Source organism: Vulpes lagopus, chromosome 1 (genome assembly GCF_018345385.1).
Source record: "Vulpes lagopus strain Blue_001 chromosome 1, ASM1834538v1, whole genome shotgun sequence".
In the NCBI taxonomy this organism is placed as follows: domain Eukaryota; kingdom Metazoa; phylum Chordata; class Mammalia; order Carnivora; family Canidae; genus Vulpes; species Vulpes lagopus.
Genome location: NC_054824.1, coordinates 129,100,015 through 129,388,372, shown reverse-complemented (window position 1 = coordinate 129,388,372; position 288,358 = coordinate 129,100,015). Strand labels below are relative to the sequence as shown.

At 38.9% G+C, this 288,358-nt stretch overlaps 2 protein-coding genes across 4 annotated transcripts; one reads left to right on the top strand and one right to left on the bottom strand.

The window, feature by feature from the left end:
- The first annotated feature begins 91,395 nt into the window (after positions 1-91,395).
- On the top strand, positions 91,396-214,593 carry KLHL14 (kelch like family member 14). 2 transcript variants are annotated; one of them, XM_041758605.1, is made up of 9 exons: positions 91,396-91,614; positions 115,813-116,805; positions 143,643-143,764; positions 191,397-191,486; positions 199,105-199,183; positions 206,540-206,730; positions 206,812-206,970; positions 209,814-209,971; positions 212,460-214,593. In XM_041758605.1, the coding sequence occupies exons 1-9, from the start codon at positions 91,430-91,432 to the stop codon at positions 212,598-212,600; spliced, it is 2,118 nt and encodes a 705-aa protein (XP_041614539.1). In that variant the 5' UTR covers positions 91,396-91,429; the 3' UTR covers positions 212,601-214,593. The 2 variants fall into 2 exon arrangements, with proteins under 2 accessions (XP_041614539.1, XP_041614626.1); XM_041758692.1 differs by lacking the exon at positions 91,396-91,614 and adding an exon at positions 113,006-113,758.
- LOC121493128 lies at positions 112,874-115,859 on the bottom strand. 2 transcript variants are annotated; one of them, XM_041758865.1, is made up of 3 exons: positions 115,343-115,859; positions 114,135-114,348; positions 112,974-113,087 (listed from the first exon to the last, which is right to left on the bottom strand). In XM_041758865.1, exons 1-3 carry the CDS (start codon positions 115,427-115,429, stop codon positions 113,068-113,070), a joined length of 321 nt encoding a protein of 106 aa, XP_041614799.1. In that variant the 5' UTR covers positions 115,430-115,859; the 3' UTR covers positions 112,974-113,067. The 2 variants fall into 2 exon arrangements, 1 of the variants encoding a protein (XP_041614799.1); XR_005988384.1 differs by having other exon boundaries at positions 112,874-113,087; positions 114,135-115,857.
- Positions 214,594-288,358: the final 73,765 nt, after the last annotated feature.

Genomic DNA, 288,358 nt, shown 5'->3' with positions numbered 1-288,358 from the left:
ATTGTAAATCTCAGGGGCTTAGGTATTTGTACATCAGGTGTGGAGCCATTCCAGTGTTCAAACAGAGGATGCTCAAAGCCCATCGGCCTAGCGGCAGCTTTCATTGGGCACAGTTTCTGGTGGGGGGAGAGACGCACTGGGGCTTTTCTGATTTGCCGTCTCTCCATAACACAGATTAGCCCTTTGGGGTGTTCTGTGGCCTCCTGTAGAGAGATTTAAAATTCATTCTATTAATAAAATTAAGTGTTTTTCCCCTCTCGGGCCCATAGCCTATAATGCAAATGAGCTACGTGTGATATTTAAGGGGCAAGCGGTCCTGCCTGCGCTGCAGCGTGGCGGCGGCGCGGGAGCCAGAAGGCGAGACCGGGGAGCCCAGACCGCCGAGCAAAACCTGCCCTTCGCTGTGTGCCTTTCTCTTTTAGGGCTGAAACAATGACATTTGAAAATTGCCGATTGCATGTGCACCTTACCTTTCTCTCCGTACCACTTTACGCACGCCTATCTGCTATCTGAATTAAGATCCTGACATTCTGGGCTTCAAATTGATACAATGCCAAGTAAAAAGCCATCCCGTGAGCTGTAATGGTTCTCTAGAAGTCACCGCATTCAACATAGTCAATAATATGAATTTTTAAATGTGTAAATGCATACTAAAATGAGAGATCTGATTTGCTTCAATACTTCTGGCCTATGAGATACATAATACAGTGTTTTAAAGGAAAAAAAAAAAAAACCTGCTTGCATCTAGTTTGCATTTTACCTGAAAATGGGAATGATGAGAATGACAAATTTTGTAAAAACTTTGTATTCTGTTTTGAAATCCAATTTTGATCATTTCAAAAGTGAATACATTTCTCACTCTTCTTTTGCTTTATATCTTCCTTTTCCTCAGTTTCTGGGGATGTCTTTGCTTTATTGACAAGGCTTTAAAATGGAATAATGTTTAAAATTAAGATGTCTAATAATTCTCTTTGGAATTGTAAGCATATTCCTCCTATCCTTTTGATTTAGCCATAGTTAACCAGTGACATTCCCCATGAGGTTTACTTATCCTTTGTGTTTAAGAATGCAAATTCTTGAAACGTCACCGCTTCTTAAAAAGATTTGTTCTTAAATGACTATAACATGTTTGATTAAACTAGTTCATGTAAATAGAAGACTAAAATCAATCAATAAAACTTCCATAGATCAGGGTTTCAAGGCCAAGGTCTAAACCTCTGCCGTCAGCTCAGCTGCAGAAACTGTGCTAAGTACTTGGGCTGAGACCAGTATGAGGATCTGAAGCTGGTTGCAATCTAATGGGCAGGTGAAAAAAAAAAAAAAGCCAATTACAGCACAATATGTTAAATGCTCTATGGTGTATAATCAGAAAGTGTATTTTTCCTGAAGATCAGTATGATCCAGATCGCTACTGTGCACTCTCAAACATCTCTTAGGCAAAAGCAGCCACCTTTCCCAGAGATTGGGTTTCTTTGCAAATCAACAGGACCTAACGAAGCTCACGCTCTAAATGTAAAGAAATGAGTTTACCTCACACCTCTTACATTTGCTGTGTGATCTAGAGCAAAATAATGATCTTCTCTTAACTTCATGTTTTTCTTCTGTGAAACTGGAGCCATATTAATACCTACCTTACATGCTTGTTGGTTTAAGTGAGATAATGCATGTGAGCAGTGTAATACAGTGCCTGGCATATAGCAAGTGCTTGTGAAATACTATCTGGCCACAAGATCATTGTTCTTCATAGAGTCCATGTGCTTATGCACATGTGTGCCTCCAGGAATCAGGTTTTGACCAGCACAGGGAATTTCTCTTTGCTGAAGAACGCTTCAGCAAAGGGAATTTGAACAGTGTGTGCTCAAAGTGGTTCTGTGAAGTTCTCCCCCATGTGGATTCATCCCACCATCTATTCTGGGCTGGAACAATGACATTTGAAAATTGACCATTGCATGTGCACTTTTAGTCCATTTTGCTCTCTCATTTGTAAAATTAAATAACAGTTGATGAGAATGGTAGATTTGATCAAAAGTATTCACATGGATGTTTGCATGTGGAAGTGGAAGTGTGTTCCATTTACTGAATGTGATGTGGCCTCAGCCACATCATGTGACTGCTCTGAAGATCACCTGGGAGCTGAGGTCTCTTATTTTTGCTGTGTGAATGAGTACATTTTGCTGTTCTCCTAGGCGCCAATCAATACATACTTGAATGGTGTCCAACAAACTGCCAGAGTTGTGAGTCAAGGCCTCTGAACCCTGCAGTGGCCCAGGCTTCATGTATCAGCCTTATGTGGGACCCTCTCAGCAGATCTGACTTCCTGCATCCCTGATGCCAACTCTTCTTATCTCTTCCACTTCTATGTTTCCCTCCTGTCTTAGTCCATTTGGGATGCTATAACAATATGATGGACTGGGTGACTTACACACATTTATTTCTCACAGTTTGGGAGGCTAGAAGTCCAAAATCAAGGTGCCATCAGAATCAGTCTTGTGAGGACCTGCTTTCTGGTTCATAAATGGCATTTTCTGCTGTGTCTTCACATGGCACATGTAAGGGGTAAGGAAGCTCTCTGGGACTTCTTTTATAAGAGTACTAATCCCATTCATGAGGGCTCTACCCTCGTGACTTAATCACTTCCTAAAGACCCCAACCTCCTAATGCTATCTCATTGGGGGTTCAGTTTCAACATGTGAATCTGGGGGGAACACAAACATACAGTCAATAGCACTTCCTTTTTTTTCAAATTTTTATTTAAATTTTAGTTACCATATAGTGTAATATTGGTTTCAGGAGTAAAATTTAGTGATTCGTCACTTACATGTAACACCCAGTGCTCAATACAAGTGCCCTCCTTAATCCCCATCACTGGTGCATTTAGGCCATCCCCCACCCAGTAACACTTCCTTTAGCTTAACCATTACAACACATATACACACCACATACCACATGCCACAAACCACATACACACATCCAACTCTTCTCATCAAAAATCTTTAGAGATTCAACAAATGTTTTAAGTGCCTCTACATGCCAAACAACAAGCATACGAATTAAACAAGAACGAAATCGGCCTTGAGAACACTGACTTGAACCTGTACAATAAAAGACAGCAGACAAATAAGTGAATAGATAGATAACCAGAATATGTTGAGACTATGATCAGTACTTTGAAGGAAATAAACAGGGTGCTGTACCCACAAGGTAACCTCCAATAAGGTCCTCCAATGATGTGGCCCCTGAAGGCCTTTCTGAAGAACAGATATTCAAGAAAAGACCTAAAAAATGAGGAGAGACAAGCAAGTGAAGCAAGTGAAGAAGTAGAGGAAAAATCTTCTCAGGCTGGTGGCAGAGCCAGTACAAAATCCTCAAGTGGGGGAAAGAACTAAAAATGTTTTATGAGCTCCCCCAAAATTCAGTACAGCAAACTGGAGCCTGTTGGAGACAGGTACTCAAGACCCATTACACGCAGGTGTTTGCAGACCTTGAAGGGATTAGGGGAGAGTTGTGTCATGCTCTAAACACAAAAACCAAATGCAGGTTGTTCAATATCATGGAGACCTTCACCAATTCATTATATAAGAACTTTACAGTTTGAACAAAAAAGGGAACATGGGAGAATCAGACTTACAGCAGGGAATGCAGTTTAGAGGTTATAAAAGATTTCCAGAAACTGGGATGTGAACTTGAGGTAGGGCAGGAGATGGAAATAGGGTGGCAAAGATTGAATTGACCCAGGCTATATGGAAATAGAACCAAAAAACTCAATGATGTATTTGGGGGAAGGGGTGAAAGGGAAAAGGTGAATCAGGAGATGAAAGAAATGAAAGTGTTCCTGAGGACTCCAGATTTCTGGACTGAATACCTGAGCAGACAACATATCATTTACTAAAATGAGGAACACCAAGGAGGGAGAGTTTCAGGAGATCTTGAAAGTGAGCATGTAAAGTTTGAAATGTCTGTGAGAATTTATGTGAAGTTGTCAAGACGGCACTACCCATCAGGGTCCTGCATGCTCCACCTACCTATTCACCAGCATGCTAATACTAAGTACTTTAGAAAAGTGAAAAGTAACTGCTACCATTTAGTAGATGACAATTTAATCCCTTTGGTGCATAGCATCCCTTTGGGGTGTTGGCTAAACATGATTTTCATATGCCAGGATTGCTTATTACTATCAGGGCCAACACACAAAGTCCACTGCATTAAATGCTGATCACAGAGCTCAGGATAAGTAAAGAATGTCTAACCGAGAGATTATTGCAAAAGGCTGAAGAACGTCAATGCCAAATCTATAACAGATCAATGATGAGGCTGCACAATCTAGAGTCTGAAAAATGCGAGTGGACCAACAGGAACACAGCCACCTGGAAAGATGTGACATAGTAAATATCTAGTATGCATTGGCAAATACACTAAAATGGTCCCACCAGGTTCCAGAAATTTCAAACCAAAGCTATTTTCCCTAAAATACAGATCAAATGGTGCTGCATAGGAGAAAATATTTGGGAGGAGGGAGAAGATGGGAGGAAAAATTCTCTTAGAATAACATTGCAACATGCAAATTTTATCAAAGAAAACTATAAAATGTTGCAGAACCATTCCTTTGAAATGAATATAAGATGCTAATTGGTGATGTATATAGTCCCAGAGATGCTTGACATGCAGGGAGTGAGTGAAGTACGACAAAGCATTTGTGTGGGCCATCTGGAAGGGCATACCACACTCTTGCATGTGATGAGAAAGTGGAATTAAACAGAAACTTTGGAAACCAAGCTCTAAATATGCATGGCTGTGGGTGCTTGCATCCTTTTCAGGAATCAAGACACTGAAGAGAAAGCCCTCCATACACCTGAAGATCATGGTGACCAAATGAAATGGAACCTGACTCTCCCTGCACAGTGAAGATTATCGCCACCCCTTCTGCAATCTGGAAATCCCCACAGCTTTACCAAGCATGCGGATCGTGTTCCTCATGTACTTTACATGTGAAACTTAAAGTTTTGCCCTGGATTACTCCCAGAAGCAGATATTTGATCTCATGTGTAACAGACACAGTCCTAGATTTCTAAGAGGAAGATGCTTTCTATGTATACACACACACACACACACACACACACACACACAAATTTTCCACAAACACTAAAGAGCATCTAAAAAATAGACATATTTGTCTCTGCCCCATAACTGCATGAGAAATTTTTTAAAAAATAGTCGCCAAAAGAAAAAAGGAGTATGAGGTATGTTTTTATTTATTTCGGCTTATAAATTGGATTTTCAAAAATTAAACTTGAGGGTAATATCTCCTTAGGGTAAACGTTTTCCCAACTCTTGTGCAAATAAATGTCCCATTCTGTAAGGAGAACTAGTCAAATTCTTAAACACTATATGGTAGGAACGAACTGGCCTGCTACTTGAGAGTGGGCCATAAAATTCGGTGATCCAGTTTGAAATTAATGATTTGGTTTTTTTGGTGAGGAAGCACAGGCAGGGCTCATTGTTGAGAGAGACAGGGAGGGGGGAGCAACAGAGATCCCTTGAATTAGGCTGTTTCAATGCTCAGCCTGTGTTCTGCACTTCAAGGCTGTGTTTTCTTCTGAACTCTTGTCATTTACGTCCTTGTTCTGAAGAAAAGTTTCAAGATTTCTTTAGCCCACAGCTGGTTAAAAGACAAACGAACCCAAAGCACAAATACAAACACCTGGGAAATTGCATCCCTGCGATCAATCTACCTCTTCTTAAATACATTTTGTTTGTTTGCCTATCTGAGTGTAAGCCCCAAGGCAAGAACTGTGTCTTTTTAATGTCTTCTGCGGCACCAAGCATATTGTAAAAGCCGAGGCAATGATAAACAATAATAATAATGCCATTCAAGGGAATGCTGACTCAAATAGCATGAGTTTAAGCCTAATGGTTTAGACACTTGGAGTTGAGAAAAGATATGGCAACTGGAGTGAATTTATATAATCCAAATCTGCTTCCAAAATCTGAATCATTCTCTTCTCTGTTTGGGTTGCACATTTTTAAAACTGTGCCACTGAAAGTTGTCCTTGCCTGCCCACTCTCCCTCACAAAAAAAAAAAAAAAAAAAAACAGAACAAAAAAGCAGCTGTACTAGAGCATGAATGTGTTCACCAAATATATTCATAATATAATAGGCATTGAAGACATAAAAGTGAACAAGACACATTTTCCACTCTCTCAGATCTCATAATTTGTAGGTAGATTATGAAAGAGTTAAGACAAGGGGGAACTAGGAGATTTTTAAAATGCATTTGTGAAAAACCATGCCCTGTAGATCATAATGAAATGTACTCATTTGAAATGGATGGTCTATTCCTAAGAACATAGCTGCATGGGTCAGCTCTTTGGAGGGAAGACGCAAGACTGATTTTCTATACTCAGGAAGTAGGGACTGCCTGAAGAACATGCAGAGGGCCTTCTCCACTCACCCGCCTCAGGTACTGCAAGGTTCACAAACAATGAAGTTCCTACCTGTAAAGTGTCCATCTCCTCTGGATAAGGGCTTTGCGTCGGCAGAAGTCTCATTAATACAGATATAAGGACTCTAGCTTAAAAATGCTCATCTCCTACCTGCACACTTATCTGAACCATTTGTCAGATGAGCTAGTTGCTTGCTATTTTTCCAGAATAGGTACCTGAAAGAATAAGACGAGAATAAGAATAAGAAGAATAAGGATTCAGAGATTTTGATGGGGCAAACAGTGGGATGTGGGAACCTCAGTGTGAAGCACACATTTGTGAGGATGATGCTAAGAAGAAGCAAAGGGATGCTTTAAGAATGGGATTTAGTAATGGAGTACAAAAAGCAGGGGAAAACTTGCCTAAGTCACCCAAATTTTCATGTTTAAAACTTGAAATGTTGCTGGAAGATGGATTGGGCACAGCTCAACATTCTAAAATTAAGTTCATTAATATTTTACATAATGAGTTTTAATTTACCAATCCTACTTTTCTGACTGTAATCCTAAGTACAATTGCCACTAGTGATTTTTTTGTGACTCAGAAGTTCAAGAAAATGTAAAACTGCAGAGTCTTAAGCAGCCAAAAGGTAGGATGTGTTGCCTGAGATCTTTTCGTGTTCTGAATGTTATGGATTGAATTGTGGCTCCCACCCTCCAAATTCGTATGTTCAAGCCCCAGTGCTTAATGTAACTATGTTTGAAGATAGGGCCTTCAGAGAGGCAATTAAGTTTAAAAGAGGTTATAAGGGTGGAACCCTAATCCAGTAAAATGTCCTTACAGGAAGAAGAGACAGAAGGGATTCCTGCACAGAGGAAAGGTGATGTGAGAACATAACAAAAGACAACCATCTGCAAGCCAAAGAGAGAGACTTCAAGAAAAACCAAACCTTCCAACACCTTGATCTTGGACTTCCAGCCTCCAGAACTGTGAGAGTAAATTTCTGTCGTTTAAGCCAACCAGTCGGTGGCATTTTGTTATGGCAGCCCTAGCAGATGAATACACTGAACTTCCGTTTACACTGAGCTACTTTACCAAGTAGTAAAATTGCTCTTCATATAACAGGAGATATAAAAATTCTCTGAGGAGAAATCACAGAGAGAGCAACTTAGAATCACAAGTAGTAATGTCTCAGTAGGGTGAAGGGATGGCTGGTACAAGGACAGTGTCTGCACAACCTACTTCTTACTTCCTTTCTCTCAGAAACATAATTCTGATGCTGATTCATCCTAACACCAGCATGAATATATTGAAAATGCTCCTAAATGATTATAATACATGAGTTCTCTTCCTCTCTAACCCCTCTGTACTCTGGTTCAGACATTCATCACCAAGCCGCTGGATACTTAGGAACCATAAATGCCTCAGTGGTGGTTGTTCCAACAGTTTGCTGATTAACCTCAGGCCAACCATGAGCCTCAACTGTATAAAAATAGCGTTGTCTTCATTTCCTTTTCCATCCACAATGTTAAAGCAGGAACAGGGACAACAGGACAAAACCAGAAATGTGAGATGTCTTCACATGAGAAGAAATTGTCGATGCGTCCAGAGTAGAATATCTCATGTAACGATTAAGCCTATGGCTTGACCTATCTTTGGAGATGAGAATACTAAATGAATTACTGGGCCACAAAGAAAATGAAGCCTCCTATTATTTCTTTGTTCAATCAGGCACCACATTTCTATTCCTTATTTAGCAGAGACTTAGAGATCTCACTCACATCTGAGTTCTCCTATACTTCCTGGGCATTCAGTTAGGTTACATTTTTCAGTCTCTGTTCCAGTTAGGTATGGCTATATGACTAATGGATCAAAGGAGATAGTAGAAGTGACATGAGCTGCTTCCAGGCCCACCAAAGAGCCTTATTTCTTTTTCTTGTCCATTAGCTGAAGTGAAAGAACACCCAGAGGACTTGAATGAAGGTAAGTCTCATGATGAGAAAAGCCTGGGTCCTTGGATGATTGCATATACAAGCAAGCCACCAACCCCTCAGGTCCAATGGATTGACATGGGCAAGAAATAACCTTTTATTTTATCAAGCCATTTATATTGTACAGTTATTTACTAGAAGAGCAGACCGACTCTAACAACACTTATTTAACCTAGAAGCAGCAGAGAGTTTTGTTCTTTTTTTGCCAATGAATTTGAGGATTTTTCATTCTAAGGAAATGATAATCAAGCTAAACAATTTCATACTTACACTTATCTTTCTGCAGCTCTGAGTCAATGCCCACACAAGGCTAAAGGGTAACTAAGCTGATGGACCTAACAGTTTTTTGATGGAATGTAAAGCAAGGGTCACGGTGATCTTTCACAGTTGAGTGATGTCTTTCTCCAAAGAGGTGTGCATGTTGGATTCATTCCATAAGAGTCACTCTCCCTTATGGGCCTTGCCACATGGATTCTTCTTATAATTCCACTTTCTTTGGAATGAGAGAACCCAGACAGGGCTCTATGAGTAATTGCTAGATATCCCTTGATGATTATATAATCATACATAGTTGCATGTGACAGGCCTATACTCTGAACTATGGCAATACAGCTTAATTATGGCCTGGACATGTTTGTGAGATAGTAGAAGAGTCAGTGTGTAGGACTTCTGAACACTCTCTTCAGAGAGCAGCTCTACAAAAAGTATGTCTGATTAATCTCTCAATTATAATCTCCTGCCTCCCAACCTATAGGAAGAGTAGAAGGAAGAACTAAATATTCTCCAGTCCCCTTGTCTGTTCCCATCTGGGTTCCCAGAATAAAGAAATCTGGGAGCAATGAGAGAGTGTTCAGATTTCTGCATGTGTGCTTGTATATGTGTGTATGTGTGTGTTAACGGGGGTGGTAACTAGATAGCAATTCTAGGAAAGATGAAAAGTAGGCCAGGGAAGTAGCAATGGGTGTATGGATATTTCCCAACCTCTGGCCTTTTGCAAACAAATGAGTGGTATAACCCTGCACAATAGTATCACAGATATTATTAATTAGGATAAGCCATATTATTTGATAAAATTTTATTATAAACAAGAACATTTGAATTTCTTCACTAGTGATAACCAATAACATCTGTTTAGAATGTGATGGTCCACAAAGCATTTGCACAAACAGTATCTCAAAGCAGACATTTCTTTGTGACCCACATCATATATCCTTAGTCCATGTCTGATTTCAGACACTTCATGCACTTACTCTGCTACCATCCTGGCTCAAACACAAGCTGTAATTTCTCTCCCTTGTTTCTGCCTCAGGACTTTCTCTAAAGCCACACAACACAGTCACATCCAGGAAGTGTGGCCATGAGGTAAGGAAATAACATCCCTGGAGCAAAGTCAAACCCTTAACTAATGAAATGCAGGCCATCAATGGATAAATGTCCCGGCATCCTATGTTTTGGAGAGATAGTTCTGAGGTATACTCTCTATACAATCCTCAGAAGGCCCCCAATGGAAACTAAGACCTTGTTATCCACAGCAAGAGTCAATCAATAGTGCATATGTATTATCTTTCCTAGTTCCTGTCTCCTTCCTATTCTGTCAAGACTGCTTCCAGGGATCACCTCCCAATAAATGCCTGCATCTAAATTCTTGCCTCAGGATCTGCTTCAGGGTAACCTAACTAAGGTTCTCATTTAGTCTTTGCTACCATAAGAGAAACTCTAAGCATTATGACATGTAGTAAAAAGTAAGAGGCCTCAGATGCCTGGATGGCTCAGTGGTTGAGTGTCTGCCGTCAGCTCAGGGTGTGATCCCTGAGGCCTGAGATCAAGTCCCACATCGGATTCCCCATGGAAACATGCTTTTCCCTCTGCCTGTGTCTCTGCCTCTCTCTTTCTCTCTCTCATGAATAAATAAATAAAATAAAAAGAGGTTCAAGGTGAATTGGGGAAGGCCATACTCCATCTTTTGAGTGGTTAGGAGATGCCAATTACAGGACTGGCAGAGGTACACCTCATGTCCAGGGTGGAAATGCACCAAGCTGAATCAAGGCAGCAGTACTTCCTAGAATGCAGCTCAGCATTGCCTCCCAACCACTTTCCATCAGCCAAAGAAAATCAAATGGCCAAGACCAACATCTCTAGGGTAGGAGGGACTGCAAGGGAACATGGCAAAGCATGTGGATAGAGGGAGAGAAAAGGAGTTAGAAACAATAGTATAATCTACCACAACGGCTAATTACCATAAACAATCATTCATTCAACAACATATTTACCAAGTAAATGGTATGCCAGACACTAGGGATCCAGTTGTAAATAAGACAAGCATTATCTCTGCCTTTATGAAGGTCATAGGTATGTGGATGTGGCCCCCAAAATTATATTATTCATTATTATTCATAATTTTCAGCCTTTGTTGGTTTTGAAGTGCACCTGATGTGTCTTAGTCTCCATTTTAAACATGTTTTTATCATGAAGTATTTAGGTGATATAGGAAACGAAATTGAGTATACAATAATTCCAGGATATCCTTTTTAAGTTTCAGTTTTGACTAAGTCTCCAATTCCTCACCATTCCCCCATATGACAAGGAAGCCCCTTTTAAAATTCCAGTTATTTTAGTCCTACATGTATTTAAATTCCAGATAAATGTGAGTTGGTTAAAAAAAATAAATATTCTCTTAATGAGGTGAGTAGAAGCTGAAATTAGAGAATGTATACAATCAGGAAAGTGGCACGTTTCTATCAATGAGATAAATGAGGATGATATTCTCATTATTTGACAAATCTGATGTTTTTATCCCATAATATCTTATTCTCAGAAAGAAGAGAGCATTACTGTCATTTCTTCAGTGACTAGCACAAGTACTGAGTTATAAGGGCTAAGCAGACACTTACTAAATCAATGCAAGAATGAATACGTGGCTCAATCAATAAATCAATCAATGAAGAGAGATAAACCTAATGATTCCCTGCTAATGTTCATGGACTGCCACAGGCATCTGTAGTATAAGCTGGTTAGATGTTCAGGGCACGTATTTCTTTGAAGATGTGTTGGGTGGCACCGATAACACTCCAAGGGGCCAAATGGCAGGTCTCCAATGAACTCTCTTTTCTTGATATATTATAGCTGACACATCCTCTTACTGTTATGAGACACACCATCACGTGCAAGGTTTACCACAATGTCCCTGGTGTTGCATCCCCTGGATTTCCCCCAGCCATCCTGAATTACTTTACTTTCCAAAACTTGCCATGATCTCTTCCCTTTCATCAGTATTTATGACTGCTTTTCTCTATTTCTTATCTATCTTTCCCTTCCTTGCCCTCCTGGAAAATCCTCCATTTCTCCAATGCAAATATATCTTATTTATGTAGTCTTCCCCCAACTTCCAGAGCAAACAATCACTTGCCCCTCCATGCTCCCAGAGAAACTTACATGCCTGGTACTGACTCTTCTGATGTTACACCCATATACTAGCTCTTTCCAGAGTTCCTCAAATATCTGTTAAAAAATAAGTGATAACAAGTTTACCTAATTGGCTAAAGAATCATCAGCTAACAATTTAATATAAGTTTATGAAATCACACGTAAAAAATGTTATAGAAACACCTGGGTGGTTCAGTGGTTGAGCATCTGCTTCCAGATCAGGGTATGATCCCAGTCCTGGGATTGAGTTCCACATCGGGTTCCCTGCAGAGAGCCTGCTTCTCCCTTTGCCTGTGTCTCTGCCTCTCTCTCTGTGTCTCTCATGAATAAATAAATAAAATCTTTTTTTTAAATGCTATTATAGAGAGTACAGCCTTTCTCAGGCCTTCTTAAAGCCTTCCTCTCAATCCCACTATAAACACCCACCTCATCTGGCATTCTGACCTCATTTTATCAACAAGCATTTTTGAAAATCCAGGAAACAATAGCAAAACAAACAGATGAGCATTTTAGCATGAAATATGCAAAATTCTGTGTTCTTGTTTGAAGGGTCACATTTATTGCCCTTAATCCAGTTTACAAATTGCAGGAGTTTCAGATGCTCATTGATGTTTGTGTTTGATTAAGACAGGACCATATATTTAAGAGCTGGCAAGACTATTGAGCCAGCCTGTGATTGCAGCGGTAATTAGGCATTTTAACACATATTAGTGTAAACAGCTGTGTAAAATCCATATCAATGTTAGAAACACAAGTGATATGGTTCAATTAAAATATTACAAGGTTGATTTTTGAAGGTAGCTGAAAAATGCTGAGGAGTACCTGGAGAAATTAATTGCTCCCACACAATGACCTAGGCTAACAGGCAATTTAAAAGAAATGCCTTTCAGACATTATAAACGGCAGATGATGGAGCAAGCCGGACACTCAAGGGCCAGGATTCACTTCCTAACTGCCCCAGTTTTGATGTGCTGTGCACACATCCTGAGACGTTCTGTGCCTTGGTGGAACAAATCTCACCATCACTCACCAGAACTGGAAGATCTCATAAAAGGAAACTTGAGTAGGGGCATCTGAGTGGCTCAGTGGGTTGAGCATCGGACTCTTGGTTTCAGCTCAGGTCATCATTTCATGGATGTAGGGTAGAGCCCCTTGTGGGTCTCCATGTTCAGCAGGGAGTCTGCTTGAGGATTCTCTCCTTTTCCCCTTCCCTCCACCCCTCCCCCTACTTAGCTAGTTATCATATTAAGCCACAACTAAAGTCCAGCACCCTTTATGAAGTAGCAAGTATCAGTGTGTAGCTCCTACCCTAGGAAAGCTTCATGCATAGAACGAAAGTATAGACTTTGGAACAAACACACTTGATTTCAAATCTCCACCCTGCTCTCTACTATCCGTGGAATATTGAGCAAGTTACCTCACCTTTCTAGATCTCTCAGTTTTCTCATTTGTACAATAGACATAATATCTGCCTCATAGGGTACTGTGTTAAAAAAAAATATATATATATATATATATTTATATTTATATCCTAAAAGTGCAGTTTAGGACTCATATTGTCATGGGCAACATCCCAAGAAGAATACCATAAGCAAAAGATCAAGAGATATTAAAATGAACTATTACTCTACCACTCTGTATTTTCTGTTATACTTAAAGAATTCAGTCCTCCTTTGCTTCCATATGTTTGGTAACTAAACCTCTGGTGAGGGTCAAGCCTGAGGGCTACCTCAAGTCATCAGGTCTTTCTCACAGCACATAATCCCTGGGGTCAGAAACAGAACTCAGAGACCTGCATAGCAGCTCTCCTAAGGCCAACACTGGACACCAGACAGTCAAATGGTCTGGATAAATTCCTGTTGTCCTTGGCAGGAGAGAGACAGAGATAGTGTAACCCTGCCATCTGTTGACCTAGAAGCATATTGTGGCACTTCTGATATGATTTGAGATCATGCCACTCTCAAAGCTCAGAAGGAGGGTGAAATATCAGTATTTATAAGAATGGAATTGCTAATTTCATTCTGCAAACACTAGCTATACTAGTGCACTTTAAATATGATATGCAGGCTGGTGGAACCAGAGATTCCAGGAACAATATTCCCTGCAAGTTCTTTCAGTTCTCCCACTCCATTCCACCCGAATACCAATATGATTATTAAAACAGCTATCTGCACTTCTCTGGGGGCACATTCAATAGATTTTTGAAGGTAAATCATATGAACAAAGAAGAATAACTCCAATATATGTCACTAGAAATAAAAGGCTCCCTACAGGGCATGTGGCATTTTTAGCTTTGTATGCCAGGTCTGTTATCAAACACACAATATTGATCAAAAATTAAAATACTATCTTCAAAAGAAACTGCAGCTTTGATTCTAAAATATTCGCTGTGAATGTATTAACAATCGGGACTTGTAAAGTGAAGATAAATTGACCTCTGATTAGAGCTGAAGCTATATTTCTTGAGAAAAAGAAGAAATGAAGAAATCATCATTCACCTATTTCTAAACAGGGTGACATAAATGATTTTCAGATAGATTCTTGTCTGTCCCATTTTTAAACATCTCCAAAGATTCCAGTCTCACTCTCCTTTGGTTGGCATATCCCGAGAGTGGGTCCACCTCTAGGACTGGGTGATTTATCCGAGCTTCAAGCTCCTTTACTGGTTTCCTGTCCCCAGTGAGGGTTGGCACTGGTTCATCAACCCTCTCCCAGGAGAGCTCTTTAAAGCTTTAAGACAAGTGTTCAACTTGACATTCATGCACTCGTTACTGAGGATTTTGTTTTGTTGTGCTATGTTGTTTTTTGCTGGTTTATTTTTGAGAGATTGTTGTTTTCATTCCATTTAAGCATTGGAAAGAGTATTTCTAAGGTGCCTACCAAACAAGGAGCAAAAAGCTAAGTAATGAGAATACCAATAGAGTGAGTTGGATATGCCACAGCAAATATGCAGGTGCGCAAAATGCAGGACTTTTTCTTTCTTTCTTTCTTTCTTTCTTTTTTATTCTGTATCCATGTAATACCCATTTTAGCTCCATATTTCACCTAATTAAGGAAATTTGCTTTCATGCAATTCAGGTCCACTCAGGATTTGTTTTCAGATACCTCAAGGTTGTTTTAGCCTCTTTAGGGCCAGCTCAGTCCATTTATGGGCCTATCAATTCTCCTATAGAAGTATTGAGGGTGTGTGAGAGTTCAGGCATTTTCTGTTCCCTACAAATTCTCAGTGAGAAGTCACTCTTCTTCTTCTTCTTTTTTTTTTTTTTTCTTTTTTTGTCTTTGGTCATTTTGCCCTAATCACCCTCCATGGAGATATTTTGGGCCCCCACATGGTCACTGCTCATCAGATTCCCACGATCTGTCTATGTCCCCACATCTCAACCCAAGGCTCCTTGGCTTTCACCAGCCCTTTTGGTGGTGTTCCATACACCTCAGGAAGCACAGAAACTTTCAAGCTCTCCTAGGCTTCTTAGAGTAACTCTAGGAAGAAGGAGGAATGCTGGTTCAAGGCATCCGTAGAGTTCCTGCCACCCATTTCTTTGTTTCCATGACTCTCACCTGGGGCCAGGGAGGACTTCCCAAAGAGGTCTGGGTTGCTGCTTGTCTTGCCCCTTCAGCCCCCACCCTTCACCTCAGGCCCCCACCTGCAGCAATGACAAGGTCCTTGCCTAGGGACATACCTACATACTCATCATGGGGACAAACCAAGCTCTCACAAAGCAACTCTTCCCAAACTGAAATTTTTTTTCTCTACCCCTAAGGGTCTGAATAATCATGACTTTCTTTGTTTACTTACTGTTCTTTTGAGTTAATTTTACAAATTGTATTCCACCATACAATCCAAAGAGTAATAAAATAGTTTCTCACAGAAGACCACACCACTAGTGAGATTTCTGATTCTACCAGTCTGCAGATTATATGAAGTACTGTACTTCGGGTAAAATCCTTTGTCCTGTCTTTATAATTACACATCTGTTCCCTGGAACTTCTCCTATCTCTACCTCCTTCTCATATGTATAATTTCGGTTACTTAAAATTTCCAGTCACACTCCACACAAACACTGGCCAAGAAAAATGAGTTGGTTCTCCTACAATAATGAGGTCAATAATAGCATTTCACCTACTTCCTGCACACCATCATCTACCTCACTCCTTAGAAAATGTTTTCAGATGGAGACAGAGGGAAATTAAGTACACACTTTTTAAAAACTCTGTTCTAATGGATAGGAAGAAAAAGGACTAAGACGTGTTCTGACAACCACACTTCAGGGTAAGTTACCAAGGACTTGATCAACCACAAAGCAATTCACTTCTCCTCATACCCAGACACTGTAGTGAGGTATTTGTGGAGAGTTAAAAAGGTATAGAAAACCCAGCATATCCTCTAGGAGCTTCCTTCTTCCTAGTGCTCGGAAAATCCCCATCTTCAGCCTACAGTATATTTTTAATTATCTACTTTTCAGGAAAAAAATGCTATATAATAAGTTTACATAGTATCTTTGTCTGATTAACTTGGAAGAACCTAAATGGGCTTTGATCACAGCATCTTGGTTAGTTAAAGGGAACAGATATGATCACACTTCTTTGAAAGGCAAGGGTGGTGCTAGATCCGAAGCCCAAATCTCTATACCCTTGCTACGTGCCCTCCAGCTTAGGTAAGCATATGTCCCGGTGTGATTATTTACTTTTATTCTCCCCTCTCAAAAGTTCTTGTTTGAACAATAAATAATATGGTCACCCTTTCTGAGCCTAGTGCAGTTTGATTACCAAGGTTTTCCTCCCGTGCAACTCTGAAAACTGCTGACAGCCAAGTTCCCTAATGCGGTAGAGGCATCCACCCCATCACCAGAGGGGAACTCTTCCCTTCAGGACTATTCCTCTGCTTAACAAATGCACATTATTACCCCTAATAAACTTCCTGTGATTTGCCAGCATTTATGGAGTGATAAAGTCTTTCTTTGAAACATCTACCTTGCTTTTTAGTTAGGAGCAAAAGAAAACATGTTCCCCTAGTCAACATATCTCCTCTGCTATGGCAAGTGAAAAATTGCCCCATTTCCCCCTCCCCCACTGACTTTTTTTTCCCATGCAGCATTTAGAAAACTCTGTCCAAGAATATTACTCTATAAAAAAATAAAAAAAACATCATCTCAAAATTATTAAAATCTCTGTGGGAATTCATGATTAATTTTAAGGCCTGGCAGATTAAAATACATTATTATGTACACTCTAGTGCATCCTTTCAGATATTTTCAGAATCTGATTTTGCTCTCTTGATACACACCAATGACTCTACATGTATCTAGTAGATTGCAAGGAATAGATTAGCATTAAAGAGGCAGTATTGTGTTGTTAGGTTGTTATATGTAACTTGTGCTCATACATTAAGAAAAATGTACCTGGCATTCCCCCGGACATGACCAAGCCTCTTAAAAAAAGAGAACGAGTGAGAGAGTCATTAATACTTGGTGACAATACAGTTGTGGCAGCAGTTCTGAAATTCTGACCTTTGAGGTGTTCACTGACGTTTTCATCCAGTTCCCAGACAGAAGACGAACCACAGTAGCCTGCTAGAAAATGGAATACAGGCATTTATTTTTCAGAAGCTGTCAAACTTCCTACTTCCTAATCAGAAAATGATCATCCTTTTGGCTTTTCCTTAGGAGGTCATATTTGCAGGTGCAGAGAGAAAGATAAACCTACCGTTTCCTTCTCTTTGTTAAGGACAAAGAGTAAAATCTATGAAAAATAAACAAAAATATATACAAGCCTTATCCTATTTCACTCTCAGAATATTCAGATACACCGACAGGGAAATTAGCTTGTCTCTTCTCCTCAGACATGATGCATCCACTTTTTCTTACCTTCCTCGTTGCATGACTTTGAGCCAGTAGCGTGGTTCTTGGTATCTAGGTGGAGGTATCTGTCACTTAAGGGTCAAGCTGCTCACCAGCAGAATACACCCAAGGTATTCCATGAGGTCTATGTTATCATTAACAAACAGTACTCACAGACAATAATAGAAGATTCTGACTCAGTTAAGGACTTCATAGGGCTTTGACATAGCAATTACAGTAGACATGAGAGCTTTTTGGTCCCAATAGAGCTATGCAACAATAAATTATGTAAGCCATTTGCATTTTTAAATGATACAACTGTATGTACACACAAAGTTGACCCTAAACTAACAAATGAAGTGTCCATGCTGGACTGTGTCTCTCCTTTCCCTGCACTCCTTTTCCCTTGCCAGACCCTTGCTCTGATTACTGTCCTTCCCCACTTTCAATTTTTTTTTAAATATTTTATTTATTTATCATGAGAGACACATACAGAGAGAGAGAGAGAGAGAGACAGGCAGAGGAAGAAGCAGGCTCCACGCAAGGAGCCTGATGTGGGACTAGATCCTGGGTCACCAGGATCACACCCTGGGCCGAAGGCGGCTCTAAACTGCTGAGCCACCCGGGCTGCCCATCCCCACTTTCAATTTTATAAAATATTTCTGATCTTAAAAAACCCTGATGTATATGTTTGGTCTCAACATCTTAACTTATGAATCCTATTTCAATAAGAGCTTCCTCTTTTTCTCTCACATGAGCTTCTTCTACCTGCAGCTCCCACCCTTTTTCGCCCTCCACCATGTACTCCACTGGCACCATTTGCCTGCTTTCCATCACTGTCTTGCTCAACCTTTATCTTCACTGATCCCTTTTCTTCTCTGTCTTCATTTTTCTCATCTAGCTAGACAGTTCATGAGTGAGAGGGACAAAAGAAGGAGATATTATTAAAGTGTAATACTGCAGAGTCTCTGCTTATCTTTACTGCTGGCTATATTGTTGATAGTCTTCTAACTGGCTTTTCCAAATTTAACGATCTTTCAAAAAGTCATGTGTAGGGGCTGGGGATCCAGTGTACCTAAGACTACCTATCATAAACATTCCAGTTTTGAAATTATCTTCATGTGTACATGCTTTCACATGCTCACACACAACAAACATTTTTGATCACTATTCTGAGATCCCTTTCATAGTAATTATATATTCATTCTAGCATTTTTGGAAGTTTGCAGTTTAAAAGAATATTTTAATTATCTATCTAGTGATTAAGAGTGACCCCCAATTAATTGCCTATTTCCAAATATCAGACTTGACTTTCCTTAACCAGTACTTTAGGTAGTTATAACAGACCCAAAGTGTCTCCTGAGTTTTTATCCTGCTCTCTGATATTTCACATTCATGTACAATCCTCACAAATAACATATTAATATAGTTTCCATCTACATTTTTAATAATTTTTCAACTATTCTTAAAAGAAAAGGTACCACCCTAAGCAACTAAGATAAATGACTCCAATAGAGGGAATGGCCCCTGGCAGATTTGTGATTGAGTTCTTTGGATGGGTAGGTCCTTGAACAGGCACCTCTTACAATTTAACCAATAAGAAATTTGGCAGAAATAACTAACCCCAGGGGAGAGGGATTTTGGTATTTATCACTCATCTCAGTTCTGCAAATCAGTTGATATTGGATTCATCTCTCAAATCTGAAACAGGAGTTCAGTGAGACCTGGCAAGTTTGTGACTAGCTCTTGCAGGAACATGTTATGATAGAAGAGCTGTCAAGGAGACAACGCCCAACTTCCAGGCCAGCCTAGCTGGAATGCTAGGCCAGAAAGCGAATGTGAAAGTGGGGCTTTGCCAAATGCTGGCCCTGCTAAGTGCTGGTCCTTGACCATCCCAAGGCAAAGATATAGTTTCTATGTTTCTGTCACAATGAAAACAGTGAAGAAGAAGCTTTTGTCAGCCTCACATCAAGTAAATTCTCAATAAATAATAGATGATATCTAATAAGTATACCTATATATGTACATATACAGATAATATAGAAAAATGAGAAAGATGGAGACGTACAGAGAAAATACTCAATACATTTCATTCATAATCTCACCTCCAGGAGAATAGTATTAAAACCATATATAAAATTAAAATATAATACATTAAAATTTTAAACAACACCATTTTCTAAGCATAATGAAACAAAATTATATAATGGAAAAAACAAACACAGGCTGTGAAAGCTTAACAGACTCAGGTTTAAATTTTATCTTTACTACTTACTGTGTGTCTTTCGGCAAGTCACTCAGCCTCTCTGAGACCTGGTTTCAGCATCTGATAAAGAATGATACAACTTATTTTACCTGGTTACTGTGAAATTCAAACAAATATTAAGTATCTGGCACTCTGGTTTTCAATACAGTTTTTCTGGCTTGTTTCCCTCAGCATTGATAGCATAAAGCACCAAAGAGTGTCCTTTGAGTTCAGACAAAGAGATAGTATTCTCTCTCAAATGGTAAGGAACAGAGACAGGACTCCATTTGCAGAGCTGAAATAAAGTCCAGAGCTAGAAGGGCTAATCTTGGAATCCACAGGCAGGGAAAAAGTAAGGCATAAATCTCATAAATAACAAGAGTTTACCAACCACCGGACTAGAGTTGGTCTGAGGTGAGCAGCATGGATTGCTGGATCCAGTTTCCAATCCAGACATGACTGAACCAAAGCACTTGTGCATATGAAATGGGAGCAAAGGAGCCAATCTGCAAGCTTGGTGATATGTATTTGGATAAATCATTAATGTAATCATGCAATCTGGAGAGAATATTGATGTATAAAGGATTTACAGCCGTGGCCCTCTCTTAGAAGGAATTATTTATTATTTGTTTGAATGAGCTGCTCTGCTCCTCAGTAAGAAAGAGAAGGCAACAAGGATTAGGCTAGTTTACACATTCACAGGGGTGTGGCCTGGAAAAAGAAGAGTTTGTAGGGAAGAAGATTTAGCCTGGAAGTGGGAAGAAGAGACTTGTGAAGATTTGGAAGAGCTGGCTATCTTGTGCTCTACAGTTTGGGAGCTTTATGAGGAAGTTATATAATGTGTTTGTACAATCCAATCCCCCCTCCTTACCCTACAACCCTCAGTGTTAACAAGAATGATATTAATGATGGCTACCAGGTATTACATGTTTACTTTATACACTGTTCCAAGCTTTCCAAATAAGTTACTCCTTACCACCTACCAGGGGAATAGGTGCCATCTTTGCCTTCATTTTACAGAATAAAAAGACTAAAGCACAAAGAGGCTAAATATAAATTGCCTAAAGTTACCCACCCATTAAGTTAAGGAGCCAAAATTCAAACCCAAATATCCTAGTTTCAGAATCTGTGCTCTTAGCCACTAGGGGATGGTTCTGAATTCTGGAGCCTGGCATTTATTTTTAATGAGGCAATATGTGAAGAAGAGAAAAAGATAACCCCAGTTTATTCTAACCAGTTAACAGGACTACTAGTGATAGTGATAACAGCCACTGTACTTTTCTTGTAATGTGCAAGGGATTGACGCAGAACACTTTACACATTGCCTTACCCTCTAAACAACACATACAGCAGTCACTGTCACCATCCAGCTAATGTCAGTGAGGAAACTGAGCTCATCAAGATGAAGTGACTTGTGTCAACACTAAATGAGATATATCTATGCATTTATATCTCCTGGTGTTCAGTTGTTTCAGCTCCTGAATCAAGATAGATGGCATGTTGGTGGCAGACCCCATTCTGGAGAGCCAAGAGAAGACTGGTGAAACTAGAGGGGACAATATCACTGGGGACAGCTGTGATTGCTAGATGCTTCCTTCGGATGGCCTGCTCACTCACAGGAGCCCCTCAACTCAGACAGTGAAGTGTCTATGAGATAGATTAAGCCACTTGTCTAACATAGGGGCATCTCTGCAGCCACACACACACACACACACACACACGCACACACACACCTCTGCAGCCAGCCACACACACACACACACACACACACACACACTCCTCAGTATTGGATCCTAACTCCCCTTTCTCGACTTAGAGCTAGTATTAGTAAGGTAGGGCTAAAGAGGAAGGCAAAAATTCAGGCCCCCATTTACCCTAGAATTTCAATTTTCACAGCATTATTAGATAATGACTCATAAAATAGGCCCATGATGAGGTGGTGGGGTTTGTTTTGTTTCTTTTTTTTTTTTTTTTTTTTTTTTTGAGATTTTGTTTATTTATTAATGAGAGACACACACAGAGAAAGGCAGAAACATAGGCAGAGGGAGAAGCAGGCTCCCCATGGGGAGCCTGATGCAGGACTCGATTCCAGGATCTGGGGATCATCCTCTGAGTGGTAGGCAGACACTCAACCACTGAGCCACCTTGGCATGCCCTGTGATGAGTTTAAATCCAAATATATTGAGATTTCCATTTACTATCAGGGTTGAAGCCCTGCCTTGATTTCCTAAAACATCACAGTGGAGCAGACACTGAATTCTAAATGTCCTTACAATATTAATTCCTCTTTGTATTTGAGGCAGCTTAGCCAGCAGCTTTGGGTAGACCTGTGAGTAGGAAAGGAAGCAACAGAAAGGAGAAGGGGTAATCACTGGTGCATGAACTGAGGGAACTCAGCCATTCACAAAAGGATTCCAAAGTCATCATGTAAAAGGGGTTCTTTGTAAATTCCTCACTCATTTTTATTCTTTTCTTGCTGCAAGATTTTTTGTTTTAAACAGTAAGGAGACTATAGGAAATAATCACCAAAACCAAGAAGAAAGTAAATAAAAGGAAAAGCAATAAGTTTGGTCATTACCTAAAGAATTGGAAGTAAGCTATTTGTAATCTTAATATCCTCTGCTGGAAAATTCATTAATTCATTCATTGTTTTAGTCAATAAATATTTGCTAAGTAGATATAAAGCCAGGAAGGGGAGATATAGTATAAACAAAAGAGATGGCATCCTTGGCTTTATGAAGTTTATATTCTACTGATAGAGAAAAATCAATAAACAAACACATGTCCAAATAAACTTATATTCATAAATATTATGAAAGAAAGTAATGGAAATACAAATAACAGAAATGGAAATAGTACCTTGGAACTATACTAAGGTGGATAGTTGGAACAGAAAACAGAACTAATCACATTAAAAAAAAAAATCCCCATTCAATTAAGCACTTTTTTTTCAACAAACATTCAATACTGTGTTAGGCATGAGTACATTCTTTTTTTTTTTTTATTGCAACACAGTCTAGATGGGGAAATAGGAAGAAAGATGGACACAGCATTACAATACCCCAAGACAGCTGCTCCGCTGGAGGTATCCATGGTATGGTATGGAAGAGAATGGAAAGGCTAGGTAGAGTAATCGAAGAAGTCTTCCAAAGAGGAGACTTAAGCTGGACCTTCAAAGATGAGCAAGAACTCAAGAAATGGTAATGAATCTATAAAGAGACCCAGAATGTTTCTGGAATAATGCTATAATGAAAAGATGTATGTCTGCTAAGGAAATTACACTTTATCCTATGGGTGCTACGGAGACTTTTAAGCAGGGAGATTCCATCTCATCGATGTTCAAGAAAAATCACCATGATGGAAGCACAGGGAATAGGTTAGAACAGTCAGAGACAGGGCCAGGAAGACTAGCTAAGAAGTAATTAGGTCACAGGAGAGAGGCCCTTCAGCCATGTCTTCTACTACTGGTAGCCCCAATGGGGATTATGGAAAGATACAGGCTGGAGAAGAAACCACAGCAGTGCACAGCCCTTGCTCAGAGGTCGGTGGGCCATTTCTAAAGGCATGTGGACATGCCCTCCAAGCCAGCAGCTGTGAAAACTGTTCCAAGGAAGGCTAAAGGTGAGGGCAATTCCTTCCCTGAAAGACTGAGCCTACACCCACAAATCACTGTGTACCTCCACCTTGTAGAAATGCAACCCTAAACAAGTGCCCTGTCTGCAGTTCTCCATGTGTTTCAGCACTTATTGAATGGAAAAAATACAACTTGTCATATTTCAGAAAGACACCTGTGCCATTAAGAATCAGATACACTAGAGTGTGTATTATGCTAAGTGAGATAAGTCCATTGCAGAAAATCATATTATTTTATTCATATGTAGAATTAGAGAAACAAAACAGATGAATGGATGAACATAGAGGAATGGAAAAAAAAAAAAAACAGAGAGGGAAGTAGACTATAAGAGACTGTTAACTACAGAAAGCAAACCAAACTGAGAGTTGGAGGGGAGATGGCCTAAATGGGTGATGGGGATCAAGGAGGGCACTGTTGAGGAGCATTGGGTGTTATATGTAAGTGATGAATCACTAAATTCTATTCATGAAAAAAAAATTCTATTCATGAAACTAATATTACACTATACATTAACTCACTAGAATTTAAGTGAAAAAATAAAACATTTTTAAAAAAAGAATCAAATGTAGATGGCTTCCTCTAGACTCACATGTACCTAAACCTCCAAAAATTGAATTTCATTTTGAACAAATAAATCTATGCTAGTTATGTTTGAGTAGAAAGAAAAAATACCATCAGCATTATAGATTTAATTGATCATCTTCATAATTATTCAGTAGCCATGGTCCTAATTTTAAGGTATTTATTTCAAATATAGTTATCTTTTTTAAAATTGTATCTGGAAAGAGTGTCATTTTTTAAACTTGGCGGCTATCTTTGGTCTGTTTTTGTGTCATTTCCTATTTGAAAACTTCAGGCGCTGCTTTCAACTCTTGCTGCTCTTGTCCATCACCAATGATTTGTCACACTGACATATCAAGCAGGACCTTGCAACTAGAAGTCAAGTCATGTAGATCAGTAACCAGGAGGGGTAAGATATATTTTTAATATGTAAAGGTGACATGGAGAATAAAATAAGGCTACCCCAATCCAATGACAGAACAAAATCCACTCCCTATTTCTCATTCTAATTCTTAACGTTTTCATCTTGCCTATAAAGGTATTTCCCACATAGCTCAAATCCCATCCCCCTTAATAATGCCCAAGATAAAAACTATCTAGATTTTGTGATAAGAAGCTTGTTTTATTATGCAGAGGTCAACCAATGCACTTATCACAGATCCAGGGGACATAATTCTCTTCCTCTTTCAGGTTTACTCACAGCTCCTTAGAAGTTTGAGAATTGTTTAGATCATATGAATTGGACAAAAACCACTTCCTTGAAAAGCCAAAAGCTTAAAATACCTCCCTAGAGCATCCCGAGCTTTGAGACTTTCACATTTACCCCTGAAACATGAATTATGATTTTTTTCTCTCATGCAATTATTTTCTCTATAATAGTTTTTCTGCTTTCTAGTTCTATGCGTGTCTCCTTCCTCTACCTCAGAGAGGATGTTCCCAGATCGATCACACATGAATGAGAAATAGTCACCCCAGCCTCCACACTCCAGTCAGGGAGAGGATCTAGTAAGGGATATAAAATGAGTTTGCTTCTTGGTTTTAATGGAGAGCTATTGGTGGCACCTGACATGGGATACAGGGACCCAATTCCCCAATCTCATGGAAGGCACTCCAGTTTACCCATCCTCTGAGGTGATCAACCCAAGGGCAAGGAAGAACAAGTAATAAGGTGTTCTTGTCATGCAGCTCAAGATTTTTAAAACACATTAACTGTAATTTTTAGATAGTCAGAATTTAGTGAACCATTAAAAGTGACCCAGTTCACTGAACCAAACTGAACTGAACAGATGGAATTCCACCCTTACTATGCTTGAGTGACTCCAAGAACAATGCAGAGTCCTCTTTTAAATCCCTCCTCTGAGCTGCTTACCTCATTTATGCAAACATGTGGGGGATGCTTTGGTCATTTTTATATTTGTCTGTTCTCTTATTGCAATTGGACGCTGGAGTCTAGTGCTCAGAATGTGCCGAATTGATGGGATCGAAAATTGTGCTCTGCAGGCTGTTTATATGTTGCCATTTTTTCCTGAATTGTGAGGCTTGGCCATGTCCTGATTTTTTCTCTTTCAGAACCTGTGTCAGATCCAGCCCTCTTAATTTTATGACTCTCTTCTTTACCTCAGATTCTCTCTTTCTTCCCACAAGCATAAAACACATGCTGGAGGTGATAACCTCCTGTGTCCTTCCTCTGCTATTTGCAGCCTTCCAGGCACAACTGTTATGGATACTTTGAAAATCAAACATCTCTTCTTCAACCCCTCCTGTTAAAAAGTGGAGCTGATACAAACTTTCTTGTGAATCAGAGGATGGCATCCCTTTGTATCAGGATCCTCGGTAACAATGGCAATACATCTTCTGTAATAAAAAAAAAAAATTCCAAATATTATATTCTGAAGAACAATATGACACAACTGTTGGAAAACGAAAAACGAAAGGCCTCTCAGAGCCTCTAGGCAGTGAGGAAACAGTGAGAATATCTCACAGAAAGAGATACATAAAAGGTTAAAATTGTGGCAAAATAAGAATAAAACCCAGAGACCAAAACAGAGCCATCTGTATCTACACAGACTTTAGAAAAATAGAGATTAGAGTGGTTTCATTATGCTGGCTCTCACGTGACCAGGGAAGCTGTAAAACAAACTGTGTTACGGTCTCGGGATGAGGTCTTAGAAGTGGAACCAGAATGGGTGCGCATTTGTTTATTTTCGTCTGTATCAGCTTTAAGTGTTAATTAACATAGTGCACTGCATTCTCTCTGTGTCTGTGGAGCAGAGAGCGGACCCACGCTGTCCCCACCCCAGACCCCACAAGCTTCTGTGGACCAGTTCTGTTTGGCCTTCTGGCCTCCGTATAGGACAGAGGGATGCAAACTGTACAGCCAAATCAGAGCTTGGCTCCGAATTTGGGAATGACCCGTCAATTAACCTCTGTGTGTGAGCTCGCTCTTCTGCAGGATGGGAGGGTTAGTGCTGCTCATTATGACCCTGAGGAAGCTCACTGCTCAATTCTGATTGGAAACTAGGTCAGCAGCCCCCAAAGCAAAGGTTGGCATTCAAGCTTCCTTATTCGTGTTTTCCTATCCTTCACAGACCTCCAGCTCCCATTTCTCCAGGCTTCTCCACCATTTGCTCTTATGTATGTAGATAATAAAAGAAAGTGGCCACCAATGCCTGTGTGCAATCTGACTCCATCTTCTTCTGGGGGGCGGTTCTGATATTGTGGCCAGAGGGGCCTGAGGCAATACAACAAACTTGTTCTCATTTATCAGTTAAATGCAATATGTAAGCAACTGACTAATCTTACTCTTAGTAACATCCAAGTAATTCCTTCACTTCCTCAACATCTATGGAGCGCCTACTATGTACAGATTCTATGGAGACAGAAAGACGAATAAGGCAATCGTTGCCCTTAAAGATGTCTAGGGATGATCAGATACACATGAAAATTATAATATACTCATGACACAGTGAGAATCTGCAGTGGCATGCAGTGTTTGGTATCAGTGCAACTCAAAACAAAAAACAAAAAAAGAAGAAGAAGAAGAAAAAGAAAGAAAATGCCTTACCAAACTACAGAAGTTAACTAATAAACATGTTTTGTGTATCTGTTACCTTTCCATAAGCATCATGGACACCCTCAGCAAAAAATTCCCTGAGAAAGAAGACTGAGAGTGTTCTGTTTTCAATTATCTTTGTGTCCTTGCCTTAAAATGGTCACAACTGTAGCATCACTGATGTCATCTGGAATTTCTTCATCATTCTCAAGCTTCAAGATAAGAGCGAGGAGCCATAGTGTGCATTTTCCTCAGCCGATTTGAAGATTTCAGCAGGGATTCCATCAGCTCCAGATGCCTTGTTGTTTTTCATCTGCTTGATGGCTTTCCTCACCTCATAAAAAGTTGGAGGGATTTTGAGATTGCCACTGATTGGGAGTTGTGGGATGGAGTTGAAAACACTCCCACTGATAAAATAATTTCCACCAAAGACCTTGAAATGCTCTTTTCAATGTGTGTTGACATTTTCTCTCTCACTGAGCAGTTTTCAAGCACCCTTATCTTCCTGAGAGCTCTTACAGAGCGTCAGTGGCATCAAACCTAATCCATGTGGATGTTGCATCGACTTTACCATGACATCTCACCATCTGCCCTGCATGTTGGAGGCCTCCTTCAATCTCTACCTTGACTTACAGATGTAACATGTCTTCTTTTAGGATCAATGATAATGCCAAATACCAAAAGATTAAGAGCAAAAGAACTGTGGCAGATTAGGTTCAAGATTGTTGTAAGATTTCCAGTCTGCATCTATTAAATAGTGTTTAAGAGAGTCAGGACCTAAAAAAACAAAAAAGAAAGAAAGAAAAAGAGGACAGAGGCTCTTAGGGAGAAATTAGCATATTGTGGCCCTTGGAATATTTACTTTAGGTCAGAAATTCTGCATTGATTCAGATGAGAATCCATTATTCTGATTTAAAAGTCTGTCCTCAATAGCAAATTGAGTTCAGAGTATTCTAATCTTACAAGAAATGGTTCTAAGAAATTTTCCCTTGTTCTCTGAGTAGATGTCCCTGTCCTATTTACAGGAACTTACTTGGACTACAGCTTCAATTTTAGCATGAGTGTTATAGCCTCAGTATTGCTTTAGGGCTCTTATATTTTGCTCTCTAGGATCAGAGGGCATCATTTGGCATAGCGACTTAATGCAGTTTTCTGCCCCTTTTGTGTAGTACAGAACAAGCATTACATATATTAAGTTATAATTATCCTCATCATAAATTGTTAGAACTGGGAAGGGGTCAGTACTCTAATTTTATTAGTGAGGAAACATAACAAAGAGAAATGAAGTGATAGTTATCCCAAAGTTGCACTGAATGGTAGTAGAAATTGTTCTAGAACTCAGTGCTTCCAGAACAGAGTTCTTCCAACCATGATACCCTATCTCTCTTGACAATGTTATATCTAATAAAGAATAAAATCCAAATCCTTTATCCTTTCTAATTTCTCTTGTAAACAATACCCAGAAAACAAGAGCTCACTATTATTAGTCTTCATATAATTTGTCAGAGCTCTCAATCTGTATCTATTAAACATAACCAAACCACGAATCTTTAGTATATTTAATCACTCAAGAATATGAAGCACTACAGTTGCTTAATATTGTAGCTCTGACATTAATAATACTCCTTGAAAATCTCAAGGTGTAGGGTGTGTGTATGTGTGTATAGAGAGAGAGAGAGAGACTAGTTTATTTGAAAAGGAAGAGCAATCACAAGGACTATAACTGTTGTGTGTGTTTCTAACAATGAGGAGAGAATTGCAGGAATTCTGTAAATATAGACCATTAAGATGTATGACCTGCAAGACAACTCTAAGGTATAGAGTAGTTTCACATGTGGCAGACTCAAAGAAACATCAAGATTGAGAAGGGACTAACAACTGATGATCCTCCAGAGCACAGGAGTTGGTTTACAGGTCTTTGCTGGGCCTTGAACACATCCGTCATGAACCATCATCATACATACCCAGTGAGCAAATCACAGTAATATTGCTGTAGACTTTCAAAGACAGCATAACACATAAGTTCCTGTTTTTGAGTTACTTATGGTCTAAAAGGAAATAGGATACTCGTGAATCAGAGGCATGCAAATGAGTTTCAAATTATTACAATGAAGAAAAACAAAATGCTCAACCTCTGAAGGCAAAATCTCAACTTTGTGCAAAGTACAGAGGGCCTTCCTCTAGGAACTAGGTTAGTTCTGGCCTCCTCTCTTCTCACTCTAGTTGTAAATTAAAGCCCTGTCTCTAAACTGCCATCATACCTCCTTGCCCTTCACAGCCTGGCCTACCTCCATTCATTCATGCATTCGTTATGCAAATATTTAGTAAACATCCCCCCCTGTGGTAGAGCTATGCTTGATACTTCCATAAGAAAGGTATTGTTCCTGCCCTTGGGAGTGTTTAAAGTCTAGTGAGAATGACAAAAAAGAAAAAAATGATTAAAATACAGTGTAATGAACCCCTCTAGATAGATGAGCATATACTGTTAAATACAAACCAGACTTGGGCATTAGAAAACATGATGTCAGGACTCCGGCAGTTGAGCATCTGCCTTTGGCTCAGGGTGTGATCCCATGGTCCCGGGATGGAGTCCCACATTGGGGTCCCTGCATGGAGCCTGCTTCTCCCTCTGCCTATGTCTCTGCCTGCCTCTCTCTCTCTCTGTGTCTTTCATGAATAAATAAATAAAATCTCTAAAAGGAAAAAAGAAAACATGATGTCAAATCTGAAACTTAGGCATAGAAAAACTTGCACATTTGATAGGTTTTTGAGAACAAAGAAAATACTTGAGGATAACAAACAGGAGCCAGATTTAAACAAACAAACAAACAAACAAACAAACAAACGAACAAAAAGTCCTAGTTATACTGAGCTTACACAATTGAATTTTTTATTGAGGGCAGGGGTGTAATGAAGCAAGATTCTTCTTACTACCCCTTTAACATCATTAAAGGGAGATGTGATGGGACCTAATCAATCCATCACCACGGTACCTTACTGTTATCAATTGCATGCGGGTTGTCAGAGAAATGTTCAAGAAAAGAATTTATCTTAAGATTGAACATTCTATGGCAGTCTACATGCAGTTCACCTTAGCTTCTCTGTCTCTTTCTCTTCCCTACCAGCTTCTCAATTAGGTAGGGACATCCTCCTGGTCATGTACCTTCTGGTCCCATCCTTATGTGGACACCAATTCTCAGGCTCCTTGGTACTCTTAGGTTCCTTCATCCCTCTCTTCCACTTCACAGATGAAAGGGAAAGAAAAGCGACCCTCAAAACCTGGCCTCAGACAGAGTGTAAAGCCCATACCACCTCCCTGAGAGTTATCATGCTACAAAAGATCAACCGCTCTTTTCTCTGCTTACAGTTGCTTTAGTACAAGCACCATTTTGTCATTGGTATTGTTTGGCCCTAAAAGGGAGTGGGTATGTTATGCTTTAAGAATATTTATGGTATATTAACACATTCACACGAGGGAAACACCCTCTGCTGCTGCATTTAGAAAGGTGGCGTGCCCCAGAACAGGGGTGAGGAGGAACTAAGAAGAAAACAGAAAGATTCTAGCACCAGGAGTCCTGGTGTTCGGAATGGCTATGATCAGATTTGTGCATGAGAATCCTTCTTGTGGCGACTTTGGTGGGGAATAGCTACAAGGCAGCGTAGCTGGAGGGAAGGAAAACACTTGCCTGTATTGGTTTTCTATCATTGCTGCAACAAATTTCAAAAAATTCAGTGACTTAAAACAACATAAATGTATTCTCCTACAATCCTGAAATTCAGCAATCTAAAATGGGTCAGCAGGGTTGTATTCTGACTGGAGGCTCCTGAAGAAGAAGCCATTTCTTTGCCTTTTCCAGTGTCTAGAGGCTTGCTGCGTACCTTGGTTCATGACCTCACAGCACTCCTGCCTCTGCTTCTATCATCACATCTGCCTCTCTCTCCAGCCCTCCTGCTTCCCTCTTATAAAGACTTGTGATTATATTGGGCCCACAGAGGTAACCCAAGATAACCTCTCTATCTCAGAATCCTTAATTACATTGGCAAAGTCCCTTTTGCCACATTAAGGTAACACATTCATAGATTATGGAGATTAGAATATAGACATCTTTGTGAGTGGCATTACTTGATTTACCACGAGGCCCTTGAAATGTCCAGGCAAAAGAGACTCAGGAGAAGGAGGTGGATTTGAGAGATATTCACAGTGGAGTTAGGATTTGGTGATGAACTGGTTATGGATATGGGATAGTAAACAGAGAGGAAAGTCTAACAAAACCCCATCCTTTTTAACTTGATCAATTGGAAGGGACAGTGCCATTTTCTGAGATAAAATATGTAAGAAGCACATGTTGGGGAAGTGGGGAGAAGAATGAGGTCAATTTTTGTCAGTTGATAGGTGAGTATGCAGGTCTACAGTTCAGGAAAGGAACTGTAAACTAAAAGATGTATATTTGGAAAAATATACATGAGGGGGGAAAAACAAGATAATTGAACAATTTAAAGTAGATTAAATCTGTCAAGAAGTGTATGTAAAATGAGAAGAGATAAGGCCTAGGAACAGAGGAATACCAATGTTTTAAGTTCTGGCAAATCTTTGAAGATTCCAGAGAGACAGAAAAAATATGGCAAACCTATTTCCTCCTACTAGTCCCCATTCCTTCTGTTTTCTTGCCCAGTCTCTGCCCCATGCTTTGGACTTAGTAGCTACTCCATCTTTCTCCCATCTTTAAGGAAATCTCCCATCCTTAGTAGCTACTCCATCTTTCTCCCATCTTTAAGCCATTCCATATAACCCCCAAGAAATGCTCCTGCCAGCATTCCTGTTGAGAGAGTATCTGGCATCTCTAAGGAGACAGAAAAAAGGGAGCAAAAAAATAAATATCCAGAATAATGTGTAACAGAAAAGGTGAGTGCAGACTAGAGGGTTAAGAAGGCTTTCCTCTTTCTGCCTCTTACCCTTACCTCAACACCTTCCTCTCTGTAGGGGCCATCAGAACAATGAAAATGTGAGGAGAGAGGTCAAGTAGAATGTTCTCCAATCTCCATTAGCAGCAGGGCTAGTCCCTGTGGGAGCCATACTGGGCCACCCTCTTCCTTCTGCGGGGCTCTCACAGATGAGGCATAGACAAGACTTCCATATGCAGGAGGGTGTCAACGTTACAGAGGTGGCTTCTGCTTCTGCATGTTTGAAGTATCAGTTGATCACCCCCTGTATTGAGTTTCTGAGAGGTTAGCAATGTAAGCTGAAGGATCTTGGGGCCCAGGAGGTATAAATAGTAGAAGATGCCTGCAAGTACAATGTCTCTGAGGCAACAGGGAGGGAGACAGAATAGCTCCCATGGTTTCAGTGGACTCTAAAAAATCTGAAATCTGATTCAGATCTTGCCTTGGACTTACATCTAGTGTATTACTCTGCTGTCTTTATTTTACGCCCAGACAAATCACATTTCCAGCAATAGCAGTTCCCCCCAAAACATCACAGCATGAAAGGGGAAAGCAAACTTCTGGGCTTTACTCCATAGATGTGCTCTCTCCAGACCAGGGCCAACATGATTGCTGGGCAGAGTGGGAAAATGTGCGCAGCAGTGCCTGCTCTGTGTAAAAGTGAAGTCAGGGGCTGTCACATGGGTTTCTTTCATCAGCACTGACTTCTCCCTTGAAGGTTCTCTTAATTCACCTGCTAGGTCTCCAGCATGGTGTCTCAGTGGTCCTCCACCCTGAATTCATATAAGAAACTAGGGAGCTTACAAATAATAATAATAATAATAATAATAATAATAATAATAATAAGGCAGACCAATTGTGTCAGGTGGGATTCCTGGGATTCAGATCCATTGTTGTTTTTCTAAAAAGCCTCCAAGGAGATTCTAACATGCAGCCAGTTTCAAGAACCACTGAGAACCTTAAGAACATATTGAACATATCCTGTATGGTACAACTGCTGGTCAGTGAGGTTCAGCTCAGGAGCTGACTGATTTCTATTTTGACAGCAACTGGAAATACTGGCTGCGACATCCCTCAGCTGATAGCAAACTCGGAACCACCACAGCCAGTAACTCCTATCAGAACCTGTATAGCTGCTACCTACGCCATCTCTTCCTCTGGAGGAAGCTAAGACAAGGCTTCTGGCGTGCAGAGCTATTAAAGGAATATTCTCACGCTGAAACAATAGGGTGAATGTACTCATGAGAATTCTTTCTGTTTTTTTTTCATGGTTAAAGCAGAAATCAATTACTTAATTTTTATCTGGCATGTTTATCATCTAAGGAAAAGCTTTGTCATCAGTCAGGATTCAAATTTCCCCTCCACCACTTACCCTGTGACACCGACAGGGGACAGTGTCTTCGACTCCATTTCCTGGCCTCTACCTACAGGCATATGCGGTGCCTGGCACAATCGTGGAGCCTTCCCCTTCTCCAGTAAGGAAATATAAGATACGTGAGGCCAAATCCTTGCCTCAAGAAACCTCCAGGATGCCTGGGTGGCTCAGTTGGCTGAGCGGCTGAGCGGTGGGCTCTTGGTTTGGCCCAGGTCATGACCTCATTGGTCATGAGATGGAGCCCCATGCCAAGCCCTGAGTGGGACTCCATGCTCAGCAGGAAGTCTGCTTGAAGATTCCCTCCCCACTGCCCCTCCCTGCACCCATGCTTATGTGTGCTCTCTCTTTCTCTGTCAAAATAAATAAATATTAAAAAAATTAACCCCCAATTTAAATAGAAAATTAAGACAAACATTCATGAAATGTTCAAGCCCACTAAAAAAATTATTGACTCTCAAGTCAAGGCAGAAGATGGTTAATTGCCAAAATGGTTTCAGAGACAAAACTTGCTTAAGTTGAGAGGAGAAAGACCACAACATATTAGTCATTTGGGTAATGAATAACAACGAGGAAATATTTACGAAGAAGGATGGATCCGCTCTGAGTCTTAAAGGATGCACAAGATTTGGATTAGCTGAGAGGAGGGAGAAGGGCTTTACTGATATAGTTAAGAATCCTGAGAATCAACGCAAAGAGCCATTATTGAGTAAAAGGCCTATTTCTCTGTTAATTATTTTCTGATATTTCATTTGGAAACAGCCTCCTGGTAGCCACACATGTCCCCCTGTGGACCCCAACAATACCAGATACAGATTTTGCCATGTTCTTTTCCACATCCCTGTGGCTGGGGGTTTTCTCCACTAGGCCTACCAGGGTCACCCCTGAAGAGAGCCTGGCAGGCCTCCGTCTGCCGCAACGGTTTGTGAGGGGAGAGCTGAGATGGTGTTGCCCTCTGACCCCCAAGTGTGGTAGAAGGTACCTCTCTGGGGAGCAGGTGCCATGCCAGTGCTCGGGTACTCCAGACCGACGCCTCCACACAGAGGATCTCAGCCCTCCGTCACTCCCTCTGTAGTCTGCGCAGCGGCAGCATGCTGCTTCACAAAACAGTGATAGTGATCCATTTCTTGAATTTGTAATCCCTCTATGTTTTGTCACTGATTGTGAAGAGCTTTGTGATGCAAAATATACAATATAAAATGATTTGGGGATGAATACGGCTTCCGCACTCACCTGAGGGTGTCATTCCTTCCAGCCCTTTCCAGGTCCCCGTTTGATTAGCAATGAGAAATTGAAAAGCTGAGCAAGATCTTCCTTTTTTTTGTCCTCTACCACGTGAGAATTCAGCAAAGCAAATGAAACTCACCTCTTAGGCCAAATGTAGAAACTCCCTTCCCAGGGTTTGGGGGGTAATGAAAGCCCAGGTGCGCTTTGCAGAGGCAAGCACTTTTCTCCTTGAGCCGTCAACCCCTGTGCACAGCAAGGGGATTTGAGCCCATTATGTTTCTGATTCATTTGCACTTAACTCATCAAGATATTGTTTTGTATGAGCCGTTTGATGTCCGAAGCACCTTATGAGCCTTTTTACGACCCTTTTATCTGAGAAGCTGGGAATTATGCCTAGCCAAGAATAAACAGAACTCAAAGGTTCGAGCTCAGTTCAAAAACGTGGAACCCCTAGTTTAGGCAAAGGCTAACCAGTCTGTCCTTTCTGAGTTTTGCTGGGTTTAATTAGAAAGAGACTCAGGGGCATATAAGGCAAGGGAAAAAAAAGGACCCTGATCCAAAACTGCTTTACTTCAGTTCTGGGGATGGGTGGCATTAATTAGCATGGAAAAAATATATCCTCTTTATAGATCCAGCCTATTTTTGAAGTGAGGTATAGTGATAAGCAGATTTCATTTTGTTGTTGTTTCCTAAGCAGCGGTTCTTAATCAGATGAATGAACTTGTTTGTACTAGTTAACTTTGCTGGAGTTTAGGAGTTGTATTTAAAACAGATTTTATCCTACAGTGATATTAATTTGATAGGATCCATGATCTGTAAACCATTGGTTATCTTGGTCTCTCCTGATAAGGAAAAAAAGTGCCGAGGATTTCCAGTTGGTGAGCACATTTGGGCAGAATCTTTCACACGTCACAAATTGCAGATGGGAGGCAGTGATCTCGAACATGCAGTCACATTGCGTGACCATCTGACACCTTCCATTTAGAAAAATAATACTTTCCTCCCAGCATACGCTCCCTGCTGCAACCAGCACCAAAAATTATGCCTGGGAGAGCCGTTCCTCCTAGACCAGGGTCTTAAATATTTCTTAGGCGGCTTTTAAAAGATTCATACTGCAGCAGCACCTAGCTCACACCCTAGTCACCCTTAGAAAAATCCTGAAAAGGCGACTTCTGAAAGATGCAGCTGATAACAAAAACATCCACCAAGAACAAAAGGGGTGGGGGTGGGGTGGGGGAGCTAGAAGGAGGAGGAGGAGAAAATTACAGCAGACACATTTGTAAGGTGATTTATTCTTGTCTTCTGTGTGATTCAAGCATATTCACGTTCAAGTCAATGGACTTCTTTGTCGGCTCATTTCTAAGCCGCTTCACAGTGGCATAGAATTCGCAGTCCCCAGGAGGGGGACTGGAGTCTCTGGGATTGTCTATAACTTGCTCATCTGCCAGTGTTCTGCACTAACCCTTGCTCATTTAAGACAAGCAAGAGCATCTCTGCCTGGCCTCCTTCCCTGTACACTTAATGACCCCTGGCAATAGCAACGGCAGTGATTTCCGACAGACATGTTCAAGCAGAGAGATTTTTAACCAGAAATTCAGAATTCTGATAGAATGTCCAAATGGGCACAGCTTATTTGCTGATAAACAAAGGCCTTGGCAAATTCTGTATCCAATCTCTGTATACACACACACACACACACACACACACACACACACCACAGAGGTTGCATGACTCTGCGTGCACACACACACACACACACACACACACATACAGAGAGCATGCATGACTGTCCCTTCTTCTTTCCCAGAATGAAAGCAAACACGCTATTACAACCTGCTAGGTCACCAGTACCAATTTTGTAAGAATGAAGAGGTCCTGAGTAGCTGCTGGCCCATGAGAACTGACCCTAACCTGTTTTCTTAGAATTCTTTGGGGAGATGAGGTGGAGGAAGGGGTATTCTCTCCATGATCAACAGAACAAAGGTGGCCAAAACAACCACCTGCTTTAAAAAAAAAATACTACCTTCTTCTCATTTTCACACTGCCCTAGGTTTCGGGGGATTTCCCAGCAGCAGCAAATGAATGGTTTTAAGGTTGTACATATTAGGATTTAGCCAAAATGTTTAAAAAGAGAGAAACTTTTTTTACTAAAACCAAATGGTACTTGCAAGATGAATAACCTACTCTCTTTTCTTATAGAAAAAGGGAGCAGATAGCCTGATAATTATGTGTAATGATAACACCATCTTTCACTTTTGTAATGAAGGGAAAGTGCTTGAAAAGTTGTTTCATCAGAGAGGTAGACAAGTGGGTTTGTTCTCCAGAAAGCCTTCATGTCAACAGCAGAGGATTTGACTTATTTTCCTACAGCTTTTTAAAAACACAGAAGCTATACTCATTTGTAAAATCAGCTCCACTTCTGTATCCAAGGGACAAGAATAGCAAGTAGAGGACTTTAGAAAGGAAAAACAATGAAGAAAAAGCTGTTTTGATCAGGACTGCCTCTAAAAAAATCCATCGTTCCATAGGTTCTGCACAGATATTTTAGCCTGTTGCAGTTCTTGCCTGATCTTTAATTGTTAAGGTTCATAATAACAATATTCTTTGTCTTACAATCTACTTCTATCTCTCTCCTTGTTTCTACTTGTCTGTAGAATATTCAAACATACATACATACTTGTGTACATGCAAAAAATTTAATCAGGTATCGTATGAAATACCAAATGAAATAAAACTCTCTCCTCAGACAATCTTCGTACTACCAGTGCTACCAATGCTGGGCAGTAGGGTTGAACAGTGTTTACTGCCTCATGGTTTCATTAAGTATTAGTTATACATATAACCCCCGTCCATTTGTCTACCAGATAGCTATTAATCCTTATACCCTAACTTTATCCTCATCACCGACTCAGTGACCATTTATATTGTATTACTCAGATAAATTAAGCAAATGAAATGCTTAATTCTTAAAAGCTCCAGATAATTGAAGAAGAATGATTTGGCCTGAACTCTGGTCTACATGGTCTAGATAACAGCCGATTCTTGATTTGATATTGAACTTGGGAGATCTATCATAACTGGGAGATAATAATGACAGCTTACATTCACTGAGCCTTTACCATATGCCACGCATAATTTTAAACACTTTCAATGTACCTGAGCAAAGTCCTTTTACCTTTTACCTTTCTTTACAAATAGGAAACAGACACAGAGAAGTTGATTACTCAAGATAACATGGTTAACGAGAACGTAAGTCCAATTCCAATATTTGAACACTGGCAGCCTGAATCTACCCCTCATGCTGCCCACCTCTATGTAACCGCCTCCTGGTGAATTCCACTCTAGGGATGCTCACTTGGAATGGCTGCCTCTCCAGGTACAACTCTAATTAGGAGGAAACTACATGGGACAGAAGAAATTTTTTATGCTGGCTGAAAGGAAGTGATAGGATACTTTGCCGGTTTGAATCTATTATTTTAACAAGAAAAGTATTTTATGCTGAGGATGGTAGGACAGAAAGATGGAAGAACTCTCGATTCTAATGATATCACTGATCCAACCCCCAGGGCTCCTCTCAATCTTTGGACTTCCAGGTATGGCACATAAGTGTCCTTATTTTTGTTTTGTTGCATTATTGAACTATTAAATTTAAATCTATACAGCCCCAAAACCATATTAACATCCTCCATTCAATAGCTGTTAATTCCCTATAAAGGGGTGTCACTATTTTCATCTAATATTTATTTAACCATCATATATGTTAACTGATAAAAGAAATTACACATCAGAGATTTAAACCATAACAAGAAAAAAAAATGAAACACTGAATGAATGTTAATAGAGACATCTTTTATTAGAAAAGTTAGTGCTATGGTTAGATTCAGTATTTTGTGTGTGTCTTAAAAAGTTGGTTTACATGTACCAGAATACATCTAAAATTATCAGCAATGTATCTTAAGAAAAGACATAGAGAAGAGTCATGTTTGTGTAATGATTACTGTTAGAAGCATTTACCAAAACTGAACTAAAGTGTCCTACCCAGTTTGTAATGTTGTTCTCAAAATTGAAAAAATAAGTGTGATGCAAACAACAACAAAAGCATAATTTAGACTAATCACTTGTTAATTTTATTTTTAATTGGAGCCATTTTGTGTTAGCTTTTATAAGGATAGATTCATGCAACATTCCATATCTTTCCCTTCAATTTCTTCAGATAAGCAAACAGAAATTTCTTAATATTAAATTGAATAGATGCCAAACAAACCTTGAGTGGATGCTTTACTGCCTCTTCTTGGTTAAAAAAAAATGATAAAGGCAAGGGGTGGGGATTCACCATCATTCATTCAATAAATATGTACAGAGTGCCTATTATGTAGCAGGCACTTAGCAGGGACATAACACTAAATGAAACAGACCAAAGTGCCTGTGCATATGGAACATACGTTCTAGTTGAAGGAGACAGACAATTAACAAACAAAAATAAGTAAAAGAAGTGATGATAATAATAAGTGGTATAAAGAAAATAAAGCAGAAGGGAGAATGGAGATGCCTCCGAGAAGGATAGTCACAACAAAATAGCACTTGGATAATGACCTGAAGGTGGTGAGGTGTCAGCTCCATGGATATTCTAAAAAAGAGTGTTTTGGAGAGAAGGAAATGACAAGTGCAAAGGCCCTGAGGCAGTAGCAAGCATGGTGTTTTTGAGAATCAGCAAAGAGGTCACTGGAGCAGAATAAGCAAGGGTGAGGGATTGTCACCCAATGTACGATCCTTGTGATAACAGGGACTGCCTGGGTATGGAGGCCTCTTAAAGTTTTTGAGATGATCTTGGCTTAAAATACTGTCATAGGACTCTGGCTTGAAAAAAAAACCCTATGACCATCCTTTGGTTATTATATATCTTTTTCCTCTGTTTCTTATGTGGCTAGGGTCTGTTAGGTACCTCCAGGAAAATAAGACTGTTCATCTATATATCAGATTAAAAGGACATGGTCAGCTTGAAATGAAATTGGTCTGATCTCTTACTTTTATCTCGTATTTCTTTTTCACGATAATTGTATATAGCCTTGCAAATTAACTGGTTTTAGACTTTGTTTGAGCTTTTATCTTTGCATTGTCCCAAAATCTTTTGAGATTATTATAAATTTTAATCCAATAATAATAATAATACTTGTAAAGACTTGCCCTCCCCTCTCTACTTCTCCTTCAAAACAATCATCTTCTCTTTTACCTGCTTATTTTAGCATTTACTTCCATATTTATAAATAATTTTCTTAGGCTGCTATGTCTTGGTCTATTACCTCTCACTTTCTGATGCCTGCTACTTCTCCCCATTTCAACATAATCAAAACCAAAAAATTAAATAAAAAAATCAGTGTTCACATCACTGTGTACTATAGATTGAAATACTTGCTGTGATTATATTTTATTTCTTATACAATTGTCCCTTTCAGGAATTTATTTTTGCCTTTGTCTTTTACTTGAATAGATTGTTGGAAGCAAATTCTTACTTTTTACAGCTACTCCTTTGGAGTCACCATACATTTAAAACAAGTTATATATTTTTTTCAAATGCTCAAACATAACTGGAACTGTATCAATCCCTTTTTCATCTGCCCCACTTTTTTCTGGAAGTTTTCTTTCTAAAAACTTCAGTTTTTCTTCTTCATTCCAAGATTCGTTTCTTTTAGGCCTGTGACAAAGAAAGCACCCTGGGATTTCCCTCCCAGGCTTCATTAAATGTACTTCTTTTTTTTTTATGGTCCAAGGACCCCCATCTTCCTTTTCTTCATTTCTTGATCCTGCCACACAGCATACCCTCTACTAATTTTTAACCTAATTAATGTTTAAATAAGATACATAGGAGATGCACAAGAAATGGCTTTATTCCATGCAGAGAGTTCTTTATTGAAAATGATGTTGTGTGGGGAATTTGAAGTCTTTTTAGCCCTGGGGATCTGCCATTCCCAAGGCTTTGCCCAATCCAGTCATTTCAGTTCAGTTCATTGTGCTGAGTGCTTTGAATCTTGAATCTTGTGCTCCTCAGGGAGTAGAAATGGTCTTTTCATTAATTCATTACTTCATTCTTTTTTGTTTGTCATCTTTTTCTAGAAGTCCTGTTGATAGGGCGTTAGATCTTTTGGATTGATCCTTTTTTGATATTTTTCTCATATTTTCCCATTCTTGATTTTTTTTAAAGATTTTATTTATTTGAAAGAGAGAGAAAGAACATGCACAAGCCAGGGGAGGAGCAGAAAGAGAGGGACAAGCAGACTCTGTGTCAAGTGCAGAGCCTGACATAGGGCTCAATCCCACGACCCTGAGATCATGACCTGAACCAAAATCAAGTGTCAGACACTTAACCAACTGAGCCACCCAGATGCTCCCCATTCTTGATCTTTTTATCCTATTTTTAAAGACACTTTCATAATTTTCTTTAACTCATCTTCTTATTTGTAGTTATTTATTTATTCATGAGAGTCACAAAGAGAGAGACAGAGACACAGCCAGAGGGAGAAGCAGGCTCCCTCCGGGGAGGGGATCCCAGGATGCCGGGATCACGACCTGAGCCAAAGGCAGATGCTCAACCACTGAGCCACTCAGGTGCCCCTCTTTAACTCTTCTTCTGAATATATTCCTCTTATCTTCCTTTTTATGACAGAGGATATTTATTGGATAGTTTTGAGGGGTTTTTTTGGTGGTGATGGTGGTGATAGTGGAGTTTAATTGGTTGGTTGGTTGATTCTTAGTATTTCCTCTGTTCCCAGCATTATCTCTATTGCTTTCAAGTTTATTTAAAATTTTTTTTTCTTATAGACTTTCTTGAAAAATAGGGTTATACTTATCTCACTTTCTGTTTACACTGAAGATTAATGTTAGTAAAGTTTGTCTGAATATTCCATGTCCTTCAACAAGATTGTTGATTGGCAAGCAATGATTTTGAATCCTGAAGCTCCACCTGCCAGCTTATTCAGCTCAAAGTCTTCCACCTGGCCAAAAGGAAGATGAAGGAAGCTGACCCTACTGGGTAAAAGGGACTCCTGATCTGACACTGCTAATGTATTGTTTGTGTGTGTGTGTGTGTGTGTGTGTGTGTGTGTGTGTGTGAATGTATTTCCAAGCACCTCTGATTTTCCGTACTATCCTCAACCCTGACCTGCACTAGAATAAGAAGTACTGCCAAGTAATTAGAGGTTCTCAGGTGCAAATTAGCTCACTTTTTGTTACTATTCACCATTGCAAGACCTTTAGATTTTAGCTTTCTCCATACTTATGACCCCATCAAATGTCATTTTCCAAAATATATTAAAATTTCATCTGCTATCTTCTGTCCTTTCATCGTTGCTCTTACAAGTCTCTTTTATCTCTTTATTATCTTTTTGAAATGACCTACAGGGGCAGGAAATGGTATGGCCACAGAACCTTCTCTGGTTTACACCTGTAATTTTTATTTTTTAACATTTTCAGGGATCCCTGGGTGGCGCAGCGGTTTGGCGCCTGCCTTTGGCCCAGGGCGCGATCCTGGAGACCCGGGATCAAATCCCACGTCAGGCTCCCAGTGCATGGAGCCTGCTTCTCCCTCTGCCTGTGTCTCTGCCTCTCTCTCTCTCTCTCTCTCTCTCTCTCTCTGTGACTATCATAAATAAATAAAAATTTAAAAAAAAACATTTTCAATTGCTTTTTTCTAAGACTTTCTTGAGGACAAATAACAAATCTGAGAAGATGCTGTTTTGATTTGGCTTCAGATTAAATAATGCCTAACAGAGCAATTACTTATAAACCTTTATTTGCATGTAGTAAGTATAATGAAAGTATTCTGTAATTTAATGATTACGGTGTAAGTTATTGATCTAACCATTACTGAATTAGAGCTAATTCATAGTATCCGGGAAATCATTTACCTGGTCTATATGAAGACTTCTCCTCTTCATTCTATAAAATAATAGAGCTTTTTGTCTTGTGGGGTAGTGCTTTTTAATGTTTTAGCCTCATTAATTCTAATCTCCTTAGTTCTCAAAAGGCATGTTAAAATCAGTTAAATAAATATTCTGACAGGAAATTGCTTTGAGTTTTCTAGCTGAAAGATCCTGACTGGATTTAGGACTAGTTACCACCAGATTATACCAGACTACATGGCATCAGATCCCCCATGAATCCTATTTCCTGCTTTAGTCAGCGTAGGCTGTGTTTCCTGAAGTTCAGGGTACTGAAGTGTCCACACTGAGATCTCTCATCAAAAGAAAGATTTCCTCCTGGATTTTCTTCTCTGACTGACCACAGATTGTTTTAAAAAAAAACAAAAACTAATATGGTAAATCTCAGCATGCCCTTAGATCTGTGATTAAGCAGGATAAGCAATAACACTGACAGGTTGCCTTGATAAATTTCAGGAGCCAAATGAAACTGTTGGCTCTTGGGAATGAATTCACTGGAGGATGTTACACTACTTTTAAGGAGTAGTCACTGGAGATTTCCCCAGGACTCTGCAGGCTGAACAAAAACTCTTGGAAAAAAAAATAAAGTAGAAGGACAAAGGCAAAAATAAAGGAAAGTTTATGATCGGGTTTTTAAAAAATTTTTATAAGAGCTTTGTTGAAATATAATTCACATAAAATAAAATTCACCCTACTGAAGTATATAATTTAGGGGTTTTTAGTATATTCAAAGTGGTGCAGTCACCATCACTCTACTTTTAGGACCTTTTTATCATCTCAAAAAGAAACCCTATAGCTCTTAGCAGTCACTCTCCTTTCTCCCTTCCCTTGGCTGCTGGCAACCACTAATTCTACTTCCTGTCTCTATGGATTTCCCTATTCTGGATGTTTTATATAAATGGAATCTTACAATATTTGGTCTCTTGTGTCTGACTTATCTCACTTAGTACAATATTTTCAAGGTTTATCCATGTTGTAGCGTGGATCAATATCTTATTCCTTACTGTCACCAGGAATATTCCATTGTATGGTTATAAGAAACAAATATATCTCTTTTTCTTTATTCATCAGTTGAAGAACATTTGGATTCCTTCAACTTTGGGCTATTATAAATACTTTTATGAACATTCATGTACAAGTATTTTTGTAGACATAAGTTTTCATTTCTCTGGGGTATACTCCAAAGAGTGAAATAACAAATCAGAATTTTAAACTACTGAAAAAATGCCACACAGTCTTTTGACATAGCTGCACCATTTTGCAATACCATCAGTGTGCTGGAGCTCCAGTTTCTCCATATCCTTACCACACTTTTTATTATCTTGTTTTTTTATGTTTATTTTTTTTAAAGATTTTATTCATTTATGATAGACACAGAGAGAGAGGCACAGACACAGGCAGAGGGTGTAGCAGGGTCCATGCCGGGAGCCCCATGTGGGCGATCCCGGGTCTCCAGGATCACGCCCTGAACCCAAGGCAGGCGCTAAACCGCTGAGCCACCCAGGGATCCCCCTATTACCTTGTTTTAAAGCTATCCTAATGGATATGAAGTGGCATCTTATTATGATTTTTATTTGCATTTCTTTAATGAATAATTATGTTGAGCATCTCTTCCTATGCTTATTGGCCATTTGTACATATTCTTTGAAGAAATGTCTACATGGATTTTTTTTTATAAATAGGGATTATTTCTTGGCTTTCAGTTCTGTGCCATTAATCTATCTGTCTATCCTTAGGCCAGTACCACACTTTCTTGGTTACTGTAGCTTTATACTAACTTTTGAAATAGGAAATGTGAGTCCTCTAACTTTGTTCTTGATTTTCAAGATTATTTTTTGTCTGTTTTGAATTCCTTGTATTGTCACATGAATTTTAAGATCCAGTTGTCAAATTCTGCAAAAAAAAAAAAGGCAGTTTGGATTTTGATAACGATCGTGTTGAAGATGTTGATCAGTTTGGGGAGTATTGCCATTTTAACAATATTATCTTCTAGTCCATGAATATAGGATGTTTCTTCATTTATTTAGGTCTACTTTTTTTTTATTTTAACAATATTTTTCACTTTTAAGGGTACAAGTCTTGTACTTTTTTGTTAAATTAATTCCTAAGTATTTTATTATTTGTGATATCATTATAAGTGGAATTATTTTCTTAATTTCACTTTCAGATAGTTATACAATTGATTTAGTAATCTTTTGTCCTTCAACTCTGCTAAACTCATTTATTCTAATATTTTTGATGTGAATTTTTTGGGATTTTCTCTATGAGATTATGTCATCTATGAACAAAGATAGTTTTACTTCTTTAAAATATCTATGCTTCTTAAAACAAAAAACAAAAAAAAATTCAGTGCCTTTCAATTCTTGTTCTTGCCTAATTGCCCTGTCTAGGACCTCAAGTACAATGCTGAAGTGATAAAAGTAGATATTGTGGTCTTGTTCTGAATTTTAAGGGAAAGCATACTATCACCAGAAGTGTAACATTAGCAGTGGATTTTTCCTAGATACCTTCTATCAGGTGAAGGAAAGTCCCTCTAATTGTTATTTATTTCAGTGTTTGTATCATGAAAGGGTGTTGGATTTCGTTGAATGCTTTTCCTGCATTGAGATAGTCATGTAGGTTTTGTTCTGTGTTCTACCACTAAGATGTATTGGTTTTCAGGTAGTAAGCCAACCTTGTGTTCCCAGGATAAACCCCATTTGGCCATAATGTATAAACCTCTCTATATGTTGCTGGCTGCTAGTTAGGGCTTTAGTTGTGATCAAATATTTTGCACACTATTGAGAATGTGGTAACTTAATGTGAAACACTAAGTATAGCAACAATAACAAAGTACCTTTCTGGCTCTGTGCTAGACATTTTTACATCCATTGGCTCATTTAGTCCTTCTACTGGCCCAATGAATTAGATCCAAATATGACCCTAATTCTACAGATTATAAACCTGATTCTCAGAGAAGTTATATGATTTGTCCAAGGTTATAATACTAGTGAGTGGAGATGCTAGTGTTCTAAACCCATCTGACTCCATAACTGAGTTTTTAACCACAACATTCTAGGCCTGTATATTGAGGTATAGATATTCTTGCCTAAATTAAAACTGTATCTTCTCTTTATATTTTTGCTTCCATCTGTCTGTCATTTTCAGAGTTTGGACCATAAAGATGAATAAGTAGTGCTGACTGAGTTGTTTTTTGGACAGTGGTACATATGAATTTATTCAATTTAGATTCTGTTTGGCACTCTCACACCATAATGCATAAAGGCAACAGCATTTAGGATGATGGAAAATAGATCATAAATACACCCTGTATTTAAGTAGAAAATGTACAAATTCATTTCACTGAAATGCAGACTTATGATATCTAATTCACTGTCTTTAGCATTTGTAGGGCTATTTTTTCCAGATATTTAAAGAGACTTCCCTAAATTTTCTTACCAGATCTGTTTGGGTCCCTCAGTAATAGATATATTAAGGATAAGGAGTTTGGGGGGGTACAGTGCTGGGTGGTTCAGTGGTTAAGCATCTGCCTTCAGATCAGGTCATGATCCCAGGGTCCTGGGATAGAGTCCCACATCAGGCTCCCCCTAGGGAGCCTGCTTCTCCCTCTGCCTATGTCTCTGCCTCTTTTTGTATGTCTCTCATGAAAAATAAATTTTAAAAAAAGGATAAAGAGTTTGTAGAGGAACAATGGAAATAGCATGTTGGATTGATAGAACGCTGTTTTCTTTTTTTTTCCAAAATACTCTTTAGTATGATCATATTGTTTTACAGTTCAAAGGGGGAGAAATATTAAGTGAATACATAAGCCTATTTTGAAGAAAAAAGAGACTAAAATTATAACTTTATATTCTAATAGCATTTTGAATCTTTTTTTCACTTTTTTTTTCTATTTTCTAACATATTTCCCAGGCCCTTTAAATTTCTTGCAATTAATAATCTTCTGGGGTTTTTCCAGGAAGTACTCAGAAATCTCATCTGCCAGGATGAAGAGAGCTTTGAAAAAGATCTATACCCCAAAATAATGTTCTACAGAACATTATCATATTACAGTCAAATTAAATATAGCTAAAATGAAATTAAAATTTGTCATTGTTTCCCTAATGAAAAAACCTCAGTTCTTACCAGTAGCTAATAGATCATGTCTCAGAATATTTAGGCATTCAGAATCCATGGTCCTCAAAAGTACCTCAGATTCTAAATCTGAAATTCAGGGGCTAATATTTAAATAGCAATTCATCAATTCTGCACATAGGAATAGAATTTCTGAGGAGCCCTTATCTTTATCATTAATAAAAGGTGGAAGAAAGGAGCCCAGGTTAACTATCCCTGCCCTAAATTCTTGTTGATTCTGTGCTCTGCTTTTTCACAAAGCAACCCTGTATGAAGTGTCAGCTCTGTGCTCTCCCCCACTGCCCGTCTGTAGCACTGCATGGCTTTGCATTGCTTAAGGATAAACAGGTTGGAGTTGCATATGGTTAACATTTTTTGTTTGAGCTGGTGCAGGGAGAGATTGTTTAGCATCTGCAGGTCTCACATGGTGTCACGGGCAGTAAAGGAATGACTCAAGTAGTTGCAGACAGCATGGAGTCTACATTCCTCCCTTTGCCTAAGAAATCATGATAATTAAATTAACATGGATTGAATACAAAGCATGAGAGCAGAGACATTAGAACAGAAACCCCCGTCTCAATGTGTGATCACCATATTTACCTGTATTATATGAGGCAATAAAAACCAGAGGAGAAAAGTAATAAAAACAAAACAGTAATAAAAACTTATATTTACATAATTTCTTTCAGCCCCAGGATTCCAAAGCATTTAATGAAAATCATATAGGAAACCCTGTCATGGGACATGTGACTTATAACTGGCAGAAGAGCTCATTAACAATTACAAGGTGGCCAAAGGAACTAGAGACAAATGCAGTTTGGAAAGACAATCCTGCTTTAGGTCTTCTGATTCATCCTGTTACTTTTATGACTAAGAGTAATCGATTTCAAACATACCCCCACTTACAATTTGACAGTGGTAAGAATCATTGAAAAGGTGGAAATTTGTCAAATTATATCAGTCTGGAATGGTGAAATTCATGCTTACTTTGGGAATTATGAAGGGCACACTTTATTTCTCTTTAGCCTCTCTTCATCAGAGCTTCCCAACATGGAGCTAAACGACCAGGCCTTCATCTTATGTGCTCAGCATTGTTGAGTTTCTCAGGCGTCTTTCCTATACACGAGTTGAAATTCATAGTGTGGTATGAAATCAGGCCGATTTTGTTATGACTTTGAAAGATTTGTAAGGCACAGATGTTAGCTCCAGCTGTTTTTATCTGTGATCTGCAGGCTGAGGTGGTCGTTGGTGAGTTGTGCTCTTACGAATGCCATTAGAGTGTGTTCTACTAACACTCACATATTGAGAATCCCCACATAAATATAGATTCAAGAGAGAAATTGTGCTTGAAGTCAAGAGGATTTTTTTTTAAAGATGAGACAGTAATAAAATGGCTACTTTCACAGAACATGAGGACTTGGCATGGCAAATCTATTGCTTTTCAGCTCAACAAAATCTCTTGTATGTGTCAGGCAGAAGCCAGTAATTATACTCCTAATAATAATAGTGAATGCACACTGTGTGTGCTCTGTAATGTCTTCAAGCATATTATCTTCTGTGAGCCCCAACAACACAATGAGGAAGGGACTATATTTCTCCCCATGTGAGGTTAGCAAAACCAAAGTTTGGAGTGGTTAAATTACCTGCTAATGTCACATAGCCATTTGCAAAGTGCCAATGATTCTAAAATGAAGTCACAGTGAAATTATTCCTTAGTCTTACTGTTCTCTCGGGTTCTTACCTCTAGATAGGTCCAAGAGACAAAAGAAAGTTAACACTCTGCTATTGTTTTTTTTTTTTTTTTTTTTTTTTTTTTTTTGCTATTGGTTTAATTGAAAGAAAAGTAAGGATCAAAATCTCATAAAGTCAGAGATGAAACAAATACAAAATCAACCCTATATCATATATCGATATCATATTATTATTTTTTATCAATTTACCTAACAAAGACTATCTATATTTTTCATTTTCATAGTCAAGTTTGCAACTAAACTGTCATAATGCCGATTACATTAGAAAAATAAAACACAGCACTATATCCTGCAAGGGATTTTTATGTTCTATTTGATATGACTTCATGAGACAAGATATAATAAATGCTATTATCTACTTGTGAACTTCTGCAATTCATTTATTCACTCTATACACTCTGAATCTCAGTTTCCCCTAGAATATCCTTTCAACTCTAAAATTCAATGATTCTATCATTCTAAATCCCACCAGTTTTTTGAAAGTATGCTTTTTATATTCATTATTCTTTTTTATGTCTTTCAGGATGTAAGACAGTTAATACTAGCCAAGTATTTTCAAATAGTCTCACACACTTTGGATGTTCATTATAGCAAATTTGACTCATGAATCAACCTGTTATAAAACAGAGCATGCCAGTAAGGCAGATAAATACTATTACCTGCTACAGCTTCCCAAAACATTCTCCATAAATGATGTTTTATGATATGTGATTAGAAAGCAGTGCCATCTTCCTTAAGAATAAACCTGTGATAACTATGTAGATAAGAAATAAAAACCTTTGCATAGCATTGTACTCATATCATTTATGAAGCAGAAGTAAAGAATTACAGAGAATGAAACATTTTTATAAGAGCATCTTGTATTTCTTGAGCATCTGCTCTGTCCAACACTTTATAGTCATTACCCATTTAAATGTATTCATAATAACTAACACTTTTGGCTAGGATTTCTTGAGCATTCCTCCATTTAACACTCAGGATAACTCTTTGAAGTAATGAAGTAGATAATCAATATTATAATCAACATATTATTATTTAGAATCTTCACATTTTATTTGAACTGTAATTCTCAAATTTCTTTCCATTAATAGCAGAGATGTTATTTGCCCATCCAATATCTAGTCTCCCCTTCTTCCTTTACATGGACAACCTTCACTGTGTTGAGGGTGCTCATGTGCTCATCTAAAATCCTACATTCCCAGCCTCTCTGGTAGTTACAGGTATTCTTGGCCAGTAATATTTAAACAGAAATTTCTGGGTAGGAATTCTGGACAAGCCTTTTTAAATAGGACAGTCCAAGCTGGCTTGTTCCCTTTGAAATTTTGTCCTTTATCCTTCCCCTTCTTCCTGACTCAAGCATTTGTGAACCAGTTGCCTTTTTTTCAAGTATTAATATAAAGCCACCCCCTAACAATGGTAGCGTCACAATTTTGAAGTGGAGGCCCCCTCACCAGCACTAGACTGCCACCTCTCCAATTCTCATGATCTGAAGGAAAATAAACCCTCTTACTTACTCAAACCACTATTTTTTTTACCCATTATATGCAGCAAAATTCAGTCTCTAACTAGAGTGTAGTATTAAACTTCAGACATCTTTACGGAAATAAAGAAGGGGAAAAAAAAAGAAATAAAGAAGTGGGGAGGGGACTTGTTCATATAAAATCAGCCATAACAGATTAGAACAATAATCTCCCTCCAACTTCCTAAGAGTAAACACTATGAGGGCTTCATTCAACTTCTGTCTGCTTCAAATCTTCAAATGTCTAAAATCCCACAAAGGCCCTAAAGACCCAAGTTTCCCTTCAACATTTCCCCATATTAAAGCCAACACTGGCCTTACTTTTGCCTGATGGCCTAGAACATTTAATGTTAGTATAGTACCTTTTTTTTTTTTTGCTTATCACATTACTGATTTCCTGTACTGTTCCATTGATTTATGTTTGTTTGTTTGTTTGAATTTACTAAACAATAACTGGAGCTCTTTGCAAGGAGAAACGTGTGTGTGTGTGTGTGTGTGTGTGTGTGTGTGTGTGTGTGTGTTTTATATGCTTTCCACAAACAGGTTGTAAACTCCAATATACACTAACTTTCTTGTTGATTATGGGAATAAACATCTGTCCTACATTAGCTTTTGATTATCAAATGGTAGAATAGGACAGTGGTTCTCTTTTAAGTCAGGGCATAAGTCCCTCTGTATAGCAGCCGAATCATGTGGCTTGTGCTCACTACAAAGCACAGTTTTAGCCACACAGCAGCTAATAAATACTTGAGTACAAAGTATAATTAAATAGACTTAAACCACTTACTTTGATTTCTATGTCCAGGTAGTCTCCTATTACTTTTATAAAGCACAAATTCTGATTCACTCCCTTCTTTTGTTTTATAATGCCTCTCTAAATTTTTTTATACTCCAATCTCCCCATCTGCAAACTACTAGCTCTAATAGTGAGCCAAAATAATAGTAGTAAAGAAAAATGGCATATTAATCATAAAACATATAAGGTAATATTTGGTGCACAGTAAATCTCCCATAGTTATTCGATATTTGTATTGCTATTATTTTCCTCTGGCCTTTTCCATTTGGTTTAAGGTAATATGCTCATCTTTGCTCATTAAGAGGCTGAGATGATGTATTGAAATTATATCACTCTCTCACTATACTGTTATGCTTATTTTTTTAAAAAATAAGCAAATAAATACTATTTTATTTTAAAAAATAGATACTATTTTAATAGCCGCTGATTTCCACTGCTATTATCTAGCATACATCAAAGATTAATTAATAAAACATGGCTACAGGTATTAAAGCAACACAATTCCTTCATGCACCATTTTTTATATGTTTCAATGAAACCAGAATGCCTACCACATTTCAGGCTTTGAAGGCACAATCAGGTTCTTGCCTGAGAAAATGTTTAAGGGGCACACACGCTACAAACAAATGGTCCAAGGTGGGTTTTACCCTGGCACAGAGACATCTTGTTTTTGTTTCCATATCACTTTACATCTCTAGGTATAAGTCACCTTCCTCTTTTTTAAGAGGAAAAGAATGCCTTTGAAAAGCATGGTCTTCACGCTTAATTTGGATGCAACTCAGCAAAATCTGGAGCCTGTGAGATGATCCTAAAAGGAATGTTGTTGATGAACAACATCCATGTACTGAACCCGAGTCAGTGAAACAGGCAAAACAGTGCGCCCACCACCCTTCCTTGGCACTTCCTCTCTGAAGGATGATGACATTTCTTTCCATCTGACTCCACAAAGTGAGTCTCTAACCTTGACCTTCTCTAAGGTCATGTCCCTTCACCATCAAATCCTACCTTACCAGCCTTGATCCTCTTGTGGGATGGAATGTGGTCAGGAGGATTCCTGTGTTTCTCCTTCTGTCACCTTTTTAATCTATTGTTAGTTCCTGCACTCTTTTAAATAATGCAAATCTATTTTTAAAAATCATAAAAATACTAGAAACTGTGCTGAAAATGTATGTAATATAAAGGTTGAAATGTGTTGAAAACTGTGACATCAAAAATACTTCAAAAGAAAATATGACTCCACACATTTTTAAGCTGCCTAAAACAAAATTATTGAAAGACTTTTTTTCAAAAAGCTGGAAAAAGTATTTATAACATATAAGACATTAAACTTTTACTGTCTTTAATATATAATGGATTCTTACAAACTACTTTTTAAAAAAGAATATGTATTCTAATAAATGAGCAAAGAACATGAACAGGCAATAAAACACGCGCATATACACATGCGCACACACACTCACACACATAAATATATACAGCTAAGATAAACCAGGAAAAGTGTTCAGTTCTATGTTTTTCAGCTAGTGAAATAAACGCTAACTCATTTAGCATTGAATCAATGAGTTTTTACCTAGCAAATTTACTTTAAAATTAATAATACTTGGGGATGATGAAGAAGTAGCAATACAGGAACCATCAACACTCTTAATTAGTATAAACTGGTACAACTATGCTGGATGAAACTTTGGAAAAATATATCCATTCTTGTAATCTTAAAACTGTTTGTATAAGCTATGACCCAGTAATCCTTCCTATAAGAAGTCACCCTAAGAAAATGGTTATAGTTGTGCCAATGATCTATTTGCCAAGGTTGTTTATCATAGGCTTGTTTAAAATAGCCAAAAACATGGAAATATCCTCAAGCCCCACAAGAAGGAAATGGTTGAATAGACTATGTATATCCAAATAATGGGAAATTATAAAACCATTACGAGTAAGATTGAAAAATAATATCGAGGATGATAGAAATATATTCATGTTATATTGTGGAGAAAGGTTACGAAATAGTTTATACAGCATGATTCATTATTGCAATATTTGTAAATAAGAATATTCATGGAAATAAGGAAAAACTACACACCACAACAGTGGTTATTTCTGTTTGATGATACTGCAGCGTTTATCTTCTTTTTCCCTTATCTAATTGTAAAAATCTTCTACAATGAACACCAATAGTTGTCATAAGAGATTACTATTTCAAAATATTAAAGTTAATAGCAAATAATCAGGTAATCAAGTAGTCAAGTAATGAATTTTGATGCAATATGAGAAAGTTGGCTTGAAATATGTAAGAGGGGAGTATCAGAGCACTTAAATCCCAATGTGGGAATGAGGAAAGCTATTGTGTAATGGAAAGAATGAAATCAAATAAAACAAGTGTGGAAAGGAAGACAAGACAAGCTGAGATTTGAAACAGATAAAGAGGAGAAATATGATAACTGACTATTAGATCAGGTTAGAAAGTAGAGGAACAAGCTTCCCGTGGTTTTGAGTGTTAAAAATGAACTTCCTAGCATACCAAATAATAATGTGTTTTTATTTGGTGCAAATGTGGTAATGGCCAAATTACTCACTCTAAAATGCAAACATCTTAAAGGGGAGCTAGTAGAGCACTAGAAACAGTTAATTGATCTCCAGCATGACTGGGATTTTCAGGCTGGTGTTAAGTTTAACAATCTTGAAAGGTGTTTTGGAGTTCAAATGCAAAATAAGTCCCTCCCTTGGAGGGAATTCTGTGAATTAGTTGGAGACACAGGCATTCACAGCTCACAGCTTTCCTCATTTGCTGGAGGGTATCGTTATCTTTATAGTTCTATATATAAAATAGGCAAGTGTCCTAGGTCATGCCTCTTTCCATGAAAAATTGATCATGTGCTGTGGGGTGAAGGGAAGCCCAGAAGTGTCTGTCAATGGACAGAGATACAGAATACATGAACGAACACAAAGGCACATCAGCTTAGAAAATGGATGCTTGTCCATAAAAGAAATTATCTTCTTAGGGGAAAAATTGTCGTTTCTGAAGACCACTCATGAACACTTCCAGAATTTTCCTATTCTCCAGAAAAACCACTACATAGAAATTTCCACCACCCTAGTACTCACATTTCTTAGCACATAGATGTTTCTACATCTGGAATGAGGGTAGGCTGCAGCAATAGGCTACAAACTGGACCAAAGGTTTTGTGGTTAATGAAACAACTTGTCTCAAGAAGCAGGTATGTTTGGATTTACTGCTGAACTTGAGCTTGTTTTCCTTATATGCAAAAATGAGATAACAATACCTCAGTTGCAAGTTTTTTTTTTTAATTTTTATTTATTTATGATAGTCACAGAGAGAGAGAGAGAGAGAGGCAGAGACACAGGCAGAGGGAGAAGCAGGCTCCATGCACCGGGAGCCCGACGTGGGATTCGATCCTGGGTCTCCAGGATCGCGCCCTGGGCCAAAGGCAGGCGCTAAACCGCTGTGCCACCCAGGGATCCCCAGTTGCAAGTTTTTAAAAGACGAAAGTAAATAATACACATAAACTCCTGGTCCATAATAAACAATAGCTATCCTTAAGACATGGATTTTTTTAGGGCAAAGTTGGGGAGGGCTTGTAAAATTTATAAGAAATGTATGGAGCTTGAGCTGAAATAAATCATTACTGTAGCAATGTTTTAACTGACAACTTATCTGAAATGCCACAAAAACCAAAAGCAAAATTCAAATTTTTATATTTATAAGAGTTTGAAATTTATTTCAAATTCATACTTTCATGAGGGTGGCTAGGATTTTAACAATTATTTTGATATTTTAGCTCCATTCAGATACTCAGTGACAAGTACATACACTTGTACCATTTTTAGGTAATTCTATAAGTTTAGCATAGTATATGTGAGCAAATGTGTTTATATTAATGTCAAAAGACTGGTGAAATGGTTTTCCTGCTCACAATAAAACATTTCTGTAGTTCTAGTTCCTAAATAAACAATAAAAAAGTTATTAAGCATTGTTAGAAAGAAAAAAAGTTTTTTTCTTACCTCAACAAAATAGGCTGTTTTGCCTTATTCATATAAGATAGAGAAAAACACTTTTCAGATATAATACTTTTCAAAGGAAATATCTTATACATGCTTATTTTAGCTTATTCTTAAAAAGCAAACTTTCTGAGCCATTGATTGCATCCTATAACCATTACAACAGGTGACATAAATGACAGTGACATGGTCAATCAATCAGCGATACATTAATTCTAGTTTAACAAAATTTTGAGTCAAGTGCATTAGATCTAGAAAAAGACTTCAACTCCCTTCTTTCAGAAAGGGCAAGCTTTTTGGCTAAGAATCAAAAGCCAGTGAACGACAAAACTTGGTTTAAAACTCATGAACAAAAAAATAAATAAAATAATTTTTAAAATTTTTTTAAAATTTAAAAAATAAAACAAATCTCATGAACAAACAAAAAAACAAAACTGAAACATACTCATAAATATCAAGAACAAATCCCCAGTTGCCAGAGAGGAGGGGTGGGAGTAAAGGGGATTAAAACGTACAAACTTCCATCAGTAAGTCATGGGGATGAAAAGTACAGCATAGAGAACAGAGTCAAGAATAACCGTATACGTGTTGTACAGTGACTGGTGGTGACTACACACATCATGGTGAACGTTGCAGAATATATGGAATTGTCACTAGGTTGTACACTTGAAACTAATATAACATTGTATGTTAATTATACTTCACTAAAAAAAAGTAAAAATTCAGGCATCCAGCTCCAAGGGTCAGGAATGGATTTAATAATAATTTAATAATCAACTTTCAACACAATATTGCAAAGCACACCGTATACATGATGCTTCTTAATTAGATGGTTTCTCTTGTAATTTCCAAGTTTGTGAGTAGAATGGAGTTTTAGAGTAGGATGATAAGTGTTTAAATCTCTACTCTGCCATTTAATATGACCATAACTTCTTAACATGAACTTCTCTATATCTGCGAAATGGGAATAATAGCACGTACTTCACAGGTGTTAAGAAGACAAAATGAAAGAGATCACAAAAGCAAAAACAATTTGTAAACTATAAAAAAATGTCAAAATGCAAGGGAGTGATATTATTATTATTAATCAGCTTACAAAAATCCTGGCTCCTTTATTGTGAATGAACTTGATTGCAGGGCTCTCATGGCTTATTTTAGCAACATAGCTCTTAGATTTAAAATATAGAAGGTTTTTGTTTGTTTTTTGTTTTTTACCATTGGGATTTTCACTATGCAATAAGAAAATATAAGTAATTATCTAAAATAAGGCTATCTAATTATATCAGGGGGTTCTGATAACAGCATAAACCATGAAAGTGGAACCTAAGTGCTTTATTATCAGAATCATAAAACAGAAATATAGTCTGTTATTGCATTATTGCAAGTTCTTTATTTTTATAATGCAGATTTGACAGTACTTCCCAAATTGTCATTTTTATACTCAATATGTTCCTGTTAATTTTTCATATTGATATTAATATTATTTCATAATATCATGCCATTTTACTAATGGATTTTTTCTGTAAATATACAATAGTTTATACCTAAGAATTATGACGGGGTTGAGGTCTCTGCTACAGTCATTAATTCTCCCATGTTATACACCAATTAGGTCTGTATCGTATCTGCAAAAAATATACATTGGGCCAATTGCACATAATTCATACCCACACCTAATGATAACCTCATAAACTATTTTCCCACCATTGAAGCACACATATGTTTAACTTTGAAATGCATTGCCAGAAGAATGCCTTTGAAAAAAATCCCACTGCTGATGAAGTCTCATCAATTGCTGCTTTTTTTTCTACTGTATACTTTATGAATTGCCTCATCATAATTAACTCCAACCACTGGAATTAATTACTCCAGATGATTTGGAAATTGGTCTTCTCGATCCCTCTAAATTTGTTGAGATCATCCCACAAAGCAGGGGAAAGGGTTTGAATACAGCAAAAATGCCTTTCAAAAAAATAAGCATGTTTTAGTGTGTTTTATGGAAAAGAAATAGTGCAGGAGGATGACTTTAGGCACATTTTATTCCTCTTTAAATTAATAAGGTTATAGGCATGAAAAGCTGAAAGTGGTCATAAGTGAGTTGCTATTTCAGCCACTCGTTCCATGCATGTAGAAGGGAAACCTTTAAAAGGTGAATTGGCTCAGGTCACTCATGGAGTGATGGTTGAACCAGAGTAAGAAACCAGACTCTGCCTCCACAGTGCAGTGTTCTTCATATTTGGCCCATCTATGTTGAAGTCATGGTTTCATGATCCAAAACCCATGGCAGGATTCTATTCAAAATGAAAATAAGAAAGAAAGGTAATTGATCTTACAGGCTTTCCCATACAGAAATAATACATGGCACTAAGGGGTAAAGGATGGTAAGGATGCATTAAAAACAAGCACTCTACTAAAGAAAACCCTGGGCTCCTCATTTGAGGTCAATCCATCCCAATTTTGTTTTCAAGTTTGCCAGCATAGCCTTTCCTCCCTAAATCTGTTATAGTTAGAGAATAAGTATTTATATTTGATAGGAACGAATTCTGTGTCAGAGAACTCCAAAGAAGATTGGAAAATAGTTGGTAACAATTTACAATTTTGTAGTTGTCAGAGGAAAATCTATCTTTTAAATGATGGACACTTTTTAATGTCAATTTTTCCAAAATGTTAGTGTTCTTTCAAAAAAAATACTAAATTCTCTCTCAGAAATAGTCCACATGGCCTAACCAGAGCAGAAGCTTGAAAATCAGGGATTGGAGGCAAGGAATGTCTCAGAGTAGGTCAAAAATTGGTATAAATGGGAGAAATGTGAATAAAAGAAAAGTTATAAAAGTAGGTTCATTTCTTGTTTTCCTGTAGCTTCTCTGTGAGCTTCCCAATACAACAAAGTGAAGGTTAGTATGGTGTGTCAGTTGAGTCTTCCAGAAGGAGATGCCCAGACAGAGCTAGAAATGCAAGGTATTAATAGGGGATTGTGCCTGTGGAAGATGAAAGGGAAAAGAAAGAAGAGCCATTAGGGGAGGCTTTCAGACTGGGATACAAGTCTGACTCCTGTGAAAGTACTAGGGAAGGAAGGAGTTGGACAAGAAAGGCTCCGTCAGCCTATGAGGAGCTACAGCATAATGAGCTCCCACTGGTCTCTTGCTGTCCAGAATTACAAGCCCTTGTAGAGTGGCTTTGCTTAACTGTCCACTGGGGCAGATCCCCAAGCCACCTACAGCCAGAGGCTGTTGGCTCCATCCACTCCTTGTAGAAAATTTTCCCTTGAATGGATCATGGGGCAGTGCATGGCTTCCACTTACAAGGCCTTCCAGGATGGCTGCCTGGGCTGAAATTCATGACAGGCAACCAGCTCATTACATCAGTGTTGCCAAATTTATTTATTTATTTATTTATTTTTAGTGTTGTCGAATTTAGTTTAGGCAGATACTCTTTAAAAATAGCTTACCCAATTATGTTCATAAGGAAATTCCTTTGTGAAAAATTTCCACATCTTATCAAGTCAAAAGCATATCGTAAACACTTTGGAACTCTCTTAGGTCATGGACTATTTATCCTTAGATATACCCCATGCCCCTGACCCCATTTAAAGTGCTAAGTGAACGCGACTTTGTATTTTAGGAAACAACTAATTCTGAAAATTCCCTTCTTATTCTGGAAAACTTATCCTCTCCCCCGAGCATCCATAAGACATTTACTCAACCTTGATTCTTCTCATTGATTTTGTCTCCCCACAGAAAAGCAACTTCATTTTTTGTCCTGCTGATTTGTTTTAATCAAATTGCTCAGTGATATAAAACAGAAAATAAAGGAAGATGACTTTTGCTTGTTTTCTCTGGATGTGTTCTGGAACAGTTTGGATTTTTGTCTCCCTCTTCCCCGTTGGGTTTCCAGGTGTGACATTCATTGTTGTCAGTTTGCCAGTGCCCTCACTGTATAGCCCCACACAGGCCAATGTTGGGAGCTGGCCTTGCTCCTAGGGACCTGCCTCGAGGCACTGCAAGGTACTTGATAGTGTTTAAAGGCAAATGGACTCAGAACAAAACTCATTTCTCTGGTCAAACCTAAAATCCATGTTATTTCCATAGTTTTGAGCTATGACTAGAATGTTTTCATCTAACATTGGAGGATAATGCATTTCCAAATGTAATCCTGAGCCCTAACCTCTCCCCTAAATTCCAAAATTATGTGTTCAAACTATTTGCTTGACATTTCCATTTGATGGATGGTTAATAGGAAAAGACCTCTCAGACTTAACATGTCCCAAGCACAACGCTTGATTTTTCCCTCCTCCTTCAGCTCTTACCAGTTGGCAAGTAACACTACCCTCTGGTTGCTCCAGCCAAAAAACTCTGGATTCACCCTTGATTCCTCTTTTTCCCACCTTGACATCTGATTTGTGAATGGTTCTTCTCTCTTCTCCCTAGAGCATTTCTAACGACTCCTCCTATTTTCAGGGTAGCCCAGGCCACCATCAGCTCTCACTTGGATTATTGCAATAGCCACCTATGTGGTCTCCTGCTTCTTTTGCCTCTTCATTTTCATTTTTACTATCAGAGTGGTTCCTATTAAGCATAGGATATATCATCTCATCCCTTTACCAAAACTTATCAAAGACCTGTCATCTCATTTAGGATAAAATCTGAAGTCCTTGCCATGGCCTATGGGCTTTACATGATCTATCCCCTTACTATTGCTCTGACCACATCTCCTGTCATGGTCTCTTTATCCCCTCTGCTCTGGCCCTAGGACCTCCTTGATCTTCTTTAAGTAAGTCATGTACACTCTTACCTCAGGGGTCTTTCCATGAACTGTCCATTCTATCTGGAATAATGTACACCCAGCTGTTTTAAAACAGACAATGGCAACTTCTGGAAGAGAATGAAGAGCATAAAGGAGAGTTAGGAGGATTTGGGGGCTGGGGCTTAGAGCCAGGAGTTACCTAGAGATGCACAGACACCCCAGAAAGTGCATATGCGGCTTGAGTTAATTTTTTTCTAAACCTCAAAGCACAGGGGAGGTCTAGCTGGCAGCTATGCTACCTTAAAGAATGGTGAACAAACCTCCCACTACCCCTCAAAGGAAATATTTACTGGCAGCCATCAGAAAACAGGTGCTTTACGTATGCTATTCCTGTAAATCCCCGCAACAATACTATGGGATGTATGTGATTATGATCATCATTTTTGTACATATAAGTGAGGTTAATATGGCTCACATATAGTGAGATTTCATGGCACACAGCTAGGGAATAAAGATCCAAGATTCAATAACAGGTCAAGCTGATTCTAAAGCTATATTTTTGTCTTCATGTCATGTAGGCTCCCGATGAAACAAGATAGATGCTTAACATGCAACAGATCATTTGCTATAATCCCCACAACTTCCCACATTCCTGCTTCTGATATTCCTTTGGAATATCCTCTCACAGCCCCAATTACTTTTTAAATTCTGATTTATATTTCCAGGACTAGCTCGAATGATCACTTGGCTTTCCTTTGCCACCCTCCTTCCTACCTCAAGTAAGAATCAGAGACTCTGTCCTCCTCTCACCCTCACGGTTTGTGGACATGACTTGAGCCTCTATTCTGGCATTCCTATACTCTTACTGTTGTTAAAGGTATGTGTGTCTAAAACCACCCCATCGACTCTAAGCAACTTAAGGTCAAAGCTATATTTTCATCCTATTTTTACTCTTTGATACATAGGATAATGCCTTGCATATGTTAGATGTTCAGATGCTAGTGCAGTTGGAGAGAACTGAATGGAAATATGCAACAAAGCCCTAGTTTGCTAGCTAGCCGTCAGTAATAATAATGGCTTCCACTGACCACTTATCAGGTGCCAAGAGCTTGCTAATCCTTTCCATGATATATCTCAATTTATTCCTCACAATAACCCTATGCTCTGGGTAATGCTCTCATTCACACTTAACATGAGACAAAACAGGACAACAAAGAAGTTAATCAACTTTACTGGTGGCTTCAGAGCTAGGAAATGGAAAGATTTGAACCCAACATTGAGATACCCCATGACTGAACTGCAGCACTATCCAAACTTGAATTTTGTGACTTCAGTAACCACTGTGATGGCTGCCTCTTATATTCCAATCTTGTCTACAATTGGCCACATCATACTACATTGTCTGTGCAGGTGCCCATTTTAAGCTGTGTTTCCAGCAGGATCTAGAAGCCAGAGAATCGTTCTTGTCAGCAGATAAATGTCAAATGTATGCAGAGTGGCTGGATGTGCTGCATCCAAAAAACATCTCAGAATTTTTAAATTCCTACCTGAGGTCTTCACTGCATCCAAGAAATACTACTGCCAACTTGGAATCAGTCTAATCAACCTTACTCATTGTAAAAATAAATAATCTTTTCTTTTTTTTTAATGCTGAGGACGTGTGGAGACTCAGGAGATCAGTTTATGTCTTCTGGTGATCATGGTTTGGCCTGCAATGACCATCAATCAGGCCTGACAAAAATGATGGATACAGCTATGAAAACATGGACATGGGACCAACACCAGGGTACATACTGGCCATGACTTCCCAGCCTTCAAATCACCTACCAGGCAACAAGCTTTACTGCTGAGACTATGGGGACCCTGACCGAGCTCTTTGAAACTCCAACTTATAGAGAATATTAAAAACTTGAATATCTTCTAAAATAATTGCTAAGAAGTTGACTAAAATTTACGACTGATTTGAACATTTAAAAGTAGCTTTCGGGGATCCCTGGGTGGCGCAGCGGTTTGGCGCCTGCCTTTGGCCCAGGGCGCGATCCTGGAGACCCTGGATCGAATCCCACATCAGGCTCCCGGTGCATGGAGCCTGCTTCTCCCTCCGCCTGTGTCTCTGCCTCTCTCTCTCTCTCTCTGTGACTATCATAAATAAATAAATAAATAAATAAAAAAAATTAAAAGTAGCTTTCTTCCACTTGGATTTCTATGTTTCCCATGTCTTAAAATGGAAGGCTATCTTTCTCTTAATCGTAGTAAATAATCAAATTTTAAAAATTGTACAAGATGCATAACTGCTTAACTTGCAAGTGAAAATTAATTTCTTCAACGGAATGGATATAAGGTATTGATTCTAGAACACCTTACAAAATTTCCAATAACTCCATCGGTGGTGGAGGGGCTGGGATAGCAACTCTCACAGTCTTCACACTGGTGACAATATTGAGCATTTGTCCTAAACAGAGGGAGCAAAGTTCCCTCTACTTAGAAGGAATAGATTTACCAACAGTAGCATTCGCATACACACACTTAAAGGAGAAAGGGGCGGGGGGGGAGCCAATGATTTGTTTGTCATTTGCGATGAAGCAAAGGGGAGGATTGGTATTGTTTAATTTGAGTCAAGTAGCATTAAGTCTGAATTTAAATGCAGCTCATTTGATTTTATTACCGAGTATACTTGGAAATTATCAGATCTGTCTCTTTTTGCCCATGCCTGCTGCCCTCTTTTTGGTCATTAGATTATTTGATTTGACACCCACCACACAAAAAGGTTGTTCCTTCTGCTCTATCTGGGCTGATATGAGGAACGGAGGAGGAAGAAAAATTGCACAGCTGGTAGTACAGTGAACCCAAAAATATACAGAAATGTACCAGAGGGAATAGTCATCAACACGAAGTGAACAAGCACCCAGACTATTGATTACATGCTGCTCACAGAGCACCAGTCGTCTCTGCCAACTCCTTTCTACTCATATGCTGAACGGCAGACAGCATGTTGTACCTTGCATCATCAGTTTTGATGAATAATGCACTGATAAGCACTGCAGCCAGTATTCCGGGGGAGCCGGGGAGCCAGATGTCATCTGGACCTCCAATAGTTTGAACCCCGGGTCTCTGACAGCCTCGGATAAAAATACAAGGCGCACAGGCAGAGTGGGCAAGGCCACCGCGAGAGGCAGGCGAACACGACGGCGTTTTTGGAAGATGAATGACAACCAACTTTGTCACAAACGGGAGTGAGGGGGCGAGGTGTAAATAGCATCTGTTACCAAGTGGTAATGTTGGCTAGGTGACCTTTGATCTGAGACTGGAAATCTCTCCCAAGCACACACAAAGAAAGGGCTCTGGAAGGGAAATCATTTTTGAAGGGCTTAAGTCCACATGGCTGCAAATGGGCCATCGTGACAAACAGATGGAATGAGCTCCCTCCACGATGGAATTCAGAGGATGGTTATGACAGATTTGAATGTCGCCTTAGTGGAGGGTACACAAGATCTGACTGGCCCCCCGTGCACTGTACGCTTGAAGCATTTCAGCAGGAGCGCTGCACAGATCATGTTTTAATTCCATCATTACAGGTAAATGTTCAAAAGGATCAATTAGACACAAGGTTTCCTCCACTCAGTAACTGCAGACCTACCCCACGTTGTTTTATGAGTGAAACCTGGAGTTGGAGCAACAATTGTCTTTGCTCTATTTAATTCTTCATCGAGACAACAGATTTTTCTGACCCTAAATTCAACAATGGTCTCTGGCTCCATCCTCAATTGTAATCGCCCTTCTTTCTCCTCTCCCTTCCAGCGCCTGGCCTCTGCCATCCGGGTCTCCTCACACCCGGCTCCCCCTCTCCCTCTGTCACACTTTTATCTGGCAGGCTTGCCTCTTCTGCAATATTTTCAGCCTCTCCAGCCCAACCTGCCAGCATCAAACACTGGTATCTGGCAAATCAACTCTCATGGCTGGAAGGATTTAACATTAAATCTTCAACATGGGAGATTTAAGCTACAAGCATTGCAAAACCCAAGCTACTGCTTTGAAACTGTCTCATTTGGGGAAAGATGAATCGTGATAAACAACCTTCCAACTTGGAGGTTGCCGTTATTCACACGCTCTAACCCACGACACCAGATTGAACCACTTGGGCTGAGAACCATAGGGAATCCAGGGTTGCCATTGCCTGGAATGTACAAAGACAAGTGGCACTCCTAAACACCCTTATTAAAACAGACACCCTCGTCCCAGTTCTAACAACATCACAACAGGCAAAAGTCAGATGATGTCAAAGTAGTTTTTCAAAATACCAAAATAGCCCATGGAGTGTAATATAAACAATTATTTATATACAAACATATAATAGACAGTCAATAAGCAAGTATTCCCATATAAAACACCATTCTGGGATAGTTTCTTTCAACGTGGCTTGAAGCCCACCCTATGGAAAGCCCACACTCTCACCTTCTCTTCACTCTCAGCCTGTGCTCACCTGTACTGAGTTGTTGTTGTCATGGTTTTAACTTGTTATAAAAAAATTCAAACACAGAAGAGTACAAAAAATAGTGTACTTAACATTCATATATATTTGCTAAGTTGTGAAAATGTTAATTTGCGCTTATTTGTTTGAACTCTTGAGGAGAAGGATTGAAATTATAAAATAAATACAGGTAGTATATTTCACCTGAAAAACTTTAATAAGTACATCTTTCAAAAGAGGACATTTCCTTTCATGGCCCAATAGCATGATCACACCTAACAGAATTTGTAATTTCTAAATATCGTCTAATAACCACATTCAATAATATCATCTAATAATCCACATTCAAATTTTCTGTAGAATTCCTCAAAATATCTTTTGTAGCTAGTTGAATCCAATTAAGCAGCATGGACTGTGCTTTCCTTCCCCTGTACTATTTAAATAGCCTCTCTCTCTCTCTCTTTCTCTCTCTCTCTCTCATATTAACTGCATTTAAATAAATAAACCTCATTAGTTTAAAGTGTGCAAATTCAAAAAATAAAATAAAATGTGCAAATGCAATTTGTTTTAATTAGTGATAATTTTTAAAAACATGACATATTTCTTGACATATTATTTAACACTGACATATTATTTAACACTAATAAAACATAGTGTTAAAAACTTCATGGGATAATAATGACTAAAATAAATATATTTTCGTAGTTGAGAAAATATGTCCACAAATTCTTTGATTCATCTACTTTCAGGAGGTGAAGATTAATTCCCTGCCTTTTGAAGTGTGGGTTGGATTTAGTGACACATTTCTAATGAATAGAATATGGCAAATGGGATGAGGTGTGCTTTTGACGGATTGCAGCTTCCATCTTGAATACAGTCTCTCTCTCTCTTTCTCCTCCCGCCATGTCTTTTTGGGAAACCATGTCCTATGGAAATTGCATTATGTACACCTCAACTCCAGACTTCAACCCTTCTATGGTGTCATATCATGACTTAGACTCACCCAAATCCTACAAACCATTCTGACCAATAGAAAATACTTAGTTTCATAATTTCAAAGGTCTGCTACTGTTACTTCTCTGCTGTCCTATCATAGTTCCAGTTGAGAAACAAACAGCAGCCCCTGATATTTGGGCCCTAGTCTGACACAGCTAGGACTTGGTATTTGTGCTGGCCTGCTGTGTACAGCTAGGCCATGTACATTCTTCTGTTACATGTAAATAATCTCACAGAGCACCAACATCAGACAAGATCACTTAGATCAAACCAGGCCACTTCATAGTTCCATCCAAACATAGACAAAAACAAGGTCACTGTGTCACCCAGCAAATACCAAACATCCCCCTCTAATGTGAATGAGTGCTACTTCTTTACCATTATGCTTTATGCTGGCTTACCTTTCCTGTAGATATTAATTGAGATACTTAATTATAGAGTTATTCCTGCTTTCTATCCAATCTAGAACAAACCCCCGCTTCCTTAGACCCTGTCCCCAGATCACTCAACCAAACCCCAAATCCTACAATAGGTTCTTTCTAACACCCTATGAGATGCTGCATCTTTCCACAGGGTATGCATTCTCCCTTCCCATAATGAGTAATAAACACAAAACCCAACCACAGGTGTGTTCCTGATGATCTCCGGCTGGAAAGCACTGGCACGGTAATAATTATCTTTTTTTTTTTTTCTTTTCCAGCAGAGACACAGACCTAGGTTATAATTTGGGCTTTATATTAGTTGTATACTTTGGCTAAGAAACAAATTCTCAATGCCTCAATTTCTTCATCTTTAAGATGGGACAATCTCATAACAAGTTAGGCAGTTATAAGAATTAAATGAAATAATATACAGCAATCACTGACTATACTTCCTTGCACACAGAAGATGCTCGATATCTGTGTTTCCTTTATTTCAGTGAGGATAAAAATTATTTACAAAACCCAGGGAATTATTTCAAGCTTTGCTTAAACTTAAAATATCCCGAGGTATCTTATATTTGACACTCACCTAAATAAGTGAAACTAATCTTGAATATAAGCACTTATTTACTTTCCCAGGATGACAAATTATTTCTGCTTGGTGAACTCTGATATAATTTTTTAAAGCTTTGACTTCTGCAAGGGATGGTACATTGGTTAAAATTATTTTAGGCTTGAAAGCTTCTTGGGGTTGTTTTAAGGCTGACCTGTGACAACAGATTCATTAAATGAGTGATTTTACCAATGTTTGGGTGTGAGACCAATGTTTTCTGTAGTTAGGCAATGTTTACACTATGGAGGTTCAAATTAAAGCACCCCTTGGGGGTGCCTGGGTGGCTTAGTTAAGCTGCTGCCTTTGGCTCAGATCAAGATCTCAGGGACCTGGGATAGAACCCCATTAAGGGCTCCCTGCTCAGCGGAGAGCCTACTTCTCCCTCTACAGCCTCCTCATGCTCCTCCTCCCTGATCATGCCACCTCCCCCTAGTGCCTCTCCCCTCTCCTCATGCTTTCTTGCAGGTAGACACACATGTGCTCTCTCATTCTCTCTCATGCTCTCTCTCTGTCTGAAGTAAAGAAATAAAATCTTGAAAAAAAAAGCAGCCCCCATCCCGCTGAAGCAATCTCTCCAGTGTATCTTTGCCCCTGAGACTGACCCCCTTCAGGCACATTTACTGGTGTGTTGACCACAGACAGTCCAGGGACTGTCATCAGCCTTGCCTACTCCAGAATTCCAGTTCATCTCTGTACTGGAGACCATCTGACTTAAGAATGCTATCAAGGCTTACAACAGATTCACTTGTAAATTCGGAATATTTATTTTTATTTTATAAGAAGTTTAACTGCTAAGGAAAACTTTATTAAAACAAGCCATATATTTTCCCAAGAAACAGACTTTTAGAAAATCAAATATCATGAAAGGACCAAAATGAAATCAGAATAAGGAAGTTATATGATTTTGATGTTTGATAGCATCAATTCTGATAGGGGGTTGCAGCTGACTGTTCAATGGAGAGACAAAATAACTACTTAGCTGAAGAAGTACATCTCCCAGGGACAGGTCCTGGGGAGCCCTAATTAAAGTCACCCTTCCAACTCTCTTCTCTCCGTCCTTCCCTTGCTGGAAAAATATGACTTCTATTTGCCACATTTCTTCCTTGGGTACTATAGACATTTGGAAGTCTAGCAACAGCACACTATTTTACATTTGTCTTGTTGGACTGTGAGGCTAAACTACAAGCCTATAATGTCTGAACGAGGTTGCCACGTGAAAGGAAAGGATGTCTTTTTTGTTATTCATCCTAAGCAGAGTCCAATATGCTGCCATAGAGATGAGCACTCGGGAGGAAAGCTCTTGAGTGGAAGCTGGAGAGTAACTGTACAGCGGGGTTGCGTGGACCCAGATGAGAAGGCCTGGAAAGGTTTGGAGCAACTCTTGGGGGTGGTGGAAGGGACAGAATAAGCTCCTTTCTGTGGATGGCGAGATAACAGAAAAATATATATATATTGGCCTTTGCCTCCGTCAGAGCTCCTGAAACCCTTGTAATTTCCTAAGTGATAAGAGCACCAGGAACATCTTTTGTTCTAATGAAGTTACTCCAGTGGGCTCCTGGTGGAGGGCTGGTCACCAGAAAGACTGAGCCATGATCGCCCCCCAACCTCCATCCTCCACAGAGGAGAGAGACACTGGGAATGGAGCTAATAATTGATCATGTCTTCATTACATACCAATAGAGCATGGGGCCCAGGGAACTTTCAGGTTGGTAAGGACAACCTCCTCGTACTGGGAAACTCCACTGGGAGCACTGGAAACTCCATGCTAACTCCACTGGGAGAGAAGCTTCTACTCTCAGGAACTCCCCAAACCTTGCCCTATGTATGTCTTCATCTAGTTCTTCATCTTTATTCTTTACCACATCTTCTAAAAAAACTGGTAAATGTAAGAAGTGCTTCCCTGAGTTCCGTTAGCTGCTCCAGCAAAATTAATCAAACCTGAGGAGATAATCTCTGATTTATTGCCAAGGACAGAAGTTGTGGGTACCCTGGGGACCCACAGCTTGGAATTAGTACCTGAAGTCGGTTGGGAGCTGTCTCCCAATGGGTTTGAGGTCTTCACCTCTGGGATCTGCCATTGTATCCAGCGAGACAATCTCAGAACCGAGTTAAACCGTAGAACGCCCAGCTGGTGTGAAGAACCACTTAGTGTGGGGCAAAAACCCTACACATTTGGTGACCACAAGTGAAGTGTTCTCTGTGAGAGTGAAAGAGATGCACAGGAAAAAACACGCAGTGAGGAGGAACTGGGTTTCCCCCTACACACTCAAGAGAAAGATCAGGAGGGAAAACAGTCTTTCTAATAGAATGGCACATGCTGTCCAGAAGACAGGGTGGGCATGAGGCACAGGGCAGCCAGCATCAAGACACAAGCGGTGGTCTAAATTTAGGAGACACAACCTGTTCTCCATGGTGATCTTCTGCTTGACTTTTCTGTAGGACATCAGTGAAGCCTTATTTTAAAAAGTGTCATCTGGGGATATGGGGAAAGATGCTAGAGTAAAGGCACCCACAAAAAACTACTAAGTAATTCAAAGAGAGAAATTAATCCTCACTGAAACAGGGAAATAGTCACAGTGCCAAAGCCCAAAATATGAAATGTCCCTGGTACATACTGTGTCAAAATACAGTTACATCTAGTTAATTCATACTTAATTAAAATGATCACATCCCTAAATCTAAATGTTCATCAATAGGTATTTGAATAGAGAGATATTATCTAGGAGAACCTGGGTACACCCCGTAGATGTATCATGGAACAATAAGAATACCATGCACAAAGAAGAGTTATCTTAGCCATTGTCATATCGTTTACAGCCTGGACCCCATTCGCAGGATAGTGTGAGGTGAAACATGATGAGCCAATGTCATGAATGCTAAAAATAAGAGGAAAGACATGCCACCAGGAAAAGGATATTAGTGAGTGGTTATGTGTGTAAGAAAATGCAGGGCAGGGCAGCCCCGGTAGCACAGCGGTTTAGCACCGCCTTGCAGCCCAGGGCGTGATCCTGGAGACCCTGGATCGAGTCCCACATCGGGCTCCCTGCATGGAGCCTGCTTCTCCCTCTGCCTGTGTCTCTGCCTCTCTCTCTCTCTCTCTCTCTCTCTCTCTGTGACTATCATAAATAAATAAAAATTTTTTTAAATTTTTTTAAATAAATAAATAATAAAAAAGAGATTATAAACTAAAAGAAAGAAGGGTGTCTGGGTGGCTCAGATGGTTAAGTGTCCAACTCTTGATCTCAGATCACCTAGGTCTTGATCTCAGGGTCGTGGGTTCAAGCCCCATGTTGGGCTCCACCTTCAGCCTACTTGAAAATAAACAAACAAAGTGAAAGAGAGAAACTAAAACTGAGCTGGTAGACGAATAAGAAATAAAAGTAAAAATTAAGAATATACAGAGACGAAAGCTCATTAAAAGCAGTAAAATGATCAACGTAAAATACACCGGAAACTGACAGGAGCAAAAGGGATACATTCTCAAAAATGTCACAGTGTATGGAAAATGCTACTCTGCAATCTTCCAGGAAGTATCTAGAAAGAAAGGTACGTGAAAGGCCATCGTTTTTAAGCCCTGTCTTTTGGAGTTTCTCAAAATGCAGAAGAAACGATAGTGCCAGAAGTGGCAGGGTGTTTGGTGTCAGGATAGGTTAAAGCCCAGCTTTTAAAGCCAGCCAGTAGGAAGACTGGTCAGCCTATCGTGGAAATCATAAAGTTCTGGAAGGTGAGAGTGTTTTCTGGGAAATCTGCTTTAGCATAAAAAGAAAAGGCATTTGAACTCTGGCCCCGGGAATACCATCGGGCAGCTGCAAGAAGAGCAGCTATCACAACCAGACAGGCCACCAGGTAATACAGAATCTTAGACAGCAGGCATTTTGTCATTTCCATCCTCAACACCGATCATCATTTAGTTATAATGACAAACCTCTGAGGCCCTTAAGAAACACTTTACTAAGTTCAAAATAAAGCAAATATCCAAGAAAAATATTTTCCATAATTATACCACCAATCTAATTAAAAATTGTTTGCCCACATACATGAACATGTTCAAATCATATATATTTTCGAGAACACTGTGAGTGAAATTTTATATTTTTCATTGAAATGCCATATGGAGTCCTCCACTTAACTATATTAACAGTTTTATATCCCTCCTTTCACTGTTACTTTTCCACACTAAACTCTTGATATAAGCAAAGTTATTACCTGTTATTTTAGACTGTGAAGCATTTTGCAGTTGCCTCTAAAGACAAGAATTTCGGGCAGCCCGGGTGGCTCAGCGGTTTAGCGCCGTCTGCAGCCCAGGGTGTGATCCTGGAGACCTGGGATCGAGTCCCACGTCAGGCTCCCTGCATGGAGCCTGCTTCTCCCTCTACCTATGTCTCTGCCTCTGTGTGTGTGTGTGTGTGTGTGTGTGTGTGTGTGTGTGCGCGTTTCTCATGAATAAATAAATAAAATCTTAAAAAAAAAAAAGACAAGAATTTCTGGAAACTTGAGACTCTGGAAGCCAGATAACTTACCATCTGGCAGAGAGCAGCAGGAAAAATGGTACCAACCTGTGCACGGGAACCTGGAACCCTGATAAAGAAGGTAGTAGAAGGGGGAGTTCACCAGGAAGAGGAAAGCCAGTGCTACTCCACTGGGGACATTTCAATCAAAGTTGCCCGTACCAATTCAAGAATAGCCTTCTAGGTTTTTAACTATTCTAATTCAGAAAGAGGAACGGGTGGAGTCAGGGCTCAATCAGCAGAAGAAGGAATCTAGAATATCTGAGATAACCACGGAGAGCAAAAGTTCAAAATATAAGGATATAACACCAAATAATGGCCCTGAGTATCGGTGGAGAAAGGGGATAAAAAGGAAATTTACCCACTGAGGTAATATAGAGGGTGTGAGATGATGCATGAATGCACACACTCACACACACACCTATTACAGAGGGTTCACGTAAGCCCAAAGACTGTTGCCAAGAAAGAAGCCCATTGGTGACTTTCCTGAGGTTAAAGATGAACCAGGAACTTATACTATTCTGAACACATAACCTCTAACCTCTGTTACCTGGGGCTTAGCGTGTGATCCTAATAAAATGGATGTTGGACTCAGGGTCTGGATGCAGGGTTAGAAGTGGACTTAATTTTAAAGTTATTCTACAATCGAAAACTAAGCCATCTTCTCAATTAGATTTAATGGACTACAATTGTAATGTTTGGGTGCAGGAAACTACATTTATCTTAGATAAGTGATTTTAAAGCTGGAATTTTCTTAAAGGCCGAAAAGGTTCAAGTGATAAACTCTGGTCTCTTTAGAGGAGTTAGCTGGGGCTGCAGACAAAATATCCAGACATTCTTCCTACCATGTCTCGCATGTAGAAGTTTACCAGAAAATAGAGATGAGCAGGAACGAAATGTTTTACCATATCCCATTCGAGTCTCTTCGTTCAGATTAGGAGAGTTGTGCTATCTGAATAGAAGAGAAATTAGGTAGGAAAACCCAAAGCCAGACGACTTCTCCTTCCTCGGAGAATGTGAATTCTGTTCGGTACAGACCACTTAAAACAAGAGAGGCAAGAACCAAGACTCCTTGCAGTGCTTCTCGAACTTCAATACGTATATGAATCTCCTGCAGAACTTATTAGAATGTAGACCCTGTTCCCAAAATAGGGCATGAGATTCTGCATTTCAGACGCACTCCCAGGTGATTGCATGGACCAGATGGTGGGGCCGTCACCCTCAAGTAAGGCTTTAGGAAAATTAACTACAAAACTTGCTCTGTCTTAGATGAACAGTTTATGAAACCATCTCAAAAATCAGTACTCTGAACCCTGGGATCAAAATTCACTTAACTGCTTGCTTAAGAAGGCAGGAGTTTCAAAGCTGAATTTGAAGAATGTGTGTTATCCAATTCCTAATCCAAAAGAAGACAAAGAAATGATAGCTGTCATCTGATCCATAAATTATGTCAGAAAGGATATCCTCAAAGATCTCAGGGGGTCCCACTAACTTCCGATGGGTTATCTGGAAATACTGGCTCATTTGGATGATACAATCAAACCTGTCAAGTCTCCACAGGACAATAAACAAAGGCTAAGTGACCGTTTTTTCAATTTACACAATCTTTATTGAAACCCACTGCGTTTTAGGCCAAAGATACAGCTGGAATCAAGACAGACACATTTCTCTCTCTCTTTCTCTCTCTCTCTCTCTCTCTCTCTCTCTCTCTTAAAGATTTATTTATTTTAGAGAGAAATAGAAAGAGAGCACAAGCAGGCTCCATGCTCAGAGTGGAGCTCAACATGTGGCTCAGTCCGATGACCCTGGGATCATGACCTGAGCTGAAACCAAAACTCCAAGGATTAACTGACTGAGCCACCCAGGCACTCCAAAACAGACACATTTCTATATGTAGAGGACCTTAGAAGGGATGGGAGAAAACAACAGTCTCCTCTGGAGTCAGAGACAGTCTCCCGTGGAGTCAGGTGCATGGAGAAGTCTGAAAGTGAAGATAGGTGGACATGAGCCATCCCTGTCTACCTGGCAGGAGTCTGGGAGAGGAGAAGGGGGCCAGACCTGTCCTTTCCCCTAGAGTCTGTCCTTCATTAGGACCAAGTTATGACTTCTCCATAGTTCACACCTATTATTTTATACCCAAACCTTAGGTAAAACCTTGTTAATTTTACAGCATACGATCTGTCAGTGCTAGACTGTGGGGAAGTGGGGTAGGGCCTGGGCAAATATGGTAGAGAAAAAAAACAGTGGTCGTCCCCTGGGGATGGACCAAGGATGGCAGGTGTAGCCGCCACCAGTAAATGTAATAGTCGTTAATGGATCGACGGTCTCAGGAAGGGACACTGTGTAAGAGGAACCTGCATGGCAGTGACAGAGAAGGGTGGGGTACAAGACTCTGGAATAAGCTCTCAGAGAGCATGTAAAGCCGCATTTAGGACACTCCTTTGGACATGAGAACCGGTCTTGTTCAGATGACTGCATGTGCTCCATTCCAGGTGCACCAAATTTATAGCCCGACCCTCACAGCTGGATCTGATCTCCCTTATTTCCAAGTTCTTCCGTGTATTCAGAGCATGTAATTAAATAACATGGTTTTAGAGTCCTTCAGCAATCACAGTTCACACATCAAGAGATAGAGGACTTACGAAAGGGGTGAATTTTCATTTCCCTTTATTCCTCCGTCCCCCTCTGTCCTGTTTCCCCACAGCATTCACATCTCCATCCGCAGTGCAGAATGGGAGAGCTATTTCATCCTCAGGGACAGTCCTTCTCTGCCATCTGCACCACAGCAGCAATCACTCCAGCAGGACTTGTTTAAAACAGCAGTATGTCATTGCAAGATAGGAGTTTTTCCAAAAGCTCTTTTAGGGCACGAAGTCTCCTCACATGCTCTCCTTTCCATTTTTCTCTCTGGAATCACTTTTGCCAAATAAACTCTAGTGTCTTGAAAAGGTTCCACGCATTCTAGAAGTAGAATTTAAAAGTGAGAACATTTTAGTGTATAGAATAGTTTTGAAAGCTGAATTTGAGTCTACGGATAACTGCAACAGGCCCTATCGACTCCAAATTTTGCTGTCCAACAGTTTAGGAAAATGCATGGAATTTAATTTGAGTGTATTATAGAGATCAGTTAGAAGCTTCGTTAATTGTGTAATAGTAGATTCTCTTAAATAATGAGCTCCCTTAGTGAAGATGAAACGTGTTCAAACACGTCTTGAAACGTTAGAACTATTGTATAGAAGGAAACCAAATATAAAGCAATTTTTGATGAACAGGTTTACAGATTTAACAGCAAATTTACTTTGTGGAGGTCACACATATACGTGCGTTGATTTACAGAAATTATCAACATAACTGGTCAGCAAAAACAGCATATGTTAGAAATCCCCTATTGTTAGGCTCTCTGAAGAAACTAACAGATTCCAAATTGTACTCCTGAAAAATGGGGACGTGACTTTCCCCTGCGGAGTCCCCAAGAGCAGTGGCCCCTGCTTCTCCAATAGCTCTTTCAGGAGGAAAATAGTGGTAAAGGCAGGAGCCATCCCTCGAGACTATGTTTCAACATCCTTAACTCAGCCCTGAGGGCAGCATGGAGTAAGTGGAGGGAAGGAAAGGAGAAAGTTTACCTCATTCAGTCCTATACTACTAATAAAAAACCAACAAACATAAACACAAAGACACAATTAGGGAAACCTGGTAAAAAAGAAACACCTAGCAGTTTGTGCCAACTCATTTTAGGAGAGTGGTTGAGAAAACTTGTTAAACAATTCTCTAGTATTCTGTGCAGGAAACTTGGGGTCAGAAACTTCTATCTTGAAAATGCTATTATGCATTTTAATAAGTAGATTTTGTTTCCTTCTTTTTTTAAAAGATTGTATTTATTTATTCATGAGAGACACACAGAGCAGGGCATAGACATAGGCAGAGGGAGAAGCAGGCTCCCCATGGGAGCCCAATGCGGGACTTGATACCAAGACTCTGGGATCACGACCTAAGGCAAAGGCAGACACTCAACTACTGAGCCACCCAGGTGCCTCTGTTTTGTTTATTTCTGCATCAATTTCCCCTTCACCCTATCTCACTCTTACACGTTTTTTTTTCCAAATAAACATTTTTATCAATACACATATAAGAAAAGTGCACAGGTCATATTTATGTAGCTCAATTAATTTGTATGCAATGAATACACCTATATAACCACCACCCAGATAGAGAAGTAAATGTCACCACCACCTGGAGGCCCTCCATGGACCCCTCCTATCTCTATCTTCTGCTCCAAAGGCAACACTCTCCTGACCTGTAATACCATAGATTAGTTGTGCCTGATTTTTAATTTTATGTAAATGAAATGATATAGTATGTAACCTTTTGTCTGACTTTTCATTCATTATTGATAAGATTTATTCATGTTATTGTACATAACAACGGTCTATTAATTTTCATTTCTGTGAGGAATTCCATTGTGTGACTATACTAGAATTTATCTATTCTATTGATGATAGACAATTGGGCTGTTACCAGTTTTGAACTGTTATGAATAATGGTGCTATGACCATTTATACATATATGCATATACACATACACATCTTTTGGTGAGTATATGTATGTATGTCTGATGGAGTAGAATTGCTAAGTCACAGGGGCATAGTCTAAAGATTTTTTTTTCTGTAATTGTTTTAAAGAATTTACTGATAAAGCCATCTTATCCTTGCATTTTGCGCCTGTGTAAAGATTTTTTTGTAGATTTAATAGCTTTACTAGGTATAGGACTCTTTGGCTTTTCTATTTCTTCTTCTTTTTTTTTAAGATTTTATTTATTTGACAGAAAGATCGAGAGAGCACAGGCAGGAAACAACAGAGGGAGAGGGAGAAGCAGGCTCTCTCTGAGGAGGGATCCCGATGCAGGGCACTGGATCCCAGGACCCCCGGGATCATGACTTGAGCTAATTCAGGTGCTCAACAAACTGAGCCATTCAGGTGGCCCTTCTTTTTCTTCTTATATAAGGTGTATTAAATTGTATTTCTCAAAGGGATTTGTCCATTTTATCCGAATCTTCAAATTCATAGGTTTAAATTGTCCTTAACATATTTGTTATTATCTATTTAATGTCTGAAGGATTGGAATAATATCTGCGTTGTCAATTTGATATTCTATGTTTATCCTCCTTTTTTTTCCTTTTGATTAATCTTGCAAGGGATGTATGAGTGTATTACTCTTTCAAACTTCCAACTTTTTGCTTCTTTGATTTTTCTCTGAATATTTGTTTTCTGTCACCTTTATCCTCTCTGTATTTTTTTTTTGTGCTTTATTTGCTAGTCTTTTCTAAACTTCTTGAAATAAGGGCTCAGATGATTAGTTTGTAATCTTTCCTTCTTTCTATAACATGAACTTAAGACTAAAAATTTCTCTTATCACAGCTTTAGCTATAATCCAGTTTTAAAATATCAAGTTAAAAAATATTTTTAATTTCCACTAAACACTTCCTTATAAGTTATACAAGGGACTTTCTTAATTTCTAAACAATTGAAAGTGGGTTTTTTTTTAAAGCAACTTCATTGAGTTATACTTGATATGCAAAAGAAATGAGTGTATTTAATGTAAACAATTTAAGGAGTTTGGTTATCTGCATACACCTGTGAAACATCACAGTCAAGGTTATAAACATATCTATCACCTTCAAAAGTTTCCTTCTGCCTTTGTTTTTTTGTTTTTATGGCAGAACACTTAACATAAGATCTACGTTCTTGAATATTTGTGTACAACACTGAAGTATTAACCATGGAATTTATTCTATATGTTTTCAAATCTTTCAATTTAATTGCAGTTTGCTTTATGGCCCAACATATGTTTCATTTTGGGATATGTTCTACATGCACTTAAAAGAATGTATATTCTGTGGTTGCTTTGAGCAATCTTCTATGTAAGTCAATCAGGTAAGAGCATTGTTGCATTATGCAAACCCTCTACGTCTTCACTGAGTTTTCTTTATCCTTGTTCTCAGTTATTAAAAGAAATGTGTTTGAATCTATTGCTATGATTATGAACACATCCGTTTCTCTATTTAGTTCTGTCCAATGGACTTAACATAGTTTGAGGCCCTGCTATCTGGTGCATACAGACTTGCAACTCTTATTTCTTCCTGATGAATTGACCTCTGAGCATGAAGTCTCCCTTGTGCTTTTATCATAAAGTCCATTTTGTCTCATGAGTAGAGCCATTCCAGCTTTTTGTTCTTTGTGGTTAACATTGGCACAGTGTGATAAGCACAGTTATTTTAAAGTCCGTGTCCTGTGTTTCCATTAACCAACTCGCCCATCAGTCTCCACTTTGCTTGTTGTTTTCTCTTGACTGTCTACAACTTGGTGCTTTCTCCTGGTACCTTTGGTAATTTGTTCCAAATTAATTTGTTGGTAATTAATTCCTGGTAATTTGTTGTGGTTGTTGAATACCAGACATGGTGCATGATAGTTTAGAGTTCTGAATGATGTTGTCCTCCTGAGGAGAGTATTTGTTTTTGCTTCTGGGAAGCAGTAAGAATAGGGGCCATTTACATGAACCCAAGGTTGGACAGGACTGACTTGGAGCTGAATTTCCATTTTTGTGACAGCTAATTTTTGTCCACCTCTACTAATCGAGTATAGACTTCAGGTTCTCAACTGAAAAGCAGACATGTTTCCTGGGTCCCGCTTTCCTGATGGGCCCTGAATTTTAACTTGTTTCCCCAGGACCACAGGACTGATGAAAGTTTACTGAATTTCCCTTCCTGTTAGCTGCTGGCTTCTTTTTGCATTTTCAGCCTCTTAGTTGATGTTTGTAGATTAGCAAACTTATAGGACTTTGACTCCTGAAATTATGGCTACCCATATAGCCCTAAATTCCAATTTCTATCTCCTCACATTGTAAAACTTCCAAAAACTCGGTCAGTTCCTCAGCTCTCAAGCCTACCCACCTATGGATCAACACACGTGTTGAGGGGAAACATGGCATTGGAATAACCATGAATTCATGGCCCCTCAAGTATTCATAGTCTTAGTAGCTAGCCCTAATGCTAACATTAACTCCAAACCTCCAAACAAAGGGATACTGCCTCTAACCAAAGATTTCTGAAGCTTCTTCCAGCTTCCCTGCTTGTACTCGGAAAAAGAATTATTTTATCACAAGTAGTCTTTCATAACCAGAGGCAGAAATGCCACTCACATGTTTCTGAAATAACATTCCCATAGAAAATTCCAATCTTTCTTGACTGTGCTAAGGTGAATGGAAAATACAAAAGGATTGTTGGAGGGCTTTTTCCCTCCAATAATATTGCAGAATATTCCCAAGTCTGACTAAGGTGATGAAAAATTTGGTTCAAGTGAGAAAACCCTAAAAGGAAAGACAAGAAACCCTTAAGAGAAACTTGAGTGTCAATGCTATAGCCATTCCTTTCTATCTAAAGGTTGTCTGTCCTTCTAGGCCATAATGAGAATTAGAGAACATATGCTGGCACGGGATGCTTCTAACCATACAGGTGTCATTGCTAAGGACCAAAACAGGTGATGCTGTGATAATCCACCCCAGGCAGACCTCACACATTAGATCCACAGTGTTCGGGAGGTAGGCGGATGTGGCATTGGGAAGGTGCTAGACAATGATAATTTGCACAAAGAAAACATTTTTTTGATTTCAAGGTTGGTTACTCAATTTATCTTTGTCCAGGCTTTGCCTCTACCTGGAGTACTCTTCACACCAACATGACCACGTAATCTATCTGCCCTGTTGCAAGTTCCCCCTCAAATGTAAATGCTCAAGATTCTTGGCTCCTCCAAACACCTAATTCACGTTTCCTGTAGTGCTTCTATGGAATTTCCATCTGTCTTGCAATGAATGTCTTCTCCTACTCTGAATTAAATCTCAGTCCAGGCAGAGACTGAAATGTTTTCATTGTTTCCCTTGAAGTACTTTGTGTTTATAAATAGTTGTTGGCTAAATAATTACATTGAGAAAAGCCCATTTAAAGCCCAGCTTTAATGAAGGGCTATATAGCATTCAATGTAAATCAAAGTGCAAGAAAATTCTCTCCACTTGTAGTTGTGGATAGTACAATATACCAAAATCTGAAAGATTATTAATAATAATAATAATAGTAATGGTAAAGCATAATCACACTAAAATTGTGCATGTGTGTGTGCGTGTGTGTATGAGTCTGTCTATGTGTGTGTGTGTGTTGGTGGAAACGTTATCTTTTCTAGCTAACAATGGACAGTCAATTGTTGATCATTAATTCCAACAAATTCATGCTTCATTTGTAATTAGTTATGTTTATTTGCTAAAAACAATTCAAATAAAATCAACGAACATCTTGTTTGAGTTCCTAAAATGCAAAATACTGTGTTGTGCATTCTGAGACCTACAAAGAAGTATAATATGTTACCCGTGTCCTCCAGAGGGAACATTCCAAGACGTTAAGACAGTAATACATTAAAAATGAAAAATATTGATAAAAATTTTTAAAAATCAAATTGAAGGGATGTCACCGAGCAATACATGATTAATTGCCTAATGAATTATAGAGGCAATCATTGCACTAGGAATTAGATGTAGTGTGAGTGCTTCCTGGGGTTGCAGTGACCAGGGCTGCCACTGGCTGAAGAACATACGTGTCCTGCACAAAAAACCCTGGTGGGGTGGGAGTGGGGTAGTTGAAATTCAACCCTACTTCCACTGAAGCCCTCTTTCCAGATACAGCTTACTTCAGACCAGATAGGATGGGCCTTTTTATAATTCACACAAAGATATCATGTACGGCCAGGAAACTAAGGAATTTTATTAAAGATGTGAGACTTGAACAAGGTCTTGGAGAACTAGTGCCATTTGCTGTCATGAAAGCAGGAGAAACGTATGTTTAGGAGCCGTGAGTGTGGGGAGAGTAAAGTGTTTGTGGGGGGGAATATTTGCAGATAAGGACACATATGGGGAAGACATATGAATGTATGTATACATGAATAGCCTTGTACTCCAGGCTAAAGAGTACAGGATGTATTTTATAGATATTTAGAGCCAATAAATGTTTTGAACAGGTTACAAGTGATTGCTTTTTTAGTAACATTTGTCTAATGCAATATATTAAATGACAGACAAGAGTCAGGGCATCTCCTTGGGGCACCATCGTAATTGTCCAGGCATGATGACAGTCTGGTCTAGGGTGATGGCAACTGTAATGGAAAGAAAAATGTAAGAGAAATGAAAGAATAAATGCAAGATAATTGAAATAGGGAATTGGGAAAATCTAGAAGAGGAGTTTTATTTTATCATAAAGATATTTTAGTTATTAAAAGCAATATTTCTTTTTTAAGTAAGTTTAATATTCCTTTTCCAATCTTGAGCTAATGTAGTCAGTGGTTTTTCTTAACGGAATTTTACCAGCTTCAAAAAATTTCTTCCAAAGCTCATCTTTAAGATTTTACTTAAATCTTGAGGCTAAAGTAATGAGGTTGCACAGTGTTAGAAGATGACTCACAGCATGTCCTCTAGGACTAGTCTTCTGGAGTTTCTTCAGCATTTAGGAGTCATGACACCTTGGGCACATTACTCAGTTTCTCGGCACCTCAATTCCATCATCTGCAAAATGGGGGCAGTAGTAGTATCCGTGGCAGTGTTGTGGGGAATGAGACAGCACAGGGCACACTGTGTCAGCTGTAGTTCAGGTCCTTCTTTTCCTGATTACTTCTTATGTTTCCTTGGGCCATGTCAGCCTGGAGCTAAGAAAATGGTCCCCAAAGCTACAAAATGGTATTTCTCTGACTTTATCACAAACCTACTTTGAGGGAACTCGAACCTACCTCCTCAAATGATTCTGGAAGTCACTGAGTAATGTTCTATTGGGCTAACAGGATGCCCAGTCCCGTCCCTTTCTCAAAGGCTTATAATGGCATCATCTCCACAGTGTTCACTGCTGCCCATCAGAAACTCTGTCATCATCGATGCCTATGTATACAGAAATGCTTCCAATATCCGATTTCAAGGGCTCCAGAAACACACCATGGACATGCCATTATCAGTGCTACCACTGCCAACCCCCACCTGTACTACTGTCTCCAGCACTGCTACTTCCAGGACAGCATAAAGCCATCCATACCTAGCCACTGATACCAATGCCACTTATACCTTGTGCTCTTATTATCCTTCAAAGGTAGAGAAATTGCTCATTTTATTTTTACTTGGCTTGTTTCTTTCACGTGCCTCAGCCTAAGGACTCAATTAGCTTCCTGGACCTTCCACTTGACAAGTACCATGCTGTACTTAGAATCTCCCCTCCAACTTGAAGTTTACCTTTTTCCTTTGAACCTCCTAAAGAAGTCACTTGATCCTAGAGGGCAATAGCCTGACTCCTAGGAGCTCTATCTCCAGAGGCAGGTCAAAATCTTGGTAAATGCAACATGAGCTCAAATTGGAACTCCTTATCTACTTGGCTTAAAAAAAAAAAAAAAGCGAAGCCACATAGACCACTTTTCTGAAAGAGAATCAAATTCATAAAAATAAATATTAATGTGAAGAGTTATGTTTTTCAATAACAGAAAGCTAGGCAATGAACAGAAAAAAAAAAAAAGGTGAAGGCATTAGAAAAATAAAAGTAGTCAACGTGATGCAATTTCAATACCCTGACAATGACTGATAGATCACAGGAATGGAGTCAGATGGATGCTTGTCTCTGAGTGCATTACAAAAAATGTTCCCTCACACAGCTTGTGAAGTAATCAACAGGACCAGGGGCTATTCTGGATTTAGTCCAAGGAAATGAAAGTAGGTGAAATGAATACTGTAACATGGAAGCTAATAAACCCCTAGGGGAAAGTTATAATATCACCAGATTGGAACACACTTCTGAGAATATTTGTGAATGGTAATAGAAGTATAAAAATATTGGAAAATGTGGAATGAGTTTAAAAAAAGTTGATTGGAATCAACTGTTGTGCACTATAATGGAAAGGTATACAGTGCTAAGAATGTATGACATTTGCTATCCTGAAATTCAATTCTAATAACAGAAGTCAATGTAGTCTCATAAAAATGTAGTAATGGAAATCAAAAACAATTTCCTTATTTAAAAATACTATCAGCTTTGATATGGGATTAGATTCTGGAGATTAAAAAGAATAAGAGAAGTCACAAGCAAGCTTCAAAATGTATTTAAAACATAGTTTCAAAGGAAGCTGTATGGAATTGCAGAAAGATCAGGGATTTTGGAAACTGACTGGCCTGAATTCATGATGCCAGGCAAGTCCCTTCTCTCATTTCCTCTTCTACACAAAGGGTGTAGGAACACTAATTTTAGAAGAGCTATTGTTCACGGAAAGTTCGATTAGTCATGTGAAAGCACTCTGGTGGTATGTGGCATTGGATAGTTGCTCAGTAAACATCACCTCCACTCTCTCCATGCCCCTTCATTTCCATGGCAACAATGTACCAGTCATTAGCTCTCCTCTCTCATTTTCTTCTTTCTTCCACCAAGATAGTTGTATCCGCATTTCCAAGGCCAACTCTTTTAAGTCTGATAGGCTACTGGGAAAGATGTAAGAGTAGAAATGGCTTTGAGAGATCTTGAGAGGTAAGACAGGTAGATGAACCACATTGTAGGAAGTGCATTTCACCAGCTGGTAAACACTGGCCCAGATTAGGGTAGCTCTAAAATATGAACTAAGGATGGCAGGTGAGCAGAGAATCGACCTTTTTTTCTTCAGTGTATAACGGAGTCAATGCAGATATCAGATGGGTAAAACCAAATAATTTTAAGTCTCTTTCAAGTCCTTTCTTCTAGCCATACTGACATGTTCATACTAATCTGGCTTCCAAGGAACAAAGTTGGTGACCGACCCATGGTCTCCTCAGATCTGTACCCCCTAAATGGAGGCAGTGCACCCTTGAGTACACAAAGATGCCACACAGAAGTTGTTCTCAAAAGTGACCAAAATTGTGCATTTTTAATATGAGAGTTCTGTCCAAGTTTACAAAAGAATGTGCACTATGACATCAAGAGACATCTATCTTCTACTTTGGCCAAGCTCAGTTCATGAGATACACTCAAAATGTAACTTTATTTTGGTGTCTCCTCCTCCTTTAAAATGTACTCAGTAGGGAAGGTTTGCTCCTGCCATTAAAAAACCCTTTCAACAGGTTTTGTGTTATTGTTTACTGGCTCAAAACTGCCTAATCAATAGTCATATGCCCATTGCCAGCAATTATTAAAATGTTGAACTTGGCTTAGAGTTAAAACCTTTCCTCTCCACCAGCTAGGCCAGTTTCAGGAAAACTGCCTGCCACCTGGGAGGCAGGACACTCATCTTCTCTGTCCTAACTCTTCTACTTTTTCTACCCTACTCATTCGCTATGATCTTTAACCCCTCCTGGTTTGAAACCCAGGGAGCTATCTAGAAGCAGAAAGACAGACCGGGAATTTTTTTCATACAAATTGCTATTGTTCTAAGCTGACTTTCTGCTACATGGGCAGGGAAGATTTTTTTGTGTGCTGACTCTTTCTCTCGCAGAGGTTTTAGTAGCTAAATTCAGAGGCCCAGCCCTCTCCAGCTGTATCTCTAGCTTGTGCTCCTCCTTTCACTGCCCTGTCTGCCCCCTCAGCCTCTGGTTCTTAGAGAGCCCATTCTATGGAGATTTTTCTCTGCTGGAGTCCCATTGCCTCTTCTAGGCCAGCTTCTCTGCCAGGACAGAAAATAGCTTGAGGCCATTCCTATATCAGCTCCCTCGCTGGTACCTGGGGTTTTGCCTCTCTGAACCCGCAAGAAGAGAGTAGTTACTCTCCGGATGCAGCAGTGACTCACCTCTGTGTAGCTGTCAAACCAGCTCTCCAATACATCTCCTCTGCTCTTCAATTTCCTGGGCTGCAGTCAGGACTCCGTTTACCCTGGGCTCAAACCCAGAGGAGGAATAAGAAGCTCTCTGAACAATTGGTGAAGTTCTCCCTTCCGTGTGACAGAGAGCAGGTGTGTCTCCAGCCCTCCTCCCTTAGGGAAAAAGGACGGTCTCACTGCACCTTTCCCTGTGAAATGGTCCTCAAATGCTTTCCCCTTGCCTTTCTCAACCTTTTTACACCCTCCATTTGGGTCAGTGTTCCCCTAGTGTCAAACTCCAAATTTGTGAAACCAGCTCTTAACCTTTTGCTTTAAAATATGTGCATTTTGATCCAGCATCTCACTTTGGCATGCAGTATCTATCCTATAGGTGCAATCTTTCTCAAAACATTTTTTTAAACATGAAGTAAAGGAAAATATCCAGCATTTTCGTCTTCGGAGAAGATCGCACCTAAGAATGGGAGGCTATTCAATGACACTTGAAACTCTGCAGCTTCCACGGACTCATTCATTCATTCATTCATTCAATATTAATTGAAAAAGCATAATATATAGGCACTGTGCTTGGCTCTGAAAGCACAATAGTAAACCCAAAAAGGCATGGTCCCTGCTAATGGACTATACTGTCTGCAAGGAAGGCATCTGTTCCCATTTTTATTTGCTCCTTTTTAGTTTTCAAATAGAGACTTTATTAAACTCTTGTACTCTTGGTTCAACATTGTAAGTGCACCCCTTTCGTCACTGTCAGCCTGTAGAAGGCAATTAAGTCAACATATATAGGAGACAGCTGGTTCTTGCCAAAAAGTGACTGGAGTATATGATAGGAGGTTGTTACCTAAAGTCCTTGCCAAGGTTTTGTGTTATTGAAACCTGAAAGTTCACTTAATCAGAAGTACTTCTTGGTAGAGCACCATGGGTCAGTAGGTGAAGCAATGGCACGGAAAGGACTCTGGGAACATGAATTTTAATTTGGCTCTGCCACTGACTGCGACCTTGATCAAGTCCCCAGACTTGTATCTCAGTTTCCCTGCTGTAAGAGCAGGAGGGGGCTTGTAATAAAATTGGTTGAGTATCGTTGTGCTCTGTTTTCTTTACATCTGGGGAAGGCAAGCTAGCACTACAATATCTGTTTTGTGGATTTTGAAACTGAGCTGCAAAAAAAGAAAAATCTGAAGATATTTCTATATTCACATAGTAAATGAGAAGCAATCCAAAAGTTGGAACTAAGAATCTGTCACTCCCCAAACTTTTATCTTGGCAATATTCTTCACAATGTTAAATATGAACTCAGGTTTTAGTGGTTTAGTTTCTGTTTTATTTCTACCGTCTTTCAAGGAAAGACTCTATCCTGACTCCTTACCCTGTAGGGAAAGAAATGATTAAGCTGAATCTTGAAGCTATATATATATATATATATATATATATATTTTTTTTTTTTTTTTTTTTTTACCACAGGGTTTAATGATGACATGAGCTAAGTAAAACAAAACAGGTACTGAGGCCCTGCTATGAGGCAGACAGTGTTAGGCACTAAAGCTAAACAATGTGATCAATCAGAGCTCATAGTTATTGAGGGCTTATTTCATGCTAACTGCTTTCTGTGGGTTCTTCTGTTAGTCAAAGCCAACCCTCTGGGGTAACAAACAGCCATTTTCCAGATGGTGAAACTAAGGCTCAGAGTGGTCAAACATCTTTTCCTAAGATCCCACAGCTAGCAGGGGCAGGAAACAAAAGCTTGACCCAAACCTTCTAACTCGAGTCCATATTCTTAACCACTCACTTACTCTGCCTTCCAAAGATGAATAAGATTAAATGGAACCTCTTGTGAAGAAGGTCACGGATGAATGGAGGAGAGAGATTCATAAATAATTGCTATGGAAGTAGAGAAAAATGTGCAGGGACACTTGTTTGGGGCTGGAACAAAAGAGTGTGTGAGGAAGTGTTGCAAAGGAGACAACATATAAACTGGAAGAAACCAAATGAGGGATTGGAGATAGGCATTCCAGAGGCAGGAGCGTGAGGCTAAGACCCTGGAAATCTGTAAGCTGTATGAGGCAAGGAACTATGAGTAGTCGAGTATGGCTTGAGCATAACGCAGTTGGCTCCCTCCTTCCCAACTGTCCGTCCATCCACTCTCAGGCTTTTTGATGGCCTCACAGAATCTATATGTGGACATAGAACTATTCTCCCTCCTGCCCAAAGCCCTCGGGGTGGGGAGAATCCACAACTGCAAAGATATTGCCAACTTCTTATCAAGCACTGAGAGAAAGTTCAAGTGACTAGTTTGTTCCCCAAGTGAAAGCATAAAATTCCGAGATACCCGTAATCTATGAATGAGTGAATTTTTATTGTGAAACAAGCCACGGACTGATGGTAGCTTTTAGGACAGCAGCCTCCTTGCTTCCAGCATCCAAAAGTATCCCACACTCTTTGTGACACCAACATGTAGGCAACACAAACAAGTTAAGATTCAGAAATGGATGTGAATAAGACTATGGAAGATAAGGTAATGGGAGGGAGTAAGTAGCAAAATGGGAAGAATGGGAATGCAAGCAGGCATCATGAAAAAAGAGAATATTCCATTCAAAAACATTTCTCAAGAGCCAATGGTAATACAGGCCAGGATCTAGCTTAGAAAGCAAGGGTCTTGCTCTTTATTTGATGTTATTTTAATATTTTAAACAAAGTGTTATGGAAGCTCAATGTGAAGAAAGGAAGGAAACTGATTTTTTCCTTGGTAAAGGCATCCATCAGTTTCTGCCTCAGGAGTCTACCATTTATAGCTGTTTCCACCCCACCCCGCCCCCCATAGCAATTCACAGGGAGTAGTTAAAACAGGATTTAAATTAAAACACATTCTGAACTATTCCAGTATCCATTTGGTTTAAGTACTGACCACACACAAAAGAAAACCTTATTAACTAGATTTCCAAAGAATCACAGAGGAACTCATTTTTGTGTGGTTTTGGGTGGTGACCATATAAAATGTTTGCCTTGTGAGAACAAGATAGAGAAGGATTTACATTTGCTCTTCTTAGGCTTTCAGGCCCCCTGGTTTTTCAATCCATGCTACTAGATGGGCTCCCCTGGATAGAAGCTTGAAAACATTGGTGGGAGCGGGGAGGCGTGTGTGGGTGGAGTGTTACACTATATTTCCTCATAAGCTTATGTTATTGCTGCTTATCAAGACTAATAAAAAAAATAAAGACTTTTTGAAAGAAGATTGAGTCACTGGGTTAAAAAAAAAAATCAATGAGAATAGCCAAACTATTAATTTTCTAGAATGTAACACTTGGATTCTGAAAGGGAAAGGGATAAAATCCCTGAATAAAAAAATTCAGGTTTATAATAATGAGGACTATGATAATAATAATGTCTACAACTAATAATTTTCTATTATTTTTACATTAGGATATTTTTGCACTCTTAGATAGGTGTCATTTTCATTTTACACTTGAAGAAACCCTGTCTTTGAGAGGTTAAGTACCTTATGCAAGTTCAGATAGCTAATAAGTAGTGTGACATGGACTTGAACTCATATCTACAATGTTAGACTGAACTTCAGTGCTGTGTTTTATTGCCTAAAAATTAAATGGCAGATTTGTTCTGTATGGAATATGTAAACTCAGAAATCCACAAGTTCACAGGCAGCTTCCAAATATTATATTTTCATGCTCTCACAAAACGCTTAATTCTTTGTCCTGCCCTTCACCTAATCAAAAAACTGTCTGCTGTGGACTTTGACAGACATGCCTCCCCTGAAATCAGCTCCAGCTGGAGTTCAAGAGCCACATCGAAGTGCTGAGAACCGCGGGGTCACTCAGTATCAAATTCATGCTTTTTGTTTACATCCTATGCCTCGTATTCAGACCTTTTATACAGCTCTTGATCTCTTGTTGTTGAGGAGTTTTGACCTGGACTCATGACCGCATGTTGCCAAAAACTTCTTTTTCACCCCCTGACCTTGAGTGTTCCGGAATCCTAACCTCAGTATCTCATCTCTAATGCTGGTCTCCCTGGATTCTGGTCCCCTTACTTACTAATCTCTCCCTCAGCTGACCTCTCTGGAATTAATCAATGATCCACCTGCCAGTACCTTTTGTGCCTAACCAAACTGCTAGTCCTGGACCTCTGGCCTTCCCTCTGGTCCATTGTCTCAAACCCTGTTAGAACATGCTTTGAAGAAATAGCCTGATTTTCAAAGAAGCAGAATCAGTTTGAAGCTTTACAAAACATAAGCCTTGAAAGTAAGCATAACTAACCCCAAAACTGAAGATATTGATGTGCTGACCACACGTCAACAGACTATGGCTCCAGTCATGAGTCAAAAGAGGAAGGAGAGCAGGAGGGAATACAGAAATCAAGAAACCGCTTGAATGGTGTGAATTCTCAAATGCATAATTGTTTCTGCCAAACTTATCTCTTCTAAATTACAGTCTATTTGATAAGCAGAGACCTGAATTCCATTCCATTTTAGATCTCACACAGTATTCAGTGTAATGCCTGGGCCTAGTTAGCCCTCATAAATATATAATTAATTGATTGATTGAGCAATACTTAGTGAATTAACCACAAACAGCCCTTGGATCTCCTGGCCCTCTAAGACTATCTTTAGCACCTCAATATACACAAGTAAATAATACATGTCTATAACTCTGTTTATCAGTTCACTTTCCCTACCTCGTGAGGATTTTAGGAATCAAGAAAGGCCTGAAATTGTTTATGTTGTGGTCCGGCATTCATCTGCATTTTCTGAAAAGAAAGAAAACTGAAATAATAAACTGAAGACAGATAAAAAGAATAACAGTAGTCTGTGTTGCTCAGGCCTAGTTAGAAAAAAAAAAAGAGATTTCAAGAAATATTTTGGAGTAAATCTGGACAGATTAGACCAAGTTATAAGTCAGGGCAAAATGGAAGGAGAACAAAACATCCTACGACCAACATACTTTTGGGAGCAAATGGAAAATAACCCCAGGACTTAGAAAATGGGGGCGGGGGGTGCTGAGGATTTCAAATGAAGTGCCTTCCCTTCTGCTTGAACAACAGCACCACACAACCGAACAAAGAGCTGGGGGGCCAAGTTCTAGCCTGAGAGCCCCCCACGTGTTTGCATTAGTGAGGTAAGCAACTGCAAGGAGGGGACTTAAAAGAAGACTTTGTATTGTTCACGGAGTCTTTCAAGCACGGCAAGGGTGGAATTCCATCTGTTCAGTTCAGTTCGGTTCAGTGAGCCGGTTCACTTTTAATGGTTCACTGGGTTGTGACACCTAGTAGAAATTACAACCAATGTTTTAACAAAAAAAAAGGGGGGGGGGTAGAGAAAAAGAAAACCTTTACGTGATCATTTCTGAAACTCTGGCATTTGTGAAAGTTTACTTTCAAGTTTTCAGCTCTGTGTGTTTGTGATCTGGTTCCAGGACATCTTTCCCCGGTGGGGAGGGGGTTAAAATAGCATTAAAAGAATGCAACTGTAAAAGAGGGAATACATTGGTTGAGCTCTGTTTTGCAACCTGGCTTATTTTGTGCATGATTTCAGACAAACACAGGAAGTTACAGAGCTCTCACTCAAGGTTTGTATTCACCTAACCATGAGCTCTTTATACGTAGAAAGAGCTATGAATGCCTGACAGTCTCTGCAGCAGCTTAGCAGATCCTCTACCTTGAGGAACAACAGGTACAATTCCACTCTCCTCGCTTGACTAACTCCTTGAACAATACCAAGTTATGAAGTTTTTCAGGGGCCACCAGGTGAGGGGGCGGGGGGCGCTCCATCTGCTCTCTGCTCAGTGGCACCTTACAAAAAGCCTGTGTGCTTGCACGGACCTTTGCAGGAGGCCAGGTACTGATCAAGCAGTGATTGCGATCTCAGTCAGATCATCATTTTCACTTGCCTGGAAGAGAAGAAATAAAGTGGCGCAGTGCTACGGCGATGCAGAGTGACGAACGGCTATTGGCCGTGGATTTTGCAAATGGCACATTGGGCATGATGAAGGAGAACCCTTGTATAAAGTTCGACAAATAGCACAAGACATTCCCACTACGCTTTAAGAAAGCTGCCAGGGCGATTTCTCACAGGGTGAAGGAAGCATGCGATCTATCGGGGGAAAACAAAAAACAAAAATCAAAAAACAAAATAGAGAGAGGAATGCTTAAGGAGGATTTCCACTGCATGCACTGGAGATTTAAAAAGAATGAAAGCAAATCTCTAAAACAGAAATGTAAGGTGGAAGGAAATGCAAGAAGGCAGACCACATCGGGCACCAGGTCCTGTTGATTGTGCCCTCATCACCGAATGCCACTGATGGTTTTGGCTTATCACACATCACACGCTTCAGTTCACTCCAAAAAAGGAGCTCCAACCTTTTCATCTGATCATTGCTCAGTACAGGAGAGGTAAGTAACATGAAACGGACAAGCTATCCCTGGGTGTCAACACTAGTTTCCTGTTGGTAGTAACACTTCATCAAGTAAGAGGATCCTGCTTTGTGTGCCATCAAGAGGAAGAACACCATTTAAAAGTAGCTCCTTTAAATGGTGCTTTGCCATTTTTTTGCCTCCTGTCCATCTCTGACATTACTACATTTTTTTTTGAAGTTCAGTTTACCATTTTACTCATTCCAAGATTGTGCCTTTGACCTATGGTCTTGTGTTCCTTCATGGTCACTTCAAGGATTGTCATTGCCAAGCCAAAGTAGGTAGGTCAGAGAAATGTTTGCCTCAAACAAAGCATTTGATGTGAGCTTTGCTTCTCCAAGGTCTACTCATATCTCTGATGAGATCCTTCCCTCCAGACTTTTGGGCTGTTAGTTGTTGGATATTTGTGTCTTGGCTATGTCCCTTTGCATTTGTCCCAGACTCTTCTTCACTGTTCTCATATTCAGAGTGATTGGATGGCTAATTTCCAGCCTATATAAGACAGGTAAACAGCATGTTCTCTATTAATACAGAGAACACTCGGTTCTAACCCCTTTTAGCCCATTTTCTCTATACTAATCTCCCTTTCCAAAGCTTCTCATTCTGAACAGTAAATTCTACTGAACAAATTAGTTTTTATCAGTTAAAAACTAGGTGGCCTGGGAAACAGCTAATAGATCAACTCTGTCCACTTTACATATCCACTTTTCTTCTTTTTAAAAGGAAAAAAATGCTTTAAAGTGTTTTGCATGTCTATCACCCCAACAAGAAGTAAGCATATATACAGATGCAAAACTGCAACTGCATCTGTGGTATTATTAAAATTTATAACAAAGGTTATGAATGCTTCTCTGTAGAAATGAATATGAAAATAAAGGGAGAAAACTGACAAATATACTACAAAAAAAAGATGTTTCTGAGTACTTTCTGGAAAATGCACATCAGCTACTTGTGTGTCTGTGAGTTAAATCTTTCTTTGAAACTATTTCAGGAGCTAACCTGGGTGGCATTTAGAAAAATCACAGCATGATTAAAGATTGTTGGCGTGCTTTACAGAAAGAAAAGAAGAAAAAGAGGAAGGTCGGGCCTCACTAACTTCTTGGAATTTCTGGAAGACACAACTGACCATGGAGACTGAGAGAATAGAATGAACACCCTATTCTTTGCATTTTTTTTTAAAGAAAGCTTTTAATACTGGTCTGTGTGAGACACTCTGAAAAGTTTTAAGCCAGGTGAACTCATTAGGACATGGGGTAGAAGTTAAAATATGTAGAGTTGTTCCCTGAAAAAAATGGGTCCGTTTGCCCATCAAAAGGTAATGAATATCAAAATGTGTGTGAAAACTTCAAAAACAGAAAATAGACATTTATGGGACACCTACTGTGTCCCAGGCATGTAACAGGCTTGCCCTCAGTGAATCTTCACTCAGCCCTGTAAGGTAGATACGGTTGTCCTCATTTACCACTTCAGGAGGCTGATGCTCCATGAGATTAAGTAGATAGCCTCAAGTCACCTGGTTGGTCATTGAGTGGGGGAACAGGGATTCAAACTCAGGTCTAGCTGGCACCAACCCTCATGGGCTTGTCACTATGCCACGTGGATTCCTGGGGAAACTAATGTTTCCACGTGGATTCCTGGGGAAACTAATGTTGGCATCTCTGTTACCTGCACCCTTCAGCTCTCCTTTTCCACAGGAAGGCCTCTGCCAGCCTCTCCTTCCAGAGGAGAAGTTCTTCCTACTGAACAGATCCTGGATTTCTCTCTTCACAGTAAGGTACAACAATGGAGGTATTTGGATTTCCCCATGTTTTCAGTCTTAAACTAATGGGATTTTGTTCTAAGTGGAAATTCTGGCATGCAGGGAATAACGGGAGGGGAGGCTTCCCATATCCTTGTGACCTGCTCCTGGCTCGGCAGAAGGCCTCCTCTGCTCATGTATACCTTTAAATATGAGTGTGTGCAATGCACCGTGCAGAGTTCAGCAACATCTTTTGGCTAACTAGCTGACATTTTGGTGCTTAATAAAAATGGACAGAGCCTGGGGGAGTCAATTACAATGAGGGTACTGAGCTAGAACCTTGCTGGAAAGGAAGAGGAAAAACAAAAGAATAAAGTGACTAGAATTGAAGGAAAAGTTTAACAGGTGAGCTTCAATAATGGTTATATTAGTTCACATCACAAACATTGTCCCCATATCCATAGGATGCCTTTTAATGTTTTAACATTTATATTCCTCAGCTAGTAAATACTAGATACCAGGTTTAGTACAAACCCACACTACACGTGTACACACACACACACACACACACACACACACATATACACACAGATACACACACATACATATATACACACATACATACACATATCTCTAAAAAGCAATCATAAGTTCAATATTTATAAGGCTTTAAAATTAAAGCAAATTACAATTTTTGGACAGATTTTTTTTTTTATAATCGTCCCTTGAGATTATGTTTTTACATCCTGGGGTATCACAAAATCAAAGTACCTTATGCTCCAGTGCTAGAAGTATTTTGGCCTTCAGAGAATAAATGCCCTGGGGAGCTTACCAGAGGGACTTGCTTATAAGGGAGAGTCACTTCCTGTGGTTCTTCAGGAAGTCCATTAACAATCTCCATCCCCCACAAGAATCCCCCATGACATTCCACACAGCAATTTTAACTTTGTCCTTTCGTGCTCAAATGTGGCATTTGGCCAAGATTGTTGAAATATTCCAAAGAGAGTATGATTAAGAAATCAAAACCTTACCAAAAGTTTTGTTGTTTGTTTGTTTTATAATCCATGCTAGTGATTCTTACAACCTCTGTTTCAAGAATCTTTTATACTCCTAAGAAATATTTAGTACTCCAAAGAGATTTTAATTATATGGATCATACCTATTGATATTTACTTTACTAGAAATGAAAAGGCAGACATTTCAAATATGTATTTATTAATTCATTTGAAAATGACAAGCCTGTGTTAAAATAAATCACAAGTTTATGAAAAGTAGCTATATTGTCCAAAACAAACAAAGATTAGGGAGCCATCTGGCATTTTAAAAATATTTTTACAAATCATTTCAATGCCTGGCTTAATAGATTACAATTAGATTCTTATGTCTGCTTCTGTATTCAATTGGTTATAACATGTTGCTCTTTGAGAAGCATATGAAGAAAACCCAGACTCACACAGACCTATAGTTAAGAAAAAGGATGGCATTTGTGTAGCCATTTCAGATAATTTTTTATATTCTTTTTTGATATCACATCAAAACTTGACAAGTGGTAGTTTCCTTTGGATCTGTTGCAATGTAGAATATGAAATTATAATAATGAACTTTCTGTGCTCTGTTACATTGAATCCATTGGTTTATCTTCCATTTTTCATGAATCCTTTATCCATATATGATTTTGTATATCAAGCATCAATATTTGGAAAATACAGCTCCATCAAATTATGCAAAGCTTCTATATGTCGACACATATCATTGCACAATATTTTTTAAAATCATCTGTTAATAGTAGTACCACCAATTTCATAAAATAAATGATTAAATCAAGTTCATGATGGTTAATATAAGTTTTCCAAAATTCTGTTTTTCACTGGAAAGCTCAAATTTTATCCTTGGCAATAAGTATTGTCAATTGTTTTTCTTGAAATGACAGTTTCACTTTGTTCATTGTCAAGAGAATTTCACGTCCGAAAATACTTTTTCATTCTTTCAAGTCATGTTTCATGAAAAAAAAAAAAAAAGGTTAGTTTAGCTTGCAACTCAAACAGTTGCACAAGAAGCTTTCCCTAAGACAATCAACATACTTTGGTATACACAAGAACTTCCCATTTTGTCACACAGAACATTAAAATATATATATTCAAAATTAAGATGTAATAAAATTAATAACTTATTTCTTCGTCAAAAACATTCTTAAGTGAAACTGGCGATAAACCAAACCAAAAGTGCATAGCATTTAAGAATACAATGACTGCTTGTTTCATTTGGTGCTGCTGCCTTGATTCTTCCTCAGACTACCTAAAAATGGTAGTTTTACCACCATGCCTTTTCCAATGTCAGTACAATTTTCAACATGGTAAGAAGTTCAAATAACATATTTGTTATTAGAATAGTTTTGGCTTCATGCACCCTCTGAAAAGATTTCAGGCACCACCAGGTTTCTATGGACCATACCTTAAGAACTATTGCTCTACATAAATAATCTCTAGTTTTTGTAACTACAAAAAAATGAGCATTCTAGAGTTATTAGAAGCTCTGCATCCTCACCTTTAGGCTTTTTCTGACTGATTCATCTGTGGCATTGTTTATAAAGTGTGTGTAACTATGTATGAGTTATCATGACAGTTCCTCAAGGAGAGTGTGTTTTAGTTAGTGCTCTGTCTGCTGGCTATTTCCACTCACCTGTGGAATTACTCAGGTTCTTCTAGATATGTGTCTTTTCTTTCATGTGCTACAGAGTTGGATTGCTGAACTCTTCCAAAGCAAATACTGCATTTTGTACCACATGACACCATAAGTACCCAGGAAAGATTGGGTTCAGTGAATTAGAAGATGACAGGGTAGTTGTCTTCTTGGGTGATACTGTTCACCCTTATTCTATAATTATTCATTTAGGGTAAGTGGTAAATGGTGATATGAAAATTATCTAAGAATGTAAGGCAGGATCATTTTTGGATACTGTCACTTACTTTGTCATCTTTATTTTTCTCTTTAAAAATTCAGTGTCACAATTTACACTACTAAAAAAGCTTGCAGGCTATCTGAATGTGCCTATCTAGTTCTTTCAGTATGCCAGAATTCCAGAGAAGCTTGCTTTTTAATTACTAGGGAATGATTTTCCCTCATACAAATTGATAGAAGACTTTACTATTTCCTCAGATTTTGTGTGCCTTCAGTGCACTAACTGAAATCAAACAGGCTTGAATTTTCCAAGTCTGTTCTTAGAAATAGTGATTCCCCAACTATAATTTTTTCACTCTATTTCTACAAAACTAATATATCAAACCAACACGTCTGCATCCTTCACATTTTACAAATTATTTCATGTACATTCACATTGTTTTTTTCTTTTTTTAAAAAAGACTTTATTTATTCATGAGAGACACCGAGAGAGAGGCAGAGACACAGGCAGAGGGAGAAGCAGGTTCCCCATAGGGAATCCAATGTGGGACTCGATCCCAGGACCCTGGGATCATGCCCTGAGCCAAAGGCAGACACTCAACCACTGAACCACTCAGGCATCCCTCACATTGTCTTTTCACATAACAAGAGCTATTGTACACCTAGGACTTTCTATTTGCCAATCTCTAGGCTGGAAAATGAACACACATGCCATTCTGGTTGATGTTCACAAAAATTGTATGAGGCAGGTATTATTATCAGTTCCATCGTATAGATGAAGAAACTGAGGCCCAGTGAGATAACTAACTTGGACTTAGATCTAGTAAGTTACAGAGGTAGAAATCGAGCCCAGTTCTCTAACTCCAAAGATTGAATCTTTTCCACTAAAGCACACTCCTGGAAATTTAATTTTGTTATTCTTATTGAAAATATTCCAAATTCTTTATCAGAAGTTTGCTTCAAAACACTGTGGTTTGGGATTTGCTGTTTTTGGAGAGCTTTGAAAAGATTAAGAGTCTTAGGATTGATATTATTTTTAAGAGTCTTGGAGCTAAGAGAGAATATTATCAAACCCTGAAATGTTTGGTTGGGATGACAATCCTGGACTATTAGTAAAAGTACTTGGTTAATGCCTTTAATAAATTTAGCACTTAGCTAGATGCTGGACATTTTTTTAGAAGTTCTTTGCTTTATTTTACCCCATTTTCAAAGATAGTTCTTGATTCTTATCTTTAATATAATTTTTTAAAATACTATTTAAGCATATTTAGTAAACTAATGGAGCACAATATTCCAATTTAGATTACAGGTATAATAAAACCTGGATTTAAGAACCATTTAAGTCGATTCCTAAATATTATATTTATGTTCTTGAAAAATTATACTCTCCCATCTAATAGTATATAATAATAATAATAATACAGAAAGAATATTGGTCTCATGGGTATGACCCAATAACTATCTTGAGCTTGTGTTTCCCATTGAAATGAGGACAATAAGTCAATCTCTACAGTGTATCTATAAGTCAGTGAGTATTAATGTCAAATGTCTTAGTGTCAGATATATGGTTACAAAACTGAAATGTGTTTCATAAAGTTCTCTCTCCTTCCAAATAGACTTTGCCTAAAACCCCATAGATTCTTCCCCTTAATTCATTAGCAAATATTATTCAAATAGTACTATTAAACATTATTCACTTAGGTGATCATTCGTTAAATCATATTTATTTTATCAATCATAGTTTCTAGTGCCAGAAAACCAGCAATATAGGAGCAAAGAAAAGAATAAAACATGTCCCTGCAATGGTTTGTTTTTATTATTTTTTCCTACAATCAAATTGCATTAACTCATATTGAACCCGCTGCATAATCAAATGAAATTTTAAAAGTGTCAGCATCTTGAAAACTGAAAGAATACTGTACATTGTTAACTGTTATTAGTATTTGTGCCCTTTTAGCACAGATTGAATCATCTTATTGCCTGGCCCAATTAACTGTAGACTGAAGATAGATGAGGTAAAAGTTATATAATTGAATGTTCAATTCCAACCTATGGGAGTTGAAGATTTCACTCGCGTGGAAACATTAAGGAATACACCTTCAAGCATTGTTGGTGGGTTGGTTTGAAGACATGACTAGACTCACTCTGGAACACTGGTCTCAAACTTAAACAGACATCAGAATCATCTGGAAGGCTTGTAAAAATACAAATTTCTGGGCCCTACCTCCAGAGTTTCTGATTCAGTGGATCTAGGGCGGCATTCCTACATTCAAGAATCTGCATTCCTAACAACTTCTCAGGTGATGCTGTTGCAACTGCTGCAGGGACCACACTTTGAAAGTCCCTGTTCTAACATAACTAGGATCATACTAGATGTCAGAATGTGATCTTAACTAATGAATTATTTGTGCAAGGGATGCTGTAGCCATTCCATTAATCAATGTATCAATAAAGGTAATCATGTTAAAGGTTGTGACTGCATTCATGGCAGAATGAGAAAGAAAAGGAAAAAAAAGGGGAAAAGCCTCTAATAAATGGCTTCAGTAACTGAGCCAACATCAGTGAAAGAAATAGAAAATCTTATTTTGCTTGCTGTATTTGCACATTATCTTAAAAGTCATGACAGTAAAGTTTGGATGTGCTATCCCTACACAAAGACAGTGACTTGATAGTATCAGATTTGGGAACAGAAGAAATAAAAATACCAACGGGAGAAAAGAAATACAATCTTTTCTTCCTCAAGATAAAAGGAACACTTTAAGTAAGCTTCGAATGTCTTTAAGACACTGCATTTCATCCATATGTAACAGGCCTAGCCTTAAGTCTGATAAAGGTTAACTTCATGGAGCATGGAGGGCACCACTAAGTGATCAATTGCCTTAACGGGCAATCTAGATTCCTGCATGCACATCTGTCCTTGGGGCTGCCATCCTCCCTAGAACCCCCATGGCCAACTAGCCACTACAAACCTATCACCTTTCTGTGGACAACAGCGAGAAGCACACGGACCTTTCGTGAAATTCTAAGCAAGGCCAGGAGTACCTCTCTGACTCCTGAGCCCACGGAAACGTAACAAAGAGACTGTTAATATTCAGATACACTCTCACTGTCACAGGCAATAATAATGTTCGGGAAAAGTCGGGGTCATCCAAAGTGGGAAGATTTTGCCTGAAGTCAACCCATAATCCTGAAGGGATCTGTACCAGTTGCTAATCTCACTCAGCTCTGAACTATAGTGAATCCCTCCCATGGTCAAGGTTTAAAGACTCAGGTTTTACTCTGTCATGTGAAAGTGATCTAGTGATCGATCATCCAAGACCAGTGGGGTGGTTTCATGAAAATCATCAGGGACCCCAGTGCCTTCAAATTCTCTGACCCACCAATCCCAGGTGACAGCCTTGTCCTGTGGTCCATGATGACCTGCGGGGGTCCCAGTTAATAGGTTCCAGTTAATATGGGCTAAGCACACTAAAGAAAGGGAGGGAAAAGGACATGCCTCAACCCTTTAAGAGAGACATTTTATAAATCCCACACAAAAGCCTCTCATATCTAACTGTCAGGAAGGCTGAAAAATAATAACTGGGCAACAAGGAGGCCAGTTGAAAATTAAGTTTGCATTACTAAAAAAAAAACAAAAGGAAAAATACAGATACTGAGTTAGCTAATAGTAATTTCTGCCATCGGGTCCAAAAAAAAAAAAATAAAATTCTTACTTTGCACCATAGAAAGTGGTAAAGGGGGAAACACACCAATATCATGAAAGTGTGTCTGTCTCACACTCTGAGGGGCATAAGAGCTCCTCGGAGTGCTTGTTGAAGTTCAGAATGCTGGTGCCCAGGAGGTGATGCTAAGTTGACATATTCTCATTTAGTTATTGTGATCCAGGAGGTACCCAGGACCATGCTTTGAGGAACACTGCTTTACAGCTTCCTTACCATTTGTCAGCCTTTCATCTCCTGCTGCCTGGAATGTTATTGGTCATCCCTCGATAACAACTTCTGTTTTGTTCCTTTTTAACTCTTTTATTCTCTATAATTAGATCACACAAATGGGTTGGACATACTCCCCCAGAATATTAGTTCCATCAGTACAGCAAAGTTGGAAGGATAATGACAGACGGGTTTGGCATTGCAAGAAGCCCCTCCTTGCAGGCAAGCAGTAAAAGTCTTCCCCAGGAGGAGTTAACCCAGGCTCCAGAGTGGAGAGGCAAGGCCATGCCTTTCAGTGACTCTGATGGCCGGAAGCAGCCAGATCAAGCACGGCAGTCAATCTAACCGTGAGTGATTAATAGCCAAGCAGAATCTCTGGAGCTTTATTCCCCAGTCCCTGCTCTGCTTCCTCTTTAACACTCAGGTAAATGTCAAAAGTGGACCTAGGGATTATAGCTGACAAGGGGTAAATGCCTTCATGTTGTCCTCCAAAGGTTAAGGTTTCCCAGACTCAGTTGGAAGCCCCAATCTCCAATAACCATTAATCCACTCTACACTGGTAGGAGTGAGCATATTTATGACTGCAGTCACTAAAGGGTGAAATAAAGATTAGTTTTTAGTTAGGAACGCAAAGCTTTTGAGATCAATACAAACTCACTGCTGAAATCAATCTAAAGTTTGGAATTTTTAAGTAAAGATTTACTGGGCTTCCTTGTACAGTTAATTTTCCAAAGGGAAAATAAACTCAGAAATGTAACATAGTAATCAAATTGAGTAAACACTAGTCAGTTTGTAAACTGACCTTGGTTATGTGCATATCAAATAAGTGTGTAAAGCAATAAAAATGCCCATAATGTGGATTGTAAATTTGCCAATAAACAGGTAAAACCAAAATACACATATAGATTTACATGATAAAAATACTAGCAGCACATTTGCCTATTTGAAAACATAAGTAATCAATAGACATTAATAATGAAGTTATTCGTGCATTTCCCCATTACTGTGCATATTAAGTGTCTCAATTATTTATACTTAGTTTGATAGATAAATGTATAGCCATATTTTGTGAAAGCCTTCAGGAAAGATATAGAATTGTTCTTGAAAACAAAAGCTACTGTTTGGATGCAAGAACAAGTGGACTGGAAATACATAGCTTGTTATACTCCTCTGGTGTTCATGTTTGATGCATGTATACAATTTATTATGCAATTTCTTGAGATTTGACAAAGTAATTGTCTGGCAAACCATAGGTTTAATGATTTTTTTTCTGTTTTGTATGAAAAGACTGTAGGTATTTTAAGAAAATGGTTTAATAGATCAGTGTCTATAAGCACTCCTTTGCTTGTTACATGTCTGTAGGTTGTGGAGACCGAGGGATATTTTAGGAGAAGTGTGATTCCATGTAGTAAATTCATTTTCTTCAGCAGAGTAAGTGCATGAAAGCTTACAGTAAGCTATAACTTCAGAAATTATTTAAGCTACCCCTGGGTCCTCATAGTGGAACTGCATATCTTCTCAGTGGGTATGGAGGAGAGCAAACAGGAGAGTGTCTCCAACGCAAAAGGGGATCCTGGAAGACAGGCACAGCCTCCAGTTAATTTCTGATAAGGATATTGTGGTAATAGATTGGTGTCTTCTGCGGATAGCAGAGGGTAAAATGACCATCCACATTCTAAGTGATCTATAGCGCAGATTCATTTGCCACCATTTGCTGCTTGGATGCCAGAAATAGGCTCAGAAAGCCCTTCACCTAAAGCATATTCCTTCCATTCACTCCATGCTGTGGGGCAGAGCTTTAGAAAAATTTAGATTCTGGCTACTGATGTTGTACTTTTTGAAATATTTAGAGAGTAGAGTGAAATTTTTTAGTTGCTTCACATTGGCCTTTGCTACCTGGTGCCCCAACTCTTGGGAAATATACAAAGCCACTGAGCAAATGTGTATATATTCTTAAATAGCAGAATCCACCAGGGTCATAGGAGACAGGTAATATCTCTTCCTATACTAAAGCTATTACATTGGTCCTAAAACAATATTTTAATAGATCATACCCTCTAAGAATGGGTAAAGCAATTCTTAAGTCCTACGAAGTGCACATATACAGTGATTATATATACTATAAATATGTATGTATGTGTAGACGTGTATGTATGAAAAAATATAATCCATGTGCACACATACATACATATATGTGTGCACACAAGTATATATCCACGACTGCATATAAACTCACAAAAATCATAATATTTGCTCTGGAAGAGAGAATGTGACTACTTAAATTGTTATTCAGGTGTTTTGATCAACAATACATTTATTTTCCCAAATAACTTGGTGGTTTTTAAATCACATTAGCAAATTACATTTTTACTAAGAAATTTATTTAGCACAAGTATGCCCTCAGATTTTGAAATGTGGCCATTAGAATAAAGCATTTAGGGTGAAGGTTGTTGAATTGCCGTCACATACGTGTATGAGTTCAAGAAAAGCCAGATTAGGAGTTATGATATCAGAAGAGTTTTTAGGTTTCAATGGATTTTAGAACCATATTGATAAGTGACAGGGTGCTTAGATGATCCTCCAGCACCAATTTTTCCATTACACAAACCTCAAAGCTTTTATTCTAAGAAATAACATGTAGGTACAAAAGTCATCTCACACATAGCATTAAATATTTTGGTGAATGAATATATGCATACGCACATACATAGTGAGGCCCATCTGCATACAGGCACCAGTGAAACAAACCAGTCCAGCTCTCCTGTCTGCAGTAGTGACCAGTTTACTGTCGAAGTGGCTCCAGCTAGCAAATTGGGCCCTTGGGAGCCACAGAATTCCTCCAGGCTATCAGGGAAGGAGGCCATACAAACAGAAGGAAGCTCTGAGAGCCTCAATTCTTCATTTCACAGGAATTCCTAAAATACAAAGGATCTAAAAGGAAATCTATATTCAGCCCTGTATCTTTGTGCATCACAGAAATCCGTCTACTTCACAGCTACTTGTAACAGACTTAGTACAATTCTTAGAGAAGCAAATACAGGATAGATTCACATTTCCTGGTGCTTAAAATCACCAATTTTACAAAGTACCAATACTACAAACTTTGCAAAATATACAAATAACATAATTTTTACTAATTAACTAACATATATCTCTGTAACACCTCTTTTCCATGAAATGTTGACTTCATAGTCTTCAATTGCATGATGGCAAAAAAAAAATGTAATACGGTTTTCTATAAGGACAAAAGATCAGTCTTTAGTCTTTCTTCTTGTTTTTTTTTTTTTTTAATTATTGATACCTAAGAAAATTTCTTTCACCTTCCCAATGTATATGGAAGTTTCTTTCATAAGCCAACTATAAGATTTCAATTTTCTTGTGCAGGGAATCATCTTAAACACCCCATATTCTTCAAGGACTGTTTTGAGAGTACATACTCATATCACAATAGAACTTCCAATCTTAACACTTTTTTTTTCTTGATGCTGTGTGAATCAGCACAGTGGAAAGCCAGAATATTCCTAGTAGTTATTCTTTCATTGGGGGAACTAATAATAACTTAATTCTATGTGAAAATAATTGTGAACACATAAATACATCCTATTCCATTCACACCACACTGTCCATTCAACTTCCCTTTCACTACGTCCAAAAATGTTTATGGCTCCTCCTCCAACACCATCTGACATGAGGGAAACTCCAAGTGGAAATAGAGAAACATTTTAATTTGTTGCAATTAATTATTTTTGAAATTTTTACACATTGCTAGGGCCCCTCCCAGAACCTTGGAAGGGGCCCATGCAAGTGAAGGAGCTTCCCAGGATATAGCCTCCTTTGATCTTTGAATTCAGGCATAACTTATCTGAGGATCCTCATGTCTTGCTTAGGAAGCCCAATCCTCCTGCTTCCCAAATTCAAGAAAATTTACCCAGGCTCTACATTATGACCTTGGAGCCCCCATCTAATGCCTCAATTAGCATTTCAAGGAAATAGACACTCAGACCTTAATATTTAGAGCTAAAAAGGACATTAGTAACCATACAATGTCCCTCTCTACGCCATAGATTATTAAACTGAAATCCAAATGAATCCCATTCTACCTGTAAAAAAACTGATTCTTTGAGAAATTAGGTTTCTTACCCAATTTTACAAGATTGGTAAATTGTGTAGTTGCGATTTTAACCAAATGATCTTTTTCCAAAGTCAACATTCTTGATCACCATGCAATATCGACCCCCAACTACCTACATGGGTATGATCTTCTTCCATAATATTTTTTGCATTGTTTTTATCAGTTCAAAAATTATTTTCACATTTTTGTTTGCTTTTGTGACTGTTATATTGCCCTCAACTGTAATACAAATTATTATTATTATTATTATTATTATTATCTCATTTTACAAATAAGAAAATTAAAGGTTAGCGGCATTAGGATATTTATGTTACCAATGAATGATAGGAGTGATCTTCAAATCCATTTCTTTCAATCCTACAGCCTGTGTTATTTTCTCCTATTCCCCCTGGGCTTTGAACTATTACATCAACTGTAGCTACTACCATTCTATTATGCATTTCCAGTGTTCATCAGGATCAATAGAAGCAAGATCAGGCTAGGGCTGAGATGCTTTTTCTTATATTCTCTTCTCAATAGGCCTGTGTTTGAGTTTTTCCTCTACAGTTATAGAATTCTGACATCTTTCCTATTGAAAATATATTTTTAAAATATTATTAGACTTTAAAATGTTTAATTAAAAAGTTTTTGGACTTAGGTTGCAAAATATTCATTTCCTGCATGTTACACTTTTTAAGTATAACCTTATTAAATAATAAATCTGAAGACTCTTAATCAAGGATATGGTTTATTTCTCCATAAGAGCACTTGTTTACATCCTGCGAGAGCTCAGTGTATGCTATAATCTCATCTACCCCAAAGTAGGGACACTGCTTTGTCTGTTCCTCTTCCTCCTGTTTTCCCCATGTAAACCATTTAAGTTAAATCAAAATTGATTGATAATGGATTAAAGTTGGAGACATCAATATGAACTTAGCTTAATATAGATATAGATGGTTACATATAGAAACATACATAGATATGTGTACATACAGGATTATTAGCATACTTAATGCTCAAATCTTCATTTCTAACATCATCTCCAATAAAAGAAAGCAAGATTCCTTGGAGATATGGTTGATCCTAGGACTAAAGCATGAACTATACAAAGTGAGCATGCAATATCTTGCCATGCCAGGAAAGAGGGAAGGGAGAGAGGGAGGGAAGGTGGGGAGAGGGAGCAGGTGGGGAGCAGAGGTCTGAAGGGAAGGAAGGAAGGAAGGAAGGAAGGAAAAAGAACAGTAATGATAGGACTATATCAAGGGATACAGGAACCAATTGAAAAGACCTTCCAATGGCTGAAACTGAAACGGTTCAAGCAACAGAAAACTGTAGTACTGGATTATAACCCAAAGGACAAAAATAAATATCTATGGGTCCATAATGATATAAATAAATAATTAAATAAATAAACAAATAAATGAGGGAGAATAGACCAAATTTCCTTTGTAGACAAGTTTCAAATACTTTATGTAGATACTTCACCCTCAAGGAGTCGGAGCATAACTCTCCACTCCTTAAGTATGGGCTATGACTAGTTTCCAAGGAGTATAATTTATTTTTTTTAAGATTTTTATTTATTTGTTCATGAGAGATACAGAGAGAAAGAGAGAGGGAGAGACACAGGCAGAGGGAGAAGCAGACTCCATGCAGGGAGCCCGACGTGGGACTCAATCCCAGGTCTCCAGGATCGTGCCCTGGGCCAAAGGCAGGTGCTAAACCACTGAGCTACCCAAGGATCCCCAAAGAGTATAATTTAAAGGAAAATGGGGGGTCGGGGCACTACTCTCACTGCAGAAACCTGGCAAATAATTACTTCAGCCTAATGACAAATTTAACATCAACAGTGATAAGTCATGTTGATCACATATACTCTTGATATTATGAGATTACAATGGGACTTTATTTTTGTGGTCCTCCTCCTATAAACCCATAAACCCGGTCTCATCATGAGAAAAACAGACAACTCCCAACTGAGAGACATTTTACAAATAGCCAGATCAGTATCTCTAAAACTTATAGGTCATCAAAAACAAGAAAGTGTAAGAAACTGTACAGCCAAAAGGAGCCTAAGGAAATATGACAACCAAATGTAATGTGATATCTTGGATGGGATCCTGGAAAAGGAAATTAGGTAAAAAAAATCTAGTAAATTTTAATAAACTATGGACTGCAGTTAGTAATAGTAAAGCATCAAATTGTTATTAGTTGTAACAAATGCAACACACTAATGTAAGGTGTTAATAATAGGGGACACTGAGTGCTAGGTATATGGGGACTCGGTACTATCTTTTCAATTTTTCTGAAATCTAAATCTTTCTAAAATAAAAAATTTATTTAAGAAGTACCTCTGTAGCTTAGAAAAAAGCTAAATAAAATATTATATTAATAATAGTTTCAAAAGAAAATACACTTTGCAAGTCCTGACAGTTACCCATGCTGAGGAATACAAACTTTGGGGAACAAGAACAAATATACAGATGCATTTAAAATTTTACCTTCAAAACTAGATACTGTACGTATTACCTAAAATCATTATACTTGAGTTTTCCCAAGCATCAATAGACATATTCATTAAATGGGCAAAGAAGCATTTACATATGAGATTCAACTGACAACTTTTACCCCCTTCAGAGATGCTGTAGAATTTTGTGTCAAGAATATATACGTTTTAAGTTTATGAAAGCAGTTATAACTGAAAGCTTTTCTTAAAGATAAGCACTGCAAAGAGCTCCATCTTACACAATAAGGGTGTTCTTGACATTTTCTCTTGAAGTATTTGGTTTCTTTTGACTATTGTTAGAAAGCCAAGGAAATTAATATACATAAAATAAGATAAAACTGGACAAAATGTTCTTGCAGATGAGATTCAAGTCCCCAAGGAGAACTTAAATTAGTCCTTATCTCAACTCGTGTTATTTTAATGCTGAGCTCAATAATATGTAAAGACAAAAGGAAAATTTCCCCATTCAGATTTATCATGTTGTAATAGCACTGACTGCATGTTAACAACAGATTTTGAGAAAATATATCCTTTAGTTAGTTGATTGTCTTTTAAATAACAAAGTGAAATACCCAACAGAATTTTTAAATTATTTGTCACCTCAGCCAACCAACTCCCAAAATGTATTCAAACTGTCAGACAAAACTTCTTCAACAATATAACAATATGAAGTCATAGAATCTGAACAGTTTAAATTTTTCTGAAATGTTGTGAAATATATTTTAAACAAACATAAGTAGAAATAGGATGGGATATACTGGTGTGGGATGGAGGAATGAGAAGGATCTGGTGAAAAAGATAAGAAAGTAACAAAGAAAGATTATTCTGAAAAATGGACAATTGGAGAAATTTGCACTGATATCTAAGAAGCTGAGAGCAGAAATAAATAGATATTTAAGGTATAAATAGCTCATCTGTAATAGAAACTGGACCTTAGTCAAGGTAGTATTTCCTTGTAATGATACAATAATATTTAGTAATTAAGCAATTAGGTATTTGACTAGAAAACTTACATCATTCTCTCTTGATTATGAAAAATGTCAGTGGGCTGGCGAATATTCCAACCCAGCAACACATATCTTCCTTTTTAAGCATTAGTAAGAAAAAGAACAAAATTGCCACAAATAAAAAAAAAATGAGGGGTGTCTGGGGGTGACTTAGTCTGTTAAGCATCTGACCCTTGATTTCGACTCAGGTCATGATCTCAGGAGCTGGGATTCAGCCCTGTGGGCTCCTTGCTCAGTGGGGAGTCTGCTTAAGATTTTCTCTTTCTCCCTCTGCCCCTCCCCCTGCTTGCTTGCTCTCTCTCTCTCTCTCTCTCTCTCTCAAAAATAAGTAAATATTTTTTAAAAAAAGAAAAATTTAAGGGTGGGGAAGGTGATTAGGATAATTTGCAGATTTAGGTAACAACTCTTTGTGATAAAGATGCATTGTCTTGCTCATAGGGAAAGATTGTCATGCCTTCCTTTACTCAATATTCAGATTACGGCATTTTTACAGTAAAACAAATACTTTCCCATAAACCCCAACTCTTCAAAAACTTTGATGCTTATAAAATAATTTTTTTGTTAGTGCACATAATTTCTCTTAAAACAGTCAGCAAACTTCCAATTTTTTATTTGTTTGTATCTGATTGTTTGCACAAAGATGACTGAGTAAATGCTCTGGACTCAAGCCTCTGGACAGTTTTCTGTGGGAAATTTTTTTCTTCTTATATTGCGTAAGCCCTCATCTTATTCCACAGGTCATGAGGAAAGTTCCCAACTGTTTTTTGGGGAACATTCACTCTAGTATTAATGCAACCCCAGGGGGATCCCTGGGTGGCGCAGTGGTTTCGCGCCTGCCTTTGGCCCAGGGCGCGATCCTGGAGACCCGGAATCGAATCCCACGTCGGGCTCCCGATGCATGGAGCCTGCTTCTCCCTCTGCCTGTGTCTCTGCCTCTCTCTCTCTCTCTGACTATCATAAACAAATTAAAAAAAAATTTAAAAAAATGCAACCCCAGACTGGTTAAATGAAGGAAATGTTTTCTCTCTGCAAATATGGAGAATAAAAGTGATTTGTCCAAGGTCACAGATAACGTTAAAGAAAAAGCTGAAGCCCAACAACCTTCTCTCTCATCTCAGTCATTGGCATGAAGTTCTATTGCCAAAAAGCCACTTTTCAGAGTCAGGTATATATTCAGCAACCTAAACTAATACTAATAATAAATGTTAAACTAATATTAATAATAAAAGTCCTTGCATTTTTAGAATCTCAATTACCCAAGACACGTACATAAAACCCCAAGTATTGGGATCTCTGGGTGGCTCAGCCATTTAGCCCCTGCCTTTGGCCCAGGGTGTGATCCTGGAGACCTGGGATCGAGTCCCACATCGGGCTCCCTGCATGGAGCCTGCTTCTCCCTCTGCCTGTGTCTCTGCCTCTCTCTCTCTCTCTCTCTCTCTCTCTGTGTGTGTGTGTGTGTGTATCATGAATAAATAAATAAAATCTTAAAAAAAAAAAAAACACCAAGTGTTCCCAAAGATAAATGAATGGTGGTTTTTAAAACTATAAGAAGATAAATGGAAACATACAACATTTAAAGAACAAAGTCAAAAATAATGATTCTTTTGTTAACATGACCGGTTGTCTCTTGAATAGCATTATGAATTATTGCAAACCTGAGAAAAGCAGATGTCTTTATTCCTTCTTACTCATATTTGTTGAATACTGGGCATAATGTGCAGAATAGGAAAAAGAAAATGTTCTTCTTTAGTTACATATGTGTATTTTTTATTTAACAAACATTCACATGGTGCTCACTATGTGTCTGAAACTGTTCTAAGCACTTTTACAAATATTTACAAAATTTAAGCATTGTAAAACCCTAGGAGGCAGGTACTATAATTATCCCCATTCTTGGATGAGGAAACTGGGCAGAGAAATGTTATTTATCCAAAGTCTCAAAGATGGAGTGGCAAAGCTAGGATTCAAAAGTAAGTGGTCTGCTTCCAGAATGCAGGCTTAGAAACACAACTTTGTGCTACCTTGGTTTAGCAGTTTAATAAATATTTCCATAAAAGTAACTATTCCCTTCGATTTTTTAGAGCACTTGGCCAAGTGATGGTTGCCGTAGGTAAAGGATTTGAGGGAAATACTCACAAGGTCCTATCAGATTCTTGTCTATGTACAATAAATGTTTATTTCACAATGTTAAAAAGATTTTATTATTTAAAATCAAGCAATTGATTAATATCTCCTTAGTTAAATGCCCAAAACAGTCCCGGATTTTGAAATACCCCCTTGTCCTTTCTGCTGATACCCTGAAAAATTTGAAAATCCATCTTTCATAGTCCATCAGTATATTTATTGGATATCTATTATGGGCAAGATACAGAGCTGTGGACCACGGGAGACTTTATCAGATACCAGGCTTTTTCTCCTCTAGAAGCTTATCATCTAGCTGAGATCATAAAATATATTAATCTATATAAGTAATTAGCTATACAAAGTGGTAAACAATAAGTATCAAAAAAGTATTATAGGTAATAAGTACTATAAGGAACTTAGGAGCTTGTTCTTTCTGCTCCAGTAGTTCATTACACATACCCTTATTAGAGCAATCATCACACTGTAATTATTCACATGCTGTGTCTAATTTACCTGCCTGTCTCCTCCATTAGAATGTTAGCCCCTTGAGGGCAAGGACGCAGTTTTACTCATCATTGTTATCTTCAATGTTTAGCACATTGTCTGGGATATAATAAATACTTAACATATGCTTGATGAATAGATGTAAGAAGTTCACAGAAGGCAGGCACTTCTTTTGTGGCTAGTGTAGCATAATGGTTAACCTCTAGAGTCAGGTTGTATTGATTTGGATCTTGGCTCTACTTTTGAAAAGGTGTGTGGCCCTGAAAATTTTATTTGATTTCTCTGCACTTCATTTTGCTCATTGATAAGGTTAGAATAATGGCATCTTTCTTTATTGGCTAATTTTACTATGGAACAAGTCACCCCAAAAATTAATGGCTTAAAACAGCAGCCATTTATTTTGCCCAGAGTTCCGTGGGTCAGTAAACTTGAGCTATGTTGGTTCTTCTGTCTTAGCTGGGCTCATTCATACATCCTAGGTCAGCTGAGACCATGTAGTATCTCATCTGCCACCAGGCTAACCTAGACTTTTTCAAATGGCAGCTGGCAGGATTCAAACAGGGGAAGTTGAAGCATACAAGGCCTTTTAAGGCTCAGACTTGGAATTGGCACAAAGTGACTTCTGGCACATTCTATTGATCAAACAAGCGACAAGGCCAGCTCACATTCAGGGGGTGGGGAAATAGACTTCATTCTTGATGGGAAGAAGAGCAAAGCCACTTTATAATGGGATATTTATACCAGGAAGGATAGAGAGTTGGTGCCTTTTTCACAATCTACCATGCCGTCTCATGGGATTGGCAAAAGAATTAAGAAAATAAAACATCTAAAGGATTCAGGCTAGTGTCCACCAAATAAGCAAGGAGTTCCGTAAAAATTAGCTATGACTACTCTGTTCAAAGTTGCCAGGAAGAGTTTCAAAGTGGAAAGAAATCTGAGTTTGATCTGAGAAATAGGTGGGATTTCTCTATGTAGAGAACCCAGGCCTCTCATAAGGATACAGCCTAAACATGTGGTATGAAAGTGGGAGGTATTCAAAAAGCAGCTAAAAACAGACTTACCAGAAGAGCTACCACAGGAACCTAGGAACCTGGAATACTGGCCAAGGAGTTGGACTTGGCCCCAGAGCAATAGTAAACCATTGGCTTTGACTAAATACTATCCAGTTGTACCATTTCTTATCTTTTACTGTTATTTCCGATTTTTTGCTCTTCCATAAGCTTCATGATGCTAGTGGTTTTGTGATATTTCTGGCCATGTCTACCCAAGATCTAAAATAGAGGCCTATGATTTTTGTCTGGGTTTTGCCACTCCCTGGCTTTGGGGACCTAGGAGGTCCTTTTTTTGCTCAATTTTACTGTAAAATGGAATAATTTCTCCCTTTATCCATCTTACAATGGTGGCAATCATAAAGGTCAGGCCACAGGAAGTAGTATTTAGTAACCAAAAGAAATACAGGCAAAGCCAGTCTTTGATGTTTATACAATTTGGTGGTAACTCATAAATCTGAAGCAGAAAAGTGGAGAATGAGGAAAATGAAGTTTCAATGTGGCTGCCCCTTCATGTGAAGCAGCAAAACACTTCTGGAACTGTTCTCAAGATAATCTTAAGTTCATCCAGTCCAGCGAGATGGTCCTAAGCAACCAGAGCCACTGATTCGCCTGGGTCCCTGCCACCCGGAAGGCTGACCAGACTGCTCAGAGTTAGTGGCAGCTCCAGTAGATTGCTCGGTAGTGGCAGTTCCAGAATCTCTCCACTGTACATAGTTTAAATGCAGATTCACTGATGAATAATTTTGATAATTCTGTCGAAGTATGAAGACTGCTTGAATTAGATGACTACATGATCATATTTAGTTTTTTTTATAAGACAATTCGGGCTCCTATGCCATGTGAAATCCATCCTGCTGAGTACTCTTGACTAGTCACGTCCTTCCTGCCATTTTAAAAACAATAGTGGCAGAGATGCAAGCTGCTGATAGTGCTCAGCAGGACAGATCAAACACACAGATGCAATTTCTGTACGTTGAACAGTGAAGTAGGATAAAATTCAAATACTTACAATCGCTTAGTAGCTAGCATCTGATTGCTGCAAATTGAATCTTTCATAACGGGATTTATTGTAAATAGTGTCATATCATTTGTGAGTTCTGCAATAATTTCAGTCAAAGCCAGTGCAAGATATTGGAGGTGTGAGACTTACATGATATATATGCCAGTGCACACATAGATTATGAAGGGATGTTTTATCATCAATATTATTTTTAATTGCTTATGAAACAACCATAATTGTAATTTTTTCTCTGAAATCTTAAACATTCTCAAATAGTGTACTTTAAAACCCAGAAGAAAGCAGCCTAGCCACTTCATTTCAACAGCTCTTTTAGAATTGCAAGACCACAGCCCTTCTCTTCCCCTTCCACTCTACTTGTTAAATAAGCATCAAAATTATAGATTGTTAAAATTTTTGAAATGTGTCTTTCACATTGTTTGGGAGAAACAAAGATCCATGTCATCATAATTAGCAATCAATACATCCTATTAGTAAAAAAAAAAAGAAATAGAAATTCAAAATCAAGATATTTTGAGATCTCAAAACATGTCTTACTTCCTTTATGAGAACATGGAAAGATGGCAATAGTTTAAGTGATCGATACTCTTACTCATGTTTGGATTTATTTCCAAATACTTCATTGGAAGCTCATAAGAGCTGAACATCAAAAGCAGACTATACAAATTATACTTTCAATGTATGAGAATTTGGTGATCCTGCACAGACATGATAGCTTTAATTGCTAATGCACAGAACCCCCCAAAAGACACTGTATCACAATTACACAATCTTCCTGTTTAAGACCTAACTAAGGGAAATTCAAAAAAGGGAACATTCAAAACAAATAGTAGGGCCAGAAGATTTGAAGAATCTGTTCTCTTTCTTTTCCTTGCTCTAAACAAAAACAAAAAAAAATCCTTTTCTATTATTTTACCGTATATTTGAGCTTTTTATTATAAATATGAAAGCTGAAATACAGCATCTCAATAAGATCTGAATAAAGTATCTTACTCTCAGATAACCTAGGACCTTGATAGAGAAGGACCGTTGTGAGGAGTAAATGCTTCAGTTTGATCCTTCTTCATTTATTTAAGAGCAAATATCCCACATGCATGTTAATGTTTATTATTCTAAATGGGGAATTCCCTATTTCTAAACCAAAGAATTTTCAGTTTTCCCCCCTCTCTTAAGCAGGTGTCTTTCCATATCTCACAAATCAAAAGGGAAAGTGGGAAGACAGCCTTTTTCAGTGGTGCCCTGATGTGTATTTTAATAAGTTTACTAATCAGAGCATATATAAATTAGAATGAATCATATTCATATATTTGATAGCAAAGAAAACTCAGTTTAACTCATGTCCAGCTTTCTTTCATGCCCGTTCTATTCAAGGGCATGCCTTTTTTTTTTTTTTTTTGCTTTTTTTTTTTTTTTTTCTTCCTTTCTGGGACACCTCCAACCCCCATTGACAACCAAAATGCAGGGCTATAAATGTAAGGGCACAATATATCATGAGATAAGTCTAGAGAACATGTCCTCTACCAAAATGCACATGAATCTCTGGTACAGTGAAAATTCCAGAATCATTTTGGGGTTCATTTTGCATGTGAAGCAGGGCCAAAATGTGAGCTTTATGTGGTCATCCTTATGTATCAGATGAGGTCTAAAGTTTAAAGGTTACATCTGTGAAATTGCAGCTGGGTTTCCCAGCACTTGATTCTAGCTCCTGCAATTCAAAGACTCTTAATTGAAAGACAAATCTGACAATATGATAATCTTTCAATTAAAAACAAAATATGACTTCTGAACTCTTATCTGTTGAGGAGCTGACACAGAAGTTCAGAGATGGTTGTTTAACCAGACAAAATGATAGAGAAAATATGTTTTCCAACAAGATCATAAAGCTTGTATAGTGCAGGGAAACAAATAAAAAGCGAAGGGCTGTCTTCTTTTCCATCTACCAGCTCTAATTCCCCCACCCCCAGTTTGTACACTCAGCCACTCACCTTTTAGGCAAGGACTAGTGTCTTCCAAATTAGACTCAAACCCCAGATACCGAGACACTAGAAAGTGGCATCTTGGCATACTTTGAGATCAGACGTTTTCTGCATTTCATGGTGGGGGGGGGGGGCAAGCAGCATACCAGTGTAGTGAAATCTGGAAACAACAGCATATATACAGACACAAAAAAAAGTTTGCATATTGCACAGAGCGCTTGAAGATCATAAATCTATGCATGAGAAAGATGTAGTGGAAATTTTGGGGGGGATTAGAGTTTATTTTTGTCATCTCTGTGAGACAGCTACTCATTCATCCAGATCACAGCTAAGAAAAAAGCTGGTCACAGAAATTAGCAGTTTCAGCTCAGCAGCGAAGTCGCCAGCCTGTGAAGGCAGAGAGAAATTGACTAATTAGCAATGCGCACTAAAACTTGACGGTTCTTTATAGAGAGAGAGAAGAGAGAGGGAGAGAGAGGGAGAGGGAGGGAGGGGGGGCTCGCTTTTTCCCCTTCTTTCTTCCAAAGATGTTTGAAATCGCAGTCATTTACGCTCGACAATTTTTACAATAGCCTTGAGCCATAATTTTGCGAGTCTCTCCAGCATCCATCCCCCTGTATGGTCTCTCTCTACTGGCCAAGCACGACCGTTTCTCTCCCCAACCGTGGATTTCCTATTACTCTCGTTACGACTCACTGAGCCCCAGGCCCAAGGATAATGATGTGTTGTTTCTTGGTAGCATAATTTGTCACACGTACATTTTTTCTTCTTCTTCTCTTGCAGAAAGCTCTGCTCCCTCTCTCTCTCTCCCTCTCTCTCCCTCTCTCTCCCTCTCTCTTTCTCTCTTTTCTCCCTCTCCTACATTTTCTTGCTGTTGCTAATTCATGGTGATCAAATGATGTACGACAAAATAAATTGTAAAGAGTGACTGCCTGGAGTTGGGAACCAGAAGGTGTTTTCCCCCTCCCAAGGAGAGAGCAAACCTTTAAAAAGGAAGGACAATTGATTTTTGGGGGGGAGCTTAAGTGAGCCTTGACTTTGCAGCTGGTTGAAAGCAGGTAAGTTTCTGGCCTTGTGTCTGCCTTGTGTGTATTTTGTTCTGTCTTTTGGGTTGTTGGCGGGGGAAGGGACAGGGAGGGAGTCTTTCGGGGGGGGGCAGTTGTGTGGCAAACGCTCATAAAGAATAAAACTCCTATTGCAAGAAATAAGCAGATGAGGGGGAAAGGCAAAGGAGGAGAACAAGAAGGAAGGGGAACAGGAAAAGATGGGGGGGGGAGCGAGACAACGAAGCGGGGAGAGCAAGAGAGAGAGGTATGACCGGGTCCACTTAAAGGGAGAGACTCTGGGAGATGTTTCAGGAAAGGCAGAGCTTTGGGGGCCGCTGGGGGAGGGGGTCCTGCCGGGGGAGGGAGCTCCAGGGAGGTTAGGGTCCACCTGAAACGGGATGGTAAAGTGAGTCGAGAGGAGCCCAGTACGGTATAAATAGGAAGCCGGCGATCCAGGACCGGCGCCAGGCAGGGCAGAGTGAGCCGCAGTGGAAGGGGCAGGTCCGGCGGGATCCTCGGAGCCGGGCGGCGGCGGCGGCCCTCCGGGCGGGCGGGCGGGCGCGCGGGCGGGATGTGGGCAGAGGGTCCCTTTCCGCTCGGCCCTGGAAGGTGCAATTACAGGTTAAGGACCTGGCGTATCGATTTCGCCTCGCCTCCCCCAACCTGCCGTCCTCCGCCTAGATGCGGGCGGTTCAGACTTTTTTTTTTTTTTTTTTTTTTTTAACAGAAGTAGTTCCAGGGCCAGGAGAGTGGGGGTGCCCGAGTGGGGGGCCGCTGGGGGTTGTACCGAGGGGCTCGGAAGGCAGCTGAGGCTTCGCGCGGCGACGCTGGGTGGGATGCGGAGACCCCGCACGGAACCCACCCCCCCATTGGACGGCCCCCACCCCTCCCCCAACACCTGCCAGTTAACTTGAACTTCTTACAGTTACTGGAGTTAAAGCCACTGTTCCTGGTGCCTGGGAGACACAACCTTTCACGTGAATCCCTCCGGGGCCTCCCGGTTCCTGCTCTAAATCCACCCCAGTACCCCCCACTTCCTCCGTCCCCGTCCTCCCCGGGGTCGCCCCGGGAGGGAAGGGGAGATACACGTCTGAACTCCCGCGCTTTGAAATGCGGGGGGGCGGGGGACGGGAGAGAGGGGGCCCCGGGTGGGGGTGGGGGCGGGGGCGGGGGCGGGGGGGGGCAGGAAGGCTTCTCCTGCCAGGTTTCAAGGCGTCTCTGGAAAATGAGCCAAACTGAGCGGTGACGGGGAAGCCAACAGTTTGCGAAGCAGGGAAGCAGGCAGGGCCGGGGTGAGAGAAACGAGCTAGAATTGATAAGGACAGCTCCCGCCTCTGCCGAGTCCTCGGAGCTGGTCCTCACCGCGCTCCGCTGCACTTTCCCGGGAGAAGAAAGGGCTTTATCTGCGCCCTCGGACCATGAGCCTAGGAGTTTCTCGGGGCAGCGCGGATAATCGAAGGGGTTCCCGGCTTTCGGAGGGCTGAGAATCGCCCACCCGCACGCTTGTCGGGTCCCCTGCCCACCCCACCCCACCCCACCCCACCCCCCTCCAAACTGGACCAACTGCGAAAAGCAAAGCTGCAGGCACAAGTTGACCTGGACCCTCCGCCGACGGCCGCCTCTGCGCTCTCCCGGGCCCCCGGCTCCCCACTCCCCGGCCTTTCCCTTCCTCGGGCCCGGCATGGACACAAGCCCACGAGGTGTCTCGGCCTCCGCCGCCACTTTGCCGTCGCTGCTGCCACCACTGTCGCTGCCAAGAGCCGAGCCGGGGTGGTTTTAGGAAAGTGAGGGACGAAGTGTGTGGGCGGTGGCGAGAGGAGTAGCAGGGAGCTGAGCCGGCGCCCCGACCCCAGGCAGGGCCCTTGTGGTGGCGCTCACGGACTCAGCGCCTGCAGACCGTACTCCTGGGGTCGGGGTCCTGGGGCGCGCCGGGCGGGAGCCGAGCGGGGCACTGACTGTTGTTCTTCGCCCTCCCCTCCCCTCCACACCCTTCCCCACCCCGACCACACCCCACCACCTCCACTACCCCGCTCCCCTCCCTCCCATCCCCCACCCCTGTCTGCCAGGTTGGAGGAGGGTTTAAAGCCAGGTGCGCCGAGTCAGCTCGCCATGTCCAGATCCGGGGACAGGACCTCCACCTTCGACCCCAGCCACAGCGACAACCTGCTGCACGGCCTCAACCTGCTGTGGAGGAAGCAGCTGTTTTGCGACGTGACCCTGACGGCCCAGGGCCAGCAGTTCCACTGCCACAAGGCCGTGCTGGCCTCCTGCTCGCAGTACTTCCGATCGCTCTTCTCCAGCCACCCCCCTCTCGGGGGAGGGGTCGGCGGCCAGGACGGCCTGGGGGCCCCCAAGGACCAGCAGCAGCAGCCGCCGCAGCAGCAGCCGCCACAGCAGCAGCAGCCACCGCCGCAGGAGGAGCCCGGGACTCCTTCCTCCTCCCCCGACGACAAGCTGCTGACCAGTCCGCGGGCCATCAACAACCTGGTGCTGCAGGGCTGCTCGTCCATCGGGCTGCGCCTGGTGCTCGAGTACCTCTACACGGCCAACGTGACCCTCTCCCTGGACACGGTGGAGGAGGTGCTGTCGGTCAGCAAGATCTTGCACATCCCCCAGGTCACCAAGCTCTGCGTGCAGTTCCTCAACGACCAGATCTCGGTACAGAACTACAAGCAGGTGTGCAAGATCGCCGCGCTGCACGGCCTGGAGGAGACCAAGAAGCTGGCCAACAAGTACCTGGTGGAGGATGTGCTGCTGCTCAACTTCGAGGAGATGCGCGCCCTGCTGGACTCGCTGCCGCCCCCCGTGGAGTCGGAGCTGGCGCTCTTCCAGATGTCCGTGCTGTGGCTGGAGCACGACCGCGAGACCCGCATGCAGTACGCGCCCGACCTCATGAAGCGCCTCCGTTTCGCGCTCATCCCGGCCCCGGAGCTGGTGGAGCGGGTCCAGTCAGTGGATTTCATGCGCACCGACCCGGTCTGCCAGAAGCTGCTGCTGGACGCCATGAACTACCACCTGATGCCCTTCAGGCAGCACTGCAGGCAGAGCCTGGCCAGCAGGTAGGAGACAACAAAGAGGAGGGCGGGGGTGGGGGGGGGTGGAAGCTGGAAAGGCCGGAGGGAGGGGAGGGGGCAGAGAGGAGGGGGGAGAGGGGTGGGCTGCGCGGGAGGCTCTGGCAGGCTGAAAACACACGCAAACAAACAATTCAGACTGTGTGGGGAAAGTTGATTGCGGAGTCCCTGAAAGGTCATCGGGGAAGTGGCCTAACTGCATCCCCGAGCGCTAGAGAGCCCACGTTCTCACCGTCCCCAGGGCAAGAAATGTGGGACTTGTGGGCTGAAATTGACAGGCAGGTGGGGCCAAAGGCCAGGGCAGTTCGGAGCAGCTCTGGAACCCTCTCTAACCAGTCCTCCCTCCAAATCTCAAAATGAACTCGCTTAAGGAAAAGGATTCTGCAGTGACAAGTCCCCACCCCGCTCCACCTCTTTCCTGCCTTGGGCGAGCAGGAGCGCCCTGGCGATGCTCCATGAAGAGAGCTTTCATTCTTTCCGTCAGACACTCGAGGGGTTTTTTGTTGTTGTTGTTGTTGTTGTCGTCGTCGTTTTAGTGACTGGGGTCTGCTCCCTCTGGAAGTTAGAGCTCCCAAAGGTTTTTGTCTCTTAGGGTCACTATTGGAAATTCTGGCATCACATACCCAGGCAAACTTTTCTATCTTTTGTGGGAAGCCTTTCTTTTGCACTTTTAAAGGAGAGCAAAGCAGGAGGTTTCAGGGTGTCAGAGGGAATCACGCCTAGTAGCTTCCATCTGTACCAGGAGCACAGAGAGCAGGGCTGAAAATTGGGAGGAGGGAAGTCATCTGGCTCCAGTTAGGTCCTTGTGCCTGCTCTGAAGTCACAAAGAAGTTGGGGACTTGTTGTTGCTCTTTGGAATGTGTCTCTGTGTGCTGCAAATAAGGTTTCATGTCGAAGGGGAGAGAGAAATGATGCCTTTTGAAAATGTTGCTGAGATTTGTTTTTAGCCGTAGGAATTGACACTCATGTTTTATTGGTTCCAATGTTAAGACCCCTTTTAATGAGTCCTAGCAGAGCGTTTCTTTTTTTCTTTTTTCTTTTTTTTTTTTTTTTCAAAAAAGAGAAGCAGTGTCTTCTCAGTTTCTCATGATAAAACTATCATGATTTCAGATGCCAGGCTGCCCACCCCAGCCTAATCCACCAAAGTGTTACATGGTTTAAGAATCCATCATGGTATTTTCCCATTCAGAAGGATATCTAAAGGTGGGCAGGGGGATGCATTTTGTGCAGCTTTATGGAATTAAATATTTAGTCGTGATGTTTCTACTAGACCCAACTAGAGATGTTTTAAGAACAGGAAAATATTCTCTACAGCACTGGTATTCAGGTGAGGCCCACTGAGGTATGGGAAATCTGGGACTTAGCCACCTTCTAAGTTGCTTTTCTAATATTTGTGAGAGATGAATTAATGAATTGTGTCAAAAATGGATATTAGGACAATAGCACAAGCAAGAATCCAAACCCTTAAAAAAAAAAAAATCCAAACCCTTGTGTGCTTGAATAGTGAGCCCAGAAGTCCAGCTATGAATAAGAACATGGAATGTACTTTTATTTTGTCAGAGCTTTTCATTTGTCTAAAGATTAAAACTTAGTGTGATGGGCAAATGTCAGCCCACTAATGGGCACTGGTGATTAATATTCTGTTATCCTAACTTGTATCACTTTTAAATGACCTACAAAGTATGCTTCATTTAGTATATATTATACAGATTCAAGAATTCAAACAACACAGCTATAGTCTTGAACATCCATTTATTCATATTCTGAAAAACATGTAAAATCTAGTATAAACTCAGAAACCCAGAGGGATAATGAGATTAAGGCTTAACTTGTTTTAAGAGTGATTTCGGGATATTGAACATTACAAATTGGACCTTGTAAAGAATTTCTGAAGCCCTCAATGCACTTTTATCTAATAAGTATGTTCTAGGGCTCAGTGTTAGGACAGTTGACTCTCAAAATGCAAAGTCCATTTTCCACCTTAGTCTGGATTCAGCATACCAGCTGGGGCCTGCTGGTTCTGTCCTGGTGGATGGCTGAGATACCAGGCTGCCTGGCTCCGTGACGACACCTTCCAGCTTCACTGGGCCATATCATTTGAAGGATATGTAGTGGTGTCTGACCACTAAATGCTTACAAGTGTCATGGATGCTGCAAGAATCTGATACTTCTGCGGCAGGAAGAAAACTGTATTTTCCTTTAAAAGCAGAAGATACAGAGAAGAAAACAGTTCATGTGAACCTGTTGTTGGTCTCAAAGTACTATAATTCAGATTTGGTTCCATTATTGATAATGGTAGCGTTTTAATTTGGGGGGACTAATTACATTATTCTAATTTTAATTTGCAAAAAAGATGTAAGACAAACCATCAAGATCTTAACTTTAATGTAGACAAATGCTGTAAGTTGTAACCAATAGTATTATACTGGCCCATTTATTATAGCATCAGCGTAATATAAAAATGTTCTCTCAGATTTACATGTAGTTTAACAGAAGGATAAATGTGTTAAACAATTGCTTTTGCAAATGCATCACTTTTATTGAAGACAATTGAGTGGGGATGCATTATATTTATTACTTTTTATCCACCTATAGTTTTTAAAGTCTATGAAAGAATTCCTCAAATTTAGACAAGGAGTTGAAAAATTAAAATTGACTAATCTGTTGGAAAAAATACAAAATATGAGGAACTAGAATCACTTCAAAAAGAATCTACTTGCTTAAGAATCACGTTATCTATAGAAAGTAAGGCCATTAATATAATAACAATATTTTAAATATTTTTAAAGACTATTAAGTAATTTTGAATTTTTATTACATCTAGAAAAATAAAGCAACCCAAGCCTGAAGACTTTCTAAATACCCAAATTCATATTTAATTTTTGCTCTAGTGGCTTAGTCTTTCTGAGTATGCCATTTATGTTCAGATTCATGTTTTATTTTAGCAAATTAAGCATAGAATAATAAATTTTAAAAAGAATAATAAATTAAAAATAAAGGATTTATTATATTCAAATATATGCATAACTAATTTAAGAGAAAAGGACTTGAGAAGACAAAAATTAAGACATTCAAAGTCTTATTTCTTATTCTCTTTGTTTTATTGCAAGAAATATAAACAAGAAATAAGTTCTGGAAAAAGTTTCTAGAAAAGACCTTTATAAAGGCTTCCAAAGTATGAAATTTAATTTAATAAGTGACATAACATGCAATGTTTATAGTACATTAGAAGGTAAATATCAGACAACATACAGTCTAAGTTTAGCTTAAGTAACCCCCAAAGTTTTTTTTTTTCATTTGTATTTTTTAAATTTTAGAGCATAATTTAGTAGTCATTCAAATAAGTCAATTTGGACTGGATTCAGGAACTTCTTTTTTACATTTTCATTGCATCTCACACAATGCAACAGTTAAATAAATGCTAACTGAAAGTTGAAAGAATTAAGATTATAAAATAAGAAAGCTTCAGTGTTGCGCTTCACCAATATGTTCCCCAATCTACAGTACTATTGCACATAAAAAGTCCATTGACCCTTCCACAGGAAAACACCTGTAAAGAAAATAATCATGTTTTTTAAAACATTTAACCACCAGCTACCACAGTCCCAAGTACAGTCCTGTACTGAAGTGTAGTTTTCCAGAGATTCTATTTCACAGAAGACAGAGGGCCACCTTATAAAGAGTTCACTCTCTAAAAAAGTCTATTTAAAGATTTCATATAAATTAATTTAAAAATCTACTTAAACTTGAAGGAGCACAATTATCTATTGGCTAAAATGACTTGTAATGATTAAAAAGCCATTAGATTTCCTAACATAGTTTTGTTTCCTGGTTTTAGTGCTTAAAAACTATTTCCTTAAATGTAGGACTATATTTTCTTTCAGTTCTCTTTCTAAAGCCTGAATAACAACCTTAGCAAAGCAAACCAATCTCGTATCCATGTATTCTCTAAATTGTTACTTCCCTTTATATCAATTTGATACCCTCAGATTAGAAGTTGTTAGGTAGTTAGATTTTTGTATCAGAAGTTACTCAACCATTCAGAATACAATTTGTTTATTATGTGAAACAGGACCATTGATTACAAAATTATATCACAGGTATGGGAATCAAATAGTTATATCCTACAATCAAAAAGCAATTAGAGTAGATATTAATGTGTTGTATTGACTCAGAGGATTTACTGACAAAAGTGGACATGTTCACATTTTTAATTCATATCTTGTATTTTTTTCCATATTTATGAAAATGGTGCGGTTCACTCATTAGCCAATTTCCAAGATTCTCTATCTTCTTAACTTAAAAATACAGTAAAATACAGTAAAAAAATATATCACTTTATTTACAACTACTTAATATCAGAAGATGTTCTAAGCATTTTACAAACATTAACTTATTTAATGCTCAAAACAGCACTAAGGTATGAGTACCACCATTAGCCTCATTCTATAGATGGAAAAACTGATACACAGAGAAGTTAAGTATTTTGCCCATTGTTGCATGGCTGGTAAGTGGTAGAACCAAAGTCTGGACCTGGCAGTGTGGCTTTTGAGTCTGTGTTCTCATCCACAGTGTTCTTTTTCATGCAAGGAACCTTTCCATTCTAGGATATGAGGCAGTGATTGGCCCTAGAGTTATATATAGACTTAAGACTTTCCTTTTGGAAAACTTGTAAGGGTTAAATAATAATGTATCTGACCTGAAAAGAAGTTAAGGAAAAGTATTGTTCTAAGCCTGGGGTTAGAATTTTTTTTTTTCTGTAAAAGACCAAATACCAATTATTTTTGGCTTTGGGAGCCACACAATCTTTGTTAAAACTACTCCATTCTTCCCTTGTAGCACAAAAACAGCCCCACACAATATGTAAATGAATGGGCATGGCTGTGTTATAATAGAACATCACTTATTGGGCACTGAAATTTTGTATAATATTCACATGTTATGAAATATTCTTCTTCTTTTTGTTTTTTCCCCACCATTTAAAACTGTAAAATCCATTGGTCGGGGCATATATATAAACAGGAGGCAGGCTGGATTTGTTCTGTGAGTCATAGTTTGCTAACCCCTGTCCTAGGCACTTGGGATATATTAATCAACAAAATGGATGCAAAATTTTGTCCTCATTCTAGTGGAAATAATCTCATTGATCATTCTCCCTCTGCTTGGAAAGAATACAAGTCTCAATAATTCTACTGATGCCAAATTAGAATTTCAACTTTCCATAATAAGGCTTAAGAATTTAAGTAGCAATCTCGGAAAGTAAAGACTAATTAATTTAAAAAATGAATGAGTTGCTCAATTTTTTCAAGCATACTATATAGAGAACCAACTAACAGAAATTGGTCATTATTCAGAAGAGGTTTAAATATCATTTATATGATATTTTAATGATTTCCAGCAGGACATTAGTCAGGTACATTTAACACATTGCTAAGATTGACATGCACATATCCAGCAGACTAATCAAAGCACATAAGTGAACATATGAACAATTATTTTTCTAAATACCATTCTATAACTCCAGCTGCTTTGATCAAAAGGTATGTGTTGTCAGGACTCCTGACTTCCAAGGGAATTAGCTAGATTGAGTACATCTATAATTTCCCCCTGCCTTCTCCAAAATGAGTAACCTCTGGAGGACACTCCTACTGTTGTAGGCTTGGTTTATGTGTCTATCTCCCTCAGTAGATCAAGTGCCTGACCTTGATCTACAAATGTGAGTTCAATTTGAATTGATATTGTTCTTAAGTATAATTGAGGTGGACACTTAGGTTAGTCAGTTAAGTGCGAATTGACAAAGCCAATGTTGAAATAAAAATGGAAGTTATTTGAAAGATGATCAACACACACACAATTTTGTCGACCAGGTGCAATAGTAACTTTCACTGTTGAGTACCTACCATGAGTTTGCCATATTACTTGCTTACATTTTCTACTCCTTGTAACATTCTTCTCATCTTTTTAAATATTAGAAAATTGAGACTCAGAGAAGATGAATAATTTGTCTAATTATCTGTATAGGATTGAATTGGGAGTCAGTCATCATCATCTGAAGAATACTCCCTTGTAGTGAGTGTACATTATGTATATATATATATATATATATGGCTTATACAGAAAAAGAACTCTAATATACCTTCCATATCTTTGTTTTACTACATCACTGAAGAGATTAAAAGTTACAACTTCTCATGCTTCTTCAAATGACCCAAACAATTAAAAGGAGTGAGATAAATACTTTGGAAAACCAAAATTATTTTCCATTGGTCTACCATATTTAATTATTAGTTCTGAGATTAGGGGGCCATGTAATAGGGTTGCTAAGATTTTTCACTCAGAAATTAACTTACTAAAAATACAATGAGCCAATATATTTTAAATAAATCAATAAAAATGAGAACATTCAATTTAACTATGAAAAATAATTGTGAAAATAAAACAAAACACAAAACAAAGCCTAGGAGCTTGAATTGAACCAAGAGATTTTTTTTCCCTAGATTTCTGTGCACTAGAGTATTAGAGGGGTATCAGCTTTGTTTCCGTGAGGACAATAGAAAGTTATTCATGTTGGTGATACTTACAGGTGATAAATACAACAGGTGGAAGCCAGAATTATAAAAAGGTCAGTATACTCTAATAACACAAAATAAGATTACTCTAATTGGAAATTTATTGGGTTTATATCTTGTTTCAAGAAAATCATTTTAACAATTTTTATACCATAAATGTTTATACCTTCTGTCATTCACTTAGAAAATATATTCATTGTTATGTCCTTTCCATTAACTTCCAAGATAATTCATGATGCATGATGATTTCTTTAAAAACAACAACAACACAACACTATTATTATATTGGCAGAAGAATGAGTTAACCAGAGGAAGGACTCTCAGTTATAACATAGATGAAACAGTGAATATGTCTGTTTCACTGTGAATATTAAAACGGCCTATCTAGTCACAAATAATATTAATGAAAATAGGGTTAGAACTGTTTGCAACATTAGAATTAAAGCAGAAAGGCCTGGGGCCCGCAGGCGGGCAGCTCCAGGCCTGGGGCGGGGGCGGGGGGGCGGGAGAGAATAAAAAAAAAAAAGAATTAAAGCAGAAAGGTACTAGAGAAAGCCTACAATCCTGGGGAAATGAAAATAATGAATGTTTATGATGCAAAGAGAGAAAATAAATCATAGGGAAGTGAAAAAAGAAGAAAAAGAAGCAGTAAGGGAAATACAAGGAAATATGGGAAATCGAAGAAATTATTAAAAGATAAACCATCTGAAAAAGAAAGAAAAAGAGGACTTAGCAGTACAAGAAGATGGGCAAGGAAATTCTAGAGCCTGGAGAGTAGTTGTTAAATATTTGTTGGACAACGAAGTACAAATTTAGGAGCATTTAAGTCACTACATACCCAACTAATATAGTTTACAAGATCATTGATGGTCTTACATTGAAAAGAGAAAAGTCAGTTCTTAAAAGACACACACACACAAAAAAAATGTTTCCCCAAGGAACAGAGAAAGGTCAATCATGGTTATCTTCACTCCCATAATTCAATTCAGTTCAGTAATTATATATCTGCAATCTGAGTTAATCAAGATGTTTCACTAAAAACTCTGTTTCCTTCTTTTAGATAATGTGGTAATTTCAGAAGTGTCAGAGTTCAAAGGGGACAGTCTGTTATTCCAATAGGAGGATATGAAACTATAGGGGCATTCCTTGCAAAATCATCTTAATTTTCAGTGTAATTGGAACTGGCAGCAGACCTGAGATACAGGAGGACCTTCACGGCCCTGGATAGTTTTTCTAAACCCATGCCTATGACCACACCACCCCCACAGTGGGAACTTGGGATGATGTGTTGCAATTTACTGCTAACAAGAAGTTCTGCTGTGAAAACTAGCCCCCAAGTTTGCATTGAATGTAAACACATCATCCACCAAGCTCTGAGCTAGATTCTGAGATTCAGAGTTAAACAAGACAGACTTTGTGCAGTTAACAGTGCTGACTTTGTGCAGTTACCAGTGTAAGGGGAAAAAAAAGAATTACCCAAATTAATCAGACCGGTAATACGTGCTGTAGATTAGGGATAACATATATATTATAGGATAGGGATAGATATATGTAGGGATAACATATCTGCATATGTAGGGGTAACATATCTACATATGTAGACATGGGATAACATATAACAGAGGCCCGCAACCTCACTGGAGAGACCAGGAGGTTTAAGATGAGCCTTAAGAGATGAGATATCCAGAGTAATGGGTCTGGAGGAGGGCAAGGTGTGCACCCAGGGAAAACACAAGCTGGGAGAAGAGAATGCACATAAGCACCAGGCAGAGAAAAGTTTGGTACCTTCCAGGAACTGACAGAAAGTGTGTGTGGCTAGGTGCTTATGCAAGAAGGGTTGTCCAAATCATACAGGAAGTTGTAGACTCTGCTAAGAACTATCCACTACTTGGCTGAATTCCATGGTGGAAAAATCGGCATTTTAAAAAAAAATTTGAACTGATAAAATCAGCAATAATATGGTGGAAACGCTGCCTTTGAAATCATCAATCTAAATAGATGTCCTAGCTGCACTTTAGCTGAGCCCCACGTCGGTAAAATGGGTTAGTAATTATAGTTCTACTTGCCAGGATTTTGGTAATGATATGCTGAAACCATGAAAAAACCATGTAAACAGAAAATGCTGTTTAAAATCAACTTATTAATTTTAAAAGATACAGTAGACAAAATTTAACTGAATACATTTTTGCGCGTCAAGAAACCTCTCGATTATATCCTTGATTTCACTAGAGCCCCGAATTAGTCAGAGACTTTTAAGACCAGAGTAATGAAGTTGAAGGAACCCAAAAGTGAACACAAGGGCATCAGAAGGAAGTGGGAAAATTAGACTTTCTGAGTGTTCACAGTAATTTATATATAATTCCTCAAAGGGAAAACGATGGCCTTCTTAGACGTAAAAGCCTTCCATTTCTTCCATTGATAGAGGAGCATTCCCTCTTCTTATTAATCTCCTAAACTCAAGCTTTGAGGCTTCGTTTTCTGCCATCCCCAAGCCCCTCACATGCATATGTCGGGTCCTGGGCTCCCGGTGCGCCTGTGAGCGGGTGGGTAAATTGCACCTGCACAGGGACTCTGAACTTCCTCAGAGCTCAGCTGGGCCACCGTATGGAGACTGGCTCACTGGAGGCTGCAGAGAAGTGAACTGAAGAATTACAGTCGGTTTCACTTCCCTGCCTTATGTGCCTTCAGGTGCCTCTGAAGACAGGCGAGGCCAGTGAAATGGAGAGGAGGAGGAAGAGAGACAGCACCAATGTTAGAGAAGAGACAGTTTTTGCAAATGGAGAGGCATTGTAGAAAATTGTGGATAGAAAGAAAAAAGAAAGAAAGAAAGAAAGAAAGAAAGAAAGAAAGAAAAATTGTGGATCGATGGATGTGTGTACGTGTCTGTGTGTGTATCCACTGACAAAGTACATTTAGCTCGGTGCCAGCTTGAAGTTTTCTGTGCAATGATTTCTGACATGTGTTTTTAGCACCTGCAGGTCTATCTTGTATGTGGGAATGGGAGCAGGACAGTCAACAAATCACAGTCTGGCACTGAGTGAGGAATTATTGGGTTGGGAGGGTCAATTTTTCCCCCAAAAGAAAATAATGACATTTGTAAATCCCACTTACAACAGAGCAGCAGACCACTGCCTGGCTCTGATTTTTAGCCCCCCTTAAAACCAATCACACCAGAACATCCTGGGCAAATGGAAAAGATTAGAGGAGAGAATGAAAATCTGTGAGGCAGAGAGGGAAACTTTGAAGGAAAAACTTTAATGCTTTAATATGCACACTAGGATCTAGAACCTCATATGCATTAAACGGGAGTTCACTGATAACTCTGAAGGATCCCAGACAATATTGGTGTATTATATAGAGGCTGGAGTATGTGCCTTATAGCAAAGACCAATTGGGTGGATTGGTTACTATGACAACTGTACCTCTACTGTCAGTGGCAATCCCTGTAATCTCCCTGTTTTAAGGTTTTCACAAGTGTTCACTCCAAAATGACATTTGTAGGTAGGAACCACAAAGTAAAGCTTGGAAACATACATATATGGATAAGAGAAAGAATATGGCATAAGAGGATGTACAAATAAAATGGCCGTGTTACAATGCAAATATCTAAATAGTTCCATAGTGTAGTAATTAAGACCTAAAAGTCACACAGAGGTGGGTCAAATCCCACCTCGAAGATTTACAAGCAGACTTTCTTTGAGTGACTTACTTAACTTATTTCAGCCTGCTTATCAATAAGGTGTACATAGTAATTAATACCCACTTCATTTGGGCAGTTCTGAATGTTTGAAGAATGTATATACAACACTTAATGTAGTGCCTAGCTATGAATACTTTATAATGGACAGAGTTTATTTTTATAAGGATACTTCTATTTATATCTAATTTGCTTTTCTGTTCATTTATTAGGATCCTTGATTCCATACAAGATGTTCTTTCTAGAGCTGGATTATCATAGCATAAATCTCAAGTGCTGCTCTGCTAGTGATAATGTTTCTGCTGAAAGTGTCTATTTTTTACACCTTTGAAGGAACAACAGAGCTTAGGCCAGCCTTGGAGTCTGTTCCATCCTCTTGATCTATCTATGTCAGCAATTGGAAAAATTAGAAAAAAATCATGGTGGATTCACATTAAATGGCTTTATTGGCATATAGTTTACATAATATACAATTCCTTTTAAAGTGTAAAATCCAGTAACTTTAGTATATTCAGAGTTGTGCAGCCATCAGCACAATTAATTTTAGAATAATTTTATTTTACCCCCCCCCCCAAAGACCCTGTAATCTGGTAGCAATCAGCTCCCATCTTCCTCCATCATCCCCTCAGTCCCACTGAGGGCTGTCTCGAGAGACTCATAGTATTATTGTTCTGGACACTTCAGATAAAAGGAATCACATAATATGTGGTGTTTTTTCTGACTCCTTTCATGTAGCATGATGTTTTCAAAGTTCATCTATGTTGAAGCATGTAATAGTACTTCATTCCTTTTCATGGCCGGAGAGTTTTCCATTGTATAGATATGCTGCATTTTCTTTATCCATCAATTGATGGACATTTGAGTTATTTCCACTTTTTTGCTGTTATGGATAATGCTGCTATAAGCAATTTATATATAGGTTTGTGTTGGACTTGTGTTTATATTTCTTTGGGGGATATACCTGGGAGTGGAATTGCTGGGTCATATGATATTCAGTGAACAATGAACAAATGTTTCACTTTTTTGAGGAACTGTCAGATTGTTTTCCAAAGCAGCTGCACCACTTTGCATTCTCACCAGCAGTGTATGAAGGTTTCACTTTCTCCACATCCTCATCAACTCTCACTGTCCATCTTTCTGACCACAGTCATCATTATGGCTGTGAAGTGCTAGCTCATTGTGGTTTGATTTCCCTAATGATTAACAACATTGAGCATCTTTTCCCGTGCTTATTGGTTATTTGTTTTGTTTTGAAAAATATCGATTCAGATCCTTTGGCCATTTCTTAGTTGGGTTATTTGTCTTTTTCTTATTGAGTTATGAGTCTTTAAAGGATTTTTAGTAGTGTTTCCTGTGGCTCCTAGAGCACAGCCAGGGCCCATCTTTTGCAGGAATTGGTTGCTGTAGCTGACAAAGATGAAAAGAAAATGCATGCAGATATACAGTGAGAAACTCTCAAGATACTTTTGTATGACACACATGCCTATTACTAAAAATACCAGTGCTGGGTGTGACAGAAGAAAATATCTGTGGTCAGTTTTGTTGTTTTCTTCTCCATGTGATTATTCTGGCTTTACGTTGACTTAGGCATTATATTTCTCAACTAATAGTTTGGACTCACTTTAGCAAAATTTTTAATCAAAAAAAAAATCCATTACTTAATTTATTTAAATTTTCTTAGAGCTACATAGGACATTTTTATTCAAACTATGTTTATACAATAATTACTTTAGGGAAATGAGGTGAAATTCTTTGGTTGCCAAGACAATAGAATGAGGTGAATTTTTTTGGTTGCCAAGACAATGATAACCCATAAGAGCCACTGCAGAAGAAATATGTAAAAAGAAAACAAACTGCAAAACAGATGCTCTCAATTGGAAAGGGATGCAAAAGTGTTCCTTATGGGGATCAGCAAGAAACAATACAGCCCAGGATTTTCGGTCATGGCTATTTATGCTTCTGGATGGACAATTTGTATTTTGATTATGAATCTCTTTGAACAACCAAATAAATTTTTGCTTTCCGTTAAGGTTTACATCTCTATTATATCACAAAGAAGGCTCCAGGCCACCATCAGAGTGCAAAGTGGTAGAATTTTAATGTGGATTTCTTTATCTAGATACTCAAGGAGACAAAGTATTATCAAAAGTATATGATAACTTTATAATTTCTAGTATGCACCAGCAACAGATCCCAAAAAGCAGGTAACCTCTCTAAATTAGTCATTTGCGTAGTTTAAAAGGCAGGCATCTTCTTCCCTATGTGGAAGTCTTACATAAAGAAGGTACTAATTCTAGGCAGTCACTTCAGTATCCCTAGAAGCTAACAAACTTCAGCTATCACTCAGACATTCTTATATTCAAAGTTCAGAAAGAGGGCAGCCCAGGTGGCTCAGCAGTTTAGCGCCACCTTCAGCTCCGGGCATGATCTTGGATACCCGAGATAGAGTCCCATGTCAGGCTCCATGCATGGAGCCTGCTTCTCCCTCTGCCTGTGTCTCTGCCTTTCTCTCTCTCTGTGTGTGTCTCTCATGAATAAATAAATAAAATCTAAAACAAAAAACAAAAAAAAAAAAAAAAAACCCCCACAAAATTTGGAAAGAGAGAAAGCAGGCAAAGCTAAACTGAAATATGTAAACATCACTCTAATTCACTCAAAGAAATTCAAGGTTTGTGATTTCTCCAGACTTAGAAAGCAGCACACTAAACCAGCAGCAAGTAGTTTAAGTAAACTGTCTTCCAAGGAAGGGGCACCCCCTGTACAGAAAGGAGCCCCTCCAGCCTTCCATCAGCCGAGTCAAACTGAGAGCCCAAGTTCCAGAAAACGACGGTCTCTCTGACCTAGAAAGAATAATTCTCAACTCAGAAAGATGTGTCTGGAAAATGCTTCACATTTTTTTATGGCAAGGAAACTATAGTGTCTCAGAGCATAAAAAACATTTAAAATTTGTGAAAGCACAAAGAAATTCATGTCTATGGCTTTATAGACACTAATTAGTCTGCCACCAAAGCTGATGCGAATCACTTCTCTCCATTAGCTATATCTGTTATTATTCCTCCTAGTTGCCCTTCCTCCACTGGAACATTGTTATCCATTAACATTTACTACATATGTACAGCCCTTGAGGACAAGAGGAGTAGATAAGGAGCCTACCTCTCCGTATCCCAAATTCTCCATACAGAATGTAGATGGCAGGCTGTAACAAAGTATAGCCTTTGTGCGGCAAAATTAGGAAAACCCTTTCCCAAGGTATTTATGCAAGTTTGACTATAGAAAGCTCCTTCTTGAGCATCAGTTCCCAAAAGTGAGTGTGAGATTCATTGGTCTCTTTCTGCCCTGTGTTCCTGTTGGCTGGACAGTTAAAGGAAAGCTGTGTTAGTCTGCTTGAGCTGCCATAAGTAGAATAACACAGCCTGGATGGCTTAAATAACGGGAATTTGTTTCCTCACAGTTCTGCGAGGCTGGAAGTCCAAGGTCAAGTTGCCAGCAGGGTTGGTTTCTGTTGATGCCTCTTCCTGGCTTATAGAGAGCAGCCTTCTCTGTGTCCTCACATGGCCCTTCCTCTGTGTGCAGAGAGACAGAGATTTCTGGTGTCTCTTTCTCTTCTTATAAGGACACTGCCCCACCTGATGACCTCATTTAACCTTAATTACCTCCTAAAGGTAATCTTCAAGTACAATCACATTGGATGTTAAGGCTTCAACATATGAATTTCGGGAAACATGATTCAGTTTACACCAAGAGCCAATAATAGGATACAGGAATTAGAAAACAGGTTAGGGAAGCTAACTGAATTATTACTTTTCAACTAGGTCTATAGGGCAAACTTATATAGGCAATTAAGCAATGATCCAAGTCAGCAATATATGAATAGCTTTCCCAGTAATACAAAGCTGGAAGAGAAAAATATCCTCTTTCCTCGGCCTCATAAAGTCTTGCCTAAATCAGTAGATCTCTTAAGAATCAAAAATAGAGTTTTTTTTTTAATAAAATATGTCTTCCCTAGCCCTACCTCAGAGATTCTAAATAAATCTGGAATGTGGACCGAAGAACCCGCATATTTAGCAACATCCCAAGTGATTTTGCTACTGGTGGTTTTTGGACCACGCTTTGAAAATCATTAAGACTAAAACAAAAAATTGCTTCTGCTTTCCAATTCACTTCAGATCTGCAGAAGATGGGAGAAAATGCTAAGAGTGATTTACTGAAAGATAAGGTTGAGGGGAAGGTGTTGCAGAATTAAAGGAAATCTGATAAACTGACATATGAAAGGGGGAAGTGAATCACAGAGTAAGTTATTGGAATTACCAGACTCCGAGGGATTTATTTCCTGATGGTGGAATTGGGGTATTTACTACACTCAAGCATTTTCAGAATAATGCAAGCCACATGTCAGAGTGTCCACAATTCAGCTTCAGAGAATGTGGTCAGCTTCCCCAGGATAATTTGCTTCCGCCTGGCAAAGAACTGATGATTGAAAAGGATACTGTTGTGGATTGGTTGTTTGGGAGGGTCTGGGACGCTTCCACACAGATGTCCTTTTCAGGGGGAATATCGGGAAGTCTCTTAGCCTCCCAAAGCCCTGGAGCTAGGGTTTACTTCAGCATTCGCCCCTCCAGGGTTGGTGAAGCAGCAAAGAACAGAAAGAACTGGCTCCCCACAGGGAGGGAGAGGAAAAGAGGAGAATAAGAGATTCCTATTTCACCCACAGCAGCAGGGTGTCCCTAAGCTGGATCCCACAAGCCACACCTCATTGTCTCCACAGCACACACACCCGGGGCCTGTCTCAGTCCCTTGCTGCTTATCTACCCAAAAGTAAGGGTAACCTTCTTCATTTATCTTAATCCCAGGATGATTTCACGGAATTATTCTGCCCCTAAAATCACATTCTGGGCCCATTTAGAAGGTATCAGCTGAAACTCTCTTTTCTTAAATTGAAGATGGACACATATTTATTGCCATGAATATTCCAAGAGAAGCCTGGAGTAATATATTCAGTTACTAACTAACTTTTCTCACTGTCTTCCTGCATGGCCACTCCTGCAGTGACTCTCCAACTGGAAACAGCCTGCTTGGTAGGAGGCTGGCTCCAGTTCCTCAGAACAAGCTTCCTAGTTTCCCCCACGAGAAATCTCTCCCTGGAGTTAGAGTAATGGATAAAATCAGTCTCTAGATCATGAGGTAGGATCTGGCCATGGTCTCCCTCAGCATCATCTGGAATGGCTGGACTTCCTTGTGAATGCTGATGTTGTTGGTATACTCATTTTGACTGCTACATCCTAGATTCTTGGGTACAAGTAATTTTAGCCAGGTATATGATATCCTGAACTTGTGTTTTCAACATCATTCTGTGATCTTATGTCTTTCTGCACTTTTTCTTGTGCAGCAGATACCAGTTTCCTCAGGTCAGGAAGTCACTCTTATGTCTTCAAAAAGCCGGCCAGATGGGTGGGAGAGAGAAAGAGAGAGAGAGAAGTCTCAATAATGAGATTGTTCTCAGGGGGCAGCACAGTCTAATAATTGAGCTTTATTAGGAGTTTAAATGCAGGCATTACTTATGAGTCCATCACTAGCGTGAGAGTGATGCTTTATCTCCTTTTGTCACCAAGCTACACAGAGCTTGAATGGCTCCTTTGTGACAGGCTGCATGGAACCACTTCTCTCTTGAACGAGGAGGAGAGCTTTCTCCTATCACACAAACATTGGTTGTCCCTGCCAGCTCATTCGGCAGCAGGCATCTGTGCTAGTGAGCAGTGAGATCCCATGTCCCACTTGCAGGCATGGGGATTAGTCTAGGAGGTAATACTTGCCACTCAACTTCCTCACAGGGATGCGGGGAGGATTAATGAGATGCTATTTCCATTGCAATTTATGCTCTTCAGAAGAAAGGCACTAAGTACTAGGTATTAGAATTAGGGATTATATAGGTAATCAAGCAAAGAAGATATTCAACTGCTTCTAGTTACTAAAGGAAGCTTTAATCTGGGAAGTGTGGGAAGGAGGGGGGAAATACAGGAGTAAAAACTTGGCTGGAAGCCATGGTCCCTCATGAAGCAAAGGACCAAGGATGAAGTGTGAAGTGCTATGTACAATATAAACATGCACCTATTCTGGCCCTTAAGGCTTATGATCTCAGGGAGGAGGCCTGCATTTCATGAAAGGCTTTTTTGTCACATCTACCTCTACCATCATTATCCAATCTACCAGTTTGGTCCCAGAAGAGAGTGGCAAAAGCATAAGCCAACTACCTCATCCACATACAGGAAGAAATGGTCACATTCCTAATCCACCTGGAATTTATATGTGCCAGGAAGGAATTGTGGACAATGCCAGCATGCTACAGGGGTTCAGGCAAGGAATTGGGGGGTGGGAGTGGGAGTGGGGGGCAGGAAGACGGTTACTTACAATTGCAATGTGCAAAGCTAAAGTCCATAAAGAGGTTGATCTTTTCACAGCCAAATATATAAGCAGTGGCAGAGTTGGAATATAACATGGTTTTCAGAGGTCCAGGCCTTAATGTCTTGGCTTCTTCCATTTATTATAATGTATCCTCAACTATGTTTGCCTACTTCTGGTAGGATGTGAGATAACTTCAGATGGTACATGAAAAACCACTTTTAAATTTATTGTAATAATTAGGTTAGGTGTTACTACATTTGAGCATGTATAGAAATAAAGAACAATTAATCCATGAAGTCCATAATTCATAAATATGATTGCTTAGAGCCATAATTCTCAATATTTACTACACATTAGAATCACACAGAGAAAGCTTAAAACAAAACAGACAAAACAAAAACAAAAAAACAATGCTGAGTCCCACCCTCAGTCATTAAACCAGAATCTCTGAGAGCTTGCCCCCAACCTAGATACTTTGAGAAAGCTTTCCCCAGTGATTCTAAAGAGTCACCAGCATTGGGAGCCACTAAATTAGAGTAGGATTAAATATTTTTTAAGTGAGCAGTTTTAAATAAAATATTAAATAATATCATAGTGTGTGGATGTGGCAAATATCATGAAGTTTCTATATTGTGCTAATAACTGAAATGTGGTAAACTTTCTCTATCATGGGCCGCTCTCATTCTGTGAGACAATAATAATCCTAAAGAACAAAAAGAAAGACAGAGATAACCAAGAAAAACCATGAATGTGGTGGTGTGACAACAGCAAGACTGATTATTTAGACATGCTCAGGTAGGGATAAAAGACAAAGGGGTTTCAGGCAGTGCAGAGTAAAGGTGGCAAGTTAAATGTGGGTGTTTGTCAGTAAGACTGTTACCCAAAGTCTAACTCTTCCACCTTAGAGTTCAGAAATATGACTTTTCCTTTTCCCCTTTTGCCTTCTGACATCTTCACTATCACACTCCTGGACTGGACATTAAAAACAGATGAGAGGGAAGAAAAAGGATGAGATGATAATCAGTAATGATGTGTTTCTTGAAGGTGAGATTACCAGTGACTCTTTTCATCCATTCATTCTTTTATCATTTCTTCATTCATACAAGAAGCGTCTATTGACCACCTACTATACTGCAAGTCCTTTTTGCTTGTAAGTATGGTCAGAATTTTTCTCAGCGAGCATGAATTGTCTTTATGATATAATCAAACAAATTTTAAAGTTACTTCCATCTTAGAAAAACTGAGTAATGTGTATGACTGACCATTCTCCAGTTACTACGCAGCCAGACTCGTGTGGTAGGAAGAAGGCAGCTCCAGGGTCAGAAGATGGGAAGCTAAAGCATTTTCAGTTATACCTGACCCTGAGAATCACAGAAGGGTGGTGTGAGAAAACGCTAGAGACATTTCCTCTGTGAGATAAAGGAAATAAAACCCATCCTGAGGCACTGGAAAAGATGCCCAAGCCCTTTTTCCTCTATTCTTTCATCTGTTAAATGGGGATAATGATACTTTGTGTTTACCTACCTCAGAGAGGCATTATCAGGTCTATTTAAAGGCTCTTCCGATGAAAGCTGCTGTGTAATTACCAAGAACAGCTATGATAAAGAAACCTAAATACAACAGCAAATCAGCTGGAACAAATTCTCAAGGGAGTTTAGTTCTCTGGAAAAATTTAAGAAAAGGGTAGCAGCTCTCCTCTGGGGACTTTTGGGTACCATTCTAGCTGGAAGTTTCGGGAAGTCTAGCTGATTTTCAAAGTCTCCTCCTGGCCAATCGCGCAGGATCTACTTCGGCTTACTTTTCCCCATAGTCTAAGCTGTTTCCAACTGAAATTCCTCCTTCAAGTTTTTTTCAGACCTTAACTCAGAAACTCTTTTATCCCTAAAGAGAATCATAAACAAGGCATTTACCTGTGAGAGAGAGAGAGAAAGGGAAGTTATGATGTAGGGAAAATGCGTACCTTATAGATGACAGGTAATGGGGAATTCCTCAATAGTTTTTTTTTTTTAAGGACTGAAGTAGTTGATGATCAACATCAGGCTTTGTTGAAATTCATTTGACAAAGTTATGACAGGTCAATATGACAGGGACACCACTGCTCCATTGGCTCAGGAGAGAGCCAAACCCAGTTGATTCAGGCTAACTGCAGTTTGACTGGAATATGGAGATAGGCTGAAGAAACATCATGGCTCTAGAATCTCAGGACTTGGAAAATATAGAAAATAGCAAGAACATAGCAGAATAATCAAGACTATCAGAAAACTTGGTGACTTGGATAAGGTTTGGTGAGATCGGTGATGGAGAGAACGAGCTAGCAGACCAGAGAGTGAGCAAGTTGAATTTATTAGAGATCTGGGTCCACACCATTGTAGGAAACCCAACGGTTTTATATTTTTGTGAAACTCACTTATGCGGTAAAGATGCAGGCTATTTATGAATAGCGCAACCCATGATTTCTGAAAGGCTTCTAAGCAATATAAGAAAAAGCCAAATTCCAATGATCGATTTTTTCACAAGTGATTTATAAGGTTAATAATTATGCATCATAATAATAGTTATCATTTATCGATTGATTACTGTGAGAGCTACATATTTTCCATATGCAATCCAAATGTCAGTGGGTGGCTTCCCAGATCTGGTGAAACTGTTACAAACCCCACATATCTCATGGCCTATGGTAATCCCACACCCATCCTCACGTCTGTGAATCCCTGGGGGCTTGCATCTCCCTGCTTTTCCTGCCTCCCAGGCCACCACTAGACATCCCTGCTGGACCACCAGATGTGAAATTGCCCATTCACTCACTGCGTGTTTGAAATACCAAGCCATCATAGGGTTAGTGAAGTCCATTAAAATTGCAAAGTAATGGGAATGAGTCATAACTTCCTCCAATCTTCTCCAGCCTCTCCCTACTGGATTGTGTCAGAGGTGACAGTTTTTCTTTCCTTTCACGAGACAGAGACATTCATTTTCCAAGGCATCAGCAGCACAAAGTACTTCTCATTTGTTAAAGGGACTGGCTCTGGAAGGTGGTTTTATTGGCAAGTAGCAACCATTTATTTTCTCATTACACTTAACCCTCGTGACATTCCCACTTTACAGATGAAGCAACTAAGGCTCAGAGAGGTGGCATACCAGCCCAAGGATATAAATCTATGAAGTGGCAGAAAAAGAATTTAAATCCAGGTCTGGTTGACTCTGACATTAAAATTAACTTGGCCTTTAGAGGATGGGAAAATGATTACCTACTCCAGTTTACCATTTCAAAACTGCTTAGTTTTTCCATCAAATCACTATGTTTGAAAACAAAAAACAAAACAAAACCAAAACAAAAAAAACAGCTACATACTCCTAAAAGACCGTAGATGAGGAAGTCTAGAGTAAAACCCCCAATGAGTTAGTATTGTTTCAAAGAGAACAGGTTAGGATAATTAAAATATCTAAACAATGGAAATACAGCACCATTATTTTTAAGTTCTAATACTAGGTTGGGGACATAGGCCACTAGCTTGTCAAGCCTGCAAATTACAACAAAGAAATAGCTAACACTGATGATGGCAATGAGGAGGAGGAGGAACATGGTAATGGTAGCATTTATCCAGTGTTATTATAAATGCTTTGCATGTATTATTTAATTTAATCAAAAAACCTATTCCTTAAGCCTGTTGTTATCCCTATTTCATAAATAAGGTTAAAAAGAGATAAGAGTTTAGCCCAAGGTCATTCATCTCAAAAGAGCTAAAGCTGGGTGGCACCTGGGTGGCTCAGTCCGTTGAGCATTTGACTCTTGGTTTCAGCTCAGGTTGTGATCTCAGGATCATGGGATTGAGCCCCACGTCAGACTCGGCATTGAACGTGGAGCTTGCTTGGGATTCTCTCTCCCTCTCCCACTGCCCCCTTTTCCCCCCACTTACTCTTTCTTTCTCTAAAAAAAATAAAAATAAAAAAAGAACTAAAGCCAGGGATCTCACCCAAGCTGTAGGACTTATACCCCTTAACAACTTAAGCAGGATCCTTGCTTTGAGAATGTTTTCAATAGGTGTCCGCACTAGGATGGAACTAAGTGCCATGAGAGAATTTAAAGAATTTATACCTCTTGTTCCCACCATTAGCTCCAGTGTTTAGAACAGTACCTGGAACATAGTAGGAACTCAATTAATAACTGCTAAATAATAAGTGAATTGAAACAAAACATCTAAATCAGTAGAGATTAAGTAACATTTTAAAAATAGTCACACATTGATGTTTAAAATATTACCCAGAAGAAATATAGGACAGGAAAAACCTGGCTTGGAAACACTTGGTTTAAAAAAAAAAATCTGTATTTGTAGTCCTCTGGAAGCTGAACAGGAACCCAACACAGCACTGGGACCTCTAAAAGACTACTGTAATTTTAGAAAGCCTTAAAATATAATATATAAAATATATTATAAAACACATCATGTTACATATCATATTGTTATATTGTATACAATTCTGACCATATCTTTAAAAAGGTACAGCAGTAGTATGGAGATACTCAAAAGAGGTGAATATGATGGGAGGAAACTTTCTCAGAAAGAATTGAGGATTTTCGACACAGAGAAGAGAAGACATATGGCAACTGTCTTGCAATATTTAAAGTGCTGCCATGACACAGTTAGGCACTTGCTCTTTTTCTTGTAGAAAACTTAGATTTTCAGATCAGAATAAGGAGAAAAAACATATTTAACAAAACTGTCCAACATCTTTCAACAATAAAGGGGATTTGAAAAACTAAGGTCCATTTTGTTATAAATTGCCAAAATGATAAGAATAATTACCTATGGAAAAAAACTACTAAAAAAGATTTCTATGTTATGGAGAGAAGGGGACCAAGTCAGTGATCTCAAACCTGGCTGTATGTTAGTTGAGATCTACTGGAAGACTGTGAAATATTATTGATTGCTAAGGCATCATCCCAATTGAATCATAATCTCTGGGAGTGAGGACCCGAGGATCAATATCAAGAATGTAAATTTTGTAACCCCTCAGATGAACCTGGTGCCTCCCAGGCTTGGGGATCACCAAACTAGATTACTTCAAAGTTCTCTTCTAACTCTTTGATGTAATGATTCTTAGAAGACTGCAGAATGTTTTCTTTAATAGATAAATGAGAAAGATTTGTAATCTGTAATAAAAGGAATTTAGTCTAAATGTACATAGGTAGCTCTAAAGTACCAGCAGACCACCTGATTTCTTCAACAGGTTAAAACTCTCCTTGCAATATAGTTAATGAAAACTTTTTCCATGTATCATGGAAAGGTAAACTTTATCTGGCCTGTTTCCCAATTATTTAAGTTCCAAATCACTGAAATATAAATAAATGAGACTTTACCGTACTTACCAGTATGATGAAAAATTTGTTTACACAAGGAGGTTTTAGGTCATCCTTCAATCATTCATCCCCAGAACCAGAGTATGTGAGCGCGCAAGCACTCACGCATATGCACACGCGCGCAAACACACACACACACACACACACACAAATATGACACATGGTAAATGTTGGGCAATTACTGAGATGGAACAAAGGAGACCTTCAAATTCCATCGCCTTTTTAACCTTATCTTTTTCTATGCAAAAATCTAGGAAGGCAAATCAAAGGCATCCAAATAATGTTATTAATCATGACATACTAAGCCCTTTATCTCTAATTCCTTGTCTTTTAAACACATTACTTTGGTCTAGGTGGTGCTAAGTCGAAGACTGAAAAGGAGTATTTTAAAAATATTAACAAATTTGAAGAGAAAATATTCATTTTGGCTAAATCGGTTCCCTATGTAAAGAGTTTCTAAAAAAGTGTACCAGGTGGCCATGTGAAGGAACTTTAATTATTGCAAAAGGCTACACCTGTAGATTTTTCCTAATCTAAAATTAAACCTGTAAGGCTCCGCTGGAATTATTTAGAAAAGAATAATTGAAACCCCCTTCAGCAAGTTAATTCAGGTTCTCCTAATTTTACTTTTCTGGTTCACAAGGTATCTTTTTTATCGTGGTGTTTTCAAATTGAAGTTCACACACATCAAATAAATAGCATGATAATCAGAGGTTTCAATATCCAATACACATTCATTATTATCTGTCATTATTGTCAGCGTCACTATTATAATTGCGCACTGTAAAAAGAATGGAAGCTTTTCCACAGGAATTATTCACATGTATTACTTTCTAGGAGTAATTGAATAGTTGACATTGCATTTATATCAAAGTAAAATATGTGATGGTTTTTCTCATTTGTTTTATTCTTAAGAAACCAAAAAAATGTAGAGTGATCTCTATTAGACCCCTTTATTTGGATCCAGAAAGATTCAGTTTCATGTAATGTTTAAATGTGTATTTTCTCATAATAAGGCTCAAAAGATATTCAATATGGTTAAAGTAATAATTTTCTAAGAACAGATAACAACTGGGTAGTGAAGTCCTTTTAATTAGCTTGTATTTATATACATGAACTCAACAAGAAACTCAGTGACAAATGTTACTTTTCTTTTTTTAACTAATCGGGTTTGGTATGTTGAAATGAAGCCCACATTGTATTGCCGATATTTACAGATTAATAGTTTACCTTAGAGTTTACATAGAACTTTCACTTTATCATATTATATAATCCTCATGACAATCCCTGGAAGAGGTAAGTCAGATACTATTAATCTATTTAAAGATGAGAAAACAGAGACTCCAAAAAGCCAAGTAATTTACACAAAATTACTCTGTAGAATAGAAAATTTCGCCCTAAAGCATCTCCTGGGTGGCTCAGTCAGCTGAGCATCTGCCTTTGGCTCAGGTCGTGATCCTGGGTCCTGGGATTGAGCCCCACAGCAGGCTCTAATCAGTGGGGAGTTTCCTTCTCTTTCTGCCTCTGCTCCTCCTCCTGAGGGTACGCTCTCTCTCTTCCTCTCTCTCTCTCAAATAAATGAATGAATGAATGAATGAATGAATGAATGAATGAATAAATAAATAAATAGATAAATAAATAAATAAATAAATAAATAAATAAATAAATAAAATCTTTTTTTAAAAAGGGAAAGAAAGAAAAGAAAATTAGCCCTAGAATCCTGGTCATCTGGGTCTTAATCAGAAGTTATAATAAGACAAAAAATTTAAAAATAAATTTGAAGTTTTCAAAGATCATAGGCCTGGGAACATTAGGAGGCCTGTGTTTAAACACTCTCCATGCCATTTAGCTTGACTATGAGAACTTTCTAACATCCCTGTAAATGGAGTTATTTCTGTAACATGAGGCTATTTCCATAGTCAATGGAGAAAATAGGTAGGAAACCATTCACATGAGTTCTGTGAGTCTCTGCATTTTTTCTTCTGCCTTCTGCTACTTCTCACATGCTTTATCCTATTTTTGGCTTCTATTTAATTCACCTTCACAAGGTAGAGTTTTAAACTTTATTTAGACTTAAATAATATTGATAGTGGGTTAGAAAATCAAGTGACACAAGCTTTAGAAACAAAATCATCTGAGATGCCGCAATAAGTCAAATGAACATATGAATATAGTAGTGCAAGTTTAAAATATGTCTTCACTGACTAAAAGGCCATACACAATGAACTTAAAACACTGGTCCTTCACAGGAAATGCACAACCAATGAGGGTCAGGTGGAATTGCCTTTCCTTCCATATAATCCTTCATCACATTCCATGAGAAGGCTGTATGGTTCTGAGACTTCTCTTAGTTTATGTGGAGGTTTTCATTACTGCTATACTAGGTAGCCCTTTGAATCATGTCATTGTTGGCAGGGGTGAAGGTGGTTACCATTTTCCAATTGTTCAGTGGCTTAGGTATTGGTAATCTCAGGCCATTTCTTAGAGCACAAATGGCAGTGAGTGGCTCTTCGGGCAGAGAGAACAGAGACTCTAGATCCTCTCCTCACCTCCAGAGATGGTCCATCTAAATTGCTGTTGAAATCACTAATATGGATTTGCCCAGGGAAGCTGGCCTTACCAATCAATGAAACAACCCTGCAAACATAGTTAAGTCATTCATTTCTCACCATTTGTCATTCATGAAACACAAAGAAGTACCTTTATTTAAACATTAAAAATAGAGATTTAGTTATATTGCTTTGGTCACACTACCACTTCACTGAGTCTTTCCTCTTCTGTCTGACCATAGATACTGGTCCTCCTGCCATCAGCCGTAGTCTGGCAGCAGGTAGATGTATCATGTCATGACAGCCACAGAATGGTGCCTGCCAGTCGAACAGGAAATGTCTACACATAGTAACAGACGGCAGCAACCCAAAAAAAGAGTATTTGCTCTCATCTTAACTTGTCTTACACTCACAGAGTGGTTGATTCTTTGGACTATAATGACAATAATCAAATAGTCTTATCTTAGTTCTATTAACCATGCATTTAGGAGATTACATAGCACATCAGTTACACAGGTTCTCATTTCAGAATAAAAGAAAGCTACTTCCTTCACTGAGTTTCCATCGCCCTCCCCTCCCACCCTAATCACTGAAATCCTCAAAGTTTGGAGCTCTCTGCTATGATATTCTGGTCTAACAGGCATATATGAGTACAGTCCCAAAGTACTGTAGAATTCAAAGAAGTGAGGGGATGTTTGGTTTGTGACAAAATTGATATTGCAAGCTGACGTTACATTGGGCATTCTTCTGTAAGTACGGCTCCCCCTATCCATGATTCCCTGATAGGAGTTTCTCCAGAAGGTATTATTCCTACCGAGGCATGTACAGCGCATTCAATGGCACCAGAGTTTCATTAAAGGAATTCTCCCGTTCCCTTCCTTCACATGGAAATGTCATTAACTGTATTAAGTTAACTCTCCGAATGTTAGGTTCTTAACCAACAAACAGTGCTTCTCCACAAGGGCATACTTTGCCAAGCGTCCTTGAATCAGAACGACAGGCTGAATATGTAATAACCGATTCAGAGCCACCACCGCGGGTTGTGATCATAGTTAAGAGGAACCCTTTTGTATTTATTGACTTTTTCCTTCAGTCATGGCTGTTCCGTTTCTTCCACCACCACCTTCAGCCTCTCAGGTAAATGAAAAGTTCAATTATATGTAAAGCGACCGTTAAATCAGCAGGCCCCTTGTGGGGGTCTGGGCCTCCCCTCCCCGCTCCAATCGCAAGTGTGCTCAATCCATTAGCCTTCCCAAGGATCGCACATCCATCAGGTCATGTGTGCTGGCCAGGATGCATCTTACAGCTTTTACTGCATATGAGACGTTGCAGGCCTGTTCTCGGGAACTGCCAGGCAGACTGGGAATCACAGTCACGGTTAATAGCAGCGAATTGCCAGCTCTTGATGGGTGGGTAGTCACTCCTTTCAGTGGTTGCCCCCTGGGGGAGAAGGTAGAAAAACAGAGGGAGGGAATTAGAGTGACTTTGCACAGTTGAGCAGGTTCATGCCGCTGGATCAGTGGCAAGCATTGGCAGGGCTCCACTCTGGGGAGGCTCAAAACAACCTCACAGTCTCATTTTTACCAATTGGTGCTGCTGTGTCGCCAGTGGTGCCCAGGGATGAGGCCGGGCGGAGGTGGGGGGGGTGCATGGGAAGGGGAGGGGGAGCTGGGAAGGAGATGAAGGCAGAAGTCTCAGCTAAATTAAACAAAAAGTCTCCTTGATACTGGTTAACCTACCCCAGTTAGCCCTGTGCTACTAATTGTACCAAACTGGTACTCGAAGTTCCCTGGGTGATTAAAGAGTTGGCTCACAAACTCTCTGCATAACCTTAATTTTTTCAAGGTTCTTTGAGTGGAGAATGGCTTATAATAATGATTTTGACTAATACGATTTTTGACATGCAACTTTAATGCTTAACCTTAGTACAACTCCAGAGCATTTCATGTGTACTCAGCTGTAAAGAGTGATGATTTAAAGGGATAATATAAGAAAAAGGTCGTTCTAGAATGAACCTCTAACAAATTGCATAAAGGGAGCTTATTATTCCATGAGTATGGGGATATGCTGCTCTTCTGATCATTTTTCTGCTTGGTTCAAAAAAATTGTTGAGACATGAATGGGAGAAGAAACAGGAAAAAATGAAATAGAAATCTGCAAGCAAGGAACATTCTTTTGATGGTTATGATTTCGTCGCCACTAAAAAGGCTCTACAATAATGTGGTTATTCATCTCCTCTTTTGTTTTGGGTGAAGAATTCGCTCTAACAAGAAAATGCTGTTATTGGTCGGAGGCTTGCCTCCTGGGCCGGACCGGCTCCCCAGCAACTTGGTTCAGTACTACGATGATGAAAAGAAGACGTGGAAAATACTCACAAGTGAGTGCCCTCCTTTATTTATTTACCCACCTATTTATTTCAGCCTAGAGCTGTCTCGATGAATTTGAAAACGTGGCTAATCAAATTAGACATTTTATTGATTTGTTAGCCTTTGGAGGTCTGTTTATGTATCACAGGGGATTTTGAGTAAAAGACTAAATTAACATTGCAGAGGTGGCCAATTTGGTAGCCGAATAGGCCTAAATTAATCTGGCCTAAAAGCACTGCATGAGTTTGTGTCTCTATGACAGAGAGACGGTGGTCACAGAATGTCCCAAAAGAAATGCCTCGGTTCTTTTTTTTTTTTTTTTTTTTTTTTTTTTGCATATCAAAAAGTGAAAGGTTGGTTAATAGACCTAGTGAATTTTCTCAAATCGTAAGGGGTGTTTGGTTCGTTGTCTACACAACTAACATTCATTTTGCCTTTCAGGCACTTCTGCTCATTCACCTTTAGTCTGTGGAAGTGGGTCTTAGAGAAACATTCCCTCTATTCTCTGCAGTCCTGATGGACAGATATCCATGGCCTATCCCAGCTGCATTAAATCGTGCTTGCAAACTTCGTCCCGAGATTCTCTTCCTCCCCTCCTTAAAGGGTGATTGTGTTTTACAGCAAACCTCTTGCCTTGGGCACTGAGATTTGGAACTTATTGTTATATCGGCTATGATTCCCAATCTGACTCAGTCATGGAATCAAAAATCATCATTTCTTGAGTGCAGCCGGCTGTGTGCCCCAGTCCCCTCGTGGGCACGGTGACTGCACTGGTCAATAAAACTAAATTTTAACTGTCAAAATTGCCCAGAGCTGTATAGATAAAATAATAAATGAGTAATTTTGATCCATAAATCAAAGCCATACATTTAAAACCGACAAAAGAGAAAGTTAGCTTTTCTTATAGCATGTGTCTTTTAAGCAGTTATGTATTTTATCGGATTTTTAAAAAATCATTTCCTTTCTTCTTACTAAGAGCCCTTTAAAATAATAGAAACGGGACAACAGTTTGCCCATAAGAGCAGAAGAGGAGCAAAGACATGTGAGGTGGTGCTTGAAATAATACATTTTGGAGCTGGCTTACCCCAGTGAAACCGCCAGTAGCATTGTCCAGGAACTGCAACGAGAAAGCTCCCTGGACACCTCTATACTACGGCTGTAGTAAAGAAGTGGGGGTGGGGGTGTCACAGCAGCAAGCCTAAGGAGAAGGAAGAAAGGAAAATATGTTAGAGACCCTTAAAGTGGCTTTCATTCTCTTTTTGACAAAAGTACTGTTAACAGTGATTTGAGCATCTAAATGAGTGATGAAGCCTAATTTTGAAAGTAACACCAAAGTATCAGTTATCTGACCCTGATCAATAGGGAATGCCTACACAGAGTAAGACACAGATACTAGGAGGAGGATAGAAGAAAAAGGAAAGACAAAGATTCTTGAAGAGAGATGACAGAGACGGAGGCCAAAGGAGTGACCCTCATTCACAAGTCCCTCTGCTTTCCCAGTTACACCAGGCAAAGTCTAATTGCTACTGGTTTAAAGTCCTTCGTTAAAGACAAAAAGATTAATTAAAGCATCATGAGTAATACCTAAGAAAAGTCTTATGTTCATTTTAAAACTTTTTTGGAGACAGAGTGATCATCCAATTTATTCTCCAAACTGGGACACTTTAGAGCATGACATGTGGACCCATTGGTTATGCTAGGACAATAGTATAGCCTGAAACTTATGGTCAGCCTACTCAAATTTCTCACATTGCCTAATTTAACTCTTAGAAGGATGTAGTAAGAAAGCATGAATTTGAATCAGGCAGACCTGGGTTCAAATCCATGTCCATGACGTTGAGCAAGGCATGTAAATGTCCCAAGTCATGGCTTCATTTTGTAAGCACCATTGGAGTATTTTTATTTTATTTATTTGTTTGAAAGAGAGAGAGTGAGAGAGCATAAGCAGGGGGAGTGGCAGAAGGAGAGGGAGAAGCAGGCTCCGTGCTAAGCAAGGAACCTGATGTGGGGCTTGATCCCAGGACCTTGGGATCATGACCTGAGCCAAAGGCAGATGCTTATCTGACTAAGCCACCCAGGAGTCCCTGCCACTGAAATAATTTTTAAATAAAATTGTGTTTAGAAGTCATCCAGCACATAGCATGAACTCAACAGATTGCAGGCGTTATGACCACTATTGTAACAATACTGCCAATATGAGCACAAGGACTGTGTAGACCCTTATACCTTGGAGGCATCAGTCAACTCAAGCTCTCTAGGCAGAGAGGAGACAAATTACACTGCAACAGATACAGCACTTTGACTCACTGTCCCAGAGCCAGGAACCTAATTTTCCTATGCTGGATGTGGTAATCTACAGTCTCAGAAGTAGAGATCAATTACTGTCAGTTGATTCCATTCACCAGGTTTGAAATGAAAGGAAATAAAGACATTAATGTGTAGAAAAGTTCTTACAGTGGGAGCATACTCGAAGATCTTGAACCTCTTTTCCATAGTCAGGCATGCTTAGAGCTTTGAAATAAATGTCTACTCCACTTATGCTCTTCATTTCACTGGGACTTGTACTTTAAAAAATAGAGTTTATTACCTGCTGGGCTGTGACTACATGGCCCCAAGTGAAGGCATATTTTTCAGGTTTGTTGGAGAGATATAGACAGTTTATCTGGATGATTTCTGCTGTTGGTTTGTATTTTTTAATTAAGACATCTTATTTGACTAATAAATAAGTCAGGCCACTGACAGATTTCCACACTATTTGGGCCACCAAAAGATAAAGGAAGAAATGTTTCTCATTGGAAGAGCTTCCCACTGCCATTCTTTTGACCCTGAAGGACCGTTGAACTTACTGGCAGAGAAATGAGGATGTGAGGATGACAGTTAATGCTAGCAGACAGTGCCTGACTTGGGGTCTGCTGATCTATTAAACGACTGTCTCCAGACAGACTAACAAGCTAACTAGCAAAAAGCCAAAACCCGAGGTCAGCTAGGGCCTCTGAATCTTAGAATCTTTTGCCCACTTGGTTTGAGCAAACATTTCTCAGCCTGTCTCACAAACATGCTCCTTTCATTGGAGGATGCCTTCCACAGGGAGAGCACAGACACCCAGTGATGGGAGTCACATGGCCTACCCAAACCACAGACTAAAGAATAATGAAAAGAAAGACAGCCGTCACTTTCTTTAGATCTTACCTGATTAGGTTACATTTTAGAATCACAGCTGAAAGGCTGTGCAAATAATAAAGTGAAGGGAGGAGAAGTGAGAAAGTGGATCCACATAACATAAAGAACACAAAGTCCAACCACCAGCCAGCCAGCAGGCTGGTCTACCCACACAGCAAAGGGAACAATCATTCTCACGGAAAAGACCGTTTGGGTAACGTGCTGACACAGATTGCATTATTATCCGCCTCTTTGGAAAAATCATTTAATATAACATTATATAATTAATGTTGAGAATAGGGACAGAGCTCTGTGGTCTTTCTTAGGAAAAGTACTAAGAAATAACATGTAAAAATGACTGGAGAGTCTTCCTGTCCCTGTAAAACGTTAAGTAAGAACAGTAAAATTGGCATTGTTTTTCTCTCGACTGTTAATAACAGAGGGGAAGTTGAGATGCACTTTCATTCATTTTTATTTTACAGTACTGCCTTTCCTGCACTTCTCACTCCTGCGCGCAGTCTCCCGTTTCATTCTTAACTTATTAGAAAGCAGTACAGGAGACATGAATACTAAAATGGCCAGTGCAAAAAAAAAAAAAAAAAAACATGCCTCCTGCACTTTGCAGGCCCTAAATCCTTGGTGCAAAGATCAAGCAAAACAATTCCTGTGGCTACTTTATACTTTTTTTTATAACCCCTCTCTGATATGTCAAAGTTTTTATGGGGTCCATTTGAAGAAGTCGTTTACAATCCCTGCCACTGGATAGCACTGAGGAGCCATCTCCTTTCTCCGTGTTCTCCACTGGCCAAGTCCTTCCCTGGTGGGGAAGGGTGTTTCCTATGGGCAGACTTCCTTTCCCTGCATTTCAGATGAAACATTCTATTTGTTAGGTGCTGGTTATTGCTTTCTGTGAGCAATGAGAGGGAAAAGGATTTCAAAGTAATAATCTGTCCTTCCATGTGCCCATGATGACTTCCCTTTAATAATATTAGGATGAAAACGAGAAGAACTAACATAGAAAGGCATGTTTCTTCTTCTGGCCACTTCAGTTCTCTTTGCCAGAAGTAGGGGGAGAAACCTTTTTTTCCTTCTTCCTTTCAGCTCTGTCCTCTACCTGGTAGTGCAGGGATTTGGGGCCTTGTATTTTTCAGTCACAGGACATAAAAGAAACTATTGTGCAGAGGTTTCCTGGGCTATCTCCTCTGATCCCTGGGGAACATTGAATTTGATCCCACCCATATGAGAGCAGTCCTGGGGCTGGGTGTCAGCAATTTCTTTTAGGATTCACAAAGATCAGAGGCTAGTGGACGACTTCGAGAGAGAGAGAGAGAGAGAGAGAGAGAGAGAGGAAAGGTAGAGGGAAAAGGAGAGAGAGAATCACAAGCAAGTTTTATGCCCAGTGCAGAGCCCGATGTGGGGCTCAATCTCAAGACCCCGAGATCATTCCTGAGCTGAAATCAAGGGTTGGTCTCTGAACCAACTGAGCCACCCAGGCACCCTTTCATTCTTTTTTTTTTCAAATTTACTTTTCCATAAATGTTGAAGAATAGTACCAACAAAGCAAATCTTGTATAAGACAGTGTAACTTCAGTTCCAAAAGATGAATACAGATTTGATCATATACGATATCTAATAATTGCTGATCATTCAGGAAATATAAGCCTGCACACTGATACTGTCACCTAGACTTCTTTCCTTGACCCTTCTATATCTTGACTTCAGTTTATTTCTGTTGAGGATATGTTGGAGAGAAAGTCAAGTTAATCAAAAGCTAACAATCATTTCTTATGATTATTTATTTAGAAAGAAAGAAGTAGTCAACCCAATTGAAGGCTTTATACCTGCAGGTTTCCTTTATTTATATTATCTTTAGATTTAACTGCACTAATTATTTAATTTTATTTATTTTCATTTCATTTCTAGAAAGGAATGAAGAATCCATAGATAGTACATTTCTCATTGCTGGAGAACCTCAGAAAACAGTTAAATGCTTCCAGAATGACTCTGAAACTGCCTGGGAAGAATTTAGACTTATTTACAAACTTCATTCCTTCGTGTAACAAGCAATTATTGAATATGATGAGATCGTCTCTCCTCTTAAGAAGCTAAGAAGGCAATTACAACAGAGAGTGTAAAGAATAGAGAGAGAAGGCTCGGGGTATTATGGAAGCACAGAAAAAGGGCCCCTAATCTAAATATAAGAGGTTAGAGAAGCTTTCCTCAAAGTGACCTTCTATAAAGTTGAAAAAGTGGGTAGGAATTATCAAGGCAAGACAGAGTTGGTGCCTTCTAGAAACTGACATGAATTTGTGTATCTATAGGAGAATCTGAGTCTGGGAAAGTATGTGGTGGGGCTGGAGGATTAACTAAGAACCATATTATATGGGACTTTTTCAAGGAATTGTTAAGATCAGTTTAAGAAGAACTCTGTGGAGTGACTACAGGACTCCATCGGTTAAGTGTCTGACTCTTGATTTTGGATCAAGTTATGATCTCAGCGTTGTGAGATCAAGCCCCATGTCTAGCCCCACATTGAGCCCTACACACTGGGCTCCACTGGGTGTGGAGCCTGCTTAAGATTTTCTTTCTCCCTTTTCCTCTGCCTCTTCTCCCTTGCAAAAAAAAAAAAAAAAAGTAAGAACTGAAACGTGTCTGTGAAAACATAGTGATCTAAAGACTTTATACTATAGCATGACAGTTGTTTTCTCATAGCTTGTTGGAACTTTTTATTTCCATTTGTGGAGTGATTGTTTCCATGACTTTGGACAAAGAAAGAAAGAGAATTGTGTTTGGACTTTTTAAATATGTTAGCATCTAATTTTACCTTCAATGAGCTCAATTCTAATTTGAGATACATGACTGCACATTGCTATATATCTTGAATTATTTGCTACTGTGTATTTATGCACCAGTGCATTAGTGGATTTTTCATAGATTTTTTTAAAAAATATGTGTGGTGGTCACTTCCAAACTACTGTATTTCAAGGAAGTTGGGTACCTGGAAAAACTAGTTGACTTTGTTTCTGGTTTATACCTCCCTTGAATATAGCTATTGCTTTTTCTTCAGACAACAGCACATGTACAAATAATGCTGATGCTTTCTTTACACACAAACTGTGGTACTTGCTACTGAGTCTGGTATAAAGAAGGCACGAGTCATATGGGATGCTTCATTCCTGTGTCATTCCTAGGCAAATTGCAAACTAAGTCTGGCAAGCCAATGGATATGAATACTAAGAGATTAGATGATCTTCTTGCCCAGTCCTCTCATTTTACACATTAATTTCATTCAGTCAACAAATGTAATTGATATCTTCTATGCAGCCATTGTTTTCAATACAGAGAAAACAAGGCTGAGTCAAAGCAAATATTATCATGCCTTCACCATCTTAGAGCCAGGAAGGGTGGGGAGAACCAACATTAATAAATAATCCCAGATAGCAATATATAATAACAAAATGTGATAGTGATCTGAAGGAGGAGCATAAAGGTATAAAAGGTATAGAAGATCTTGTAATGAAGAGCCCTGATCTAGTTTAGCCTTCTTGGAGAATGTCACCAAAGAAAAGGCAGTTGAGCTGAGCTGAGAACCAAAGGATGAGCCAGAGTTAGCCAAGTAAAGATGTGAAAAGAAGAGTGCTCCAGGTTAGTTGATAGTAAGTATGAAGACCCTGTGGAAAGAAGATGCATGGCTGAAATCAAAGAGTGAGGGGGAGAAAGATGTGACATGTGGCTAAAGACATCAACAGAAACCAGACCATGTAGGCACTTCTACAGCAGGTTCACAAATTTGGCTTTTACTTTAAGTGACTGAAAGAAAGAAGGTGTCATACCCAGAGTCCCAGGATGATTTAGTGGCAGGATGAGGAATAGAACACTGGTCTCTGTATTTCCATTGGAGAGTGCTGCCTCATGTAGCACACCAATCTGTCTCACCAACAATTGCCATTAGTCAAGAATCCAAGCAGATGAATGGGATTTAATCTCTGCTGACCCATTTCACTCAGGAAATCTAAATGGATCCAAAGTACATGTCATAGTACCACATTCAGAGAATAAAACTAGTATAGGTTAATTGAATGAATATCCTACTCCTAGAGATTAAGAATATTATCTTGGCTTATGGACTAAACTGCAAATTATGATATGTAAGTGATAAAACTTGCGTTTGGCACTGAGGGGGACACTTGATGGGATGAGCACTGGGTGTTATTCTGTATGTTGGTAAATTGAAAACCAATAAAAAATTAATTTATTAAAAAAATAATAATAATATTAACAAGCCATAGTTCAATGCAAATTTTCTGACATTTTAACTCTGCCTTTGAAGCAGTGTCAAAAATGAAACAACAAAACACCCCTCCCCACACACAAACACACACACAACCACATCTTTCAGGATAGATAGGCTAAATTAAAATATACACCTGGGCATTTGCTGACCGTGAGCCCTTTGTATGCTGCCTTCACTCTGATCCTTCTCATCTGCAAAGTGAATATTTTAATTCTACCTATCTCTTAGAGATATTGTGAGAATTAAATCAAATAATACAAATAAGGCTGTAGGCTCAGCATCTGGAAGATAGTTGTTCCTCAAAAAAATTCTTATTGTATTTTAGTCTATTTTGCATATAGCCAAATAGAGAAAAGCAGAAGATTGAAAATTTCTTTCTGCTCTTGTCAGCAGGAGTTTGAGAAAGAAGACACACCTTCCATTTAGAGTGAAATTTCTATCTATTTCTAGCACGGAACCATGTGTATCAGTCAGGATGGACTAGATTATGCTGTAGTAAGAAACAACTCCAAAATCTCAGAGGCTTAAACCAACAAAAATTTTATTCCTCGCTCACACTATGTGTCCAACACAGGTTGGCAGAGAGCATTTGCTCAACAGAGTCATTAGGAATCCAGGCACATGGGGCTGCATCTTAACAAGTATTTCTGTCATCCATGCAATGGAGGAAGAATGTGCTGTAGTGTCTTGAACTGGCAATTAAAAGCAACATTTAGCATTTATGCTCAGTCACATTTTAAGGGGGCAGGGAAGCACGATCTTCCCCGGGTTCAGGAAGAAGAGAATCCAAGTATCTGGTGAAGAGTAACTGTGCCTACTGTAATCTGCCCTACTGGACATTAAATATTTCATGTATTCTCCTTGCCATGATCAAAGTCCACTTGCCCCTCCACATAAGGCAGATCACCACAAATCATCAAGCTTAGTGATGATCTCTGGGTGATGAACAACCCTCCCAGTATCAGGCTTATTTGTTCTTGATCTTGATCTGGAAACAAACTAAACAATCAAATTACCTGGTTCCCTCCCACATCGTGCACAGTGATTGATTAGGGACAGTATCAGCTCAATAAGCATTTTCATTTGGGAAAATCATAGCAATTTAGCAATCCCACCAAACAGGCATTTTGAAGGATGCCTATCCAAGGTTGTGTTTCTTGATTAGGGCCCTCCCTGGTTCTGCTCATTTTCCTTTGTTCTCCATGGCCCCTGGTTCCACCTTATGGGAGATTCTTCTTTTTCCATTATCTTCTTTGGACCTATCTGAAGTGAACCTGAGACTAGCTCTTCTCTTCCTGGGAGTGGAAGAGTTTTTAAGTACCTTTCATGTCTGTAGACATTTAAGTCTCTAATTTTCACAGCCTCTTTTAATCCAGGCTGGTAGGTCTTTTGGCAATTAACTCCCTAGAAAACTTAGCTATCTTCTTATGTTTATATCCACTCCATGGCCAGTGACCATGTCCACAGTTCTTTTCTAATATACTTCGTAGATTGCTTTCTCCTTAGTTTTTTTTTATTTCCCTTTTTCTCTCCTTTACGCACACATACACACACACACACACACACACACACACACACATAAGCACATACACACACTCTAATGCTCCATATATTTATCAGTCTTTAATGGGAAGCTCCCTTTATACTCTTTTTCCGGAGTTAGAAGAACACACTGGGTATCTCGTCCTTTATTGAAACTTCTTCTAAGATACTCTAATGTGCTGAAATTACTGTGAAAATCATATCTTTAACTTTGTCTTTGTCAGCTGAGTTTTAATTTACCTTTATTGCTCAAAACATACTTAATTTCGTGTATGACACACAAAACCCAAATCTTTTACCAGATGAGATTTAAAAAAAAAAAAAAAAAAAACTCTTCCAATGCTGCACACTCCTAGATTTCTGGACCTCATTTCCTTTCACTCCTGCTTCTAAATGGGCCAGCTTTGTTTGTGAGATCATCTCTTTTCTGTAGATCTTGCCAAGTGCTACCAGCAGCAACCACTGCACCATTGTCAACATTCTTTCTTCCAACCTTGGAGTGGAAGATTATTAAATAACCAATCCACTATCTACGTAAAAGCAAATAGTAGTTTTACCCAGTGGTGTTCCATGCCAAAACATGCATTTCCATCTTTCCACCCTCCAATCTGGGCTTCTTTGTCATCAGCCACTGTGGGCCTTCTTCATACCAAAGCCTCCATTAGTCGTATTAGGCAAGGTTAGGCTGAGGGGTCATAACAACAATTCCCAAATCTTATTGGCTTATTTCTTTTCATGTCACCTGCCTATGGTATATTTGTTGTGATCTCTGTCCTACTTCTTCGTATTCTAGTTCTCAAGTTCATGACATCTCCACCATTTGACTTGTCACTGTTGCCTTGGCAAGGGAGAGGACAGTTTCAGTCTGACTCTTGACGCTTCTGCTCTGAATTTAGCGCATCTTATTGGCAAAATAAATCACTTGGCCACACCTGACTTCAAAGTGAGTGGAAAAGTGCAATCCTCCCAAGTTCTCAGAAGGATTATCAAAATATTTCTTTGATAAGCCTAATGATTACAAACCACGTACCCTTAGATTCAACAAATAATTTGGTTCGGTCTTCTGGTCACCTGCAAAATTATCCCTGCTTCTCCTATGAACAATTATGAGTTAGAAGAGATAGCTCACTTCTGCATGCATCTTCCTGTCCATTCTTGTCTCGATGTGACTTCCTTGTCAGGACTGATATTTATTCACAGAAGACTGGATGCCTCTATATTAAAGGAAATGTTTTAAAATACATTCCGAATATTATAATGCATTTGGGGAGGAACTTTTAAAATTTTGCATCCACTCAAACAGTTTAACTATGTCTGACTTTATTTGATTTTCACTATTTCTCCTGCTTATTATATATATGTAAACTAGTACACGTCTACAATATAGATATACAAACATGTATATGGATAAAAAATTGGATAGAAAAAAAAAATTGGATAGAAAAAAAAAATTGGATAGATACACATAATTCCCATAGAACAGAATGGTTTTTATCATTTAAAGAAAACTCATTAAAAAAAGAATTGAAATGGCTTTCAAAATTACAACCCAAAAATGGAAAGATAATTGGGGTGAGTGATTATTATACGCAAATATCTCCATCAAAATAAAGGAGTAATTAAGGCAAAGTGCAAATAAGCAAACTGTTCCTTTTCAGATCCCAGAAATCATTTTGCACTGGAATTCAGAAGCAAATCTATATTTCATGACTATATGGCCAGATAGAAATTGGTTTTGTGTATCATACACAAAATGTTCTCACAGCTGGGGAATGATCACTCTCCTACCACACCTTGTATTTATTAATTACATTGTTTTTGATGGAGCAAGCAGTTGTATTTCATGGAGGATACCCTAAGACCCTGGCCACATTCAGCTGGCTTCAACAATGGTTTCATTGAAAGGGGATTGCTGAGCAGACACTTTCTTACCTCTGTGTCTGGATACTCCTTACAGCGTGTGCTAATTATTAATCCTACCAGCATGCCTTATTTGGTCATTAAGTCTTAATTTCTTTTCAAAAAAAATTAAGACTGAACTCCAGTTATTTAGCTAGAACAATAATCATTGTGAATTTCAAAGACCAAAATCTCCCTACATTTTTATGTCGAGAACCGCAAAGTGCTTTCAGAAAACCCTACTGCTAAGGCAATGATGTATCGCTTTAGCTTTCATTATATGTTTTTAATCAGAGCATGACTTCACACTAGACAAAGCGATGCTTTATGCATGGTCTCACTTGTTTTTGCTAAAATCTTTTGACATGATTAATTTTACTTTAATGCTTTTGTCTTGTTGTAATGGTAAGGATGATGGGTATAAACCAAGCAAAAATACATGCTTTTCTATTATAATGCCTCTGAGCATTAAAAATATCTTAGATGAAAAGGGAAAAAAAAATCACAGGAGACTGGTCCGACTGGAATTAAATTTCTTGCTACCTGAACACAGAGTACATGAGATTAAAAAAAATGATTCAGTCATTGTTTTTAGTTTTATTTTTGCTATTTTTTATGGCAATTTATTCATCTGTATGATTAGATCTGAAGAGGAGGAAAGAGATTGTGGCTCACAGATTTTTTGATCTCATTTGTCGCCTTGTAGCACTTACTTCCTTCTCAGTATTAAGGGACCAAAATATTAACCAATTTTATACAAGATGTATCTCGACCAGATGAAGGCAAAGCAGGCCATACCTTTCCATGGTGATGCCTGCCATTGGATACAAACTAGTTTTCAGCTATATTAATTTTCAGTCTAAAACAATTAATATAGTTTCCTTTGTCCAAATTATAGAAAAGTAGTGATAAAGATGATTTTATGAAGAAAACAGTAGACCATTCAGCACATGAGACTTGCCTTGTGAGCAGCTGTCCAAGTATGGATTTTACCATCATGTTAGCTTTTTCTTTTTTTTTTTTTTAACAAATTATGGAGTTGTTTATCCATATTACAGGAATATGACACTTTCCTTTTCTCAACACAACCTGTCCGCTTGTTTCACTTGCCCCCTAAATAAATCTTATTAACCACAAAAATATCGTTCAGCATTGTTCAATAGAATTTTATGCAATGATGGAAATGTTCTTTCAAACATCAAAGTCCAATACAGCAGCCACTAGGCACATGTGGCTATTGAGCACTTTAAATGTGGCTACAAGAGAGAAACAGAGCTTCCAATTTTATTTAATTTTAATAAATTTCCGCTTAAAATCACCTCCCGTGGTGAATGGCTTCTGTATCAGCAGCACAGTTCTAGATGACAGACAGCTTTGTGATGTTCATATTTACCCTGGAGAGCTGTCTGCCATTCAATCTTGCTGGCCCAAACCCAATCCCCTCTGTGCAAGGAAAAAAAAAAAAAAAAACAGGTGACCCTATGAAATGACCAAATTCAAAGAACACCCAAGTGAACCACATGCGAGCCCTCATCTAGGTCCTGAGTTTTCACCTTTTAATCTCTCATTCTCTTCCACAAGTCCCCACTTTCTCATCTTGGTTACTGTTATATTCATTTCTTGGAGCTGCCATAACAAAATCCCCAAAACTAGATGACTTAAAACAACAAAATGTATTGTCTCACGTTGCTGGAGGATAAAAATCTAGTCAAAATATCAGAGGAGCCCTGGGCCCATCCAAAAGCTGGAGGGGACAATGCTTCTTTGCTTCTTCCTGGCTTCTCATGGCTCCTGGCAATCCTCAGTATTCCTGGGTTTGTAGCTTCATCACCTCCATCTCTGCCTGGTCTTCACATGGAATCCTTCCCTGTGACTCTTCTGGATCCAAATCTTTCTTCCCTCTGTTGTATAAAAACACCTGCCATTGGCTTTAGGGCCCACCCTAATCCACTCTGACCTCACCTTAACTTGATTACATTTGCAAAGACCCTACTTCCAAAGACGTTTATGTTCACAGGTCCTGGGGGGTTAGGACCTAAAGATATGTTTTCGAGAGACACAGTTTACCTCACTACCCCTAGCAAATGACCCACATAAGGAAAAAAAAAAAAAACACAAAAAAACAGACACTATGTGGAAGGCACACATTCTAGTCACATCACTAGCGTTTATTTACTTAATTCTTACAACACCACTTTGGTATTAGGCACTACGATTATTTCTACTTGAGATGAAGAAATGGAAACAGAGATATCAAGTCATTTGCTCAAGGTCACACAGATGGTAAATGGCAGAACCAAATTGTGTACCCAAATAAAGTTCCAGAGCCTGCACTCTTCTGTTTCTCATTACTGGAGTAAAACGAGAGTGCATATTCTAAAAAGAGTTAAAGGTGAAGCAACACTGGACAGGCACTCCAGCATTTTATGCAGAATAAAATGGAATATTCTCTGCACAAACTGAATACATTAATATCATAAATATACATATTTATTTGTTGAACTTTCCAGTATCCCCTTTTTTACTAATTAAAGAACAAAGGAAAAATATTGGATTGAGTTATTCCTGGGGAAAGTCATGCTAGAATGAGATAGCCTTCCCTTCTTAGAGACTTGCAACTCCTGCCACGGCTCTGTGTACCTCCCCACTTGCAGAAATAGTGATGGTAAGATCTGTGTGCCAGGACGTGATTTGCTAAGGAGGGAAAAGCTGTGCCGGTTCACTTTCTTGCTTGTCTTTTTCATTTTGTACTAATGACACAAAGGACCTCCTTCATCTGAAGTGTGTTGGTAAATCTCAGATCTTCGTTTCCTATCCAGTCATAAATTTGTTTGAAGTATTTCATGACTGTAATCACTAAGTTTACCAAATACCAGTAGCTGCTCTTGTGTGTTCATAAACATTTCCTAGGATTAGATTACTTCTTCCACTTTAGAGCTTTCATTTAAAAAAAAAAAAAAGATAGAGCTTCCTTTTTTGTCTTTATCCTTGTCAAAAACCCAAGTCCTTTTGCCCACTCGAATGATAATCAAAAGATCTATGTGCAGATGAATTAAGGAGAATTGCAATGGTTACGTGCCTTCAATCTTATTATTAAATTTGCAAGGTCTAATATCTTACATTGTGTTTGTCACAAATACAGATAAATGGATTTCTAGATCTAGTTGGAAATAACCCAGGATGGTCCCCCTATTCCATGTATGTGTCTCTCTAATGTCCAGTTCATTTGTTAATCTCACATTGGGCTTCCATTGCCATCTTGTCTCAGCGCTGAACTGAAAAGCTTAATAGCCATGAGTACATGGTGAAGCCAGAAGGGTAGCGCTAACCAAGCACTTTCACCAGACAGAACAACCTTTCATGACCTTTGGAAAATTGTTAAGTTTTCCATAAAATACACATCTTTTTAAGAAGCACCTTCTGTTCTTTTTACCAGGTTTAGTCACTTACAAATATGATGGCCAATGCCTGATTCTATCATGATCTGAGGAAACCCAAAGATCAGAGCTCAGTTCCCTCTACAGCTCTGCTGACTCCATATGGAGGGAATTCTTTTTCCAAGCCACAGGCTGCACCCTACAGCTTCATACAGGCACATGTGACTGTGGGTAATGCAAGCCCACTGAAAGAGAGGATGGAACGGCATGAATCCACTAATACTACTGGAAAATAACTGGACATTTATTCTGCTGAAAGTAGGTTCGTAGCATCATCCTCATGCACTTTGCTTCCTTGAGCAGAACTTATGGGAAATGGGAGGGCACAAAGAAGTACCTTCTGAAGTCTTCTGAGTTTCACTTGTTTGCAGGGTCTAATATGTCACTTGACAGAATGCAAACACATGGATATAAACACATTTCCCAGAATAAATTATTTTTACAACAACTTTTCCTTTTGAGAAAAAATATGTTAGTAGTAGTTGTCTATCCAAGGGTCAATGAGCTTTTTCCGTAAAGGGCCACATAGTAAATCTTTTGGAGTTTGCAGCCATAAGGTCTCTGTCACCACTACTCAACTCTGCCAGCATGAAAATATCCATAGACAACAGGGAAACGAATATGCATGGCTCTGTTCCAGGAAAGCTTTATTTTATAAAAATAGGTGGAGAACTGGATTTGACCTACAACCTGTCATTTGCCAACCTTTGTACTCTAATCTAAGAACATAACTATGGTATTCATAAATCATACCTCTTGGTAGTAAAACAATACTTACAGTCTCGTAACTAACATTTATTGGACTGACTAAGCCCTTTACCTGCATTAGCTCATTCAGTCCTCACAACAATCCATGGTGCAAGATGTCTTATTACTCCCATTTTATAGAGAAGGAACCAAGGCATTAAAAGGTAAAATAATTGTCCAGTGCCCTCCATAGGAAGCAAAGCCAAGGGAACCCTGAGTGGCACAGTCGGTTAGGCATCCAACTCTTGATTTTAGCTCAGGTCATGATCTCAGGGTCTTGAGATCAAACCCTGAGTTGGGATCCACACTCCGTGTAGAGTCTGCTAAACTATCTCCCTCTCTCTGCCCTTCCCCTCATTTGCTTCCTTTCTCTCTCTCTAAAATAAATCTTTTATTAAAAAAAAAAAAAAAGTAGAAGAAGAAGAAGAAGCAAAGCCAAGATTTAAACTCAGGTAGTCTCGCTCCAGAGATCACATTCTTAAATCACAAACCATACTGACTCCCAGGGAATATTTTGTGACCTTCATCTTTAACTTTGGAGATAGACTCTATTCTGAACATAAATGAAACACTTTCTCTGCCAGCACCATGAGGGCAGACATTATATCTACCTTGTTGACTCTCTCCACTTCCCTGCCTGGCTCACAGGACACAGCCCCCAGACAGTGGGCAAAGGTTGAATTGGGGGGATTAACTCTCACTCTTGCCAGCATCACAGGCCAGTTCCCAGAGTGGCTAAATATTGGCTCAACAGCCATGGGGTCCTCCAAGACGTCATCCACTGCTTGTGCTGAGACAATATCAACCTTTCAAAGATATGTATGTGTGCAGTTGCATTTTTCTGCTTGTCTTAATTTGTCTTTGAATTTGCAAGTATCTGCTATGTAAACCAGCCTCTTTGCAGACTATATATGCAAAAGAGTAAAGGATAAAAAGATAAGGAAGGGAGTTTTAATTTCAGCAACACCAAAATGATAATGAACATTTTAATTGAGCATTTATTATGTGGCCAGCATTGTGTTGAACAGATTGTATGCATCTTATTTAGATCCTATTTTAAGGTAGATGTAATCCTGATAAGGATTTAAAAACTAAGGTTTAGGATGACTAAATAACTTGTTGAAAATTACAGTTAATATTCCAAGGCATAAATTTTTTCTTCCAAAACCTGGATGCTTAACCTTTGTATGACACTGTCTTCATTGAGATGCTCTCTCTCAACCTTTATGGCTTGAGGCTAAATAGATGGAGAACTTCTTTTGTAAGATATTGTGCTTCAAGCCTTACATGGCTTATCTCATTAAATACTCAGAGTGACAATGTGAGGTCAAGATCATTATTTTCTCCATTTGTTAATGAGGAAACCAAGGTTGAGGAGTATTTTCAAGATAGTTTCAGTGGAGCCAGAATATGAAACCAACCAGATGTCTTCTGCATCTTAAACTCAACTTTATACTGCTTTTATCTTGTCAGTATGCTTTTAAGAGTAAGAGTATACATGTAATGGGGGCTCTTCAGGATAACGAAACTTTACAAGTGTATTTATTGGATAAATTTTATTCTCATAACAACCCTGGGTAATAATGGTATCCAGTCCTCACATTTGGAAAGCACGTCTCAGTCTATCATTCATTGAGTCGCCCGTAATAAGCCTGTGAGATAAACAGGTCAGGCATTATTATCACTGTCTTGACATATGAGGAAACTAAAGTTCAAAGTGGCTAAGTGACTTGTCAAGGTCATGCAATAATTGATGAATTTGTGACTCAAACCCATGGCTTCTGACCTAATTTAGTTCAGCGTTCTTTCTATTAAGCCATGTTCTATGAAACCTTATTAGGAGTTCTTTGACCTGTAACTGACATCATTTGATCTCTTTCTAACATGAAATTTTTTTTCCAACTGGATTATTTAGAAAAGGATATATCCGAAGTGTTTAATTTACTTGAGCCATTTTGAATGGAAAATAATTAACTCCTGGAATGTCTCGGTGGCTCAGTAGTTGAGCATCTGCCTTTGGCTCAAGTCGTGATTCTGGAGTCCTGGGATCAAGTCCTGCATCCAACTCCCCGCAGGGAGCCTGCTTCTCCCTCTGCCTATGTCTCTGCCTGTCTCTATGTCTCTCATGAATAATTAAATAAAATATTTAAAAAAGAAAATAATTAACTCCTTAATGCAAATAATGCAGATATGAGAACTCAAAAGGTGCCATATTAAAGCTGAAGTATACCTGATGAATAACACAGGATTCCAACAGGAAGCAGACATAGGGCTGCTTGGAGAGACATACTCAGAAGAAGGAAGCCAGGGATAATATATACCCTGACCTTTCCCTCTTCCTCCCCTCAGTCTTCTGAAACCAAATCCCGCCAGAAGCCAGAGGAAAGGGAGTCCCTAGATGTGGTTAGTGCCCTCAGCACCCGGAAGGAAGAATCAAGCAGGGAAAGACTCTCCACTGGAGATGGAGAGTGGATCTGCAGCGGTGATCAGAAGAGGCCTACCATTCAATATTCTTAAGCTGCCTTTTATTACAGACCAAACTCAATGATTAAAAATGTCAAAATACAGATACATTTTCAGTTCTTTGGAACTATATCTACTTTGGCTTCTCCAATCTCCTTAACACTTGAGCTAGCTGTTTTATATTTTTTACTGGGTCTAACTGGCTCATTCACTACCAAATCAACAAATTGGGAGTGGAGGCAGGTAAGAAAGGGACAGTGACGTGATACCACCAAGCCTGTCCACCAGTAGCAGGTCAAGCCTATAGCCAGTATCATACCAGGGCCATCCCTCAAAGTAAGAATAACCAGGAATGTTTGTTTGACTTAAAAGATAAAATTACTTTTCTTCTTCTCTATGATTCTTGTTATGAATGGAAAACATTTTCCATCACATACAGCATTGTTATCTGTATACCTTAATGTTACGAAGTAAAAATTAGAAAACACTATTGTTTGTAGTGAGAGTTGAGACCACTGTTGGGCTCTATGAGTGTGGATCCCTGTTGGGCTCTGTGTGTTCCTTCTTCATAGAACACTGCTCTGCTCCTATCACTCCTCTCCATTTTCCCACGTTCCTCTTGGTTACATTTTTCTCTCTTTTTTGTCATTGTAGCTCCTATCGTGTTAGACTTGAGGCTTTGTTTCTGATAAAGAAAAGGTACTATGTATCTGAGGGATGGCATAAGTTTGAGCTGGGACCTCCTTCCTGATTGTCACTAAATGTAGAAGGAAAAGCCATTACCCGGAGGGTCCTACGGGAGAATCATACTGTCTCTATTTCAAGGTCAGATGGGTAATTGCGGATTGAAATGGGTGAGTCAGGCAAGTGAGTTCCCTGTGCTTGTGCTCTGAAAATGGAGATGATTAGAGGAGGCTTCTCCAGACTTGTGGGAGAATGAAGTGTTCCAACACTCTTCACCACATAAAGATTTTTAGATTGGTAACTGAGGAAGGCCAGCGATGTGAAAAAGAAGAGCTTGATTAATTAGCCATTTAAAACAAATGTGTCAAGGTTGGGGGAGAGGAGGCCTTCCCTTGAGTGAACAAAAATAAACAGGTAAAAATGTAAATTTTATGGGAATCAAGCCTGAACAAATGCTCAGTGAATGTAGATGTCAATAACGAATCATTCTTAATGAGTATTATTAGCTTCAATAAAAATCTAGTTTGAAAGTCATTCTTTTCCTTTCTTTTATCCCTTAAATAGATGGTTCCCACTTGGAGAAGCTTACTTCTTACCCTTTACCTCTGCCCATTCTTGTGATGCATGGCACCAGGGCGTCAGAGTGGCAGACACCTGCTACACCCCCACGTCTCTCCAGGATAACCCAGGGATGTGTGCCACTCTGCAGACTACCAAGGAATGCCCAAGTTTTCTGTCAGCAGGATTTTAAATATGGAATCTGCCACTTTTGTTGTCCCCTGTCTACTAATTACCTAAGTGTCCAAAGGCATGGAATTCAGTGTATAACTGTTTGAGTGGCTTAAAAATCACCAGCTTCAGAGCCCTACCACACTGCTGGCCAAGGTGGGGGGAAAGAGCCTTCTCCTTAGAGAACGCACTTTGTTCTCTACAACTCTACTTTTCACCTTGCTACTGTGCCATCACCATCCTCCCACATTCCCATTTAATAAAACCAATGTGAAAATCATCTTAAAATATACATGTTTCCAAAGGAGAAGAAGAATAACTTGAGGAAGAGGAGAGGAATGACAATTTTTACACTGTTAATATGTAAGGAAGCCTGGTGGGCCTAGTAGTGAAATCATGAAGAACAAGGAGGGTTTTATTGGGCGATGAGTTCTGGTCCAGAGAGCATCCATTCTGCACTTCTAGCACTTCTAATATATCCTTCATCTCAATGAATGTCGTATCTATCTGGTTAAATCATCTTCTTACTCTGAAAATGTAGCTTTGGGAAAAATGTACTTTCTCTGGTACCTTCCTGGATGCCTCTTTTCTAGTTACTGTTTACACACCGGTGTTTGGCAAAACATCATGCCAACCCTATTCTCATCCCGAACACCCTTCCTGCATCTTACTATGAGGGCTGGGCCTCTCTCTTGAAACTGACTACCATATTTCCAACTGCCTCCAGAACATCTCCACTTGGCCTTAGAATCTTTATCTTGCCTTCAAACCCATTGTCCTTGTTCTGTATTGCAGTAAATGACATCTTCAACTCCCCAACCTGAAAACTTAAGTTTCGTCCCCAACTTGTCATTCCCCTCTGATTCCCTTCTTCATTCTACCAATTAGTGCCATCATTATTATCTTCTGTTTTAATTCATTTCTTCATCTCCACTCCCATTATCAGTCCCTAGTATAAAATCTTCCATGAATCCCCAGAGCATGCAAAATGAAATCCACCTGCTCAGCATGGCTTCTAAAGCCTGCCTCCCCAAATCCACTTGGGTTTTTTTCTCCCATACCACACTTGTTCCTCCAGCTTTTCCAGACAATATGCAGATCCCTAAAATGTCATCCTTCTAACCCCTAGGCCATTGCTCATGCCCTTTATTCTGTGTGGGCTGCTCTTCGTTTTTGTCTAATTCCACACATAGTTGTGCAACACTTGTTCTATTTCAAGCTTCGTGCTCAGCTTTTGGGATACAAATAAGACATGGCCCACAGTATTAGGGTCTCCACAATTTTGACAAGTGAATCAGTCCTAAAATGGATGGATAGATAGATAGATGATAAAATACAAGTGAATCAGTTCTCTATAATATGATAGGCGAAGCTAAAGGTAGGTACAGGGTGTTAAGGGAGCACATAGAGTTGCGATACTTAGCCACGTACCTCCTTCTGACTGAGTGCCAGGGTCACTCCTGCCCCACCTCTAACAAATAGATGCTGCTTCCTCTGTGTTGTCACAGAGCCCTTCCCAATTTACCTTAGAAAGCTTATTGTTTTGTCTGGTAGTTTTTTCAATGTCTGCCTTCCTAGACTGAAAGGAAGAATATTGTGCCTTATTTATTTTATAGCCACTGTGTCAAGCACGTGTAGTAATTATTGAAGAAATGGGTGAATAGTGTCTTAACAACAATAGCAACTTAAGCAACCCTGGCAATCAATAAACTCACAGACATGAAAGCCACTTTGCCTTCACATCTTATTTATACAGTGATCACTGAATGAGTGTTACATCAAATTGTTTGATGTATATATACACATGCAGATATATGTATATATATACACAGATATACACACATACGTGCATACATATGTATATAATGTTACACACACACACACATAATGTCATATAGTGAGGCCCAAAGTGCTTATACTTTTTAGTGATGAGAGAAATATCCAATTTATCAAGATCTTTGAATAATGGGCTTAAGGGATATAGATATAGTTAAATTCAAAAATTGTGGGCAAGCTTTGAAAATGTATTTTTTCCTATGGACTGTGTACTAAGTGCCTACCATAGTTGCTCAAAACAAGTACTAGCTAAATATTTGTTGAAATAATGTGTTTCCATCAAATTGTGGCACAAAGTATTATAAAATTTGATGAAACCAGCAGGTGCTGTTTTTACGAAGTGTTCATGAAAGTAAACTGTAGCAATATTGTTGAGTATATCTATATCACTGTAAAAATACACAAAGATTAAAAATAGAGTGGAGCATGAGGCACTTGGGTGGTTCAGTCAGTTAAGCGTCCAACTCTTGATTTCAGCTCAGGTCATGATCTGAGTCGTGAGATTAAGCCCCACATTGGGCTCTGTGCTGGACGTAGAGCATGCTTAAGATTCTCGCTCTCCCTTTCCTTCTGCCTATCCCTCATGTCTCTTAAAAAAAAAAAGAGCTTATTACAGTGACTATAAAATACTGAATTTTTAAAACTCTAATTAGTGTAATAAATCCAATTTAAGAATTGGCTTTCTCTGTAAAAAAAAAAAAAAAAGCTCTTGGATAAAATATATGACACTAAATACTGATGGGAATCTATATTCCAAGTTCATTTTATTCAATAAAAATGCTACACTTCAATCCAATCTGTTTTTTGGTGCTAGTGCCTACTGACATTTAGTATTTGGGCTCTCTTGCTAATCGTAAGAGCCTCAATAAACCATTTATGTGTTCATAGCCTTGGTTCTTTCTGTTTTAAACTCTAGAAAATAATTCCTGCCACCTCACAGAAGGTGCATGGGAAAGTCCCTTGTAAATTGGCAAATGACATGCAAACATGTTAAGTTCTTACTCCAGAGAGAGAACAACATGAACAAAAGCTGAATGTGACATTGCATTCTAAATTGAGGAAATTGCAAAAAGTTGGGAATTGCTGAAAGGTAGGTTGAGAACAAGTGTAAAGGGTCAAGTGAAAACCATTTAGATCTTATTCTACAGTCAGTGGGAAATCACCAAAAATCTTTGAGCAGGGAAATAACATAATTAAATTTGTATTTTAAAAGCCAATTTAGGATGAGTTGGAAAAGGAGAGATTGGAGACAAACTAACCTTTTATTGCATAACCAGGCAGGAGATAATAATAAGGGCCTGCTTTACAGCAATGGCTCTGAAAACAATGAAAGAATGGCAAAATTAGAACTCATTTTATAAATAGCATTAAACATCATTTGGTAATGCTGGGCAGTCAGAGATAAGAGACAGTATGGCTTGGTCAAATTGAGCTGATGCTTTTGCTTAGAAGAGGAAACCAAGAAGAAAAGGTAAGTTTAGAGGAGAATAGATTTAGTCTTAAACATTTGTGTTGCAGTGTCTCTATTCATGACATCCAGACTTGTGCATATTACATTGCAGGTGAATATTTGGTGAGCATAACAAGAAGAAAGGAAGAATTAAAGACTGGCAGATATTTAAGGGAAGGTATCTAAAGAGGACTGGAATTGGTCTATATGACAGAGGAGAAAATGCTAGAAATACAAATTCTGAAGTCAGCATTAAGCAAATATCATCATTGACATCTGAAAGGGCAAAGAGATGGAGACAAAAGAGAACTAATGACTCAACTCTAAGAAAATAGGATTATGTATGACCAAAGCCTGGTACAGAGTAGGATTCAATGAAGAGATATTTGTTGAATACATGAGTGGAGGAATGAGTGAATACCAACTTTTCAGAAATAAAGCAAGACCAACTGAGAGTCTTCTAGTAGCCTTTTGTTTTGTCCAAAGTGTTTTGTCTGAATCACATAGACTAATTCTATAATTCATCATCTGGCTCCATGAGGAACCATGAATTATATAGCCTAGATTTCAGGCAACCACGAGGAGTTTCTTCCCTTTTTCCTTCTCACTTCCACGTTTTCTTTCCAATTACTTAAACCTATCATCAAACTGCAATTATAACAGATTATTCTTTCCTTAAGATGCCCATACAATAGTAACAGGAACTTCTCATAATACTTTTCATGCAGTAAAAGTGAGCCCAATAGAACCAAAATATCCAGTCTACTCACTTCATTTACTGTGATCCATATATACAACATGAGGCAGAAGAGGTTTTGAAGTTATTGGTCCAATACCCTGACCATCATGGGGAAGGCCAATTTGGAGACAGAGGCCATTTCAATCTCAATCTGAGTTGATTTTGCTCTTATAGGGCTCAGCCTAGACTGTCAGATGAGGACAGCAGGATACATAATATGCAAATAATAAATATGTAAAGCCTTCAGGAGTTATAATGTAAAACGTTCATATCTATGAAAGTAATATTTGAAAAAATTAAAATACAAACTATATATAAAATGATGTGTAAAAACAATTTGTAAATATTAATTATATGAAGTAAAAGACTAAAAGTTAAACTTCAAGCAAACTAAAAACTTTATAATTTATAGAATTTTGACCTTATCATCCTATTCTTTCACCACACACACTGACCCAAAAATCAAAATTTTTTCACGGCTGATACATGATCAATTTACTCAAAATTACCACTGTCCTTTGGCTTTACCCACTCTCTGAAGGATTAAGTAACCAAAGGACAGACTGAAAGGAGGTAACAGAAGTAATAATAATACTGGAATAATATATGAATCAGACCACTGGTCATTGAATAATCATGAATTGACTATATTCTTAAAATATAGTCATCATTTATCATTATAGTCCAAGAAATCTCATCTCTCAGCTAATAAAAAAATCTTCCTTAAAATTACTTCTAAATGTCAGATGAATGTAACTCAAAAAATGAGAACATAAAATTAGGTCTGTTTTCAGAAGCACCATTAAATCCTTTTAGTAATTTCACTGACTTTTTAGATTTTCCAACTGAAGATCCACCTATAGATGTTTTTTTTTTTTCATTTCATTATTGCATAGAGGAAATGAACTTTGAGCAGTCCTTGTCAGCTCTGAGGTCCTGTTGGTTTGAAGACTATTTTCCCCACAAAAGATGATCCTACCAATTTTCCATAGTCATCTTTGACTAAGATTCAAAAAGTTAACTGCTACCTGGGATGAGGATCTATAATTCATATAGGACCCAGGTTAATATTACGAGAAAGAGTAGGAGATATCTTGAAACTACTTCATCATAAAAGGATCATCCATATTTTAAATGCATGTGCTATTTATAAAAATTGGAGAGAGTACTTTAAGGGGGGGACTTTTTTATTCTTTTTTTTTAAATTAATTTTTATTGGTGTTCAATTTACCAACATACAGAGAAACACCCAGTGCTCATCCCATCAAGTGCCCCCCTCAGTGCCCGTCACCCATTCCCCTCCACCCCCTGCCCTCCTCCCCTTCCACCACCCCTAGTTCGTTTCCCAGAGTTAGGAGTCTTTATGTTCTGTCTCCCTTCCTGATATTTCCCAACATTTCTTTTCCCTTCCTTTATATTCCCTTTCACTATTTTTTATATTCCCCAAATGAATGAGAACATACACTATTTGTCCTTCTCCGATTGACTTACTTCACTCAGCATAATACCCTCCAGTTCCATCCACGTTGAAGCAAATGGTGGGTATTTGTCGTTTCTAATTGCTGAGTAATATTGCATTGTATATATAAACCACATCTTCTTTATCCATTCATCTTTCGATGGACACCGAGGCTCCTTCCACAGTTTGGCTATTGTGGACATTGCTGCTAGAAACATCGGGGTGCAGGTGTCCCAGCATTTCATTGCATATGAATCTTTGGGGTAAATCCCCAACAGTGCAATTGCTGGGTCGTAGGGCAGGTTTATTTTTAACTCTTTGAGGAACCTCCACACAGTTTTCCAGAGTGGCTGCACCAGTTCACATTCCCACCAACAGTGTAAGAGGGTTCCCTTTTCTCCGCATCCTCTCCAACATTTGTTGTTTCCTGCCTTGTTAATTTTCCCCATTCTCACTGGTGTGAGGTGGTATCTCATTGTGGTTTTGATTTGTATTTCCCTGATGGCAAGTGATGCAGAGCATTTTCTCATGTGCATGTTGGCCATGTCCATGTCTTCCTCTGTGAGATTTCTCTTCATGTCTTTTGACCATTTCATGATTGGGTTGTTTGTTTCTTTGGTGTTGAGTTTAATAAGTTCTTTATAGATCTTGGAAACTAGCCCTTTATCTGATAGGTCATTTGCAAATATCTTCTCCCATTCTGTAGGTTGTCTTTTAGTTTTGTTGACTGTATCCTTTGCTGTGCAAAAGCTTCTTATCTTGATGAAGTCCCAATAGTTCATTTTTGCTTTTGTTTCTTTTGCCTTTGTAGATGTATCTTGCAAGAAGTTACTGTGGCCAAGTTCAAAAAGTGTGTTGCCTGTGTTCTCCTCTAGGATTTTGATGGACTCTTGTCTCACATTTAGATCTTTCATCCATTTTGAGTTTATCTTTGTGTATGGTGAAAGAGAGTGGTCCAGTTTCATTCTTCTGCATGTGGATGTCCAATTTTCCCAACAGCATTTATTGAAGAGACTGTCTTTCTTCCAATGGATAGTCTTTCTGCCTTTATCGAATATTAGTTGACCATAAAGTTCAGGGTCCACTTCTGGGTTCTCTGTTCTGTTCCATTGATCTATGTGTCTGTTTTTGTGCCAATACCACACTGTCTTGATGACCACAGCTTTGTAGTACAACCTGAAATCTGGCATTGTGATGCCCCCAGCTATGGTTTTCTTTTTTAAAATTCCCCTGGCTATTCGGGGTCTTTTCTGATTCCACACAAATCTTAAAATAATTTGTTCTAACTCTCTGAAGAAAGTCCATGGTATTTTGATAGGGATTGCATTAAACGTGTAAATTGCCCTGGGTAACATTGACATTTTTACAATATTAATTCTGCCAGTCCATGAGCATGGAATATTTTTCCATCTCTTTGTGTCTTCCTCAATTTCTTTCAGAAGTGTTCTATAGTTTTTAGGGTATAGATCCTTTACCTCTTTGGTTAGGTTTATTCCTAGGTATCTTATGCTTTTGGGTGCAATTGTAAATGGGATTGACTCCTTAATTTCTCTTTCTTCAGTCTCATTGTTAGTGTATAGAAATGCCATTGATTTCTGGGCATTGATTTTGTATCCTGCCACGCTACCAAATTGCTGTATGAGTTCCAGCAATCTTGGGGTGGAGGCTTTTGGGTTTTCTGTGTAGAGTATCATGTCATCGGTGAAGAGGGAGAGTTTGACTTCTTCTTTGCCAATTTGAATGCCTTTAATGTCTTTTTGTTGTCTGATTGCTGAGGCGAGGACTTCCAGAACTATGTTGAACAGCAGTGGTGAGAGTGGACATCCCTGTCTTGTTCCTGATCTTAGGGGAAAGGCTCCCAGTGCTTCCCCATTGAGAATGATATTTGCTGTGGGCTTTTCGTAGATGGCTTTTAAGATGTCGAGGAAAGTTCCCTCTATCCCAACACTCTGAAGGGTTTTGATCAGGAATGGATGCTGTATTTTGTCAAATGCTTTCTCTGCATCTAATGAGAGGATCATATGGTTCTTGGTTTTTCTCTTGCTGATATGATGAATCACATTGATGGTTTTACGAGTGTTGAACCAGCCTTGTGTCCCGGGGATAAATCCTACTTGGTCATGGTGAATAATTTTCTTAATGTGTTGTTGGATCCTATTGGCTAGTATCTTGTTGAGAATTTTTGCATCTATGTTCATCAGGGATATTGGTCTGTAATTCTCCTTTTTGGTGGGGTCTTTGTCTGGTTTCGGAATTAAGGTGATGCTGGCCTCATAGAACGAATTTGGAAGTACTCCATCTCTTTCTATCTTTCCAAACAGCTTTAGTAGAATAGGTATGATTTCTTCTTTAAACGTTTGATAGAATTCCCCTGGGAAGCCATCTGACCCTGGACTCTTGTGTCTTGGGAGGTTTTTGATGACTGCTTCAATTTCCTCCCTGGTTATTGGCCTGTTCGGGTTTTCTATTTCTTCCTGCTCCAGTTTTGGTAGTTTGTGGCTTTCCAGGAATGCGTCCATTTCTTCTAGATTTCCTAATTTATTGGCGTACAGCTGTTCATAATATGTTTTTAAAATCGTTTGTATTTCCTTGGTGTTGGTAGTGATCTCTCCTTTCTCATTCATGATTTTATTAATTTGAGTCTTCTCTCTCTTGTTTTTAATAAGGTTGGCTAATGGTTTATCTATCTTATTAATTCTTTCAAAGAACCAACTCCTGGTTCTGTTGATCTGTTCCACAGTTCTTTTGGTCTCGATTTCATTTAGTTCTGCTCGAATTTTAATTAACTGTCTTTTTCTGCTGGGGGTGGGGTCTATTTGTTGCTTTTTCTCTAGTTCCTTTATGTGTAAGGTGAGCTTTTTTATTCTTTTTTTTTTTAATGTTTCCATTTTCTGTATAAATTCCAGTTAGCTAACATATAGTGTAATAATAGTTTCAGTAGAATTTAGTGATTTTTACTTACATACAACACTCAGTGCCCATCACAGCAAGCACCTTCCATAATGCCCATCCCCTATCCACCTCCCCTCCAGCAACCCTTAGTTTGTTTTCTTCACTAAAATGTTTGCTTCTTAACTGAAAGCAATTTACTATTTTTTAAAATTAATTCAATAAAGAGTAAAAGATATGTTGAGGCTACTTTAAAAGAAAAAAGTCATCCACAGATAAATGCCTGTGCGTTTGTAAAAACCCAAGAGAGAACTTTAATGTAAGGAAAAGGATTTTATTCTTTCAAGTTCTCTAAAAAGTTTGCTTCTTAAAGCAATTTATCATTTTATAATGCTGTGTGAACTATTCCCTAAAAGGCAAAGAAAATCAAATCATTTTCTCAACCCTGTATACACTATATATAGAAATACAAGCCTATATTGATGCATTGATCAAAGTTGCTTAGAGACAGAAGGGCAGCACTAAATTCTAATTAATTACATCTGTGCCACATAAACACCACAGAACTTATCTGCAGATCTTTCAATTATTGGAAAATCTGGCCTATTTTAAATATCTATCTTTAATAATATTAGCATAGGGTGGCACTCCTAAGTATTTGTCTATATGAATTTCTAAAAGGGAAAATAAACTATATTGCCTTCAGCACTGAGGTGTGAAGTTTAAAGATAAGTTATTATGAATAGCAGAGAATCAAAGAGAGATTTTGGTCCATCTCAAATATTTGGAATTACTTGAGGGGCATCTGGGTGGCTCAGTGGTTGAACATCTGCCTTCGGCCCAGGGCCTGATCCCAGGATCCTGTGATCGAGTCCCACATTGGGCTCCCTGCTTTTCCCTCTGCCTATGTCTCTGCCTCTCTCTCTGTGTCTCTCATGAATAAATAAATAAAATCTTTAAAAAATATATATTTGGAATTACTTGAGAAAAGTGAAGAAAATAATACTGATCTTATTCTCCAGCTCAGAGTGATCTGCATCAAAAAAAATGAACACTAGAGTTTTTAAAAGATCCTATGAATTTTTGTCTTACTGTTGTACTTTTCTTTGTTTTTGCTGGCCTTACTTCGAGCCCCATCTCAGAGCATAGTTCTTGATGCTTTTTCTGGGGGGCAAGCAAAGAACAGTGTACACCATCTAGTGGCTCAGTTCAAAATTGCAGCAGTCCAAGGAAGGTGAGTTGGAGCAGGATGCAGCAATGGGTGTCTGCAGCCATGGCAATTAACAGGCAGTTCTTCCTTCAGCATTCCTCTGAATGCCTGAAGAACACTGAAGTGGTTGCCATGAATTCCAGAGGGAAGCCCTCTCTGCACATAAAAAGATTCAATCTAGGAAGTTAATTTAAATAGCTCACAGTTAAAATCCTACTTTATTCCGATATGTATCTATAATTACTCTGCTTTAATGAGAACTTTTTACTTGCCTGCTTAGTACCAGAATTAATATTTCTACTGTAACACTTTGTTATATCATGAAGTGAGCAACTTGGATTAAAGAGGAAATAGGTTCTATTTGTGATCATATGCTAAGTGAATTGGACATCTAAATCATCATCAACCAAAGCTGTGGTTGGCAGTCTGAACTCCTGGAGAGCCAGCGTCATTGCAAAGGGTCCTTGAATCCACCCTCAGAAGGCTCAATCTCTGTAAACTGAATCTGTGATATCTTCTACATACAATGGATTCAAAACTGCAATTCAAATGTAATTAGTAAAAGAGCATTACTAAATTATCAAGTTTATTTGTTACGTTATTTTCATCAATAAATATTAGTATATTACTCTCATCTAAGAATCTTGAAAAATGCTTATTTATATTTATATGTAAATTACATAAAAATATAAATTTCTAAGAAATATAATCGTCCTGGGAGGATGCCTGGGTGGCTCAATTGGTTAAGCATCTGACTCCTGATTTTGGCTCAGGTCAGGATTTCACAGTCCTGGAATTGAGCCTTACATCAGGCTCCACACTCAGTGTGGAGTCTGCTTGTCTCTCTCCCTTCTCTTCTGCTCCTCTCCCCGCCCATTGCTCACACACACTCTCTCTCTCAAATAAATAAAATCTTTAAAAAAAGATTCTCTCCCTCTCCCTCTTCCTCTGCCCCTTCCCCCCTCTAAAAAAAAAGGATATGATGGTCCTGTTTTCAGCAGCCCTACTTCTGGGAATTTTTTCTAAGGAGATAATCATATGTTCAAAGATATTCACTTCAATGTAACTTATCACCGCAATTAATTGGACTCAAGCTTGTGTTTGATACTTAGGGATTGCTGATTAAATTTTAGTTTATCCACACACAATAAATAGCTTATTATTATTAAAAACTAACACTAACAAAGATCTATATTCATTGGAATGAAAATAGTTTACCATATATTCATAGATGGAAAAAAAGCAGACTAGAAAAGCATATATATCACAATCCATTTTTATCTACTTGTATGTAGGCAAAGAAAAAGTCTAAAAGGATATCTTTAATCCCCAGAGGAAAAATGCTTTTTTTATCAAACATAATATGAGAGAAAGAAGCCAAAGATGGCCCCTCAGTTTTTTGCCCTGAACAAGTGGAAGGACAGAGTTGACATTGACTTAATAGGAAAGGAAAGTATTTGAAGGGGGAAAGCTGAGGGTTGGTTTGGAGCACACTACATTGGAGAGCCCATTTGATACTCAAGTGGAGCTGTAAAGTCATGTGGCTGGAAGATGATCAAGGCAATGAGTGGGTAGAGGTGAGAAGAGATTTAAAGGGCATGTTCTTGGGGCATGCCAACATTTACAGATAGGAGATGGGAAGGAAGCAATAAGGACTGGGACCAAGGAACAGCTAATCAGGTAGAAGGAGGATCCAGAGAGAATGGTCACCCAGAAGGACACAGGTGGAGGAGGAGAGTGATCTACTATGTCAGGTGCTACAGATAGATCCTGTGCGACAAGCACAGAGAAATGGCATCAGATCCAAATATGGATGTTAACATAATGACAGCTGTGTCAGTGGAACGATGAAGCTAAAAGCCTAACTGGAAAGGGTTTAAGTGGCATTGAAAGGGGAAAACTTGGAAAGTTTGAGGAAAGACAACTCTTGTAAGGATTGTTTCTTTAAAGAGAAACAGTGAAATGAGATAGGGAGAAAGTGGAGGATATTAATCCAAGAAAAATTTTTTAAAGATTTGTTTATTTATTTATTTATTATTTATTTATTTATTTATTTTGGGAGGGAGAGGGAGAAGGAGAGAATCTCAAGCAGACTCCTTGCTGACCTCGGAGCCCATGTTAGGGTTTGATCTCATGACCCTGAGATCATGACCTGAACCAAAATTGAGAGTCTTAACACTTAACCAACTGAGCCACCCAAGCACCATGATCCAAGGAACCTTTTTAAAGTGGCAACTTAACAGCATTTTTCTCTGCAGATAGGAGAGATCTGATACAGAGGGAAAAGATTGATGATGCCAGACATGATAAAATCGCTGGGAAAATACCTTGAGTAATTGAGAGAGAATGGGACCTAGTTACAAGTGGAGGGCTTGATTTTAGAAAGAAGCAGGCACTGCCCATCCATCCTTAATGAGAAAAGGAAGCAAAAGCAAAGGCAGCGTATGGGTATACTGGTGCAGGTAATTTGGTAGGTATGATGCTGGGAGCCGGTGGGAGTCTTTTCCAATTGTTTCTATTTTCTTAGTGAAACAGAAAACAATGTTATCGGCTAAAAGTTAAGTCAAGGAGCAGATGTTAAGGAGTTGGAGAGAGAACAAAATGTGAAATCATCATTTAGGCCAGAGGTCAGAAAACTTGTCCTGTAAAGGGCAAGATAGTAAATATTTTGTCATTTTCAGGCCATTAGGTATCTGTGGCAACTATTCAACTCTGCCATTATAATGTGAAGGCAGATAGTGACAATATATAAACTGATAGGCGTGACTGTGTTTCCATAAAACTTTATTTATAATAACCAGTGGTTGGCCAAGTTTGGCCCATGGGCCACAGTTTGTTCAACCTTGATCTAGAAAAATGGAATAATGAGTGGTCTAGGGAAACATACTAAGAATTTAAGCCAAGAATATCATGAGTTTAAAATGAGGCCTGTTCTAAACCAGGAGCAAAACCAACCACTTTCCTATCACACGGAGTGCCATTGGCCTGCCAGTCCTAAATCCACAGTCCAGCCACCCTCCTGCCCGAGTCCGTGTGCACTGCCTGCCACCTTCTCAACACCAAGTCACACGCCTTCACCTCAGATCAACAGGTACTCAAACTGAGACTCTCCCCTCTCAAATTCCAACCCCTGTACTCAAATTTGTGCATGAAAGTGGGCATAATTATAATGGCAGAATGAAGCAATCCAAATGATGACACTAATTCTGTGGAATATGTAGCAGATAAACAGAGTATGCTGGATTGGGAACAACTTCAACAACCACATCAAAGAGCAATACATACAGCATGATTCTGGTTACTAATAGAAACAAACCCAAACTTGGCCTTCTATTTACATAGATGTTTGAAAATGGATGGCAGGAGGGGCTGGTCAGGACATCTGCCTCTAGGGAAGGAGGTATAGGGGAAAGGTAAAGGAGGTCTTTCCTTTTACATACCCTTCCTATATATCTTTTTAATTTTCTAAGACTAAAGGTAAATTGAGCAAACAAACAAAAATTAATTAATAAAATAAAACGAGGCCTATTCACATGGTGGTATAATTGTCTCTGACCACATTCAGTTGTGTAGGTGCTGACATAGGGTTGGATATAACTAACATTTGGTTTCACACTCCAAGTGTGAAAAATAGAAAAAGGAACAAGAAAGTTGAGTATGTATGCCAGAAAATTATTATGGAGATAAGCAATGAAATATAAGCTGATCCAGGGGGGAAATGAAGACCCAAGGGGTAGGGGTCTGAAGGACAGTGAGAAGGGACAGGCTTTTAATGGATTTAGGCCTTTCTATTATCCTTTGATGCTCAGATACTCTTCCTGAAGAAAGAGGACAATTCATTAGCTATTTTCTTGAGCTAAATAATGACTTAAACTTTGTTGGCTCACAATGCATATAATAGTCACCATTCTGTGGGGTAGAGGTAGTATTACTCCCCATTTTATTACTATGAGGGGAAAGAGAAGCCAAATCCAATTTGGAAGTAGTGTTTAAAGGATAGTTTGCTTGCAATTATGTCTAGTTTCTTAGATATTAGGACTATTCCCTCTCTTCTTCCCCTTTATTATATAAAAATTTTCTTGCCTATTCTCTCTCCACAAATAATGCATATACCTATTGTTATAATTTCATTAGTGGTCTTTTTTTCTTTCTTTCTTTTGATGTCTCACTCTCCCATTTCCTTTGCCTCTTAGATTTTATGTGTGGTTATGTTTTACTTTTTCTGGGTGGACAATTGAAAGTGTTCATACTCTCCATGCTTTTGCTCTATAGAACTTTCTCTCTTTTGTTGGATTTATGAGTTTAAGATGACAGCTGTCTTTATTTTAGCAGAAACATATCCAGGTGAGGAAAGAATGATAGCAAGATCAAAGGACAGGATCTATTCCCTGTTCACAGACTTCATGCTTTACTGCCCTCTCTAAACCTTCCATTGTCTCTCTACTAAGAGCTGTAGACTCTTTGGTATTCCAGGACCCCCATGACCTTGTTTCTACTTTTCCAACTTTACGTCCCATTGCTCCTCAAAGTTTACTTTATACTCCAGCCCCACGAAACTGCCTAACAGTTCCCCAGCCACCATGTCTCTGAACACACAGATGGCATTGACTGGAATTCCCTGAGCCCCTCTGCATTGGATCATTTCCCACTTCCTTCCCAGACCCAATACACATACATCTACCTGTAACTATTATGTGCCAGAACAACTAAAAAATTTACTATTCATTTGCCTTGTCTTTCACTGAACTTTGAACCTCCATCGTATCATTAGCTATAGTCTGCTTTGCATTAAATGTACCTATGCATGTACATTTTTCTTTTATCAAGGAAAATTTGTGTTCTTTTCTGTTTCATACACAGTACATAGTAGTAGTAGTTGTGTGATATATGTTATCACAAATGAAATCTCTTATCCTCATGCAGTGTGTATTTTTAGGAAGTGAATTTAAACCACTTTAAGCACCACCAATATAACACATGAAATAGTGGGGACATGTGCCACTTCATCCTATCCACATACCCAGATATGATCTTTTGGGAACCACACATTCCAACTCCAATACATCAAAATTGTATGTTAAGACAGTTCTATATCAAATCCATGCTTTAACAGTTTCATGCTTTTATTAGTAGCTAATATCACAAGTAATAGAACTTTGCTTATCTGGAAATTTTTTTTGTCTTCTGTAAAATTAAACAATGTAAAAATATTTGGTGGAAGAACTAAGGAAAGGAGACAAAAAAGAACTAACTTTTATAGCTTGTCTATAATGAGCCTGGTGCTTTACGTAAGCTATCCAATTTAATTGAATCCTCACAATAGCCCTGTGAGGTAGATATTATAATCCACATCTTACTGATGAAGAAAATAGAGATACCTAAACTCACACAGTAAAATGATATAAAACCTAGATCTGTGTAACACTGTACCATCTTCCATTTTAGAAGGTAAATTGCATGAGTCTCCAATACTGAACCAACTAGCTGAGGTCCCATGCTTATTGAGTTACTATTTCATCTTAGCCAAATTGCTTTACTTCCTCCATCCAAAATGTAGAAGTGTTGGTTGTGAGTTACAAAAATCCAATTCAGCATAACTGAAACTATTCTGTCATTAACAAATATTTATTGGCTATATTCTATGCCAAGACATTGTTCTAGGGACTAGAGATTTGGTAGTAGGCGTGACAGTCATGCAACTATGCAGCTAACATATTAGTAGATTGCCTACTTGTTAATATGGAAACAGTTTATAAACAAACAAAAACCCTATATAATGATAAGCATTATCAAGTGCTGTCAGGAACATTAAAGCAGGGTAAACAAGTGGTGAATGACAAGGGAGGCCTTTTGTAATCAGATTGTCAGAGAAGGTCTCTCTTTCTAGTAGACACTTGAATGAAGTGATAGAGTGAGCCATGAGAATACACAAAGGAAGAACTCTTGAGGCAGAGAGAATAGCAAGTGCCAATTACTTCAAACAGGAATTCGTTTGTGGTGTCCAGGGAAGCCAGTATGGCCAATATGGCTGAAGCACCATTGTTGAGGGGAGAGGGGTAGAAAAGAAGCTTGGGAAGGTGACACAGTGAGACTCCTTGGTCCTTATAGGCCATTCTGAAAACTCGAACCTTTATTCTAAGGGTGATGAGAAGTAAAGAAAAGACTGAGAAGTGAATGTCGTCATCCAATTTGACTCAGAAGAAGGGTCATTGTGACTTTTCTGTGAAGACTAAGCCAAAAAGGAACAAAGACAAAAGCAGAGAGGCAGAGGGATTTTGGAAAGGTCCAGGGGAGAAAGAGAACTCATGAGACCACATCAGCAGGAGGGCAGGGCAGCACTGGCCTTGCACATGACTCAGAAATAAAATTTTGAAATCCTATTAGAATTCTTTCTCTTTAAGTCTCTTTTCTCCTCACTACACAAGCTCCTTTGTTCAGACCTTCTTCTCCTTTGTCACAAGCAGCCCCAGGATCTGTGGTCAGGAAAAAAATGTGTCTTCTTGTCATTTCCAGTATGAAAAACCCTCTGAAGGGACTGACTGGGTCATGAGACCATCTCTAGAGTAATTGCTGTATCCAGCACTATGAGTGTGAGCCCAACCCTGTGGCCTAGGGACTGGGGTGCCCTAAGGATAGCTGGAAGGACCAACAAGATGAAAGAAGTTTACATTTTCTAGTTTTTTTGAAGATAAGGCAAGACACCCTGTGAAGATACAGAAGGATATGATGGCTGGAGAGAGAGATGGAAGGTAGCACATCACTACCTAATCCAAGGACCAGGGACTTCTTCCTTCTTTAGATTTCTCTGGTACAATGCTCCTACAACACTGCATTACTTCTTCCAAGTGCTCTCAAATATGTCGATTTAGTGTTTCAACTGGACTGTAAATTTTCTGAGGAAATTAAAAGGGACCATAGTGTTAACTTCTCCGACAAATCCTCTGGCACCTCTGACAGGATAGAGTTGGCCACTAGTGGGTTCTCAAGAGAGATCTACACATTGATTCCAGCCAGAGGAAATCTGGAACCCATGCCTCTCCAGCTAAAAGGGTTCCTCAGGAGTCCAAAAGCAGTCTTGTCATAAACACATGCATCCATACTCAGTTTCTTGAAAGAGTGTCACATGTATAGGGCCAACTAAAAACAACTTGATTTTGTCCAACCACTCATTTTTCAAAACCTCTCTGTGGGATGTCGCATCTCTCCCTGGGGCTATACTTTAGGACATTCTTAAAACAGTCGCAGTTATACTGGAATGTTAAATCAAAACCTCAGTCTCCCCATGCACATGATGATTCTCTGTCTTCTATTGTGCCAGAGATTTCCAAGACCACCCTTAGGATCAGTGATTCACTTGAAGAACTAATAGGATCAATGCATAGTTGTGCTCACAGCTATGATCTATTACAGTGAAGCATATAAAACAAAATCAGAAAGGGAAAAGGTGTATGAGGCAAAGTCTGGAAAAACACAGGGTGGGCTTCCAAGAGTCCTCTCCAGTGAAGTCCCACAGGACACACTTATTTCCTCCAGCCCTGAATTATAGCAACACCTGTGAAATGTCAACTACTAAAGCTCATTAGAGACTCAGTGCCCAAAAGTTTTACTGAGGCCTTCTCAAGTAGGCATCCAAAATTCCAACTCTCAGAAGGAAGGCAAGTGTTGGGCATAAACCATATTGTTTTTCAACTTGGGCACAAATAGCCACTCTTGGCTAAGGTAGCAGGAACAGTCCTGAAATCCAAATTCCCTGGCTTCAGGAAATCTTTCTAAGCAAGGCCAGGCTTTTCTATGGATAACAGCCTCAGTGTAGCCCTTTCCTGCACTGATGTTGACATGAGATTGAGAAAGGCTGATCCACCCTGGTGGAAAGTCAGCCATCCTGAGTAATCTGGTTGTACCAGATCTGGAGAGGAAGACACAGAGAGAAGAGCTCTTATGTATCTAGTGTTTTTAGAAATTGGCTTTCAAGAGACAAATGCCATAAAGCTGACTGTTTTTGATGAACTCTCTTTATGGGTTCTATTATAAATCTCTTTTTAAAGACTTCACATTATACCATTATACCGTGTCCACCACATAGCTTCCATCACGGTCACCTTGACCTGGCGATTAATATTGTTGGGTGGAGGATCTTTTTGTGGCAGTTCTAGCCAAGCAAGCTACCCAAGTGCCAGCTCAGCACACAGGAATGTACTAGGTATCCTTGCCTCACCAAATCCAGAAATGCAGGCCACTGTGCCCCAGCTCTTTCCTTCCACATTCCCATCACAGATGGCTCCCACCAGTGTCTTGCCTTCAGACTTCTCCTTGTTCTTGTCAGGCCCCAAGAGACACAGAAACATCTGGCCCAAGAATCTTCTACCAGCCTTCATCTTTGTCTTTGGGGTGAAGGTGGGAGGAGTGTTCTGTTCTCCTGCAGATTGAAAATGCCCAAAGCTCCACCAAATTCCTACAACAATCTCTTCAAGAAAATTCCCCCCAATAGTCTTCTGTGTCATTGTATATACAGGTGAAATAGGGATGTGCATGTGTGCGTGTGTGTACACACACAACCAGACAGAACAAGTGTAGGGGCCACTTATAGCTAGTCCTGCATAGATGGCTGGGCATGTACCTTTAGATTATCTTAAGCCTTAGGGTCTCAGTCTAAATTCTAAGACAGGAAAAGTGCCAAATATTCATGCACATTCATAAATATATTTATAAGTAAATATCACTTAGCATTCAATGACTGTCTAGTTTTGCCAGTAAAAAAAATGGTGCCAAAAAAAACAAGAAAAGGCAACTTCAGGATTTATCATATTTCCCTACATGTTTCTCTCTTTCGATCTGCACAGTTACAATTCTCCACTCTTTTCCAGGAATACAGATTTCAGAACTTTCTCAAGATGGCCCTAGGTGCCTTTCCATGGCAAATACCACCCAACATGGGCTCATCTCCAAAGATTATGGGCTGCACTTTAATTTCCTTTGTGTGTTATAAGCTATCGACAGTATAATCATCACTGCTTGACTCAACTGCTCTAGTATTTCCCAGATTTGACACACACACTACTTTATGTGAGTGTACCCAGACACATAACATGAAATGGTCATGGAAGGAATGTACAAGAAATCCTTCTGAATCTTTGCAGTGAAATATCCTTTGAAGTCAAATAAATACCATAGCATAATAACACAGGGAAGCAACAAGAGCAAATGCGATGAGGGATGGCCTAAAAGGAACAAAAGTATTGCTCACAGTTCTGATAATCCTACCAACTGCTTCTAGAAATATCAGGTGACTCCAAATGTTGGGAGAGATTTAATTAGAGTAGAGGCCATTACTGCTGGATTATCTAAGGAGAGAGTGCTCCAGAGGGAATCTGAGTTGGGCAATAGGACAGCTGCCTAAAAAGACGGTATACATAATGGTCCGTCCCTTTTCTTTGTTCTCACATTCACCAAACACATTTCCTCTGGCCCCAACGAAACAACTGATACTGAAGAAATATGATCCTAATATTACTATTTTGGAAATTAATTTTAATAATCAATTTTTATAAAGTAATCTAAAAAATAAAAATAATATCACTAATGGCTAGTCCAAGTTCTGGCACATAGTAGGAGCTTAAAAAATATTTGTAGGATCCACGTTCCCTTTGCTGCTGATGATTTTTGCTGCTGTGATATCCTGGAAAATGGATTTTTAGCCTTATGATTTAGCTTAAGCCTTTCTTTGTCCCTAAAGCTTTAGTCCTTTCCTCCCTGGCGCTTCTACTGCTCTTCTCCTAGAGCACTGCGTATCCTATTTCACCCTGTTTATGTTCTCTTTCACTGTGAGATCTGGAATACAAGAATGATATCCCAGACTTTAGCATGGTAACTACTAGTTCCTCAATACATATTTGGGAACAAAATAAATGAACGAATAAATTGATAGACAAGTAATCCTTAAACATACCTTTTGACATCCGATGGGTTTTAACGTGAACCACTAGTGTTCACTGTCCAACACCGAGTTGATGGGATCTATATCAAAAAACTCTTTGTAAATTCTCATTATATAGACCACACCGATTTCCTTCTTCTTGCCCTCAATAATTTGGAACAACTAGGAGGCCACGTTTCATCAATCTGTCCCTGAAAACACAATGCTTTATAAGACCGAAAAACAAACAAACTGAGAACTAATCATTGGAAGAGGTCATAGCTTTTATTCCCAAAGATGTTTTTACTTTCCAAAAGTGAAAATCAAACTATATTCTAACTAACATGCCAGGAAGTATTCAAAATTAAATAGTTGATATTATAATATAGTCCTAGGAACATTTTAGTGAAAATATTCTAATTAAAATAAAAATAAGACTTTGAAAGTGAGTCTTGCTTAAGTAGATAATAGAAGATAATAGAAGTCCTATTAAAAGTCCCCTTAGCTTTGCTGGTTGTTAGTGCTTCCCCAAGTGAAGTACTCAGAGCTGAAACGGTAAATCAACAAGGATTTATTGAAAGCCTGTGACCTTGGCACAATTAGGTCTATAATAGTTCCTAAAGAACTGTGTCACAGTTTTTCCTGCAAACCTCTTTCGTTTAAAACATATGTATTGCTTACAGGGTGACATCTCTCCTAAAAGTCACAGAATCTGATCTAAGGCACAGCTTCTTCCCTTTCTTCCTTCAATTCCTCCCCTCTTCCCATCTTCTGGGACCCATCCTATTTTGCATGCCTTCCAAAGAAGTAAATTCCACAATCTCTCTTAGCTAGCATTCACTCATTCATGCTACTAACGTTTATTGATTCACTAATGTTTCTTTTCTTTTCTTTTTTTAGATTTTATGTATTTATTTGAGAGAGAGAAAGAGAGAACCCACATGGGGGAAGGGGGAAGGGTAGAGAGAGAAAGAGAGAGAGAGAGAATCAGCTTCCCTGCTGAGCAGAGAGCCCACCACCACTACCATGGGCCTCGATCCCAGGAAACTGAGATCATGACCTGAGCCAAAGGCAGATGCTTAACTGACTGAGCCACCCAGGTGCCCCTTTTCACTAGTGTAACTAATTAATTTATTAGGTGTAAAAGCTCAAACTAATGCCTGAGTCTGACCCAGCTCTATGTATTGGGCACCATGGTAGGCATAAAGCTATACCGATGACACAGTTTGGCTCCAGGGAGCTCACAGATCCTCTAGTAACAAACATAAGACAGGCAATTTTAATATACTGTCATGATTTGGCAAGTGTACAATAAAGGCATGAATTTAGTACTATAGTTGCACAAAAGTTTTGAAGCAATACTCATTGTCAGGAAAATTCTCCTTTATATACAATTTTGAACCATAAGAAAGAAACAAGCTCTCTTGGTTCATGCACAGCATCCAAACCCTAATACATATGCACTTTTTTCAGATTTATGTATCATGAACTCACTTCAAGAATTTTGTCTCCAGTGGGACTATGGGATCCTGGCTCGGTGCGTGCAGAACACATTGGGGAGAAAATGTTGGTAACCTTCGGGTTAATTCAGAATTTCAACCAACTCACCACTGGATTCAGGCCGTGTAAATTTCTTACAGGGCTTAATTTTCCAGACTAATTGTCCATAGTGATCAAGTCATCCTGAAATATGCAAACAACTATTGGTGATTTGCAGAAATAGTACAACCCAATATGACAGAAAAAAAAGTAACAGAGCCTTTTCTGTGGATTATTTATTGTATAGCATCTACCAAGCCCCTGCTTCATGTAAAATGTTTTATTATGTGTCTGTTTCTATCTCCAAGGAATCATTGGCCAAGTTGGTCTTTGCAGAAAGACTAGAGGGTAGGATTAAACTAACTTGTAAATTTTAAATTATTTATGTTTCTCAATTACACTTACTATAAAGTTGAAGAAATTGTTTTTTAAAATTCCTCTGTGATCCTATGGTAAGGAATTCCATATAATTCCATATTATTGTTATTAAAGTGGAGCATCTTTCTTTCAGGTTATATTTGTTTTCAACAACATGTAATTGCTATTTGAATTTGTTTCAATGAGTAAATATTTCACAAATATACGTTCTAGCAACATCATGCTTCCAAAATATCATTTTGCCAGTCTAGACAAATCTATAGAAAAGAATACTTCAAAAACAGAAATCACATAATTATAGGTAACATAAATTCTGATATCATGAAATTGAAAACCCAACCAAGAAAAATACATGAAAGACAGATTTTGAGGTGCCTGGCTGGCTCAGTTGGTAAAGCATTAGCCTCTTGGTCTCAGGGTTGTAAGTTCAAGCCCCACGTTGGATGTAGAAATTAGTTAAAAAGAAAATCGTTTAAAAAAAGAGAAAGAATTCAAATTTATGAAAAGATGCTCAACCTCTGGCATAATTAAATATGTGCACATTTACAATTTAACTTGATACCAATTGTTCACCAACCATATTGGCAAAGATACAAATGTTAAAAGGGGTAAAATGTAACGATAGCCCACAAAATCTAAAATGCAGCCATCTTTTGGGTCAGAAATTTCCCTTGAAGGAATTAGTCCTCCAGATGAACTCCCAAGTGTGCGCAACTCCGTTGTGTGCCTACAAGGACACAGCAGAGCACTCTTGGTAGCAACATCCTTCAACACATGCCCCTTCTGTCCATCCCTAGCATTGCTTCCTAATCAGGCATCTGTCATCTCCCACCCAGATCACAGGAGGCGTGCTCTCTCTCCCTCTGTCCCCTTTTTCCCTCCCACATCTACAGGAGCCAAAGTAATGTTTTTAAAACATATATCAGATTGCATCATTCAGCTGGTTAAAACCCCTCCAGTTCCTTTCCATCACGCTAAGAATGAAATCCACTCCACTTAGCTTGGCCTATGAAGACCTATCTACCCAGCCTCTGCCTGCCTTCTGACTTCATCCCATGATTCTCTGGCCTTACCTTCAAGGTTCCAGACACACAGGCCTCTCTTGGCTTCTTAGGCATCTCCAGTTCATTGTGCTTTGGGGTCTATCTGCATGGACTCCTTGCCCATGTTTTATAACGGTGCCTCCCTTTAACCCTTCAAACTCTATCTTAAATCCATTCCCTGACCACCCAGCTAGAGCAATAACCATGCCATCACGCCATAACACATCATCCCATTTTCTTTCTCCTTACATCATCTATTTTCATTTGGCCATGTTCCTGCTCATTATGTGTTTACATACTTCTTTCCCCTGTAATGTAAGCTCTATGAGAGCTTAGTTTCCTGCTGCATTATCAGCAACCAGAAAAGTGTCTGCACATAATTAATGTTGAATAAATGCTTGTTGAATGAATTAAGAATGGAATACATTATAGGATCCCCATCAAACAGAACACTATGCAGCCATTAAAAAAAAAAAAAAAGCCATGGTGGACAATCCAAGTGTTGTCTTCTGACCAAGACCACGCCCTCACACCTGCCCTGCCCTTGGTCTCCCACCTAGACCTCATCTCAGATCTCTCTGTTCTGGTCTTCTTGCCAGATTCATTCCACGACTGGATCTCAAGGCCTTTGTGCTTGTTATTCCTGCACCTGGTTTCCTGGCTCACTAAGTCATCTTGGCTTGAGGTGACTCAAAAGTGTACTCACAAAGGCCTTCCCTAACCACTATCAACATCCCCCAGCCTGTCATTCTGTCTCTTCTGACACTGCTTTACTTGTCTCCATTGTACCTATCACTTGAAACAAAAGTACCTATTTCCTTGTGTATATGTTTACTGTGTGCTTCCCCCTGACTAGAATGTTTCTTGATGCCATTTTCTGCCATGACCTCCTCAGCAGGTAGAACAGCGCCTGGCATAGAGTAGCAGATGAACAAATATTTGACTGGTGGAGAAAGAGTAAGTGAATGCATTCTTGAGTGCAAAGAAAGCAAGGTACTAAACAGTATGCCCAGCTTGTGTGGCAGCCATTTGTATTATAGAGAAATGACTCATATATATACAACTCTCTGAAAGGAAAAATCCAAGAACATGGTAACAGTGATAGCCTCTCTGGTAGGAACTGAAACACTGAGGCATAGAGATAGGAGGAAAACTTAGTGGTCCTGCATAATCTTTACTTTTTATAAGATTGCATTTTTACCATGGGCATTAATTTTTTTAAAAAAATTAGGAAGTATGTCGCATTTGACAGTTTTGCAAGGTTATGTATTTGAAGCCAATAGAAAATCAAGGTCCTCATAAACATTACAGCAAAATGATAAGCATTCAACAACCATTTATTTAGCAATCCTATAAACTTAGCATTGCCCTCCCTTCTTTGGAAATCAGTCTCTTTGGACGTACATGAAAATGTGTGGTTAGGAAGGATACTTATACTTTCTGCTGGAAAAGATATATATTCCTTAGACATAGGTGGGAGGAAACAGAGTAGTGAGGATCTCTAACAGAAAAAGGCCTACATAATACAACAAGCCCCCTGCAAGTTTTGTATGTCAGGAAAAGTGCCTCTGTGCCCAAGATACTTTGAATCTGCTTACAAGGTCAAATACGACCTCACTTTTTTTTTTTTTTTTTAAATCTCTGCCAATAGATTTGTTAAGTGTTTTTATGAACACTGGCTTTGTAAAACAATCATGCTTCACTTTAAGAAAACCAACTATTTGAATATCTGGATTTAAAAAAATATGTAGGAGTGTCCACTTACTCTAATTAAGGATTCCTTTCAATAAGAAAGTCATAAACTTTTAAAATATGATTCAATACAAAAAATTACACAGAAATTTCAAGAGCACCATCATTGAGCACACAGGTACTCAGTAATTACTTCCTGGTTGGATGAACATACCTATTGAAAATCAGTAGAGTGAAATGGACAAGAGCGTGGGTTGGGATCCAGCTATTCCTGTGTTCGGATTCTCTCTCTGCCATTCATTAGCTAGGTATGACCTTCAACGAGTGACTTAACCTCTCAAGGCCTCAGTATTCCTAATAGAGAAAAAACAAGCAAGTAATGCTTCCCTTGAAGTTAGTTGTATTAAAGGAAAGATATAGGTAAATGAAACATTGACATATTTTATCACATATTGCATTTTATCGTGTATTTTAATATCAGGTCCGATTTCATTTACTTATTTCTGCTTGCCTGAATGAAAGCAAATGAATGGCAAGAACAAAACACTAGTGTCATTATATCTTCAGAGATATAGGTAACTATACATGAATACAATTACATATTTCTTTTTTTAAAAAAAGATTTATTTATTTATGTATTCATGAGAGACAGAGAGAGGCAGAGACATAGGCAGAGGGAGAAGGAGGCTCCCTGTGCGGAGCCAGATGCAGGACTCGATCCAAGGACCCCGGGATCACAACTTGACCTGAAGGCAGCTGCTCAACCTCTAAGCCGCACAGGTGCTCCACATATTCAATTTCTATATCTATAGCACCAGAACTGTGCCTGGTACATGGTACATGTTTGGTAAATGGTGGTTAGTATTATGAAAAGTAACACAAAATACTCTGAGGTTTTGACTCCCAATTTTCATATCCACAAACCAATTTTGTGCATAACACTCTAGGACACTTTATTGCAGTGGTACAGGGTAAAAGTCTTTGTGTAACTGAGATTTTTTCTTATGGCCTTAAAATTATGAGAATACAATTAATAGGTATAGAAGTAAACTGTGGCAGCTTGTAACAATTGCTAACATCTATTGAGTGTGTGATGATTAGTCATTCTGCAGAGTAAATACTGTGACTTAATATCCTGTCCAAGTTTATTTGATAGTGTCACTTGCTTCCCACTTTCTTAATTAAAAATGCTAAATGTAAATGTTTTATTTAATTTCCCAGACCAGAATTGAGTATCAGGTGTTTGGAACTGAAAGGTAAACATGGTACAAATACTTCCAATCCAGAAACTAAATGAATGTGTTCTTTCAAGTGACCAAAGGTTTCTCCTCTTACAATTTTCTGGCCTTTTCTCACCCCTTTACCTCCTGGCACTTCTAGTTTGTTTAATAAAGTTCAGAATTCTCACAAAGAGCCTTATAAACACGTGTTATGAGATTTTAAATCTGATTCGAAAGTGCCTCTCTCCTACTCCCTCTGAGTAAAGTGACCTTTTTAAATGGAGGGAAGTGGGTTTAGATGACAGTCATGATAAATGCGGTCATGTTCACTCAATAAAATAAGGCCCAGTGCATTTGAGGATAAATCAGTGAAATGTACAGCCCCACCTGTCTGTCTCCATCATTCATTTCCACTGTCACTTTCACAGTAGCTGATGGATCACAGTTGCTGTAAAATTAGACAGCCTTTAATCTCATTTCATCCTGATTAGCTTCTCTTTACCCTTTCCCTCTAACTCACTGACTGACACGCTAAAAACTCGCACTGGGCTGTAGATGAACATGAGCACAAACTTCTCCTCCAATACCTGCCTGTGAGGGCAAGGCCAGTGTCCACCTTTCGAGAAATCTGGAAAGGGTCAGGCATGTATACCTTGTTATTTAAAACATAATCAATACATGCAGTACCCGTGCCATTTGAAACAGATGTTTGCTATCGCTCACTGCCCTATTTATTTTGATTTGCTTCAGGTTTAATCAGAAGTCAAATTAGGTCTTTTGCAAAACTCGAACATTGATTTAATATAGATTTTTTAAAATAAATTTGGAACGTTTCGCGTTCAGAATAATTTCAAAGAGTTATTTGTGTGTATTTATAGCCTCTCGATTCATGGCAATAATTTAGAAAAGATAATAATTCAGGAATGAGAATACTAAAATACCCAGCCAAGAAATATAGCATACAAGGTTTAAAAACAAGAGTAAAAAAAAAAAAATGGGAATGCCTTCAAGTAGCCTTTATATTAGGACTTCAAAGACCTTCTCTCTTATTTTGAAGGTTTCTAGTTTAGTGCAATAGTTTCATTTGTTTGCATAAAGCATAACAATAGGGGTAATCAAATGAAAAAGAGGCTTAAGAATAAATCACGTATTATTTCCTTCACTTAATTTCTGCTTGCCTGAATGGGAGCAAATAAATGGCAAGAACAAAACACAAGTGTTATATTTTCAGAGATGGCGCTTTATTATCAAACCGGACTTTTAGTTTAAAAAGATGATAATACAATTTTTCATTATTTATAAGGTTTGGGCATGGAGCTGACCAAAAATTTAAATATTGAAAGAGCAGCAGTCATAACGTAAGTTGGTTATAGTCAATGGCCTCTATTCTCATTCTCGGGTCCCATGTGAATAGATGCATGCAGATGACAATCAATGCTGTGACTTCACACTGCCCAGATGACATGATGATGAACTGGAGTAGCGCCAGGCTGTTCACAGTATACACAATATACATCACCTATGAGGAGCATAGTTTTCTGTTTGCTATTTTGGAACTAGCATCCTAATCTAAACAATGATGATTACTTTTTTTTTAATGTTCAAAACATATTTCATCTTAGTTGATCAGTGAACTCAACATATATCCTGCCCCAATGGATTCTGAGAAACTTTGTGGTATCCCTGCAGAGCCATCTGTTTAAAATCATTTTCCAAAGAGATAACTGAGGGTTGAGGCGCAGAAGGACATCCCCAACATGACTCCCTAAATCAATGACCTAATCAATGGGCCACACAAATCCATGGCACATCCACTTTCTACATTATCACCGAAATCTGGGGTTTTCGTATCAATGCCTTCTGGCGTTGTAAGTTCAAAAACAATGAATATTCATAGTAAAAAAAATAACTAAAAAATAACTCAAACTCCTAAAATCCTTTAGTAAGAAGCTTAAATGATCTGATTTGCTCTTTCAGAAGCTGGGTTACAGATTTCAAGGCTATGTCTGGTTCCTTATGAATTTTATTTACCTATCTTAGCCAGCATAAGTGCATTCTGAGAAAAATAAAAGACAGGAAAAGCAAAATGAAATGAGAGATATAGATCATCCAAAATACATTGGATGTAAGATAGGCTCTCTCTCTCTCTCTCTCTCTCTCAGCATTGGCAAAAGAGCACAAAGTAGGAGCTGGCCCTGAGTCATATTGATTTCCCACCGCACTGGTTTCTTAAGTGCTCTGCTGATCCGTGTCAAGCAATAAGTTCCCCGCCTGAACATGCACATCACCTCCCCATTTGTCCTCACCTAGATTTAAGGTGCCCATATGATGAGCTGAACAAGGACATCATTTTTCCTACTGGTGTCACTGGGTCCAAACCACCACATGTGATACGATAACTAATTCTGTGTAAGTTTACATGTGCCATATGATATTATAATAGCAGAGCCCGGCCCTGCACTGCACATGGGGTGACAGGGCTGTCCTAGTCTCACTGTGCGTGTCCCCAAAAGAGAATGTAAATGAGAACAAACAAATACAGAGAAACCAGGCTTTGGTGGGTTTCTGAAGAATACGCCCGCCCTCCTGCATCCACCATGCAAGTTGGGGCAGGAGAGGGGGGAGGGTGAGACCAAGGGAACGGATATTTGTGATGTTCCTGACAGTTTTTATCTTTGTTCCAGAAGAGCTCCTAAGCAGATAGATAGAAAATGTGTGATTGTGCTGCTAATGACATTGTACAGGAGATTAAGCGTATACATTTGGAGAAGGCATTAAATCAGCAGGACCTTAATTTAAAAACTTAAAACTGTATGGAAATTCAGCTTGCTCATTGCTGTGGAATAGAAAGCTCCCAAGCACCCTGAGTCTGTTTATGGAAAGATTGCCAGCAAACCAAGTTTGGGCAGAGCATCTCCATGGCTCCAAGTGTACGTGGGGTTATTTCTTCCAAGAAGTAACCCCCAGCCCTGACCATTTGGGAGTATCCGTCATTGCTTTAGAATGCGATCCCCATCGCCGGGCAGGTGAGGAGAACTCAAGAATCGAAAGCAGCATGACAGGTTGTTCTTGACTAATTTGCGGAATAACATTATGTAAAATTCATCAAAAGGGGTTGGGTTTGAAATTGCTGTGAACACACGGCTGAGCCACCGTGGATTGGCGGGTGCCCTGCTCTGCTGCTTGTGCTCTCTTCTTCCTTCCTACTCACTGGCACATTTCATGCCCTGTGGTGGAAGCAAGTAACTGGTGAGCCAAGGTGCTGAGTCCTAAGGTGGAGACTTTCATGCATCTTTTTTCTCCCCCCCCCCCCAATTCCAGTTATGCCGTACAACAGTGCCCACCACTGCGTCGTGGAGGTAGAAAACTTCTTGTTTGTGCTGGGTGGAGAGGACCAGTGGAACCCCAATGGTAACTATTGAACTCAACAAGTATGTGTGTTGCGGAAGGCGCTGGTAGCAGCCCGTTTTGTAATTACTGTGGAAAATACATTTCTGTGAACAGGGACAAATGAAGCAGTCGGTAAATTGGGCTGACAATTGGAGGGAGGGTCAACCATTGAGCTTGCAGAGGACGCACGCAGCGGAGCATTCGCTCATGGGCCGCCTGGGGATTTGGCTTCGCAGTGCCGCCCCAGCCCCTCTCCTTATCCGTCCCCTGAGGAACGCCACGAGCATCAGCACAGACTCCCCAGAGGCAGGTAGCAAGCTGCAGCTATTAAGAATTCTCACCACCTTCTCCACCACTTTTCTCCCGCTCTATCAGTATAAGGATGCAGTTTCCATAAATAAGCTTTATCTGCGGTCATAGCGCACAGCCCCAGTTGAAGATCTTTCGCAGCCTTGGTTGCCTGAGACCCATTCTGGTGGCTGCACCTTGTGCAAGGCTCCCCACCATCCTCCCTGTCGCTGTGATTACTCCATAAACTGATCGCAAAGAGAAATTGCACGTTTTAACCCGCTTCCCCACCCAGCCAACACGGGAGATCGCGGTGCCTTGCAGAATACGCAAAATTATCAAGATATTTTTGGAACGCCTGCACATGAGGGAGGAGTCGCAGTTGTAGCCTTCTGTGTAACAGAGATCATTATGACTGAGAAACCATAAAACAGCTTGCAGGTACACATTTTTACTTTAAAACCCCAGAACATCCAAGTGAAATTACATATACTGCGTATATTTTATTGTGAATGCTCTCTTTCAGCATCTGCACCAAGGCAAATTATAGAAAATTGTTACATCTGTTCACTCTAGAAAATCTTAAAGGAAAACAACCCAGGCCACCCTTCCAAGAACATTTCTTTGAAGAGAGCAGGACGTTCTTTCTCAAAACCTGCAGCTTTTTCGGTTCCCATCCTTTAGCGTTCCAAAGGGGACAGTTCCTGAGCTTCATGAGAAACAGGTTCAGAACAGGAACAAAAGTGATATTTAATATCTCTCTGCTAACTTATCTTTGCAATGACACACTTGACGTGTTCCCCAAAAACGCTGGCATATGTACAATCCACTGTAAGTTCCCCATTTACTGTGTAACCTGTTGTCCCTCTGAAGTGGTTTGAACTGAATAGAGCCTTTGTAAGTACATAGTGCACAGCAATTGGGTTTATCTAAGCAAAGAATCTGCAGAACGGTCTTTTTGAAGGCCAGATTAAAACTAACACATGACAAGAGAAGGCTGCAGAGTCCTGATTCTGGGGACAATGCTCTGTTAGCCCACCTCCCTCCCCAGGTGGAGCAGGCCTCTGTAAAATATGCATCTTGGTGTGACCACTTGGTGTTCGCAAAACTTCCCATTCCTCTGAAACACACTTTTTCAGCAACACAGGAAACCTGCTCCCTGGGTTATGCACCCGCCACCCCCTCAAAATAACCTGTATCTGCTTCCTGTTCAGCGTCTATCACACACAGCTGACAGATTGGTGAGGGGAGGGTGGATAGGGAAGAGCATTATGGACGCATTTCTTCCTCTGGTCTATAGAGTCATGGTTTATCTCTGGACTAATTCAGATTCCCATTAAACTGTGCCATTGGACCTCACTGATTTGCCTCCCCCCACCCCTGAGAGGAACAGGAATTCAGTTGAAAGCCCTGAATGAATATGCTGCAACAAAAGACTATAGAAAACATAGTGTTGCATTTACTGCAGGGATACCTGTCACTGTCACCACTCAGCGTGCCACATGTGAAGACTCATGTGACAAATTCTTGCCAGACTGCAGTACTAAGGCATTGTGTGCTTTTGAAAATTGCCACTAATGCATTTGTGTGATTTAACATGTCTCTCCTTTTTTTGCTTTGGCCACTAGGAGGCTCAGAATTGAATTATAGAAAGACTCTAATAACTATTTTAACTTTACAATAACTCTCAATAAGGGCCTGGCAGCTAACTCTTTTAGAGTTATGGGAGTCCCACCTACAAAGCTGAGTCACTCTGTCCCTGAAGGGGTATTTGGTACAACAAGTCATTTGTACAGATCTGGGCAGATGCTGATGAGTCACTGAGCTGGCTCTCCTAAACAGAGGAGAATCAGTCACCTCAGGAGGCAAGCAGGCCAGTCTTCTGTGCCCCTGGGTCAATCACTCAGTCATTGGCTGAGGCCTTCCCCCAGGTCAGGGGAAGGATAGGCAGGGATGTGGCCTGTCTGGCTGAGAATAATTCCCCAGGGAGGGAGCTGCTATGACAGTGAGCAACCTGGGAGCGCAGGTACCAGTCCGGTAAAGGTATCTGGGCTAGGTACCAATCACACAGCCACCACAATCCTTTAAACATTTTTCATGTAGCTTTATATTCCAACCATCTGGTCAACCATCTGGTCAACCATAGCTGACCACCTTTTATTTTTTTTATTTTTTATTTTTTACATTAAATACTACATTAACAAGTAGTATTTATTGAGTACTAATTATTTCCCAGGAATTTGCTAAGCACTCACCTGCATCATTTTACTTAATCCTCACACCCATCCTGGGAGGCCTGTTCCATGATTGTTCTAGTTTTACTATGGGAATCTAAGCCTGAAGAGGTGAAAGGACTTGCCAGGTCACAGAGCTTGCACGAAGATGAACTGATTCCTACCTCGGTCTGTCTGCTTTAGTCTTTAAGGCTTGTATAACATTTCCTCCTCACATAAACATATGTATTTTGCTAGATACTAAATAACAATCATGTTTTTGCCTTGATTTTGTGAAATTAAGTCAGTATTCTATCATGGTGGAAAGTGGTTCTGATTCTCAGGGAACTCTTCATTTCTCATTTAGAAAACTGTGCAGGGATTCAGTCATCTCAAAAATATGGGATTTTCATGTTATAATACCTTATACAATTAAAAAGTAAGCAGTTAATATCAAAACTTATGAAGAATAGCAATCCTATGATAATATAGAACTTTAATTTCACTGCTACCAGGGAGGAAAAATTTAAAATCCATGAATTCGAATGCTTTGGATATGTCAGTTCCAAAGACAAAATCTTAAGTTAAACTTTACTTCTTATGAAAATGATGCCTGAGATGCATGTCTTGGAATGAAATAGAAAATTGTGAATTTGAATACATTCTCATAAAACATATATTTACTCATAAAATACAAATATAATTTCATTTCTCTATTATGTTGATTACAAGACCAGAATTTGAAATCATAAAACATATTAGTTACTGGAAATTTAAACAGGATACATACACTGTTTTTCTAGTCAGCTATAGATATTAAATCTTATTGACTCCCTTCATGTCATTAATGACAGGAATGCATTATAATATTCTAATACATATGCATATGTTCCGTCAGTGTCCCAGATTACAGGAAAATGACTTATATTTGTCACTTACTGATGATTCACTCCCCAAAACACTGCCTATGGCAGTCTTCCTTTCCTTCCCCCTTCTTCCCTTTGACCACTGGCTGGAAACTGCCACCCCATGCTCCATTTTACCTGTCACCTAAAGGGTAGTCAACAATGGTGTCTGGTGACAGGGCATCATCACAAAAAGAGAAGAAATTGGGGAAGATTTAAGAAAAAAATAGAAAAGATGAGAAGAGACTAAAGCATTATGTTTAACTAAAGCATTATTCCATTATGTGGAATAATCCAAAATTCCATTGCGTGTGGCTACCACTCTCAAGTTACTGATAGAGTCCTAAGAGAAGCCATGAGGAAGGAACAAATAACTCTTCTAGCTCACCTTCCTCACTCCACCATACTCGTTTCTTCTGAGATTCATTATCCCCTCTACACATGCTTCGCCAACTCCAGAATGTCTGCCTTTTCTCTCTCCAATCCTCCACCCTCACCCCTCTTTCACACCACTGAAGCTGCCCCTGGAAATTCTTTCTTCATCTTAAATCCATATCACACCAGTCCCTACTTAACCTTTTCCATGAGTGAAGACCACTACCAATACAACCAAAGAAAACATTGCTAATTTCTACCAGAAGGCACTCTGCCCCATTCCTGAAAGGAGACAGATGTCTTCCTTTAAGTGGAAATTCTAAACCAAATTTTATAGAGAAACTTTCTTATCTATGGCAGGTATGCTCTACATTCCTATGAACGATATTCATCTTCAGGTTCTTTTGGGAATTAACCTTGGAACCTATCAAGAATATTTTTTCCAAGAGTGAAATGATTACAAATTCTACAAAACTCTCTTATAAACCAACTCTAGATGTAATCCTTCCATGAGTTGGAGCCTCTCTGTGTCATTTGTCTTTTGGGTCATCCCCACCTCTGGACTCTTAACTGTTTCTGTATATTCCCAAATAAAATTTAATTTACCAACCAATCACACCATCCAGACCCTTTCACAAGATCCTTAGAACTCATATCACGTCCACAAAATCCCAAGAATCCTTAAACTCTCCTCTGAATGATTACTTCCATCCTTTTCTAATCAAAGGCTGGCAATCTTCTGAGAGTACTGTTTTCCCAGCCACCCTCTATACTGGGAACTGGGTTCTGCTCCCCAACCTGATCCAGAACTTCATATTATTGAAGGCAGGTAGCTTTCTACTACCTCTTTACTGTCACTCCCACAATCTTAAAACCCACCACTTTAAAGGATGTCTCTAGTCTTTATCACCTGCTGCCCCTTTATGTGGCAGCTGTCTACTGTTATCCTGGATGTGCCACCTCCTTCACTCCACCCTACTATTTTCTCACTGTCTGTCATCATATGATGTCCTTACTTCCCTCCTTACTGGACTTAGGTTGCCCATCCCTGTATTCACATTAGCACATATACCAGCAGTCCTTGCGTCCATCTCTCCTTCCATTATACTTGCCTGGTAAAGCCCTGGCTCTGGTTAAGCCCAACACTCTTCCACCTCGTCCCTGTACTTGAGTGACTAAATCTGGTTGTAGAAAACTGCACAATCACACTGGCTACTGATAAACCATATTGGCTATTAGTCAACCCCACTAAATTTCCCTGGTAGGTATACTATCCTACCCTCCAGGTTAGCTATCTCACACTTTCTCTCTCAAATGCCTCCTTCTCCAAAACCTCCCTCCTCACTGTCCACTGATGGCCTTTCTTTGTAGTTCATTGAGAATAGAAGCAATCAGAAGATAAAATCTTCATCTTGCCACTACCAATTCTAGTGCCACTTACCTCCAAGTCTACCCATATATTTTATCTTCCCTCCTATTATTGTTTCTGCTCCAATCTAAGGCCTATTTCTCGTTCCCTCTTGCATGCCCACGCTCTTGCCTGTATTTCTGGACATGAAAATACAACCAAACTACCAAACAAAACCTTCTCTTGATGCTGCATCCTCTAGCTATCTTTTTTTTTTAATGACAAAAGTGCTCAGAAGCACTGCCTTCCTCTTGCATCTGTTTTCTTAGATTTTAGTCTCTCTGGAGGAATCCCCTACCTGTTCCCTGAATCAACACTTGTCAAGGCCACCGCCAGCCTCCATGTTGCCAAATCCTATGGTCAATATTCAGTTGTCCATCGGTCTTTTTTAAGCACTATTTGCCATGACTTCCAAAATATCATATCTTTCCTCCTATCTCTGACAATTCCTTTCCTTGCTGGTTTTTCTTTTTGTATTCTAGGGCTCAATCCCAGGACCCCTTATCTTCCACGCCCATACCTTCTGCCTAAAGGGTTTCATTTTGTTCTAGGATTTTAAATATCTCTAGACTAATAACTCTAAAATTTGCATATGCAGCCTCATTTAGCCAGCAGCCTATCACACACTTCCACTTTGAAATTCTGTAGGCCTCTCAAAGTTAAATCCAAAACAGAACTAATGGTTTCTCTTCTCGACCTCCAAACTGCTCTTGCCTGGTCTTCCCTACTTCAGCAAATTTCATGACCTTCCATCTACTTACTCAGACTAAAAATCTGGCAGTCATCCTTAATTATTTACTTTTTCACCTACCAATATTCAGTCTATCTGAAAATTTTATTGGCTGTGCCCATACAATAGATCCCAAACTTGGCCATATCTTAATGCTTCCACCTTCATCCAAGCCTCCATCAACTCTTGCCTTGACTGTTATAATGGCTTCCTGACAGCTCCCCTGCTTCCAGAGTGCTCCTCTATAGTGTATTCTTCATATAATAGCCAGAGTGATCTTTGTAAGATGTAAATTAGTCCATGCTCCTCATTTGCTCAAAACCTCCAGTGGCTTCTTACTATTCTTATAACAGAAAGCACAACCCTATACCAGTCCATAAGGCGCACTATGTTCTGGATTTTGTTATGCCTCTGACTTCTGTTCAAGTCACCCCAGCATTTTGCCCATTTTGAACTCTTGGCCAACCTCTGGGACTTTCTACTCACCTGGCCCACTGTGTGAGAGGCTCATTCTGCAGATATTTGCATGGTTTGCAGAAGACATCTGTAGGCAGGAAACCATTCTACTTAAACTAGTCTCCTCCCTATCAATCCCTGCTTTATTTTTCTTTATAGCATTCATTTCTACTTGAAAATATAGTATATATTTCTTTATTCATTTACAAAAATGGGGACTTTTCCTTTTTTGTTCACCAATATATTCTCAGAACCTAGAACACATAAGACATACAATAAATGCTTGAAGCATATTTATCCAATTAACGATTGTGTGGAATATACATGCCTGTGAGAGCAGGTACACACACACACACACACACACACACACACACACACTCCTATCCATTTATTCCTGTGGTGAAGTTTGGTACCTGTATTTCAATTTTTACTTACAAATGTAAACAAAAACAGACTTCCGGAGTTAAAACTTCTAGTGCTTTAGATGACTGTCATCTCAGATGCTACAAAGAAAATTGGAATGTACTCTTTTGCTTCCATTTCTTGCTTTGGTGTCAATCTATATGTAAAATAAAATCCATTATAATGCTTTGGAGGCATTACTGTGCTTCCTAGGCCCAACAGAGGAGACAAGCTGATTGACCAGCTCTTAGGACTCCTGTTTCCCATTTCATCACATATACCTGCAACTGTGCTTCCCCCAAATACATGCACAGAACTTACATGACATGCATAGGCTAAACTTGATTTCCTAAAGCAAACTCTTACTATAGTGATCACTGTTATTTCCATGGGGAGAGAGCTGACTCAACCACTACTAGGTTCTTGGATCATTATAAAAAAGGGCTCTAACCAGAGATATCACACAAGGTAGTCTCCAGAACTGTTTATTTATAGACCATAACTTCATTCTTAAAACACAAAAATACCAAAACCCGGAAATGTGTCCCCTAACTTTGTGGTAAAACTGTTTTGATAAACATACTTGCTTTTTTTCTTATGGTTGATTTAGTTTTACTCTGATTCATTCCAAAAAATAAAAAAGAAAAGAAAAGAAAAGATGGAGGGGAAGAGAAGAAAAAGAAAAATAATTGAGGTGGCACATTTACCACTGATTTACTGCTTCTCAGACTATGTTAGATAGTCCCTGTTCTTAATTCATCTGTGTGTTAAACTCAAGAACAAAGACATCTTATAAACACTATTAAATGTGCAAAACAGCAAAGGAATTTAAGTTTTAAATGTCTCAAATATATTTTTACAGGAAAACACAGTACAAATTTTGTCAGCCGATATGATCCTCGATTTAATAGCTGGATACAACTTCCACCCATGCAAGAAAGGTAAGTGTTTATTTCTTATGTCTGAACATTTGTGGCTGCTTTACAGGAAGCATGGATGCTGAATGGTTTTCTGTGGTAAATTATGCTAAATGGAGCCAATGAAAGACACATGAGTCAAAATGCAAAATTTGACCTGGCCAATTTAGAATAACTACTTTATTAACTCAATGGAGAAAAATAATCAAATAAGTCAATTATTGGTCCTAAAGGAGGAAGAAAAAAAATGTATGACTTGTCTTCTCTTACCACATTGCTTTGGTTTTTTTGGCAAGTGGACCTAAAACCTCACCGCCTATCCCTCTTTTTTCAGTGATAGTATATTTTAATCCTATCACTGAAATATAAAACACCATTCTTAGGATAATATCCATTTTGATGTAGAAATTGCGGTATTAAGTGCTCCAAGTCTCGCTAACTCAAATAATTTACGTTTGCCCTCTCAACTATCCTCCCATCATACATTGAAGAACAGATCATTTGTTCGCTTTAAAAAAATAGTTTTGCAAGATGTCATCTTATCTTTTATGTATTTGGTGTTTATCTCAAAGTCTCCTAGCGGCCAAGGGACAAGTGGCTATTACATTTATACATATTTTGCTGCTCCTGCTCTTACCCATGTGAGGCCACATCTTAAAAGCATGTGCGAATTCCTATGCTGAATTTTGAGCACTCGATTCTTTTTGAATAATACTTTAGGGTGGCTCAGTCGGTTGAGCATTTGCCTTCAGCTCAGGTCATGATCCCAGGTCCTGATAGGGAGCCCTGCAAGGGGTGGGGAGCCTGCTTCTCCCTCCGCCTTTCCCCCTGCTTATGCTCTCTCACACTCTCTCTGTCAAATAAATAAATAAAATCTTTAAAAAAATAATAATAGTACTTCAACACCCTCTTGATGAAAGTACCCACCATGATAACAATAAGCTGCAACCTATTTCTTCTTCTCAACTGAATTATTTAAGAAATAATTTTCTTTCCTGTTTCCCTCAGGACTCTTCACCTTAACGTCTCTTTTATAAACATTCACTAAGATTACACTGGGATCAACTTAGATCCTTAATCATAAATTCCAAGTTAAAAGGAAGTTTTCAGATACTATCCTTGATTCAAAAATGTGCGTTGCTGCAGCAAGACAGTTTGAACAATGTTAGGAGAAAACTCCATATCCAACACTCTGTTCCCTCTAAATAAATTAAAACTCTCTTTCAAGAGCCTAAAAGCTATACATTGGAAATGATGAGACACAGTATAAGAACCACAGACACTTTTAGGAAAAGGTGTAGTTCAAAAATACCTCGGGAAATTATTCTAGTTAGTGTCCTGACCAACTTCTCTGTCCCTGTCGTGTGCATACATGTGTGCATGGGAGCCTCGCAAAGCCTTCCTCCAGTGTGCCTGGTGTCTCTCCCTCGGGGGTTATTTCTTGATCCTCTTATTGTGGCTGCATCACTTTACCGTTTAATCAAAACCATTCCAAAAAGTTTTATTTAAAAAAATATTTTTCAAATAAATATCAGTAATATGTTTGAAATGACAGCATCTCATCACCATGGTCCCCTTTGCTGGGGGCTGCACACCACGATAATTAACCTTCACGCCTTCGGTTTGGGAAGCATAACTCACGTCGCGGTCAATTATCTCACTGTAGAGCCCCTAAGGATGAGAAGTATTGCTGCAAAACCTAATTAGTAATTTTTTTAAATGTGTATTGTTTACTTGATATTCTATAATGACTTCCTCTGAGGCACTATGGCCTATCATGGCAGGGTCCTACTTAGACAATTTTTAGCAGCTCATTGACCTGATAAAAAGACCTGCCATGGTCTGTCGGCGCCCGGCAGCCACCGTTGACAGGATGGACTGTTTAACGTTTCTTTCTAAGTCATTATGGTATATCATGTCAGGTCCCTAGTAAGAGAAGTTTTTTTTTAGATTTAGAACAATCAACTCGATAGACCAAATAAAGAGCTCCTTACAGAGCTGAGTGGGAAAAGGCAGATCTCACAAATGCCCAGTCAATCTTCTAGCTCCAGATCTCCTATGGGTTGGTTGACCCAGGCAGCAATCCATAACTTAAAGTGAAATTTTTCTGTCATTGCCAAGCCTCCATTCTAAGTAGCATTCTAAGTTACTGGCGTGGCTTAATTGGTGATTAAACAAAGAAGAAAAAAAAAGTAAAAGAAAATATTGAGACATCCTTCAGATCTGAAAAGAAGTTTCTTGAAACATTTAAATGAGTTAATTTTGCATTGCATGCATCATGAATTAGACTCACCAGAAGTTCCCCAACCTCCCTCCTTCCATGAGTTGCTACCAAACTGCTAAGAAGTGATTATGCTGAGAAATTACCAAACTGAGAATAATAGAAACATGTTGAAAACCACCTCTGGGGTAACCCACTCCTAGAGCTGGCTGGACAGACTCCTAACATCTTTTACCTAATCAGAGCTTCCAAAGGAGCGCTCTAATATAAATGCAGGATACTCCCTGCAACACACAGGCACACACACAGCTCAACAGGGGAATGGATACACTACTCCTAGGTTTACTCAGCTAACTCATGGATTACATCCCTGCTACCTATGAAATGGTTGCAGGAAAACATACATTTAAATGTAATGCTACTGAGTTGTTTTGGTCTCAGATGTAGGATTTGATTCTTCAGTGAAACAAAGAGGTTAAAAAATTGAAACTAGGATCAATAGAAATGATTTGATAACTTTATACTTTTTTCCAGTAAAAATCGATATTTTAGGTATTGTTCATATGGAGATCTTACCTCCTAGCCAGTCAAGAAAAAAAAAAAAGATGAAAAAGAAAAGGCAGTTTGGAGAGCACCAATAACAAAGTTCATATTTCACAGAGTAACAGAAATGCTAGAAGCAAATACATTAAAAAAATTGTTTCCAAATCTAAATATTTTGTTTCTAGAAGCCTTACACGAAACAACATAAGCAATGTAAGACGTAAGACAATTTTCTGTTTGAAAAAAATCTGTTACCATTTTTAACCTGAGGTTGAAAGTCAAGAATTCAAGCTGATCTAAGGCTATAGTAATTCAATCTCATGCTTTAGGATATAAACTGACCATCTTAAGGGTCAGAAAGAACTAGTAAAGACCTGTACAATATGCAGCGTTCAAAGTATGTTTGTAGAAGTTGCTGGTAGTCTCTTTAAACTTACTGCAATGCATTGACTATTGCCTCTGGCTTTGGGGGAGGAGGTGCTGGAGGAGGGATGGATGAACAATTTGAAATAGAAATAGCACAATCCCATTTAAAAATCTTCTGTAATCTTGAACTTACTTTTCAAACAAAACAAAACAAAACAAAAAAACCCAAACAGCCTAATCCTGTGTGTTCTTCATGTGGGGAGGAGGGGCTGAGAGCACTCCCAGGAGAGACCTGGTATGGTAAAATTCAGCCTGGAGCAAATATTCACAGATGCTGACAGACCATTAACTATCCATTGTTCCTATGATGCATTTCATGAATTCTTACTTTGGGCTAGCAAGGGAATAAGTCATAGGCTCAGAATCTTCACTATTGGAATTTCTACATAAAAATGCACTTTTAGTCAGGAAATGAAACCTGCTGATTTTTTCCCCCATTTAGATCCTAACAGTGACACTGTGTGGATAAAGCTAGGAGTACACACGAAGCATCAAATTAAGAAAATATTGGCTAAAACAAGAGCAAATTCTGACAGGCTCACTTAAGGTCAGGAAGAAAGGAAGGAGCCAGGACAGAAAAAGTGAGAGAACTGAAATTTAGTCTAGATGAAAGGAGTTCACACTACGGTGAGGAGATCTTGCTCTTATTCGCCATTATCTAAACTTATTTAATGGAGGGTTTTCGCACTTGTCATGACTAACAGGCATTTTCTCTTCTAGACCAGTATATAGCGCAGAGAACTCAACACCTTACAGCCCACATAGTTCAAATTATTTAAAGATGGCCCAGTAGTAAAATTATTTCAGAGGCTCTATGACTTGTTATAGACTCATCGTATAGAAAAAGGGTACTGATGTACTCTTGTGTCCATGGTGCAAAGAAATATCTGTTACTCCAATCTATTCTTGTAGACAGATCAGTCTTTTCAATAAAACATTTTAACTGGGCAGCCCAGGAGGCTCAGAGGTTTAGCACCACCTTCAGCCCAGGGTGTGATCCTGGAGACCTGGGATCGGGTCCCACGTCGGGCTCTCTGCATGGAGCCTGCGTCTGTCTCTGCCATTCTCTCTCTCTCTCTCTCTCTCTCTCTCTCTATCTATCTATCTCTCTCTCCCTCTCTGTGTCTCTCATGGATAAATAAATAAATTCTTTTTTAAAATATTTTAACTGAGAGGGTAAAAATCCTTGTAAGACAACCGTGACCTATCACATTCAATGAGAGAACTGAAATCTGGTTAGAGAAATAGAAGGAAGTAATGGACATCTGTGGGCATTTAATTTTGTGACTGTTTTTAACCTAATAGTACATTTAAACGAGTTTTTACTTCTCTGTAACAGAAAATCTCAAATTTTTTAGATTAATTATTGCTCTGATAATCTGATTAAAAGCTTCTTCCAAATACTTTCTCCAAACCTATTTTCTCCAAAAAATGCACATGTGCAAAGCCTATACATGCAACTTTTTATGGCAATTTTATTACAATGTCAGAGTTTCCTGAACCCCTCAGAAGACCCAGAGGGCGCAGGTTAATAGGCCTTATTTTAGGACATCTGCCACTCCTGCTTTTTATTTTCCTTCCTCCTTTCTCCATCATTGTGTTCTTTACCATCCTTCTGAATTTCCCACAGCACATATTTCTTTCAAAAGCATCAAGAAAATACAGAAAAAACAAAGACAGCCAACATTTTGCTCTAAAATTATCAATGATGCTAACAGTTTCAGGAATACTCAAAAAAACCTGAACCATACAATATCCAGAGAAAGAAATCAGTATCCTCAAGGGATATCTGTACTCCCACGTTCACTGCAGCATTATTCACAATAGCCAAAATATAGAAACAATCTGCCTACCAACAGATGAATAGATAAAGAAAATGTGATATATATGTACAATGGAATCTTATTTACGGCTAAATCCTGCCATTTGTGACAACATGGATGAAATTGAAGGCTATTTTGCAAAGTAACAGATGCCAAACAGAGAAAGATAGATACTGCATGGTATCACTTATATGTGGGATCTAAGAAAAAAAATGAAGAAGCAAAAAAAGAAGTCAAACTTACAGAAACAAAATGAATGGTGGTTGCTAGGGGCTAGAGGATGAAGGAAATGAGAGGTTGGTGAAAACACAGACACGTTCAGTTACACAATGAAAAAGTTCTGAATATCTAATGTATTAACATGGTGACTATAGTTGATCTATCATTAACATTGTAGCGTATACTTGAAATTTGCTAAGAAAGTAGATCTTGTGTTGTCACCAAAAAAAAAAAAGGTAGCTATGTGAAGTGATGGATGTGTTAATTCACTTGGTTATGCAAATCCTTCCACAATGCATGCATGTATCAAATCATCACAGTGTAACTTTACATATATTACAATTTTATTTGTCAATTATCCCTCAATAAAGCTGGGAAAAATAAAGCAAAACTGAATATATCATCATCTATAACATAGACCATTATCTATATGGTAATAAATCACCTAAACCAACATTAAAGAATTTAACTGTCATTTAAAGTATTACTAGGGGGATCCCTGGGTGGCGCAGCGGTTTGGCACCTGCCTTTGGCCCAGGGCGCGATCCTGGAGACCCGGGATCGAATCCCACATCGGGCTCCCGGTGCATGGAGCCTGCTTCTCCCTCTGCCTGTGTCTCTGCCTCTCTCTCAATCTCTCTCTCTGTTACTATAATAAATAAATAAAAATTAAAAAAAATAGAGTATTACTAGGAAAAGTTTCCTTGCAAACACCCTGATGGCTGATTTTTAAAAACTTTTTTGTCTGGGTAATGTTAACTGAAGATTCCAAAGCATGAACACAAACTGGGACACTATGACAGCACTTTACATATGTATTTGCAAATAATCCTCTAAGGAAGGTATCATTAACATCTCCCTGTTACAGATGAGCAATCCAGGCTGAGAGGGGTTAAGTAACATGTCAAAGGTCACGCGTCCAATAAATCTTGTAGCCAGGCAATCTATCCCAGAGACTAAACTGACAATCAAGATGCTGAATACTGCTTCCCAGAGGTTTTGGCACTTTGTAAACAGAGCTTCAAAAATCTCCTGATAAAAACCTCTAGGACTGGATCTTGCTACTCACATGGCCCAAGAGTCTTGGCACTAAATTTTATGAGAACTATCCATTCGTCAAACAAATTATACTCTCTGAGGGGCTTGGCACTTAACAATTGTACTTATTCAGTATTGGACCACATGTTATCCCCAAAATATATGTGATTCCAGTAGCATCAATGAGAAAAAAGAAGCAAAAGGTCAAGGACTTGCTCAGCATATCAACCTAGTCATCCAAACTCCAAATTTTTGAGTCACCTTTGAACATGTGTTCTCCCTCAGCTCTCATGTCTTGCTGGCTCCCAGGTCTTATGTCTTGCTCTAAAACATTTTTTGCATCTGCCCTTGTATGTCTTCCATAAAACTCTAATTCAGGCCCTCGATATCTCACTCCTGTTTTATGGTGTACCTCAGAATTGGTCTCCCTGTTTCCAGGCCTTTCAACACAGCTGGTGTCTTTGGCCTTTGAAGGCTTACTGGGAAAATTGAATAAAGTGCCTCTCTTGAATAGAGACTGAAAAATATCCTGTAGCTTTGTAAGAAGCAATACCAAAAGCCATATCAATGAAATTCCTACAATAGGCTATGTAAGAGCAAAACTTCAACACTAAATGCAGTTCACAAAAGTTTCTCTATTTGCAGTAATACTGGGAATGAAAAAAATGATAATTGAAGAAAAAATTTGATGATGTAGTTCTCTTATAAATTGGGAACAATGACCCTTGAAGGACCATGAAAAAAGTGAATGTCAAGATAATTTATTATTGTTACATTATCTACCTCATTTTTCACTTTGTCTTACTGAGCTGTGATATCCTTACAAGGTACCAAATATCCCAAACATTAGTGAACACTTTACCGGTGTATAAGAAAGCAAGAGAAAAGGAGCTGCATCAGAGTTGGTGAAATTTCTCCTCTACTGTTACTTTAATAACAAAATGTTAGCCAGAGTGGGCAATGCATATGATTACTGTAAAGGTCTCGGATTCAGAAGGGGACTGTGTGTAATTTCCAAATTTCTGCTAGCCTTTTCTAAAGCAGGATGTACCTCCTTTGCCTGACTGAGCTCCTTTTGTGATTTACGGTGGGTTGTTGTTTTCATTGTAGAAGAGCCAGTTTCTATGCATGTCGGTTGGACAAACATTTATACGTTATTGGTGGAAGGAACGAAACCGGCTATTTGTCCAGCGTGGAGTGCTATAACCTAGAAACAAATGAATGGCGTTATGTGTCCTCTTTGCCACAGCCCCTGGCAGCTCATGCAGGAGCAGTGCACAATGGGAAAATATACATTTCAGGCAAGTCATTCCTCCACTTTCTGTTACAAAGTTCAGTTCCAAGGCACTTTCTTGACTTGTATGTATATGTTTAATTCACAGGGGGTGTACACAATGGAGAATATGTCCCGTGGCTATATTGCTATGACCCTGTAATGGATGTCTGGGCTCGAAAACAAGATATGAACACAAAACGCGCCATCCACACTTTGGCTGTAATGAATGATCGCTTGTATGCAATTGGAGGAAATCATTTGAAAGGTCTTTTTTTTTTTTTTTAATCACAATATCATTTGCATCTCCTGTTTCTTTGCTAAGGGGGTTTCTTGTTAGATAATCATAGTTAACCAAGTAAAAAACATGTTGACCAAATAAAATCTACTCTGTGTAAATTAGCTGTACCCTTGGGCAGGCATTTATTTTGGCTCCTCTGCAGAGAGGATTATTTTTAAGTTACCACACACATTAAAGAAATGAATAATGATGTCAACAGAAAGTAAGAAACGAGAGCATTAATAACGGAAAAGCACAAACAATTTGTTGTAACAATGAATTCAGTAAAATAAATTATTCCTTATCACCAAAGTTATAGTAATAAATTTTTTCCAGAAAATTGTTTTTTGTGGTAATCATAAAGAACTTCAGTCATAGCTGCATAAGGAAGCTGATACGTGATTTTTCTTAACAAAAACATGTCATGGAATTTCATGTCTAAATTGAGAATAAATTCTTCTGCGAGTTGAGTATCAAACCTTCTGTGATTCTCAACTTCCTTCCATTTGCTTTACTAATAACAAACATTTAAAACAAGGTATTTTTAGGGTTTTGTTTGGGCTCCTTTCCTTCTCCATATACATCTATGACTACAACTTTCTGCAATTTATGCACACGTGTGTAACCAGGATATGCATGTATGTCACACTGAGTGTAACAGGGAAACAGAGATCTCTGGTGCTGAGAGGAGTCCCAAACTGCTTTGGGCCTCAGTGTCCTCACCTGAAAATGACAACACTGGTCGAGCTGATCTCTAAAATCTCCTCCAGCTTTGACCTTTCACGATCCTTGAAATTGAACCCCATGAGAAGCAGGCCATCCATGTGTGGTAGCTAAGGCCCATCTGTGCATTTACTTTTCCACAATATACCCATCTAAACACTGGGTTAGGTGTAGACATTCCTTTCTGGGCTTTCTCATACATGTGTCCCCCTAACATACTAAAGACCACACAGGTGTCATCATTAAATGTAAATATTTCCAAGTTCATATTTAGTCAGAAAGGTCAGTATCCTCATCTGTGCTGCTCACCTTTGTGCTCTCTTCAGTGGGAGGTTATCTTTGCTGCTGTCACTCTTTTTTTTTTCTTCTCCTTCTTTCTCACTGGTGTTCCTTCATCTCAATCCATACACCCTGCCTTTATAGCAAAATATTCATATAAAGTATTAACTTTGTAGCTTTCCTCATTCAAATGTGATTTCCTTTGCATATAATGACTAAACATTCTAGAAACTTCTAATGTTTGAGGTTATACTTGAACAGAAAGACTTGGGGAATGACAACCTAAATGAGAAATAACAGTGAGGTTGGTTCAGGGAGACATCATGACTTAGAGGGAAAGTGTGGGTCTGGATCCCAGTTATGCACTTGTGTGGTCTTACCAAGACTCTCAACCTCATGTCTATGTCTATAAAAGAGGGATAATTATCCTTTCCTTGGTAATTTTTGTGAGGCTTACAGTCAACATATATATGAACTAGGCACAGAGAAGGCATGCATATCCTCCTACGATGCCACTATAGGGCTTCAGAACTAGGAATTTGCTCCAATCCTCAAGTATGTATATTATCATTGATAACCTTAATGGGAAAAGGAATATACCATAGAATTCCAGTAAGCCCTTTGCTCTACTGTCCTCAAAGCTATAGGATTTATTTTATGTAAGAAGTTAGTGGCCTGAAATAATTCATCTACCTCTTCCAGAATGAAAATTGTTCTACTTTTTGTTCTATCTTCTCAATTACCTTGAAGAGTCCAGTAGGTTAAAAAAAAAAAAAAAAAGAGTCCAGTAGGTTGATTAATTTAGTGTATGCATTGTAAGTGTCAGCTAGCAAATATCCATTGTATGCATTTAAATAGAAGAAAAATATTACTAAGGATTTGGTCTGATCGGTGACCATGAAGCTCTCCCCCTATGGATTTTTGACTTCCTAAATTAAAAGCAGAGCCCCAGTGGAGTCCTCGAACTTAAGTTGTTCTCTGCAACCTACTTACTGCCCCAGCCACTGATAAACTTCATCAGAAGTGGGAGGAGCAACCCTTAGCAGAAGTTAGCCCTCTACCCTACCTCAATCCTTAGTGGATATTGGAAATCATGCACATTGTGGCTTATAAATATAAGCTGCTAAAAAGGTAAAAGATGCTGAACACCACATTTTTAGTTAACTAAAACATTTTGACAGTTAAATATTCATTTAGGAAAAGCAATACAGTTTAGTCTGTAAGAATATGAGCTCCAAAAAAAAAAAAAAAAAAAAAAAAGAATATGAGCTCCAAAGCCTGTTTGCCTGAGTTTAAACCTCAGTCTGTATACTCGCTGGCTGTATGACTTCTTCAAGTCACTACTTTTCTCTGCAACTCAGTTGTTTCATCTGTAAAATGAACATAATGGCATAACTATCCCATAGTGTGGTTGAGGGGAATTAAGTGAATTCATCTACAGAAAGTACTTGGAAGACAACTAGCTTATTGTAAGCATTCTATAAAATGCTTGCTTTTAATTATTATAAACCTTTTTAATAAGGTTTTGATAAACACTTTTAAATAAGATCTACCCCCATATAATCAATGTTTACCAATGACTTGAGTCAGACATTCTTGCTTCGAATTAATTGGAAATATCCAGAATTTGTTTGTTTGTTTGTTTGTTTGTTTGTTTTAGGTCTCTGTAACATGTCTCCCAATTTCACTAGTGAATTTATACTTTTGTGTCTTTAAAGACACAATTATCTGTTTCTTGGCTCTAGAGCATTTTTAAAACGAAGCCCAAACCTTGAATCAGGACCCCAAGAGTTTATCCTTGTGTGGTTCCATCTTGCTGTGTCATTTAGGTTTCTCCCACCTTGATGTAATGCTTGTGGAATGCTATGACCCAAAAGGTGACCAGTGGAATATTCTCCAAACTCCCATTTTGGAGGGTCGAAGTGGTCCTGGTTGCGCAGCGCTTGATGACAGCATCTACCTTGTGGGAGGCTACAGCTGGAGTATGGTATGTGTCCACGTTTACCTTCCCCTCCTGCTTCCTGATTTGTTCTTACTATGCATTACCATCCATACACAAACCTCTTAAGAGTATCATGTTTGTATGCAAGCAGTAAGTTACTTTCGGTAATAAGAAAGAATCAGTATGGTTCCTGTCGAGCTGGCTTCCTATCTGATCAACTGTGTCCCAAAATATGGTCTATCTCTTCACTCTTATCCCCATACTTTTGTGATTCTGCTTTTCCAACTAAAAGTGAGACTAAAGGGGTTTTACAAATGTTCTGTTGAAATTGTTTGCTTAGTTTGTTGAATTGTTTGAATCGTCTGAAAAGTTTCTGACCCGTAAGGCATGAAAACAAAAAATTGTTGAATATCCACAGATTCTCTTTAGAATATATAATTTGCCATTGCTTTTCACTTTGCCCAAATTTTATCGTGAAAATTTCCAAGCTCACACAAAAAGAGTACAGGGGACTCTTGTTAACCCAGCCGCCATCTGTCCACCTTTTTAAAAATTTTGGCTGAAGTAATTTGAAGCAAATTCTAGACATCATATTATTTCACCCTAAGTGCTTCAGTATTTATCTTTAAAAAATTATTTGTGTATGTAAACATACTATCATCATATCCAACAAAATTAACAATAACTCCTTCATATCTAATCTATATTCAGAATTCAGATTTTTTCCTATTGAAATGTATATTTCAAGTTGATATGTTCAAGGCAGGATCCAATAGTCTCACTTGTATTTGGCTATTACATCTCATCCGTCTCTTGCAATCTGGAAAATTACCCCACTCCACTTCTTCTTCCATTAACTTGTAGAAAAAACAAAACAAAAATAAAACAGGGTCAATTATCATACAGAATAGCTGGCATTCTGGAATTGGTTAATAATTTCTTTGCAATGTCATCTAAAATAGTCTCTGTATTTCCTATAAAATGGAAACTTGGACTTAAGGACTTAATAATTAAGCTCAGCTTTTTTCTTTTTAAAATTTCTTTTCTTCTTTATTTTTTTCTCTTTCATCAAGAACATCTGAGGAGGTGGCTGTGTAGTTCAAATTACATCACATTAGGACACATGTAGGGCCTCATGGTCTGCATAATTCATTTTATATATGATGACTGTTTTATATTATCTTATTTATGTGTTGGTTTTATAAGATTTATGTGGGGTTTATTTCTTTTGCATCAAACAAGGTTATTGTGTAAATTTGGGGGGGAGAGTTTTTTTATATAAATTTATTTTTTATTGGTGTTCAATTTGCCAACATATAGAATAACACCCAGTGCTCATCCCATCAAGTGCCCCTCTCGGTGCCTGTCACCCAGTCACCCCCACCCCCTGCCCACCTCCCCTTCCACCACCCCTAGTTCGTTTCCCAGAGTAAGGAGTCTCTCCTGTTCTGTCTCCCTTTCTGATATTTCCCACTCGTTTTTCTCCTTTCCCCTTTATTCCGGAGGGGAGTTTTAAAAGGGTATTAGTTATATGGAGACAAATATATACTGATATATATAACTAGACATATATAACTTGGCATGTTCTTGTTCGCTGGTACATATGACTAGCTGCAAAAGTGTACACATTTGGAACCAGACATGAGGAGTACACTTTCAAAATAGGATGATTAGGTTGGTTGGGATTTTTGGGTTTTGCCTATGATAAAAACCAAACTGCTTTGGTTTTGGAAGGGAAACTAGAGAAGCACTACTTAAAGACTTTTTTTTATTTCTAATGTGGCCACTTGAAAATCAACCAATCAATCAATCAATCAACGTGCAAAGAAGTTGGCAAGCCCTTTTTTTCCAGTTTATTTTAAGCTAGTTTTTAATCCCAGCTCTGATTCTCTACAGTAGTAAAATAAAAATGAGAAAGTGAGGCAACAATCTCAAATCCAATCTCTTGAAATTATTTGAAAATTTAAGATGAATTTTTTTAGTTTAAACCAGCTGGATAAACTCCAATTTTGGTCAATTATTTTAAGGGATTTGCTGATCATCTAGGTGTTGTAGGCATTTAACTTTTATTTATTTTTTTTAAGATTTTATTTATTCATTCATGAGAGACACACACACACACAGAGACAGAGAGAGAGAGAGAGAGAGAGATAGGCAGAGACATAGGCAGAGGGAGAAGCAAGCTCCATGCAGGGAGCCCAATGCGGGACTCAATCCTGGGACTCCAGGATCATGCTCTGAGCTGGAGGCAGACGCTTAACCACTGAGCCACTCAGGCATCCCGACTTTTATTATTAATCATACACACACACACACACACACACTATACACACACATGCAGCAGAAGTTGAAATCTTCTGAATCCCAAATTTTCCCTTAGGATAAAACAGTTTAAAGTCCACTGTTTCATTTGGAACTTTTTAGCAAGAGCAGAGAATTAATATTTTATTTCCAACGTAAATGTAATCAATAAGATTGTCATTGCACTTCTCTGGACATCCTTCCCTAAATGCCCCCTACTCTGCCATTACAGGGGGCCTACAAGTCATCTACGATATGCTATTGTCCGGAAAAAGGCACCTGGACAGAACTGGAAGGAGATGTAGCAGAACCACTGGCAGGCCCAGCCTGTGCAACAGTTATCCTGCCTGCCTGTGTACCTTACAATAAATAACACCAGGAAACCCTGGAATGAACAGTATCACATTCTAGGAGACAATGACAGGTGACATCACTATTATACTATGAACAGTGCATCCTAATGGTACAACTGCCGAAACCCACCCTTGGTTTCTAATGATTTACAAGTAACTACACAAGAAAAAGACCTGTTCTTGAACAGATAACTGTGTCTGTAATCGGATCACACCAAACTTCCTGTGGTGACAGACTCTTCCATTTCAGACTGGTTTTAACTTGTCCCAGCTTTACAAAAACTCCTCACGTGGATCTTAACTTTTGAAAGGAGAAAGATAAAATACAGAAGAGTGCCCCCAGAGAGACCTAAGATCAGTATTGTGCATTGTAGTCTACCTGCATGTGATCTATGTTGAAGTTTTGGGGATATTGTGTTAATGAATGATTCAGAATTTGACCCCGCTAAAATACTTACTGCATTACCGAAATTGCCACTTGATTCTATATTCCTAACCTGTGGCTACTTCACAGACTCCATAGGCAACACAGTTCTAGAAAATCACAGAAGATTAAAGAGGAACATATTTGTTTCTGTATACCTTCATTTCATTTACCTTCTGCCCCTCACAGCACCTCCTGGGATCAGAGAAGAGAAAGATGTTGGCTCTCGTAGCAATTGCTTTCTGCCCTGTAGGTTGTAGGCTAGCCAGTTGTAATCTGTGTCCTCAATTTGATACGAAAGATTAAAACAAAATGTATTATGTCACTCTTCACTCCACAGAGGCTCATGTTTTCTCATTTTTTACAGTATATAAAAAAGTAGTGAACACACCTGTCATTTCCTTCAAAAGGTAAGACTGACAAAGTCACTCGTACACTATTGAAGAGATGCTGTTGGATCACACATCTGACCCGAACGTAACCCGTACTGAAACTGGGAGATTGCTTTCAGGAATTCAGGGATGAAAAGAAAGAATCGTTTCTTTTAAGTACAATCCCAGTTGTCTCTCTGTCCCTAAAACATGTCACTTAAAGGAGCCACAGGAGTGAATTATAGCTCTTAACAAATATTTCGCCCTCTTCCTCACCCTTGGCTCTAGGAATGCTCTAGATTTGGCTCTAGAAAAGCACATGACTTACCCCCGATTGTTCTCCAACTCACCATATCTGTCTGTTATCGCCAAAGATGCCTGAGCTCAGTTAGGTGAGCAATTGCTAGCTGTCTTTAGGAGCATGAGGAATTTAGGAGAAGGTCAGGACAGCATGAGATAGTTTTCAGTGCGGCCAGTCAAAAAAGCAAAACCGGAAGGAACATGAATTTTATTTTCAAGCCCTTCAAAGCTGAAACAGCAGCAGTTAGGAGTAAATACTAGCCTAAAATATTTTTTGATCACCCAGAGGTGTTGTTGAACCCCTCAACAAATGTGTCATTCCAAACAACAACCTGGGGAAGGCACAGATTAAAAATGCCTTGGTGATAGGCTTTCACTGCGGAGCATGTCCAGATAGATGGGTGTGTACTGGAATCTAACGCCGTTTCTACAGTAAAGTGCAATCTTTGTTGTTTTTGTATTTATTTGTATGTTCAGATCCAAAGGATCCGTTGTAAAAAATATATATATAAATATATATATATATCTCTATCTATCTCCAGTGCAATCAACTTTCATTTCTTTTTCCTTGAAAACATAACAATATAGAGAAGGAAAGAAAAGTGACAGCACTTTGCGGGGAAAATCCTAGCTGGCATCATGAAGAGAACAAGGTCAGCTTCAGAACCTTTGATCGTCAACTGCTACCATTTCTTCTGAAAGTCACAGTTTATATGAGGATATTCGCTTTCCTTAGACTTGTTCTTTGTTTATTTTTTATTTCTAGCCAAAATAAATAAGAGCATTTATGATAACTATAAGTAAAGCTTTCTGTATTTCAGAAAAGCACACACTATTAGAAGTGAAAAGTGAGTACATAAGTCACAGAGATTGTAAATTTTGTACAGTATTAGAATGTGTAAATGAAGCTTGCTTGGAAGGGGAAAACTTTAAATAAAAACTTTATGTACTAATTCAATTGCCTCATATTCCTACTTATAAGGCATATGTATGAATCTCTACGGTGGATTGTTCAAAGGTTTACAATATGTAAGTGCCTAACTATTGTTATTCTGCTGATATGTTTTTCAAGTTTATTTAGCTTCCTGGCAATATGTAAACATATATGGTATGGACAATGCAAAGAAATTATGGAATGCTTCTGAAAAAATAGTGAGTTAAAAATTATCTGTTAGGGGGTGCCTCAGTCAGTGCAGTGTGTGACTATTGATCTTGGGGTAGTGAGTTTAAGCCCCAAGTTGGGTGTAAAGCTGACTTAAAAAAATTATTTTTTTTAAAGTCATGAGGAGAATCTAATTTGTCCACTGCAAGAGTGCTGTAATGAGGTATACATTATCTAAGATCTAGTAACTAAATATTTATGCAGATTATTAGAGGCACCATAGGTGTTAAATGGTACTCGCACACTTGCTAAAGAATAAGTGAATCACCCACTTAACTGGATCAATCATCTTAAAACATAGTATTTGACTGTATTTTCTTCTTAAAAATCTGAAAAGGAAGTGCAGGGTGAGGAAAGAGGCTGTGGGAGATAGTAGAAGAAACTGAAGCATGTAGCTGAAGGTAGAAGTTAGGCAACCTTCTAGGCAAAGAGCTGTGAAGGGCTGGAAGCTATTTCCTAAAGCCTGCAAGCTGGAAATAATTTACTTTAATTCTTCCCAGCAAGTGTGCCTTCACTGATGATTAAACTCATGATGAAAGGATCATATGATCCCTCCGAATATTCCATGAAAACAAGAGTAATGGAGTTTCTGTGTTCTTCTACTGGATGTCCTGCTTTCCATGCTTGCTCTCTGTGGTAGCCTCTGTTACCATCTTCTCCTGAGTCAATCGGCTAGTTGTTGCAGGGCTTCTTCCAAATGCCCTGAGTCCCCAAAATCTCTAGTACTGACCAGATATGGGCAGTCAAGCAAAAACTTGTCTTTTTCCTAATCCCAAGGAACCACCTACTTTAAGTCCATAACTAGACTGGCAAAAACCAGGAGCGTGAGCATAGGAACCAGATTTTTTAGTCAGTGAAGCTGTGTTTCTAGGCTTAAAATTAGTACCTGTATTTGTGCTCCCCTATTAGGGCCAAATGCATATTTTCTCAGCTGCTTGATATTTATATCACCTAACAAATTGTCATCATTATCGACTTTATAAGTAACGAGTATTTATTGAACACATCCCAGAAGGCATCACTATAAATGTCAGAATTCTTATTAAATTTGGTTCTCTAGGTCAAAGTCTTTTTTAAATGAAATAGCAAGTGAGCTAAAATAAGGTTGGAAAAACATCCCAAAGCCAATTAATACACATTGGTGGGTATCTTGATAGACTGAGGTCACATATATGAAGTACCAGGAAGATCATGACTGATCAAGCCTGACTTCCTAGAGGCATCTGATCTAGAGAATGTTGAAACTGTGATAGAAAATGAAATAGCAGGGCATCTGGGTCGTTCAGTCGGTCAAGTGTCTGACTCTTGGTTTCAGCTTAGGTCATGATCTTAGGGTCATGAGAGCAAGCCTTGTGTAGGGTTCCATGCTCAGTGTGGATTCTGCTTAAGGTTCCCTCCCTCTGCCTCTCCTTCCACTCATACTCTCTCTCTAAAATAAATAAATCTTTAAAAATAAAAAAGAAAAGAAAAGAAAATGGCAATGAAAAGAAGCAGAAAGGTCAACATAAAAAGAAACTAAGTAGTATGTTTTCTTTGTGTAGATGTATGCATACAGTTCTGCTCTGGTTGGTACAATAAATACAGGCCAGGGATTGGATGGGGCTCTTGATGGAGGTATTCTACATTTGTTGAGTTTACAGGCTTGGTGTAATGACAAAAGGTTCATTTTTACAGATGAATAAGAAAAATATGCTTTAAAATGCAACACAATGGTATCAGAATAAGAAAGAAGTCTTCTACAAATTGAAGTTTAATTGGCTCATTTTATTCTAGGTTATTGTCTGGCATATATTAAGGACACAGTAAATGCCAATTCTTAACATTAGTATTACCTTAATGCTTTTAGCTCACTAATGATCCTAAAAACAAGATGACTGGAGTGAGTTAACATGTAGAACTGTCCACTCCTCAAGCTAAAAAGAATTATATAACTTCAGGTAAAGTGGTCCTTGATTCTAACCTCCCCTTTCGTTTTTCATTTATTAGGCCGACTCTTCCTCTGAGGCCTTTCAAATCCCCTATGTACGACAAAATGACACATGGAGTTAGGTGGTGGGGGTAAGGGGTAGTGAGGTAAACATTCGGCTGTGGAATGAAGTCATCCTACATTTGGAGAGATGGTGGCTTCTTGCTCCCAATCAAGTCACTCAAATCCAGGATATTTGCGGGGAGGTGGATCTGGGTAGCTCAGTTGGTTAAGCAGCTGCCTTTGGTTCAAGTCATGATTTCATGGGTCATGGGATGGAGCCCTGTATAGAGCAGCCTGCTTCTCCCTTTCCCTCTGCCTGTCACCTCCCCACTTTGTGCTCTCTCACTCTCTCTCTCTCTCTCTCTCTCTCTCTCAAACAAATAAAATCTTTTTAAAAAATCAGGGACATTTGGAAACTGATTGAACTAAATTAGGAAAAAGGAACAAAAGAAATAAGATTTGTTTATTAATCAAAGTTATGTCAACAATATTATAACACCATAACACTCCCACTAATTTAACGCTTGTTATGAATCAGGTATTATGCCGGCATTTTATACATGTTTTCTCATTTACTCTTCTGAACAATTCCATGAGGTAAATATTTGTTCATATATTAAAGGTCAGGACACTTAAGCTCAGAAAGAGTACACTATTTGATAAGGTCAGACAGCTGATAGGTAATGGAGCTAGGAGTCAAACCAAGGCTTTAAGATTAAGTCATCCTCTAACCACCATCTTCTCCTGCCAACAAAGAAACTTCTTAAGTCAACCATTTGAAGTCATGTAGGAACTCTTGGTGAATTATCTGTCTACATTTGCCATCTATGAAGATGTTGTGCTGGAGGGGACAGTGAACAATGAATGATGATGCATCATGGCAAATGCTGTCTTGTTGGTGTAAATTAACTACAGGGATGTGAAGAGTAGGCAAAAGGAACTTGTTCTGTGATCTTCGGAGGTCATGGAGCTTCTCCAACTTGAGTTTTGTCATCTGTATATGGAGTGATGGGATCCCTGGGTGGCGCAGTGGTTTGGCGCCTGCCTTTGGCCCAGGGCGCGATCCTGGAGACCCGGGATCGAATCCCACATCGGGCTCCCGGTGCATGGAGCCTGCTTCTCCCTCCGCCTGTGTCTCTGCCTCTCTCTCTCTCTCTCTCTGTGACTATCATAAATAAATAAAAAATTTAAAAAAAAAAAAACATTCTTTGTATATGGAGTGATAATCTCTTATTCAAAACATCATCATGAAAATCATATGTAAAGAATGTGAAAACACTTTGCATCTTGTGAACTTCAAAGTGAAATATGCAGATCAGCTACCTGGATGCAACGACAAAGTCCAACTTTTCCCTTGGCAGGAAAGTATACCTTAAAATCTGGTCTCAGCCTCACTTCTAGGTGACATTTTTCTTTCCTTCTGTGTTCATTGAGCAATGTGAATTCTTGCTTTTCCACAAACACAGCTATGCTTTTCCATCTTTGCCCTTTTGCTTGTGCATTTTCTCCACAGAGAATGCCATTTCATGCTCAACACTATCTATTAAAATCATGTCCTTCAAGGTCTTGTTCAAACTCCACTGCTTTCATTAAGCCTTCATGATCACAACAGTCTTGTGTGATATTTTTCATCTGACTTACTATGGCTTTCTTACTTTATCTATCTCATACTATCTGTGAGATTTTTATGTCTTACCCTTTTACTAGATTCAGGGTTCCTTGAAGGTAGAGAGAATATATGATGTGCCTTTGAAAAAAAAAAAAACAAAAACAACAACATAATGCCATAAAATATTTATTGAATAAAGGCACTATTTTTTAATTATCAACACGATATAACCAAATTATGGACACTCTGGGAAATACAAGAGGAAAGAGAAAAATACCTTTAGTCCACCATATAGTATAATAACTTTTATCTTCGGGGTCTGAACTCTTATCCATCTTTTTCATTTGACATTTTGCATTTTATGCAACTGAATTTATATCTTGATATCTTAAATTTTTACCATTTCACAAGCATGTTTCCATGTGACTAGGTGGTCTTTATAATAATTTTTAATAATTTCATAGTGTGCCGAAGGAACATTCAAGCATTGGCAAATTTTGATTTATGTACTGGTGTCATAGAGTCGTCAAACATCATTCTTATGTGTTCTTTCTGACTCCCTCCCACCAATTGCACTCTACAGTTCATGTTCCACCCACTGCTAATATTGCTTCACTGTAACAAACACTTTGAAATACGTAAAAGCTGTCTCCAGAGATATTGCTTATTCGGTTCATCTACAGTCCCTTTTCCTCACTTAACATTTCTAATGAGAAATGCTGCAGCTCCCCTCACCTCCAGGGTCTTCCAGAATAGTTGTGGCAACTTGTAGTTTCCTTGTGAATTTTCTTAGACCACCAACATCCCACTTCAGGCCAGATGGCATTTATACAGTTTGGCAGAAAGTTCTCTACTTGTCCTACAAGTTTTTCTTAAAAGCAATTTAGACTATTAAAACCAGCTGGTTTAGGATGCCATATTAAATGTATTTATTTATTTTCCAACACCATTGGCCACATTAAGCCGATTCATAGGAAGAAAAAAAAGAAAAGAAGGAAAAGCGAGGCCCTTGACGTTACATGTCTGATGAGAAAATATAATTCAAATACCTAGTATGGTCATCATCTCCTTTAAATCCTTAAAATATTTACTACCTAGAAGGTTTATATAGCATAAATCATATATTTTATTATATTGATGGCATTATATGACATACTTATGCCTTATTTTAACTAATCCCCTTGGTGTAGAATGGATAATGCCTAAAATGTTTTTTTCCCACAGTTCTTTGCCTATAGTTGTGCTCAATAAATGGGAAGAGTTTGATCTTTGAGTTACTAGAATCTGTGAAGTAGCAAAGTTATTTCTGACTCAGAAATTTTATGCTCATAATCTTGAAAATGTAAGTTGTACATGGATTTCCTCAACGACAATTCTACTTGCTATCAATATGACAAACTCTACAATAGCCTCTGCCTGTAAGTATGGGCAAGATAATTGTCTTTGTCACATTAACCATGTTTCCTCTATTTAATGACTGTGAAAGCCAAACTTTAATGCAAAAACCCTTGTTCAGTTGTAATAAAACCTTACCATTTTGAAAATCTTTGCCCCAGTACACAAATGAAATTGTACTGGTATAATTCTGGCCTCTAGCCAAAAAAAAACATTCACAGACATTGAATCCATTGAATCTTAGGGGATCTCTTCACAAATGATGAGGATGAATAGTTAATAACTCTTTTGGTATCCCAGAAAGTATCTCCAGTATAATGCTGTCAGTTTTTGCTCATTTATTCCTTTCGCTATGGACAAAGCACTATGATGTGCCCTATAAAGAATATAAATATAAGTAACTATAATGCAGGGTATATGTGCAATAGAGATATATAAATAAGGTGATATGGAGTTTCTGAAAGGAAGAGTTTATGTCCAACCAGAGGCATCAGGGAAGGCTACAGCAGAGGGAGTATATAAAGTCAGTCCTAGAGATAAGTAGAAAATAAATAGAATTTTTGTTCTTCAATTAATGTTTGTCAGGTAATTCTTGAAAATACAGTAAATAACAACTAACTTAGAGTCATATGGATAACTTCTAGATAAAAATATTATAATCATCTTCAGAGCAAAGTACTGAACAATGGTATACAAATGATGAAGAAAATGAGAAGTGTGAGGACAAGAACTTTTCGTATTTAGATAGGATGATGTAAAACACAGCAGGCCAAGATGTTCTCTGTGGCAACTGACAAAAAGTGAATAAGTTAATATTTTAAAATATTTTGCAAGGCATCAGAGAGCACTAAAAGCAATTAAGAGTAAATGAACTACACTTCCAAAGAAGGGAACAGTGTTCTGAAGTGAGCCGGCAATGGCCAGTAATTTTTTTCTCTGGGGACATCTTTAAGTCCTGGCCACAAGTTGATCAAACTTGGCTCAATCAGAGAATCTGTGATGTGGGAAAGAGAAACCAGCAAACTTAGCTGTCATATAGAACCGGAGTGACAAAATAAAAACTTGAGGAAACCTAAACACAACCAGTTTTTCCTGAAGGGAAATGTTTGGAATTCTGGTGTTGTTTAGGAGAAATGTTATTCAGGCCAAAAACTTCTAGAAGGCAGGAGAAAGTTCCCAAAATCTCACAGTGCTTAGGAATTAAAAATTTGCCAGGTAAAGAAAACTGCTTCAAATATATGACTCCATTTCCTTAAGACATTTGTGAATTTTAAAGTTATACACATTAGGAAGATAAAAAATTAAGCTGAAAGCCACTGGAGGGAAGAGCTGAATCTTCTTCAGACTTCAGGCTGAGGATACAAAGACCAGACTCTCAGCCAAGAGTCTGGGAGAGACTGCCGTGGAATAGGAACAAACTAAGGGTAGAAGAAGAAATCCTGAAATGAGATCCAGCTAAACTCAGTCCCTGAATGAATTGAGATTATCACCTCCTCATTCTATCTGCATAACAGAGTTAAGAGGAAACTTTCCCTAATGGAAGATAAAATTATGTTGAGCCACTACAGTTCTTTTATACATAAAACCATTAATTCAGTCAAAAATTATTAGACAGGAGAAAAAAACACAAGACCATATGATCTAAATCAACAGAACAAAAAGAGATAACAAATTAACCCACTACTGATCTAGATTTTTGAGTTAGCAAATAAATAACTATGATCAATATATTAAATAAAATGTAGGAAAAGTAGAGAAAATGAATGAAAGGATGGAAAATTCACCAAAGAATTAGAATCTGGATTTTAAAATAACCAACTAGATATTCTAAAACTAAAAAGAAAAAAAAAATAAAGTACCTTAAATTAACTCAGTGAATGGAGTGAACAGCAAATTAAATACAACAGAACAAAGATTGGTAAACTGAAAGAAAGATTAACAGAAAATATCCAAATGAAGCACAGAGAGAAAAAAGAATGGAAAAGGTATGTATATATGAAAGGACAAATATGTAGGTAACTATAAATGAATATTGACCATACAAAACAATTGCAAATTCTTGTGAAATTTAAAATAAATAGATAACTAAATTCTATAACAAGAATAATTCAAAGGACAGGGAATGGTAAATAGAGTTCAAATATTCTAAGTTTCTAGCAGTATTAGGGAAGAGGTAAAATAATAATTTGTATTAAGTCAAGAAGACATGTTGTGGTCTCTAGGTTAACCATCAAAAGAATAATAAAAATTGTAAAACTAACAAATGAATAAAAGAAAATGGTATGACAAAAGTATTCAATTAATTCAAGAAAATGCAAGAAAAGAGAGAGAAGAAGATACAAAGCAGACTAAAGAAAAAGCAAATAATAAGATGGGAGATATAAAACCAAATATATCAGTAATTTCATTAAAGATGAATGGATTAAATACTCAAAGTGAAAGAATAAGATTGTCAGACTGGTTTTTAAAAGCTCATTAGATGATGCTTACAGGAGACAAAATTTAAATGTAAGAAAATACCAAAAGAAAGCTGCTATAGCTGTAATATCACCAGGTATAATATAAACATAAGCAGAATTTTAAAAGTTCATCAAAATGGGCAAACCTAGCACCTTTGGGTTGGTGGTATTTAGCATATTAGACGTTGTTTTACATCCTATAAAACAGTTGTAACTACTCTGTTTTAAGAAACGATTTTGTACAAAACATTATCTAATATGAAAGAAAAAAGGAAAGAAAGAAAAAAAGATAAAGGATAAATAAACAGGGAGAGAGTAAGATGATCTTGGATATTTATTTATTTATTTATTTATTTATTTATTTATTTGATCTTGGATATTTAATATAAGCTCTCCCAGAATTTATACCTGTGGCTTAAATTTCTCACATGATTCTTAGATCTTTGGACCATCCCCACAGCATTTTCTTTAAACATGGTTCCTAGTCTCCAGGAAGTCTGCACTGCATGTCCCCTAATATCTACCCACACACAAACACAGCCCTCTCAGTAATGTTTAGGAGAAAAAAAAGGTATTATGTCCCCCCCAAATCCTAAGACTAGGGATGGAGTTGAAGGGCATAAAGTACTGATGGAGGCAGGATGACATTCCGAGAATAAAAAGAATCTTGTTCTGTAGAAAAGAAATGTATAAGGAAGTATTATTATTCATCCCAAAATGAAAACAAAACCCCAAAATCTCTGTCTGGGGATAAAAAGTCAAGGAATATGTTCAGTATATATTGCTTCAGCTACCAGTTAGACTCTCAGATTCAGGTTTGATTCCAAAACGCCAGGAGAGACAGAGCAAATGAATTGTGTGAGAAGTGAGTAGCTAATGGGAGAGGCAGATAGTGTTAATGAATTCCAAAGGGCTTGTTCCATCAAGAAAGATTCCATTAATCTGCAGAAGCCTAACTCATAGGACCTCATAAGACACATTCTGTTAGTGTCAGTGTTCCACACCAATTACAGATTTCTGAAGGGCCATCAGAGCAAAACTATGCCCTTAATATGTAAGCCGGCACTGCTGTAACTAAGATTGCAATTGGACTGGGACAAATCTCTATGATCTTGATATATGAAAATCCAAATAGATGGTTTCCACAGAAATGAATAAAAACATTTCCAAATTACTTATTCAGAATTAATCCACTGCAGCTCTGCAAAGCAAATACATTTGATGAGGCTCAGTAAAGCAGCCAATGAAAAATAAACTAAAATCGCCCAATAAGGTAGTGCTGTTCACTAACACAAAATCCATGCACAGTTAAAATATGAATTTAGACAAGGTGTTATCTTTTAATTTCAAGTATATAAATCCATAAAGTTAATAATTGGAAACACCTTAAAGATCATTGGATGCAGTTTTAAATAGATAAAAAGAGCAAAAGCTATAACCACTGACCCTCCTATCCAAATCTTGATTCTGTTGTTTCCTAGCTAGGTTAACTTGGGCAAGTTAAATTCTTCTCTCTCAGCCTTAGATTTATCATCTGCAAAATGGGAGTAATAATACTTTTTTCTTGGGTGTGATGAACTAACTTTACCTTTTCAGATGAAGGAAGCATAATACAGAGAGACAAAGAGTTGTATTCAAGACCATCATTGGTAAGAGAAAGAGATACATTTAGGAGCCACATAACTGGCCTCAGAGTCCCAAAGCAATCCTCTTCTACTTCTGTTCTGTTTCCATTTCGACAAGTAAACTGATCTAGAAACATGGGAAAATATCTCAGAAATCTATACTAAAATGATTTTTCTTCAAATATTCTGTGGATCCAAATCTACCTCTCCTTTCCCCAAAAAAGTTTGAGTTTCAGATATCTGGCATTAAATCAAATATTCTAAAATTTGAACCCATGACAAATATAGGTGGATATTAAATGGATTTTTTTCTGTTGTTTCAAATGAAAATTTTGGCTAAGTCCTCAAAACTGAAGACAGTAGGTATTAAGTAGGTGGTAGTTTAGGTTCTCTAAGAAGCAAATACCAAAACAAGTGTAGACGTGAAAGAGATGTATTGAAGAAATTGCCCAACAGGGAAAAGGGGAGGGCACCAATGGAGACAGGAACCCTGAGTATGCAATTCAGGTCCGACCCCAATGGAAGGAGAGAGGGAAGAAAAAAAGGTTGGGCACGAAGATTCTCAGCCTGCAACAAAAGCCTAAGGTTTGAAGAAGGCCAAGGGGAAGTTCTGGAGGCAAAAATCACTCTTAAGAGAAGTTCTACACTTGGTAGGAACAAGCCTGTCTTTAGCATCCCTGACACGCTCCATCATTTGCTGGAAGCAATCTGTGGGAAGTGTGGCTCTGGCATAAAGACAGCAATAGGTTCAGAACACAGCAGCTGGGACTGTGAGTCCAATATGCTCCCTACAGTAGAGGATCTGAGTGGCTCATTGTTACGGCTGCCTCACCACATTTTCTATATGTGAGTGTCATATCCCCAGAGGACTTACTCAAAAGGAGGCTTACTGATCCAGTGACTATAACCTTCCAAAAGCAAAGACTGTAAATTAAAATATTTAAAAATTTTTGTTGCTTCTGTAAATTAATTAGGGGGATATCTTCAAAGAGAATTTATAGGCAAAAGAGTGCTGAGACATTTTATCTCCCCTCAGACATTCATGGAAATTGGAGTCATCTGATTGAGTAGAAGCTGAGATCCCTCACTCCCTACCCCAAGCTACCATGCTTGCTATAAAACACGACTTCCACACCAGAACAGAAAGCCAGACCATCCTTGGGATAACCTGATACATGCTACCATTGAGTTAGGGGCCACAGAGAGCAATGTTTACCTTCCCTTAACCTGGGGAAGACTGAAGGTGAGATTCTGGTTGGAGAGCCACTAGCATATGTGAATTAGGCACACGCTCTTCACATCAGACCTCTCTATTATTTGAGAGACAGATTTATACAGCCTCAGAAAGGGCAAAGGCAATGCAATGCCACTGTTCATTGCCTTGTCACTTATTTGTGATTTGAAGTACATTATTTTAATCTCCTGATCTTCAATTTTTTCATCTATGAATAAGAATAGTAATTCCTAAAAAAATAAAAATAAAAATAAATTTTAAAAAAGAATAGTAATTCCTACTCCAAAAGTTTGTCATCAGAATCAAATAAAATGTACCTAACAGCTTGAGAAATCTCAACAAATAGTAACTTTGTTCCCAAGAAGTTAGTGCTCTATAATCCTTGCCTATCCCTATCGTACAGATGGAGAAAACACAGATTTTGTCATTTAAATAGCACCTTTCAAAATAAATAAATAAATAAATAAATAAATAAATAAATAAATAAACAAATAGCACCTTTCAAGAACTTACTGCCCAAAAAGGAATTTATTGAAGACCTTTGGACTCAGTGGTACTTAGGACAGCTAATGAACTTTTTCACTACTCTTACCATTTAAGGACAATACTTTAATAAATCCCAATGTTTTATTATTTAATAGCTATAAATCACTTTACAGATTTCTTGGAGTTAATGATGTGACAGGGTGACTGACCATCCCAATTGCCCTGGGATCTTCACAGTTTTACCACTGTCAAGTGTCACAAAAAACCAAGATATTGGGTCAGCTACATGTTAAGCTCTCAGAACATTGCCTAGAATATTTTAGGCATTCGATGAAAGTTAAGTTTTGTTGTTATTTTTGTTTATAGAAATTTTATCTTTACAGGTCAAATTATGCATAATAACCCAGTACTGGAAATAGCCAAAAAGTCTCACAGGAGGTAACATTAAATAAACTGTAGTACATCCCTGACATGGAATCAATAAAAAGAAATGAAGTACTCATACATGTGACAATCTGGATAAATCACTGGTTTAGGCTGAGGGAATAAAGTCATCCCAAATGATCACCTACTATGTGAATTTGTATAGAATTCTTAAAATGACAAAATTAAATAATAGAGAATAGATGAGCAGTTGTCAAGGGTTAAGGAAGAGGTGGGGGCAGGAGGGAAGAGGACAACATGAGAGGTCCTTGTGGTGATGAAATGTTCTGTACCCTGACTAGATCATTGTCAGTATTCTGGTTGTGACATTCTATCATACTTTTTGCTAGATGTTACCATTGGCAGAAAACTAGGTAAAGGGCACACAGGATCTCTCTGCATCATTTCCTACAACTCCATGTAAGCCTACAATTATCTCACCATAAGACACTTAATGGACAAAAATCTGAAAGTGTAAGAAAACCAGAGGGCAAAGTCTACCTGGAGTTGATTAGATTGCCTTTTTTATCATCTGATACAATAAAAAGTGGAAAGTTTCAGATGAGTTGTTGCAAAAGTCAATTAAAGTTTTAAAAAAAGAAGGAAAAATACAAAAATACCTTAAAGATTTTATTGTAACTCAAGCCCTGGTAGAGCTCTGTGTGTGGCTGCGAGCACCCAGACACCACTATCCACCGTCTACAGGTCGCTTCTTTAAAGCAAAAAAGGCTTAAGGAATTTGGGACATGACCCAAGTACTCCACTTCTAGGTTTTCCATAGTTTTTTTGTTTTGTTTTGTTTCTTCTTTTTAAGGTATTTTCTAGTTCTCTCCCACACACATCTAATTCAACACATTTTCAAAGCAACTCTCTGGTTCTCTCCAAAGGAACCATAAAAATGAAATTACCATACTAGCAATCCCTCCACTGGGATAACTACTCTTAATATGTGGTACAAATCCTTCACTGCAGATCTAATTCCAATGTATTTTTAACTGAGGTGAATTTTTAGGTGTGTTTATTTGTACTTCTTTTCTATAGGGTATGTGCTACTTTTGTAATAACAAGTGTTGAAAAATAAATGTTCCTATAATTAAAAAATTAGATAAATAAATAAGTTTTGTAATAAAAAAAATAAGTTCTCAATGTTCCCATAGTCCTCCTTAGTACCCTTCCCACCACCACAAAAAGAGAAATGTCTGTCTGAGGCAAATTGTTTATCCATTTCATTTTCCCATTGCACTCACTAGAATCCTAGACCACTTTCTTCCCATTTCAGGCAGCATTTGTGTTCAGGAAATATAAACCAATTTGGACACCAACAAAAATAAAGTATAACTAAAATGGGAAATATGCATTATAGGTTTTACAAAATAAGTACCCTTTTATAGTCCATTCTAAACCCAAATGTAAGTTGTCTGAGAGAATCGTTGGCTCCGTTATCTTGATGCATATTAAGCTAATAGAATTCATTAATGAAACAACTAATCTGCAACGATGAAGACATATAAGGTATTCTCATTTGAGGAGTTAACCCAATAGTTGAATAATTGCTGTCAATCCTGTTTAATATAGTAAGTGGGTTGCCCCTGTTTTGAAAATAGTGTTTATGATCACCTGGGAACTTCTGTCCTTTCCTGCCTCATTCAATCAAGCCCCTGTACAGAGAGGCCTGGTAACAGAATTGTGTGTGTATGTGTATGTGTTTGTGTTTGTATAAAAAACTCAGGAAGGTAAACATGTGTATACCCCGAAGTAATGGAATATGTGCATTTGTATATAAAAGATTGTTGTCTGTGTGTGGGTGCATACTTGCACCTGTGGAGAAGCCGAAAGCTTTTGACTAAATTCCAAACCAAGTATACATTATAATGTATGGATGAATTGTTGTGATGTACTGAGAAGAGCATAGGAGGAGAATTAGGGAGACCACTCACAAGCACCATTGTTGACAGTCCAATTTCTACAATTGACTTTGACTTCCTGCTTAGAGAGCCAATGGCCTTGCTTACAAACTACCTGAAGACAGTGATTTCTCAGAGGACACTGAACAGGAAAGAGGAGAAATCTAGTGAAAGAGAAACAAGTGCACTCAGGATGAACCCCACAAGGGAAAACTGAATCTCGATGTTTAGAATTTAATTTTTCTGGTAATGCTGTAATTCTGCTCTCGAGTGAATCACTCTTTACTCCACTTATTTTGCACATATTATCTTGAAGTCACAATTTTTAATCTCCAATTATCTTACCACATAATTTAGACCTCTGTATATAGCAGTAAGATATGTGTTATGTAAACTAGCCTGGTGCTAAACTGTTCAGCTAGTGTAGGTCTTGGCATATCCATTTTTAAAATATATCTCTGTTCACAGCCCAACTTGGTGAAGCAATACAATGGTATAACCTGCATGACAATGGTCATGAAAAATATTAAAACAAGATCCTAAAAAGCTGCTAAGTCAAAAGGTGGGAAAGGGCTCTCAGAAAGCATGCTTCTTTCTGCCAAGAGAAATTTAAAACTTCTCATCCCATTTTCTCCAAGAAGTTAACAGGTAGAGAGAGCATGAAAGTGGATGTCAGGCAGAGCTGCATCAGGAGGAAGAAGGAAGGGGGAAAGGGCAGGAGAGAAACAAGAAGGAGTACTAACTGCAGAAAAGAGACAGAACCTGGAAGAAGAAAGAGAAAGCAGATTCAGGACAAAGACCATTCTTTTAGCCATCGTACTATGAGGTAAAATCAATTTCTTCACCATTTTGGTAATCTTAACATTGACTTCCACTGTTACCAGCAGAGCATAGCGTTCTGCTTACTCACATGACATGTGCTAGAAAGGAAAAAAAGAAGAAAGAAAGAAAGGAAAGAAAGAAAAAGAAAGAAAGAAAGAAAGAAAGAAAGAAAGAAAGAAAGAAAGAAAGAAAGAAAGAAAGAAAGAAAAAGAAAGAAAGAAAGAAAGAAAGAAAGAAAGAAAGAAAGAAAGAAAGAAAGAAAGAAAGAAAGAAGAAAGGTTTATTTAATGATCAATCTTATCTGTGTTTGATGGGACAGGAGCTCTTCTACAGGAAAGAATATTAACAATCTCCTATCCTTTTCTGGGCCTCCAAACAAAAATACCCCAGAAAGACTCACTCCTCTTACTCTTTGTAAATTATATAATAAACAGAATCTCATTGGAAACTTTTGTCCTTGTTCAGGGTCAGCCTCTCATCTTAGTCATCCAGTCTACTGATGATATAGTTGAACTTGAAATTTTATTAATCTGCTCTACTTAGTATGTGAATCACTTTGGGAAAGAAAATTGACAGTAGATTCTAAGCAATAAACAGATCCAAATCTGTAAGTTTTGATCCAACCTTCTTCTACCATCCAAAAGGGCCTAATATTGAAATTCCAGCTGAATTATATCTTTTTAAGATTTTATTTATTTATTTGAGAGAGAGAGAGAGACAGAGAGCATGAGAAGTGGGAGGAACAGACTACCCGCTGAACAGAGGGCACAATGTGGGGCTCAATTCCAGGACCCTGATATCATGACCTGAGCCAAAGGCAGCTGCTTAACCAACTAAGCCATCAAGGTGCCCCTGCAGTGAATTGTATTAACACATATTTTACTTAATGCAAACTGTAAGGTCTAGCAATGTAATGGAAACATTCCCTTTCAAAAGAAAAATAAGGAGGTTGCTGGGTGGCTCAGTCAATTAAGCATCTGACTTGATTTTGGCTGGGGTCATGATCTCAGGTGGTGAGATCAAGCCCCAAGATGGCCTCCCCACTCAACAGAGAGTCTGCTGGAGATTCTCTTTCCCTCTCCCTCTCCCTCTCACCCTCACACTCTCTCTGTCCCTCTGTCTCTCAAATAAATAAATAAATAAATAAATAAATAAATAAATAAATCTTTTTAAAAAAATAAAACATCTGGTACATGTATTCACATGTAAAATATATACTTGACACCTGGTAGATACTCAAAACACATCATCATCATCATAGCACCTAGTGTTTCACATTTATTTATATATTTATTTATTCATGCGAGACACAGAGAGAGAGGCAGAGACACAGGCAGAGAGAGAGGCAGACTCCCTGTATGGAGCCCATGTGGGACTCGATCCCAGGAACCCCAGGATGACGCCCTGAGCTGAAGGCAGCCACTCAACTGCTGAGCCACCCAGGTGCCCCCCCACATTTATTTATTTAGCTATCTCTTTCACAAGACTTTGAGATGCCATCCTCCTGCCTCATTCTTATTTGAGGACACATCCTACTCCAGGTCACTCTGCTGCCACCCAGCTCTGACGAGCCTTGACCACTGATCTAGACTTAGGGGTCTCATAGCCTCTGCCTTCCAGTGGTTCCAGTAGCCTACTCCTTCACTGCCTCAAAATTTCTGTATATTGACTTTCTACCATAGTTGTGCTTAAACTGTTTCAGTATACATACTGAAAGCCTTCTAGAAGGCTTCTAAGCCTTCTAGAAACGCGCACACACATACACACACACACATTAGTAAAAAGGTTTCATTTGCAATGAATATCGATACCAGGACATTACAACAGTTAAATTAAGAAAGTAAATGTTCAAGAATGATAGCTCTCAACATCCATGTACGTTTCTCATGTACTTTCTCCTCCCTCTTATTCCAGATAATCTTTTCTCCTACCTCTCATTCTAGGTAATCTTACCTCCAACATCCCACATTACTGTCACCATAGTGTGGATGGTTCCATGTCAAATTGTATTTTTCCAACAGCTTCACATGTTTATTTCCCACTAATTACAGAAAGCCCATTCACTTATTCAAACACCTGAAATAATTCCAACATCAGGAATAATTTAGATTTATATCATCATTAATATATATATATGCTGTCCTCTACCTATATTATCTCATTTAATCAGCAATATTGCATTTTAAAGGTCCTCTCAAAATCTATATTAAAATCAGTGTATCACATGGAAAATAACCAGCACCAACTCTAGTTTAATAATAGAATAACATAAATTAGTACATTGTTATTATGTACATTTGTGCGTGCTTATTAACATTCCTTCTGAAAACAAGTTGCATTGAAATACTCTGTACATCTGGTTTTCCCAAGAATAACTCCTGGCTTCTCTGGGTGTCACAGTGTCTTCTCCCTGTAGGGTAAAAACTCTGATCTTCTCATCAGTGTCAGCCATGAATAATTTTACAACCTCCCAGCAGGTTATGTGCTTTGGAATTTTTCATTGGCCTGTGAAACATTTATTATATTCTGAGAACTTATTAAGCATGGTATAAAACATGGAAAAGATATAGTCCCTATCCAGTACCCTCTTCATCTAAATAGCACAAGCAACCAAATAAAAATAGTGTGTCGCGAAGATTGGTTTCAATTTCCTTCATTTCTTTTTAGGATTATGATGTCATTTTTCAAAGACCATGTCCGGGAGCTTCGGTCTAAGGAGAGCCTGTGGTCATATGAGATTATAGGCTGGTTCACCAAAGAAATGAGTTTTGAACAAGACCCACTGAAGCAGAATTTGGGCCATACATCAGAAGAAACGCTGAAATGGAGCTTAGCATAAAAGAACTGAAACACCAGCTTTTTTTTTTCTTTTGCAGAAGCATCTACTAGATAAAATTCTGAATTTGGAGTAAAGAAATGTTTGAATGCCAGTCCTTGCTCTTAGCAATGATGAAGCCCATGACCTTAGGCAAACGATTTTACCTCTTCCTACTTCTCTTTTCCCAGATGTGAAAAGGGGATAGTGTTTGGTCCTGTGCTGCTTGCAGAGATGAAGAATAGATACACAGTGCTTGTAGAATAGATACACAGTGAGCATTTGCAATCTTGGTTGTAGGGGCCTGAGCACTTTGGTTGCTAACACTGGTTTCTCTCCTTCCATTAAGATTAACAGAACAGCTAGAGTCTTGCACAGGCCCAATCTCAAGCTTGTGTGCAAGACCTGGAGGAGAACAATACTCCCTTTGCTTCTCACCTAGATCTTCTCCCTAGCTCAGGGAGAGGGCTAACATCCCTGCAATCATTGCACTGCACCTCCCCAAGACAGGCTGAGGTCCAGGACGCCAGCAGGAAGGGGAGCCACTCCCTATCTGGAACCATCTGTACGAGATGGTCATGTACTGAGGGACTTGCCATTTGTCCCACTCCAAAGCATGTCAACTAGCATTTACACAGAGCTTAATCACTAATCAACACTGTTGTATTTCACTGGGCTATCACAAGAACCCCAAGAGCTATCATCCAAGAGCTGCATAGCACCAGGGGACCAGACAAGTAGTCCTAGGTTAGAATTCCAGCTTAACCCATCACCCAGTGTGTGCAAAGTATACAGCATCTCTAAGCCCCAAACCTCTGTCTACAACATAAGGATCACAAAAAGGATCTAATAGGGCTCTGTGAGTAGACGGTATAGATTTAAGTAAAGCATTTAGTGTAATGCCTGGTTCATTGTGAGCATTTCATAAATGCTGGCTATGTTTGTTTGTTTGTTTGTTTTTAGAATTTTATTTTTTAGAGAATTCACGGAAAATTCAAGGGAAGACACATAAATTTCCCATATATCCCCAGCCCTTACCAGCCCCCAGCAAATACACAGAGCCTCCTCCAATATCAACACCCCTCACCAGAGTGGTACATTTGTTACAACTGATGAACTCACACTGACATATCACAGTCACTCAAAAGTCCATAGTTTATATTATGGTCCCCTCTTAGTGTTGTGTAGTCTGTGAGTTTGGGCAAATGACAGGTACCCATCATGGCATCATACACAGTATTTTAATTGCCCTAAAAATCCTTTCTGTTCATCCCTTGCCCCCACCTTAACCTTAACAACCATGGATCTTTTTACTGTCTCCATAGTTTTGCCTTCTCCACGATGTCATATAGTTGGAATCATATGTAGCCTTCCCAGATTGGCTTCTTTCACTTAGTAATATGCATTCAAGTTTCCTCCATGTTTTTTTTCATGGATTGGTAGCTCACTTCTTTTTAGTGTTGAAGAATATTCCATAGCTGGTGTGCCGCCTGGTTATATGCACCTGTTGTAATGTGCCCATTCTTATACAGCCAGTAAGCAATAAATCAGGACTTTAACCCATGATTCCATCATCAGTACTCCTGCAGTCCAGGCTCAGATGACCCATGCAGCTGGCAAACACACTTAGACATGAAAACTGTAGCCCCACTCAGGGAATGGTCAATAGACTGTACACTTCTGCTGTTAGAGAGAAATTCTTATTCCTCTTGCATAGATAGACAACCATTACTGGGTAGAACACAGAGAGTGCTCACAGAGGTGTCCACTCTTTCTCTCAGCCAGTCTACTAAAGCAGGGCTGCCCAGACTCATACTCAAATACAGTAGGTCTGTATTTCCAACAAAATTTGTCCTTCTCAACAACATTCCCAGTGGTGCTATTCTGCTGATCCACCGAGCAGACTTTGAGAAGGAAGAGAACAGCCTAGCATGCTCTCTAAAAGAGATAATGTCAATGATTCAATAATTCATACCTGACAATTCTTTATGAGTGTCTGTTCAATGCTAAATACTAGAAATACAATGAAGAAAAAGCAGAAACCTGATACCCTGGACATTCAATAGGAGAGGATAATTAAACAAACACATTCAATAGTAACAAATGCTACAAAGGAAAAAAAAAATTTAAAAACAGGGCAGACAAAAAAAAAAAAAAAGACAGACAGTGAAATGAAGATGTTCTTTAGCCTGGTCGGAGAAGACCTCCCTAAGAGAGTGTCGTTTAAGCTGAGATTTGAAGGATGAAAAGCTAGCTCTGCAAAAAAGCAGAAGAGGAACATCCTGGGCTAAAGAAACACTTGTAATGTCCCTGAAATGGCAAGAGAGGAGAAGAGAAATTCTGAATTTCATCTTAATGCATTCATGCTATCTGCTGGGTGAAGAATGGGCTGTAGGGAAGCAAAAATGGTAGCAAGAAAACTGGCGAGAGGCCACTGCAGGGGTTCGGGAAAGAAATGATGGAATTCCAGGCATGTGGTGCTGAAATAAATCATCAAAGATGGCCTGGCAGAAGGAGAGGGTTAAACGAGGGCAAACAACCCAGACTCTTCCATCTTTGTGCCCAGCGTCAAGTCAGTCTATCACAAAGACAACAACAAAGGGACTACAAAGAGAGAAAATATACACTATACAGAAGAGCTGGCCTCATGGAAAGAAGGAAACACACCCCTCTGGCAGGAAGACTCTCCAGGTAGCAGCAACAATGCTGAAATTAGGGCAATGCCCCAAAGCTCTAAGGCTGCACTGTCCCCAGTGGTAGCCACTAGTCACATGTGGCTATTTAAATTTAAATCAGTGAGGGCACTCCCGGTGGCCCAGCGGTTTAGCGCCACCTTCAGCCAGGGGTGTGATCCTGGAGACCCTGGATGAAGTCCCACGTGGGGATCCCCACATGGAGCCTGCCTCTCCCTCTGCCTGCCTGTCTCTCTCATTATCTCTCTCTGTCATGAATAAATAAATAAAATCTTTAAAAAAACTATAAATTTAAATCAATGAAAATGTAATAAGGTTAAAGTTCAGTTTCTCAGGCTCACTAGTAACCTTTTAAGGGCTCCACAGCACATGTGGCTTGTAACTACCATTATGAACGGTAGAGATTCACAGAACATTTCAATCACCGTAGAAAGTTCTAGAAGACAGTGCTGCTCTGGATAGCAAGGATGTGAGTTAAAATAAAGGAATGATGACAGCTCATAAGATATTCCCTGAAGGAATATTTGTTATTTTCTGCCACAAAGACTGTACTTAGGTAATGTGGCCTAGGGTATATTTGCTATGCAAGTAAACAGGAGAAAAATGTGTTTGGGGCTTCCACAGGACGAAGATTGGAAGAGCAGTTACCACATAAAGACAGGTGGGTAGGGAATTAAGTAGGCTGATACAAGAATCACTTCATTGCCCAATCCAAGCGCCCTAAGCCAGGCAGGAACTTAACTAAAGCCAAAATGAAAACAGATTATGAGAACTGAGTATGTTAAAGGGATATGAGCTCTGGATGTTGGTCAGTAATGAATTCAGTCAGTGAATGGAGCGGGAGAAGGGAAGGTGGAAAGTGAGACCAGATAAGGAAAGGTCATGGACTGAGATCTCGAGGGAGAAATAGTCCAAATCCAACACGTGGCTTTGCCCATGGTAGCTGAAGTAGAGAAAGAGATCATATTCAGGAACTGTAAAACCACAAGTTGGGAAGGGTCATGAACATGGATTATTTTAACTCTTTCTTATGCAAAATCTCAAGCTGACATAAAAGTAGAAAAATGGTATAAAAAGCTCCAATATACCTTTAACCTAGCGTCAACAATTAGTAGCCCATGACCAGTCTGGTGGACATGGATTTTAGCGTCACCAAAACAATGGGAGGTCTTAGTGTAGAGAAAGGAAAGCGGGAACAGGTGGCAAAAACAGAAATAGGATGGGAAGTCCTCCTCCCCAAGGGCAACTGTGGCAACTAAACAGAAAAGATGAAATTCAAAACAAGAATGGTGCTAATGCAGGAACAACGGGAAGCAGGCAACATAACATCTGGCACGTAGTAGAGACTCGATAAATATGAAGGCAGAAAGGAAAAGACAAGTGGAGTGCAAGGAATATCCTATTCTCAACTCCCCGTATCTGGGGGTGGGGGGGATTTACTCAGCAGGAGACTACACGGTGAGAGCACAAACCCTATGGAAAAGACTTCAAACCTGAGAAAATCTAGGTGGCAGTAATAGATACAGCCCCCATAGGTTATAATAATCTGGCCAAGCCATAGCAGATCCATAAAATGTTGAGCAAAAACAACACGGCAGAGAAGTTGGCTCCCTGTTGATATTTGAAAATCAAATATCAAGCATCCAAGATGGGTCTCCATTAATGGGACCCCAGTCAGCTCTCCATCACCCTCTGCTCCACCCGGATGACGATCAGTGTCACCTCTACAATTCATCTGCAGTTAAGCACACAAATTCTTCTTGAGCCAGTGAGTTACTGCTTCAGGGTAAGTGCAATGGACATGGCTGCTGGCACACGGGCCTACAGCACTTCAAAAACCTCCAACCATTTTCTGTATTTCTCTCAATTTTAACAGAATTTGGGAGTGACAGAAGTCCATAATCACACCCAAAGCTTCCTCCAGAGTTTGTCTCTTAGAACATTCACAGTCCTAAAAATCTAAATGCAACAAGCAAAAGCATGGATGATAGTGTTCCTATGTGCTTAAAGCAAGACTCCAAATTTGTCTTCCTCGTCCTAGAGGAAAACCTGCCATGGTCTCCTGACACCACAGGAGTTCACCACTTGTTTTTCTAAGACACTGTCCCGGTTCAGTTTCGGTCTGGAAGTGTACCGAGCTGGTAGGGAGGGTACCCCCAAGACATGTGGTTTACATTAATGCTATTCATGATGTTCATCCGGACTCCACAGGAAGCAGCTCACCATATGGTAGACATGTTTGTGTGTTGCTAAAATACATGCAGAATTCCCATTTTAAAAGAAGAATTCATCAGTGGCAACGTAAATAAAACACATGCCTCTGCATTTGTTATTGCAAAGGCCCTTTCTCCATCAGAGCAGAAATCCTGCAACAATACACTGAGAATCACACGTCAAGATCATGCGTTGACCCAAGCCTGCATCCTGACTCGGGGATCAGCTGATACCTACCAAACAAAGGAGATGCTTAGAAAGGGGAATTTCAAGTGAGTAAGAGTTTGGTGGCTTCCAGGAGGAGAGCAAGCAATTCAGTGCAAAAAGGGTAAATTTCCTCAGCACCTTCCTAACTGAGGACATTGTGCTCATCTCAGGCGGGTACTAACTGGTGCAGTAAAGCAGCAAATTAGAAGAATGTAAATTCTTTAGTAGGAATTGCACGCAGGGGAAAAATGCCTCCTAATGCTCATATTTGTTTTCATGTAAATAATGTACACTCTTCCTAAAATCAGACTGGCACTGGCCAAAGTAAGATGTCAAAATCGCCAAAAGATAATGTGCTGGGCTTCAAAATGGCAGAGAAGCCATTATCTACCTTCTCGGGTGCAATTCTTGCTGGCAAATGAGAGAGACCCCCCAACATTGCAATCCAGCAGTTTCGGTCTTTTGCTTCCTCTCTCATTCTTGGTAGGCACATGTGTTCTTGCTCTCATTCTCTCTCTTGCTCCCTCTCTCCAATTTCTTATTACACTAAATTGTATGCTAATTGGTTGAGTGATCCCAGCTGATATCATTTCTATTTTAATTGGTGTAACTGCTATTGTCATTCCTCCCTCATCCCTCTGTCGCCCTTGCACAGATCTGCCCAGGCCCAGGACCCTCTCTGAGGTCAGTCGGAGACCCACGGTCTTACAGAGGCTGGTCCCCAGGAGCCCAGTGGATGAATCACTTAGACTTAGGACAGGGGCTCAGATCCCATCTCTAAAATGTCTTTCATTGGCTTTCTATCAGCCTCACCTTCATTTTTCCATCCTGAACTGCTCATGGCACTCACAGACTATCTCAACATGTAGCAATGAATGTAATGTGCCTTGTGTGGTCCACTGGGGACACTATTCTCTCGTAGGTTAACCTTATCACCCTCCCAAGAAAACTTCTCAAGGACATGTGTTGCCAACCACATGGCGCTGTCTTTTGCCGTCTGCTCCGTCCTATCAGTTAAGAAGGTCCAACTCCGGGGGCACCTGGGTGACTCAGTGGTTGAGCATCTGCCTTCAGCTCAGATCATGATCCTGGGGTCCTGGGTTTGAGTCCCACATCCGGCTCCCTGGAGGGAGCCTGCTTCTCCCTCTGCCTATGTCTCTGCCTCTCTCTGTGTGTCTCTCATGATTAAATAAATAAAATCTTAAAAAGAAAAAAAGAAGGTCCAGCCCCAGATTTTGGGGTGCTCATGAGATAGGGGCCCAGACAAAGTTAACAGAGGATTTACAAAGCCAGTTAACAGAGCATGTTAGGAAGCCCTAGGAGGAGACCTGGTATATCTGGGGAGTCCAGATCTCCCTGTATAGGATGATATCTCCGATAGGATTACCAGGATGACTAGCAATTAACCAGGAAAGGATTGAGACAGAACCGTCTCAGGGGGAGAGCAAAGGTCAGTGTCTACGGCAAGATGCAGGTGGAGCATTCAAGGATCACAGCAAAAATGGAGCAAAAAAACAAGGACATAGCAGAGTGTACCTAGAGACACTCAAGGACGAATCACATGAGATTACCAACCTTCAACCAGAAATCTCTGACCTAACAATACATCATTTTCTTACATAATGAAATTTGCACTATTATCTTTCTTTGTATTTCCCAGGTTTGCTACCTGTGATTTACTTTTACTTTAAAACACTTTCCCATATACAGGGTTTATTAGGTGGTCTCTATCTAGCTGCAAGGAGGGAGGCCAGTCCCCTAATTGAGAAAACTCATTCTAGGGGTGGTCGGAATTTGAAAGACTATAATGGAAACTTCACCTTCCACATGAGGCTCTAGGCCGATCAGCTCGAGAGACTTTCTTTGTTAGAGTAATGGATGCGAGAAATGATTTCTCATTGGTGAAATGAGTGGTGATCAAGATGTGTGTATCGACCGAAATATTGTACAGGCATTCCCACCCATGCGTGAACAGGGCGTGAGAATCCAGGGAGCCCAATAGCCTATGCAATTAGGAGCGGCGCCTGAGGCTTGATTCGGAAATTGTCCTGGGTCCAGCTGCTGACTCAGAGGATTCTCCTTGTCTGAATCTGGCTGGAATGTTAGCTGAATCCTGCTGCTAAATTACTGCCTCTTTGCCTCTAGTGAACCATCCATGCAAGGAGCTGTTGCAGCACTCAAAGGGGCCTAGAGCTGGGACTTTATCAAGCTCATAGTACAGGTTATATGACTCCTTTTGTGTCTCCTGGCTAAAAAAAAAAAAAAAAGTTTGTTTATGCAGCAGAATTTGATCTGAGCCCTGCTGCCATTAAAACCTGAAGTCATGATTGTCCCAATCTAAGAGATCCTAACCCTCCCAACTTTCAGCTATCAGAGGCTGTCAATATCGTCCCAAAAAAGCTTACTGTGGGTGATTATATTGGCAAAAATCAGCTCACAACACCCCTCCAGTGCAGTGCCCAGCACAACAGGCATGCAGTGGGTAGACTGTCAAACCATTAATTAAATTAAGGTTTTGACCCAAGGTGAGATAAAGGATTATAGTTGCATATGGGCTAATAAGAGGAAGTTAGAGATTTTTGGAGGAAGGTACTTCCGTTTCCTCAAACATGAGATAGAACGGCTACTTTGTTCTCCAAGAAGTTCTTGGAGACATGAGGAGAATGAATCCTGGCCCCCAACCAGATGTGGCACAATGGAATTATATTCTGGCCTCCACATCTTCATGAAGGCCTTCATTTCAGGAAGAATATTTCATTAATGTATCAGCGGGTACTTGTAATGGCAATGTCTCCATAAAGAGGATGACGCTTCCAACCCTCTCAGTTAACGGAGAAGCAGAGGCCTCACAGTCTCACTGATATCCCATGACAACCGGCACTACAATCCAGGTTGTTTGACTTTTATTTATTTTTTTTTTTAAGATTTTTTTTTATTTATTTATTCTTGAGAGATAGAAGGAGAGACAGATCCAGAGACACAGGCAGAGACACAGACAGAGGGAGAAGCAGGCTCCATGCACCGGGAGCCCGACGCGGGATTCGATCCCGGGTCTCCAGGATCGCGCCCTGGGCCAAAGGCAGGCGCCAAACCGCTGCGCCACCCAGGGATCCCTTGTTTGACTTTTAGTAAGGTGTCCGTTTCACCAGATGGTGGCCCTCAAAGTTGTGCATGCATTATCACAATCCCCTGGATGGTTTATTAAAACACAAATCGGAGGCACCTTGGTGACTCAATCCGTTAAGCAATTGACTCTTGATTTCAGCTAAGGTCATGATCTCAGGGTCATGAGATTGAGTCCCGTGTCAGGCTCAATGCTGGATGTGGAGCCTGCTTAAGATTCTTTCTCCAAAAAAAAAAAAAGAAAAGAAAGAAAGAAAGAAAGAAAGAAAGAAAGAAAGAAAGAAAGAAAGAAAGAAAGAAAAAAGATTCTTTCTGTCTCTCCCTCTGCCCCCCCTTAAAAAATAATAAAATAAAAATTAAAAATAAAAGAATAAAAAACCTAGGTGCACCCCCAGAATGCCTGATTCAGTAGGTCTGGGATAGGGCCTGAGAATATGCATTTCTAACAACTTTCCAGATGATGCTGACATTGCTGGTCCAAGACACTTTGAGAACCCTAGCACTACCCCAGACTCCTTTCTTGCTTTTTAACCATCCCACACTTCCCCCTGCCTCATCCAAATGTTTCTGTACAATCTGTGTTGGCTCCACTTAAATCACCTCCATGTGCAGGCTGAACCAAACACATTCAAAATAGCACCCCATCTTCCCATGCTACTCAGAAGAAGCCCTGCGTTCTTATCACAGGTTTAGCAAATGATCCACCTTCAGGGAACTACAAGGATATGTCTTGTTTTCTTTTCTGAAACATAGGATGTCGGAGAGGAAGAAATGCAAATTGAGCTTGGAAAAGCTTCTTGGGGCCAGATCACACTGGGTCTGGAATATCAGGTTCATAGGGTGATCAACTTGGCCCAGTTTTAGCACTAAGAGTTCCACATCCTGAGAAAGCCCTTAGCGCTGGGCACACCAGGATAGTTGCTCATTTTATAAAGTATGGAGTTTGATCTGCAACCGTAAACAATAGAACCCAGCCATTCCTTCACCATATGTGTGTTACCATGCTTCGTTCTCAGCACTATTCAGGCCCAGAGAGACAAAACAATACACCACTCCAGATCCTCATGGTCTATTGAAGGAGAAACATAGGCAGTCAACAATGATCTTATTTTACGCTTTGTACTTTAATGGTGTTTCTGCACCAGAGTTAGATAGAAGGACCTGTGCTTTAGAAGTATTAGGAATCCAATCCAAGGGAGGGAAACTGAGAGAAAGAGAAACATGTCCATTTCAAGACAATGTGTTGTTGTTGTTGTTTATAATAGGGTACGCTAAAGTTGCTCACAGGCAAGAAGGTAGAGAATAAATGCAAGCCGTACGTAAAGAATGGTTCATATTGGGGAGGAGAGAATGAAACAGGGACAGTAGAATCATCTAGAGAAATTTTGGTTTTGTTTTAATGACACACCCCATGCTCTTCACTGACCCTCCATGTGAGCTGGGTTGAGGACCACTGTATACAGCAGGAGAGACTGAGGCGGATAAGAGAGAGGGAATACTCGATAGAGATGGTCCCAGGAGAGGCAGGAGGAAGGAGAATCAATGGCACAACCATAAGGGTTAGCTTTGGACAAGTGCAGTACTTCCTATTCCTTGGGATCCAGCTGGGAGTGTCTCTGTGATGTCCCTGATCCCCTCGTTCAAAGCCCTTTAGCTGCAGGTGCCCAGTGCTCTTTCTCTTCAAATCCCAGATGTGTCCCATCCCTGCAAAGTAAACCTGAGGAAATCACCTAAATTTCCTGAGTCGCAGTTTGCTATTTATAAAACAGAGATAGTAACGCCTCCCTCAGGAAGACTCGCAGGAGTCAAGTGGGAGAAGGTAAGTCTCCAAGACAGTGTCTAATTACATTATCTGTTCGTTGAATAACTTTATTTCTTTCATCCGTGACTTTTTCCCCTACCTCATAGAAAATCCTATTTGTAGGAACACCTGGCAGTGTAGGTGGCTCAGTGGTTGGGCGTCTACCTTCGGCTAAGGTCATGATCCCGGAATTGAGTCCCGAACCAGGCTCCCCAAAAGGAGCCTGCTTCTCCCTCTGCCTATGTCTCTGCCTCTCTCTCTCTGTAACTCTCATGAATAAATAAATAAATAACTCTTTAAAAAAAGAAAAATAAATAAATCCTATTTGTAGATCCTTCTTTCCCTTACCTGTGAATATGTAACACCGTTTGAGCTGAAAACCCGTCTCCAGAAAGTGCTCATCAATTTTACATTACAATTTCAGGGGACTGACTGACCACTTTGAGCCCATCCATGGAATTTCCCAGCTTCAGAGCTAGGAATCTATGAAGCTGGATTATTTCATTTTAAAATGTATAATTTGCACACATTTATGTTTTCATTGTCATTCTTGCATTAGCATAATATATATAATGTTGGCATGTAACCTATAGTATAGTTAGTATCTGTACATATACTATAGCTTGTGTATGTTTTAAGGCAAAGACATATTTTGGGGTCTTCTCCAAATCACTTAAAGGCACCCTAAAATTACAACCCCCTCAGAAGAAATTCATATTTTAAGTAAGTAGGGTTTAAATAATAAAAGAAAGTACTAGAATTTCACAGTGACCAGTACCTGGGGAACACTGGCAGACAGGAGACATTTTAGGGCTTCCTGGAGGTCTTTGTAGTACCCTTGAAATCACCCGCGTTGGGCAGCTGTCTGCTTTTTCACTGCCTAGGCAGAGCCCCGAGGGGAAGGAGGAAGAGAATGATTAGTATTATCCTAGCCCACAAAGACAAAGAGACAGGAGTTATGGCTGCTCAACACTTCAGACCTCCATAGCCTGCCATCATCCATCCCCCCTTAAACAAATGCTGGTTGTCATCGAAATGATGATTATTACTATGCAGGCCAGATCCTCTGATGAATCAAGGCTGATGAAACACTCCTCTCAAGTAAAGAGACTAAACTATTCCCAGGTGGCCTGATTTATTCCCTGGAAGTTGTGGTTTTCCAAGTGGAACCCTGATCCGCTGAAAAGCATTCCCTCATTGCATTAGGATGGAAAGTTAACCCCGAACGTGTCTCTGGAGCAGGAATGCAGGGATGGATACAGGTGCCCATGTGGGGGACCAGGCAAGAACGCAGCAACTCCCCCATAGGCATCTTGCAGCAGTGTCCACAGACCTGAAAGTGCATGAGAATCCAGGAGGGCCTGTGAGAACTTTCCTGCACCCCATCCCCAGAGATCTGGATACCACAGGCAGGGGTAGGGCCTGTGGATTTGCATCTCTAACAAGCTCCCAGGGATGGCTGTGCTGCTGGGGCGGCCATCCCTGGTCAGAGACCCCTGACCTAGGTCACATTAATTCTCTCCCCCCTGGTCTCTCTCCCTCTGTGCTCCCTGCGTCAGCTTTTTTACTCTGCTGCCTGCTAGAACGATCTGTCTAAAATCAGAGTATATCGTTCCCTTATTCAAAATAATGTTGGCTTCAAACCCCAGTGACTCTACAGCAGAATTCAAATGGCTTAACATGGCACAAGAAAGTATAGAGTACAGCAGGCCAAATTTGTTCGGTTTTGTTTTGGTTTATGTTTTGTCTTGTTTTGTTTTCCGCCCCCAATTGCACCAACGCAGGCATGTGCACCTCTTCCCTCCAGGCCTTCGATTTCGACCTTTCAGAGGAAACGTGAAGACGCTCCAGGCCACACCAGGTCATATCAGGAGCTCAGAGAAGTGACCCTCCCAACCACACTCTGTCTCCTGGGTTCACCTTCCATAAGACCCCCACTCACAGCCCACACCGCTGCCTTGCTCTCATCAAAACTAGCATGTCCCTGCTCCACGATTTCTTCTGTTACTTGCTTTTGAGAAAATGAAAGTGTTTCCTTTTCCAAGAGGGTGCTAGAGATATGGAGGTCATCCTAAGCAAACATTTCTTTCTCAGTGTTGCTTGTCAGTACACAGGGAAGGTTAAGAACGATCCCTCATTTGGTTTCTCTTTCAAAGCTCCACTTTTACAGGTTCTCCTGTGTATCTCTTTTTTCCAGTCAGGTCAGGAGGCATCAATAACTCTGCCTTGGTGGTGCTGTTAACCCTCCTACCTTGCTGGGGGTAGAAGAAAATGAAACAGTCCCCACTGTGGCAAACAAACGCTACCTCAGGGTCGCCCACCAAACCCCTCCAGAAGGAACTCCAGCTCCAGACCTTTTGTTTGGGTAACACCTGAAGCCTCTGAGAGAAGGTTGGGGGGTTGGGGTGGGGACATAAAATACACAATTAAGTAGTTTGGATTCTTCTGAAGAAATTCTAAGAAATCCCTGCTAAGATAACCTTCCCAAGAAAGTGTGGCCAAACCCTAAAATTCCCATATCTGAGATCCAGCCATGCCGTAGAAGCTGCTTCCACTGTTCTGGCCCCTCTACTGAAAATCCAAAAACCACAATTTTCAGGGAAATTCTTCAATTCTTAAGTTTTAGCATTTTTATTTCAAGTAAAAATTGTGAATATATTTTCCTTAAAGGATAGATTGATCTGAATATCTTTGAAACCTAAGCTTATTGCAGGATTTATTTAAGAGCTTGTTACATATGGAAACTGGCCCCTCTCTATATATGTATATTAATGTATACAGGTATATAGAAACACATGCACAGACAACATTCTTGAAACCTAATTCACTTGCTCTGTTAACAGCCTCATTGGTACTCTCTTATCTTTCAAGAATGGTATGGTTGGCTGCCTTTATGGCCTCATTTAGCATCTCAAAATGGGCACTTCTTTTTTGAGAAGGGTTACACTATGACTCAGCCACTTAGTTAATCTGACTAATTAGCATCCTGTCACCCATTAACAGCATTAAAAACAACAACCAGAGCTCTAAATACTTCGCAGATTTCCAAACAGACCTTTTCAGTGTCAAGGACATTTGTTGCTCCCTGACCTTGGAGAACTTCTGGCCTAGTTAATACCCCAGAAGAAGCCCTCCTACTCTCCTTAATAGAGAAGGCATCATTCTAAATGGCCTCCTAAATTGTCAGCCTCCTAAATTGTACCACCCTTTCAGAAATACAATTCCAAATTAAAATTCTGCGTCAGGAGGAAAACATTAACCAAATTGCAACCGTTCTTATGAGCCTCATTTAACTCAGGTGCGTAAAGTAGAGAAAGCAAATTTACATAAAGCTTGTTTTGAGTTTTGATGTTTCTTTTTGGGGGGCGGGCATGGAGGGAATTTATGTATTCATAACTGTGAACGGGCTAAAGCTAAAATTTAGATATAAAGTTACAAAATTAAAATTCAGCATTTGCTCCAGGGCAGTGGGGAGAAAGAAAGGGAAAGCTAGCTAAATATTGAGGAAGCATAACAGTGTGTGGATTGCATGCCATGCAAATTTATCAGGTTTTCCCTTACTCAAAGGGGGAAACTTAAAACAGCAACTTCACTGAATAAAAGCAGATTCAAATTACCCAAGAATCAAAGCAGTTTTTAGTATTCTTAAATCCTCATTTGTTTTATGTACACCTTTTCTGTAAAATGTGAGGGGGGGACATGAGTCACTGAGTCATCTCAGAAAAACGCTGATAATCATTCATTTCTTCAATAAATACGCTCGTGCGGTTTCTCCGGCTTCTATGTTGAGGATAGAAGGATAGACATGATCTCTGATGTTGAAGAGCTCTCATCAAATGGAAGACAATCACAGGAGGAGTACCATAATGGAAATAGGCAGACAGGACCAGAGAAAATTAGAGACCCACCTGCAGGCAAGGAGGCTGGTCAGGGAATGTGTTCCAGAAGAAATGACTCAGAAAGTGAATCTTGAGTTTTCTTCTCTACTTCCTTTCTAGTGTGCAGATTTTCTTCTCATCTAGGTTATTTATTTAGTAGTTACTGGGTCCCAGGTATTATACTAAACAAGTTATATATATTTATATTTTTTATATTTTTATATTTTATTTATATATGTATATATATATTTATTATATATTTTAATATCTTTTTCAATTCTTCTCCCCAAAATCGTAGGCAGTAGGTTTTAATATTATTCTCTTTGTTATGAGCTGAATTGTACCTCCCCATCATTTATTGAAGCCCCAAACCCCTGTACCTCAGAACATGACTATATTTAAAGATAGGGCCTTTAAAGAGGCAGTTCAGGGGTGCCTAGGTGGCTCAGTCTGTTAAGTGTCTGCCTTTGGCTCAGGTCATGGTCCCAGGGTCCTGGGATTGAAACCCACATTAGGGTCCCTGCTCAGCAGGGAGTCTGCTTCTCTCTTCCTCTCCCTCTGCCTGCCACTCTCCCTGCTTGTATGCACTCTCTCTGTGTCAAATTAATAAATAAAGGTCTTTAAAAAAATAAATAAAGAGGCAGTTAAGTTAAAATTTGGTCATTAGGGTGGACTCTAATCCAATAGGACTTCTCCAATCTAAGAAGTGTTGAGTAGAACACAAGCAACACAGAGGGATGGACACAGCAAGAAGGACGTCATCTGAAAGCAAAAGAGAGACCTCAGAAGAAACCAGCCCTGGACTGCTATCCTCCAGAACTCAGAGAAAGTAAATTCCTGTTACTTAAGGCCACTCAGTGTGTGGTATTTTGTTATGGCAGCCCTAGTAAACCAACACGCCTGGTTTCTGGACTCTAGATACATATCCAACTGCCACAAAAACAAACTCAGCCATTCCCCCAAATCTATTCTTTCTCAATTCCCATTCTTGGTGAACTGTGTCCAGTCATCCAAGCCAGAAGCATAGGTTATATCAGTTTAACTTCAGGATTCCAACTACAGAAATCACAGAGATCATTATCATTATTTACATTCAAGTTTCATCATCCCTTACTTAATCTCTTTGAGCTTCAATGTCTTCAACCATAGAAATGAAAAAAAAAATCATAATATCTGCCTGAAGAGGTTTTTGTGAGGGTGCAATTTAAGAGCCCCCCAAGACCACCATCAGGTTCAAGAGTTGACTAAAACTCACAGAATTCAGAAAAGCCAGCATAATGACAATTATAGTTTGTTACAGTTTAAGACACAGACTAAAATAAACAAAAGGAAAAGGTACATAGGGCAGAGTCTAGGAAAGGCCAGGCATGGAGCTTTTAGTTGTCTTCTCCCAGCAGAGCCACACAGACAGTATAACTTCTTTCTTTTCTTTTTGAAAATTGTTATTTTGGGCCACTTGGGTGGCTCAGTAGGCTAAGCATCTGGTTCTTGGTTCCAGCTCAGGTCATGATCTCAGAGTTGTGGGACTGAGCCTTAGTCAGACTCCGCACTCAGTGCTGAGTCTACATGGAATTCTCTCCCTCTCCCCCTGCCCCTCCTCCTGCTTACACCTGTGTACACGTGCACACAGAACACAGACTCTCTCTAAGACTATTAAATAGATAAAATCTTTTTTAAAAAGCTGCTCTAAAAAACATTTTTATTTTTAAGTAGTCTCTATGCCCAATGTGGGGCTCAAGACTAAAAACAATGAGATTCAGTCACATGCTCTACCAACTGAGTTAGCCAGCTGCCCCTACCTTCTTTCTTTTCCTAACTATCTTCTTTTTCATATTACTGCCTTCATACAGAGTAAACTATCATAATGAAATGATAAGAAAATACATAAAAAGAACAGGTCCTTTGAAAAAAGAGCCAATAATACTTGTCAAAAAAGTAGTCTTTGGAATTACAAATCCAATGGATATCATAAACATCAGATTAGACACAGAGAAAGAAAGATTCCATTTTTAATTACATCCTAAATTTGTGCACATTTTATAAGGAAACATGCAAAAGGATCCATTGCAACCCTGCTTGAAATAGTGAAAAACTACAATCAATAGTAAATGTCTGAAATATAATAGTGTATTTTTACAATGGAATACTATTCAGAAGTTAAAATACATGAACCAGATTTACATGTATAAATTTGTATGAATGTTTAATATATTATAGTAGTGAAAAACATAAGTTACAAAAAAGATAAAGTATTATGCCATTTATGTAAATTTTTAAAACCCCAAATATGATGCTCAGCAGTTTGTTCATTTGCATATATTGAAAATATGTACACATGGATCAGAATGGTATGCACCAGCTGTAGAATGTCCCTTACCCTATGAGAGGAGGGGTAGGGAATTGGAGGGTGAAGAATGGGATTGTAAGAGCTTCAACTGTATCAACAATGCTATATCTAAAATAAAATGCTTTGGGGCCCCTGGGTGGTTCAGTGATTGAGCATCTGCCTTTGGCTCAGGGCATGATCCCAGGGTCCTGGGATCAAGTTCTGCATTGGACTCCCCACAGGGAGCCTGTTTCTCCCTCTGCCTGTGTCTCTGCCTCTCTCTGTGTGTCCCTCATGAATAAATAAATAGAATCTTTAAAAAAAATTAAAAATAAAACAAAATGTTTTAACTGGAGCAAATACAGCACACAAATGCCATAGATTACATTTCAATCTGCAAATGTAAAAAAAATAATAATAATAATAAAATAAAATAAATCTGCAAATGTATCAGTTTCCTTCTCTCTATTCCCCTATCCTATGCCTTTGCATCAGCCAGTATTCAACCAGAGAAAGAAAACCAATAGAATATATACACTCTACCTTTGACCCAGCAATTTCATTCCTAGGCATATACCCAAAAGAATTGAAAGCAGGGAGTCAAGCAGATAATTGTATGCCAATGTGCATTGCAGCATTATACACAACAACTAGATTGGAACAATCTGTGTCCATCACCAGATGACTAGACAAACAAAGCAGGTTGTATCCAAATAATGGAATATTATTCAGCCATGAAAGGGAATGAAGTACTGATATGTACGACAACACGGATGAACTTTGAAAATGTATGCTAAGTGAAATAAGCCAGACACAAAAGGACAAATATTGTATGATTCCACTTAGGTGAGATATCTAGAATAGGCAAATTCACAGACAGAAAGTAGACAGGGTGGTACCAGGAGTTGGAGGAGAGGAGAATGAGAAGCTTTTGCTTAACGATTAGAGTTTCTGTTGGCAGTGATGAAAAAGCTTTGGAAATACACAGTGGATGATGGGTGCACAGCATTGTGAATGCAGTTAATGTCACTGAATCATACATTTAAAAATTATTAAAATAGCAAATTTTGTCATATGTATTTTACACAGTTTTAAAAATTATTAAAAATTAACAATATAATAAAAACCATTGAGTTATACATTTTAAATATGTAAATTATTTGGCATGTGAATTACATCTCAATAAAGCTGGGGGGGTTTAAGAAACTTATTGAAGGCATTGGTGTGTGCATTTGTGGAGGCTGATTGGGCAAGTTTGCAAAGGGGTACAGGCCTTCCAGAAGGGTAAGCTGGAACTCTCTGCCAGGGGCTGATGGCACTATCCACAGAAGTTCCTTCTTTCTCAGGGAAGCCTGTTCTTAAAGGTTTTCACTTTATTAGATCAGGGCCACCCAGATTATATAAAATAATCCTCCTTACTTGAAGTTACTTGGTTTTGGATTTTAGTCACATCCTCAAAATACTGTTCACACCAACACCAGATTAGTGTTTGAGTTGAATAACTGGCTGAGGCCTAGCTAAGTTGACACATAATATTGACCATCATATCGTGGGTCTTGTTATGGGTACCTCCCCTTCCTGTCCTTGACGCTGACGTGTGCTCAAATCACAAGAAATTCAATAGGGTTCAACAGAACTTAAAAGTACTATGGAAGCATTTTGAAAAATATAAATGATTTCTAATGTGTGATATGAGAGTTATTAGTATAATTACCCAGTGGTTTTTTAATATCCCCTGACAAAAGATGTGAATTAATGTATTTTAAAGGGTCCACCATAAATTCTGCATTTATCTATAAGAAAAAAGTCTTTGGGGGCCCCTGGATGGCTCAGTCAGTTAGGCATCCGACTTTTGATTTCGGCTCAGATCATGATCTCAGGGTCACATGATGGAGCCCCAGGTCAGGCTCCTTACTGACCATGGAGCCTGCTTAAGATTCTCTCTCTCCTTCTCCCCTCTGCCCCTCCCTACTAATCTCTCTCTCAAAAAAAAAAAAATCTATAAGCTTGGAGCTTATATTGAGGATATTAAAATTAATAAAGCACAACGCTTGGCCTCAGAGAGTTTACTCCTATTTATGTAACAATAAAACACGATATTTCCTCAGTCACCAGGGGCTGGACTCCAGTGACTGCGTCTGCTCTCCAGTCCTTCCAGGTTCAGAGGTCTGTGAGGTGGCCTCTACTCCTCGGTTTCAGTACCTCAGGCATCAGCATGTGCCAGTTGGAAAACTCAACAGTAAGAAATGGAAACACCTCCTACTCTTTCAGAAGGATGGCAGCCATTTCTTTCTGGTATAATTCTCCTGAGGAAAAGCTTCCTAAGGCAGAACTCCCTCAAAGAAGCAGAAGCTAGACATCTGTTTCTAATTGAGAAAACAATGGTCCTGGCACCTGAAGTCACTGATGACACCTACCAATTTATTTCCTCAGCAGCTTTTCACCCCTTCCCCTAGGTTCTTCTTTTCCTCCCCTCTTTTCCTTTTCTCCTGCTTTTTCACACCCTGGGGGCCCTCATCTTTCTGCGGCCATTGTGAAGCCCCTAGTCACACTGCTTATGAGAGAGAATTCCAGAATCCTTCTCTAACCTGAAGGGTAGAGGGGTGGGAAAAAAAAAAAAAGCAAAGCAAAGCAAAACTCAGTTCAAGGTGACCTGGTAAGACACCGGAAGACCCCAAATTCAGTTTCTTTTTGGTTCATTTGATTGTGTCAGTTTTTAGTGACGTTCAATAATTATTCAAGTTGACTGCAATAACAAACCACCAATGTCTTCATTCTTTTAAGAAATTTCATGAAAAGACAACCACTACTCTAATGTTGCCGCATATTCTTTTTTAAAGCTTAGTTCTTTCTCTCTATTTTTGCTGCCTTTAATTATTGAAAGTCTTTGGGAAAAAAATCAATAATTTGCAAACTGAAACTGTACAATCTCCACCCTTACTGAGCATCAGGCAGCATGCAATCATGCGTGTAAACTTAATTGTGAACAAATAATTCAGAATTCTATTAAAATTAATTTAATTATGCTCTCAATGTTCTGCTATTGACGGAATGTGCGTATTAAGTCCTTTCGGATAATAACAGGAGTTATGAAACCTGTCATAGGAGCAAAGAGTTCTTCGTTGTTGTTGTTTAAATCATTTAATTTTTGATCCTTGTCAGAAACCATGTCCAAGTGAGCAATTTCATTGCCATCTGAGAGGATAAACTGAGGCAGACTATTCAGCCAGGAGCTCTGTACCAAACATTATATGTTTCCGTATCATTTGCCTTCTGAGCATCGAAGTATCAGTGCAATGTTGTATGCTGTTAGGCAATGCAGAACCCCAGCACTGCATATTCCCTGACATTTTAGTTGAACAAATACCCACAGGACCCTCCCAGGTGGATGTAACTTGGCTCTGGGCAATTAGTGTCCAAAGCCACATTAATGTTGTCTTCCTGAATCTGCAACTTGACAGTCTGATAAACAATAGCGCTGAGAGAGGTGTGAACTTCCACTATTTATCTCAATGGGCTGTTAACTTTGAAACCTAATTATGATCACTTAAATGCCAACACTGTTAATCATTTCACTCCTGATCACTGTACCAGAAACATCCAGCCACAGTAATGTGCTTCTTCCCAGGGCTGCTGGACTCAATTGCCACGTCCTGATGTGCTTTTTCTGAGCATCCTCTTGTTAGTAGTGTCAACCTTCGACTGTTTAAATGGGTATATTCAGGGCTTGAGCCCCTGGGTAAGGAAAGCACCTATCACACGCACTTTGTTTCTTTTAAAACGAAGAAAATAAATGTATATTTGCCGTCCTTTCATTTTGCCTGTTGGTTCTTAAACCTTGGGATTGATGAGTTTTCCTTATGGTAATCTCTTAAATCCCATGAATATCAGACATCACTGGGGATAATGTAAAATGGGAACAGAGAGGGTGATTTTCCAAAAGTCATGGAGGCAAATCCACAGTATAATTGAATTTGAGGAATTTCCAATATCACAGACTCCAACCTCCCATCTAAAGTGAGAATCATTTGAGTACTTTCTGGGTGAGGTGACTCACTGTCTCACATGGAAATCCATTACACTGCTTGCCTAGGTTTGCTTCTTAGAAGGTTCATCCTTGTATTCAGTGTAATTCCCCTTTGTATAATATGTAGTCTTTGGCCCTAATTCACTTATTGCAAAGAAAATACTACTCCTCTCATCCATCTTCAAATATTTTTGACAATGGTTCTTCCAAGTCTCCCATCCTAAATGTCAGGAGTTCATTTGTAACAGCCTCCTTTATTGCATACCTATTATGAGCCATGCTCTTTACATGTATTAACTCATTTAATTATCAAAACCCTATGAAGTAGTCATTTTATTATGGTTTTACAGATTAGGAAATTAAAACTCAGCAAGATTAAGCAAACACAGTCCACTCGTGTGGGACTCATATGCAGCCATGTTCCCCTACGAGGCCCAACATAGACATAACTAAGGATGGCATTCTTCCCCACCAGCATAGATATAGTCAAGATTCATCTCAACCTAGGACTCTAGGCAGCCACTGTATACCTATCAATTGGCCAAAAGAATAAACACAGTTTGTCTTTCTAGTGACCAACAATGGTCACTAATCTATTTCTATTAATAATATTCTAAAATGCATATGATAAATCTCAAATGTGATGAATATAGTTAATGTGGGATGAATACACTGGAAAGGATCTAAAAAAGAAAAAAATGGCAACAGCCAATGAAAGACCATTATCATATGAAAAGCAAGCACTTACTAAAAGTTTAAGTCCAGGTGAGGTTGATGCAGGCAGACTGGGTCTAAGGACCTAGAGAGGGGGATCCCAGAGGACCATCTGAGAGGGTCCTTGGCTTTATGCAGTATGGAAATCAAATGTGAGCTAGCAATTTATTAAAGATGTAGAGATACAGATGGAGTGTGCAGGAGACTTGGAAAGGCCAAGAGGGAGTCTCCTCTTCGTTCAGGGCCTGGGGGTTTTTAGACCACTGAGTTCTGGTGCACATGCCCTCTGAAGCATCCAGGAACTGGTCAGAATGAGAACAAGGTCTAATCACTTATTACCCAACACCAGGGGTCTTGGTACCCCCATGTCTAGCACTGGTAGTCTGGAATATGCCTATGAGAGCTTCATCCGGTCATTCCTACCTGGTCCTTCCTTAGATGTTATCTATTCTAGAGAAATCATTAGCACCTTGTCTCTTATAAGAAGGACATACACTATTTGCATTCTGAGGTTTGTGTAGAATGGGATGGGGGTGCAGGTCCTAGCAAGAATAGAAACCAGATAAGAAAAAAGGAAAAAAAAAAAAACAGCTTTTTCTCTCATGGGGTCTCTACAGTGTCCCTGTCTCAGGGTATTAGCCTTAAAAGTTATGCAATTTGTTGATGTACAACACTCAGAAATTCAATAGGTAAAATCTAAGAGCAAAAGGAAACTCACTCACTCCCACTGTGGAAGGGGTTTAATGGTCATTTGTTGCAGTTTAGGAGAGGGCTGCATAATATGCATTATTTTGTCCAGAAAAATCACCTAAAAATTAGCAGATGTTGCTTCACATTGGAAGGAAAAAAACAGATGCAAGAAAAACAGAAAGGAAGGGAGAAGGGGCTTCACCTGAGTTCACTACAGGCTAAGACAGGACTTCATTTCAACTTATGGAAAATTGGAATACAATAGAAAACAAAAATCAGTACGAAGTGGAAGGAGTGTCCTCTGGGAAGCAAAAGTTCTTATCTTCCCTAAGGCAAATATGGAAAATAGCCTACATATTTACCTTTCTAACAACCTCTCCCTCCCAAACCAGAGGCTCTGTTTAATCTCATAGAACAGACCAATGCAGTGGATCTTGAAGCCTGGTCCTCAGACCAGCAGGATCAGTGTTATTTGGAAACTTCTTAGAAATGCAGATTCTCAGCCCCACCCCAGACCAAATGAATCTGACACTGTCTGGGTTGCTCCTGAGATTAAAAGAACAAGCCCTTCAGGGGGTTCAGATGTTCACCAAAGTCTGAGGACCACTGGTCTATTGAAGTCTAGAGTCAATGCACCAGGACTGGCCCAGCTGCAGCCAATATTGTTTCTATTTGAAACCAACTATCGTTCTCTGGATCTGTTACCATTAATCCAATTGCAAAATTAAAAAGAAGGAAATCCATGCACCCATATTTGAAATCTGTGCTCTGATGCGCCACTGACCAAACCCTGCCTGGGAGCCTGCATATTTTGGCTACTTTTTCACACAGTGTCCTGAGTAAGCCCCGTGCCTGAGCTGCTAAGCAGAAAATTTAGGGAGAGATGAGATATGTGCCTGAAATTTTAAATAGCTTGAATAAAACCTCTGGGTTCAACCTTTCAAGTATATGCCTCTTGCATGCAATTTAGGTAAACATTCCTAAAATCTCCTTCTGGAAAACCCAAATTTTTTCTCCCCAAAATCTGAAAATGCATAGTAATCAGAATCATTTTATTTAAGTAAAATTATTGTCATTTGTACATTCTCCAATAATCCCTTTTTCTGAATAAACTAAGAGCATAGTTTCTTCAATAAACTGCTACAATTTTCCCAAATAAGTGTCATTTATTCCAGAATAGCTCTTCTTCTAAAATCCTGTACCTCTTGACACTTGGTAGGTTCTTCTGTTGAAAGATGTATGTCAAGTTCTAAAATAACAGCAAACCCAGATGGAGTGATCTTCCCCTGTGTTTATTTTATCCATTAAAATGAGTTCACATCCCTTAAGGGCACCAACCAAGGCAACCCAGCAAAGTGCCTTTCTATTTTGCAAACTTAAATTGGAAGCCCTGCTTCAGGATGTTCTTAATCAGAACTACGTTACATTTCTAGCCTGTGTAGAAGAGTCAAATTCTCGTTTACACATTTTATTTGCTGTCTAACAGAGATACACCACATCTTCTAAGACTATTCATTATATAAACTTCTTGAAAAGATAATTCAGAACAAAGCAGTCAGTTGCTCTGCTCACAAGACAAATTCAAGAGATTCCCTGGAGGATTCTCTCCCAACAATGACTAGAGACTCAGGCAATGGAAGAGACCATCTTCCTGGGTTCAAACCACAGCTCTTAGGTACATTACTTAACTTTTCCATCTATTTCTTTTTTTTTTTAAGATTTTATTTATTCATTCATAAGACATACAGAGGGAGAGGCAGAGACATAGACAGAGGGAGAAGCTGGCTCCCTTCAGGGAGCCTGATGTGGGACTGGATCCCAGAACTCCAGGATCACGCCCAGAGTCAAAGGCAGACCCTCAACCGCTGAGCCACCCAGGCATCCCTCCACCTGTTTCTTAATCCATAAAATGGAGGTAATTATAGGAAGCATTTCAGGAGATTGTTGGGCAAAATAAGTGAGATAATACCTAATACACGTAAAGCATTTTATACAACGTCTGATTCAGAGTAAGCATGTAAATGTTATTATTACCTTTCTGTTATTACCATAGCCAGGAGTATTAAGAGGAATATTCTCAGCTGTCACAGAATTCCCCATTAGAGTAGGCCCCTAAAATTTCCAAACCCTAAAAAAAAATGCAACTATAGAAAAAAATTATAGAACATGATACATAATACTACATGAATTATGAAAGACTAAATTTCTTGGGGTACCTGGGTGGCTCAGTCAGTTAACCATCCACTCTTGATTTTGGCTCAAGTCATGATCTCAGGGTCATGAGCTCGAGCCCAGCCTCGAGCTCCACACTGAGCATAGAGCCAGCTTGGGATTCTTTTTCCCTCTCCCTCTGCCCCCTCCCCCCCCTCAGATAAATAAAATCTTTTTTAAAAAACACATTTCCATTTATTGTAACATTTAAGTGTCATATATAATATATTTCTTATCAAAAAGGCACCACAAACAAATAAGTCCCATCTTGTGGGAAAATCAAACCCTATCACATCAGACTATCCTCTTTCTCCTTTGTCACCACATCAATACCACCCTAGTCTCAATAAGACTGAGAGAAACTCACATAGTGTATTTGAATTTCAGCCAAATATTTAAGGGCCCTGTCCTGGGGCCCTTATGGACAAAATGTAGAAATCTTGTCTAAGAACTAGAAGTAAAGGCAGGTCGGTAGATTTGCAAGTAAAGAACTTTAAGTAATTAGAAGAATTTGATTCCTACTGGAGTTACACAGATATAGAGTCAAAAACAAAGTCCAGCACTTACTAGCTGGGTTACCATTATTAAAAGTTAAATGTGGCAAAACATGCAAAGAATCATTTTAATGGCAGGTACCTGGTCGATGTTCCTTCTGTTCCCCCTGTTAAGTGATCCATGTCAACCCACAGGAAATTCTTTAAGGCTCAAGAGCTTGTCTTCAACCCTGTCTTCTCCACATTTCCAATCAATTACGTGGATGAAGGTGTCAGTGGCACAAAGCTGGGAGAAAAAGCTAATATACTGGATGGTTTAAAATATTATTCAAGAACTCTGGACAGCTTTAGAAATATGGCCTATTTCAAAATCACAAGATAACATTAAATAGAGATAAATATAAAGTCCTCTACTTGGTTCCAGTTTCCAAAAGCTTAACTTTACAAATTACAGGATAGATAAACTCAGACCTGCGTTCAAAAAGAGGGGAGTTTAGAATATGATTCAGAGTTGAATATGATTCAGTGTTTTTGCAAAAAGTAAATTGTAAAGGTCTTTAAATATCAAGCTATGGGGCTGTGACAGTCCAATCTGTTTTCCAGATTCCAACTTGACTTAAATCCTAGATTTTTGTGTGCAGAGGAACCATATCTAATACTATTGGATTGCTGCCTATTTTAATATACTTTACATTTCCTGAGTGGCATTTGGCATGTAGTCCCATTGCATTCAGATGAGGGAACTTGAAACAGAAGGCCTTTCAAAGGGACTCCACTGGCATCAACCACTTACTCTGGAGAGATGGAAGGCACCTTCCTTACCCTCTGAAGCTGAGCGCTCCCTCTTGCCCTCATCATCCTCCCCTGCTGCTGCTGCTCAAAAGCTATTCTTACATTCTCCAATTATTAAACAATTTCATTAAAGAAATTAAATTACATTTAAATTATTGACATTTAAAAAGACTTCATGTTAATAATATCAAATAGGAGAGAGAGAAAAGGACATACTTAAAAACCAATTATCTCCACTGAATTCAATCTTACAATTTCCCTGCAATTCATAAAATGATTCCAGCTGTGTTTCTTTTGGTTTTTGCTGTTAGGAGTACTTTAGTGAACAGTCCCAGACCTATACCATGTCTTTCTTGATTCCCCTTAGGAATCTTTGTAGCAAAATCTCCAGTTTTTCCTCTCTGAAACTTCAGAGTGATCACGTGATAAATTCAAAAGACTATAGTGCTATTGTTAGAAATACAAAGGGCAATGGGCCTGAATCTCCCCTCTGAGTTTAGGAAGTGCTGACTTCAGATTCCAGAGCCTGGAGGCAAGAGGAGCTGCCTTGCATCCCTTCCTCAACCATAAATTTTCCCTTCTGGGTATGCTCTCCCTGATTCCCTGATCCCCCACATCTTGCCTGCTGTATCATTGAGCTCTCTTGCCTGGTAATTACTGGTTCAGATATGCCCTGGACTCTGGAGACAACCTTATCTTCTTCCTGGGGTTTTGGGGCATTTTATGACCATCCTGAAATTCTTCAGCATCAATGCAGCCTAACTCCTAGTCTTCCCAGAACCTATTGCCCCAGTCACTCGGCTTCTGATTCCAAAAATCCCAAACTCTGCTAGAGTCTGTTTGGTTCCCCTGTGTCTGAATCCCTTTCCCCACAGCATGACCACCTCCTTGGTCCCTCTTGACTAGGATTGTCTTTTATTCGATGAGCTCAGCATTCACCTGCTCCCCAAAAACCACTGCTCTTCTACCTTGAACTCATGAAAGTCATGAGAGGTATAGGGAGGGCTATAATTTGCTTGCTGCTGTCCTTTGAGTTTATCACACCACCCAATGGTTCCGTCCTTTGTTTTCTCCTAAGGTAACCAGTGACTTTCTAATTACCAAACTCAATAGAAAGTCCTTAGTTCTCATTTCCCTCCATTTTTTCCCAGTATCTCGCACTAACATTGTTGAACACCTCTCTTTCACGATTCTCTTTCCTACCAAAGATAAATTCACTGTCTTTCCAGCTCCCAAATATATACTTCATTTTTCAATTATAGTGGCACCATCTTCTTCGGCACCCATTAAAAATCTGAGTCTTCCAAAAATTCTTTCCATCCACTCCATTCCCATATTAACCTGTTACAAATCCCATTGATTTTACCTCCTAATGGCCTGCCCCTTCTCTTGATCATCTCTGTCATTGCCTTAATCCAGTTCTCTATGGCTCCTACCAGCCTCTTCCTTCCCCTCCATCCTATCCTCTATCTCATTGCCAGGGTCATAAGTCATAGGTCATGCCAGGAGAAAATCCAGGTTTTGTGAAGGCTGAAGATTATCCAATTTAGAGCTCCCTCCATAAAATAATTTCTTTCAAACGTGGCAAAAACAATTGGGCTTGGGCACATTGCTCAGGATCTTCCCAGCGTCTTGGAAAGTTCCATGCAGATGAGGAGCTCTGAAAAGTTAACATCATTACTTTCATGGTAAATGCATCTCCAGCAAATGCCAATCCTATGATAAAAACATTCAGTGGCCCCCCACCAGGTGAGGGATGGTATCCAAAGTATTTTGTAAAAACCTATCTGGTTATCACTATAAGTTGTATTATCTTTTCACTTTCCCTAACATACCTGCATTCCAATCCCCTAAAAGTGTTACCATTTCCTAAATACAAGATAACTTTTTATCCTTCAATATTTTTTTTACAAGCTGTTCCTGTCTCTGTAATGCTTTGCCTTCTTCTCAAGCTGAAGAAGCTTTCAAAAAGCTTTCAAAGAATAGGCAACTTTTACCTCATTTACCTTACTTGTTATGCCTTCCCAATATGATTTAGTCATTTTTCGCTGCTGGATTCATAAAACCTTTTCTTTTCCTATATTCTAATATAACTCATTGTATTGTAATTGTTTAAATTTTTTGCTTCCATCACTGGATTGTGAGGAAGAGGCCAGTTTTATTCATTTATATTCATAACACATAGTATAGTGTTGTCCCATAAAAGGTACTTAATTAATGTTTAATGAATGAGTAAATAAATGATTCTAGGTCTGATGCCTCCTGTTTCAAAACTCGCAAACGTCATGCTCTGTTCAGCTTACTTATGACCCCCTTCTGAACCACTCTGACAGATACCAACTTCTAGAACTGGTACCTGCTTCCCATCATATTCCTTGAATAACTTTATCATCTGCCAGGATTTCTGCTTTCAACTACTGAATCCATTTTTTCCTTTCCCTAAGCACAAGCTGTAGCCTGATGAAGACATCTTTTTAGGTGTGTGTCTCAGACACTGTACTAAGTGCTGTTTTCTATCCATTCATTATTCACAGCAAATAATGTCACAATATAAGAGAGAGATGACTTGAACAACTACCAGAATAATTTGTGGTAGTAGTTATTGTAATGTGACTATAATAGGAACAAGTGTAACAATAATGGGGGAAATGACTCCATCCTGGCTAGAATATATTCGTTTTTCACTTTGGAAAAGTTTTCTAGTTAAAAGAAGATGGAAGAGAATCATCTTTGCTTTTTATCTATGGGTTTTTTCATAAACTTGGTCATTTTATTGTCCCCTTCTCTCATTCTTGGTCAGCAAATTGAGCTAAATGGAATATTGATTGAGATGAGGACCCTCTCAACTTGCTCCTTGGAACCAGCTCTCTTTACATTAAAACATTTTTGAGGGATGCCTGGGTGGCTTAGCAGTTGAGCGTCTGCCTTTGGCTCAAGGTGTGATCTCAGGGTCCTGGGATTGAGTCCCACATCGGGCTCCCTGCATGGAGCCTGCTTCTCCCTCTGCCTGTGTCTCTGCCTCTCTCTCTCTCTCTCTCTCTCTCTCTGTCTCTCATGAATAAATAAATAAAATCTTTAAAAAGAAACCTTTTTGAGAAACAATTTTCCAAAAAGAAAAAAAAAAGAGAAACAATTTTCCTTTGAACTGTATAATGGTAATGAGCATGCAGAGTAGAGAATGGCCTTTCTAAAGAATATCTCAACTTCACCTGTCTGGGACTCTCAGGGAGTTGTCATCAGGCATTTGAAATCTTAGTACAGCCTCTTACAAGCTGTGTTAATATGTGTTCAACCTCTTGGACATGTTATTTCACCTGTCTGAGCCTCTTAGCTCATCTGAGGATAAACTTGCAATTAAATAAGATGAATATAAAGCACTCAATGCAGAGTTTAATAAATGTTGATGTTATTAGTATTAACATTTATGCTCTTGGCTAACCACACACATGCACATGCGCACACACACACACACACACACACACCTACAATATAGGTTGATGTAAATGCCTATCAAATAAATATCTTCTTTTTCAAAAGATTTTATTTATTTATTCATGAGAGACTTAGAGAGAGGCAGAGACATAGAGGGAGAAACAGGGTCCCTGTGGGGAGCCCAATGCGGGACTCAGTCCCAGGACCCTGGGATCATGACCCAAGCCAAAGGCAGATAGACACTCAACCACCAAACCACCCATGTGCCCCAAATATCTTTATTCTGACTGTAGTTGGACAAATTTACACAAGTTAAATGTAGTACTATAGATTTTAGCTACAAAATGTATGCAAAGTCAAAATATACTAACCAAGATATGGATCAAATGCAAAATCTTAGAGAAAGTATATGAACTAAATGGAAGTTTGTAAAATAACTATTAACAAAATTGTTCCTGATTACAATTATTAAACTACTACATGTATTTGTTTACGAACATCTACTCGAAGTTTTCAGCATTGTATTTGGACTACACAAGCATAATGGAATCCTCATGTTATGTAAGTAGGAAGGTCCTGTGCTTCACCAAGTAATGTTCAAGACAGAGAAACTTCTTGACTTTTAATATCTTTTAAAAATGTTTGTGTTTAGGGCCACCTGGGTGGTTCAGCCAGTTAAGTATCTGCCTTCAGCTCAGGTCATGATATCGATGTCCCACATCAGGGTCCCCTGCTCAGTGAGGAGTTTGTTTCTCCCTCTCCCTCTGCTGCTCCCTCTGCTTGTACTCTCTCACTCTCTGTCTCTCTCTTTTTGTCAAATAAATAAATAAATCTTTTTTTTTAATTTAAAAAATAAAAATGTTTGTGTTTATCTGGCTACATTTAATTAAAGATGTAATTTTAGAATTTTGATACATTTTCTTGTTTTGTACAGGGTTTCTGAAAGGAACTGTGATTAGTATACTCCTACTGATTGACACATATTTTATATCCAACTACTAGGATCTGGCTCTTATGCTTTAAAAGCTGAAGCAAAGCAAGCATATCCAAAACTGATGCTATACAAGTTTTACTCACTACTTTTTTAAGCACCCCCACTGTGAGTGGTATCCAGTTTTCCCTGAAGATCTGCTATGTAGAGAGGCTGTCGTGAAGCAATTCTCTGCCTGCAGAGTCCCCAGAGTAGACAAGCCAGCCATTAAAAGTGTGTTGAGATCAGCCTGGAGTTCACAATGAGAGGCAAGATTTCACTGCTCAGGAATAGATACTCCCAAAGATGCAAGTTAAACACAAACCAAAAACTATCCATAATAGGCTGAAAGTTATTTTCAAGAATTTGCCTGAATGTTTTGAAGGAAAAAAAACCTAGAATCTTTAAAAGTAATGAAACGCAAATTGTGTAAAACTCATTTACTTTAAAATGAAAGCTTTTACCAGCAAAGGATGCCCCATAGCTTAGAAGACATTATCCTTTCCTTAAAATTTATCCCATAATGTTAACTGCCTTAAAATATTTATGAAATAGAGCAGAATATAAGCAATGTACCTCAGAGTTCCAATGAAAGATTTTTAGATTTCATACTTCTGTATTATTATTATTATTATTGGCTTAAGTCCCTGAGTGATAATATTCAATCAGATTTCAATCATCAAATATTTATTAAGAATATATCTTTCCAGGGGTGCCTAGATAGCTCAGCTGGTTGAGCCACCAACTCTTGGTTTCAGCTCAGGTGATATTCTCAGGCTCCTGAGATTGAGCCCCACATCAGGCCCCATGCTCAGCTTAGAGTCTGTTTGGGATTCTGTTCCTCTTCCTCCCCCTTCCTTTCTTGTCTTTCCCCTGTGCTCAAGCACGCTCTCTCTCTCTTTCCAAAATAAATAAATAAATAAATCTTTAAAAGAGGAAAGAATATATCTTAAAAAGAAAGAATGTATCTTTTCTATGAGCTGATACAGAGTGATTTTTCAGTATATATTTTTAAGTTTAAAAGCAAGAAAGAAAATGTATCTTGTATATAGTATGTTACTTTTTATGTGATAAAAAAGAGAAAAATAAGAATATATAATTTTTTTGCCTAAAAGAAATTAAGAAATTATAGACCAGACTCTAATATATTTTATGACCTATAATAAGTGGGGTTGGGGGGGAACATACGTAAGAGGAAAGTACGGGAATGAGATTTCACTGAGTATACCTTTTTTATATTATTTAGAATTTTTAATTATGTAAGTATTTTACATATTCAAAAACTAAAATCAAACAAAAACAAGAGGATGAAAAATTATAAGCTAAATTGGAAAACAAACAAAAACAAAGGAAGCTAAATGTTTATCAAATTGATTGAATAATAAAATAACCTCACAGAGAAAAGAATCATTTCAAATATTTTTTTTTCAAAGATTTTATTTATTTACTTGAGAGAGAGAGTGTGTGTGTGTGCATGTGCACACACAACCCTGAGGCTGGGAGAGAGGGACAGAAGGATAGGCTGACTCTCCATTAAGTGGGATGCTTGACACAGGGCTCGATCCCAGGATCCTGAGATCATGACCCAAGCCAAAAACAGATGCTTAACCATCTGAGTCACCCAGGCACCCCTAAAATAACTTTTAAACATAGTATTCTGAGTATAAATTTTTGTTATTCTGAGAATGTTATATAAACAAATTCATACAATATTATGACCTTTTGGAATGGGCTTTTCCCACTTAGCCTAAATCTTTGGAGATTTATCTAAGTCGTACTAATATGTACCAATAGTTCATTCCTTTTCATTGTTAAATAGTATTCTATGGCATGGTAGTACAAAGTATGTTTAAGTGTGTTTATTTATTTATTTTTAAAGATTTTATTTATTTATTTATTTACTTTAAAGATTTTATTTATTTATTCATGAGAGACACACAGAGAGAGAGACAGAGACACAGGCAGAGGGAGAAGCAGGCTCCATGCAGGGAGCCCAACGTGGGACTCTATCCCAGGTCTCCAGATCACGCCCTGGGCTGAAAGTGGTGCTAAACTGCTGAGCCACCTGGGCTGCCCAAGATTTTATTTATTTATTCATGAGAGACACAGAGACAGAGAGGCAAAAGCATGGGCAGAGGAAGAAGCAGTTTCCCTGCAAGAATCCTGATGTGGTACTCAATACTGGGGCCTGGGATCAAGTCCTGAGCCAAAGGCAGATGTTCAACTGCTGAGCCACCCAGGCATCCCTATTTAAGTGTGTTTAAACATTCACCGATTGAAGGACATCTGGGTTGTCTTCAGTTTTAGGCCTCTATGAATAAAGCTACTAAACATTGATGTACAGGCTTTTATGTGGACTTAAGTTTTCATTGCTTGCAATAAATGCCCAGGAGTGCAATTGCTGGGTCATATAGTAGTTGCATGTTTAGTTAAAAAAAAAAAGAAAAGAAATACTGAAACTGTTTTCCAGAGAGTCTATACCACTTTATGTTCCCACCAATAATGTACATGATCCAGTTTCTCCTCTCCTTGAGAGGACTTGGTAATAGGTGAGCAGTAAGCTGTCCTTGTGGTTTTAATTTGTAATCCTTAATGGCTAATGATGTTGAATATCTTTTCATGTACTACTTACCATTTGTATATCCTCCTCAGTGAAATATCTCTTCATATATTCTCCCCATTTTATGGTAATGTTTTTAAAGAAAATAATTTTTCACTTAGCTGTTGAGTTTGAGAGTTCTTTATACACTCCAGATACTAGTTCTTTGTCAGATAAGCATATTTGTGTGGGTCTATTTCTAGATATTCTATTCTGTTCCATTGGTCTAAGTGTCTCTCCTTCTACCAATATAGTCTTTATCACTAAAGCCCTATCATAAGTCTTGAAATTAGATAGAATGATTCCTCCCACTTCACTCTTTTTCAAAATTGTTTTAGCTTTCCATGTAAGAATGAGAATCTTGTTCATATCTATTAAAAAAATCTTGCAAGGCTTTTAATATGAATTACATGAAACATGTATAACAGTTTAGGGAAAATTGACATCTTTACTATGTTGAGTCTTCCAATCTATGAACATAATAATCTATTTCTCCATTTATTTATTCTTTTTTTTATTTCTCCATTTATTTAGATCTACTTTGACATTTTTAAATTAGCATTTTGCAGTTTTCAGGAAATAAATCCTGTACATGTTTTAAAAGAGTTACACCTAAGTCTTTCATGGGTTTTTTTTGAGTGATTGTAATGGTATTGTTATTTAATTTAAGTGTCTGTATGTCCATTGATAATATTTAGAAGTACAACTGACTTTTATATGTTTATCTTGTGTCCTGTGACTTTGCTAACAGCTATATTATTTATAGCTAGTTTTGATTCCTTGGGATTTTCTACTGATACAATTATGTAATGTGCAAATAAAACCAGTTATATATCTTCCTTTTTGACCTAAATATCTTTTATTTCCTATTCTCAACTTATTGAATTGAATAGAATATTCAGTGTTACGTTGAGTAAGGATGGTAAAAGCAAACATCCTTGCTTTCTTTCCAAAGTTAAGGAGAAAACATTTAACCTTTCACCATTAAGTTGTATTACCTCTAGGTTTTTTGTCGATGCTCTTTACCACATTGAAAAAGTTCCCATTATTCCTATTTTTCTGAGAGTTTTTATCATGAATGGGTATTGAATTTTGTCAAGTGCTTTTTCTGCATCCATGTATGATTGTGTGGTTTTTATTCCTTAGCTTACTAATATAGTGTATTACACTGATTGATTTTTGAATATTAAACCAGCTTCGTATCCCTGAAATAAACTCCATTTGGTCATGGTGTACAATCTATTTTATGCTGTAGAATTTGTTTGCTAATATTTTAAGGATTTTTGTGTCTATATTCATGAGCAATATTGTTCTCTATTTTTTTTGTATTGTCCTTAATTTGGTGTCAGTTAAGACTAGCTTCTTAAAATGAAGAGAAGATTGTGTAGAGAGAGATTGTACAGAGAGATTTTGTAGAATTGTTAAACTTCTTTAATATTTTATAAAATTCTCCAGTGAAACTGTCTGGGCCAATAGATTTCTTTTTCAGTTTTTGGGGATTTTTTGTTTTTGTTTTTTAAAGATTTTATTTATGCACAAGAGACACACAGAAAGAGGCAGAGATATAGGCAGAGGGAGAAGCAGGCTCCCTGTGGGGAACCCAATGCGGGACTAGATCCCAAGACCCCAGGATCACAACCTGAGCCAAAGGCAGGTGCTTAACCACTGAGCCACCCAGGTGCCCTGTTTTCAGAGTTTTTAAATCACAAATCAACTTATTCAATAGTTATAGGGATACTCAAATGATCTATTTCATTCTAGGTGAGTTGTGGTAGTTTGTGCTTTCAAGGAACTGGTCCACTTCACTTGAGCTGTTAAGTTTATGTGTGTTGTGCTGTTTGTGATATTCCCCTACCATCCTTTTAATATGTTCTGGGTCTGTAGTGGTATCCACTGTTTTGTTCCTGATATTAATAATATGTGTCTTTTCTCTTGATTGGTTTTGTTTCTGTTTTTGGTCAATCTTTTTACAGATTTTGATCTTACTGACCTTTCAGAAAACTAGAATTGTGTTCCATTGATTTTCTCTATCACTTTCTGTTTTCCATTTCACGGATTTTTCTACTCCTATCTCTATTACTTCCTTCTTTCTACTTGCTTTGAGATTATTCTGCTCTCTTTTTCTGAATTCTTAAACTGGAAGTGAGATTATTGGCTTGAGTCTTTTCCTTTTTCCCAAGGCATGCATTTAATTCATTTAATTTCCATTTTAGCATTACTTTACCTGTGTTCCACAAATTTTGGCATGCTGTATTTTCATTTTCATTTCGTTAAATTAATTTTTCTGTTTACCTACAGATGTCCTCTTTGACCCATGAGTTATTTAAAAGTGAGTTGTTTAGTTTTCAAGTGTTTGGAAAGCTTTTTGCTATCTTTCTGCCAGTGATTTCCAGATTGATTCTATTATTATTGGAGAATAGATCACCTGTATGATTTGGGTTATTTTAAATTTGTTGAAGTTTGTTTTACTGCCCCCTTTTTCTTCTTTCAGCTATTCTTTCCTACTTTCTGATGTTCTGGAATTTTTGCTTTTACATTTCCTTTTGCTTAGAGAATTTCCTTTAAACCATTCTTTTAAGGTAGGTCTGCTAGTGATAAATTATCTTAGTTTCCTTTCATCTAGGTTGATAGTTCTTTTATTTCAGCACTTGAAAATGCCACCTTTTTTCCTGGCCTCTATAGATGTAGAGGAGAAGTGCGCTTATTCAAATTATTTCCCCCTACAGAAAAATTCCAATAATAAATGTAAAAGGAATGACTGAATTTTTTAAAATCACCATTTAATAATTGGTGATTTATAATCACCAATATAATACTTAATTCTGGTAAGAATCATTAATAAATGTAAAAATTAATGAGTGAACAGTATATATACATCTCTTTCTGGAGAAAGTGGTGATGGTTGCACAATGATGCAAATGTGCTTAATGCACTAAAGTCACAACAGTAAACTCACAAGTGACTAAAATGCTTTTAACTTACATATACATTCTATGACGGTTTTAAAAATCTCGTCATTGGGGATCCCTGGGTGGATCAGCGGTTTAGCGCCTGCCTTTGGCCCCGGGGCGTGCTCCTGGAGTCCCAGGATGGAGACCCACATCAGGTTCCATGTATGGAGCCTGCTTCTCCCTCTGCCAGTGTCTCTGCCTCTCCTTCTCTCTCTCTGTCTCTCATGAATAAATAAATAAGATCTTTAAAAAAAGAAAAGAACTCATCATGAAGAAATAATCAGGAAATTTCAGAATATGGAATATTTTATAACACAATGGACTTGAACTATTCAAAAAAAGCAGTGTCATGAAAAATATGAAAAGATGGAAGGATTTTTGTGCAGACTTAGATCAGTGGCACAGAGCATGAACTTTAATTGAATCCTAAATTTCTTTTTAAAAAGCTATAAAAGAGGGGCTCCTGGATGGGTTAGTTGGTTAAGTGCTTTCAACTCAGGTCATGATCTCAGGGTCCTGGGATAGAGCCCATGTCGGGGTCCCTGCTTAGTGGGGAGTCTGCTTCTCCCTCTCCCTATGCTGCTCCCTCTGCTTGTTCTCTCTCTCTCTCTCTCTGTCAAATAAATACATAAAATATATTTTTAAAAATCCTTAAAAAGCAATGAAAGATATTGGTGATAATCAGGGACATTAGAAGATCAGTTATATATAGGAATACATAGAATTATGTCAACTTTGTGGTAATAGTATTGTGGTTATGAAGCAGGTGTATGCTGAAGTAGTTACGAACTGTGGTGTGTTATCTACAACTTACTTTCAGACAGTTCAGCAAAATACAAATATAGACAGAGAAAGAAGAAATGTGGCAACATGTTAGTAATTGGTGACTGTAGGTAAAGGGCAGATGGTAGTCATTCAACCCACCTGTTCCACTGTCTTGAAAGCCTGATTTTTCAAAATTAACAATTTCGGTTGAGAAATACCATTTGCTGACTTTTGTCAGCCAGTTCCATTTTGACGGCCAATGGAACAGGAGCAGGAGCAGGGAGCCCTTCCAGTCCCTACTCTAAATATATAAAAATTCTGGATAAATGTTTTTTTCCTTAATACATGGTTAGGCTTGAAAGTAAGAAAAAGAAGGCTCAAGTTCCAGAAATGAACAGAACTTAAAGGCAAATTTTTTAATAGAAGCTGAACTAAACAATAGCCCAAGTGCATCCAGACCATGAATGGATGTTGGAGACTGAAGAGAATGAGTCCCCCCACCTCCCCTCCTGTGAAGGGAGCAGCTGGACTAACTTTCTGTGACCCAGGAAGGTGGAATTTTTTTTTTAATTAAAAAAAAAGAAGAGCACTTCACCCTCCCAGAGTCTTCATGGCTGCCAGCTAGCTATCTGTCCAGAGATATGAGTGGAAAAAGAGGGGAAGAAATCAGAAACCCAGCCCAGCCTCATGAGTGGAAAGGAGCCACGTCCCCACTAGTCCAGAATCTATAAAATCCCAGCAAAAAAAAAGGAATGGAAAGGAGCCCCACAGGAGCACCTTCACCATCCAATACAGAATACAAGACAGGCTAAGGCAGAAATAAGGGAATTTATGACTATGTTATTTGGCTCTGCTTTAAACAAACAAACAAACAAACAAACCACAACTCTCAGCTCCCGGTTGAATGTTCCTAGAATTTCTTTTGCCTCTTTGCAGGCCTGAGAGGGGAGAAGATATATGAGGGTGGTTGTGGCCTCTCCTCCCTAACCTAGCCTCTGAAAATACATTTTTAACCCCAAGTATCAAATTTTTCTGCATGGCCCTAGAGTTCCTGATTATTAAACAATCCATTTTATTTGGAAGGGGCAACGTCATTTTGCTTTTTATTTTTAAACAAAGGGACACAGCTTGCTTCCTATTTGTGTAGATCTGGGGATCTTTCAATTCTTCATGGAGATGCACTGCACCTTCTCTTCCTGCTTGGTTTTAGCATTTCTGAAAGTGACTTCTTCCCCCAGACCTGTTTTTTATGTTCTGATGATTTACTGAAAAACATATGTTTCCAGTTCAATGACCTTTCCTTATCTCTTAGCATTTTCCTCATCACTGTTCTGTAATGTACTAAGTGCTGCTTCTAACTCCTAACATGTGACAGCTTGCAAGAATGAAGAATACTTATGCACACATCTCCACTTAAAACAGCACTGCTTTTTACATTTTATATTTCTTTTTCTTTTTTAAGTAGGCTCCATGCCCATCGTGGGGCTTGAACTCAGAACCCTGAAATTAAGAGTTGCTTCTTACTTTTCCTAAAGCACTAGATACTGGCCTGATTGAAATCCCATTTTGAGTATGAGAGAATGAAGATTGGTTTTAGGGAATGATCAGTAACGATGGTACCTGTATTTGGCTTTTATTCTATTCCTTCATCAATCATTGCTCAGCTCAGAGCTGTGGTCTCCTCTCAGGACCTGTATTATTTTCCCAAGTTAGTCTAAATCATGGCCCTTCCTCTAGAACCTTCAATGATAGATGCTCACTGGCAAGTCTGCTCTCTTGCTGGACAATTATAATTATCAAGAAATCTGGTCTGGAAGTGATCTGAAAACTGTTCTCCTACAATTTCCATAGGTAGTACTAACTCTGCCCCTAGAGATACAGCACATCCTTATAATTTGCAGATTCATATTTGCAAATTCACCTACAAGCTAAAATATACTTGTATCCCAAAAATCAGTACTCCCAATGCTTTTGTAGTCATTTGCAGACTTGTGCAGAGGCATGAAAATTTTGAGGAACCCAACACACACATTCCCAACTAAGGTCAAACAAGGGGACACTCTGCTTTTCTGTTTCAGCTGTCACATTACATGCAACTGTCCTTTGTGCAATCCATTAATGCCACATTTTGCTTTTTTTATGTGCTTTTTGTTGGTGAATTCACTGCTTAAAATGACCCCTGAGCATACTGCTGTTCAGAGTTCTTAAATGCAAGAAGGCTGTCATATGACCTACAAAGAAAATGGAGAAAATGTGTGTGTTAGAGAAGCTTTGTTCAGGAATGAATTACAGCACTATTGGCCATGAATTCAATGTTAATAGACCAACATTAACAAAAACACATAAAATGAGGTTATGTGTTGATTGGTTGATAAATATGTTGTGACCAGAAGCTACTAGAAGCCTAACCTTGTATTTCCCCCAGGAGCAATGGTTCAGTATTCATTAATTCAGTATTCTTGGCAACTTTACAGAACATACCTATTATGAATAACGGGAATCAACTGTTCTTCTTCATGCTAGCCAATACTTCACTTGCTTTCAGAGAAAATGGTTCATGTGGGTTTCACTTCTCTAGAGATGGGATAAAAGGGGAAAGGAATAGATATTAGTGAGGAGAAATGGGGGGAAGTTATGGTTGTAAATCACTGTTGAATTTTTCCAAGTTCTTATTAGGAATATAGAGTATTCCCCTCAGGACATGATGAGAGTCAGTGAATAATTAGGAGTATCCCAATAATAATTGTCTTAACAATCACCTTGCCTTTGGTGCACTTTACATTTTACAAAGTATTTCCATGGGCATTATTTCATTTGCTTTGCACTTATAGTCCCACTGTGAGATAAGGAGTGGGATTATCCCTATTCCCAATAAGGAATTGAGAGCCTTTGAGGGGAAGCAGATGGATCAGGCCTCTCAGCTTATCCAATCATTTCTGTTGCCGCTGACCACAGCCTACAATCACTACTCAACCAAGGCCCAGGGAGCCAAGGTACCTTGAGTAGACTCAAGACCACATTTGCCTGCCCAGTGATTACCTACAGCCAGTTAAACCTGCATTTGGACCTGCAATCCCTACTTTAGCTTTATTTAAAGCAACACCATTTTTATTTATCCTTTGTGAAACCATCAAATTGCTTGCTCTGAATTAAGAGATGAAAATATGAAAATAGCTATTAATAGCAAATGAGAGCCCACATGAGCTAGTGCTTATCAAACTGAAGAAGGCAAATTGTGATGGCCTCCACTTGTTAGCCACTCCATTGGCTCTTCAGCCACCAAATGTGGTGGCTCCAAGGAGATAAGGTTTTACTGTACATCAGAATTTAAAAAGCCCAGAGTTCAGCCTGCCCAGTGATCTACTGCTCCAAATGCCCTGTAATACATACACCTCTTCAAAGTAGTACATTTCAAATTCTGGGGAATTCATTGGACACAAAAATATCCCTGAGGATACATTTTTTGCTTGCTAGGACAGGGGATGCATTGTCTAAGAAAAATGTAAAAAAAAAAAATCCCAAATCTGTCCTTGGGTCACCTGCATAACAGATCACATTGTCCATATTTTCCTTCTTTAAACTGGAAGCACAGTGGACACAGAAAGTTAGGCAGACAGACAAGTAAAGCCCTTTACTACATAATTCTCCACTGAAAGTTGCAGACTCAAGAGGCACCTCCAGCAGTTAGATATTTGTATGAGCTAAAAATTCCCCTCTGACAGAGGTAGGACTCAGAGGCATGAGACGGGAAAGGCTTCAAAGCCCTAAAGGAGAATATTTTTAGGAAAAATTGGGTGAGAGTAAAGTTGGGAAGAAAAGGGCCCAAACATCAGGCATTTTTACATGTTTTAATAATTGAGAAATAATGAGATACGTATTCTATTCATAATTCAATGCCAGTTTAAAGAGCAGGCCAAGAGAACAGCTCTGGCCCTCTGTACTCCTAATCTTACTGAGCAAATGAGGAGAGAGAGAGCCAATCTCTCTGAACAGAAGATGTTTTCTGTTGCTGCTGCTATAATTATTACTATTATGAGCAATCTACGTCCTTCACACTGGAAAAATGTATTGGCTCACTCACCTGGTCAAAATCATTTTGGGTGTCTGAAAGAGGGGCAACTGGGTGGCTCAGTCAGTTAAACATCTGTCTTCAGCTAAGGCTGTGATCCCAGGGTCCTGGAATCGAGCCCCACATTGGGCTCCCTGCTCAGTGGGAAATCTGCCTCTCTCTCTCTCTCTCTCTCTCTCTCTCTCTCTCCTTCTCCCTCTTCCTCTGTCCTCCTCCCATGCATGCTCTCTCTCTCTCAAATAGATAAATAAAATCTTTAACCCAAAAAAACCCAACAAAACCATTTTGGATGTCCAAAAGCCATTAGGAAATAATTAGGGAGAAATGCCCTAATTCACAATGCTTTCCTAAGTGTGACCAAGAGACTTTAGTTTTGTATGTTACATAGGAGTAAGACTGGGATTCAAGGTCTGCCCCTCGCGAGGGGAAAAAGAAGAGGCGGGAGGGTGAGTACCAGGTCACTCGTTCTTGCCTTTCTGACAGAATGTGACATTTATCCTTACCACTCTGTCAGATGCCTGAAATTCTCATGTCTTTACAAAATATTTTTCTATTTAGTTGAATCAGGCAGCACAACTACAATATGTCTTCTCTCTGTGACTGCCTTTCACAGCCTTTGCCTTCACGAGACTTAGATGAGGTTTGGGTGATTCATGGCGCTTAAACTTCTCCAGAGCACTTTTTCAATTGGAAAATTCTCCTAAACTGAATGCATCATCAGCACGGTTGTCCATGCATAAAAGAACTAGAAGCAAAACAATGAGCACCATTTTTTAAAACCTACGCTTAAGCCAAGAAAAACAGTTATATCACAAAATGTTAAAAGACCTTATTTTTCAGTTTCCAGGAATCTTTCATGGAGAACATGGCCTATCTTTGTCTTAGAGTCCTTTTTTCTAGGCTTTTGAAATTACAAATAAAAGAAATAGTTTATATTCAGTTTAGCTTATCTTCAGGTTATTAACGTGATGTATAACAATGCAAGTAATGCCACCTGCTATATTTATGGAGAACTGATCACCCCTCAACCACATTAATTTTTCTCTACATTCTTTGGGAGGAAGCTTCGAAATTTTTTGTATTTTAGTTGATTTTCCCAATTATTTTTGTGTTATTTATTAAATAAGAAGATCATTCTTTTAAGTGTTTTAATGTGGAAGACAGTCTTTTGTGAAAATGTAAGTTATGCTAATGGCCCCCAAATTTTATTTGGAACTTCCAATTAAAGCTCTTGCATATCTTTTTTGAAGATCCATAAGTAAACACTGGATGATGGAAAGAGTGCTCCAGTAGGAGCCAAGAGTTGTAGGCTCTCGTTCCTCTCAAAACTGACTCAGTTTGTCCAAATGCAAAATAGGCATCATAAAAGTTTTTCATCCTAATGTCACAGCTTTATATTCTTTCATTTAACAAGTATTTACTGATTACAACTGTAAATAAGGAGAAGCAGGGCAGGGCACTGGTTAAGAGACAGACTGTGTATAGGTTTGAATCCCAGCTCCACCACTTCCGCGTTGTGAACGTGAGCACATTTCTCCATCTATAAAATGGTACCCACCGCCTAAGTTTGTTGTGAGAATTAAATGAGTCAAACATGAATCTGTGCCTGGCACACACAGTAAGCACTCAACCAGTGATAGGCTGTAACAATATTGTTTTTACTGGTTACTAGAAATATAAGACAAAAATATACAGCCGCGCCGCTGTCCTTAAGAAGCTTACAATCTAAAAAAAAAAAGAAGAAGAAGAAGAAGCTTACAATCTAATGTGAGGAGGATATGTGAACAGAAGAAATCAATCACGTGATTCCTACCATAGAAAGCTATACAAGCATGGAGTAGAAATGAATCCTTCACTTGCCAGGATCAGCTGGAAAAACTGAAGCTATTTTGTTCTTCCAAAGTTATATCTGAATCCACAGCTAAAATATATGCTGTTTCATTGGGTCTTTTTGCAAAACTGAAATATTTTCACACCAGTAGAAAGGGTAGAAATTTTTATAATAGAACTTGAGATCATAATACATGATGTATAAGTTACAACTCTTCTTTTACAAGGAAAAGAAACTCAAATCAAATTCAAATCAAAAAGAGGACCAATCGCCTTATGTAACTGAGAAACTGAAGAGTTCAGCTGCCTTAACAAGAACAACATCTCTCTCTCTTTCTCCCTAAGAGGCTCCTTCTTTATTCACAGTCAAGCCCATCCTTCGCATGGGCTGGCATCAGGAACCTCCAGGCTTGCGTTCACTCTATCGAGTAGCCCTAGCATAAAGAGAAGTCCTCTTCCCCACCAGCTCCAGAAGAAGTCCCAATATTCCTCTCATTGATCATGAGTCTGTTCCTGAACCCATTAGAAGATAAAACACTCTGACTGGCTAGATTTTGGACATATACCCACCTTTGGAACCCATCAGAAGCACGTGAAGTGAGAATGGGAAGTGAGTTGTTCCCACAAGGAAAAAGGATGGTGAGTTCTATGATCAGAAAGAGAGTTCAAAAAAAAAAAAAAAAGAAAGAAAGAGAGTTCAAGACCCAGCTATACCTCTCATAGCTATGTAAGCTTGGGAAAGTGCCAGAACTTCCCAGAATTTTAGCTCCAACATCAAGAAGGGATGAGTATTTGAACTACAGTAAACTACTTCTGTTACCATTGTACCACTAAAGTTCTTTAATTCTATTGTCTTACTTTTCTAGGAAAATGGTATTGGAAATGTTTAAGGACATCTAATTCTTAGAAATAAATTATTCTATAAGAGGCAGTTTTTATGAATTTCCCAAAATGGAGCTCTGGCATGGAAGATTAAAGATGAAATGGAGTCAGATCGAGTTCTCAGGGTACAACTTCCTCTTGGGGATATCCTTAGACACTAGTAAAATATGACTCAATTTATTTTATATTACTCCTTCCTTTCAAGGATACACCCCAAAACAACACTGTCAGAATAACTATTTGATCAATTTTCACATATTTTTCCTGGGGAAGACAGAGGAATCCAATACAGATATGTATCAATCCCATTTCACAAAAAGAGAAACTAAGACAGAGTTTAAGTTGTATGCTAAATTGATATAACAAGCTCAATCAGTTAATGGAGCTAAAATTAATCCAAAAATCACCAACTGGTAACACATCAGCAGAAGTGACAAGGTGAGACAACACAAAAGAATCAGATTATTAAATCAAGCTCACATTGCAGAAATCTATCTAGCCCACAATACTAAACTTTCCTAACAATCTCAAGGATACAAGTAAGACAGAAGTGAAGCAGGGACAGGTTCAGCACACCAGTTCAGGTCCCCAGATTATGTTTTTTGCCACACTGGGTGACCTCTAGTCTCAGATCTACTGAGTGATGTCTCTAAGCTACATATATGATCACATCACTTAACTAGAAAGAGTCTCTTTTTTTTAACATTTTTAAAAAAATTTTAATCTCTACACCCACCATGGGGCTCAAACTCACAACCCTGAGATCAAAAATGACGTGCTCCAAGACTGAGTCAGCCAGGTGCCCCCTGTCCCCCATCCCCCTGGAAGGAGTCGTTTTGTTCTCAAAGCATTTCTATATAATCCTCAGTTAGGGGCAGCCCTGGTGGCGCAGTGGTTTGGCGCTGCCTGCAGCCTGAGGTGTGATCCTGGAGGCCCAGGATCGAGTCCCACGTCCGGCTCCCTGCATGGAGCCTGCTTCTCCCTCTGCCTGTGTCTCTGCCTCTCTCTCTGTTTCTATGAATAAATAAATAAAATATTTTTTTAAAAAATCCTCAGTTAGTCACCTTGTTTTTATGTCATTTTCCAGGAACTATGCCCCCAGATCCACAGATTCTAGGTTGGTTTGCCATAAGGAATCCCAGACAACCAGGTTCACTCTGCAAAAAGCATTTCATAGTTAAGGGCTCTCCTGCTGGTAAATACCACTACTTTATTTACAGGAAGTCTGCCTTAGACCAAGCCACCTTATTTCTTCCCAAGGCCATCTCCCCTGCAACTTGAGAGAATAGATTACAAACTTGCTGCTTAACCATGTACTTGCCACAAGTAAATCCCAGCTCAATGGGACTCAATGGTACTGGAATGAAAGGCCTGGGTAGTACCCCCAACCCATTCAAGTTGATTTGAGTTGCTGGAAAGCTTATCATATTCAACGACCCTCATATTCAACGACCCTTACATGATTCTGTCTTGACCAATTTAATCTAAGACCTCCTGAGTCACACTGGAATCAATCTCAATATAGTCAATTCTATGTAGTTCCCAAGTATCCCACCTTTCAGGAAGCTCCAGAGTTTATGACCCACCTTGGCTTAGCCCTGATTTTTGTGAAGAGTGTTTATATCTCTAGAAACGGCTTGTCTTATGTATACTCAGGACAGACTGTCACTTATGTGTTATAAATTCAAAGGCAACAAAAATTTTCCTGACCCCAAAACATAATTGCCTATCAAAGCAAGTGCTTGAAAATCTACTTTCTACGTCTGTGAGATTTTAATTCATCTGGGCTAAGCACTGGCCTTTCTATGCAATCATCTTTAAAATATCTCAAAAAGGGCAGCCCCCGTGGCTCAGCGGTTTAACTCACCCTTCAGTTTGAGGTATGATCCTGGAGACCCGGGATTGAGCCCCACGTCGGGCTCCCTGCATAGAGCCTGCCTCTCCCTCTGCCTGTGTCTCTGCCTCTCTGTCTCTGTCTGTCATGAATAAATAAAATCTTTAAAAATAAAAAATAAATAAATAAAATATCTCAAAAAATAAAATAGATTGGGTCATTTACACTCACAATAAACAAATAAACCACAGCATCACCCTCAGAAATAGAATGTCCCATACCTACCTGAGAATATCAATTGTCCATAGTCCTTAGGAAGGGGCTGGAGGATAGTAAATAATAGCAAAGGGAATATGAAGGAAAAATGGCAAATTCTGAAGACAAATTTTAAATCCGTTTTCTTTATGTAAATTGTCATCATCTAAAGATCTACCTCTGACACAAAATATTGTTTAGCTACAGCATGGACAAATTTTTCTGGTTTAGTGAGATATATCAAGGGCCCAATACAAGATTGGCTATCTATATATAATTTTTTTCCAGATTTTTTTGTCTTATTACTATTTAGACCACTCATTTACTTTAATAGGTGGGTGTTGTTTTACCTTTCAACAATACGCATAGCCAGTGGTGCACAGATAAGGGAATACTCAACTTCTAGCAAAATCTAGTCACCATTTTATTTTACTTGCCCTGGCAAGTAAACCATTATTTGGTTTAAACAGGCCTCTTGAGATATACTTTTACTGTAGAACATTTTCCCATCCTTCCCCCTTTGACAGTAGATAGTTAAGAGTATTCCCGAGGGAATTAAAATCATAATATTCTTGACATTTTTAGAATAATCAGGTAAGGAAGTGACACTTGATTTCTGGAAGATGCCATAGTCAAACAGCCAGATATCCAAAAGCAACCACTTCTTAAATTACTCATGATAATCACATACTTCTGAATAAAGCTATAGATAAAGTAACTATGAAATTTGGCTAAGTCTCTTAACCTATTTGTGCCCAGGTTCCCACTGTGAAATAGGGATAATAATAATACTTAGGCACTAGAGTTGTACTGAGAAGCCATTGTGGTGATATATACAAATAAAGCCCCATGAAAATGTAACTTGTTGTGCAATTATTATTTAGTCATTAAATATGCATTGAACACCTACTGTCTGCCGGGCACTCTGTTGTCCACTGGGAGATCAATGTAAATAAGGCATAGTCCCTACTTTAATGAGCTTTCAGTCTAATAAGGGAAAGACACAAACGGCTTGTGGCCATGCAGTGGATTAAAAGCTATAGTGTAGGAATTGCATGGAGTTCTAACCCATCTTGAAGAGATGGGGAGTGTACAGTAAAAGATTTCTGAGGCCTGGGCTGGAGTATTACAGACAGAGGGAGTAGATACAATGTCCTGAGACAAGAAAGAGCATGGAATCTTTGGAGCCCAACCAGTATGTGAGATGGGAGCATGGAGCAGTGAGACAAAAGTCTGGTGGGGCCCTGTCATGATGATTGTTTATGCTCCTCTCACATGTGACCACTTGACACTGTCTCCTAGTAAACTCTGGAGTGTTCTAAAGAAAAATTTTAAAGGATGACATCGAGACAAGATTTAAATATTTGAGAAATACTGAAATAGAAAAGACAAGACTTGCTCATTCAACAAGATTTACTAAACTTCTTAAATTAAAATGATGAAAAAAAATTTTTAAGATTTTTATTAAAAAAAAAGATTTTGTTTATTTATCTGAAAGAGTCAGTGAGTGAGAGAGAGAGAGAGAGAGAGAGAGCATGAGCAGGGGCAGAAGGAGAAGCAGACTCTCTGCCCAGTAGGGAGCCTAAGGCAGGGCTCCATCCCAGGACTCCCGGATTGTGCCTGAGTTGAAGGCAGATGATTAACCAATGAGCCACTCAGGTGCTCCATGAAACTTCTTTTAATACACAAATTACATGAATAAGGGAGAAAGAAGGTACTTTTTTTCAGGGATGTTTGTAAGAAAGTGAATTTTTTTTCTTAGTATTCTCAGCAATTAAACTTTTAAATTACAGTTTATAAGTTTACCTTTGTTCCCAAAGTACCAAAATCAGAATCAATATTCCTCATCACGTGCAATTCTAGGTCATTTGTAATACCATTTTTCTCCTACAGCTAGCAACATCTCTAGAGCTTTCAATAGGTAGCCTTAGGACTCAAGGCCATAATAACTCTTTGGAGACTGCCATTCTGAATTAAATTGAATTGAATTTTCTATTCTTTCCTGTTTGAGCTTTGATATCACTTCTTTCAGAAAGCCTTCTTTGAGTTCCCTCCTGCTCCCACCTCAATTAAGAAACTTTCCCAAGTGTGTGTACAGTATCTGTCCTTCCTCTTTCTATAGTTCTCACCTCACCATATGAAAATTGTCTACCACTCATCTGTCTCACCTAAGAATGTATCTGATCCCTGAGGGTCATAACTATATTTATTATTGTCCTCTAAATGCCTGGTACAACAGGTGTCACACAGTGAACACAATATTCATTGCCTGAATAACCAAATAAACAAATGAAGAAATAGATAGGAACTGAAAGAATAGTCATTGATCAATTGCCACTCTGCCATCTATAAGTACATATAGACCATCTACTATAGGCCAGGAACAATTACAACCTATTGGAATAGTGAATTCACTATTTAAAGGACAATAAGGATAATCATGTTTTTGCTATTTTTCTTTGACTCAAATAAAATGGCATGATAATAAATATGCTTTGATAATCAAAAATGCTGTTTTTTAACAGTTAGTAGATAGTAAGTGGCTTCAGCTCTCCCAAGATGGTCATCTTTGGAATGCTGAAGGCAAACTGATATGGAAAATATAGATTAAAATAAGGTGCAGCAACCCCATGCAAGCAAGTCTACCCACAGACACCAGGTAGAGAAATGAGAGGAGCCACAAATCAAGTGAGCTCAGTGTCTTTTTTTATTCTTGCAAATGATGTCACCATTAAAGCTTTTGTTTGTTTGTTTAAGCCTCCTTATTTCCAGCTTCTGTCATTAACAGTAGTTCCTATGTGTTACATCTATTATAAGGATATTATGAGGATTGCTTAGGCACCAATCTAAATCTTGGATAATTAGAGACAATAAGTATAAAATGATGAGTGACTAAAGCAAGGCAGAGGCTGTGAGGATGGCTTGTGAATGGGTGCTTACTGCCCACGGAAGAAAACAGAGCACCAACCAACTGGGAATGAGAGAGAATATTAAGGATGGGGAAGGAGTATTTTAAATTACTTGATACCTGAGCATATTTACGGCTGCAAAGAAAAATGTTGATTAAAAGAGAATGATAGAAAATACAGAGGGGAGAGAATGGCTGGAGGATGTCCCAAGGGTTATGCGACAGGAAGGAGGACACATCCAAATAGCCATCTACACTCAGAAAGTCAACGGAATCAAGAATGCTGCCTGAGCCCCCGTGGCGCAGCGGTTTAGCGCCGCCTGCAGCCCAGGGTGTGATCCTGGAGACCCAGGATCCAGTCCCACATCAGGCTCCCTGCATGGAGCCTGCTTCTCCTTCTGCCTGTGTCTCTGCCTCTCTCTCTGTGTCTCTCATAAATAAATAAATAAATAAACATTTATAAAAAAAAAAAAAAAAAAAGAATACTGCCTGGTCACACGTCCTGGCAATGCTAGGCTGATACTTCTGGCCCAAGGTTCACAGAAGCCTGGGGTCATTTCAGGGGGTCCAGAAATCCAGAAGTTAGGTAAGCTGACTGAATAAATACCTTCTCCCACCTGTACCCTTTTTTTAAGCCGAGATGTCGTCATAAATACTTAAATACAAATTCACTTGAAAGGGTATTGAAATGATTCCAAAAATACCATGTGGCTGTTCTTTCTCTCTTTCTTTCTTTTTTAACATTAAAAGGAATCTTGATTACTCTGAAAGATTGGAGGTTTGGGTCTACATAATGTGGCATCACTGCTGATTCCTGAGATAGGCAATAATGTGATGACTCCAGAGATTTGGAGAGATTAATCTGCCAGTAGTGGAGGAGGTGAATTGAAATGATGAGAGAACAGGCAGGAGAGATTCCTACAAGTCAACCCCTGAAGCCTTGACCAACTTTTCTCAAGCATCTCACAAGGCCACACATTGCTGAGACATAGTGTCTTTTTCTGAAATTTCCTCTCTGCTTCTCAAAGAAAACAATACTCCCAATATCCAGCATCATTTAAAATAGCAAACCTCTTTTGTGGGGCTTTTTTTAATGTCTTCTCTTTTTCTGACTATTATCATTGGCTGCAGCACCAGAACAAAAGGATCTGCCTACAGCTCAACATGGTCACGGCCATACTTTGTCTTTTCTCAAGTGTGTGTCAGTCTTAACTTTCTCGAACTGCGGGGTGAGCAGCCTGCAGTGGCTCAGACTACGGCACTCGGGGCCCTCTAGTGGGGCAACAGTAGTTCCAACTTGCATTGGCTGAGACCAAATACAGACAAAATAATAAACCATAGTAGGTGAAAATAAGAATGTCTTGAGATGCAATGAAATATTTCCTATAAAAAGTCCATCACACAGAAAACATACAAACAACAACAAAAACTGAAGCTCAGACAATGAAGCTGGATACAGAGAAATTGAATGTGGAGACAGTAGGCAATAAAATTAAATGGAAATTAAATACAACACAAAAGAAAGATTATAAGAACAACATCAAAGTGGTCATCTGGTCTAAATATAGCTGACAAGAGGGGCACCTGGGTGGCTCTGCCGGTTAGGTGTTTGCCTTCGGCTCAGGTCATGATCCCAGGGTCCTGGGATGGAGCCCCCCATCCAGCTCCCTGCTCAGTGGGGAGTCTGCTTCTCCCTCTCCCTCTGCCCCCCCCCCACCCCTCTTGTGCCCTCTCTCTCTCTCTCTGTCAAATAAACAAAATCTTAAAAATAAACAAATAAGTAAAAAAGTAAATATAGCTGACAAAACTGCCATCATAACCAGGGAATGCAGGTCCTTCCCAAAGGGCTAGTGGCAGCCTGTAATGCTGAGAGGGTCACAGCCTTGCCAGTTCCTTCCAGTCAGCACAATTTTTTTCCCGGTGGTGTTACCTCACCAGATGCTTTGCTTGCTCAATTTTGGAATGGGGAGGGGGGGCGGGAGGCAGTGCTTGTTTTGTTTTATTGGCCTCCTGATTGACCACTTTTAGACCATTACCGTCTCCAGGAACTTTACTATCTATCTTTTCAATCACAACACTAAAAACTAATTGAAAACTAATTGGAAATTGTGATACTTGAACCTGTTCTGTGTGCTAGTTAACACCTTCTTTCATGGTCCTGTGGGGCCCAAATGCAAAGCACACTGATGGTTGTAACTCCAGTCACCAAGCTTGCTATGCATTCCTAGGCGCATTCAGTCCATGAAACCTGAAACTACAAATCAGCAAATTACACACAGAGCGCTGGGCCAGAGTAGTAATCTCTTCACACCTCTCCCTACCCACACTCCCCAGTGCTCCCTCGCTCCCTGGAAACCTGGTCTTCGGGATCCAACTCTGTTGGAAAGAGATAGAAATCTCTCCTGCCAGAATGTCCCATTCTGTCTTGTTAATTCACACCAATAAATAATTCTCACAGCCTAAAAAAGTCTTTCTTATCTCCAACCTAAATGAAGAGAAGTTTGGGATTTTTTTTCCAGTTTATTTCCTATAATTCTATCCTCAGGGAAGCTATATTAAAGCTGGCCATTGTCTTTTGTTGAAGAGCCTCAGTGTCAAAGAAAAATCAAATTTGTTCCTGTCTTTTAGAGAATCATCAAATGTATAGTTGGATGTGATATTAGAAACCATCTCAAGCACTACTTTCCATTGTCACACCCTGTCCTCAATACAGCAACTTAAAATAGGAAGGAAAAAAAATAAATAAATAAAATAGGAAGGAAAAGAACCCCACAGCGATGAGGTGACTTGCCCAAGGACACACAGTAGGTTAATTAAGTTTTACCACCACACCGCATATTTCCTTGGTTCCTCTAACATTTCATCCTGTATTTTTCAATTACAAATCAACTCTGAAGCTCTCTTCTAAGCAACAACCTTTACCCAGGGGATGGCAAACTCTGATGCACAAAGAGGCTCCCAGTTACAACCAAAGTGAGCCAATGAACAGGGCCTGGCAGCCATTGCTGTGGCGAGCTGAAATGCCAGTCTCAACGTGGCACCCCTGCTGGGTGGTAATTATCATCCCCAGTTTTCAAATCAAGATACTAAGAGTCAAAAAAAAAAATAAAAATAAAAATAAAAATAAAAGAAATTAAAAAAAAAGGAAAAAGGAACTAAGAATCAAAGTGGCTAGAATGGCTTGTCTGAAAGCTTTTGGATGGTGAGCAGCACAGCCAGATTCTGAATCCAGCTCGTGTCCAAAGTCTGCGCTGCTTGTCATTAAAAACATAGATGAGGGCAGCCCAGGTGGCCCAGCAGTTTGGCGCCTGCCTTTGGCCCAGGGCGTGATCCTGGAGACCCAGGATCAAGTCCCATCGGGCTCCCTGCATGGAGCCTGCTTCTCCCTCTGCCTGTGTCTCTGCCTCTCTCTGTCTCGCATGAATAAATAAAATATTTTAAAAATAAGTAAGTAAATAAATAAATAAATAAATAAATCACAGGTGATATTGAAAGTGCTTTTAGAAGTTAACAGAACAGTTTTTCCTGAAGTATTCCAATGCTTTATTTGTAATTAAGCTTCTGCATGAAATGTTTCAACTCTCCTGTATGTAGAAGCCTACCTGAACATTGTCTCCTTTAGCCTGTAACATGTTGGAAAGCAGACATCGTGTTTTGTAGAAGGGTGCCACAGGCCAATAGGCACTGGCTACATTTTACTGGTTTGAATTTGACAATATTAAGTAAAAAAGGAACATTTTCTTCACTGTTAATATGTTCTGCTTGTGTTTATCTCTGAGATAACTGTACTTTGAAACCCTAGCCCATGGCTGGCCCAGCTCCAGGCTTCATTCCATTTCCTCTCTTCTCCCATATTTCAAATAGCCTGCCATTTGCCTTCCTGAAGTTTTTTGAAAGGTTGGGGTTTTTTCCCCCCTGAATATTAACACTGCCCTTCATTGTCCACATTTCCAATCTCTCCTCAAAATTAATAGGGTCACTGTGGATTCTGATTCTACTCCCCAAGGATCCAGAATCCTGATGAGTCTGTTATGCCAAGCTTTGGAAAGTGTCTCTCATTAGTTGACGTATTTTAGTCAAGGCTCTTTTCGTTACATGGAACATAAATTCTCTCATGCTGGATCAAGAAAGTAAGAGGAGCTTATTCAGAGAATGTGAGGAAATCTCACAGTCTGTGAGGACAGCGAGTAAAATAGGATATTATTTCTAACGTCTTATTATGCTTTATCTGTACTTATCCTTGTGCATTTAACGACTCAGTCTTCTGTATAAGACAGTTCATCTGAGTGCTGTTTCTTTTATCTTAAGCTTCTAGAGAGCAGAGATGATATTTGTTATTTGAGATGAGTGCCAAAGTCAAGTACATGTCTCATGGGGACAAAAGATGGGAATTGAAATGTGAGGCACAGAGGTGAGTCTGAGAAGTCTTTTCTTCTCTCTGGTCTTTTTTCTTTTTTAAAAAGATTTTATTTATGTATTCATGAGAGACACAGAAAGGCAGAGACATAGACAGAGGAAGAAGCAGGCTCTCTGAGGGGAGCCCAATGTGAGACTCGATCCGGGAACCCCAAGATCACGACCTGAGCCAAAGGCAGATGCTAAACCACTGAACCACCCAGGTGCCCCTCTCTGGTCTTTTTTTCACTTCTGTCTCTTTCTCCCGTGGTATTTCTGTACCTTCTTTCCCATCTCTTTGTACCGTTATGGTCTCATCATCTCTTTTCAGCATCTTAATTTTCTCTCTTCAAGCAGGTTTCCTATCTTACTATCTCAGTGTCCAAGTCTATGTTAACTCAAAGCTCCAGGGTTCAGAAGCAACCAACAACAGTCTCTCTTTTTATTAATTTCAGGTCTCAGGAGGGAATCTGAATGGTGACTGGTAAGCCATAGGATTGATTCAATGGGCCTTGGCTGAGAACCCATCCCTGGTTTAGCTAGCCACATGGGGAATGGATGAGGAAAGTGACATGTTTTAGGGGGGCTGCCCCAACCTGCAGCTATAAGAACAGTAGTTTCACTAGGACCAAAGCATGTTTTAGGGGGGCTGCCCCAACCTGCAGCTATAAGAACAGTAGTTTCACTAGGACCAAGGCAAGGACCAAAGCAAGGTCATCAATCACACATATGTGACACATTCCCTTGCCCTAGCATATGTAATCCTAAAAGTGTGTGTGCATCCCTGTATGTTCTGAGTATCCCTATGAAAGCCATAATCACATTTACCTCCGCCCAACAGGAACAATCCAAAGTTATATCTAGCCATTGTGTCTTGAGGTGATGTCATGGAGATATTTTCTCTCCATCCCACAATCTTGCAACTTATAGAATAAATGATAGTCACCATCTCCAAATACATATTAAGAGGAAATACAGGACTTAGGAAAAATTAGAGGGGAAAGAGAAAAATGTCTACAAGACAATACCAAGTTCAAGTATATAGGTTGGGGAAGTAATAGTAACCCTGCCTCATTGTCCTACCCACCATAAACTTGTATACACATCCTTACCAATTTTGAAGGTGAGATGACCACGTTAAGGTAAGTTATAGGACTTGTTCAGCAAACTGCAACTACATCAACTTACGGATACTTCCTTAGCAAGCTAGTGAACTATTTTGTTTGATATAAGAGAAAGACTGCCATGGGGAGGATTTCCCTTCCCCAGGGTCCAATGAGAAGCACACTGGCAAGGATCCCCACTTCTCCAACACAGTAGCAGTTGTCTTTATAGATATAATATATTCTGGAGATTTGATTCAGACTTGGAAATCGCTTGAGAAATGATCCTCCCTGAAGTCTTAGTCTGAGTGGAAGGCCCTTGTCTTAGCTCTTAAATGAGATTCCCTATAAGCAAAGTCAGAAATGTGGAATTCTCACTCAAGGGATTTATTGAGGGAACATTCCCAGGAGAAGGGCAAGGACTAATGTGAGGGAAGTTAGTGTATAGACCCCAGAAGAGTCAGTTCTTATCTAAAGCAATTCTCTGATAGATGTCAACAGCATTCACTCAGCGTCTTAGTTCAAACTTTCAAGAAAGAATCTGAATGTTTGTTGACCAGGACAATAATCACATGGCACTTAGCCTTGACTTTTCCAGGTGGGGCAAGTTTTCTAAAAGTTCTGGGCAAAGCAAGCAATGAAATATGCAGCTATATAATATAAATAAGTTAATAGTTATTTTACATCTCTTTGTGTGTGTGTGTGTGCATAACATTGTAATGCAAACAAAAATAGCACAGAGTTTCTGCCTTTGAAGAGGTTTTAATTTAATTGGAAAGCAAGATTCACTTAAAAAATAACAACACATGCTAATGAATTAGAAGACTCATGGGGCAGGTGTCAGTTAAGCATCTGACTCTTGATCTCAGCTCAGGTCTTGATCTCAGGGTCATGAGTTCAAGACCCACATTGGGCTCTATGCTGAGCAAGGAAAAAAAAAAATACAAGAATCAGATGAGTGTATCAGAAAAAAAATACCACAAGAATTCAGAAGAATGACCACTTTAGTCTCAGAGGAAGTAAGATGTATTCTGAACTAAGTTCAGGGTCAGCAAATGTTTTTCTGTAAAGGACCAAATAGTAAATACTTTAGGCTCTGTGGGTCATATGGTCTCCATTGCAATTATTCAACATTGCCAGTATAATGTGAAAGTAGCCAAAATAATACATCAACTAATGAGCATGGCTGTGTTCTAATAAAACTTTATTTACAAAAACTGGCAGTGCCCCAAACCTGAAACATTATTCTGATGCCAATTCCAGGTGAAGAGAATACTAAAAATCCTATTGATCAAAACAACTTATGAAAATCCTAATAAAAACTAGCAAATTAACTTTTACGGTATATTAAAGTAGATATGATTCAACTATGTTTAGTTAAAGAATAGAAAAATAATATTACAAAATGTCATGTAATTCACTAAAATAATATATTACAAATGAAATAACATAGGGGCATCTGGGTGGCTCAGTCGGTTGGGCATCTGACTCTTGGTTTCAGCTCAGGTCATGATCTCAGAGTCATGGGATCAAGCCCCACATGAGCTCCATGCTCAGCACAGAGTCTGCTCCCCCCATTTGCACTCTCTCTCTAAAATAAATAAATAAAATATTTTTAAAACACGAAATAATATAAAATGATCTTGCTAAATCCCAAAGCACTTTGTAAATTAAGGCTCTTATTCTAATTAAAACTTACTTAATGCTGGAAATAGAAGCAACTTACTAAAATTGACAAAGGAGACAATATAGATATATGTCACAAATGCCTTACTTGAAAGTGAAATAGAACTATTCACATTAAAATTGTGAGCTGAATAATACTAATAAGACTTACACTCCACACTATTTGCTGTATCTTCATATTCTAATATTTATTCATAAGGAGACAATAGTATCATTATGTAGATGATATAATTATCTATCTAAAAATATCTAAAATAACTGAGCAACTATTAGAACTAACATATATTTTAATAATGTACTATATTTAAGACATAAATCCATAGCTTTCCTATATGAAGGCAATAATCAGAAACAGGAACACACAAAAAAAATTTCCATTAACAATTGCATACAAAGAAACAACATGTCTAGAAATTATCCTTAAAGCAAATAAGAAATAAGGACAGGAAATAATACTTTGTTGGTGGACATTTTTTAAAGGAATTGATTGAGCAAATAGAGTAGCATGCCATCATCCTGAGTGAAAAATTTTTCCTATTCTAATGATGCCAACTTCCTGAAAGCAATTAAGTCAGTAAAATCCCAACTAAAATCCCATTGAGATTTGTTGTGGTATCTGACCAAATTATAAAGTTTATCTGGAAAAGAAAATACACAAGGATCAAAATATTTTGGGGAAAAAATAATGAAGTGAAAAAAAGAACAATTAAGTGGAATTTGACCTACTAGTTGTCAGAGCTTACTATGAAAAAAATAGTGTAAAGTTCTAGTAATACAAACAGTGTGATAACAAAGCAGATGTATTAAAAAGACAAATAGAGAACCAGAAACATGACCACATATATATGAACATTTAATATATGATAAATATGGCATTTCAAAATAATGGGAAAGGATATAATACTCAAGTGATCTTGAAACAAATAGCTGCACATTTGGAAATTGAAATTTATATATTGTATCAGCCATAAAAATATAATTTCAAAAATATTAGAAGCCTAAATTCTTTTTTAATTATGAAGTACTGTGTAGTAAAGAATAAACTTTACTGAGTGAGAGATCTGGTCTTTGCCTCAACTCCTGGTAGGTAACCTCTAGACTCTTAGAATTTTCCCAGTGATCGGAGTGGTCTTGTTACCCATAGTGGGCCCCTCTGGCCACACTTGATAATTTTTTCAACGAAATATTATTCTCCTATCTTCAGAGTAGCAGAAAATAAATGTCCAGTACTGACAAGGGTATGATCAAAACAAGAACCTCCTGAACTATTCATAGGAAAATACTTCAATATTTTTATTCTTGCAATTTGACTATATCTTACAAAATTTTTATTTCTAGGAATCTCCACTATAAAATCGCTCACACATGTGCACCAAGATGTAGGTCCAAGTATGTTACTGCAGCTGTTCTAGTTCCAACAAAAACTAGAAACAATTTATGTGCACACGCCAGGTACTGTTTAACAAAATAATGAGTTACATCCAAGCATACTGATGAAGAAAGAGCCTTGAGACATATTGGCGGGGGGGGGGGGGGGGGGGGGAGACAAGTCAGAGTACAATATGCTTAAACATACTTTTATATATAAATTGCATGCTACAATATAAGGTAGGGAATACCGTGTAAGGAGACCCCTCAAACTGTTAGCCACAGTGTGGAAGGTACTGCAGACTGGCCTTGTCAACTGCCCTCCTTGCCTCCTTCTAATAGGAGAGACTGGAAGGATAAAAACCACTAGTGTTCCGCATATGAACAAGGCTCAGCCTATTAGAAGGACTCATAGGGGATTTGGGAGTGCAAGTGAAACAGAGGCAATTTCTCTGTCTTTTTTGGCTGTTTCTTTTGGCAAACAAGGTTGTAAAAACAGCTTTTCCGTAGCAACATGCCCACTTCCTGGTGTCAATATGTCATTGTGATGGTGGCTGGGACAG

What these genes read in the sequence shown, in the direction of transcription:
- KLHL14 (XM_041758605.1), top strand. Translation starts at nt 91,430, where the DNA reads ATGCCACGTGGATTCCTGGGGAAACTAATGTTTCCACGTGGATTCCTG. An exon ending in ATTTCTCTCTTCACAGTAAG is followed by an intron (nt 91,615 to 115,812) that starts GTACAACAATGG and finishes CCTGTCTGCCAG; the next exon opens with GTTGGAGGAGGGTTTAAAGC. An exon ending in CTTCCACCCATGCAAGAAAG is followed by an intron (nt 199,184 to 206,539) that starts GTAAGTGTTTAT and finishes TTTTCATTGTAG; the next exon opens with AAGAGCCAGTTTCTATGCAT.
- LOC121493128 (XM_041758865.1), bottom strand. Translation starts at nt 115,429, where the DNA reads ATGCCGGGCCCGAGGAAGGGAAAGGCCGGGGAGTGGGGAGCCGGGGGC. An exon ending in GCCGTCGGCGGAGGGTCCAG is followed by an intron (nt 114,349 to 115,342) that starts GTCAACTTGTGC and finishes TGCACCTTCCAG; the next exon opens with GGCCGAGCGGAAAGGGACCC. An exon ending in ACTTTACCATCCCGTTTCAG is followed by an intron (nt 113,088 to 114,134) that starts GTGGACCCTAAC and finishes CTGCCTTCACAG; the next exon opens with GCTGGCGACTTCGCTGCTGA.